At 39.8% G+C, this 212,807-nt stretch overlaps 5 protein-coding genes and 3 long non-coding RNA genes across 14 annotated transcripts; 3 read left to right on the top strand and 5 right to left on the bottom strand.

The window, feature by feature from the left end:
- Nucleotides 1-884: 884 nt before the first annotated feature.
- LOC119483969 (dipeptidyl peptidase 4-like) lies at nt 885-14,720 on the bottom strand. Its single transcript, XM_037762504.1, has 27 exons — nt 14,627-14,720; nt 11,264-11,361; nt 11,017-11,104; nt 10,091-10,189; nt 9,393-9,484; nt 9,161-9,235; nt 9,035-9,087; nt 8,351-8,420; nt 8,063-8,183; nt 7,201-7,355; nt 7,015-7,115; nt 6,799-6,928; nt 5,712-5,750; nt 5,330-5,428; nt 5,099-5,169; nt 4,696-4,749; nt 4,492-4,604; nt 4,342-4,389; nt 4,153-4,251; nt 3,432-3,501; nt 3,141-3,335; nt 2,852-2,906; nt 2,209-2,308; nt 2,066-2,124; nt 1,905-1,977; nt 1,525-1,598; nt 885-1,446 (listed from the first exon to the last, which is right to left on the bottom strand). The coding sequence occupies exons 2-27, from the start codon at nt 11,264-11,266 to the stop codon at nt 1,354-1,356; spliced, it is 2,229 nt and encodes a 742-aa protein (XP_037618432.1). The 5' UTR covers nt 11,267-11,361; nt 14,627-14,720; the 3' UTR covers nt 885-1,353.
- Nucleotides 14,721-17,287: 2,567 nt separating this feature from the next.
- zgc:92027 (uncharacterized protein LOC449543 homolog) lies at nt 17,288-26,158 on the top strand. The gene is made up of 8 exons (XM_037762505.1): nt 17,288-17,453; nt 19,725-19,955; nt 21,005-21,074; nt 21,660-21,703; nt 21,918-22,065; nt 23,272-23,385; nt 23,672-23,730; nt 24,714-26,158. The coding sequence occupies exons 1-8, from the start codon at nt 17,430-17,432 to the stop codon at nt 24,738-24,740; spliced, it is 717 nt and encodes a 238-aa protein (XP_037618433.1). The 5' UTR covers nt 17,288-17,429; the 3' UTR covers nt 24,741-26,158.
- A 1,547-nt stretch (nt 26,159-27,705) lies between these two features.
- On the bottom strand, nt 27,706-97,372 carry kcnh7 (potassium channel, voltage gated eag related subfamily H, member 7). 6 transcript variants are annotated; one of them, XM_037762497.1, is made up of 18 exons: nt 96,888-97,372; nt 93,807-94,037; nt 68,719-68,874; nt 62,536-63,015; nt 61,079-61,099; nt 59,160-59,183; nt 56,842-57,056; nt 50,077-50,502; nt 44,847-45,078; nt 44,556-44,723; nt 43,569-43,768; nt 41,022-41,265; nt 37,943-38,142; nt 36,873-36,954; nt 34,875-35,150; nt 33,329-33,488; nt 29,948-30,143; nt 27,706-29,439 (listed from the first exon to the last, which is right to left on the bottom strand). In XM_037762497.1, exons 1-18 carry the CDS (start codon nt 96,961-96,963, stop codon nt 29,119-29,121), a joined length of 3,708 nt encoding a protein of 1,235 aa, XP_037618425.1. In that variant the 5' UTR covers nt 96,964-97,372; the 3' UTR covers nt 27,706-29,118. The 6 variants fall into 6 exon arrangements, with proteins under 6 accessions (XP_037618425.1, XP_037618426.1, XP_037618428.1 ...); XM_037762498.1 differs by having other exon boundaries at nt 34,875-35,147; XM_037762500.1 differs by lacking the exon at nt 59,160-59,183.
- Nucleotides 97,373-97,408: 36 nt separating this feature from the next.
- Nucleotides 97,409-118,102, top strand: LOC119483972. 2 transcript variants are annotated; one of them, XR_005205878.1, is made up of 4 exons: nt 97,410-97,602; nt 105,319-105,499; nt 113,212-113,214; nt 118,091-118,102. It is a non-coding gene; the product is annotated as an uncharacterized LOC119483972 (long non-coding RNA). The 2 variants fall into 2 exon arrangements; XR_005205879.1 differs by lacking the exons at nt 113,212-113,214; nt 118,091-118,102 and adding an exon at nt 115,411-115,728 and having other exon boundaries at nt 97,409-97,602.
- Nucleotides 118,103-127,557: 9,455 nt separating this feature from the next.
- LOC119484017 lies at nt 127,558-130,193 on the bottom strand. The gene is made up of 6 exons (XM_037762576.1): nt 129,994-130,193; nt 129,601-129,636; nt 129,116-129,149; nt 128,768-128,795; nt 128,614-128,660; nt 127,558-128,023 (listed from the first exon to the last, which is right to left on the bottom strand). The coding sequence occupies exons 1-6, from the start codon at nt 130,022-130,024 to the stop codon at nt 127,558-127,560; spliced, it is 642 nt and encodes a 213-aa protein (XP_037618504.1). The 5' UTR covers nt 130,025-130,193.
- Nucleotides 130,194-136,172: 5,979 nt separating this feature from the next.
- Nucleotides 136,173-137,789, bottom strand: LOC119483973. Its single transcript, XR_005205880.1, has 5 exons — nt 137,548-137,789; nt 137,154-137,189; nt 136,669-136,702; nt 136,321-136,348; nt 136,173-136,213 (listed from the first exon to the last, which is right to left on the bottom strand). It is a non-coding gene; the product is annotated as an uncharacterized LOC119483973 (long non-coding RNA).
- Nucleotides 137,790-143,689: 5,900 nt separating this feature from the next.
- Nucleotides 143,690-168,722, bottom strand: LOC119484016. Its single transcript, XM_037762574.1, has 8 exons — nt 167,104-168,722; nt 160,720-161,417; nt 146,128-146,356; nt 145,734-145,769; nt 145,249-145,282; nt 144,901-144,928; nt 144,747-144,793; nt 143,690-144,155 (listed from the first exon to the last, which is right to left on the bottom strand). Exons 3-8 carry the CDS (start codon nt 146,156-146,158, stop codon nt 143,690-143,692), a joined length of 642 nt encoding a protein of 213 aa, XP_037618502.1. The 5' UTR covers nt 146,159-146,356; nt 160,720-161,417; nt 167,104-168,722.
- A 12,096-nt stretch (nt 168,723-180,818) lies between these two features.
- LOC119483974 lies at nt 180,819-184,771 on the top strand. The gene is made up of 2 exons (XR_005205881.1): nt 180,819-183,799; nt 184,223-184,771. It is a non-coding gene; the product is annotated as an uncharacterized LOC119483974 (long non-coding RNA).
- The last annotated feature ends 28,036 nt before the right edge of the window (nt 184,772-212,807 follow it).

The following is a 212,807-nucleotide window of genomic DNA, read 5'->3' as shown; positions in this document are numbered from 1 at the left end:
AGCAGAGAGTGACTGTTTCATTGGTGAAGGTTATCCCCGCCCCCTACACATTATCCCCGCCCCCTTTCATAACTCATGATCCGTTTGTCGTAGAGTCTTGTGGGAGGTGTCATATCACTCAGCAGAGAGTGCCTGTTAAGTTGGTGTTGTTATCCCCGCCCGCTACACATTAGCCCCGCCCCCTTTCATAACTCATGAACCGTTTATAGTAGAGTCTTGTGGGAGGTGTCATATCACTCAGCAGAGAGTGCCTGTTTCATTGGTGAAGGTTATGCCTGCCCCCTACACATTAGCCACGCCCCCTTTCATAACTCGTGAACCGCTTGTCGTAGAGCCTTGCGGCAGGCGTCGTGGCGCTCGTCAGAGTTTCGGTGTCACGGTGCCCGACCGCGTCGGTCGGCGTCCCGCCAGCATCCCCGACGCGCAAGGGGCGAGGGCCCGTTCATCGCTGCTTGCAGCTTTAATTATCATTATTATTATTAAGGAGGCATTTTATTTTATATTATTATGTGAATGGGAACTGTTTTTCAGTCTTCTGCCTGATCAACTAAAGTCTGGGGGAATCAGTAATGCCACAATGTTATATGTTATATGTTATGTTATGTTATGATATGTTATATGATATGATATATGTCATGTAATGTCATGATATGTTATATGTTATATTGTAAAGTTATGTTATGTTACATGTTGTTATGTTATATTGTATGTTATGTTGTTGTTTTGTTATGTTATATGTTAAGTTTTATGTTATGTTTTATGTTATGTTATGTTATGTTATGTTATGTTTCGTTATGTGGAAAATTCAACAATTAAGGCTATCATTGCTACACTCATTTCCCCTTAAAGTGATGCTTAAAACATGCCATCTCAAACAAAAGGAGTTCTCATTTAATTATTTTTTATTTTAAGAAACAATTACATCAAACAGACAACAATCTCATAAATTTGAAAACTGTATAAAATTGCGATGGTGCATAATTTAATACAATACTGTAAAAACTGTTTTTATCCAAGTAGTACAAGTACAATTAAACTTTTTATTATGTTGTTCCCCTATCCCCAGGTCAACCTCTTGAAAAAGTACATCCACAAAACAAACTCAAAAATGTAGGCCTATATGTTACAAATTAAAATGTAATAATTTTCCAGAGAAGCTGTTTTTTCTGACTGAAAACAGGCCTATGCAAGACAAAATTTCACAGAATGACAGTATGACTTGGGCTACTTTGTACTTTCCCGGCGCTTGGAGCACTAATAATCAAGCCTGCATTTACAATTGAAGACTTTATCACCCAATTTTAATTTATTCACTTAAGGCAATGAAAGAAGATCTTTGTGATCCAGTGGACCTCATGCAAAGCACCTCTGTAGGAAGTGGCTCATGTGGGTGTAGACGTGTTGATTAGCCGAGCCGCCGAGCCCATGATCCTTGTCTGTGTACCACTGAAAGACAAATTCTTTTGATTATTTTAACGACACAATCTTCCAATTATTCCACTTTGGATTTTCCGGAAATCTCACCATCGCCTCAAAGTCCACCTGCTCCTCTACCAAAGCTTCAGAGATCTCGGCTGCCTGCTGGAAATGAACATTGTCTAGAAAACACAACAACAACAAATTAATTGAGGCAATGCAATTGGCCCATTTTGATCTAGAGAAATCAGTGGGTCACTTAGGTTCAGGTGACCCCCTGAACTTCAAGATTGAGTCTTAGGTAGTAGACCTCAATCTAGGAACCCATCGGCTATCAGTCTGATGACGATTTAGCCTCTGGAGTTTGATCTGATGGTGGCGCTAGACTAAAGGTCAATGGGTCTACAAAATCCTAACAAATCATTCTCTGTACACCATGAGGATCTATGTTAAATAAATTAAAAAAAAATAGTTCATGCATAACCCACCGTCAGCTGTTCCATGAACCAGAAGATACTGCACTGACTGGAAATTACTGGCCCTGGCAGTTACTGTTGAGTTCTGCACACAATCACATTTGTGTTTATTGGTGACCACAGGTGATATCATAACTAATGCCGATCATGATAACACTGAGCATGACACTTACAATGTAGGCAAGATAATTCTCTGAAGGCTCCATCATGTACCGCTCTGTGTAGATGGAATCTGGAATAAACAGATGTTGTGTCATTAAAGTGAGCGTGTTAGGTCTGGGAAGGTTATTAACATGAAGAACTTGCTTAAAAATACCATAATATTCCCATTTGGACACTGGAGCGACCGCCATTCCACATTTGAAAACTCCACTTCCAGATCCCAAGGCCATTGACGTCACATATCCACCATAAGACTGTGAAAGATAAACAGCTCATTACTGTAGCTCATCCTAACCCTTAAGTAAAGACCAAGCACACTCACAGCAGGGTGAAACATTAACTCATTTTTCAGAGCCTTTTATTGCCTGCTATGGACTATGTAATAACACACTGCATATAGAGTGCCGCAGGGTGTTTTTGTGGGCTAACCAGGAAGTTAACATCGCCCTGGTTCCCTCGACTTTTCCACTGGGTTTTGGATTATTGCAGAAAATAAGCTCTGAGGCAAACAAACGTTTGTGATACTTAGAAGTTTTGTTAGGCAACATAATCTTTACAAATGGCGGTACCACAGTTTCACAACCGTGTCCGAGAAATTTTTGAAAGGCTAAACGCCAATAAATATACTGTAAATTGAGGCAGACTATTTTGTTAGATAGAAACATATTGTAAATTTTGGAAATTATTAGCCCACATCTAACTTTTTTCAATTAATTTTGACTTTTGGACTAAATAATGGTCTGGATTTATTGAAAATGAAAATATTAGTGTTTTAATACAAAGTCTTGTCAACTTACCCAGCCCCAAATAGCAACTCTGTTTTTGTCAACGAAGCCCATTTCGATGAATTTCCTAAAATACAAAAAAAAAGTAAAATTATCTTAACATTGAGCAGTAAATTCAAAGGATATAAACTGGTTTTCTGATCGTCATCGTCACTCATGACATTTCCTGTGTTCACCTGGGAGCATTTCAACCACAGAAACAAGTCAAATCCAGTTTCATCAAGCTTTCCTGGGAAACAGAGGGTGAGGCTGTTTGTTTGAGATGCGTTGACTTGTCCAAACTGCTCCTCGCTTTCCTTACCTGGCTGCTGTTATCTGATCTTCCACCTCATAGGTTCCCAGACGTTTGTAGATTGCGTGCATTAACTCGTCGCCTCGGTAACCGCTTCCTCTTCCGTCAAAGCTGGCGACGATGATTTTCTCAGTGCTGGCCAGGTAGGTGGACCAGCCGACCCTGTAGACGTAGTCTGCTTTCTGACTGCAGGGACCAGCATACCTGAAGGGTTGGGCAGAATTCACTATCAGTTTGTGAACTCTCTGTTGAAAAGCATTTATAATTAAATGTTATAGTTTTTTTGTAAAAGATTCTTACACATCTATTAGTAAAGGGTACTTCTTGGATTCATCAAAGCCTGGAGGTAAAAACATCTGGTACCAGAGATCTGTCAAAAATATGAACATCCATGGAAAAATGTGAATAAATAAAAACAGTAGTGGGAGAAATACTCATCATTTATAAATGGTCAATTGATATTTAATTAAACTTTGTTAATAGTTATTTTACTGTCAACAAACAATGAAATTATCATTAATAATGTTTACTAATTATTAGTAATGCTATAATTTCTGTTATTTTATCATTAGTTTGTGTAATCTGAAATAATTAGTTAAAAATATATTCTATCATAGTTGATAGATGTTAACAATTACATTCTGATTACATTAGTAAAGTATTTATTAACAGTTTATTGTTGCACACATTATAACATCTGATACACTTTATAATATATATATAGTTTTTCATTTGTTTGCAAAATGTCATGCACATCTACAGGCCTCGTTTTGGATTCAAAAATGAAATCTATTTGTTCAGATATTTTTTGCACATTCAAACATTTGAATTAATTTCTTCAGTATGTTTTTATACATTCACGCATTTCAGTGTATTCATACAAAATATTTTCACACATTCAGATATGGTGATACACAGCTACAATACTTTTGAACCTCAATATGGCTACTTCCACCTTTGTTTAATTTGTACAAACTGGTTAACAATAAACTGTTACTTGGTCTTTGTTGAATTCACTTACCTAATCCTTCAATTTTTATGGTGCGTCGACGCATGCTGGGCATTTGGATGTCAGATATCAGGCTGCTAAATTCCTTATTGTCCTCCAAAACATGGAGTTCTACAAATGTAAAAATACAGAAAGCTCATTAGAATAACATTTTCTCCTCCTTGATATTATTTCAGACTTAATTTCAAATGTGTGAATTACCTATATCATTCCCGTTTTCCATGAGAGCATGGTAAGGAATGCCAGGACCTTTGGGTAAAAATTACAGTAGTATTATTTGCCATGTTTTGTGTTTTTTAATTGATTTTTAATAAAATGAATACTTATTTTAAGAAACAAAGTATAACTGACCACTGCAGGTCATACGGTAGAAGGAGGCATTGTGGCTGAAGTAGGCTGAGTTATACTGACAGTCATCTCCACGAAACGCACACGTCAGACACTTGAACCCTTGTTCGGTCTGCCTGACACACACACACACACACTGTAAGTCTAAAGAAATGTTATCAAAAATGATGGCTTCAATAACAAAAAAAATTGTAAATCTGTACTTACTTGTAAACATTCCTTCCTCCTGGCGTGCCGCCCTCTTCGTTACTTGAATAATATCTGTGGAATAATCGTATGTGTGAGTGGGAAGGCAATTTCAGATTGTAGCAAAGTAGGAATTCAGCTCATAGGACATGACAATTTTCTTTTAAACGCCATCATAACTTAGCGACAATCCCAACGTTTCCAGAGAAATGTGTCGGCTTACAGTTTAGGAAAGTGCATAAAATGATGCATTAAAAACATCTAGAATATTTCCATTTGATGGAATGGTGCAGATGCAATACAGCTTTATAACTAGCTGCTACAGAATAGAAGACACTGTACAGTCATGCAGTGTAGAATTATGCTTGTTTTCACAAGTTTATGCATGTGTATACAACTGTATGCAGATGATGCAATGACTTACACACTATCAGCGGTTACTTTCAGGATGTCAATGACTTCCCATTGTCCAGAGGTGATTGCTGTAGCTGTGCCCTGCATGATGAGTCAGAACATAATGTGCGTGGTTGGTAACATGCTACAGAAACATTTTGGATATTGTGCAATATGTGTGATAGTGTGCAAGTCTAAAAAAAATATCTGAATTTGCCGGTGCGATATTGGACTACCGACTAAAATGAATCATTCTACCTACCCCGACCACTTGATGGATGTGCTTGTACCCTTCAGTGTTGCTCATCAACAGGTAGTAGCTGTTCTTGTCTGCGGCAAACACTGGTTCTGATGGAGAGAACTAGGAAGAACAAGTATATTATGCTATATTCTCGGATTCTCGGATTAATCCACATCTGGTGCTTAAATGAGTATGTCTGGCAGCAGGATGGTGATGTGGGTCAAAATAAACCACAGTGTGTTTGTTCATGGTAATGTGTTTTTAAATGTTTTTGGACAACAATGGAGCACTAATACACACACAATACTTGTTAGCAGATGCATTCATTGTTGGTTTTGGTCTTTTCAGGGAATTTATAAAAAAGAAAAATACAGAATATCCTTTAACAGTGCACTGGACTTACCCGTCCAACCCAACCATCGGGACTCTTCACCTCCAGACGCTGTAAAAAGAAATACAAATAGTTTTTATAGCCGCACTGAGCTAGATTCGATAACAATAAAAAACAGCCTTATCAGTCTAAACTAAGAGAGACGTTGCAACACAGAACTGAATTGAGAAACCTTTTAGCTAACATGAAATTTCAAGTGGCAAAGCTTTCCGTTGCTTTAAGCTGAAAATGTCTGAACATTTTGCAATGTGGTTAAATCAACAATCAATAATGTGACTGATGTGATCACTAACAAAGTAGTGAATATTAACAGTTTGTGACATGGAGCTTAGAAAAATAAATGTCCATGAATTAGTATTGTTAAATTCAAATGTAGGTCTTCCAGGTAGTTTAAAGGATAAGTTAAATTTTTTGAAGTCTGTCCAAAAACAATACTCAGATGCTCATATGTACATTGCAAGTGTTTAGTAATGGATAGCAATGTTATTTGGTCCGCCACTTTGGTCCTCATGAACTACTGATGGATTCTAATGAAATTTTGTACAAACATGACATGAATTCTAGAGTAATATTAAATTCAATTTTTTGCATTTTGATGTATATGAAACAATTCCATTTGAAATTATGTCATATTGTAATTTAGTTATCTAATTTTATCTCAACATTGAGACCACAATTGTGGGACATGACACGGTGTTGGGACCCATCAAATGCTTCATAAATTTTATGAAATCACATTATTTAGTGATTATTATTTACGTAAAGATGGGTAATAATGCTGTGTATATAGTTATAAAGCATTGCACTGCAAATTTTAACAAAAAAGGAAAATTTCAGGGTTAGGGTAATGTAGAAATGTGAATATTGTTGAGAGACAGACTTGTTTAATGATTTAAAGAATTATGTGTGGCTACATATAACAACGCATGGCAGCTGGTTAGCAGTTGACATGAAGGCAATTAAGCCACAATAAAAAATTACAGGTCTATGAAAGTTTTTTTCCCTTTCAGTAAACGTGAAAACGTGTTAGTGCTGGCAGGTTTTATTGCTATTAAAATGGTTTGCATACATGAAACTCATCAATAAGCTGCTGTTTTACCTCAACAGGATCCCAGCTGACTCCATTAAAATTGTAGATCTGAAGGATGAGGTGGTTTTGTACTCTCTTCAGCCATTGGACCGCAATACGTTCATCCGTCGCCCAAGTAACAGTGGCCAAATAGTGCTCACTGAGGGCAAGAAAAGATAAATTATGACACTCTGGTAAGCTCCAGTTTGTTTCTGATTAACAGAATAATAGAGTGTGTTTCATTACCCTGAGCCGAATGAGGCTGGAACAACAACCTCAGTAATTTCTGCTGTGCTGTTGTCAGTGTCCACAGCAAACAGTTTCACAGTAGGGTTGGGAGTTCCTGGCTGCACAAGAGAAGAATGTAAGATACACTCATTGACATGCAATAATACAATGATCCGTCAAACAGGCCCTGGATGGATGTCCTACCTTTGGATAAGGAATGGAAACAGTGCTGGGGTACTGGTTCTCACCATACCAGGAGTACTCTATATTGTGGACCAGTGTGTCGTTGAACTCAGCATAAGCCACGTACTTCCCTTCCGGGGACCACCAGAGACCCTGACTGGATGAGAACATCTCCTCTGGAAGGGGGGAAGTGTAAAGCTGAGTTAGGATTACTAAGGATTCAGGACTTCTGTGGGGGTCAAGGTTGGGGTTTGATCCCAACTACAACACTAAAAATACAGTGTCATCAAACAAAAAGGACATTTTTTCCTACTTCCTGACATGTGACATGCTGGAGAATCAAGGATCTCACACATTTATGGTCAATTTGTATTGAAATGTCATATCATAATCTCCTGATTAGAAAATTAGTTAAATATATACAAAGTAGGGCTGTCAAAGTTAACGCGATAATGCGTTTAGGTTTAGGAAAAGATTGTGGTTTGGGTTAAAATTAGGGCTGTCAATCGATTATATTTAATCGCGATTAACTGCATGATTTCCATAGTTAATCGCAATTAATCATACATTATTTATCTGTTCAAAATTAACCTTAAAGGGAGATTTGTCAAGTATTTAATACTCTTATCAACATGGGAGTGGGCAAATATGCTGCTTTATGCAAATGTATGTATATATTTATTATTGGAAATCAATTAAAAACACAAAACAATGACAAATATTGTCCGGAAACCCTCATAGGTACAGCATTTAGCATAAAAAATATGCTCTTAGCGTATGTTTGGAGCGTTATTTAGCCTCCTTCTCGACAAGCATTGGTACCAATGGATTCCTTCGGTTTTCTAGTTTCATATGATACCAATATCTTGTTCTATCTACTTACCCTCATACACCCAGTCCGGGATCCCATTCAAAATCAGATTCTCCTTGCCATTGAAAGTGACCTGACGTGGGGCTGACCCAGGGCTGATCTTTATATACACATTGTTCTCCCAAACATAGGCCTGAAAATACAATAAAAATACAAACATATAAGCCTCATGAACCCAGTTTTGCTCTGCTCGAGTGTTTGGGGAATGTTGATCACCTCATCGATCACCCGCTTCAAAGCCCACTCAAAGTCACTCAAAGTTATGCACATACAACCAATCATTTGTGTGTCCAAGCTTACCAGTTTGTTCCCTTCAGGAGCCCAGGCAAAGTACTGGACTTTATCCGGAATGTCAGGTGTGAGAAATTTGCTGAAATGAAGTTGAAACAAGTAGAACTGTAGTGAGCTTTCCTTATCTGCCGTACCACTATATTATTTCAAAAGAAATATTCTAAAATAATCTACTTTGCATGCATAGCATGGACCACTGCCAAGGAAAAGTTTATTCAAGTGTGTTATTAGTATACTTCTTTTAAACTTAAATAAAAGAGTATACTTTCAGTTTACTTTTTATGTACTTATGAGATATACTTAATACTGAAAAGTATACAGAAAAGTCTAAATATACTTGGCTTATACTGACAAGTATATCAAAACATCTAAGTATACTTGGCTAATACTGACAAGTATACAGAAAAGACTAAGAATACTTGGCTTATAGACCTACTTGTACTTAATCTTTTGATCGAGATATACTTAAGAAAAGTATAATTAAGTATTCTTGCCTTATAGGCCTACAGAAAGGTATACTTGGCTTGTAGTTATCCTTACTTTTTTGATAGAGTAGCCTATTAAAGTGTGTGGTGGATGCTTTTAACTGGAGTGCTCTATTATAAGTGCATGAATGTAACTGTCCAGAGGAAGTCACATATATTTTATAGGTGTAGAAATAAAGCAATGAACATATATAATTTGTGTACTTACTTTAATTCCCGGTCATAAAGTGAATATGTTGCCGTAAATGAGTGCCTCCACAGCTAATGGGACAAAAAACAAAACACTTTAGCTTTAAATATGCATCAGATTAATGTGAATAAAAGCTTAGTGTACCTTGGAATGATCGCTTATGAATGCGACATAGTTGCGGTCAGCAGACAGCCGGTAATCATAAGCGCGTTTTGCGTCCTGTGTTGGGGGGAAAAAGAAAACTTTTGTGAGAATTTCACAGACGTCTGCTCATGACCTCACAGACAACACCGCATCTGTTCGGAGGGGTATGTCGTTTTTGTGCTAATTTCATGTGGTTTTCACAAAAAACAAGCACACAAGGAGGATGACTTACGAACTTGTCTCTGCTCAAGAACTCTGAGGACGCTCCTGTGACCACGTTCTGAAGGAAGACTGAGCCTTGGGTCTTATTCAGATACTCATGATCTGTGGAAGACGAATATTTGATTTAAACCAGAGGACAAACATGCAAATTCCTAAAGACATCAGCTAAACAGTTATACTTTATAATAAGGGTTCAAAATGCATTAATGCTGGACGGGTTTATTACAGTCCTGCGACAGCCACAGGTATCATACTTTTTTCTTTTTTTTGTCAGACCCTTTGATTTATTAATTGCTGTCGCACAAATACCGGGTTTAAATAGAATATGGACTATTAAGTAGCAAAAAAATATGTCCTTTTAATGGGTTTTATATACAGACTTTTGTAAAAAAGTATCCAATAGGTGTGTAATTATGATTTTTAGTTACACATGTGCAAATCTAATTCTCCCCGTGTTAGCGTGGGTTTTCTCCGGGTGCTCCGGTTTCCCCCTACAGTCCAAAGACATGCAGGTTAGGTTGATTGTTGACTCTAAATTGCCCGTAGGTGTGAATGTGAGCGTGAATGGTTGTCTGTCTCTATGTGTCAGTCCTGTGATAGTCTGGCGAGACAATAAAACTACCTCAGTGACACATTTACAGTTCAGAAGCCGAGTGGCTGTAATCATGTCTTTATGTTCTCTCCTTTTTACAGGTTTAAGCCCCCCACCTGAGATCCACCTCATGCCGAAGGACTTTGGTCTCAGTGAGCTGTTGAAGACGTCCTCCAGGGTGAAAGATCTCTGGTGCTTGTTTCCCCCCTGGTCCTCTGAAACACAGAGATATCACACACACACATCATGATCATCATCATACAGGAAAGGGAGTGCTAGATGCTGTAACTGATAATGACCAGTGGAATATTGCTGACGTCAGTGTATGTTTGGGGCTGATTATGGAAATTAGTTTTTTTTTATTCTTATTGTGTTTGTGAAAATAAGAAAACCCAATAAACATATTATAAAAAAACAAAAAAACAACAACAGTATTTCAGACACAATGGGCAGAAATCCTGACGACTTGTTTAAAATGCAGAGTTTCTGAATACGGGCTCTGTGTATTTCCCTGTGAATTGAGTGTTTCGATAATTTCACAGTATTTATATAGGACTTAAGCATATTTTATAATAAAAAAAACATGAAAATCCCACTTTTTTTTTAATAATATGGGACCTTTAAGTAACAATTTTTTTTCTTTAAAAAACAAAATAAAACAAAATAAAATAAAAAATAACAGTATCTCAGACACAATATCCTGATCTCTCCTCCATTATCTCACAAGGAGTCTCCTGGACATGAATTCACATATCCTGTGACTTCCCTGCACTATGGACTATTTCCTATATGACCTCCTATATAATTTTTTTTTATCTGAGCTGTACCAGTGTTTGTTGTTGATTTTTATTCTTATTGTGTTTGTGAAAATAATAAAACCTGATAAACATATTAGTGAAAAAAATAAAAAATAAGAGGTGTCATTTAGAGCGGATCATGCGTAATTACGCGTGCGTAAAAATACTTTCTTTTCAGTGTAAACGGTGCCACAAATGACGCATTAATGCCATGAAAAAAGCAAAATTGAAAAGCAAAGACTCACCTTTCAGATATATAGCAGTAGGTACCGCTATGAGAATGACCACCACTGCCACTCCAAAGACTCCGATCAGCACCTTTCCGATGGAAACCTGCAACAGAATGGAATAGAAGTCAGAAACGCGTTCCAGAACGTCCAGAACGCGCTCCAGAACGCGCTCCAGAACGCATTCCAGAACGTTTCCTCATGAGGCATAAACACCCATAACATCAATACGTGAGTATTATAATAAAAAAAAAACATCACCAACCATTGTCTCTGTGCTTTATAGATGTCCAGTCCAGATCACAACTCCATTGATCCACAAGCGCGCAGAAACAGTGAAGTTATGCAACCCAGCTGGCTTTGCTGTTAAATATTAATGAAGTGAAGTTTCAAAGGTGGGACAATAAAATGCCCTGCAGAGTAAAGTTCGTCAGATTTGTGATGGTGATGGTGTTTCCAGTGTTTTTTGAGGAAGTGTGCTGTTCCTCAAACTGTCCACTACTTGACTCATTCATATAGACATCTCTCTGACAACACACTTTCTTATAAACCTACTTGTAAACTGCAGTTCTTATAGAATAAGTTGCATTTTTTGTTCAACACTGCAACACATGCAAGTGTGTGCTGTTTATTAAGAAATGCATACAAACACTTGTCTAACTGACTTATTTTGTTTACTGGGTAAATAGCAGGGACTGGTTATGGTGTGGCTGCAGACCTCTATCAAACAGGCTAAGGCAGTGACTCATGATACTGTTTGCTTGTACTGTCATCCAGCTGGTTATACAGGCAAACACATTCCTCCTCAAAAACATGCACACCAAAGAAAACTAGGCTTCTATATGTTCAAAGTACAGAAAATACATCTTTGAAATACAATTAATATGCAGAATATAAGGGTGTCTTAGGCCACATTTAGATTTAAATAATATAATATTATACAATCTAAGGGCTTTCAGCTGTCAGGGTCAATGTTGGCATCTACTAACACCTCATGAAGGATATTCAGTGGGTACCAGCACACTGGGAGCTCCCACGCCAGACTTCCATTTGTTATTTTGCTAATTTAAAGGTAGACATGGTAGATTTTTGTAAAGGTGGATGTGAATATTATCTTTTCGTAGTAGTATATAGGGAAACTGAAGATGAATGAACAGTTGATTTATTTTGAACATTTTTTTTTAAAAATAATAAATAAATATTCACCTTGTAGTTTGTGTAACTCAGAGGTCCTGAATAACATTTGGGTAAAACCAGTCAGCGATTTAATTTTTCCTACTATGGCGAAGGCATGACTCGCCCTACTCTACCTCTGATTGGCTTACCCTGATATTCTTGCCCTAACCCTAACCAATCTCACTCCTCATGCCTAAACCTAACCAACCCAACCAACGAAGGCAACGAGTACTAGCCAATCAGAGGCAGAGTAGGGCGAGCCTTCGCCCTGGTAGGATTCGTAATTTAGCGACCAGTCCGCCACTGCCTCAGATGACTTTACATGACTGCTGGAAGACTGATAACAGCTGTACGAAGGTTAATAAACTGACTGTCATAAATGCCACACGCTGTATTTACATAATCATTAATAGCCTTCCTGTTTCGGTCCTGTTCCTGAAGGCACCGTGAGAACTATGTCACTGACCGTGGGACATAAAGGGTGCATTTTATAAGAATAATATTTTTTTTTACATGAAAGCGTCAAGCACACTTTGGAGCATCAGTGGGACTAAAAATAAAGTCAATTTTTAGTGCATGTTGCCACAGACTTTGTACATAATTGCTGACCAGTCACAGTCAATGCTAAAAGCCTGTTAAAAGCTTAACAAATATAAAGCTGTGGCTTTATGGGGAATAGACATCATATTGTGCACTTGTCCCCCTCACACCGGACATCCTCAGCAAACAAATAGACACTGGATGTCTTCCCTAATGCAGCACGGCTTGTTTGAAGAGCATCACTTCATAGATGCCTCCATTTAGCTGACACTAAGCGCAGCTAAAACCGTTTATAGGTGTCACTTTGGACACATTTGGTCTTATTGGACAGATATTTGTGGAGACAGAGGGAATGAACGAGAGAGGAAAGCCATTTATGCATCACAGAGATCGAGAGAGCTGTGATTGAATGGTCGTTTAAATGTCCGTACAAATGTTTCTTAGTATTTCCTGTATATGAAATGATAAATGTAGGGTTAAATAAACATTTTTGTTATTAATAATAATAAAAATAGGAAACATGTCAAAAGTATATAAGGTTTAGTCAGAAAAATATCAACAAATCAAAAGAATTCAAGGTAACACTTTATAATAACCATCAGTTATAAATGTTAAATTGATATTTAATTGAACTTTTACGGTTAACAAACAAAGAAATGATAATTAATAATGTTTACTAATATTAGTAATGTTATAATTTGTCATTTTATCATTAATTTGTGTAAATAATTAGTTTATAAATTGTATTAAAGCTGATAGGAGACAAAAATAATTACATTCTGATTACATTAGTAAAGTATTTATTAACATTTTATTGTTGCACACATTATAACATTAATAGACCATATTTTTTCAATTAATCCCAAAACAAACAATCACAAGTTCTGAAAGCCTAAAGTGATGTTTAATGGATTTTATTTTGTCTGACCAACACTCCAAACCTCAAATATATAAAACTATATAAAACATTTCAGTTATTTGTCATCGCTGCAGCACATGATACTGTTCATATCCTGCAGTGGATGCTGGGTATTTGCACTTGAACATCTTAAGCAGTTCTCCTCGGGGAAATGTCCAGTGTTTATTCTCTGGGATAAACAGAGACGCTGGATTGCGATTTCCACAGATGTGCTGTAAGTGTCGGTACTATAATTGCATTCTTGGCTTGAGGTTGAACAGCGTTGTGTTTGGGAGTTATTGTTTGGGAGAAGTGGTGTTAGAAAAGGGTCAGTGAAGCTTCTATTAACATCCTTATGGCACTGAGTGTATCTGCTTAATGTACTGTTGCAGCAGCTGACCTCAACACTAGCTTTAACATGAGACAGTTATATAGTATGTCATGAAAATATTTTAAAAAGTCATATTATAATATGCCATAAAAATATAAAAATGTCGCAGTAAAGTATATCATAATAAATATTTTAAAAAGTCATAGTAAAGTATATCATAAATAAGTACATCATAAAAATATTAAAAAAGTCACAGTATAGTTTGTCATAAAAATATTAAAAAGCAATAGTATAATATTTCATAAAAATATTTTAAAAACTTATAGTATAGTATGTCATAAAAGATATATATATAAAAAGTCATAGTATAGTGTGTCATAAAAATATTTTAAAATCTCATTGTATAGTATGCCATAAAAATATATAAATTATAAAGAAATCACAGTATAGTATGTCATAAAAAAAATCATAGTATAGTATGTCATAAAAATATAAAAAGTCATGACAATTTATATCTCATTGTTTGTTTTCAGAACAAGGATTTCTTGGAAATATGTCATTCTACATTGTCACATTTAAAGTCCTGTGACTTCAAATTCATAACAAAACTATGTAGGTATTTCACAAATATTCCTCCAAGCTCTCGTATCTTCATGTTATCAGGAATATTACAACATATTTACCTTCATAGCTCCCAGTCTATGCCATCATGAGCATGCAGCACTATCAGCACCATTCACAATGGCACTAATCTGAACCGTTACAGCAGCGTTTGAGTGTCACACGCCATAGAGCGCAACAGGAAGTCGTTGCATCCGCTGCACCCTTAACCACCTAAACCGCCACGCAGTGTACTGGTTTCCTATTCAATTCACATGAATTCACACGACATTTCCACTGAGTTTCACTGAATGGGGAAGTACAGTGCAGATGTGGCTCCTGGGAATTCTCACCTTTTAACTTCAGATAAATTGATGTCACAGTTGATTGTTTTTGACAACAAACATGCTCTGTTAGCATTTTATATTATTGTCAAGCTTTTTTCTTCAAGGTTAATAAAGCGAACAACCGGTAGATGAAGAGAGAGTATGATATTCCCTATAAAGCGCAGCTGAAAAGTATAAATTGCCCAATATGTATAAATATAGTATAGCATGTCATATAGAAGTCATAGTATAGTAAGCCATAAAAACATATGAAAAATCATAATATAGTATGTCTAAAAAATGTCATAAAAAATTCATAGTATAGTATGCCATAAAAATATTTTAAAAAGTGAAGTGAATATCTTTGTGTCATCTATCTTTGTACAGTGAATATCTTTGTGTCATCTATCTTTGTACAGTGAATATCTTAGTCATCTGTCTTTGTACAGTGAATATCTTTGTGTCATCTATATTTGTACAGTGAATATCTTTGTGTCATCTATCTTTGTACAGTGAATATCTTTGTGTCATCTATCTTTGTACAGTGAATATCTTTGTGTCATCTATTTATGTACAGTGAATATCTATGTGTCATATATCTTTGTACGGTGAATATCTTTGTGTCATCTATCTTTTTACAGTGGATATCTTTGTGTCATCTGTCTTTGTACAGTGAATATCTTAGTGTCATCTATCTTTGTACAGTGAATATCTTTGTGTCATCTATCTTTTTACAATGGATATCTTTGTGTCATCTATCTTTGTACAGTGAATATCTTTGTGTCATATATCTTTGTGTCATCTATCTCTGTACAGTGAATATCTTTGTGTCATCTATCTCTGTACAGTGAATATCTTTGTGTCACATATCTTTGTACAGTGAATATCTTTGTGTCATCTATCTCTGTACAGTGAATATCTTTGTTTCGTCTATCTTTGTACAGTGAATATCTTTGTGTCATCTATCTTTGTACAGTGAATATCTTTGTGTCATCTATCTCTGTACAGTGAATATATTTGTGTCACATATCTTTGTACAGTGAATATCTTTGTGTCATCTATCTTTTTACAGTGGATATCTTTGTGTCATCTATTTATGTACAGTGAATATATTTGTGTCATCTATCTTTGTGCAGTGAATATCTTTGTGTCATATCTTTGTACAGTGAATATATATATATAATATAATATAAGTATGAGATGATAAGTTGAAAGGTGTTTTAATGATACCAGTATATTTATTTACCATGTAAATATATTTAACTTGCACTGTCAGTGATATAGGTCAGTCTCTGCTTCTGTTTAAAGTTGCTCTACAAATTAACTTTTCTTGCCTTACCTCAAGTTATAGAAATAAAATACATTTTGCCTTTTGTTTGTATAGACAGTCTTTTAAAAAGAGCACCATCTAGTGGTGACAGCAAGCCATGCAGGACAGCCAATCCATTGAATAGTGGTATATTCCTTAATAATAAGATGTTTCCTTTAAAATTTTGTAGATGAGATTTAAAATTGATATTGAGTATTCTTGTACTTTCTGTGAACTAGAAGAAATAATATGTAATTTATTTTATCACTGTATGTTTACCAGAATATTTTGGGTGGACATTATTTAAGAAGGAAAACAAGGCAAATAATTCAATTTCAGGATTAAGACATTTTCATATGTTTTTGAAAGTAATGAGAAGGAAAAATATATTATGTTTTTTGTACAGATAATTTTATTTTGGGGAAAATTACACTTTTTTTTTTTTTATCAAGAACTGCGAGAATATGGCACAACGACAAGAAACATTAAGAATAATTAAAACTAATTATGTGTTTTATAAATTTCTTACGGACCAATAAGAATTTATTCTGAATTCTGAACTTTTTCTTTATGTAGATGTATATGTATATGTATATGTATATCTATATGTATATGTATATGTATATGTATATCTATCTATATATATATATATATGTTTTTTTATTATTATTATTATTTATTTTTTTTTTTTTACTTCATTAATGTACCCCTGGTATGAGCAGTTTTTTTTATGTATATATACTGTTAATGTAATTATATTTTCAAAAATTTTAAAAAGGAAATACTTAAATGAGACGTTGAAAAATACTGGGAAAGTGGAAACTCTTTTAACTTTTATGGCAGGTAGGAATATTATACTCAAGTTACAAAAACATGACATTCTGGGAATAGTATTCATTAATTTACCAACACTTTCCATGAATTTATCTTTTTTTTAATGCTCATTTTTATGTGTCAAAATCTTTCAGTTCCCAACCATTTTGACCATCGTGTTAGGGTCGGTTGAATTTACGAGGAGACTTAAATGCAGCATTAATACACGCTAAGGGGCGGGACTTACTCTTCTACTCGCCACCCCATTGGCTATCTCCACCATCTCAACTATGCACTTCCGCCAGCTCTCAGCAGCCCGGATGTAACGTAGCAACTGTTCAGACTTATCGGAAGTTACAACCGTGTAACACACACAAAACCGTGTACAGCAGCTGTAAAGATAATAAACTTCAGTGACAGGTTGCTCTATAACACCAAATGGCTTATCCAGGATACGGCGGGGTGAGTGAATTAAACGTTATTGTGATATTTTAGTGCTAAACGAGGAGCTACATTAAGGCTAGCCTCGGGGAGCTAGTTTCAGTCACGGCATATTACAGGAGGATGGGACACCGTTATATCTGCGCATGCGCAGTAGAATCCATCCTGCCCTCGCTGCAGCTTCAGTTACACTGCGCATGCGCAACACCCCTTCAACAACACCGAAGTACCCAGCCTCCTTCTATAGTCCTTGGTTTCACTTGATGTAACAAAATGTTCTGTTGCAGGTTTCCATGTCTTCCTGTAGCCAGCTGGTTTATAAGTATAAACTCTTATAGTTTAACCACAATAGAGCGTTTTAATTAAGGTGTAAGGAGCCATATTGGCATCTCCAGGTTATTAGATATTGACTTCCTGGTTGAAATTCCTCAACATTCAAGAGGAGAACTAGCTTATTACCTTTAGCCTAAGGATGTTTGTAAGGAGGCTTGACCTACAGTGTGATATCAAACTCTTCTTAAAAGCTTATACACAATATTTGAAATTTAAGGATAGTATAATTAGTTTAATATAATGGTAACATAATACTGGATGAATGCACTGTCCCTGTCATTCTTTAGCTAATTAATTAACCCTCCATAGACACTCCCTATTCTATTTTAATCCTATTGAAAGGTCACTTAAATTAGGCCTGAGTAAAGTCAATAGAACTAACAAAAAAAGGTCTTAAAGGTGCAAGTGTGTAGGGTTTGCATCAAGCGGTGTGGTTGCAGACTGCAACCACCTGAAACTTCCCTGTAGGAGAACTACAGTGGCCGGTGCAAAAACGCAAATGTCCCTATCTAGAGCCAGTGTTTCGTTTGTCCAAATGTCCAAATGTAGTTATAAACAGCTCATTCTAAGCTAAGGGAAACACAATTCTTAGTTTCAGGTGATTATACATTAAAGAAAACATACTTATTCATATTATATTCCATTTCTACCAATAGATCACTGTTCCTTTACGAATGGTCTGACACTTTGCATAAAGAAAAGTAACTTTTAGCAAAGTCTTAAGTGTTGTAGAATAGGGACTACAACCCACAATGCTCTCCTTCAAGCAAGCATTGAATCAGCCAATAGCAGGCCTCCAAAGGTGACAGGTCAGGGCTGCATCACTGCAGCTTCATACACAGCTTCTTTGCGTTCCAATACCAATACTACCATGCTATTTAGTATGTCCTAATACATAGTATGTCAAATGCAGCATGCCAAAAATACCAGGATGTTCTACTACGTCCGGTCGCATTTTGCAGGATGAAGGCCGGCATGCTTCTCTGGCTATTCTGACCCCACAATCCTCTACGCAAGTTCAAGGCACAAGTACTATATCGCAGTTGTATGCATACTGCAACAGTACGTACTGTTCTTTGAAAGGGCAGCTGCAGTACGTACTAAAAGTAAAAAGAAAAAGCACAAGATTTAGAACGCAGCCATAGTCAAGATTAAGATTACCCACCACTCATTGAATCCAAAGCTTGCATTCTTTAATATGTTGAAACACACAAAGAAGAGGGCATATACAAGATATTTCCTACACAGTTATGATGACAAAACCAATAATAGCTATTTGGGATAGTCTTCATAAAAAAAAAAAAAAAATCTTTAATGAGTTAAAGAATAATACAGTAACCATTCAAAGTGAGAGACATATGTGGTGGTGCGTGTTTACCAGAGGCAATCATTACGATATTATCACGATATGATCTTATTGTGATTTTAAACATTCTGCGATATGCTGAGTATTGCGATAAGATATATTGCGATTTATTACCTTTTTTCAACTGCAAATTATGCAGTTTGTCAACATCTGTTTTATCTAATAAGATACAGTTTTCACTCACATTTCTAGAGGTCAGCAATCAAGGGACCCCACTATGCTGTATCGATTTTTTCTCCATCCCCTAATTTATCTACTTCTCTGAAACCGAGAACACAAAAATCCAACATATTCATAAAAAGCTCACTGGCAAGTTTGAATTAGTTTGAGTCGTAGGGTTATTTTGGGATTTCTAGTCTTTCAAACGCACCAGAATTGTTATATAATACAGTAATACATATAACACTTTTTATGATAAATATGGTTGCAACATCAGGAAGAAAGTCATGATGAATCCCCTGTTATGCTGTATAGTTAATGTGTGTGGGAGTTGAGACTAAGTCTGAACACATTCATGTACAAAAGAAAAATGACATCATTCTTAGCATTTTGACACATAAAACAAAGATGGTGTCCTCTGTTCTCTGCCTCAGTATGGGGGTCCAATGCCAGGGATGCCAGCTCAGGGGATGCCGATGCAAGGGATGCCAGGAGGGCACCCCATGGGTGGCCACATGCCTGGGCACATGGGTGGGCCGATGGGAGGCCCACCAGCCCAGGGAGGATACGCCGCATATGGAGGAGGCTATCCTGGCACGTACGGCGCCCCGGCCCCAGCTGCCAATGATCCGATGTGGGGTTACTTCACAGCCATAGCAGGCCAGGTAGGTGTGGATAAACTGTGGCTTTTAATGATTATATGAGTACACGTTATACATGTAACCTTTATAAAAGCCACGGGTTTCACCGCAGGCTTGTTTTCACTTTCACATTTCAAGTTCAGACAAGAACAAGTAATTCTCTCTTTGCAGATATTTCAGGTTTCATGAATCAGTTCAGTAACTTAAGACAGAGCTGTACTATGTCTCAAAATATTGTGGAGAGATAGCAGGACTCTGTCTTAACTTGATCCCACTCTGCTTCAATTGTCACAAGCATCACTAAGGCAAATGACTTGTGTAACAGTGAAAGATTAAAGTAGTTTTAAAGAGTAGATTCATTTTGCTTATTGTATTGTAGTACACCAGTAACTTGGTAAAAAAATCTTCAAAATTAACAGAATTTGTATTTATTATTAAAATAATAAATTGTACACAAGCAACTTTGTAGAAAATCTTCAAAATTAGGAGAATTTTTATTTATTAATAAAATGATAAATCGCACACCAGCAACTTGGTAAAAAATCTTCAAAATTAACAGGAATTACGATTCAAGTGTGAACCTTTTTAATGCATAAAAAATTGGTCAAAACTTAAACGGGAATTCAAATTCCAGTATATAATGTATAAGGTATATTAACATAGCACTAAATTGATTGGATCGGCCCCATTGTCAATAGATCTGCCCCATTTTCACCGATACCCGATCCAGCTATTTGAGTCGGTATCGGCCCAATATCCTATCCGGTATCGGTGCATCCCTAGAACATAGAGAGCCTAGGGAGGTGAGTACTCTATACAATTTATATTGACATGGGTGAACTATTCCTTTAACAGGAACCACTTAACTTTTAACTGATATTCTCTTGCTGTTTTCCTTATTTCCACTCAGCCTAGTATACACAGTACTGGAGCGGTAGCATACACGGGGAGATGGGCGACTCTTTTTTGTGTTTCTCTGCTCTCGTCTCTTCACACTTGACCAGTCTCCTCAGAACATTGTTTATCCCTCTGAGAGTCATGCATGGCTGAATGTCACTTCCTGCTCTGTACAGGACGGTGAGATCGACGCAGAGGAGCTCCAGAGGTGTCTGACCCAGTCGGGTTTCACTGGCAGCTACTCCCGTAAGTCTCCCCGACTCCTCCGTTATACCACTCACACATGAGTTCTTCTACAATGCTGAGGTGTTTAATTCAGCCAAGTGTTTTAGTCCTGCAGGACAGGTGTGTAAGCTGCGGCCGTACTCACTAAGGATCACAGTTAGAGGGCTTTAAAACACAGAAACAGAAAATAGTTGTTAATATGAAGTGATACTGGTTCTGGCAAAGCATGCTGGGTAGTATAAGAGGCTGGGGCCTGTTTCACCAAACATGCAAGCTCCGAGAAGGTAGTGTAGTCTACATGGGGAGTCCCTTGAGGGGAAGTGGCTGAAGGCTTGGTAAACCACTATGAAAGTGCACCGACATTGTCAACAGTGATTGGCTGACAGCTGACCAAAATGTGCTTTTTAAAAGTGCAATATCCTATATCTCCAAAACACTGCAGTGAGCGCATTACCTGCAGCAGTCAAGGCCCAAAACATTACATTTTAAATTCCCTAAGCTTAAATTTCTAATGTTTAGAAGGGACCATAATGGTAGTATTTTTATGCTATAAAAATGCATGGATTGTTACACCTAACTTGACTAATTCTTTTATTTTCTTTACAGCATTCAGCCTGGAGACGTGCAGGATCATGATCGCAATGCTCGATGTATCCTTTCTCTACCACCACCAGGGTTAAGTGGGTAAAAAATACCACAACAGTGACCATAATGTGGCCATCACACCTCCTATTGTTCGTTCCTACTTGTTCTTGAACTATGTATACAGTAGGTGTGGTGTTCAACCTTGAACCGGGTCAACCAGCTGCTGTTTTCATTCCAATGCCACCAACAGTTACTGTATCTTAACTAGACTGCCACCAGAGGGACTTCACGGGCAAGATGGGCTTCAACGAGTTCAAGGAGCTGTTCACGGCTCTGAACGGCTGGAAGCAGAACTTCATGATGTTTGACCGGGACAGGAGTGGAACCGTGGAACCCCACGAGATGACTCAGGCTGTCAACGCGATGGGTGAGAGTCTAAACAGTTATTTACAGTTTTTTTCGAATGAGAATTATCTTGGGGTCAGAGGTCAAGGGACCCCTTTGAATATGGCCATGCCAATTATTCCTCGCCAAAATTTAGCCTAAGTTTGGAGTGTTATTTACTCTCCTTCTCGACAAGTTAGTATGACATGGTTGGTACCAATGGATTCTTTAGGTATTCAGCTCTAAAGACAGTAAAGTCGGTCCGATCCCGCAGAGGGTGACTTAACATGAAAGCTCAAAGGTTAACTTTCTGTTTATAGTGCATGTATCACATTGCTACACAAATACATTTACTAAACACAAATGTCCACATCCTGTTTCTGTGTTTACAGTATTGTAGCCTTTAGTATTGACTTTTCCCAGTAAACTTTTACCTGCTACAACGACCTTCAGCTAGACGAAACCGACATTCTGGTATAGTAGCCTTCAGTAAGCAGTCAGTGTCAACAACATGAACAAAACAGAGATTAGTATGTAAGAAACATGTCCAGACATGACAAAACAGTTTTTCGTTTTGGTGGCCGATTTACTTACACAATAACTGCTATTGAAGCAAGAATGAAGTGTTTTCGGTGAGTTACCTCCTTTTGTTGTGACGCCCCATGAAACAGTTGTGACGATTGCACATACAGTTTAGAGAATGTTAAGACTGTTGCAAAAGAAATTGAGCCAAAGCAATGTGATGGTGAAGACATATCTAATGGTAATCAGAATGGATGTTTAATGACACTTAATTAGACTTAATATAAGTCAGTGAGGCCTTAATGTGTGCTGATTGGTGTGATCCGTCTCTGACTCCTCATCCGTTTGATCACAGTCGAGCAATGAGGAGGCAGGCTGTCACTCTCTCCATCCTTCACATCACTTCACAGTTCAGCAGAGGAAAACATTACACTCATTACTACATATGCTCCATATTAATATATTCCCTATTCTTAGATATATTCCTCCAAATTGACAGTTTATGAGAGGAGGAATTCTGATGGCGTATCGTCATGTAATTACGGAAGCCCAGCGAGGCAGTTGAAAAAAAATAAAATGGGGATCTTATCTAAGTCTGATGTAAATTGTTTTCTCTCCTGTGTTTACTTATGAACTTACGGCACCCGGGAATGGTCATAGAGAGAAACAAGTATCTGTTGAAATGAGAAAAAGATAAGTCTGACATTTCCCCCCCCCTCTCCATCAGGCTACCGCGTGAGTCCTCAGGCTCTGAACGCGATCCTCAAGCGCTACAACAAAGGAGGAAGAATCTACTTTGACGACTACGTGGCCTGCTGTGTCAAACTGCGAGCTGTCACAGGTAGGAAACACACACACACACAACCAGGATCCGTGTCGGCTGGAGATAAAAATGACCCGACACGTTCAGTGAACAGCCACTCGTGTGCAGACGCACGCTTTTAACGCGGACTGACAACGAACCAGCGTTCGGGTTCATTCCACCTGTAATCCCCGTTGTTATCTCTGAAGAGCTGTGACATTCCGCTTGGCTCGCTGCACTAATCCGTGTCACCGGGTGTTGGGAAATGAGCGTTATTGAAATGGTGAGCCTTCAGTGCTGTGATGGTTTACTCTTCCTGTTACAGATAACTTCAGACGGAGAGACACCATGCAGCAGGGATCTGTCACCTTCCAGTATGATGACGTAAGTCCCAGTTTCTTTATGTGTCGAGCTTGTTCAGAGTGGGAAACGCGCCGTGCAGCAACAACGGTACCCTCACCATCGGACACGCGGACATCGAGCAGAGTCGCCAGTGTCTGGGTGCCGTTGTTGCTGAGAGGTGAAGCGCGTTTCCCGGCGGCATCGGTCTGGAGGTTCCAATTTGGACCGAGCTAAACCTCGGGGAGGAGACTGGCGATGGGTGCGCCAAACATTTCGACTTCAGATGGTTGATCTGTGCACCTGTACCAGTACGAGGCAGTGGTGGGGGAAGCAGCAGCAGCCTCCTCATTTGCATAATGAGGCAGAAATGCATAAAGAAATATAAAAAGAAAAGAATACAGAAATAGATATGTTTGGGGAAATAAATAAAGGGTGAAATGCAAAGGAAAAATCATGCAGAAATATAAATATATAAATAAATGCATAAATAAATACATAAATTAAAAAATAAAAATAAATACATTTAAAAATTCATAAAAATAAATACATGAATAACTAAAAGGGGTAATTAAACAAAAGAGTAAATAAATAAGGGGATTAATACAAATATAAATAAAAGCAGAAATATCAATTATTGTCACATTTTATCAATTAATTAATGGCTACATTTATTTCTAATATTATTTTTGCTACATTTAATGACATATTTTATTAATTTATTGAGTCATTCATTTATTTATTAATTTAATTTTGGCAGGTTCTGTTCTCCGTACATTAGGAGAAGCACGTTCATGACAAAAAAGCAATTTCAATTGAAGTGTTTTTCCACCTGTGAAGAGACATTATGACTTGTAGCTGTATGACAGATCCGGACCACGTGTGAATTTTGTTTGTACAGCTACTTAAGAACTAATCTGTTTGTATGAGTGCTTCTTGCATGAGGAAATGAAAACACCTGTGGTTGATTTAACAAAACAGCTTTGTGGTTGACACTCTCTCTCTCTCTTTGTCTCTCGTGTTAACAGTTCGTCCTGTGCACAATGGCCATCTAAGGTCCGCCGTATGTCCCACACCACGAGGTCAGCGCGCCTGACGAGCCAATCAGTGGTGGATTCTGGACCACTGCCTCATAGGAATGTAAAGGGAGGCCAGTATATTTGACTGAGTGGAAATGAGCCGCAACAGGAAAGTACCCATCGCTTGTAACGCTTGCAGTAACGCCATAGTCTTGTATGTCACACAGGAAAGTGCTAAAGATGTATCATATATACAAAGTATGTATCCACATTAGAGGGAATATAATACATTGTCTTTAAAGCCCATATGTGTAGGATTTTCAAAATAAAAGTTGCAGCACATTAGTGTCAGAATAATTAGAGAAAAGCTGCATTAGATGCACACATAGAGGCTTTAAAGAACGGGGGTTTGAGAGTTTCAGTGGAAAATGTAGGAATTAATAAACCAGATTATATCTTCTACTATTAGTTTGAAAATCCTGCTTTGGGTCTCTCATTTTGGAATGAAAGTCAACTGATATAGAGGATGTTCCTACCTGCGAGACACCTATTGTGCCATTATAATCTCTGAATGTATGGTCTAATATATTAAACCCATTGATATATAACTCTGTAGTAATGGCAGCATCATGATTGATTAAATGTTAGCTAACGTATTCTCATACAACGGTTCGTATGATATCTTAAGAAAATTCATTTCTCGTGCTTTTTCCTACGAATGTCCAGCGTCAATTTCCAGCCCAGTCTTTTCAAAATAAACTTCCGTCTTCACAGGAACGACTTGGTTTAGATAACAAAACTACTTTGTTAGGTTTAGGGAAAGATTGTGTTTATGTTACGCCGCACTAGAAGTGGCATAACTTATGTATGGATGTTACTCAAAAAATGACTTAATTAGGTTTAGGAAAAGATCGTGGTTTGGGTTTAAAAAACTACGGAAGTGGCATAACTTAAATACGGAAGTTACGTGGTTCACATTTCCGTGGATTACATATGAATTGATTTCTTGGGATATATAGGAATTAAAGTGCATTAACTTTTCGTAGGTATATCTACGAACGGTGTATGAGAAAAGCCTGTTAGCAGCATTTACAGATAAAATGATGATTTACACTGAACTTCATACAGTTATGAATTTTGTCAAAGCATTTTTCCTCATTATTTTTTGTAATATTTGTGCACTTGTGTTTCATAAAACTTTAGATTCTAGATTAGCGTGATGTTTAACTTGATAACAAGCCAAAGTGACTGTGAGCTGATATAAATCCACACTGTTATTAATGATATGAGATATAAACATATTGCCATATAGCTACAGTATGTTCATTTTGCAGCTGTAAACTTTTTGTTTTTCAGTACAAACAGCCGTGTCCTCATTTGTAAAGATTGCACACACCTGATGTTGTAGTAAAAATCAGATTTTGTTACTCACAATAAACACTTTCTAATCAGTATGCATTCTGTTTATTAATTTATACAATTGCGCATCCCCCTCCCTCCCCCCTTTCCCCCCAGTCTATTTACACGATATATTTCATTTCTTTAAATATAGTTAAGAACAGAAACATTCAAATTAGCTGTTAAGTGTTGCATTGTATAAAATACAGTGGCAAACATTTAAAAAAATGCATAAAAACAATTGTGAACAGCACTAGATTTTAAAAAGTGACATTTATAATCCAGTACAGCAAGTTTTCTAATCTGTGCAAAAGTTTGCAAATCCCATGAAAGTTCGGTAGACTCTTCAGGCGGTTTGGACATGTCGAGTTTAGCAACTTTTGTTCTACATCTGTGCTCGAGAAAGAATCAAAAGGAAACACCCCGCGCTCTGCTGGGAACATCTGTATTGTCTCTTTTGTCTCCATCCGTCTCAACCGATACGTCTCCATCAGGTTTCAGGGGGACAAAATGACAGTGTTGAATACGTTCAATAAGGGTAACGTCAATGTAGAAAATCAATGTGCAGTATTAAATCAAGACAGACAGTACGTGCAGCTTAAAGCCTGCCACTGAAGTCTTGCTTGCTACATTGAGAGGCTATGCATTCGTCATCTTCCCATCATCCCACAGCATTCTGACTAACATCAGGGGGTTTTAAAAACAATAAGGTACATAGAAAAATAATGGCAAATGAAACTTTTTGTTTTAGAAAAATAGGTCGAACCGTTATTTCTAAATCTCTCTGGGTGAGTTATGGAGCTTACGAATCAATACACACAGTTGATTGAGACCTTTTTTTAATAATTTAGTCAAGTGCGGTCTCCATGCAATACGTGAGCTCGTGTTGGAATTTGTGTTTAAATTCATTTTCGTCATGCGCCCTAAAATGGTTCAGTACATTTACATCTTTTGACGGTGGAGAAGCGGGGATCCGTTGCGTTGGATTAACGTCGTTTGTAAAGGCTAACGCAGGCTTAGAAAGCTAAGGCTATTGGAGGCTGAGCTGAGTCCTCGGCCCGAAACATGAAGAAAAAAACGTTTTTTTTTTTGTTTGTTTTTCTGACGATGCTTTCTTAATGATGATTTTTTAAATTTATTTACGAAATTGTACTTTTTAAGAAGACAATGGAAGACCTAAAGCATGCAACCAAAAACGTATGGTGTGGGATCGTCTAGAGTTCTCTCCAGTTGTGAAGAAGATTCCGCTTCCTGTCTGGTTTACATATGCTTGTAAGGGACATTATGTCAACGCAGTTTGGGGATTTGGGGATCGCACCTACGGGCAATTTAGAGTCAACAATTAACCTAACCTGCATGATTTTGGAGCACCCAGAGAAAACCCACGCTAACATGCACCACTGCAGCCCCCAATGTATTTCTCAGGGCTCATTAATTAAAGGATCGCCCTCTTGCCCGGGGCAAGTAAAATGCTACAGTGGGCTACTAAATCTAGCAACTTACTTGCTCTGATTGGGCAAATGGTAAAAAATAATTAAACTTGCAAGAAAATGGTGGCGGGTAAAGACAAAGTTTATGATCTGAAGTGCAACCGAGCATTTCAATTATCCTGGAAAACAGCAGTTTAGGTGCTTGGCGTTGGAGGACGTGGGCAAAAGTCCAGATTAATTTACTTAAATGAAGATTAAAAATGACAATTAACTTTGGTCTTCGTTGTTATTTTGATTATCGCTAATAGAAAAAACACAATTTGTATAGGGGCAAGTAAAAATGAACTTTGGGCAAGTACATTTCTGAAACCACTTTCCCAACATTAACGTTGAACCCTGCTTCTGAATCAAAAATATACATGCAACTACTACTACTGTATATTAGAAATATTGGTGGCATACAAAGTTAGAGCAAATTTGGGTCCCAAGATCACAAGTACCGATACCCAGCCCTTCTGGGAACCGCGGTCTGGAAGAAGACAAAGAAGTACATTTACCAATCATTCTGTAACAGTTGTTGAAATCATTAAAATCCCCAAACTGCCTGGACATAAGTTCCCTTTAAATGATTATGACTGCAACTGCAAATACCCCACAACCATGCTGATGTAATATTGACAGGATGCAGGTGGTTATATAGTAATTATGTGTTTTAACTTGAAGCCTTCATTTTTGTTGTCTTGACCGTTGAACTTGAACATTCTGCGTGTTTATTTAATTCACAACAATAAATGCTGCTGAAAGATGCTCTTTTCTTTGTTCATATAAAATCATCTCCAGAGTGTTATAAACTCTAGAAATATACCGAGATTCTTTTCATCGTTATTGCTCTCAAAGACTGACAAAAGTCTTGTTGTGCTATGGGATGTCCACGCAGCCTCTACACACACATTATTAATATTTTGAGCGGAATAAGATTTCGATGTCGTGTAACAGTAGGCACGCTAAATATACAGACGGACCTCCTCGTGAGTTTGTGACTGCGACGACCGGTTTCGGAGCTGCTGATAAAAGCTGCGGCGCAGAATATAGAAATGCCTCGGAAAAGAGTTTCAAGTAGCTTTGTCCCCCCGTGAGGAGGGGACGAGTCGTAGAAAATGAGACTTGATAGCTACAGTAGTCTGTAAGCATGCCAAGATCACACCTGATTGCCTGGTGGGTTGCGGTGCGTGTGTGAGGAACATGCGTCAGGAAAAGAAAAGAAACCGTGAGGAACAAAAACATGCATATCTCTTTTTAAAAAAAGCACATAGGTAGGTGCCTCGTGTCGCTGGCAGTGTTCTATTTGAAGTATGTACACGGTAGGTAGATGGTGACTTTACATATGGTAGTAATATAGTGTATAAATACCTCTGTATAAATGACTTTATACATTTAAATCAGAGAGTTGGAAGGGCGGGGGCTGGGAGAGTTTCCGAAAAGGAATGGAAGAAAGTCTACAGTTTGTTTTCCTTTTGCATATACAGTCTCTTTTCTTAGACCCTGAGTCAAGCTTGAGAGAAGATCTTCGGTCGACGTTGGGACGACTACTTTCCTGGAAGCCCCGGGTCAGAAACTGGCCTGTGGAGTCCCAACGTTCCTGAGCTGCTGGGGACATCAGGTAGGGAGGCTTGTCGGCCTGACGGGAACCTCGGTGGTGGCTGTTGTTGTTGTTGTTGTTGTTGGTGGTTGTGGTTGTGGTTGTGGCGTTGCTCTACAGAGTCCACGCCGTTGTGTGTGTGTCTCTGCTCTGTGTCCGTGTCGCTCTCGAGCAGTCCAGCAAAGTTCCCGTCTGGAAGAGTCTCTGTGCGGAGGAGGACTGGGGAGGATTCTTTGGATTGGTTCTGGGCCTTTTCTGGGCCGGGGCTCTGGAGGAGACACGGGACAAGAGGGCGTCAAGAGAAACTAAACACAGAGATATCAAAGGACGCAGAGTACACATTGTTACAGATTATGGGGGCGATTCTAGGATCAGGGTGGAGGTTTTGTTTCAACATTGGGGGAGAAATTTTGACACTTATTTCCTGCATTCTGGTGAATTTTTATGCACCAATTTCTGCCTTTTCTACGTCAAGTTATGGTGGAAATGTCTTTATTTATGTAAAGGAAAACACAAAATTGCTGCAGCAAGAAGGTCGCAGGTTCAAACTCGGCTTGGGGCCCTTCTGTGTGGAGTTTGCATGTTCTCCCTGTGTTAGCGTGGGTTTTCTCCGGGTGCTCCGGTTTCTCCCACACTCCAAAGACATGCAGGTTAGGTTAATTGTTGACTCTAAATTGTGAATGTGAGCGTGATAGTAAACAAGGAATAAACATACTAGAGCTGCGGGTTATGATTATTGCATTATTTTAGTTTTTTCGGCTCGGTGTCTGGTGTACCTGTGGCCGAGGCGGAGCAGGAGCAGGAGCCAGGCTGAGTTCCGTCTGGCTGGAGGACGACGGCTGGACCCTGATGGCCGGCCTCTGGTACTCGGGGCTGGAGGTGACGGTGCTGTAGGCGGGTGGACCCGACGTGGTCTGCCTCTGGAGGAGCTGCAGGATGGCCTGGATGTCTGAAGTCATCTGGGACTCCAGTCTGAGGGACGGACGGAGATAAAAACACGGTTGGTTGAAAGAAATTCTCCTGAATGTCTGCTGAAAATGTTAGTAGTTAAGGACACATTTCTGTGGTGAATACTAACATGAACAACAGATCATTAATCAATATGTGTCATCATCACACAGAATAAACCTGAATGACACCAAATGAATGTCTTTGAATGTTCTTTAAAGCATCTCATCTGGTCTTGATTGGTTCTTGTAACAGTTATGATACCAATGAAAGGTGTAATGATGCTGATCACTACCGATGGTGATTAAACCAATCACTCATTTCTCAACAAAAATCCTAAACAGTAAGCCCAGATGGGAAAAGTATGAAAATGTGTTTAATTTGTAGCAGCCGTCCATTCTCTGGTGCTTGCTGTTGTTTCCCTTTTCCCTGGTGTTTTTTTGGTTGATTTGCTGAGTGATTGGAGGGTTATTCAGTTCACCTGTTGGCTCTTCAATGATAGTTGAGAGCAGCTTGGTGCATTCCCCTCTTAGCCAATCAGGGCCGGACAACGCCCTTTCTGTAGGGCTTAAAAGAGGTGGAAAACTGCACACCCAGTGTCATTCTGATCTCTCCTTCGCTAAATGCAACATATGTTATCAGCCAAGCCAGAAACTCTGGTCTGTTTTAGGCCTTTTTGAGATTCGGTGCTCTTTGTGTTTTGCTTATTGAGACTGTTGCCTATCCTAGTTGGGGAAACAAAATAAAAACCCTTCAATTAGGTCACCTGCACTAGGATGTTTAGGTGCTATTTGTGCAAGGATCTGGCTTTTTTATTTTATATTATTATGTGGATGGGAACTGGTTTTCAGTCTTTCAGCCTGATCAACTAAAGTCTGGGGGAATCAGTACCACCACAAATTGGCTGAAACATTGTATGCCGCGTTCCTCCCCCCTTGTGTAACACAGTGCTATCATTATGAGATGGTGGATGGGTGGTCAGTACTAATACCGAACACTAGGGGGAGGCTCAACCTTACTACTGCAGATGGAGTACTATAGTAGCTCCTGAAATGCATATCCTCCAGGAAGAGTCACATATTCTCATCCTTTACTTAAGTTAAAATACTCTATTACAAGTAAAAGCTCTGATGAAAGTATTGCAATATTTATATATGTGCAGTATTATGAGCTGTGGTGACATTGAAAAATTGAAGCTCATATACATAGAATTAGAATTTCTATTCTATTTCTATGCTCATGTGTCAACTAGGGCTGTCAATCGATTCAAATAGTCAATCGCAATTAATTGCAAATTAATTGCACATTTTATATCTGTTCAAAAATATACCTTAAAGGGAGATTTGTCAAGTATTTACTACTCTTATCAACATGGAGTGGACAAATATGCTGCTTTATGCAAATGTATGTATATATTTATTGTTGGAAATCAATTAAAAACACAAAATTTAACTCAAGTTTGTCATACTCCTTCACAACGAGCTACTATGACGTGGTTGGTACCAATGGATTCATTAGGTTTTGTAGTTTCATATGATGCCAGTATCTTCACTCTAGCTTTAAAACTGTGTGGAGTTTGCATGTTCTCCCCGTTTTAGCGTGGGATTACTCCGGGTGCTCAGGTTTCCTCCCATAGTCCAAAGATTAGGTACATTGTTGACTCTAAATTACCCGTGAATGGTTGTCTGTCTCTGTTAGCCCTGCGATAGCCCCCTCACAACCCTGAACAGGATAAGTGGCTACAGATAATGGATGGATGGATGATCTTATACTGGAATTCATTATAAATCGCTGAAGGCTTTGATTTATTTCGATCACCTATTGCAGCGAGTTCCATCAGGGTACGGAGAGTCTGAGATGGTGAATCACCTCTTTTCTCCACACTTTTTTTTTTGCAGTCCATCAGCAAAAAAAGAAATGAGCCACAAAACGAGCCAGCCGAGGCTTCCATGCAGCGTAGAGGGGAATGCCTCCTCGTCTCTTTGCCAGGTCTGGCTCTTAAGAGGACAATAAGTGCAAATAAACACTTTTGGCTCCAGCCTGTTTGTGTAAAACGAGAGTCGGTGGTGCAGTACGCTGACTCAGACTAATACTCCAGCAGAAGTGGATGAATGACGCTGGCATTTATCTGCATGCTCCATCATCACATCTCAGGAGGGAGAACACCATTTCCTCCAAAACTTCACGGTGACATCCAGCATCCCAACCTCGCAGGATGACGTCAGCAGTCCTCGCAATGTGTCTGCATCTGCGTGCTATAAATAGACAGCCCCCCCCCCCTCCTCATCTGTATCAGTGCAGCAGCCAAGGATCACACGGCCCGCTCTCTGCATTAACACGGCTGCAGCGGGTGTCTGGCCTAAAATGTCTCCTTGCAGCCAATTATATGCAGAATCACGGGGGGGTAGCGTTTGTACTGCGAGCTCTGAACGATGACTTTGTTGGAATGAAGTTGAAGAAAAATAAAAAGCCTATAATGGGAGTCGGAGCCCGGAGGTGTCTTTTACAGTAGTTATCTAAAGGTCACGAGTCTCCGCTTTATAAAGAACACATCTTGTGCTTCAGACTTCAGATCAAAGTCTGAAAATATGGATCCATTTCCATCCATTTGATCTGGATTTATTTGATATTAAAAAAAAAAAATTCTCTCTCTCACCCCATTGTTCTAGTTTTTATTTTTTTAATACATTATTCTGTTGCCTATATTTGAACTGAATTTGCAATAAATTTAAGTATTCTAAATTTGCAATACTGATAAACCAGCATATTTGCCCACTCCCATGTTGATAAGAGTATTAAATATTTGACAAATCTCCCTTTAAGGTACATTTTGAACAGATAAAAAATGTGCAATTACTTTGCGATTCAATATTTTGATAAGATTGATGGCCCTATTATTTATCAGACCTCTCACAGCTCCTTCTGGAGACTCAAAAGGCTTTATATACATGTATGCAGTGGTACTCCCAACACCTGGAAACACACTCTGAGGTGTAACATCGGAGGAACTCCCCTTTAAAAGGTGTGAATATCACATTGAAACGCCACATCATTTCCATCACATCCTCTGAAACAATGATATGATGGGATTTGAGATAAAGCCAGAGAAGGATTATATAAACGAGGCCATCAGCTCTCATCCATCCTCACAGTTATAGAGGGCACGTTCTACTGAATGTGTCGCTGGATGTTAACGAGGTTTTTTTTACCTGTTGAGGTGCTGCTGCAGCAGGTCCAGCCGTTGCTCCACCTCTCCGTAGGTGAGGTCCGTGTCGCTGTCGTCCTCCGCGGCCGGCATCTCTTGACACTGGGCCGCCTCCTCGGCGCCCTCGTCGGGACGCTGACGCACCCACTCGTCTCCGTGGAGCTCTGCGGGGAGAAACGTGTGCACGGGGTAACTGAGCTGTGTTATTAGAGCGCTGCCTCAAGGGGAAGCATCTTCCTGTGTTGTGCCCTCTCTTCATTTAGCTTTACTGAGCTCTAATCAGCTTACCGCCTCGTGGATCCTAACAGAGGAAAACACACATCTGACCCCGCTACTATCACACCATCACTGGGATGTTTTTGTTCCCCTTCCTTTTTGGGTTTTCTGCAAAGTGATGGCTGGAGATTAAATTGGCATTTCCTGTAGCTGTTCTCACCGGGCTGTTTTGTAGAAATCAATATCACTGTGCTCTACACTGGCAGAAATCCTCTTACGGCTGAATTATGACATGCTATCAGGTCGGTTTCCCCATCTCGGAGAAGAATCACACTGAGTTTAAAGTTAAAATATAGTAGTAGCAGTTAAGTGGTATTGTTGTGTTGCTGTGCGTGCAGGAGTTTTGTTCACACTGGATGATTTTATGGGAGTTTAAAGGGAAAGTAGCAGACCACATGGCAGAAAAGTAACCTATTTTAGCCACCTACAAGTATCAATATCAGTATCATATATCATATCATAATAGCATGCATCTACTGTAGGTAATACAACCCCACTTAAAAAACACCCGGACTATCCCTTTAAGTTGTTGCTTCTTCCGACAGGAGATCACATGAGGTCACAAACTGGCGTGTTTGCTCGAGGAATTCTCCCCCAGCTTGCCGGGGGATGTCCATCCCAGCTGCAGCTCTTAGTGTGGAAGCCGTCTGCTCTACGCTGGTGATCCGCGGGAGGATTTCATAACGCTTTGTCTGGGTGACTGTACAGCGTCACGGCAGCTGAATAAACAATTAAAAACCACACTCCCAAAAAAAGATTTAAGCGTGACCAGATACGGTGATGTCGACATGATTTTACCTACCGTTTCCTGTAAATCCTTTATTTTGGTCATGACCTACGATCAGAAGGGGGTGACCCCCGGGTCGCTGGATATAATCCTCTTATTACTGAGTGGGTTTTAGGTTTCACCGTAATGACACATAATCCCTGTTTGGATTTTTTAATAGGTGTGACATTCCTCCTCTGGGGCTTAGGGATTTTTTTCCATTTTTTTTCTTTTCTAAATTAACTTCTGAGCCAATTACGGAGTGAAACTTTAGAGGACAAGCGTGCGGATTTACAGGAAAATTTCACAGTGATTTGGAGCCCCTTCTGTGTGGAGTTTGCATGTTCTCCCCGTGTTAGGGTTTGCTCCGGGTGCTCAGGTTTCCCCTCACAGTCCAAAGACATGCAGGTTAGGTTCATTGTTAACTCTAAATGAAATGTGAATGTTAGCGTGAATGGTTGTCTGTCTCTATGTCTCTACTAAATAAAAGACAGCTACTGTTCTCTACCTTTATATGCCTGGTTCTGCGTGTTGTCTCCAGCCTGTGCGTCTGCGGCGCTGCTCTGCCCGAGGCCCACGGCGTGGTCCCTAACCACCGGGTAGCCCAGCACGCCAGAACACAAGGGCCTCTGCTCCTCCTCCTCCTCCCTGCCTTCCTCCTCCTCCTCGTCCTCCTCGTCCTCCCCCTCCTCGGCGGACTCCCTCCTCTCCTCGGCGGCGTACATGTGCCTCCCTTGCTTGGCGTCGCAGTAGGCGGCCGCTGGCTCCTTGTTGTGGGAGCCTGCTGGGAGAGATTGGTAATCAGGAAGTCTGCTGGGGGAACACTGACTGCTCTGCTCAGACTTCCTCTGGGGATGTCACGGTAGTCTCATTATCTTTGACAACAGGTAGTGTTTTCTTTGGGGGTTGAACTGAGGACAAACAATGTTAAAGGAGAATTTAACTCCTATCATGTCTGAATGTTTACAAGTCAAATGTGATGGATGTTGACGGACTGGATATTCTGCGTCTTCACACCTGATGGATGGATGCAGACTGCTGGACTGTGAAATGGACTGTCCTTGCTTGTGTTATATATCGGGAGATGGTGATACTGTATTCAGTACTGCCTGTAACCATGGTGACCAATCGCCTGAATCAAAGCCAAACTGCTGAGTGCTGCTGCTGTGTCTCCAAGTCCCAACTCTCCTGGCTGTTAGAAGTCAAATTACAACTGTTTCCACGGTGCAGGTTGTTCTGTAACACACACTGTATGCTGTCATCTTACCGTCTGCTGTGTTTATCTATAGTGTGACTGATCTGAAGAGATTTTATAACCAGACAACACAGCTACTGAGGGGGGATCATTGTGGAAAGTCTGTATTGAGCCTGATTTGAAGTCTGGTTTCTTTGATGAGAGGTATGTTCTTTATATTATGACAGTTTTCCTAAAATTAGATTAAAAAAAAAATCGTATATATATCGCCTTCCTTACAGTAGTATCGTGATATATTGATTTGTTACCCCTGTATCATGATAAGTATCATATTGACAGATTCTTGCCTAGTACTGCTGTGGATGCGGGCAGCAATAAAACGTATTTTAGACACCTAAAAAAAATCAATATCATTTTAAGTGTGTGCTATATTTAGAATATTTCTTTTTATTTATCTTGAGTTTCCATGGTAACTTAGGTCAGACTTACTTAAATCTTCTTTAGGAAACGGAATTTCCTAAAAATAAGCCTGATTTACTGAAGTAAGCCTGGTTTAACTGGTAATCTGGTAATCAAAACCTCCCGCTGATGTAACATCACTTCGGTTATTAAGCTAGGCTGAGCGCCAGCATACGTTGATAAAAATAGCAGCAAACTCTATCCAACTAATAGAAGCTTTTGAATCAGCATAATTGCAAAAAACGTCAATAGATCAGTCTGCATGAATCTATAAGGTAATAGGAGTGATTCTTACAGTTTCATACTGTATGAAAAGCTTCTTCCCTGCAGCCGACTGAAGGCAGCAGGACGCATATGTTGATAAATCTGCAGCCTCTGATTGGAGAAGTGCCGCGCCAGAGCACAGTGCCATTATGCACAGCTGTCCGCTGTGTTTACCTTCATTAAATCAGGTGCAAATGACACCAGGCTGCTAAAGCATAACCACACACATACACACCTCCACAAACACACCCAGACGGGTCGACTAGAACTCTGCAATGTGGGAGACGTCGGATTATTATTAGGCCTCTTTTCCAACTTAAAAACAAATCTTTAAAAAAATGCATAAGAAGGTATCCCAGATATAAACTCAACATTAATCAGTCTGAATAAAGGTAAACTGGTTATTTCCTTCTGTGTGGAGTTTGCATGTTCTCCCCGTGTTAGCGTGGGTTTTCTCCGGGTGCTCAGGTTTCCCCCCACAGTCCAAAGACATGCAGGTTAGGTTGTTGACTCTAAATTGCCCGGAATTGAACAGAAACAGTGTTGGGTCTTTAGTTTTTTTGTAGTGATGTCGTGTCTCAAGCTGACCTGTGGAGGTTTTCCTTTTGTAGGACACTCGTCTTCGACAGTCGACGTCATCCGTAGTAGAATCAGCTGTTTGTGAGCCCGTCTGTAAAGAAGGGACAGAAACATGTCAAATACAACAACACATTAATGCACATGTGTATGGACATAAAGCCAGGATTAGTTTGTTCAGTATAGTACATAATGGACTAATGTCACACTAAACAGCAGGCTGAGCAGGGACAACAACTGGTGGGTGAAACATCCATAATTAATCTTTATTAACTTAAATTAGTGTTATGAGGAAATCAGTCATGATGTTAGATTAATCTGTTGTTTAACTCCCTGTTTACCGCAACCTGTCTGGCACTCTGTCGCCTGGTCTAGGATCAAATCTGAGACGTTTTAAATGAATACGTGCCACACTTAACTAAGGGTAACATAAACTACTGACCGTGTATATCCGATGTAATCCTACCAGAACCTTCTCTCGTGTCTCCTCTCTTCTTTCCGGTTCTCTGAATAAATAACAGAAGGCCGACCCAAAGTGCACCTCCCTCTCTGTTTTAAAAGATAATTAAAACAACTGACAAACGTGGGCTCTTGTTCGCATAATGCCGCAGGCCTTGTACATCTTTCCACTACACTCAATTCATCATAATTACAGCCTACATCATGTCCAACCCCACCCTAATACTCCCTATCTCTCACTCTTGTCTTCCAGGCAGTGGCAGAATAAAGAAAAAGGTCTAAATTAGCCCTCGTGCTTTCATTCCCCCAACCACGGAGCACTAAAGAGAGTTAATAAGAAAGCCATTCAACCAACTGAAACGGACATGGCAGAGATATGGTACGAGAAATAGATTGTTGTAATTGAAGTGGATGATCTCTAAGAGGACTGTACAGTAACGCCGAATTACACAGATTGATTTTACATGAAAACCTTCAATCATCCATTTCACTGCTTCCTTGATAGTTATAATCAAAAGACAAGAATTGGTGGTGGCACCAAAGAGTAGAGAAGCAAAGAGACAAAAACTGACTTTCACTTCTTGGCAATAAACGGTCTTTGGTGGCACCTCCATGCTGATTACCTTTTCATCACGGAGGTCAAAGGTCAGCTCCAGGTTGGTGAGGAAGTTGTCTGCGAACTCTGGATACATGTCCAGCACCTCCAGAATCTCCTCCCTCTGGATGGTGTGGAGGTCACAGTAGCTCAGCGCCCGCACGTCTGCACACGATTTCCCCGGCTTGGTGTACAGGTGGATCATCTCGCCAAAAATGTCGTTCTTACCTGGGAGAAGGGGGGGGGGAAGCAATCAAATATAAGTAACCTGTTAGCTAATCAAGGACAGAAGCTTTACTCCTCATCTATTCTTGGCTTCTTAAGGAACAACATCCAGTATGTAGAAGACTAGTGATGACCTATAAAGAGACGGGCCACAAGCAGAAAAGCACCAGAATGTTTAAGAGGCTAAAGGGCATCACAGTTATCTGAAAAAGGATTTACACAACGCCAGTCTGTCCGCATGGAAGTCACACAGGCCAAACATTCCTGTCTGTGATTAGTGTGTAATGACCTACATGAAATCATGAAATGGCCAAATCATGACATAACCACATGATAATATGTAAATATATGTAACTTGTTGTTATAACCTGTTTTATTTCACGCATTGGCTTAAAGGTGAGAGGGCGGTGACATAAGCAGTGACATTATGAGATAAAAAGTGACATTAGGAGATGAAAGAAATGACATTATGAAATAGAAAATGACATTATGAAATAAAAAGTGACATTATGAGAAAAAAAGAGACATTGTGAGATTAAAAGTGACCTTCTGAAATAATAATAATAAAAACAGACTTTTTAAAAAAATAAAAAAATTTCCATAATGAAATATAAATTCTATCCAATAAAACTAGAAAATGCTGAAAGAACATTTCAGAATAATGAGTTGAATTTTAACAGCTTCTTCAATTGTTTCACTAATTGCAGATTCATTTTTACCCTTTACACAATTTATTCATATGATTATCTACAGTGTCTCATCATGTCTTTTCTATTTATTTAATACTGACTACTTTGGGGTACCATAAAGGATGGCTCTGCATAGGAATCAATGTTTGTAGAGGGTCACATTTATCGTTATTTATAATTGCTTATTTGCATCTACTTAACATTGTGATCATACTATTACTGGAAGCCCCTGCATTTTCATGTGTAGTATGAAAATGGTGTAATCAGCAGTTATCTTGCTGTAGCAGAGAAAATGTGCTGAGTTGTGTGTATCCTACAACTTCAACATCCATGCTTCTCGCTCATCGTGACCCTATTGTGTCAACGCTTTTCGCCAAAACCTTATTGGCTGCATGAAAACAGTCATTAAAGGAAAAACGAATGCATGAAAGGCTTAGTAGGATACACCTGCTGGCTGCTGGGATGAGAGGAAGAGGAGGCAGATGAGATTTGATGTGATTACATTTGGAGGCTGTCGGTAATGCCATGCGGCTCAGTGGCTCCTGTCATCAAGAACCGCATCACACCACACTGACAACTCTCACTAAAGTCACTTCACTTCTCCTGGAACCTTTCTTATACTCTCCTCTTCTTCCTCTCCCATCGCTTGTCTTTTCTTTCTCCCCCACCCACTCGTTCAGCTCTCCGTCCCTCCCTGCTTCTATTGTCATCCATCTCTATTTGAAAGCAATCTTGTTCGCTTTTTTTTCATCAACACAGATCCTCCGTTACCCTCGTCCCACAATGTGTCCTCCCCCAGTCTTCACTGTCCTCTCTCTTCATCTGAGGCACGACTGAGGCGGCAGCAATCACAGTGTTCTTTGAAGTAAGTTATTACAACATACCCAATAGGGATCACAGCTGCCAACCCAGCCATATCACAGCGCGACAAATGGAGCCGTCTTCATTTAGTTGGCCCACCCGCGTCTACTGTACACTAATGGAGGGGAGTTCAGGCAAAGCTAACTGCTATCTGTGGTTGTTATTTAAGTGTTTTTTCAAGCTCCATATTGGCCCAACAACAGAACTGACTGGGCTAATTAGACATGTTTGTGTGTACAGGAACGTTGAATGAATGTCACTAAGTTTCTACATTACTCAGCACCGGCATTCCTCCTTTTCAAATGCCAATTTAAGCCATCCGGTCCTTGTATAACCAAGGTGAGAGCTGCAACAAACACGTTTCCAGAGGGTGTTGTCCTTCACCAGGGTGGTCCTTTGTTGCGAGTCCTGTTTGTGATTTTCATTGACAGGATCTCGAGGCGCAGCCGGGGGGGGAGGAGAGTGTCCGGTTTGGGGACCTCAGAATTGTGTTTCTGCTCTTTGCAGATGATGTGGTCCTGTTGGCTTCATCAGACCATGACCTGCAGCACGCACTAGGGCGGTTTGCAGCGAGTCTGAAGTGGTCGGGATGAGAGTCAGTACCTCTAAGTCTGAGGCCATGGTTCTCTGCAGGAAAATGGTGGATTGCCCCCTCCGGGTTTGGAGTGAGTCTTTTCCCCAAGCGAGGGAGTTTAAGTATCTCAGTATCTTGTTCACGAGTGAGGGAAAAATGGAGCGGGAGAAGGAGCGGGAGATGGAGAGGCGGTTCGGTGCGGCATCTGCAGTTATGTGGGGGCTATACTGTACCATTGTGGTGAAGATGGAGCTGAGCCGGAAGGCAAAGCTCTTGCTTTACCGGTCTATCTACGTTCCAACCCTCACCTATGGTCATGAGGGTAGTGACCGAAAGAATGAGATCGCGGATACAAGCAGCCGAAATGAGTTTTCTTCATAGGGTGGCCAGCCAGCTGAAGTTTTCCGGGCACGTCCAACTGGTAAGAGGCCCTGGAGCAGACCCAGAACACGCTGGAGAGATTATATATCTTGGCTGGCCTGGGAATGCCAGGTGGCTGGATAGATGGATGGATAGATGGACTAATAATAATAATAAATATGTGCATTTCCCAAAATTATCAACCTGTTCCTTTAAATATAATAAAAATCCAGCCATGTTAATCCAGCCTTATTCAATGTAGTAGTTAGTTCATTACACCCATCTGGCCTATTTTTCTAAAACAAAGAAACAAGATAATATCAAACTTGTGATCACTCATACCAATCCATAAGCAACTACTGAATCACATGGAAACGTGGTTGAGGTTGTAGACCCACCCAGGATGGCCACTACAACGTCATCTTTGAGGATTTCGATGGAGCCGCGGGAGACAAAGTAGAGCGCGGTGAGCACGTCTCCGCCGTGGACTAGGGTGTCTCCGGGGGGTGCGTGGGTGGTCTTGAACCTCATGGCCAGGGCCCGGAGGCAGCCCTTGGTGGCTCCTTGGAACGCGTTACAGCCCTCGAGGAGGTTCTTGTTGAGGTGGAGGCAGATATCCGCCTGCAGGCACTCTGGGAAACCCTTCAGGACCTGTGTGCGAAACACGGGTCAAAATGGACATGATTATGGTCAGATGTCATGTGGAAAGTAGTATCTTTACAAGCTTTATAACGTGTGTTGAATTTTAGTTTGCGGTGAAGTTGCAGGTCCAATTTTTTCACAGAGAAATTTGCTACAATTGCCACTTGTGTTCTTTCCTTCTTCTCAAAACCTATTGCACCCTGCAGTAGAAATAGCCTGCGATGTCTTTAACACAGAGCTACAATTTAATGTTTTATGAGCCTTTCAGCAGCTTTAGCAGCAGACGAGAGACAAGACAGAACATTTAGAAGCTGCAGATAAAACGACAGCACAAAGTGAAAACACAGGTTCAATATTTGTTATGTCTTCTCTCTGTTTGAAGTTGTTTTTTTCAAAGAGTTTCACTGCCTTTATGTACTGAGATGATGAAACTACTCTATGAATCATAACCTGGTGCATGCAAGACCAAAGAATGTCTATTGGCCCTTCTGTGTGGAGTTTGCATGTTCTCCCCATGTTAGCGTGGGTTTGCTCCGGGTGCTCCGGTTTCCCCCCAAAGACATGCAGGTTAGGTTAATTGTTGACTCTAAATTGCCCGTAGGTGTGAATGTGAACGTGAATGGTTGTTTTTCTCTATGTGTCAGTCCTGTGATAGGCTGGCGACCTGTCCAGGGTGTACCGCGCCTTCGCCAAATATCAACTGGGATCGGCTCCAGCCCCCCCAGCGACCCCGAATTGGATAAGCGGTTACAGATAATGGATGGATGATCTGCTATATATAAAAACAGAAATAACGTATTAAATGTTGAAACTTGATCCAATCGTGATTGGTCAAGCATTCCTACCCATCCGTTAGCCTGGGAGACTGTTGAAAATACACTGAAAAATATTTTTGACAACATTAATCTTAACATTTTTTATAAATTTAACATTTATTTTTGTTGTTCTGATGCATAAATATAGACTTATAATACACTTACCCATTAAAGACAAAGACACAGTGACCACTGACAAAACAGCTAATGATCTGACTGTCAAGGATTTTCTTTTCAAACTTTAACACCATAACAGACACTGGGAAGTGAGGACAGGGACTTTGAGGACACATAAGGGACAGTTGAAACAAGAAAACACATTTCTTATCTTTGTCATTTACACATGAGATTCAATGTGTTAATGACACGAGCACAGCAAAAGAAATGTAGCCTGAAGGGGGTTTTCTGGCTCTTTGTGTTGCTCAGAACAAAAACTGATCAGTAGATTTGGAAAGGAAAGACTGAACAACATTTGGCAAACGCAGGTGCCACCGCGGAGCGTGCCGCCAAGCCTCCCACAGTGGGAGGGAAACCTGGCAGCGCCCGGCGAGGCTGTGCCCACTCTCACAGTGATTCACTCTGTCTCTGGTACCAGATGAATATCATAGGGGATGTGTTTGAATACACAGAATTCATGCAAAAAGGGACCTCGAGGCAGGCCATGTGCAAGTCTACCAGTAATAGACGATTAAAGGGATGGTTTGGATTTTTTGAAGTGGGGTTGTATGAGGTACTTCTCCATAGTCAGTGTATTACCTACAGTAGATGACGGCCGGCACGCCCCCAGTTTGGAGAATCAGACAGGTGTACCAGCACTGACCACAATCTGTTATACTCTGACTATGGATAAGTACTTCATATAACCCCACTTCAAAAAATCTGAACTATCCCTTTAATGTGGCCTGCGATAAACTTTCAGTGTTGTGTGTCCTCTGCAGTAACTGGCATGCATAAGTAGATACTGTAAATGCAACTTTTACAGTATGTGTTAATGTATGTAACGGATAAGACACTGAGGGAACAATAACATGCATGTTTGGGACAATAACTGAACAATTGGATATTAAAACTACAATGCTATCTGTACAATAGCTCAACTCAAACAACTCAAATCACACCACTACTAGTATCAAACACAGCTAGATGAAGCTAATACTGTATCTACATTAGTTGTGTTAACACATGTACCTCCTGCTCTTACCAGAGTGGTGGGGTCATTCCATTTGACATGAGGCAGACATGGAAAAGACAAATTTATATAAGTACCATTAACAGTATTGTGATGAGAGAAGCCAGAGATACTGTTTGCATAAGCAGTAACTGTGGCCATGCCTCAACACTGCACAGTATAATCAGGATGAAAACATTATTCTATGCTAGTGACATAGCAAGGTTGCTTCAAATGATATTGGAAAGAGAGAACAGAAGAAAGCAACAACAAACTTTATATTTTCGTTACCATTGTGAAAAAAGACAGTCGTCTCGTACCATATTCATGTCGATGCCGTTGGTGTACGTCCAGGCGTGTTGGAAGTACTCCTCCAGCCTCTGTCTCAGTGGGTTTGGGATCTGGTGGAAGCGGATGAATTCTTTGACCCGTAGCATCTGGAGGTGATACCTGGCTGTACCTGAATACAACCTCTGGATGATGGCGGACACGTTCCCGAAGATGCTGGCGTACATTAGAGCTGGGAGAGAAGCCATACAGGTGACCGTTGAGCCATTGCTCTCGTATACAGTACCTACTTCTTCTTCTTCTGTTTATTCCAAACGAACCACTGCTGCCACATGACTTCCTGTGTGTCAGCATTTTCTCAAGGAAAGACTTGCCAATAGAAATAGAATAGGAGTAAAATGGACATTCCCATTGAAATTGTTGCCATTGCGACGGCCGTGTCTTAACAATTCAAGGTCAATGCCTAACCTCAACCATTCAAGGTCAATGCCAAACCTTAACCATTCGAGGTCAATACCTAACCTTAACCATCATGCAAGAGTCTCACAACTTGCAGGTTACTTTCTAGACACAACCCATTGCAACCGTTGTAGCAGTGTCTAGAAGGTAACCCACTAGTTGTGAAAATGTGCGAAAACTATGACCACACATTATGGCCCCACTGACGTGTGTTCTGTTGTTACCATAACAACTAACAACAATCCCCACTTTTTTGTGCTCGTCAAATGACCATGTAAAACGATTCAATGTCCGTTCTACTCCTATTCTATTTCTATGGACCTGATGTAATTTAAAAGCTTTCATGCACTGTAAATGCATGAAATCACACTTATGTTAAATCAGGGGGTGATAACAGTACATTTAAAATACAGTGGATCTTCCCTTTAACCTGACCATGTTTAAGTATTGAGTATCAGTGTGTTTATCTGTAAAATGTACTGTAAAACTCCTGATTACAGAGGGTTTCAGTAATAACAGGATTAAAACACTATATGTACTGTGACTCAGCTGTCACTCACATCCAATGAGCATGACGCAGATGGAAAAGATCTTCTCAGAGTTGGTGTTGGGGGAGACGTTCCCAAAGCCCACGCTGGTCAAACTGCTGAAGGTGAAGTAGAGTGCTGTGACGTACTTATCTTTGATGGAGGGGCCTGAGCTGGGGTCACTGTAGTTGTATTTTTTTCCTACAATGAATAACAAAACCAATATACAAAAATTACCAAATTTGTGTTCGGCAGCAAAAGTGACCCTACATTTTACTTTCTGACCACTTTGTTTGAAAATAGAATAAAAGCAAGGAAGATCACCTATCGACACCCCTAGGTTGTCCAGCCAGCCAATCTTATGCTCCAGATAAGGCTTCTCCACGTTGCCAATGGCGTACCAGATGCACGCCAACCAATGGGCGATGAGGGCAAAGATGCACATGAGCAGCATGAGGACGGCAGCACCGTACTCTGAATACCGGTCCAGCTTACGGGCGACTCGTACCAGCCGTAAGAGACGGGCCGTCTTTAGCAGACCGATCAGAGTGGTGGTCTAGGGTGAAAAAACAAACAGAGAGAAATACATGATATGGTTAGTCACTTCAAGGTATGTATACACCGGGGGCGTTTTTTTTCGTGCCCTCCTCTTCATCCTCTGCATGCTTTGCCACCATGGCCTCCATTTCCACTGTTATGCCGACAACGCCAAGCTCTAGTGATCGTCATTGTTCTCCGGGAAGTTTGCTAGAAGTGATGTAGCCCGGATGTTTTATGTGGAGTGAGCACTGTGCAAGACTCCATTTTAAAAAATAGCTGTTTAAATGCTACATTGCTTGTCAGCAACCGGTCATATGGTAATTTAGGAGGTTATTTGGCGTTGTGTGCTGTGATTAATTTGGCATGCAGTTAACACACCAGTCATAATGTTGTTTTAATGAACTCCTGGTGTTCTTCACCACTGTTTTGGAAGAAGGAAATAACAGGAGTAACAGACTAGTTTTAAAAGTGATATATTTTCTTTTTAAATAAGTGCTGTTAGGTGGATCTAATTCATGCTAATTTATGCTGATGTGAAGAGTAGTTATTTTGTTATCTTCATCTAAAAAGTAGCGCATATCGGTCAAATGAATTTAGTGGAATAAAAAGTAGACCGCTTCCCTCCAAAATGTAGTGGAATAGAACTGAAAACTGAAATAAATCTACAGTTATATCCAGTCAACATTTTAATATGTGACCTATATATTGTCACAACAATACAGACCAGGGGTTTGTGATGTGATGTTGCCATGAAGGGGGGACAACAGCAGCAGACAATCCTGGATCATCTCAAGTACAGTATGTCACCAGACACTGATAACAACCTTTCCCAGCAATCAAAGTGAACAAGTTGTTTGTCTTCTGTCGGCGTCGAAGGTTGAGGTCAGGGTCACGGGGACGATCGGCTTGGCTTAGAGATTCCGCCACATGTTTAGCTTAGGAATGCTTAATCTTATCCACGCACCATGCATAGTGTACCAGACGCACAGACTAGACAGTGGATCATTCGGTCGCACCTCACAGATTGAGAAGCACTGCTTTAGTGGAACAGTGTTCTACAAATATGTGTATGAGAGAGGGGGAGAGTTTGGTGATTCATTCATTTGGCCGATGATGAAGCACTTTTGAATGACTGCATATAACGATGGCAAAGTTAGCTCTAAAAACCATAAATATCAGCAGCTTGGAAACTTCGTCAAAGCACCTTCAGAATGCACACTGACACAAACAGACTAGCGTGCATACATTACAATGTACACACTCACTGCCTTCTGTTCTGTTTAATTTGAAGCACTTTAATCCTCCCGTCTCAATTTTCTAGCCTGACTAAATTAATACACAGACTTTGGGATGGGGATGCAGCCGTGACACCAGTCCCGATTTATTAGTGTCGTGCAATCTGTAAACACAATAAGTGAGAATGCTAATAGGTCCTACCACTCCCTATCACGCCTGACAATTATCTTAATATCCTTGGGGAAATCATTACCGGCAGCCTCCTGCAGCAGTAAATGTCTATATATTTAGGCCTCATGTACAGGTGAGAGTAAATACATGGCTTATTTAAAAGGGGGCCAGTGAAAGAAAATGATTCATGAGGGAGAGAGTAGGTCTCCGTCATGGTGAGGAAGAGCGCTGTAGCTGCTTCTGATGGGTCAATTAATGAGCCTCCGTCCTCCCAATCTCACCCCTAAATCACCGCCATCATTCACCGCCGTGCATCCGGCCAGCGCCCCCCTTTCACCGACAACTGAGCGAACAGTGAATGAATCATAGGCAGGAACAGATGAGCCCTAAATGATCTGCGAGCGCGTACCGCCTTAGGCGTAGTGCTGCTGACTCGGTGTGGTGACACAGCACACGCTGGGCGATGTGGCCAGCACAGTGTAATGTTGATTAAAATCTGGGCTTACAGTAAGTCGGAGGCGTTTGGGGCTGAGGAGGCGAGCTAAAGCTCCCATTAGCAACCAGCTGTATAAAACATATCTGCCGAACATCCCTCTGGCCATCTGCCACTGTGGCTGTCCAGGCTCGCCTGGCCACTTTAGAGCACCAATAGTCAACCGAAGTTATGACGCAACCTTTTGACTCAGAGTACTCAAATGTGTTCTCATATTAAATGACTGATAAAGTACCATCATTTTATGATATACTCCAAAGTTAGTGAACATACATGAATGTATGAATCTGACATTGGATTGACACTGATAAAGCCAAGCCACTGGGCACATTTGTTTTTTTTGACTGGAGAAAAAACTGTCATTGCTTTCACTGCTGCAGCAGAAAACAACACCGAAGAGAGCATCAAGACTGAACCAAGCCATAAAACTAAAGCAATGAGCTGGGATATACTGTAGAGCTGAGGGGAACTGATTCTGGTTCAAAACATCACAAATAGTCATATTTCCTGTATACACTAGAGCTGCACAGGTCACAGAACAAGTCAACTATATTGTTTTGCTCATTCATTAATCTAATAACAAACCAAAGATACAGTGTACGACTATATTATTGTCTGAGTCAACAAGAATTTAAAACACCAGTCCGTGTCTATTCTGACTGTTTACACAATTCCAGCAGGGCAAGAGTGAGATTGAGGGGGCCGCTTGTTAGAATGAACCTGCCTCCTCTTTCTTCTCTGTTTAGCACAGCCGTTGCTGCAGGTTTTTGCAGCATGATAAGAGTTGGAGTGCATTCCTGTGCAGTCTGCTTTAACCAAAGGCAAAAATGATGTAATTCAATAAAGCTGGTTTAATTTGCATGAAAATATATATATATAGAAAGTCTGCCATAAAAGAGCTTTGTGCATGTGGTTCACTTTGAGCTCAAAAAATAGGAATTTGAGCCCTTTTGTGAGTTTGCATGTTCTCCCCGTGTTAGCGTGGGTTTGCTCCGGGTGCTCAGGTTTCTCCTCACAGTCCAAAGACATGCAGGTTAGGTTAATTGTTGACTCTAAATTGCCTGTAGGTGTGAATGTGAGCGTGAATGGTTGTCTGTCTCTATGTGTCAGCACTTTGATAGTCTGGCGATCTGTCCAGGGTGTACACGGTCTTCGCCCAATGTCAATTAGGATAAATAACATGTTTATAACAAGAAAAATGTCTAGTTACAAGCTAAAAATGGATGCAGAACTGCAAAAATGAAATGAAATGCATGCAATCTAAAATAAAGTCATACATACTGTATATATGAAGTGATCAAGTGGCCTCCTCTCTCTCATATAGTGGTAGGTAGGTATGGTCGCTTATTTTGGGGGGAGAGTTGCATCTTTTGGGCTTGTTTCTATAGACCTGGTTGCTTGTTTTTCTTGCGAGATCTGGTAACACTGAGCATAAAAAGCTCTCGCCAAAGGATAAGATCCAATCAATAATAATCATCGACATGGTCAACTTTCTGGAACTGCTTCATTGACAACAAATAATAGCCTGCCACTGTGGACTGTTCATGTTCATTTATTACTGAGCACTGAGTGAGTGTTTAGGACTACTGAAGCAAAAAAATCATTAATAAATTCTAAGATTTTAAAGTAAAATCAGCCATGCCCTAAGACATTTTGGCTTAGTTGAGTCGTTAATGTGCATCTGCTACCCTGCCCGGGATAAAAGGAAAATAATATTTAAATTCTGGGTAAGGGCGCACATTCACACTAAACCTCGGTAATTTTCAAACACCTCATATTTGGAGATAATGTACATGTAAACCTGGACATAATATGCAAATAATGTCATGTTATCACAACAGGGCATTGGTATGAAAATGATGGAGGAGCTCAAATGACTCCTGTATGTAAATTCAGAACCAGATCATTTCTTTTCACTCTGCAGAGCTGAAATCCTGCACGGACAAAGAATCTCTCACAGGGGATTTCAACCTGCCATGTTTCTAATGAAATCACCAAAAAAAAATATTGTCGGAGATGGTATCCAGGCAACAAAGGTGCACGAGATTATGTCTAAAAATAGTCTCTGCACAAAGAGCTAAAATAACACACCTTAAAGGCGAGAGCTAAAAGTGTGCATGGATGTGTTATTTTCGGTTTATGCTGGTGATTGGAGGGGCTAAAAATACAATCTCCTGTCATTCTACTCACTGTGTGCTTTTGACACGAGCTGAAACGGCAACACACATTCTGTCAACGCACCAGTCGCCCAGCTGTGTGACGAGGACATACATCGTGCCGTGGCGTTGCTCAGCCTGTCCGCTCTGTTTTCTCCACCTGCCACTCACTGCCAGCCTTGAGGCATGGACCCCCCCTCACAGGAACACACACCTAACGGTAAACATCGGGGTCCTCGCCCTCAACAACACACATCAAGTCTGGGATGGCTTTTGTGTTAATTCACTTAACTTATTAATATTCATCAATCCAATCCCAGCTGACATTGGGTAGGAATTGGGCATTTAACAATTAACCTAACCTGCACGGAAGGAAACCGGAGCACCCGGAGTAAACCCGCGCTAACACGGGGAGAACAAGCAAACTCCAGACAGAAGGACCCCATGGCTCGTGTCCTTTTTGCCAATTTATTCCACTCTCTAAACTGCTCTCTCCAAGCATAAGATAACTTACTCCCTCAGACAGACACGAGCAAAACAGTTCCTCAGTGGTTAGGGAGGCTGAGACCTTTTAACTGATGTGGATTGCCCGAGGCCTCCCAGTCTGGCTCTGATGAAAAGAGAGCGGAGGGAAGCGAATGTGACAGCCGAGCGTCAGATTGTCTTTAGTAGTCTAAACAGATCAGAAACATGACTGCTGGAGCTGTGGTCTTGCGTCATGACACATGAGTAACGGAGGAGGGATGCAGCTTTGCAAGGGGAAAAAGTTTGTGCTCTCAAATTTGGGCTTTTGAAAACGTAAACCGTCCTAAAACATAAGAAACTTGGTACCAAAGTATCATTTATAGTGACATCCCTGGTACTGTCAAGGTTCAATTATGCACGGCAGATCCACTGGTTATATTTTGTGCAACCAGCATCAGACTGTTGCTAAAGAACCACAGAAACCCTCTCTCACCTCATCTGATCCTGAGCCAAAGATGAGCAGGTCGAATGGGATGGCGGCCACCATGTCTATGAGGAACCAGCCTTTGAAGTAGTGGATGGCGATCTTGGCCGGGTGGCTGACCACCTCCTCGTTGGCGTTGACGTATGTGGTCCTGAAGTTTATGAGGATGTCCACGATGAACATGATGTCCACCATCAGATCCACCACGTTGAGGGGCGAGCAGGAGTAGCCGCACTCCCGCCTCCTCTGCTCCTCGATGTCGTTGAGGAGGAAGGCAGCAGAGTAGGGCGTGAAAATGGCGGTGTAGATGACCAGCAGCAGGATCAGCCAGTCCCACACGGCTTTGAAGGGACTGTAGTGAAGGATGGTCCACTTGTCCATACGTGGTGTTTGGAGCTTATACTCCGGCAGCACGTCTGCACCAAGAGAAAGAACCTGAGGAGAGGGACAAAAGGATTCATCAACTTTATCACTTGATCAAAGTGGAGGGTTTATTTCACTAGTGTTAGAATGACTGCATATTAAGGCTATAGGTAAAAAAGAAAAACTTGATAAACTTGAATATTCTCTGAGATTATTAAAGTACAACCAGGGTTAAGGTGTTGAAGGTTAAACTTCCACCCCCCAAAACTGTGACTGTGACCTCCTGGGTGGCTTTCAGATGAAACCCTTGGACTTCTTGGTACCCATGGGTGGGTTCTTGTTAGCACCCTTGGAAGGTGGAAAGGTTCCAGATAAAATCCCCACAGAGGGTTCTGGGTGGAACCACAAGGTTCTATCATCCTATGAGGACAAGCCGAAGAACCCTACATGGTTCTACTTTAACACATTGAGATAGATTGGTATGAGGTGAATTTTGTCAATCCCTAAAACAGTGATGTGCAAGCCTTTCTTGGCCGTTTCTAACAGAAATCAATTTAAGAATACGGAAATCTAAGCACGGTTATTTGGAAGTCAACAGCAATTACACACCGAGTTGTGACCGTAATGAAACAAGCATGTGGAACACCCCCTTTAATGAAGTGGCAGCCCGATGAATAATAGAACACATTCCCTTTTGTCTGTCCTTTGGTTTCTGATCGATTTCAAAGGTTATCCCATATCAGAGGGTAAAAGCGTTTGACCTCCCACATCGCTCAGAGGGCAGGAGTTTCTAATAACCAATTCAATTATTAACACTTCAGCCTTTTGTTTGTGCTATACATCATCGTTCCGTCCCTCAGTCTTCTCCTCTCAGTCACAGGGGTTGCGGAGATAAGCAATAAGTGATGGGTGCAAGTCTTCTTTTCTGTTTCACTCACTGGTACACAGTAATATCCTCTGCCCCTCCAGCTCATGTACTTTACTTGCCTTCCTCCTTAGAGCTACAATAATCAGCAGCGAAAGAGCCATGCCCTGAAAATTCCTGCCTATTGAAGTGTCACACACTTAGATGAATAGATGCATCCTCTGCCCGCGCCAATAATTACTTCATGTCATTGAGACTCTTATCCCAAATGGTTCATGACGCCGCTGTAATATTGATGTTAAAAGCTATTCAGGTATATATGGTAGCAGCAATAACAGAGATAATGATCGCGACATCCAGGCTCGCTGGCCTGGATGATAGCTCCATCCTTGAAGCGAAACACTGTTAGGATTGTATGCATGGAGTTTTTTTTTTTTTTTTTACCTGAAAGAGTTTTATTTTTGGGCTGCACCTTACAGTAAGAAGGTCGCAGGTTCAAACCCGGCTTTGGGCCCTTTTATGTGCAGTTTGCGTGTGGGTTTACTCCGGGTGCTCCGGTTTCCCCCCACAGTCCAAAGACATGCAGGTTAGGTTAATTGTTGACTCTAAATTACCCATAGGTGTGATGTGATGAACAGCTGTTTCAATTATTGAGACGGCCAGCATTTACTTCGGGACGGTTTAAATTGCATTTCGGCCCTGCATGGCTCTAAAGCATCCTGTTCCTGTTGGAATTATGTGAAAGATTTTCATATGCATACTTAAAATTTCAAATCATTAGACTCGAAGCTGATTTTTCATCCTTCACCAAACACATGAATGATTTATTTGGGGGAGAGGGAAAAATCATGCCTCAAGTAATCTGCTCATGCAAGCTTTAGGAGCTAATGTTGGAGTGCATTAGGGATCGTACAGTATGTACAGTCGCGGCGCTGAAGTTCAACTCCTGCAGCCAGATTACTCACATAGCAACAAACACGACCTTTACTCGACCTAATCTACAGTCATATGTCATAATGCTGTTCCACATACCAGCACGCACATCAGTGGAAAGGCACGGAAATGCTAATGAACGTTGGCTTATTGAACTGTAATTTAATTACATTTCACTGAATGTAACCTATTTTCTTGAACCACAAGGTATGTTTGAGATTCTTCTGCTGCTCTCATCTACATGCAGGAATAATGTACAGTGGAGAATTTGAGGATACTTATGTTCTTTTATTTACAAGACCATCAATGCACAGATTTAAAAAAAGGATTGTCAATATCTTATTAGAAGGGGCTGAGATATTCTGACTAATTACATAGCAACAATAGCATTGATTCATAGACTCTCTCTTCCATATACTGTATATAAAGATAGACGACGTGACAGCTTCCCCAAAGTGAAGCCAAAACATCTTGATCGCCCCCTGGTGGCTGGCTGCAGTATAGGTCATAAATCCCGCCTCCTCCATGTTAGCGGATGGGACATGGGCCAAACTAAAAAGTAAAAGTAGACGTAAAATACATTTTGGTTTCTGTCAAAAGATGGTTTCTGTAATTTTAGTTAGTTCTTATCACACTGATGAATGTTCAAGAGTTCATTTTTCTGACGAGTATGGTTTAATTAGTTATTTGATCCTAGAAAAAGGGGGTGGGGCGTCATGATTGACAGCTGCTGAAGTAGTCATGGAACTCCTTAGTCCTACAAAGAACCCTTGAAGAACTATTTATTCCAAAAAAGGTTCTTTGGATGAAAAGGGTTCTTAATGGAACCATTAGTCTTACAAAAAACTCTTGAAGAACTATTGCTTCCAAAATAGGTTCTTATGGGTGTTATGCTCCCCCTCCTTCTGATCGTGCTGATCCTGTCTCATGCCTAATCTTGGTCTTTGTTTCTTCTCTTCAGGTGTGGCTGCTCTGTCTTGATTGTGAATCAATAAAGAGGGGGATGGGATTTGGGATCACTCTCTCTTCCACTCTGGCCTGGCTGCAGCAGCAGCAGCAGCAGCAGCAGCAGCAGAGTGACCACATGTAGTTTTGTTTCGTTCTTTATCTTTTCTAATGAGTCCGGTGGTTTAGTTTTTGGTGTTTTGTTTCTGTTTGTCAGGGTTTAGTTTGGGGTTATGTTGTTCAGGGGTAGAGGGAAGCACCCGGTTCTGCCGGCTCTATAAGAGCTGGGCTGAGGTGGCTTCCCTTCTTTTGTTCCTTTTTGCCGGCTCACCAGTTCAGTTAGTTATGGGTAAAACCTTATGGGTTAGTTTGTTTTTTTACTTAACTTTGCTCTTTGGTTAATTATTGGTCAATTATTTCTGTGTTGCACTTAAATAAAAACTTGTATATTTTTGAAAACTCTTGATTCGTGTGATTATGTTCGACCTCGTCAACAAGCTTTTCTCGGGGCCGTAACGATGGGAACCCTTAGTCTTACAAAGAACCATTGAAGAACTCTTTCTTCCAAAAAGGGTTCTGTGGATGAAAAGGGTTCTTAATGGGACCCTTGGTCTTACAAAGAACCCTTGAAGAACCTCCTCTCCAAAAAGTTCTGGGTAGAACCTCAGCCTCTCAGTTAGAACGCTTTTGGAACCCTTATTTCTAATCATGCAGTTTATGATAAACAGTGATGACACTATCAAGATGGTAACTCTGCACTACACCACCATGGATACATTACCCCTCGGCCTGCTGGGAAGCCTGGGAGGAGCCGGTTGGTTGGCGGAATGACAGTTCTGGATTAACGTGTTGCAGCCAATCTGTTTCTAAATAAAAGATCACATCTTAATTATTTAACCTTCCTACTGTAGCTATGTGCACTTGGCGCAAATGAACTCTCTCTTGTGGGATAATGGAGGGCTCATTGTGTGTTTGGCTTGGCTTCAAACGGTATGCAAATGAGCATTAGCTTTGTGCACTATCAGGGCTGGGCTATTATTTATAAGAGTGGAGTGTTGTTTCATGTTTCTGCGGTTAATCATGTGGCCTCCATCATTAAAGACGATGCACTGGTTTGATTCCATATCCAGCTTCAGATAGTTTAAAATGAGACGTTAATGGAAAGCCGCGGGCGTCTAAGACTCGTGTGTGCGTGAGCTGCATGCACCGAGGCGATCAAAGTGTACGGAACAGCATGGGAGCTGCGAGTCTTTCTTAGGTGACCAGCAGCTTCCTGGGTGAAGCCTCCATCTGCCTGTGGGAGCTGTGAGGCAGCCAAGGCCAGGAGAGAGCGGGTCTGTTCAGACGCCTTGATAGTGGCTTCAAATGAACTCCAGAGGAGTCCGGAGTTGGTTTCAAGACATCTGCTGTTGCTTTGTGCTCCTCACAGTCAGGCGTCTAGAGAACGGTTTACACATCTAAACTGTGGAAGATGGGGATACGCCGCAATCCTCCCGTCGATATTTATCTGTTACTATGATCATTTTAATGCTCAACAGCATGCAGTTTATGCAAAACATAGAAATGACTCAGTCATAGACGGAGCAAGAGTGGTGGGGGGCCAAAGACATAAATTGCAATATATCTTATCGCAATACTCTGCATATCGCAAAATGTTTGAAATCGCAATGAGATCATATCGTGACTTAAGTATCGTGATAATATCGTATCTTGGGGCTTTTGGTGATCCCCACCCTTAACTGGCACCACCAGTGCTAGTAATGTGCTAATATCCACACTACGTTACGACAAAGTTACACAGCAGCTGGTATTCAGGTCCTCTAGTGTGCAACATGTCACAGAATGCCATTAAAAGCACATTAACAAGCCTGCCCTCTCTGCTGCTTAATAACTTTGACTTTAATGCTGGATGGAGAGGTCAGTGTGAAGCACTGCTCTGCCTCTGGCTCCAGTCGAAGCCGAAGTCGCCTTTGAGTGCGAACAGGGGTCAATTTCCGCGCCCTCTATCCATTACACCATTAATGGCCAAAATGCAAAACTGAGACCTAATCAGTGGTTTGGGGCCTCTGCCTACCCGTGGGAATACTTTACTTATAGTCCTCGTCTGGCAAGGAAGGTGAGAATGACCTCTAACCCGGTTCGTAACTCTAGAAATATGGCCTGAGGTCTGGACAGTCTGGCAGCGGTAAGAGTATCCCTGATTATCTGCAGCTAGTGATAGACACCTCTGCCGTTTTACGTATCATTCCCCTTGAGTTTCAATTAATCACCCTCAGGCACACGGTGCAGGTGCACGAGGGAGGGTGGGGGTTGCAATCTGGTGACTTCATCGGCTGCTCAATCTGTGCAAGTATGATTTGCGATGATAGTAAATGATATCATGATGAGCATTATATTGAATTCCAATGTCTCTCCACTCAGACAGTCAACAAAGGATTGGTGGTCTGAATTATTAATAAATGCAAACTATTCATGCCAACTACTGTTCTTAATTGTTTTCCGAACAAATATTTGCAAACAGATGGTTGGATAATGGATTTTATACAACATTGATAATAATAACCTCGGAGTCGTGCGACAGATGGAGGGATGAAATGTACTGAAATACCACACATTCAATTTAGAAAGGGGAAAACTAAATTTGTAGTGTTTTATGGGGTTTTTAACATAAATAGACCATAATTTGATCAAGACTGCTTGGCTGAAGCACATTGCACGTACATCAGCAAACAGATAAACAATGAGACGTAGCTTTTGTTTCATACATCATATTCATAGTTTATTTAGTCTTGTTGGCAGTACTTAGTTTAGTTAACTTCTGTATAGTTACACTTTAGTTTGTCTTTAGAGGAGTCATTTTAATTTCTTTGAGTTAGCAGTGCTGAGCAGAGTGATGCGCAAATTGTGCCGCCCCTTATGCAGAACTCTTAAAGAGGACCTATTATGCTTATTTTCAGGTTCATACTTGTATTTTGGGTTCCTACTAGAACATGTTTACATGATTTAATGTTCAAAAAACGCTTTAGTTTTCTGATACCGGCTGTGCTGCCGCACCTCTTTTTACCCTCTGTCTGAAATGCTCTGTTTGAGCTCCTGCCCCGCCCTCCCGAAAAGTCTGCTCTGATTGGTCAGCTGGCCCACTCTGTTGTGATTGGTCAACCGAACCAAACTTTTTGGACCCTGCTCCAGCTCCGCTCTAACTAGCTTTATTTGAGGGTGTGCCAAACTAGCCGCTAGGCAGGTAATGTGTTACTTGATGATGTTACCACGTGTTACTTGATGACATCACCACGTTACGGAAGAAAAGGCGGAGCTTCAAGCAAGGCGTTTCAGGCAGTTCAGGAGCAGAGCTTCTCCCTTTGGTGTGAACTTGGGGCTTTGTTTTACATGCATAAAAAAATATATAACACACTAAAGGAAAGGGGAAAAGCACAAAAACATAATAGGTCTTCTTTAAATACAGAAAGTGGCCAATCAGAATGGACCAAGTGCCTGTATCAGGGAGGGCGGGGGGGGGTTAAGATTTCTATCTTAGATATTTTGTTTACTTTATTCCCGGGTTGGGTACTAGCTCTTGCTAGCAGAACTTTCTCCATGAATGCAAAGATTCAAGGCCCACATTATTTGGAAAACATTCTCAGTCTCAACTTTTTTTTCACAAGTCTTACCTGCGTGACCTTGTCGGTGACATTGTGCGTGCGGTCTTTGACCTTTGGGGCGATGATAGTTTTCTCAGAGGACGGAGGGGAGGGGCACTTCTTCTCATTGTTGGCCTCAGAGAAGTTGAGCGTGATGAGGGGAATCTTGTTGATGGTGCTATACCTGTTGAGGTTGGAGTCGGAGGTGGAGCCCAGCAGGCTGGATCTGATCTGGCTGAGGGGCCCTGAAAGAGAGAGCGACAGAGGGAGAACGTCGTCATTAAAAGCTGCCACATCTTGTACTACAGTTGGGCTATTATTGATCTTGGCGTTCTGAATCGTGGTCATCAGAGAACAGTCTAGTTCTCTAGTGATTGTTGTGATATGGGTAGTGAGCATGGGGGTGGCCCTTACTCTTGGAGTGAGTTCAACCACAACACAACACGGAGAATACAACAGATACTGAAATCTAAACTCTACAGCCTCTGATTGACCTGGTCTAGGGTGAACAGGCCTTTCAAGGTTTCTCATTAAAAGATAATGAAGAACACTGTTGGTGAAAGAAAGGAATGATTCAATGCACAATCAAAGAATGCAACTTCACACAGTTAGTCAAACATCTTTCTGTCTGATGAGGTCTGTTGAATAAACTAGAGTTGGGTACCGAACTCTGTACGTTTAAAGGTACAACTGAATAGCGTCGGTACATCGAGTACCGATTCACGTTAAATCAATGTGTACAAAAATTCAGGACCTGAGAGCGTATCTGGGTGAGATATGCGTGACGGCTACCTCGCTGAACTGCTGTGGCTCGCACACGTATGGTGTCCACACAGACACAGCCCTTTCTTTCTAAATAAAGTTTGCCTAAGTTTTGGCGAACTTAACTTATTAGCATTTTTTATGTTATAGCTTACGTGGAATTTCTGCTATGACTACTGTCTTTACACAATTTAAAGCTGGTACTCCACTAATTTAGTGCAAGTCACTACATTATCTATTTCTATCTGTGTACAGTGAATATCTTTGTGTCATCTATCTCTGTACAGTGATTATCTTTGTTTCATCTATCTCTGTACGGTGAATATCTTTGTTTCATCTATCTCTGTACAGTGAATATCTTTGTTTCATCTATCTCTGTACAGTGAATATCGTAGTTTTATCTATCTTTGTACAGAGAATATATTTGTGTCATCTATCTCTGTAGAGTGAATATCTTTGTTTCATCTATCTCTGTACAGTGAATATATTTGTGTCATCTATCTCTGTACAGTGAATATCTTTGTTTAATCTCTCTCTGTATAGTGAATATCTTTGTCATCTATCTCTGTACAGTGAATATCTTTGTTTCATCTGTCTCTGTACAGTGAATATCTTAGTTTTATCTATCTCTGTACAGTGAAAATCTTTGTGTCATCTATCTCTGTACAGTGAATATCTTTGTCATCTATCTTTGTACAGTGAATATCTTTGTTTTATCTATCTCTGTACACTAAATATCTGTGTGGTTTATCTTTTGTCACAAAGATAGTCCCTGTAAAAAGATAGATGACACAAAGATATTCCCTGTACAGAGATAGATGACACAAAGATGTTCACTGTACAGAGATAGATGACACAAAGATATTCCTTGTACAGAGATAGATGACACAAAGATATTCACTGTACAGAGATAGATGACACAAAGATATTTACTGTACAGAGATAGATAAAACAAAGATATTCACTGTACAAAAGATAAACGACACAGATATTTACTGTACAGAGATAGATAAAACAAAGATATTCACTGTACAGAGATAGATGACACAAAGATATTCACTGTACAAAGATATGTGACACAAATATGAATATATCTTTGTGTTGGCAATAACAAAGGACAGTACAGTACTGTGTAGGCTACAGTATTCCATTTTTGTTATACAGAATTGAAATGTGAACGGTACCCAACCCTAGAATTAACAAAGTGTTCCCTCGTCTACCAAACAATGTTTTCTACAAGTTCACAGCAAAATAAAAACTGACTTTCAGAAATTAACTCCCTACCTTCTTGTGAAAGCATTCAACAATATGTGACAGCACTACACACACCGACACGTGACCCAATGAGAGTGATAAAAAGTGAAAAAGAGAGCATTGCTGATTCAGCCCAGTGAGCCAGCAGAGGAAGGTTGCACTATGTTCCCTCCCTTTTCACACATAGTACAGTACAGTGATTGAGAGTCAAGGACAGAGAAACAGACAGCGGAGGATGAGAGATTGCATGCACAGCTTCAATACATGCCACAGTAAGGATACATCATCGCAGTCATGAAAAATAACTTCGAAAGGAAAAGCTGAAACCATACCCCCAGCCATCCAGGAGCGAGATACTAGCAAACCAGGAGAGAGAAGAAATAGGTGGTAAAGGGGAGAGTGGGGATATGGAAGGGTCGTTGGATCGTAGTAGTCATGGGTACAAACAATATCACATTATAGCATTTATCAGGGAACGTTGGCAGCTCTGTGAGTAAACCTTTATAGAAAAAGTGATATTAAAAAACATCAACATTGGGCAGTTATGCTTTAATTTGGGGAATTTGATACTAAACACAACTAAACATTAGTGCATCAAGTCATAGTCTGTCAGCAAGGTAACGCCATCATCAATAACCATAATTTATAAATGGTAAATTGATAATTAATTAAACAATGTTAATAGTTATTTTACTGTCAACAAACAAAGAAATGATAATTAATAATGTTTGCTAATTATTAGTAATGCAATAATTTCTGTTAATTTATCATTAGTTTTTGTAATATGAAATAATTACTTTTTCTATATTGTATCATAGCTAATAGGAGACGATAACAGTTACAGTCTGAATACATTAGTAAAGTATGTATTATCAGTTTATTGTTGCACACATTTGCACCATTTCATATACTACTTTAAGTATTTGTTGGTGATTACCAAATGAGTTGTACAACTTTAAGAAACCGTTTGTTAAAACATCTATAAACATTGCATAGATAGATGGACCAGAAACTAATTATTAACCACTGACAAACCATTAACAAAGTGTTACAAATATCTATAAATATTACAGATAGAAAGTGTTCTATGTAATGTTTATAGATATTTGTAACACTATTTTAATGGTTAACAAACCAATTATTAACCATTAACAAAGTCTTAGAAATATCTATAAACATTACATCGATTGATATTTGTAACACTTTGTTATTGATTAATAATTGGTTTGTTAACAATTAACAAAGTGTTACAAATATCTTTTTCTGTAAAAATTATAAAGGTAGATATTTGTAACACTTTGTTAATGGTTAACATACCAATTATTAAACATTAACAAAGTCTTAGAAATATCTATAAACATTACATCGATTGAAATTTGTAACACTTTGTTATTGGTTAATAATTGGTTTGTTAACCATTAACAAAGTGTTAGAAATATCTGTAAACATTACATAGACATTTGTAATGGTTTGTTAACCATTAACAAAATGTTACAAATATCTATCTATGTAATATTTATAGTTGTTTTACAAACTATTTATTTAAGGTTGACAAATTTTGTAATCATTAACAGATACTTATAATAATATATGTAATGACATAAATTAAAGCATTACTATTAATCAGTAAACATAATTAATTATAATTTTGTTGTTTGTCAACAGTAAAATAACTATTAACTAAGTTTGATTAACTATCAATTCACCATTTTTAAATGATGGTTATTTTAAGTGTTACCTAATGTTGTGAAATGCATGCAGCATCAGCACTGCTACAGGTCAATTGCTATCTAAATTATTACGTGAAAAGGACAAGGGTGAGCATATAGGATTCAAATGGAAACACAGTCAGGTTTCTCTTCATTCACTAAGACATCATGGCAACAAGGCACCAGAGGTCAAAGACAGTGGGAGGAGGTATCGTCTTGTAAAGCTTCATTGATTTTCTTCAATGAACAAAAGCGTGAGAGAGAGATGTAATGTGTTACTTCATGCAAGCGCGTGCAGAGGTCAGTGTGTGTTTTTTTGAACCGAGCTTTCCCCTGGGCGACTGGCTTGGGATCGGCGGGTCATGTGCACTGAGACTGAGTCATTTAGTGCCGTGCCAGTGTTTCGAGGCGTAGAAACACAGTCCACCGAGGCATTTGCATTCAACATGAACCTCATGTCATGTGGGGAAACTCATGCAACAAGCAGGGTTTTGTGCAGTATCCAATAACAGCTCAAGATGCAGCGGGCTGCTGTTTGTTACCTTTAATATTGCGACCATTGTCTGCAACACGCCGTTGGAGGAGAGAGAAGAAGGGGAGGTGAGAGAGGAATTTTCTGGTGCTTCTATGATGACAAATGGGGGCTGGCATCAAACCCCCGCTACTGTCCCCATGAACAATTCATTACTGTGAAGTAGACATATTACTGTGTCAGCCACTGGGAGCTATTTGAATGAGGATTGTGGATAAGGGGATGGGGGTAGACGGATCGGCCTGGAGGAAACGGCCAGTCTGGGGCATTCTTACCCTCATCCAAATGAGGGCCAAAAGACTAATGAGACTCAGGGGAAGATCAATAGCACACAGTGTAGATGGTGACACACTATAATACTGATTAAGAGACGCCACATCTCCAATCTCCTATTTTGGGGCCACAGTGGTAATTAATATAGCTAAATTATAGTCAATGTTTGTCATAAGTGATGAATTCCCTCATAAGTCCCTTAATGTCAAATACAACATTGTTATTAGCTGACATCACTGGGCAAAGAGTGTTTTTGTTAGAGCCGTGGTCACCAACCACGCACTGTCAAGGGTCAAAATGTACTTTTTAAAACTTTGTTTTTTTTAAAGATCGCCTCTGTCTCTCTCATTTTAAAAGTTTAAAGGAATACTTCACTGTGTCAATGATCATTTGTATATCATTTACTCACCCCGTGTTACCTTGAATTCTTGAGGAAAACTTTGTTTTTCTTGCATGCCTTCGCAGTGAAGGTAAAATCAAAAAACGGAGAAATTCTTGATGAATTGAAGTAAATGGGGGCAGCATTTAACAACAGCAAAAGTATATCAAAACATTTGTTTACAAACTGTCACACAACTGGTGCAGTAAAATCCAAGTGTCATTTATCCAGTCGTATGCTCACTACTTCGCAAACACATGCATCTTTGCTAAAACCTTACTATTTAAAACACTTCGTACTCGTTTGGATGAGTAATGCACGAGTATGAGACTGTTTATGCGGAAGTGTTTTAAATAGTAAGGTGTTTGGGAAGTAGTGAGCATACGACTGGATAAATGAGACTTGGATTATACTGCACCAGTTGCGTAAGAGTTTATAAACGGATGTTTTCCCATTTACTTCAGTTCATCAAGGCTTTACTCCGTTTTTTGGTTCGCCATTCTCCGCGGAGGCATGCAAGAAAAACAAAGTTTTCTTCAAGAATTCAAGGTAACATGTGGTGAGTAACTGATACACAAATTATGATTTTGGGGGGTGAAGTATTCCTTTAACCACCCGAAAAGTCCATTTTCAGTGTATGTGCACTGGATGCTTTCAACAATTGACCCATCCCTAGAATGGGCACTGTCCAATCCTACATTAGCAAACGTAACCAAAGGTGGGCGTAGGATGAATTGGCTTTCAAACTAGTTGTGATGTCACAAAAGACGCTTTCCAGTGTACATCAGAGGCATAGTAGAGCATGAGATTCCTACCTTCACTGGCGTGTCTGTCCCTGAACGCCATCTTGGAGTTGCACCCAAATCCTTCCATGTCGTGTACGGAGGAGGCTCTGCGAATACTGCACATGCTCTCTCTGGAGGCGGTTGGAGTGAGGCCCGGGATTGACGGAGCTGCGGTGAGCGTGTCCTCTTTGCTCGGGTGTTGGGTCTGGGTGACGGTCTGGTCCGGGTACGTCCGGTCCCAGGGGCCCTTGGGCGACGAGTGGTCCAAAGGCCCGGACACGGGGGTCGAGCAGTGGCTGGGGCCGATGAGGGCGCGGGTGTCGTTGGCGTAGGAGGGGCTGCAGCTCTCGCGGGTGGTGGGGAGCTGGTAGTCTCGCGTCGCCACCGACCCGTCGCTGTGGCGGGGGGAGTCCACCATGACGGCGTCGGGGTCTTCCTGGGGCAGGGACTGCTTGCTGATGCCCAGGAGAGGTAAGGCCGGGAAACGGAAGCGAAAGAATCTCCCTTTCCCTGACAGAGAAGAGAGCAACAAGTCTTAATACTCCATACGCACAATTTATGGTGACCAATAACACTGAGTGAGCGCCTAAGGGCATAAATCTAAGTCACTTAGTTATGGTGATGTGATTTGACAGCATAAAAACAGTGTATGGTGTTTTTTAATGAGCCAGTGGGATCGACATTACCCCCAACGACCTTGTGTTGTGTTTTCACGCCGTGTTTGCAGCACATCTCGCTCGCAGTCTTCAATATCCCCGCTGATATCTTCGTACTTGTTTGCCAATAGCGCTGAGAAGCCTGCCAATGCAGCTATCTTAAAAAGACCCTGGCAGATCAAAAGAAATGCCCGTTCTGCCTCAGGCACCAGTTCAATCTTCGATATCCTTCAATTATTCATGGAGGAGGACATTTGGTGAAATATTATAATGCCGGTAGTGCGTTGACGAGGATTATGCGCAAGGATTTTAATGAGTGATTGATAGCTCCTGGGGAGATGAAAGAGTGATATTTTGGGTGCTTGCTGCCATAACAGCAGGTAGTTCTGAGGGGAAAGTGAAGAAACACAAGAAGTTTAGTGTAAATTGAGGATATGCTACACACACCCACGAACACATCATTCACAAATAGGCCCTTTTAGTTGCATCTAACAATAAATGCAAACATATCATGAGAGACAGTCACACTCGCAGGATTCCACATATGGACCGCAATCAGTGGCCTGCGTGTTGTGAATCATTTAGTCGCCTGAACATATGCCATACATATCAGAGCGCTGTCTCGGTGCCATGGCGCACAGTGAAAACCCTTCATAAAAGCATTAAAAGAAGAACAGGATGCGCACACCTGAATTTATGAAAACAACCATTTTACTCATCCAGAGACACAATAGGTGGTAGAATAGAACATAAAGCAGCATGCATCTATATCCTCCTCATTGCTCCTTCTATTCGGGTGAGACAGAAAGGGAGGGGAGAGAAAGAAAGTAATTTACAGACACAATGCTCTGTCTTGTTTGAATTAAAGGGGACATATCATGAAAAACTCACTTTTTAATGCTTGTACACATACATTAGGTTATCTACCAACCCACAAACTGTGAAATAAGACAACTCAGTCAGTTTTTTTGTGGGCTGCCTGGATCAGAAAACATGTGATTCAACAAGTCAATCAGATTTGGCTCCCCTTCCTATGTCACATGCAGACTCATTAGAATATACCGCCCACAGCTTGAGAAATACCGTTAAAAACTATATATAAGAAGTGTACGTAGTCACGGTTATGTCACCCATTGGTTTCTGGAGTACAGTTTCAAAGCCTTGAGTTTTGCAATTTGGCTGTCGCCATCTTGGTTTCTGACCATCAGCATTTTGGTTTTTGGTCGTCATCATCTTGTTTTTTTGGAACCAGTAGTCACATGAGAGAATGGAGCTAAGTACAACCGAACGCTAAATAAGACATTTTTATTTCATATTTTTCTCGCTAGCCAATCAGAGCAGACTGGGCTTTTTTGGGAGGGTGTCTTAAAGAGACAGGCGCTAAAATGGAGCGTTTCAGACAGATGGTGAGTACAGGTACATTCAGACAAGACAGTATGAGAAAAATAATGTGTTTTTTTAACATTAAAGCATGTAAACACGTTCTAGTAGAAACTCAAAATACAAGCATGAATCTGAAAATGAGCATGATATGTCTCCTTTAAGTCTCTAGCCAGATGTTGATGATGCAGGACATGATAATTTCCATTTAATTGGTGATTCAGAGCTGGAATCTGTGCTCAAATCTACAGCGCAGTAGGACCAAACAAGTCATTCATCTTAATGAAGATGAAAGTTGAATTCTCGGTTCTGCTAATGAAAACAAAGTTGGGTTTCATCTGAGCTCAGTGCAGTGAGGCAGATAAGACCGCTGATCAAAAATACCATCAGTCTGAAGCTGATCCCAACCCAGCAAACCCAATTTATATTCCAAAGAGTCTGCACAACACAGCAAAACCTTGTTTTAGTGGGGCTGTCTCGAACACTTCTCCCACCAAAGGAAAATTGTCTTGCAGTCGCACCGCTGCAATACAACAATGACATTTTTTTTCTCCAATTAATCATGCTCTAACTCTAGCATTTCACATTTCCGACGGTTTGATTTAAACACGGTTATAATGACATCGTAACAAAGTAATGAATGGTAGCTCAGGAGCATTCACGTGCTCAGAGCTGTTTCTAATTACTGCGCCTATAATAGGATAAACATATACGCCACAAATCTTTTAATTAGCTCATAATTCAGTCATGGCGTGTATGCAGCTATATTTAATAGTGATATCAAAAGGGCTGAAATCTCTGAGTGCTGCTACTCTCCCTCTCCAACACTCAAGTCTTTCCCTGCAAAAACTCACCAGCTGCTTTACACAACCAACGGACGTACAGTGGCCCCTGTTGCTATGATACCGGATAGTAATATTTGCATTGAATATTAATTGGGCCCTCGGATCCACATGTCGGGGAGTGAGATGTCTTTCTGTAATGCGAGTGTGATTCAGATGTCAGGGAGAAGTAGAAAGAGAACAATAAAGCTTCACGCTTTGGTAAAAGCGGGACAGAGACGGCTTTGTGTCCGTCTCCTGTTCTTTTGATTTTAAATGAATAAAAAAACAGTAGTGCAGTTAATGCGCTTACTAAGTGATTTGCATGCAGTGGTCTTTTACCTGGGCTCCCAGTCCTCCTATTACTCACCAGCTCTAGAGAATAACATGGGTAATTCTGCTCTGTCCTCACGTTGCCCCACATTCATTTATAGAGAGAGAAGAAGTCTGATTGCAATGAGCCTGAGTTAGTATTTTATGGTATGTTACTAGGGCTGTCAATCAATTAAAATATTTAAGCTGCGATTAATCGCATGATTGTCCATAGTTAATCAGCACATTTTTTAGCTGCTTTATGCAAATGTATGTATATATTTATTATTGGAAATCAATTAACAAGATTTGCACACTCCCATGTTGATAAGAGTATTAAATACTTGATATCGCTGTCTTCAAAGCCACCAGACTCCATTCACAAAAACAGTAATTTTACCTCTCAGAACATTGGAGCTGCTGGTCTGCTTTGTTTGTGTTATTGTGTGACTTTTGGATCCGAACTAACGTGCCGTCCACAGCAGTACATTTCTTAACTTCCTGCCGGTACTCCTCTCCAAACTGGGAGCATGCCGACCACCATCCAAATTACTGTATGTAACATTAATACACTGACTATAAAGATGTATATATACCGTATATGTAGCAGCGACATCATGCAGAAACCTACGTCAGGTCACGTGGGAAAATGTATTTAGTACGGCTTGGGAAAAAAAGCATTTTGACTCTAAAACATACATACTTTGACCAAAATTAGAGTGTTTGGAAGAGCGTGGGTTTGCTCCGGGTGCTCCTGTTTCCTCTCACAGTTCAAAGACATGCAGGTTAGGTTAATTGTTGACTCTAAATTGCCAGTACGTGAATGGTTGTCTGTCTCTATGTGATAGTTTGGCGACCTGTCCAGGGTGTACCCCGCCTTCATCCAATGTCAGCTGGGACTCGGCTCCCTCGCGACCCTGAACAGTATAAGCAGTTACAGATAATGGATGGATGGACTGTTTGGATTTGACTCCATAAAGAACACCACTGGGAAGCCACAGAATGATAAATGATAAGAAAAAAAAATGATAGACCCGCCCTTTAAATGCCATTTATCTTTTGAGTATGTGTGTGTAATTAATGGATCCGTGGAAGAGGGGGAATCCAAAATGGTGGCAGAACGGATGGATCGTCCCTGAGCGGCAATGGCAAAAATCGATAAGCAGCGCCGAAATGCATGGCTGCTCAGTCCCTGGAAGGAATCTGGATAATGCACCACATGGATCATCACCTCGCACCATCTAAAAAGGCAGCTGCTCTTGCACATACTTGGAATAGTAACACCACGGGTTTCATTGAGTTTACATCTGTAGCAGTCTGTTCATCTGTGATGTTTCTCTTAAATTATGCAGTTATTCATATCCGGTGACCTCTGTCCATCTGCTAGTTTAAAAAAAAAAAATGAAGTACAAGGTCTCTAGAGTTAACTGATGAAATGAGGCCGAGAAATACCGACTCCCTGCGGCGGCAGAGGTTACGTGTCGGCAGTAAAAAAGTGTCCGGTGCTGAGACTCCACCTTGTAAACATATCTAGACCTCAGTACTAGAGTTGCAGGGACGCCCACTTAGATATTCACATGAATAGACTTTAATTCATAGAGGCCGGCTCCATCAGGGATTGCCCTTGTGCTCAGGCGGAGCAATTAGCTCCCACAGAAGAGTGAAAGAGGGAGGCCTTATCAGTGACACGCCTGCACACACTCACTCACAAATTGAAAAGCTTATACGCATGGCTTCGCCGCAGAAGGAGTGTACACAGCTTATATATACACAACACACGCATCCCCAGTCTTTCCACAACACCCCCCCATGAGGCAACGCAGCCTGTTAGGGGGGCCTCATCCAATTACAGTCATCTAGAGGTGACCCCTGGTCCGCCGTGCTGCCGCTTTATATGTCACCGACAGAGAGTTGGCGCAAGAGAGAGGAAGGCATCAAGAACATGTTGGAGAGCACTGCGGGGGAATGGCATTATGCACTCTTACAGCGACAGCTCTGGGAGGAGAGCTCTCCAGCGCTGCTCCAGTGGTTCATCAGGCCAGGAGCTATAATTGGGCCAGACCTTTGAGATGATGGCAGGCTAAAACATCAGTGTAGGCTAAACGCTGGTGTCAACATGCCAAAGGAGCTGTCTAGTAAGGGGATTTCCTGCAGAGTGCACTGCTCCGGATTTTAGCATTATGCTGCAGAGGCAAGATACTAAACAAATGTATCCAGTAGTTAACATTAAAGGCGCAGTGTGTGTAGGATTTGGCGGCGTCTAGCGGTGTGGTTGCAGATTGCAACCAACGGAAACTTTTCCCGTGCCAAGCGAAAACGTGAATGGCCCTATCTAGTAGGGCCGGGACGATACGCCTATCTCCCGATTCAATACTATCATCATACTTGGGTGCTGATTCTGTATGTATTGCGATTTTTAAGTATCGCGATTCGATATTAGGATTTATTGCGAATTTTGTATACTTTTTTAACATGAGACCATGGGAAAAAGTTGAATGATACACGTCTAGGGGCTTTTACTTTGAAAAATATCTAAACTGATACAGTGAAAATGATTGATTTTCAGCATGTATGTAGTCAGAGATGTCCTGAAGTCAAATATATCAGTCATTGTCTGGATTAATTTGTTAAGTTTTTTTTCCGCAATACGATAAAGTTTCCTGTCAATGACAACGGCTCATCCTAAAGTAATGAAAACACAACGATTCATATAATTAGGTGATTATACACTAAAGTAAACATAATAATATTATATTCCATGTCTGCCCTCTAAATGCTACACACTGTTCCTTTAATGTTTGGGTCACGTAAAAAAAAAAAAAAAAAGGCACAAATTGATGTGGATGTTGGAAAAGGTTACAAGTAAAAGGTCACGAGTGAATGTTACATTCTTGTTCTTCCTCCTTGCTCTTCCAGTCTTATCATGTGACGCCTTCTTTCTTCACATGTGAGAACTCTATATTTACAACATGGTACCAACAAGGGAATAAAAGCTTCCACCAAATGTCATGTTATCTCCCCGGCCGTCTTTGGTCTTTACTCACGTTGCTCAGCTTTGGGTGGCGAGGTGTGGTTGAGTCTCTCCAGCGAGTCGCTGCTGCCTTCATCCAGGATGTAATCGAAGTTGAGGATGAACATCATGACCACGCCCTCCTCGTTCTTCACAGGGATGATATGGGTGGCGCACAAGAAGTTTGAACCTAACCAACAGGAAATGAAGGTTAGAAAAGGGTAATAAACTTTTATGTTCCGTGTTTGATGGACCATCACTTGTACAATCCTGAAATGATGAGCCCCATCAATCTAAAAGGAAGAATTATTTTCTGTGGAAAACAAAATGATAAAAGACTCACAGAAGAGCTTTTCAGATACGGTACAGCTTCAGCTTTCCATTAACACTCTGACATTCAAACATCTTATTCCAGATAAAGCTGTGTGTGCAGAAAGCCCTGGCAGAGAGATGAGGGTGAAAAGGTCAAGAGGTCCACTGAGAGCAAAGCCTCTGGAGCTGAATGATTTCATGTATCCAGACACGCTGCCGGGTACTGCATCAGTCAAATACGGAGGAAACATCCATTCACCTCACGTTAACATTAATGCCTTATCCAATTACATCCATACTGTATCCCCCTGATGACATACAAGGTCATCACAATGTAACACAAATAAAACACACAATGTATGCTTAGCATGCATTTCCCAAAAATATATGATTTTCCTCAAAGCCATCAGACTCCAGTCAGAAAACAGTAATTTTAACTCGCTGATCATCAGAAGACACTTTTAACAAAATAAAACTCATCCAAACCATCTTGGTTAGTCTTTCCACAGTTCCAACAATCACCAACACTGGTCTGGTCAAAATAAATCCTTTTTTCACAGAGTTAGATGCGAAAAGAAACAGCTGTTGTCTTCTGTTGGCTTCTCGAAGCCACCAGACTACATTGACAGAAACAGTAATTTTACCTCTCTGATCATTGTAAAACACACTTCAAAAACCATCTTTTTAGTCTTTCCACTGTTCCAACAATCAACTCTTAATTCGAGGGCTGTCCTCGACTAAAGAAATTGTTACACTTATACGATTTCGTTGACTAATCGATTAGTTGATTTAATCGACAGATCTGTAAAACGGAGTTTCTCCACGAAGAATCACACAAAATCCCCACTTTAAATCTTGTGTTTACACGAGATGTGCTCATAAGTTTCTTGGAAAAAAGCATAAAAAATTAATAATCGACAAAGAAATCTTAGTCGAAGACCAAAACGACTGATTAGTCGACTAATCGACAAAGAGGGGGCAGCTCTACTTAATTTACAGAGTTAGATGTGAAAAGAAACAGCCGTTTTATGCGCTCCTACATTGACAGAAACAGTCATTTTACCTTGCTGATCATTGTAAACTGTAAACCACTGTTCCAACAATCACCAACTCTGGATTGGTTGAAATAAAGCCTTAATTCACAGAGTTAGACGTGAAAAGAAACAACCATTATATGCGATCCTCAAAGCCACCAGACTCCATTGACAGAAACAGTCATTTTACCTCACAATCGTCGTAAAACACATTCCATTCAAACTTGATAGACACTAAATAAAACTCAACAAAACCATCTTGGTTAGTCTTTCCACGGTTCCAATAATCAGAAACTCTGATTTAAGAGTTTGAAAGAGAGACTGAATAAGTAACAGATATAAAAAAGCAGCAACATTTCATCATTTTGACTCTGTTTTCTGGCACGTTATTGACGCCGAATGTGACACACCAGAAAAAAAACACTCATCTACTGGCAATGGGAAAGCCAGGTGTTAAAAAAAAAACGCACTAATTTTGGTTATAAATGTTCTCATGGAAATTGCTCTCAGTTCTTAAACCCCAATTATTAGAATTGCCCATGGCTCCGCAATGGGAGGTAAATTTAATGCGACCCTGCTCGCTGCTAATGCCTCATGACTAAGTGTTCCTAATTTATCAGACGGAGAGGAAACAGAGATGGTGCACTCTTTATACCGACTGTCTTTTCTTAGCTTCAAATTCAGAAAATTAAGATGTTTTGCCTGACTTTAATAATACATGTTTAACAGTGGTGTCTAGATGGGATGTACAGAAGCTACTGGTGTATAAAATGAAAATGTATAGGAAGTTCTAAATAATGAACGTGGACATCTCTGGAAGATGCTCTCCCTCACATTAGGCTCTTAGTCCTGCTGTCACCAGGAGGCTATTTATAGCGCACCCAGCAGGCACCCAGCCCACAGCATTTCTTTTCTGGGGGAACACAAAGACGCAGACACACTGATGCTGCTGCTGCTGATGCACACTGCAAATCCGACTCTACTCGCAAATGTGTGTGCACTTGCGAATATGAATGCCTCACTGCCACACACACAGAGAGAAATAATTGCGGGACAGCAGTCTTCGGTCATTTTCTCGTATTGTATTGTCAGGCGCCGAAATCTTATGGTGCAGCAAACTGCTTCGCTAGACTAGGGTGTTTGATTTATGTATTGGGGAGCCCTGATTCTGCTGGGCTAAGCAGTAACCTGCCCCTAATAGTACATCAGTGTCAGTGTGAGTGGACGGAGCCATTCATTTCAGTCAGAGGGAGTGAAAGGGGTGGTGGGGGAAGAGATATCACGGCTCCTCTGCCTTCAGTGACGACATGCAAAGGAAGTCCCTACTCCAAGTGGTGGTGTTTCTCCTTTCAGGAATAGTCTTGATACTGAAGTTAAAGGAAATACTGGCACATACAGGGTTTAAGGTCTTATCAGTACAGGTTAGTGGATTTAAAGCTGGGGGAGGCAATTTATTTTTGGTGTTACTGGGCAAAAATTACAGCATATTGTAATTCAAGTGGTACCACAGGGTTGGCAGTTTTCTGGAAAAGTAAAAACAAGAAGCCAGAATTTGGAAACACAGCGCTCTCCTCTGTCTGTCCTAAGCCCCTCCCACCAGACGAGCGGGGGGACGAACACGCACAAGCTTCGTACAGTAACTCGAGCTGTCAAAGTTAACGTGATAATAACGCGTTAACGCAAATTCGTTTTAACGGCACTAATTTCTTTAACGCTTTAACGCAACTTGTACATTTTTAGGTTGTATCGGGCTCAGTTTTAACCCTCTGAGACCCACAATAGACCTGTTTTGTCTTTTTTTAGGGGGATACAGGGTGTCTTTAGGGGGAGATAGCAGGTCAACAGTAGATGTCACATAGAAGGGGTGTATGTCACCTGAAAGCTGGGAACTTGAAGATTACTTGTAAGAGACTTGTATTTCACTAAAACAGTCCTTGTAAGTAATAAAACAAAATCCTTAACTTTTATGTCAGCCCCTCATCTGCAGCCAATTTGTTGATATGAAAGTATAAACTGTTTTATCTCCACAACAAGCAGCAACGACTCTTATTTGAAATCCTGACGCTTCACTTTGTTTGCTAATCAAAATTAAAATTGGTATCCATGGAAACAAGGGAGCACTGTAGAGAGAAATGCAAACTCCCTGTGCCAAGTTGGATAGCAGTTTGTCTCCAGCACAAAGAAACTTCAATTTCTTCTTTATTCTGCCGACATTTCCCTTTAAAAATGGCCACAAACTTCACATTACAAGTGCGTAAATACTCAATAGAAGACGAAACAACAAATAAAGTGTGTGCACCATGATACTGCAGCATCAGAGACAAAAGCTTCGGCTAAAGAGGATCAATTCATAATGATTGAATGTCTCCCTGTGGATGGATTTAATGGCTTGCGCGTGCACATGAACAACAAAACAAATTCCTAGAGAAATTTGCACACACACTAGCTTGCACATCATTCACAAAAACACATAGAAACACAGGTCCAATACACGCACGTACAGTAAATTCATACACACTCACTACCGAGTGGTTGGTGTAACCCCGGCGTGCCTCAGGAGGGGACGTAACCCCAGCTTTGTAAAGCAATCTGTGTGCGTGTGCACGGGGGCCTGCTCTAAAAATAAGCCGCTTGGAAACCATAGGCATTTATAATTCATAGGAGCTAAGTATTATGTTCTAGAAAGCATAATGGTTGGACTTGTTGAGGCAATAGAAGAATGAGAGGAGGCTGTGCGAGAGAGAGACGGGGATGGTAGATACATGTGATAAATATGGTCCGAAAGTTGCATTGAACATATACCAGAATTCCACCAATAAGCTGTTTTTGTTTATCATAATCAATGTTTTGTTTGTGCATGTGCTGCTTTTTTCATGTCACATTGTTTTGGAACAAAGCAAGAAAGTGCAAGTGTGTCTCAAATGTACAGGGATGGGGTCAGGTACACGACGGGTGACCCGCGAAAAAGATGATTCTCGGGTGGTATTTTGTCTTAATTTTATTTCCTGGTTCGATCACATGTGGGTCGGATCGCGGGTGTTGGATAATAAATAAGCCTATAGGCTATTAAAAGAAAATAATAATAATTTAATCTTTTATTTAATGTTTTAATCCTTCGATTGCTTTGTGTGTCGGCTCGGTCTTCTGCGCCACCTGGAAAATGAGAGCCACATTACATTACGCATATCTTATACCAACATAATATGTAACCATGTGGATACCCGACGGTTTTAATGTCTGTCTCCCAGCTTCTCTGCAGGAAGGCCACCCGATGCGTTATAAGTGGACAGATCAAACAGATCCCCGGCGCTGCTCCCGATGCAAATTTCGGCCCGTCTGCCTGCCAATCCTGCATTCGGCGGAGGGTCAAAGACAAACACATGCACACACACACACGCAAACAGAAATAACATTTACATTTCTCAGTTGCACGCTGGCGTAGAGACAGGCACGGCCATGCACGGAAAGCATGCGCACACAAACACTAATGAGGTTCACAGATCTGAGTTCATCACACTCTGAAGCAGACACATCTCACACACACACATACACTCAGTCGCTCACACACAGGCTGCCGGCAGCATTAATTAGCAGAATGTTCTCTGTCCGACTAAATCTAATAAGCAGGCGATGGAGCTGGTTTACATGGTGCAGTGTAATGAGAGAACGCACCTCTGAAAGGAACTAAAACGGCTTTAGTCAGAGCATCTCTGACCTGAATATTTAGCTGAAGAGCAAAACACAGTTAAGCATCCTAATGTGATACATCAGGTGCCATTTAGGATGGGTACCAGAACCCGATATTAGGGATGCAACGATACCGGATCGGATATCGGGCAGATACTGACTCAAATACCTGAATCAGGTATCGTGAAAATGGGCCGATCTATTCATCCATCCATTATCTGTAACCGCTTATCCCATTTGGGGGGGCTGGAGCCGATCCGAGCCGACATATGGCGAAGGCGGGGTACACCCTGGACAGGTCGCCAGACTATCACAGGGCTGACACAGAGAGACAGACAACCATTCACGCTCACATCCGCACCGAAGGGCAATTTAGAGACAACTATTAACCTAACCTGGATGTATTTGGAAATGTGGGAGGAAACCGGAGTTCCCGGAGCAGACCCACATTAACAGGGGGTGAACATGCAAACTCCACCCATCTCCATCTCCGTAAAAAATACACAAAAACTAAACAAACACATCACATGACCTGAATTGAGTCATTGAGCAATTTAGAGTAAAAAATTAAACTAACTTGCATGTCTTAGGACTATGGGAGGAAACCAGAGCACCCGGAGTAAACCCACACTAACATGGTTTTGTTTTGTTTTACAAAGTTAAGAAAGCAATGTTTAAGTCAAGCCAGATGTTGCCTTACACATAAAAGAATGATCCCAGTCACTTCCACACAGTGAGACTTACAGCTTATTAATTAAACACTGGTATCGGATCGGTACTCGGTATCGGCTGATACCCACAGCCCAGGTGATCGCTATCGGTATCAAGACTGAAAAAGTCGGATCAGTGCACCCTTAATACCCATCCATAGCTGTCATCTTCTCGAGAAATTTAGAACCATTTAGAAAAAAAGATGACCTCCTCTGTGTTTATGACTCAGCATTCTCCATCGCAAACTCAAGCCTGCAGTCATTGATGGATGGACTAAGACAGAATCTGTTCTTTTCTGGTGTCTAATCCGTCAGGGAAAAGTGGAGGAAAAGTGCCGACTTGCAGCTTGCGAGAGTGGCAAATAATGTCAAACTTTTAGCAAGGTGAAAGTGAGCTGATAAACACAGAAATGCCAATCATCCATATTCCACACAAACATCACTAAAATCCAGAGTCAATCCTATATAAAAGAGCCTGATAAGCCTGCTGCATTGCTGGCGCATTGTTGCACCAGCCTGCCGTGTCAAAGTCAAGCCTTAAGCCTGAGTGGAAATGCGGGTTCATCAGCTTCATTTCCTCCCCGGCGCGCCGCAGCCTACCTGGATTAATAGGGCTACCTGGTAATCTGCTGCTACACAGATGGCTCGGCAGGATGACAGCGCCGTGTGGTACCAAGCGTGGACAGAATATGCCAAATCGCAGTATGCTGAGGGGCTCTTTAATGTTTAGTGTCATCTCTTTTAAACACACTGTGGTTACTGTGGGGATTCAGTCTTACCTCTGATAAAAAAGATTAGAAAAGGCAGGTCGGCACACACAAAGGCACCTCCACGCCAGTTTGTTTTGGACTCTCCAATGAACTACTCGGATGACTGGTCCAACCAAAGACATTAGTCATGGAATAATCACAATGATATGTGACAGATGGATGAATGTCATCCAAAATTTACTGGAGAAACAAACATGATGAAGGTGACTTTTCATGATTTCTTTTGGCTTTGAGGGTTTGGACTGAAAGCAGCGCCACTGTTGGACTTCAAGTTCAGATGAGGACACCACTGACCAACTGTTCCCACAGAGTTGTGTCTTCATTACACGGAGCTATCCAATACACCCCCCACCACACACACACACACACACGCATAACTATGCCCCATGCCTCTTGCCACCTCTCCTTTCTTTTCCTAAAGTTGTATTAATTACACTCTATCGAGGTCATGTCAGTTCAACCTCATTTTAAACTCGAGGGCTCATCGCTCCTCTGTGTTAAAGGTTACGCACACTTTCTTCTCACTTTCATTTCTACTCAATTCAGGTCATGTGATGTGTTTGTTTTAGTTTTTGTGTATTTTTTACGGAGATGGAGATGGGTGGAGTTTGCATGTTCTCCCTGTGTTAACGTGGGTTTGCTCCGGGAGCTCCGGTTTCCTCCCACATTTCCAAATATATGTGAATCGCGATTAATTTGCGATTAATACATTTTTTATCTGTTCAAAATGTACCATAAAGGGAGATTTGTCAAGTATTTAATAAACTTATCAACATGGGAGTGGGCAAATATGCTGCTTTATGCAAATGTACATATATATTTATGATTGGAAATCAATTAACAACACAAAACAATGACAAATATTGTCCAGAAACCCTCACAGGTATTGCATTTAGCATAAAAAATAGCGTAATTTATATATATAAGCGTAATTTTGGAGCATTATTTAGCCTCCTTTGCGACAAGCTAGTATGACATGATTGGTACCAATGGATTCCTTAGGTTTCTAGTTTCATATGATGTCAAAATCTTCACTGTAGCTTTAAAACTGAGCCTGTTACAACCTAAATTAGTTAAATTAGTGGCGTTAAAACAAATTTGCATTATTATCACGTTAACTTTGACTGCCCGAATCAAAAGTAAATTTACATATATAGGTCCTGAAAGTTGATTATTTGTTTTATTTTATGCATGCAAGATAATAATTTTTGCACATAAGTTACTATCTTATGCAGCAAAATCAAGCAGAACTTCAAGGGATCTCCTGTTGGCTTTGTTACAGGAAAAGTTACAACTTTATCATCGGTATATTTTGATCTCATGTAAACCAATAATATGCAGTAAATCCAGAGAAGAGGTGACAAATAACTGAACATTGTGGATGAGCTATCCCTTTAAAATTCTGCTCCATCATTAAGCCATATTACTTGTTATTACAATGTTATTACAACTACATTTCGCACACTCTGAGGAAACTTAAATTATTGAACAAATAGCAGTTGTTGAGTGTGTGTTCACGGGCGGCGCAGTGAGAGGAGTTCCAGTTTCAAGATGCTGGAAATTTCATTAGATTCTATTTCCACTATCAATAATTAAGACAATGCAGCTCAATGCGCTTGTTCACGGCGGCGGGGTAGCGTAGCACAAGCGCACATACACATTGATCAGTTAGTGCGATTAAAATGCATTAGGTCATGTCTCTCCTCTCACACACACACACACACACACACAGACCAGTTTAACATCTGCTGACTGGTTGTGTGTGACAGTGATTGTGGGATAGTGGCATATGGGGATCCTGATAGCCGTCATTTGGAGAAACCGCTGCCAAAAGCGTTGCAGTCAAACTCATTTTAAATTGCAGCCTGTGCTTTTTGCCCCGGCCTAATAGACATGGTGAGTGTATGTGTGTACATAGGTGTGTGTGAGTGACACTGATGTGAGCTGAGCCTCCAGCAGCAGGGAGCTGTTGGTTGGTGCAAACACTGCTTGAGGGGTTACGGTGACATCTCCCTCCTCGTTTCCCTGCCTCTCTGTCAAAAGCTCAGCGGGAAGCGTCTTCACGGCTAATTGTCATCAAATCAACTCATCCGGGTCGCTCTCTGACCCTGCGTCTGCACGTCGGCGTGTCTGAGTCAATCACTGCAACACTATCATTGCCTCCTCTTTGACTTTACATCAGAAGGTGAGCAAAACGACAATGATGTTGGCGTGTAGGGCGTTTTCAACTAGTTTTAGGGATGGATAACATCCAGTAACTCAGGGTTGTGTATTGGCAAGTATCTGGCGATAAATATCTCGATACAGGGGTTGCGATTCAATATATCACGATATATTGCGATACTGTAAGCAAGGCGATATATTGCAAGTTTTTTTAACCTAATTTTAAGGAAACTGTCATTGTAAAAAGAACACCAGCATATGCATACAATCTGAGTTTAAAAAAGTTTACTTTTTCATGCAATCTGAACAGCAGGGTCTGCATTTGCATTCATCACAGTCCCTGTAACATCAACCATCATAGCACTACTTTGAGAGAGCACATACACTAAGAGGGAGCATCTGGTTGTATCCATCTATGCTCTTGCCAATTAAATGCTACCAGACTCCATTGAAAAAATCTGTGATTCTACCTTGCAGAACACGGGGGTTGGGGGTCTACCGCTGCTTGGATCGGTTAGTTTGTTTGTGCTGTTGTGTGACTTTGGTGAATCCGAACTAACACAATAGCACAAAAAAACTACACGATTAAGGCAGCAGTAGACAAGCAACTCTAGTGTTCTGTAAAATTACAGTTTTTTTTCAATGGAGTCTGGTTGCTTTGGCGAGAGCATAGATAACGGTTTCAGTTCCCCGTCGGAAACATAAACTGTATAGCTGTCTGACGAAGATGAATGTTTTTTTCTATCTCTGCGAACGATATCTGACGTTTGGATCCCACTTCTAACAAGGCTTGTGAGCCAATAGTAAAACGACATTGGTATCACATGGTATGCCTGGGTCGTCAGTTAGTTGACGGTAAGTGCCTGGCAATGACTTGTTGTGAAGTAAATGCAATGGAAAAGGGGAGGGAGAATGCCACATCTAGTGGCTGAATTTTATCAATGTTATCATTAGCACCTTTAAACTGATATAGATATTACTGTAGGTAATACACTGACTATGGAAAAGTAACTCAAACAATCCCCCTTCATAACACCCGAACTATCCCTTTAACTTGACACCACAACGGCGAGATTATTAGGGTGGTGGAAATAAAAAAGTTAAATATAAGAATTGACCTTGTTCTAGAGGGAGGAAGGCTTATTATTTTTGCCTCCCATTCTAGGGAAATGTGATCCTTTCCTCTTCTCCGCCGGGAACATTCAGTTGTACTAAGAGCTGTTTAACTGTAATCCAGGAGGGCTACCTTATCCCCCGGGTTATGACATCATCAGTGACGGCCTAGTGGTTGGAGAGACCGTCCCATAACCCAAAGGTCGCATGACAGATCACTGCGACGCAGACATTTGTCCATCGTTGGGCGTATCAATGAAAATGTCCACAAGCTACACATCAAGCCCCCCATTTGCTACATTAAAGCGAGTGACTCTTTCATCTCCTCCCAAAGCTCTAGAAGTTATCGCTCCCGTGGCATGGAATTTAATCTTTTGTGACTTCAGGGCTCAATATGTTACCTCTACTCAATACCTTGATCAATTACAACACAATACTTTAGAAAACAAAGCCAGAAACATTCTTTTGACACTGTGGCCATAGTCCCGAACACAACATTTAGAAAACGGTACACAATGGCTATTGCTTTGGTATATGTTCTAATGAATTATAGAGTAATGGATCAAACATCCATCTACTCCCATGTGCCATTGTGCAATTGCCTTGACTAAACTGATGGGGGAAGGGAGGCATGGGAGAACCAGAACCAGGACTGCGTGGGTCAGACTTTCTAGTGGGACTCTGGCACTTGGAATCACTACCGTTTTTGTCCACAGGGACTGCCAATATCAACACAAATTTAAAGTTCCTCGTAGTAGCTTTAAATGAAAGATCACGTACTTGAGTCAAACAAACCTCAAGGTCACTGCGTTCTGTTCCGGTATCGTGTTAGACACTTCCCATTGTCTGAGTGTAAGTTGCAAGCTGTTAAGAGGCCGCTAAATGATCCGATGACAAGATATTCAAGTGCACTCAAAGTCAGGCAAGGATTTAATATCTTCAGCAGGGTTTTGATTGCACTCTGAGATCATTTATTAATCTAAAATTACTTTTAGCTAAATTAGTTCTGAAAGAAAATACAAACTGGTGCTTTTTTATGAAAGTTTCCAAATACTGATATCTTGGGATAGGCCTAGATCTCACTGACAAATAAAGTCAAACTAAAGCTTAGTCTGTGCTTTAGAAACAGAGGATGTTGAAATCCCATTACGCCTATGAAGCAAAATGTAAGTGCACTTTTTGTTGACTTGCTATGTCATTTGTTTGTCATTTGTTATAGTGAGTGAAGAGATCGTCTAAGGTCATGTAGCCACCTAAGCAATTCATGGAGTACAACAAAGCCTTGCATAGCAGCATTAACTGGAATAATGTGTCTGACGCTTTGGGCACCATGCGGCGTCGCTGCAAAAGGTTATCTGGGAGATCATGGTGGGTGATGGAAGGCTCTGCGGACTCTGTCAAACAGCAAGCTGTGAATGGTGCCATAAATACACTGTTTATCATTATGAATGTGGAAGAAAATGGGACTTGACAGACGGTGCAGCAAACAAGATATGACAAAGCAAAGTGATTGGACTTTTTGGAAAATAAAAGTCACAGACTATTTGGACTCTTTGAAAACACATGCCCACTTATTCATTTTTATATGCTAAACATATGTCAGTTTTTTTGTGTCCCTGGCCAATCAAAATACAATGCATATAGACTACAGACAAAAATACCATCACTTATGACCCACTAGAAGTGTGTGTAGGTGTTTATATTTGCAGATATTTGCATCTGCGTAAATGTGCTACACTCAGAGCTAGTGACATAGAAAAAAAGTGACTGTTTATTTTATTGATTCTTTGGACAATGATACAATATTGCCAACATCATATAGTCTGCCACGATACAATTTTGATTTGATTCAATATAGGGGCCTACGATCGATAAGAGACAATATCATATTCCCATTTAACACAATCAGTTACATTTATATCTTCTGATTCTGATCATTTTATGGGCTACTTTGGGATTTATACATCATCATTACATACTTATAGATACACATATATACTGTATATATATATAAAAATACAAACCCGAGCATGCCCGAGCATCAATGATATTGGATCGTTGATCACTGAATCTATATATCGATCCGGATCGATGGATTGTTACACCCCTAACTTTGAATGTTGTGTTTACAAACCACAACCAACCGATTTAATGTATATATATCCATATATTTGGAATACAGATGTGCATGTTGCAATGTTTGCTGGGAAAGACGCCGGGCTTCATTCATGAGAGTGACAATGAAGCTGTGACGCCCATCATGCATATATTTTTTTCCACAAATACACTATAGACTAGATCCAAACAGTACAAAGCTTATCTAATTTTCTGAGACTGAACATAGTCTGACAAGAGGGCGTAACATATCTACGAGCAAAAGCAATAACATCATCACAGGGATATACTGTAAGTGCTGCTGCAGATGCTGACACAAATTCGATTAAAGAACACTTTAAAAGCTCGACAGGTTCCAGTTCCTGCCACCCTCGTCTCATCACAGCGCTGCAATACTAAATTACTTTTGTCAAATTGTCAAGGAATCAGCTATCCGTGGACCCGCTAGTAAAAGAAAAATACAAAAACAATGTGAGCCCTGTGTCTCAGAATGCACGAGGAGGACTCAACTGGACAAAGACAAATCAGAAGCCACAGTCACAGAGTGGAGACATTGTGGTCCAACGCCTCGGTAATGTGCGGATGTTGGGTTTTGTTGAGACTTCGTCTGGCTGTGATGAAACAGGTCGTGACCGTAGGCTGTCCCTTCGGACTCTAAGAGCTTGTTGATTCAATCTCCATCAAAGTGACTCCGCAGGCGCTGCGGAGTGCTGATCCCTGCCTGGCATTTAGTGGTCGGCCTCTAAAAAATGCTCCAATTCATGAACGTAGGCTTTCACCTAATTCAGTGGATCATAACGTTTGAGTCATCTGATTCAAAGTGTCAAACGCTGACTGCCTGGGCATGAAGATACTGGAGTGGCATCAACACATAAATGGCCTTGCCAAGCATCGGGGTGAGAGGAGGATTGAAAAACTCAGAAAAATACAGATGAAATAATATAATATATTATAATATAATAAATTGACCATGTTAACCACATGAATGAATACAATCAGGTCAGCATGTGATCTGATGAATGAAAGAGCCCGACGGGGGGAAAAAAAAAATGAATGGCTGTTCATTCACAGATGTGCTCGTATCCAATCTGTGAATGAGAGAAAAGCTGGTCTGATATCACACAGTGGCAAATATGAGTGTGTGTGTGGTGGTTGGGGATCAACATGTTTAGCGATAAACCTTTTAACTGCACTCACGTGAGACACTCTGGGATTTCTTCACATTAAAAATATCTATATAATCTGGTAAAAATAATCTTCCTTGCTCACATCCAACTCATAATTTATGAGATAGCGGCTGGATGAATGGTATCTTCCATGCGGAGAGCTGTGAGGTACAGCTGTGGAGGGTGGGTGTTAGCCCCTCATTGAGGCAAGAACAAGTAGAGGCGAATGGGGGCATGGGGACCTGCGAAGCGAGGTGTTTGAGCCGGAGCGAGTTGGGGGAGGGAGCTGTCAGACTGTTTACTGTCTGTTTGTGGTAATACCATCACATAATGGCAACGTGTGTGGGCTTAATCCATAGATCCAACATCAGAGTGACCTATATTTATTCATTGGCACCGTGCCTGCAAACCGTGGCTGTGAAATGGATTTCATAAGTACAAGCTGAGGTTAAACTGGTTCGTATATGTGAGTGATATTGGATATCATAAAATATTGCATAACAGACAGTTTCATGGCTGACGTGGTTGATATGTCCACAGCAGTCTGTATAACTTGCAATAAATTATTTTATTTTCTTTGCCAATTTTTGAGTGTGTGAAATAGGGCTGTCAATCGATATTTAATCGCTATTAATTGCATAATTGTCAGTTCAAAACGTACCCTAAAGGGAGATTTGTCAAGTATATAATACTCTTATCAACATATGAGTGGGCAAATATGCTTGTTTTATGTAAATGTATGTATATATTTATTATTGGAAATCAATTAACAACACAAAACAATGACAAATATTGTCCAGAAACCCTCACAGGTACTGCATTTAGCATAAAAAATATGCTCAAATCATAACATGGCAAACTGCAGCCCAACATGCAACAACAGCTGTCAGTGTGTCAGTGTGCTGACTTGACTATGACTTGCCCCAAAACTGCATGTGATTATCATAAAGTGGGCATGTCTGTAAAGGGGAGTACCCATAGAACCCATTTCATTCACATATCTTGAGGTCAGAGGTCAAGGGACCTCTTTGAAAATGGTCTTGCCCATTTTTCCTCGCCAAAATTGAACGCAAGTTTGGAGCGTTATTATTTAGCCTCCTTCCTCACAAGCTAGTGTGACATGGTTGGTACCAAGAATTGCAAGTTGCGTTATTGCGTTAAAGAAATTAGTGGCGTTAAAACAAATTTATGTTAACTTCAGTCTAAAAATGTCAGCATCAAGTCTCAAACGCCCATATTGGTTTTCAAAATCCAAATTAGACGCAACATGGCACAAACTGAGAGGACATTAATTACAATGTAGTACAACTACAATTCAGAGAACTTCACTTCAGATGTTAAATGATTTGCGTTGAATTTTATTCTGAAGACATAAACATCTTGATAATGACATCACTTAACTTGTCGGGATGACCTCTGGGAAATTGATGTCAAGATCTGTACCTGTAAAGAATGACCTATCAGGAAGGCACTGGAAAGGGGATAACCACTGATGGAATGGGTTATTGATCCGAGTGACACTGTTCAAAATAAAGTGCAACGTTTCATTTTGAATGCTCACGTTCAAGTTGACTCATTTCAAAGTGGAATGATGATGATAATGTAATTACGTTTAGGCAGCAGAAATGTATTGACTGTCAATAAATCAATAAGTAGTAATAAATCACCATTACTTTGGTCGTGACTGAAATATCTCAACAACTATTAAACCCCCTTACTTTTCATCTAGTGCCAGGTCAACATTTTACTTTGTCCAATACCTGGTTTATGACCAAATTAATGCAAAACCAATTACAATCCCATCAGTCTCAGCCCTTTCTTGTGTTTAATAATAATTAGCAAACATTAGCATACTAACACCCTTAATTAAGTTAACATAGTGAACAATGTACCTGCTTAACATTAGTATTAGGGCTGTCAAAGATAACGCAATAACGCTTTAACAAAGATTGGTTTTAACGGCACTAATTTCTTTAACGTATTAACGCAATCGATCTTTCAGAGGTTCTAGCAGTTCAGTTTGAAAGCAAGAGTGACTCACGTCATATGAAACTAGAAAATCCATTGGTACCATGTCATACTAAGGACAAAAATAACGCTCCAAACTTGCGCTAAATTTTGGCAAGGGAAAACTTGGCCAGTAGGAATTCATTTCAAATAGGCTGCAGTCTAAAAAAAATTGTGTCACTTTTCACAGCATTTGACATTATTCTGCATTACATGATGTGTATGAGATTCTGTTGTTCCTGGAGAAGTCAGTATGGCTCTGCAGCAGCATCACCGAGTCAATTTCCCCCTGCATTAGGTGCACTTGACTCCGATTCTGCTTTTGATGGCAGTCTGAGGATTGTGTCGCTGGTTCCCAGTATTTCTGTTCTCGAGCTTCGAGCCCCATTGGCAGACATGCCAGGATCAATTTGAGAGTTGCAATGATATATCATGGCTCTTTCAACGGTTGCCAGGGCAACACTATGCTGTAATACACCGACTTTTTTTTTTTTTTATAGGAATGGCAAAGTGAGGGTGTGACAGACAGGAGGAAATTCATCTATATAGTTCAAAAAATGTGCATGTGGTGACAGTGAGGTGTGTTAAAACGTGACTGGAAAAGTACAGCAGGGGTATGTGTCGACTTTACATCCCTCCGCTGTGACTGTTTCAGAGCACCCAGGTTTCTAATGGCAACAAGCAAGCAGAGTTACTACAAATCTTCTTGTAAATGACCAATCTGTAACTCTTCTTGCTGGCAGCCTGGAGAAGCCATTGAAGGAACTCATTATAAATGAGATCCACTGTGAGGCATGGACACGGAGGAAATCGAAGCCGATGCTACAACACAAATCTGTCCGTGTCACTTAGATTGAGAGTGGGGGGGGGCTTGCTCATTACACTCCTTTCTCTCAGGCTCATGAGAACGGATGAGAGCGAGCTGGAGAGACTTATACAAAGTCACACACCATTTGCCGAGCAAACTCTTTTATTCATGTGATCCTTTATGGGTTTTGAGCATTACAATCCAATTTATGTATCTGTGTAGTATTGCACAGTACACCGATACCAGAAAGGTATCGCGACACCCTGCTGTTAAAAATGGTATGATATCCCGTTTTATTAGTACTAGCACTTTAAGAATGACAGTGTTTTAATACAAGCCGTGAGTTGCGTCCTTGTGTGTGTGCAGCGTTCTGCTTTAAAGGCACTTATAACTCTGCTGCTGGTGACATTGGACTAAGGCCGGGTACACCCTGGACAGGTCGCCAGACTATCACAGGGCTGACACATAGAGACAGACAACCATTCACGCTCACATTCACACCTACGAGCAATTTAGAGTCAACAATTAACCTAACCTGCATGTCATTGTGGGGGAAACCGGAGCACCCGGAGAAAACCCAAGCTTAATTTTTGATTAATAAAAAAATAATTTTAAGTTCCATGATCTGTCATCTATTTTCTATAACTTTTCCTTTATTATTGCCGTGGTATCATTTCAGTATCGGTATCGAGATATTTAGGCAGGGTATCGTATCAAAGTCAGAATTTTGGTATCGTGACAACACTCATCTGCATAGTCCTAAAGAGGTAGAAGACAGACGGAGGGTGTTGGAGACAGAACTAGGGCCATCCATAATTGAAGCTGCTAGTTCCCACAATGGAACAAGCTACCTGATATTCAGCTGCACCTGATTTCTCTCTCTCTCTCTCTCTCTCTCTCTCTCTCTCTCTCTGACACCTTCACTTATTCTCTCTTTCCTGCTCACTCACTTCATCGCTCACAGTCACACACACTTAGTTTAAGGTGAACGCTCCTTCCTACACTCCCTCTGCCTCATTCATGTGCCTAATTGTGTTTTTGTGTTGCCCCCCTCTCTCTCTCTCCCTTCATGCATATGTCTTTCACAAGCTGTCCACTGTGTGCTCTCAGGCGTTTGGATCTAGAATTGGTTTTTACACAGCATGTTTTCTATTCCAGAGTCAGACCATCAAACCGCTTCAGGCAAATAACCCGAATCATATCATCATCACTCATCGTGTCTGGCGTCCTCTGAGGCTACGGAGCCTCATTGACTTGTTACTTGTTATTCTTGAGAGCAGGTCACGCATCTCGGTGGGGTTGCATCGGCAGCATCTCCACTGCAACAATATGAAATGTCCATCATAAAGACATCTTAGAGCAACTTAAAATGTAATAAAATACCACCATGTGTTTGTAACAGTTTTGTCTAATATCTAAAATTCAATGTTCAAAGCTCAAAGCTGGTTTAGTTCCAAGTTTCCACTTGGAGTTTCCATCATTTTGAACTATGTGGCAGCCTAAGTAACTTAAAGAAGTTTTTCACCGCTGTTACGATGGTCCTTTCATACAACTGGGCTGTCTATGCAGTAGAAAGGTGCAAATATTTTTAGTGCAGAGATGGTGATACACACACACACAGCTTCCATTCACAAGATGGGTATCAATAAAGTAGAAAAAGTCATCAAATTAAGTACTTTATTGGTGTCTGTATCACTTTAAAGGTGTTAAACAGGTCTGTAGTCAAGTCCAACTTAATTGTCCAAGACCAGATCCAGTCGAGTCCGAGTCAAGTCCAAGTCCTAAGGCAGTCGAGTCCAAGTCAAGACTGAGTACAGAGCAAATCAAGTCCTGTTCAAGACCACAATAGGCAATAGTGTCTTTCCAATGCTAATATAGTGGTTAAGGACTAAGGATGGACAGAAATAATCCATCTATCAACAATATTGATCCATCTTTTAATATCAAACGGAAATATATATACGGGAAACACTGTTAGAATCACCCAACGTTGAGATGACTGAGTGTTAACCTGGACAAACATGCACTAAAAGCACGCTCGGATTACAACACACAGAGAGTGACTTCATTCTCTGCTCAGGTAGACATTACTCCTCTATATCTTTACATAGACAATAATTGTTTGCTGCTGTATTAATGCTCTGGATATTGTTTAAAGCACCTTTTAGGGTACTGGTATTGAAGTACAGAACACGTTTTAACTGATTAGTTGACTAAGTCAAGCAAAAAATGCCAATGCAGATTCCCTTACATGAAGACCTTTGGGGGTTTAAGCTTGAAGAAAGATATTTGCAAGAAATCAGGAAACTTGTGGTTCGCATTTTACAACATTAGACAAAACTGTGGAGAAAATAACATCTCGGTCCTGAGAGTATTCCTGTAGTTTAGTTGAGAAGATGGCATATCTGAAGTTTCTGCATTTATATGAGACATTTTAAAAGGCGCCGGAAAAAAAACCTCTCTAATATCACTGAGCATCACTGAAGCACAACTTTCACCTATTTATAGCATGACATTTTCAGTCTCATTTGCTATTTGCAAGTGAAAGCTTTTACCATGCACCGAGCTTATGGATTTCTTGCTACACCAAGGCCCCTGAGAGTCGGCTCTTTAGCTGGGAACGCGATACACTGTGATTATTCTATTTGAATCACTGAATGGAGAGGCAGATAGAGCAACTGTTGCTGAGTAAATATGTGCTGCTTTGGTTAGAACGGTTTATTTTTACTCAGTGATTTTTGAAGCCGTCATTAAGGCAAGGAGGTTTAAATGCTTAATCTCTAACTTGGGCCATTTATTTGCAGCGCTGAATGCATTCATTAACAAATAAAAGACCGTAGATGAGGACTGTAGTGTTAGTTGTAACTGCAGTGTATTGTTCAATAGTCTTTAAATATACAGTATGGGGCTGTGCATTTTTGGCCAGCTACTGCTTTATCATTTGTTTTAGATGACAAGAAATCATGTCATCTTGCAAATCCAATTTCCCACTACTTTACTGTCTAATTACACTGTGAAGCATTAGCGTTTAAATGGACCGTGTGGCTAATTTTACAAAACCCTGCCAGAGGAAAACAAACCCAAATCCAAAATCTTGGCAACATTCCACCATGTACTGTAAGGCCACATAATGGAGGGACTTTGTCAATGGCTAATTGAATGGAAAATGATTATGTTTTAGGTCCGTTCTCATCTGCAATTTGAACAAATGATTGCTCTAAATGACGGCCCCTCAGTAATTTGGGGATTTTTAATGACGTTTTTGGCTCCAGCCTGCTGTGTTTCTGAATGGGGCAATGCATCAAAGAAACTGATCTCCCCTCACTGTGGGGCCTGTTAGTCCATCAGTTACTCCATCAGCTGTGACCATTCCCAATAAGAGCCTGTTTAAATACTCTAGGCCCCTTGCAACTCGCCTACTTCCTCCCTTCACACCCACCTTATCTTAACCTTTAACCTTAGCCCCCTCCCAAGATTGGACATTCTGCAACCAACACCATAGAAAAACATTTTTACTGTATTAATTTAGATATTTTCCAAAGTAAAAGTCCCTAGAAGTGTGTGATTCAACTTTTTCTCATAGTCTAGTGTTAAAAAAGCTACCAAAAATTGCAATAAATCGTAATATCGAATCGCAAGATTTAAAAATGTCAATACATATCAAATTGGCAACTTGATAGTTTCGAATCGGGAGATAGGTGTATCGTCCCAACCCGAGTTAATACTGACGAGTATTATGCATTGTTGTGATGTTTCGATGGAAGAACAATCCCCTCATCACTTTTATTACTGCCACTTGGTCACTGTAAGATTTTAAGATGCAAACTTGTTGTGTGTTATTGTGTTTAGTGTGTGTAGTTTTATATGCCAGTGCCAAAGACAAATTTCCATTTTATGCAAATCTAATGGTCAATAAAGTAATCTGAATCTGAATTATGATGGTTATTTGAAATGGTTTTACAGCTGGGTTTTGCCACTACATTATGACCAATGTAGTATCCTCTTGTTCTCTCACATAGGCACAGGTTTGTTTGGTCCATTGGTTGCAAATGGAATAACTAAAATGCATAAATTATGGGATGATGACATCAAAGAGCAACGCAAAATAGCACTAGTGCGTCACTCGCTATCTTCCCAGGTGCAGACTGAGTTGAGAAGAGGCACTGTTTAGAAAATGTGTCTAGGTTAATAAAAATCCAAATGACAAAGAATTTGAGAATAGCTGGCCTGCTTTTGTGCAGTACACAGCTCATCTAAATGTCAAGCACAGGAGGTTTGGAAACTTTTGCCACTTTAATGACAGCTACTCCTCCTTTAGAGGTCATGGAGATATGAGCACTGGAAGGCAAAAGGACCAGTGGTTCTGTGAAGGCACAAATCAGAAAGCATTAACAATGTGCCAGAGATTGTGCTGACGAGCAGAATCTCCTTCACGGACTGTAAAGGACAGCGGGCGATGCGTTTATGCGGACCCCGGGTCACAGGATTAAAAAGAAGATTGCCTCGCAGAAACCCCAATGGTCCACTAGGAGGAGAGCAATCAGCTTGCCGCAATGACATTTCCCCTGGAATTCCAATACGGGAGACAATAGAGATAGGGACTGAGAGCTGTGTGTATGTGGTGGATAGGGGGAGGACAGAAGTAGTTACATCTAAGATAAAACTATTTCTGAAATGGCTGCAATCTGAAATCCTTTATTTTTAGTCTTAATTTGGTCCATTCTAGTGTTGTCAAAAATATCAAACTATCGATACTGAATGTTTGAAACGGTTTCAACACTCATTTTCTGCAGTACTGAGCTGTGCTTTCTGCTTTCTCTTCTCTCTCTCAGCATCGAACATGGTATGAAATATCGATATTTTCCAAAGAATTGTACCCTTTCACAGTGTTTTTTCAGTTCATGAAAGTTATTTATAACCTTTTTGGTCGCCTGAAAATGTCTTATTCAGAGTTCGGTTGTACTTTGCTCCACCCATTCGTGTCACTTCTGGTTAAAAAAAAAAAAACGACATGGCGACAGCCAAATACCAAGATGGCGATGGCCAAAATGCCGAACTCGAGGCTTCAGAAAGGCAGTCCACAAACCAATGGGTGATGTCACGGTGAATACGTCCACTTCTTATATACAGTATCTGTTCCTGCTTCATTGATTTGAATGTCCGTTCTACTATGGGTTACACATACTAGAAATAGTGTTTTTAGAGTTTTAAAGATACATAACACTTCATTTTCCCTGTATTACACGTTTTGAACTATGGAAAGGTAAAATCATGATCTACAGTATGATTAATTGTACAGCCATACTTGCTTATTATAAAAAAGGAGACTTATTGGAGCAGTCTACCTTGCAGAAACAGGTGTATGACCTTCCCTAGAGAAGCTCTGAGTCAGGTGAGAGGAAAACACTGAGGTAATTAGAGGCACAGCATTCAAAATGGTAATGAGGCCTTTTCTCCCCGACCGTTGCAGGGTCCGACTGTCAGAAGTCCTCCAGCTCTTTTTATCCAAGTCTCCTGTGGGCCAGCCGGTGGAGGGAGGGCATTCGGCCGCCATTGATTTCCCCTCCCCAATGCACCGGTTTTGAAGATCAATGCAACATGAAGGTATTTGTGTCCTCATTAGTCCTGTTTGCTCGGCGGATCGATGCAGATTGAGCCCCCAGCTCGGCTTGGCTGACAATGCGGCGGCCTAGAGAGGCATCCGAGCTGTTACGGTCATGTTTAAAAAACTTAAATCCTTTACCTTGCCAATAGCGCGGTATAATAATACCCCATTATGAGCGAATGTCCCCCATTCAAAACTTAACTTAACTAAAAGTGTCAAAGCAGAAAAACGTACTCAAGTAACAAAAGTGAAAGTACATCACTCATCCTGAAGCTTAGTTCCCCTGAGGCTGTTGTTTGGTTACGTGTCTTATAGCCTTCAAAGATCTGTGTTTGGTTAATTAGTTCAACAAATATTCCCACATGGTTTCTACATAACGTTGTCTTGTGGTAATGCAATACTGTTCACTAATGAGTGCTCACTCAATTTTAAACATACCTCCTCAGAAAAACATCTACAGAATGTTCCTTGAAGATGTTTGTAACTAGGCAATGTTCTGGTAAGCTTACAAGAATGCTGTAGGAACCACAATGTTTTATCACTGGGAATGTCACGAAAACAGTACCAAGTCGATGCCAAAATTCTGAAAATGTGACGGGACTTTGGGCAGCACAGTCCTGGCTAATAAAAAACGAAGCTAGGAGTTAATGTACAGAAGTTGCATTGAGTTATACTATGATGTGTTCAAACTCTATTCAGTAAAATGAGTTCTGGGCAAAGTAATAATGAAGTTCTAAATAATAACATTATCATGATGTGCAAACGGTAATAAAAGGAGTGTATGATTAAGTACATTGGATTTCCAGGTTGTTTTTTTTACCGTGGTATCGAATTTTGTATTGAGAATCGTGGCATTTCATTGGTATTTGTATCGACAATGAAATTTGAATTTCCTTGGGGAAAATGTGTTTTAAAAATGTTCTACTATTGTTAGAAAATTGCCAGAAAACTTCTGCAACCAAATACGAGTTCAATAAATCTGATCAGGTAAATGGAGTGTACTAAAAAGTAGAACTTTTCCATCTGAAATGTAGTGGAGTGTAAAACCATAAAGTTGTACAAGATAGAACTTTGGAGTAAATGTTCTCTTCCCTGGGTGTGAAATCTGTGACAAACATAAAATAAGACATGCTGCAACTCCAGGGGGCAGGATCTCATCTCTAGCACTGGAAAGCACAGGGATATTGCAGTATTTATGATACTGACTTTAACTTCTTAGGATGATTATCAAAGTTCAGTTAAGACAACACAAAACAAGGATATGGGTTGCATATCGACTCCAACCACTGCACTCAAAAAATTAGCTGTCATCTCCACTCGGCCTCTTCCCTCAAGCATTTTTTCAGTAACTTCATGTCACTCTTTCAACCTTTGACCTCACACATCTATGTCTCCAAGGATACTATCATTTGTCACTGATCTCTCTCTCCGGGGTTTCTTAAACCTGCCTGAGAATGAATTAATTACACAACCACAACACACATGTCGTCAATCTTTAAAGACCACAACATCATCACTGATCCAAAGCTCCTATCTCACATCAAATGTCAGAACAAATCCCCGTGATAGCATCTTGTTTCATTATCTATGAGAACATCCATCCGTTTGTAAGCAGAGATACAATTTAACTCTTTCTTCAGATCAGGCGCTTTATGTTTCTCCTGCCAACGCTTAGCTGGTGAGAACAGGCCTAACAGTTTATTCTGTAATCATTGCTCAATATTTGAAAAACATATATGGGATGTTACGTGGAAGGGTTTCCGAAGGTTAACAGAGTTTTTACAAGGGCTGTGTATTGGCAAGAATATGACGATACGATATGTATCACGATACAGGGGCAACAATTCAATATATGCGATATTATAAGCAAGGCAATATATCGCGATTTTTAAAAAATCTAGTTTTAGGAAAACTATTATAGTAAGACACACCACCATAAGTACAAAATCTGTGTGAAATATGTGAAATGGCTACTATGGGGAGTAACATCATTACACATTACATTACAATAATTGGACTCATTGGATCCACAAGAGTCTCAGCTTTCCAGTCTTACCCAATTTATGCACATCCTAGAATGTTTATTAATATTAAGAATAATATATTTTATTTATATAGAGCTTTTCAAGAAACTCAAAGACATTTTACACAGATAAAATGATCATAAAATAAGGACATCATAAAAATATAAAATACAAAACATAGAGACGGGGTGGTATTCATTGATACAAAAAGTATAATTTATTGTTGTTTCAGCTAACTTCTGCAACATAACATAACTCACACACGGCAGTATTAACAATCATTGAGGATCAAAGACCATAAAGCCTAATGGCAACATACAGCAAACAATAACACCAGACAAGTATGATCCCCACGTAGGTCTTATAAAACTATTAATCCTTATTTGCGCCATAGTGGAACATTATGCAAGGAGGCTTAATCATCTAAATACATACGTATGTCATTGTCAGAGGTCACCACATGACCTCTGCCCCAAACCAGCACAGCTGATGCGACTGGTTTAAACTTTCACTCCGGGGCTTGCCTCGTAACTCATCAAAACAACACCAGCTGTCATGCCGAGTCATGATCTGCATGAAGTATTCATAAGCAGCATATGCACGCCGGCAGATTATGCAAAATATGGGAGGGCTATAGAGATAGGTTTGTAGCTGAATGAATGCAGAGTGACATCTGTGTATACTGCACAGCAACTACTACCAAAGAACGTACACCGATCAGCCATAACATTGGGAAAGCATGGGGCACCCTGACCGGTCTGCGATGCACTGTGTGTTCTGACACCTTTCTATCGGAACCAGCATTAACCTTTTTTCAGCAATTTGAGCTAGAGTAGCTCTTCTATTGGATCGGACAACACGGGCCAGCCTTCCTTGGACCACTTTTGGTAGATCCTGACCACATAAGACCAGGAACATCCCACAAGAGCTGCAGTTTTGGAGATGCTCTGACGCAGTCGTCTAGCCATCACAATTTGGCCCTTGTCAAAGTCGCTCACATCCTTACGCTGGCCCATTTTTTCTGCTTCCAACACAAATTTATAGTTCAAAATCTTCACTTGCTGTTTAATATATCCCACCCACTGCCAGGTGCCATAGTAACAAGATAATCAATGTAATTCACTTCACCTGTCAGTGGTCTTAATGTTATGGCTGATCGGTGTATATTGCTAAGAAGTCAATTGTTCGTTCCATTGCAGCGTCAGCGCCCAGCAGCAGAGCAATGCTTCACATTCGTCTTTAGGGAGGTGAGCTACATCCTTCCCAGGGTGCCTTACCCAGCGCAGGCTAATGAACATCTCTCCCAGCCACCCAGCGCTTGCATTACTTCAAAAACTGGACTTCACAGCAGAGGAAACCTTCACAGCTGCTCTTCCCCCTCCCTCAGGCTTCTAAATGGGTGCACTCAGTGATTTGCTGCTGCAAAATGCTCCAGATAGAGCCGAACTAAAAATTACCCACCGTGCACCTAGGGTGAGTGTAAAAGTCACCTTTTCACACATTTATCCTGCGTATCTCGCATTAACACTGCAGGTGAGTGACATTTTACAATGAAACCACTGCAACAGTGTCATATCGTGCACCGTACACGCCGGCCGAGCCACTCACCATCCTTGCGGTGGTAGGTGATCTCCACCTTGCGCTCCTCCGAGCCCAGCAGCGCCTGGGCCACCTGGGCCTGCGAGTGCCGCGTGGTGAACTCGCCGTGAAGGAAGTCGCACGTGCACGGCCTCTGCATGACGTCCGGCCGGGAGAAGCCCGTCATCTCGCAGAAGCCGTCATTACAGTAGATGATAGCGCAGTTCTGCACCCGGGCATTGGCTATGACGAATTTCTTATCTGTAAAGGAGACATTGAGTGAGGAAGACCAATTTACTCTAATGAATAACTTGATATTAAGCATGTGGACATGAATACCTTGAAACATTAATGACAGAAATTTCACAAAATATAAATACAGGTAGGTGGGTGTAATCTGTTTAGGCCTCCAGCATTGTGTGCAGCAACACAGCACTGCAAATAATCTGTGATTTAATTTGGGCAATGCAGGTATTTTTGGGATATGAATTATTATTAAATCCCTTATTCCTTGTTTCTCACATCAGCTTTTACTGTAATTAATCACTTGATATTAAACATGTGGGTATATACATGAATAACCGCTCAATTTAGAGGCAACAATGAACCTAACCTGCATGTCTTTGGACTGTGGGGGGAAACCGGAGCACCCGGAGAAAACCCGCGTTAACACGGGGAGAACATGCAAACTCCACACAGCATTAACATTACTGAAAGAATATGTAAAAATTAATTCATTTCACAAAAATCATAAATACAGGGTAGGTGGGTGTAATCCGTTTAAATGGGATTATCCTCCATTATATTCCTTAGTATGGGCGCTCAGCTGTTAAAGTGAATTAAAGAACTTCCTAAGCGGGTTGGATCTCCCCTTTACAGACATGCCTACTTTATGAAAATTATGTATTTGAATATTTATGCATACTGGGGTTCCTAAACAGTCACTGTAAAGCTGAGACTCTTGTGGATCCAATGAGCCCAACTGTATTCATGTGTGATGATGTTAGTCCCCATAGGAGACATTTCATTGTATTGAGACAATTTTTGGAAACTTGACCTCACTATGAAATGACCTGTGGTGACCTCTAGGATAATCACAGCCCCGTGAAGCTTTACAGCCACAAACTAGAGACCTAGAGCATTCAGAGGATGGATGGCTTTCCTAGCTAGATTGACAATAAGGGGGTTTCTGAGCAGTTTACACAACAGAAGTGCTCGCCATCCAACCACAGAAAAAATGCAATTCTTGCAAAAATCTCCCAAATGTCAAACATTTTTGATACCAAATCACAGCATGGCTTTTTCTATGGTGTTCCTCAAGGTCTTGGTGTCTTAATGTGGTATTTTGGAGGGATTATTGATCTTTTTTTTTTATCAATTCTCGAGTGGTAAAAAAATGGTTAAATTTAGTACCAAATCTATGTAGCAAATGCAATCAACCAAAGAAATTGCTGCAACAACTTATGAGACGTAACAGATCATGGGGATGACCATCATATACTTCTATCATAATGTTCAATACACTTTTTACAATTCATTTTAATTCATTAATTCATGTTTCTTTCTGATTTATGACTAGAACAACTTGACACACAGTGCTGAGCTGCATCTCAAATTAATCTTCAGGTTAATACAAAAATATAAATAAATAAAGAGGCAAATTTAAAACAGCAATATAAATTTAAGTCACATTTTTATCAATTAATTAATGGCTATATTTATTTTTAATTAGATTTTTTGCTACATTTAATGTAATTTTTTTTTTATAACTTGACAATATACACCAATTATAGGTGCAAACTACAATTTCCGCTGGAGCAGCAAGATAAGATAGCAGGATAATTAACTTAAAATTACTTTGACATATGCAAAATGCACTGGGAAATAGAATTGTAGCCTTTTCTGCATCATAAGCCTTGTTATAATAAAAGAAGGCCGATTATGAGGATAGAATAGAATAGAAAGCTTTATTGTCATTGTATTAAATACAACAAGATTCACAGTTGCCTCTTCTGGTCAGTGCTTTAAAACAAATACTTGACAAGACTAAATGAGGCAGGTAAAACATATAACAGGTAAAACACACACACAGTTATAAAGCAAATAAAACAGGTAAAGTAGATGTAATAAATAAAAATAAACAGAAGTGTTACACTAGAAGTATAAAATATAAAAAAATAGATGTAATGTAAACAGAGGTAATTGCACTTGTAAAATAGGTAAAGTAGATGTAATAAATAAAATGTACTTATATTGCATCGAGGATGTATTGCACAGACAAATGTATTTCAGGATGCAGCAGGACAGACATAAAAGAAAAATAAATGCAAATGAAAAAAAAAAGAATTAATAATAAAAATAAATACACAAATAAATGAAAGGGAAGGGAAATTAAACAGAAGAGTAAATAAATAAGGGAATTACTACAAAGATAAATAAATAAAGCGGCAAATTAAAACAGAAATATAAATTTATGTCACATTTTATCAATTAATTTATTTTTAATTTTATTTTTTGCTACATTTAATGACATATTTATTCATTTATTTAGTCATTTATTTTTTAAACTTGACCATCATATACTTCTATCATAATGTTCTAAACCCTTATACACTTTTACAATTCATTTTAATTCATTAATTTATTTCTAGGTCTATTATGGGTCTCAGAGGGTTAAAGCTTGATTATTGCCTGTTTTTTTAGTTTTTTTTTTAGAAGAATGGGAGGAAAGCCACACATTTTCAGGTGTAATTTTCATGGCATAAATGATTAGCTTTATTATAGGCATCCAGCATCAAATAATCTATGTTTAATAAGGGCAATGCAGGTTCTCATATGCAGGTGTAAACTACAATTTCCACTGGAGCAGGAGACAGACCTTTTTAAAGCAAGATAAGAAAGCAGGATAAATAACTTGAAAATTACTTTCATGGACCTCTGACATATGCAAATGCACTGGGAAATAGAATTGTAGCCTTATCTGCATCATACGCCTTGTTATAATAAAAAAAAAAGGCCGATTAAATTATTGTTCTGAGGATGCAGCAGGAGACACAAAAGACAGGCTGCACAACACAACGCACCCACACACAGAGATAGAGATGTACTCACTTTGTCCTTCGAATTTCCTTATAATTACTCCCAAAAAAGTGTTTTGTGGCGCAACATGACCCCTCCGGACAGGCATGGTTATAATAAAGATGATAATAAAAAAAAAGGTGTCCAAATAAGAGCATGTAAGAGGGGCTCCCCTGTTTTCTTTGTCACCAGTCAGTCATCTCTCTCCTCTCTCCTTTCTCTTATTTTATCTCCCTGGTTGAGTGCATCGCAGAGGCTTCTTCTCAGCGCTCCTCGCCGACGTGAAGCTGAACAGAAAGCACATTTCAACCCTGTCCGTCGCTCCTCGAAAGCACCGTGAGTGAGTGGACGGAGAGGGGTGCTATTGTTGTGAAACCGGAGGACTGACGTGTCGGTGAGGCCAATGGCTGAGAGGCTGAGAGAGGCTGGAGAGGAGAGAAACCCACATGGATGCGTAGACAAAGCGGCAGACAGCAGAGAGAGAGAGAGAAAGAGAGATGGTGGAGCTGGAGGCAGGGTTGCCAGGTAACGGAGTAGCTATAGTAACGCGTGGAGGCAGCAGGGTTGCCAGGTAACGGGAGTAGCTAAAGTAACGCGTTACACAGCAGTGTTAGTTAGCGCACCATGTGGTTGTGTTTCAGTTGTGATTGTTATTATAGTTAGCAGCATAGTTACCTCGTGTTAGCATGTTTATTTAAGTCGAGTTATTACATTTCCACTCCATTTTATTTCACTGCTGTGTCACAAGGTGAGTAAAAATAATAAGGTTAGCTTAATGCCTGCTAGCTAGCTTAACTTGAGGCTACCTGCTAAAACCTACCTGAGGCTAATGTTACCTGTTAAAACCACTTAAGGCTAATGTTACCTGTTAAAACCTACCTGAGGCTAATGTTACCTGTTAAAACCTACCTGAGGCTAATGTTACCTGTTAAAACCTACCTGAGGCTAATGTTACCTGTTAAAACCACTTAAGGCTAATGTTACCTGTTAAAACCTCTTAATGCTAATGTTACCTGTTAAAACCTACCTGAGGCTAATGTTACCTGTTAAAACCTACCTGAGGCTAATGTTACCTGTTAAAACCTACCTGAGGCTAATGTTACCTGTTAAAACCACTTAAGGCTAATGTTACCTGTTAAAACCTCTTAATGCTAATGTTACCTGTTAAAACCTCTTAATGCTAATGTTACCTGTTAAAACCACTTAAGGCTAATGTTACCTGTTAAAACCTACCTGAGGCTAATGTTACCTGTTAAAACCACTTAAGGCTAATGTTACCTGTTAAAACCACTTAATGCTAATGTTACCTGTTAAAACCTCTTAATGCTAATGTTACCTGTTAAAACCTCTTAATGCTAATGTTACCTGTTAAAACCACTTAAGACTAATGTTACCTGTTAAAACCTACCTGAGGCTAATGTTACCTGTTAAAACCACTTAAGGCTAATGTTACCTGTTAAAACCACTTAATGCTAATGTTACCTGTTAAAACCTCTTAATGCTAATGTTACCTGTTAAAACCTACCTGAGGCTAATGTTACCTGTTAAAACCTACCTGAGGCTAATGTTACCTGTTAAAACCTACCTGAGGCTAATGTTACCTGTTAAAACCACTTAAGGCTAATGTTACCTGTTAAAACCTCTTAATGCTAATGTTACCTGTTAAAACCTCTTAATGCTAATGTTACCTGTTAAAACCACTTAAGGCTAATGTTACCTGTTAAAACCTACCTGAGGCTAATGTTACCTGTTAAAACCACTTAAGGCTAATGTTACCTGTTAAAACCACTTAATGCTAATGTTACCTGTTAAAACCTCTTAATGCTAATGTTACCTGTTAAAACCTACCTGAGGCTAATGTTACCTGTTAAAACCTACCTGAGGCTAATGTTACCTGTTAAAACCTACCTGAGGCTAATGTTACCTGTTAAAACCACTTAAGGCTAATGTTACCTGTTAAAACCTCTTAATGCTAATGTTACCTGTTAAAACCTCTTAATGCTAATGTTACCTGTTAAAACCACTTAAGGCTAATGTTACCTGTTAAAACCTACCTGAGGCTAATGTTACCTGTTAAAACCACTTAAGGCTAATGTTACCTGTTAAAACCACTTAATGCTAATGTTACCTGTTAAAACCTCTTAATGCTAATGTTACCTGTTAAAACCTACCTGAGGCTAATGTTACCTGTTAAAACCACTTAATGCTAATGTTACCTGCTAAAACCTCTTAATGCTAATGTTACCTGTTAAAACCTACCTGAGGCTAATGTTACCTGTTAAAACCACTTAATGCTAATGTTACCTGTTAAAACCTACCTGAGGCTAATGTTACCTGTTAAAACCACTTAATGCTAATGTTACCTGTTAAAACCTCCTTAATGCTAATGTTACCTGTTAAAACCTTCTTAAGGCTAATGTTACCTACTAAAACCTCCTTAATGCTAATGTTACCTGCTAAAACCTCTTAATGCTAATGTTACCTGTTAAAACCTACCTGAGGCTAATGTTACCTGTTAAAACCACTTAATGCTAATGTTACCTGTTAAAACCTCCTTAATGCTAATGTTACCTGTTAAAACCTTCTTAAGGCTAATGTTACCTCTTAAAACCTACCTGAGGCTAATGTTACCTGTTAAAACCACTTAATGCTAATGTTACCTGTTAAAACCTCTTAATGCTAATGTTACCTGCTAAAACCACTTAATGCTAATGTTACCTGCTAAAACCTCTTAATGCTAATGTTACCTGTTAAAACCTACCTGAGGCTAATGTTACCTGTTAAAACCACTTAATGCTAATGTTACCTGTTAAAACCTCCTTAATGCTAATGTTACCTGTTAAAACCTCCTTAATGCTAATGTTACCTGTTAAAACCTTCTTAAGGCTAATGTTACCTGTTAAAACCTACCTGAGGCTAATGTTACCTGTTAAAACCACTTAATGCTAATGTTACCTGTTAAAACCTCCTTAATGCTAATGTTACCTGTTAAAACCTACCTGAGGCTAATGTTACCTGTTAAAACCACTTAATGCTAATGTTACCTGTTAAAACCTCCTTAATGCTAATGTTACCTGCTAAAACCACTTAATGCTAATGTTACCTGTTAAAACCTCCTTAATGCTAATGTTACCTGTTAAAACCTTCTTAAGGCTAATGTTACCTGTTAAAACCTACCTGAGGCTAATGTTACCTGCTAAAACCTCCTTAATGCTAATGTTACCTGTTAAAACCTTCTTAAGGCTAATGTTACCTGTTAAAACCTACCTGAGGCTAATGTTACCTGTTAAAACCTACCTGAGGCTAATGTTACCTGCTAAATCCTCCTTAATGCTAATGTTACCTGTTAAAACCTTCTTAAGGCTAATGTTACCTGTTAAAACCTACCTGAGGCTAATGTTACCTGCTAAAACCTCCTTAATGCTAATGTTACCTGTTAAAACCTCCTTAAGGCTAATGTTACCTGTTAAAACCTTCTTAAGGCTAATGTTACCTGTTAAAACCTACCTGAGGCTAATGTTACCTGTTAAAACCTCCTTAATGCTAATGTTACCTGCTAAAACCACTTAATGCTAATGTTACCTGTTAAAACCTCCTTAATGCTAATGTTACCTGTTAAAACCTTCTTAAGGCTAATGTTACCTGTTAAAACCTACCTGAGGCTAATGTTACCTGCTAAAACCTCCTTAATGCTAATGTTACCTGTTAAAACCTTCTTAAGGCTAATGTTACCTGTTAAAACCTATCTGAGGCTAATGTTACCTGTTAAAACCTACCTGAGGCTAATGTTACCTGCTAAAACCTCCTTAATGCTAATGTTACCTGTTAAAACCTTCTTAAGGCTAATGTTACCTGTTAAAACCTACCTGAGGCTAATGTTACCTGCTAAAACCTCCTTAATGCTAATATTACCTGTTAAAACCTCCTTAATGCTAATGTTACCTGTTAAAACCTCCTTAAGGCTAATGTTACCTGTTAAAACCTTCTTAAGGCTAATGTTACCTGTTAAAACCTACCTGAGGCTAATGTTACCTGTTAAAACCTCCTTAATGCTAATGTTACCTGTTAAAACCTTCTTAAGGCTAATGTTACCTGTTAAAACCTACCTGAGGCTAATGTTACCTGTTAAAACCACTTAATGCTAATGTTACCTGTTAAAACCTCTTAATGCTAATGTTACCTGTTAAAACCTCCTTAAGGCTAATGTTACCTGTTAAAACCTTCTTAAGGCTAATGTTACCTGTTAAAACCTACCTGAGGCTAATGTTACCTGTTAAAACCTCCTTAATGCTAATGTTACCTGTTAAAACCTTCTTAAGGCTAATGTTACCTGTTAAAACCTACCTGAGGCTAATGTTACCTGTTAAAACCTCCTTAATGCTAATGTTACCTGCTAAAACCTCCTTAATGCTAATGTTACCTGTTAAAACCTCCTTAAGGCTAATGTTACCTGTTAAAACCTCCTTAATGCTAATGTTACCTGTTAAAACCTCCTTAAGGCTAATGTTACCTGTTAAAACCTCCTTAATGCTAATGTTACCTGCTAAAACCACTTGATGCTAATGTTACCTGCTAAAACCACTTTAGTCTACCTGCTAAAACCTACCTGAATGCTAATGTTACCTGCTAAAACCACTTGATGCTAAGGCTACCTGCTAAAACCACTTTAGTCTACCTGCTAAAACCACTTTAGGTTACCTGCTAAAACCTCCCTAAGGCTAATGCTACCTGCTAAAACCTCCTTAAGGCTAATGTTACCTGCTAAAACCTACTTAAGGCTAATGTTACCTGCTAAAACCTACTTTAGTCTACCTGCTAATACCTCCTTAAGGCTATTGTTACCTGCTCAGGCCTACTTAAGGCTATTGTTACCTGCTAAAGCCTACTTAAGGCTACCTGCTAAAACCTACTTTAGTCTACCTGCTAATACCTCCTTAAGGCTATTGTTACCTGCTCAGGCCTACTTAAGGCTATCGTTACCTGCTAAAGCCTACTTAAGGCTACCTGCTAAAACCTACTTGAGGTTAATGTGACTGTACCTGCTAAAACCTACTTTAGGGCAACGTTACCTGCTAAAACCTACTGTAGGCTACCAGCTAAAGCCTACTGTAGGCTAACGTTACCTGTTACCTGTTTTCATTTCAATTCCAATCACTGGCAAAATCAGTACTACTCAGGTGTAACCTCAATTCATACTGTGCAATACTTTCAGGGGATATTTCATATAATTCCAATCACTGTGCAATATCAATTTTCCACTTGTGCAATACTCTGTTTATTGTCGATATTGTATATATTGTTTCTATTTTTAATATTTCCACTTTTTTATATTGTTCCTATTTTTGTATTTCCTTCTATTTAAATTGTTCATATTTAATATGTCTGTCTAGTTTTGTTTTGCTTTTTTTTTTACTGTGTTGTATCTTGCTTTTTGTTTTTACTGATGCTTCTTGTTTCTGCACTATTCCTTTAGCTGCTGTACATTTCAAATTTCCCCATTGTGGGACTAATAAAGGAATATCTTATCTTATCTTAAAACCTACTTTAGGCTAACTTACCTGCTAAAACCCACTTGAGGCTAACACTACCTGCTAAAACTATATAAAACTAAATAATTACTGACTCTTATGATGCCGACTAGCAGCATAAGTTAACAAAAAGGCAACAAATTAGGACGAAAAATAACAAAACATGACTTTTGGCACTAATGAGTGATTTACTTTCGGAGCACCTGTGACTTTTCTCTGAGTCACGAGGCCAGTAGTGCCGGGAGGGGTGACGTCAGGGCAGCAGACGCAGGTGTATGTCATTAATGGAGAGAGCCCATGGCCACTATTAGGTTGGACGGTTTTGTTTTAAATGTCCTCTCTAGCCTTTGGAGTTTCTTTTCCACACATTAATGCTCCAGTGTCACTGCCTTGTAGTAAAAGCGGCAGGAGCAGGCGCTGGCCATGGTGCTGCAGAGGCATTTCACTCTCCCTCCCACTGGTGGTTTCAGTACAGTCTATAGGCATTTTCTAAGCAGCTTGTTGGTGTCTGTGCCACAACGGTCACTTTTGACTCCCCCAAATTAAAAAAGATCTATGAGTTTAAATCTTTTACCATCAGAGTATGTAATACATTTAAACAGGTACATGCAATTACATATAGTGGTTAAGATTTTAATTTGTAACATGTTTATTTTTATGGTTTTCATCACTTTTTCTCACTAAATGTCCTTACCGTAACATTACAATAATGTTCATTTTTATACATTTTGTTTTTTTAATTTATATAATGTTTTTAACATGTATTAAAGCAGCAGTGTGTAGAATTGGAGGATGGTATTCTACTGACTCCTATTGTCATTGTTTTTGCTAGTGCAGGTGGAAGAAGTTCCGGTAACACTTTATAATAACCATCATTTATAAATGGTAAATTGATAGTTAATTAAACTTGGTCGATAGTTACTTTACTGCTAACAAACAATGAAATGCTAATTCATAATTTCATAATGATTTAGTAGTTTACTAATGATTAGTAATGTTATAATTTATGATATTTTAACAGTTTATTGTTGCACATATTACAACGTTTTATATACTATATATAGTCTATAAGTATTTGTTAATGATTGCAAAATTATTTGTAAACCTTTACAAGAAATCGTTTGTAAAACATCAATAAACATTACATGGACCAGATATTTGTAACATTTTGTTAAGGGTTAATCATTTTGTAAACCATCTATAAATATTATTTGGATGGCTATTATAAAGTAGCAACTGATGATTATAATACCTTGTTAAATGGTTAATAAATACTTTGTAAAGCATCTGTTAACATTATTTTGATAGATAGATAGTTAATACTTTGGCAATGGTTAATAATTGGTTTCTGGTCCATTAACTACATAATGTTTATAGATGTTTTACAAACGATTTCTTAAAAGTTTACAATCATTTAGTAATCATTACCACATACTTAATATAGTTTAGAAAATCTTAGGATGTGTACAACAATAAATTATTAATAAATACTAATGTAATTGGATTGTAATTGTTATTGTCTCCTATGAGCTATGATACAATATATCATTTACAAATACATTATTTAATTTTTCACAAACTAATGATAAAATAACTGAAATTAAAGCATTACTAATAATTGGTAAACATTATTCATCATCATTTCATTGTTTCTTAACAGTAAAATAACAAAATAACTAAGTGTAATTAAATACCAATTTACCCTTTATAAACGATGGTTATTATAAAGTGTTACCGAAGTTCCTTAAGTACAGAAGTATTATCAGCGGAATATACTTACAGTATTGGAATCAAAAGCACTCATAATCCAGATTCTACCATATTATATGTATTCACCTGTAAAATGCAGCATTTTAATGTAGCAGATGGTCAATGTTGAGCTAATTTTAACTACTTTATACCCTATTGGGAGATTTATCCTATAAAAATGCATCATATTTTATTATTGATCCCATATTCAGGATGTAAAATCCTAATCTGCAAAGTAAATAGCTGTCAGATAAATGTCGTGAAAAACATTTTTAAAGGTTTACCTTTAAAACGTAGTGGGGTCGAAGTATAAAGTAGTATAAAACACAAGTAAAGTACACATACCTCAAAAATACCTTAAAGGTACAGTGTGTATGATTTGGCGACATCTAGTGGTGTGGTTGCAGATTGCAACTAACCAAGTCCGCTCACTCCCTTTCCAAGACTGCGGTAACATGAGCCGCTGAGTTGCAAAACCGTGGTAACGCCATTGGCCTTGCTCAGAGGCCATCCTTACCATATTAACACTACTTTAGGAGTCAGACGGCGGTACCGCAGTTTTGCGCTCTGCGGATCACGTTAATGCAGTTACATTGGCCCTTTAAGTACAGTATTTCGAATCCTTATTTAATATAAAGACAGTCCTGTTATTCGTGTAAAAAAAACACTGGCAGGTAATCTATACTGGAGGTTTAAACATTTCAATAGTCCTCCTCTAAATTTATTCCTGTGGCTCCACTTTCCTTTCAGATCCAATTTATCTCCCTCCCCGTGTCTCTTTAAGTGTCTCACTCTTGAGACATGTACTATGCAAACAAACACAGCCAGAGTCTAGTGAAACATCTGTCCTGGTCTTACACTAGCATCTGGTGCATTGAGAAAACAAAATACACAGACATGAGGGTGTAGGAGAGAAGGTGGCATATGTTGCTTTTACGACCTTTTTGTTTTAACAATGACTACAGTAGATTCAACACTGCTTTCTGTGGATACAGCATGTGTTACTATTTGCCCCTGTGGCTTGCGGCCTGCCCATCGCACAGATTCCAATGGCTGCTTTAGCATTTATCAGTACTAATCTGCATTTTGTTTTCCCAAATCACACCGCAATGATATTTCAATCATATTAATCCAGAAATCTTTTCTCCGCCCCCTTCCATTTCCCTCTCTCTGTCTCTGTCACACAGCAAGCACGACTCACTGACTCACAGCGGTGGAACGGTAAAGGGTAGCCCTGCCCTTGAGTCATATTCGCATTAAAGGGAGTGACAACATTAATAAATTGTATTTTAGTTCATAATATGCTCACTGAAAGGACGGCTGGTGGTGACGAACACTTTTTTAACAGAGGGAAGAATATAATCCTGAGTAAGTAGCTCCTGCACACACACACACACACACACACACACACACACACACACACACACACACACACACACACACACACACACATCAGCTTCTTTATTACTGTAGTTCAGCAAAGTAGAAATGCAGGAATCTCTTTTTGGGATTTTGCCGAAGTATAAGGACATCTACCAGGTAAGGAAAAAGCCTGATACAAATGTCTTGAATGAAAGGTGTGTGAAATATATAACTCAGAGAATTTTAAAAGCCATCTTGAAGAGATACGTTTGCACTAAAAGCTCATTCTTCTCAGACCTCATGTTTTATAATTTCATTGAGTACAACACAAAACTGGGGAAACAAACATTATTACCTTCTGGCCAGGCCAAAAGCCACTCTGAACCTATAAAAAACTACCTACAAGTCCATTTCAGCACAGTGGACAGTTCCCCGGGCTTACTGTAACCCTATTGGGACTGTCGGTGAGCGTCCGTCGGCTCTAGTCTGCCCGTGTCGGAGGTTTTTTGGCTGATTTTGAATCGGCGGTGGCACCTGTCGTTGAGAGAAATCACTCTGATTGGCGGTTCAACTTAAACAAATCAGTCCACAAGAAGAGAAACGGAAGTGAGGAAAGCAAGCCAACGAGTAAAGTCAAGAGGACACACACACAGAAGGCACTTCTCATTTTTCATCTTCATCTCATCTGATCATTCAAATAAACGGATATTTTCACAACGACATGGCCATCTGGAATGAAGTTAAGAGGTAAGTGAGAGTGGTGTGATGTTGGGTTGGTGTGTTTGGGGCTTCAAATGAATCGGTGCATGAGAAGAGAAACGGAAGTGAGGAAAGCAAGCCAACAAGTTAAGTCAAGAGGACGCCGGACAGAAGGCACTCACTGGTGAGTGAGAGAAACGCCTATTATAGTCTATGCATAGTATTTCATTGTTCAACACAGGCCATTTCGGTAGAATATGACAAAAGAAGAGAAATAATTTTGTTTTACTTTTGTATGGCACTTTTGTTTGTCACTTTTTAGGCGGATGTTTTACTGGCGTCTGGTAGTCGCTTTCAGTCCAAAATGACAGAAGTGTAGCTTGAGATAACTCATACCCCTGGCAGACTAATGCTAATGGTAGCAGTAGCCAACAGTAGCCAAGGTAGCTAACTAAGACCGACATGTGGCCTCACATGAGAGCCTGTAACGGTAGCTACATTTTTAAAATGTTAAAATGTTAATTTGATGTACAATTAGAGTTGTGATGTGCATGCGACAGCTCTTTTAAATTGTTACTCTCTCACATTAAATGCAGCACATGTGAATCAGCTGATGAGCCAGACCTTCTCATTAAGATGTCTGTGAAGTCTGTGAAACAGATGTTGGAACACTGGCCAACTCTTTTCAGAAAACAACAGGTAAGCCAACAAGTATATTAAAACAAAACAAAGTCCAAATACCCTGCACCTTGAACCATTCGCATTGGTACCATACTGGAAGGTAATGTCGTCAAACACTGGCCTTGTAACATGCTCAGAATGTTTATTAAAATAAAAAATAATCCTGCGAACGAATCATTCTTTGTGATTAATTTATTTATCTAAGGCAATTGGTTTCCTATATTCTACTGAGTAGACACAACTGTTCAGTTAAGTCGGACTAACTTGTTTTACTTAAGTTGCTAACGTTTAGAAAGAACAAGTTAATTTCACCTGACATTTTTAAGTTGGAACAACTTCACAAAACTAAGTAAATACAAAAAAATGGACATGAACTTAAGAAGTATTTATCAAGTAAACACAACATAAGATAAATAGTTATGTTTACTTAACTTTTTCAAGGCAATCGGTTTCCTAGATTTTTTAAAGTAAGATCAACCTGTCCTATTTTACAGTGTGCTGGGCGCTGATGTTGCAATGGAACGAATAATCGACTTTCACTTCTTGGCAATAAACGTTCTTGGTCGTAACAGCAGCTTTTATATCCACTGTCCTCTGTCTTCCAGTTTTCCTTTTTGAATGACAAATACAGACTACCAAGACCTGCTGGTAGGGAGAGTTATTTCCTTTTACACAGACGCAGAATGTACATGGTAGCTGGCCGACAGTTGTAGTCTTTGCAGTGCGTTCAAGTGCAACATTTTGGCCAAGACAAAGGCGACGTGAGGCGATGCAACTGGTGGCCTTCGTCACCGCTAGTTCTTTGATGTTGGGTTAGTGTGTTTGGGCCCTTAATCATCCCATCAAGATAGCCATAACCAAGCAAGAGGCATTGGATATCTGTCTGTCAGTCCACCACTTTGGTCCAGACTAGAATATCTCAATGACTGATAGATGGATTGCCATACAATTTTGTTGAAGGTTGAAAGTCCTGTGTTTGTTGGACCCATTCATCTCCCCTCCCACCCAACATAAGCAGTCCTTTTCACTTTTTATTCTACGTCGCTAGCTCTGAGCGTAGCATAATTATGCAGATGCATTAACATCGCAGTCAATACAGACTACACACATGTGCCCCTTGAATATATCTTACCAGATGCTACTGGGAAGGAAGCTCAGTGTTTTATGTGAACTGATAGTTATAAATAGATAAAACTGTATTTACTGTCCATTTATCTGGAACATTACTTATCTGTTTATGCCAATTATGATACTGCATCCTCCTGACCAGGTTTATGAGTCACAGTCAAAGAAGGAAATTGAGTGTTATCCCTAAGATGCTGTTAAAGGTGTAATGAATAATTAAGTTGAAATTAAACAATACAGGAGGTATGTGGGTCTTAGTGGTAATACACGAGGGAATTCTGAAATAAAGCTAGAGGATTTGAGGATATTTCAGAAGAGATATTTGCTGTGGCTATGAGTTCAGCTGTATTCCATTAAGTGCAACCAAGTGATCATTCCTATCAGACTGAAATATTAAGACCCTTTGCCTCATGGGAAATATTGTCTGTCAGGAGAGTCACTCTGTCCAGTAATTTTATGGTCAAATGAATCTATCCAGTGATTGAGTTTTACAACTAATAATAAAGCTTCACTTATAGCAACCCAGTCATCAGAATTTTTTTTGGCATTTCTGCAAACCACGGGATACACTGAATGTCATGTTTATGAACCAAAAATATGTTTCATAAATATGTTTCATATCAGCCTCGTATCACGCTTGCCAAAGTGCACAATGCGACATCAGTTAACGCTGTGAAAAGATTGGTTAGGTTTAGGAAACAAAACTACTTGGTTAAGGTTAGAAAAATCATCATTGATAGTGTTAAAATAATAATGTACCAATGTAACTTCAGAATTTCTTACGTAACGTAACAAGCATAACTATGTTATGTAACTAGTCAAAGTTTGGTTTTGAAAAACAAAACAAACTTTGAAAAACGGCTGCCATGTTTCTACAGTAGTCCAGGATGGACAAACCAAACATTGGCTCTACATAGGGCCGATCACATTTTCATATTTTCACTGTAGTTTTCCTACTCGCTTGGTAAATGGGAGAAGTTTCAGTTGGTTGCAATCTGCAACCTCATCGCTAGATGCCGCCAAATCCTACACACTGCACCTCTAAGGGCCAAAAACTATAAAGTTTGTCTCAAATAATGCCTTTCTTTGAGCAGGGATGGATGCTATTATCTGGGTATTGGTACTGTAGGACATGCCTGAGTTGAAAAAGGATAGAGCTGAAACAGCCACTTTATAATTGGAGCTGAGTCAGCAGGTGAATGATTGCAACTTTGCCCTATGGGATCATCACCATCATTATGATGTATTGGAGAAAGAAAAAAATGGTTATTTCTGTGTAACCTTGCCCTGGGCCCTGCTAATTAGATAGACTAATACCAAACACTGCTGGCTCCTGACAGGCTGTCACTCTTGTAGCAAAAAGGTCCAGATTAGGCTGTCCTTCAAACTGGGTTCAAGCCCCCTCGACAGCAAACATCCATCCTGCTGAACTGTCCTAAGGCAGACTGAATTCCCACCTGCTCCTGAGATGTTCAGCCAAGTGAGAACTTCCCTCTTCAATCAATAGTATATCACATCATTTTCCCCTCCATTGTCAGCACTAACTCATTTCAAATTGTGTTTTTCTTGCAGAATTTAGGTTATACAGCCCGCTGTCAAATAGCCCCCATCCACTTAATGTGACACAGGATTTAATGGTTAGGACATACAAGGGTTTTATTTTCCAGATACTGTGAGTGTAAGAACGCTAACATGGTTAATTACATGGGCTGCCAACAAACCAGCAGTGATTTCCCCCTGTGGTTGTAAAGGATCTCTATTACTATGAGGCATTTTTTCTGACCTCAGACCATGACAGAGGCGCAGTGTGCTGTAGCCTGTGCAGCAGTCATTAAATAATCCCTGCACAGGCCTAATCCACTCAACATCAGCTCATTCATGACTACAGAGAGGAATTAATAGTAGATGTGTTTGTGAGTGTATGAGTATTTATATTTATCTGGTTATATATGGATAATCTGGGTATTTCTTGACTGCTTATCATAACCCAACAGAAAGTCTTTTTGAGAGGCAGAGACAGAGGTTCTACAGAAATCTGATGTTTCTTGTGGTTTTTATACCCATATGGCGCATTGTTGCCCTGAGGCATCAAAAATGTCTACAATGTCAAAATAGCCCAATTTTTCAAATAATGGGGTGAAATTATTTTTTAGGAATAAAGATAATTAATGTAGTGAAGGGATATGAAGATTGAGGCCATAAACCTAAGCATTGGACAAATTCTGATTTTGACGTATTGGTTGCACTAAATAAAAGCTTAATGAATCACCAAAGAAAATTACAATTTATCCTGATGATAGGAACATGAATGTCTGCATGCAATGTGATGCCACTCCATCCAATAGTTGTTGAAACATTCCACTCTAACCACAAATGTCAACCTCATGGTGGCGCTTGAGGAAAAGTCAGGAGCTCAAAAAGGTCATTTGGATTCATCCTCTGTGGACCATGAATGTCAGTAAAAAAAAAATGCCAAAAAGTGCCAATCCATCAAGTACATGTAGAGGTATTTCACCGAAGGTGTGAACATTTCTGACCTGCTGGTGGCGCTGGATGAAAAGTCAGGGGATCACCAAAGTTTGTCAAATTCATACTCTAGGTACTGTGGAAATCTGTACTAAATGCCATGGCATTTCATTGAACAGTTGTTTCAATGAGAACCAAAAATATCAACCTCATGATGGCACTAGAGTAAAAGTCAGGGGATCACCAAAGCATTCATCATCTGGGGACCATGAATGTCCGTACAAAATTTCATGGCAACCCATTCAATAGTTTTTGAGATATTTCAGTCTGGATCAAAGTGGTGGACCTACAGACCAACAGACCAACCGGCATAGACATCCCTAGAGCCACAACGCTAGCATGGCGAAAAAGATGGAAATGATGGTGCTGCCGATACTGTAATGGTGGTTGTGAAATTAAACTAGTGATGTTGATTAAAGTGGTAATTATGATGATGTCAAGCTTGGCAATGATGATTTATCTTGATGGTGATAATGGTTGTGATAATGATGATGCTAAATCAGTAGCATCAATGAGGGTATACCCATGCGCGTCCTATCATGCCAGTGTGTTCCCCCTCTATGTTAATCTCCCAACTGGCATTGGCCTTTAGCCTCCTTGCTGTCGCCGCTGCTGTTGGGAGTGTTTTTGAAAGGACAATATCCCCCCATAAGCCGGACTCTATCAGCTTGATTGGTCCATTCATTTTTAACTTAATCTGTTCAGTATGTGGAGCAATTTAGATCAGGCAGCCAGGCCTTGGCCCCTAATCCACGGAACACTCCAGGGCAAATGGCTGCCTACACCCAGAAATGACCCCCACGGTCTCTATTCTTTCTCTGTTTATTTCTGCCTATTCTTGTTTTTGTTGGCCCTTGATCTCCACTCTGGCTGGGAGCCAGGAAAAGACAATAGGACAAGGCTGACCGTCAGAAAGATCACAGCTGAATGATCACAGATAAAGAAGAGAAAAGTCTCTGAAAATTAGGTTTACAGAGTGAAAGTACAGATGATGAAGACTGACAAGAAAGTTATCCAATGTTGCTGGTTGGACTTTTATTTTCATTGTCACCCATCCAACTTTGTACCAGACTTTTTCCACAGCTGGCCCCTTCCACAAATAAATGTCTCACCTTTCCTCATCTGCTGTCTTGCTATCTTTTGGGAGCAGTTCAGCTCAGTGGTTCATGGGAAATACGCGCCAGGGACACAGTTGTTGGCGTGTCAATGATAACCCATGTGTCACTCCAAGATACCACCGGCGGCTCTCCGTAAACCCATGGCTTTGTCTTCTGTCAGTGTCGCCATCACAGCTAAATGCCTGTGACTGCACAGCTCATCGCCAAAGAGAGGTGTCATCCCAGAGATGTATCACCGTGTACATGTCCCTGTCTCTTTGCTAGTCCACTCGAGGTGCAGAAGTGGAGTGACTGTGACTCAGGGTAGTGTGTGTGTGTGTGTGTGTGTGTGTGTGTGTGTGCGCGCCCCTGCGTGTGTCTGTTTGTGTATGTTCTTGTGTGGCTGTCCTTGTGAGAAAGATTTGAGTTTTGGCCCATTGGAGGGAGGCCACTTTGGTAAAGTGAGGTCATTTTGGCCTGTTCCCACTTTTTTCATTGAGTTATGACCATGGCCAGATTAACAGGGCAGAAATTAGCTGTTCAATTGGCCCATTTTCCCTCTAAATTCCCATCAATTACAGTGCACACAGTATACTGTAGATGGTACAGTAACCCAACCCTAACCCCAACCCTATTCCTATGTGCAAGAGCGGGATCCCCCACTGCCTGTCACAAGACGTGTGGTTAGGATTCCAACACTGGTGCGAGAAAAGGAGCCTAGATCCACTGTTATGTGCAGTTGGGTCTATTCTTTCCTCTTTACAGTGTTTGATGGATAGAGGGCTGTCTCATTCCACTATTAAAGTGTATGAAGCAGCCATTTCTTTCTGCCATGAGGGTTTTGGCGACAGACTGGTCACCCTTTCATGAAGTGATTTCTGTAATTGGTCAGGAGGCAGGGCAGTGGTGCGTGCCTCCTCCCCGCAGTGGGAACTGCCATTGGTGCTCGAGGCCTTGGTGAAGGACCCCTTTGAACTCTAGAGTATTCCTCTTTAAGGGCGTTGTCATTCAAGACAGCTTTGCTGCTTGCATTGACCTCAGGCATACTGAACAGCGTGTGCTTAGGTGATGGTGTGGCCGGAAAAGTATTTTCGAGGAAACGCCTGGCGGGGTGGCCTATAGGCAGGAGAGAAGAGATCCTCCCACTGTGGTCTGTGCACATTCTAAGAATCGTGTTGCGGTGTTGACGGCCTTGTTCGGTGGAGTGATTTGAGGATATGTGTAGGGTGGCGTCATGGGCGACGCCTTACCTGTTCATACAGTTCTACCTCTTGGACATGCCGGGCTCCTTTTCAGGGTCTGTGCTTGCTGGAACGACACAGGACTGGTGAAAAGGGTGAGGTGTGTGCGTCAGTTATGTTGCACTTGATACACAAAGCATGATACACCTACATGTTCCCATGCTCCTTGATGACCCGGGGAATGTGGTGTGCAGGGTGTCTACTGTTTGTCTTTTGACACCAGCAGGGTTAGGCCATGGCCTTACCCAGATCAGTCACATACTATCTGGGCTGGCTAAGGCCCCCTACTTCTCCGCTGCAGCGGCCTAGATTATAAAGAAGTAGGTGGGCTGCGGTGTCTAATCCTTAGCTGGTCTGGATCAGTGTGGTTAGGGCCATGTGGTGTCGCAACAGGGCGTACATACATCGGGCTCCACCCACTGTACCATAGAGTCCAGTAGAGGGCGGATGTGAGTTAGAACGTGGTTATGATATTGTAACTCTAGTTCTATAAGCCCAGGCGGAGTTGACACATGCATCACATGTTGCTGAACATGAATAATTTTACATAAGATATCATACAAACTTATGAGGATACGTTGCTCAGTTTGATGGTAATTTGAGGTAATTTGATGAAACACATTATTTGGGAAAATTCAACATGTGAGGTCAAAATCGACTTAATAAAGTTGTAAGAACTGCTTCTATCACATGCCCTATATTGCCCTACAATGACTCCTGCAGAGAGTCCTCAATGAAATTATTTGTCACTTGTGAAATAACAGCTGCAATGCTAAACTCCAGTGTTACAGAGCTCCTTGCTCTGTCTTCTCACCACGTGCAACTCGTCTTGTAAACATGTGTTAACACCTGAGATTTGCTCTCATCATACACCTCTGTGTGTAATTAAATGAATCAGTGATTGCCATTACAGATGGTGACAATTGCATCTATTTATGAGAGCAGCTGGATGTTCCCCGGCTACAGAATCACAAACAAGTCACATGAATCATCTTCTGGCAACAATAACGAGTTGGCGTTTGCGTCTAAGGAATGATATTGGAACAAAGTCTTATAAAAAATATCACTCACTTGGCAGCAGAATTACTTTTGGCAATATTAAATTTCTATTAAATATAGCCTCCTTTCTACAAAATCAAACAAGAATAGAGTCATGAATATATGCAATGTCCACACCCCTGGTTTCACTTTGTAGCCATTGTAGTGAATAATGTTAACAGTTCTTTTACCATAAACCCGCCTTGGAAATAGTTTTTATCTGAAAATGAGATGCGAATGTCATAACATTCAAGACACTATTAAGGTATACAAGAGTCAACAAAATGAACATAATTTTGCTGCATACTCTCAGAATGCATACTACACACAGACCCAATTAGACCAACATTATGATGCATTGAGATTAGTGTTGACAGAGCACACAGACACTGGGGTATTTTTAGATTTTGTTTACCTATTGAATTACTCTCCATCCTGGTAATCCCTTGTATTTCTCTGTTGATTTGTATCCAGTCATCTAATATTTATAGCTCTTAGGGTTACAGTGCATATTCACAAATAGACTACATCCTGTAGTTATGCAGTGTTTCATCCTTTACTGATGAAATACTCAAATTTATTCTTAATTGATTTGAGTTAACATGCCATACAAATCTTAAAAGCTATTGATAAGAAACATCCAGACCAGTAATGGTCCCAATATCTTTTGGCTTGTAACCCCTCACCCTGACTACATTTACATGCACACTGATATTCCACTATCATTGCAAATATGAAAATGTTCTGAATTTTATATGGTTCATGCAAAAAGCATATTCCGTTTGGATATTCTGAATTAGGCACATGATAGACAGACATGTGGGATATGCCGATATTATTCTGGTTTTAGGAGCATTCTTTTGACATGTATACAGCATTTGGACTATGCTTTTCAATTAGGGTTTTTACTGTCGTTTGCGACCCACTGCCTCTTGTCTGTGTATGGCCAGCTCTATGCGTTGTACACAAACCAAAAGACTAAAACACAGTTTTACAAAACTTGCAGAACTGTGGCAGTTGGTAAAGGAGGGACATTTAACTAATTTAAAGGACGTAGCTGTAGGACGTACGTCATGGGGGCGTTTTACGTTTATTGGAGTATACACGGATGCATGTAGATGGGAATATTAGTGGAATATAAATTTTCATTGTAAACAGCTCAACAGGAATATTGTCTTTTTCGGAATAAGGGCAAAAACATTGTTAATGAAGCAATGTCTACTTATGAGCACAGGTAAGAATTTTTATGGGCCCCAAAGAATTGAAAGTGTCCAGTAGTTCACAAGAAAACAATCGTTGATTTTGTTGTCAGCCGTCATTTCGTTCCCGATCTCATCAATCATTTTGCTATCGGTGTCTTCCATTATTTTGAGCTCAGGCTTCATATTGCCACTGATCTGATCCATGATTTTGTTTTCGGCCTCTTCCATTATATCGTTACTAGCCTTCATTTCCTTCTCGTTCTCATCCATCATTTTGCTCGCGATCTCATCCACCTTTTCCTCCTCAGCCGTCATTTCACTTTCGGTCTCAGGAGAAAACAAACTACAGCAGAAGACGAAGGAGGATTTTGATCAGTTCAACAGGTAACAAACAGCTGCAAAGTTTTACTGACTTTACTGACACAAACTCAGGCAGAAAATGATCAAACTGAAGTTAAATCGTTAAAATCTAAAAATAAAATAAAAATAATAAATGAAAAAAATTAATAAAGACAAAATAAAACAATAAATAATTGAATACCATTTAAATCAAAGAAACAATTTAAGAAAACATGAATTAGATCGCATAAATGAAAAGATATAATGGTGTTAAGATAACTATAATAATGAATGAACTATATAAATAAAGATAAAAATAGATCAAATAGAAGAAAAACTTAAACATAAAAACATTTTGATTCTCTTTTTTCTATGATTTCTAAGTGAATTTATGCGAATGAAAGCTAGTTGCCATCCACTACTGAGGAAACTGGATGTAAATATGACATTTGTGTTGGATTCATGTAGTAATGTGAGGAAGGTTACATCAGATGTGTGTGGAGCGATGAGGAGACTGTTTTCGTCTCTTCAGCGGAGCAGAAGCTTCAGTGGACGTTGAAGTCATTTATTTGCTAAATCTGTTTCCATTGCACTTTGTCACATTTTGCTTTGATTGATTGAAAGCCAGGGAATTGTAGAAAACTGTGGAGGTTGGGTTAACTAAACAGTTTGTTCCTGGTGTCGGGCATAGACGATGTTTACCTTTGGAGTTACCTTTCCCGGTGAGAAAAAGCAACATTGTCTCCCTTGGGGGCTTGTTGGTTTGTTATTTTAAGTTGATATTTTTTTGCATAAACACAATAAACATTGTGTCTTGGGTACACATATATGGCCATGGTGAGTAATCGCTTTGCTGGGGCTTTACCAGGTCATTGAGTTTATTTTTACACCTGTCGTGGCATGCACGAATACTAGGTTTGAGAGAGGAAAGGTAGTGTTGGATAGCCAGTTAGCTAAGGCAGAGGTATTCCAGAGTTGTTGGTTTTTTAAAAAAGCCTTAAAGTTTTTCTGAATTGTTTACGCACATGTAGCATTATTGCATGGAGCAGATTAATAATCAATCTTTAATTTATATTAAAATATGCATCTATAATTAATAACTCAAAATTATGAATCATTAACCCCTGAATTGTTGTCAAATGTGAAGGAGAGTGATATCTCAGATTCAGATATCACACACAATTAGTTTTAATATCAGAATTCAACCAGGCAACACCTCATTTTGAAAATTTCAAAGCTTTATATTAATCACTTATGTCTCATAATCTCAGGGATGCCTCAGAGTTCGGGGGCAGTTTACAGTGATTCGAGTTGTTTTATATACACACACATCAAATAACCAAGTTCTTTATAAAATGAAATGTTTATTTAACCAATTACATGACTAAACCAGTGACAGAATATGGTGATAATGATAATGAATGAATGTGGAAACAAATAAAACGATGAACATTTATGAATAGAAACAGATCAAATGTTCCAAAGTCAATTCAGTGACTGTTATCGCTCAGTTAAATTTGTAGTTTGACGTTTGCCTACCAATTCAATTTAGTTTAGGTGTTATTGCACCATTCAGAAGTTGAGAGTTTAAAAAGCACCAGGGAAGATTGCAAAGCAGTTTCATTGTCTAAATTTAGGGGTGGTCTAATTTAAGTTAGCTTGTTGATTGATTTCTTAATTATTCTTGCATCTAATATTAACTATCAATTTCTTAAACTAACGTTATTTATTAATTGACTCAAACTTTGTTTAGTAGCCTAATCATCAAACTCTTTCACATCTGAGAATGTATCTGTATCAGTGTTCATGTAGAGCAGTATAATACAAGCAGGCAGGAAAGAGCAGAACAGAAGACACCAGACTTCTCCTCCTTATCATCTGAGGAAGGGGTCCAGCTTTTAGTTAGCGGGACAACAGCACTCCTCCCATGTAATAAGCTATATTGATTCTTTCAATTAAACTCATTTTGCAGGACTAGTACTAGGTAATTTGCTTCACATGTTTAATTCTTCCATATCTGACAGCTGGGCTGTATTAGCTGCATAACGGTACCAAACACCTATATGATATAAACCACTGAATAAAACCTGGTCAATTGAAGTAAAATGAACTAACCAATTACACTACATAGATGAACCTTGTTATAATAACATGTAGGTACAGTATATGAAACACTACAACAGACAGGCCCATATATGAAGATATATATGTGCGCTGATTACACAGTAGATGAAGGGATAAGATTAATCTCAGCATATTAAAACAGTCAGTCCAAATGACAGCAACAGAGAAAGGGGAGGGGTCGCTCTGAAACAGACTGTAGGCCGCTGTGTCTGTGAGATTCTGTGGGCTTTGATGAGATACAAGTTTCCAACATAACAGTTAGAATTCAACTTCGACGACATGAAACTAAGGGAAATGTAAACACAGTTGATTATCATGAACTAGAGTCTATTCTATATGTTGTTCTAAGCATGTGTAACATTAAAAAGGAGTCACTTTATGTATGGTTCACAAACAACATTAAAAGGTGTAATACACTTTAAGTAGATTAAAAACATATATTCAAAATATAGGATTAACTGAGGCATTAGTAGGCACCCAAATTTCGGTTTAAGATTTCTGGGGACGTATATTATGCATATTTAGAAATAATATGCTTGTCGGACCAAGTGATTAATAAAAAGGATAGGCCTACTTAAGGTTTTGCCCTGATACTTCTGATTATTATTATTATAAGTATTTGAGTTATCTAAACTGAAAATGACCAAAATGGATGAATTGATTTAAACAAACTTAGTCACAAATTTGGTTTTCAAAATAATGCAGGGAGAGAGCAGAATGGTCTTAGACAAGGTTGTGTCTCTGCAGCCATGGCGGAAGGTAAGGCCCATGTAATATTTAATTGAAATATCTTTTTGTCATAAACATGTACATGGCGAAAATAACACGTTTGTAGGGCATGCAAACAAATGCATGTCTTTTCCCAAAAAAGCATGGGATTATCATAAAGTGTGCATGTCTGTAAAGGGGAGACTTGTGGGTACCCATAGAACCCCATTTTCATTCACGTCACATTTAGAGGTGAGAGGTCAAGGGACCCTTTTAAAAATGGCCAGGCCAGTTTTTCCTTGCCAAAATTTACGGTAACTTCGGAGCGTTATTTAGTGTTCTTCCCAACATGTGAGCATGACATGATTGGTACTAATGGTTCCTTAGTTTTTTAGTTTCATATGATACCAGTATCTTCACTCTTTAAAACTGAGCCTGCTTCAACCTCTGAAAGACAGAATAGTGGGAGGGTCAGCTGGCCTGGCCGCTGTCTGATTTTTAGGAGGATAAATGTGGGGTGAAAAATGATTAAACATGGGGTTCCAGGCTTGATATTACAGGGACACTGGCCCCCTCTGCCCCCCCCACCCCGAGAACCGCACCTGATTAAAAACCAGAACTTGTCCAGAGTCTGTAGTCTGTTTCATTTCATTTATTAGCTGAGGAAGTTTAACAAAGATTTCCTTTATAGGATGATTTAAACACTTCTTACAGTCTTTTTCTGTACATGAACCATTTCACAGCGGCAGGAACTTTATTCACCCAGCAATGAAACTGAGAGAAACATCAGAGCAGGTCTTCATGAACACAACAGAGAGAGACATGATTAGAAACAAACTCGGCTTGTAGAAAACTACAGAAACCCGTCACCAAAACTACACTACATATTTGTATATATATCATATACATGTTAGGTGGACACCTGATCACTACAGCCATGTTTGATGGTTAAACATGTGATTACAAACAATGGATATAAATTTGATGCTGCTTTTTCAAGTTCCACTTCGTCCATTTCATGAGTCGTTCTTAGTTTATCTGTATCATTTTGCTCTAAGCCACCTTTTTGCTGTCCATCTCAGCCTTCATTTTGCTCTCGGCATTCTTTTCGAACTCAGCCTCATCCTCTATTTCGCTCTTGATCTCAGCCTCCATTTCGCTCTCAGCATTCTTTTCGAACTCAGCCTCATCCTCCATTTCGCTCTCGACCTCATCCAACATTTCGCTCACAGTCTCGATCGCAGGCTTCTCGTAGTCATAGACCTCCTCGTTGATTTCGTTGTCAGCCGTCGTTTCGTTCCCGATCTCATCAGTCATTTTGCTATCGGTGTCTTACATTATTTTGACCTCAGGCTCCATATCGCCAGTGATCTGATCCATGATTTTGTTTTCGGCCTCTTCCATTATATCGTCACTAGCCTTCATTTCCTTCTCGATCTCATCCATCATTTCCTCCTCAGCCGTCATTTCACTTTCGGTCTCAGGAGAAAACAAACTACAGCAGAAGACGAAGGAGGATTTTGATCAGTTCAACAGGTAACAAACAGCTGCAAAGTTTTACTGACTTTACTGACACAAACTCAGGCAGAAAATGATCCAACTGAAGTTAAATTGTTAAAATATAAAAATAAAATAAAAATAATAAATGAAAAAAATGAATAAAGACAAAATAAAACAATAAATAATTGAATACCATTTAAATCAAAGAAACAAATGAAGAAAAAATGAATTAGATCGCATAAATGAAAAGATATAATGGTGTTAAGATAACTATAATAATGAATGAACTATATAAATAAAGATAAAAATAGATCAAATAGAAGAAGAACTTAAACATAAAAACATTTTGATTCTCTTTTTTCTATGATTTCTAAGTGAATTTATGCGAATGAAAGCTAGTTGCCATCCACTACTGAGGAAACTGGATGTAAATATGACATTTGTGTTGGATTCATGTAGTAATGTGAGGAAGGTTACATCAGATGTGTGTGGAGCGATGAGGAGACTGTTTTCGTCTCTTCAGCGGAGCAGAAGCTTCCGTGGACGTTGAAGTCATTTATTTGCTAAATCTGTTTCCATTGCACTTTGTCACATTTTGCTTTGATTGATTCACTGGCTTTTCCACCTCAGCCAAATGTAATTTGGAAGATTTTTTTCAAATGTTTGGCGTTTTTTCTATGCGCAAATAAATATATATCTACGTGACAAAATAAGTCAACGTTGACATATAGTTTGACACAGGACACACACAACGGACTCCTGGATGAAATCCTGTGTTTGTTTCACCCATCCATCACCCCTCCCAGACTCTGCTAGCGTAATTCTTGCGCTTAAATACTATGTCAGTTCCTTAGAGCATCTAAAAATGAGGATGGTGATGGGTTTATGTTGGAGTTAGTTGAAAGCCTGGTGCGTTGCATACAGACGCTAAAGGGTGCCTCTGTGCATCGATATTTGACGAGTTGGGAGTGAGAACGGGTTGATCAAAACATCTGATTCCCTTCAGATTCATATGAGATACATAAGATGTTTTTTTTCTCTGAACACATTTAGTCCAAAAACAGAAAATCTGAGCAGATATTACAGAGAGAAGAAGGAGAGAATGAGACAAATGGAGATATAGGAAGAGATGATGATTTCTTACCTGTTGGCATCTTTGCTGTCGACAGGTAGAGCATCTATACACAAAATCAACTGTTTTCAACGACTTTACACACACAAACTTCTCACTGCTAAACACCCTTGGCTTCTTTATTTATTTACAGGCTTTTGGCAGACACAGGACACATATTGTCGTTTTCAGAATAAGTCGGGCTACTCAGAAATGCCATCAATTTGTATTTAAGTTGTACTATATGTGTAAAAGGACAGTTGTTGTCTTATAAAGATGTTATGAAGTTGCTGACCCTGATGTATGGAAAACATTAAGATGATTTATCTATAAACGCCTACCTATGCACTGTCGGGAGATATGAGGTTTTCATCAAATTACACTTTGGGTCAAAGTGTTTTTACGTCTGTCCTCCATGTTGTATGAATAATTGTTATTTCATGTATAAATTCAGGACATTTCAGGGATAAACTTGTGTGTATGTTGGTGGAGGTTCAGTGAGTGTGGTTTAACTTCTCACCAGTAAAAGAAAGCAGGAGCAATCCAGCTGCCAGGGCTGAAAGACAGACAAAGAGTTTTGTTAAAATCTTCAGATACAAAGGTTGCAGATAGTTGACATGCTGTGCTTTACTATTTATACTCTACAAACATCATTATCACTCAGACATAGACTTATTATATCCATTTCTACACAGACGACACAGTTTTATATCGCTGCAGAATCTGAAGTTGGTACTGAATGCTGACAAGACAAAATGTGTATTATTCTGAAGAACCCATAATTCCAGTTGACAGCTTTCTGCCATTGAGACACTTCATGTCTGAAAATCTCTGATCTTATAAACACCTGCTGATCTGTGTGGACATCAGTGTGACTTTTAAACAGCATAAGGAGAAACTGGCTCAGAAACTAAAGCTACAAACTGGTCAGCCTCCAGTCACTTTGTAGTGTGAACGTTGAATTACAGAAATCGTTGGATGCAGTCGCCCCAATTCTGGAAAGCACCATCTAAAATTTTTTGATAAAGTACACTTAATAAAAGAAGAAACTCATCAACAGTCAGGGCGATCTTTCTTCATGTCTGCAACGATAACTCAATACAACTTAACATGACACCTGCTCAGGTATATATACTGTGGTCTCTGCCTCAGAGCTATTTGATTTCCTCCCAAGCTCTTTTCATGCTGTTTCAGCATTTGACTGATATGTTGACTGACTGCTGGAAGCTGTTTGTTCACCATTCGGCTCAGAAACTCACCTGCCAGGTGATAAACACACTGATGACACACATAAACACACAAACACATACCTATTTTATATATACACAGTATATATATTTACATACGCAAATACACACAAACAAATTTAGAGATGCACCAATTTATTGGTTGAACATCGGTATCGGACGATATTCTCCTTGTTTAATGCCAACGGCCTATCTGCTATTAAGATGACATTTGGCTATGGCAATGGCTGATGTTTATCTGTGTGGAAGTATTACACTGTCTCGGAGAAAGATCAGCAAAAATAACATTGTTATGTTCAACGACAAATTAAGCAGTTAACAAATGACCTACAAGATTTATTAAAAACATTCAATGTGGTCTAGATGGGAACGAATCTCGTATGTGCGTAATGTGTCACTAAAAGCCTGTTAGTCTAACGAGGGTGATTCAGCACTCAGTACATTACAGAGGGAACATCCTCCCTGCTGTGCAGCAGTCCGTCCCCCATATCGGGATCCTGAACCGGTTGAGCAGAGTTCAGCAGCACGTCAGGGTTGCCGCATTGTAGTCCCGCAGTTCTGTCATGGGTCTGTCCATCACTGACAGCGAAGGCAGCAAACCAGAGCTCTCCATCAACTCCTCGGCGGCATTGTTCTGCTATTAGTCCATTAGTTAATTGATCGCAGATGGCGTCTTTCGGATGGATAAAAAAATTAAAATGAAAAGGGCTAAAATGGGTCGCCAAATATACTTACTCGTTAATATATGGACGCCCCACCCAAGTAAAGTCTTTATGTGAGAATCACTTCTCATGTTTCTAATCGCTTTTACATTTACATTTAATTTAGGTTTCACAAAACAAAACAAAAAATATTTTTGTTGGGCAAATTAAGTACTGAAACATTCTTCTCATTGAGTAGGTAGTTGTATAGCAGCTGAAAAAGCTTTTGAAGCAGTTACTTAAAATTTAAACATTTGTATGATTACCTTTTTGTTCATTCAAAGACAGTGTAATGAAATATTGTATGTCTTAAAACAGCTCACTTATTTTTTTTATAATGAAGAGGTCTTTGTTTCCGTGGCACTAAAGGGGAATAAATAACAGCAAAAACAAATTAAACAAAAACATCTGAATCTTTACCGGCTATTGGCCAAATTGTTATTTTAAATATCAGAATCGGCCCAGAATTTTGTAATATATAATATGTAATAAATTTGTATAATTCATAATAAAGTATTTTGGATTGAGCACAGCAGTGTGTAACTGGTTCAAACAGAAGCAGATCCTATGAATGAATCCTATGTGTGCCATAAGGTGACAAAATTAGTGTTGATAAAATTATTGTATAATTTTGAAAGAAGTGTTTCATTTTGCAAAATATCTGAGGTGTTCTGCTACTTGTGTGTGTGGTTGTGTGAATTGTGTGTAATGTTTCAACAGAATGAGCCCTGTTTTCAAAATTGTGCCTAAGCAATCTTAAACAAAATTTATTTCTAGTTCTGTAGCTCTAAATTTCTAATATTTCTTAATGTGAGGCAGTGAATGTCTCGATGTCTCTGTTTGATAAATGGCGGACAACAGATACCACAATGGGAAGAAGTCCAGAACTTTATCCTTCTGTCCCTCACAAAGTCTGATTTGTTGTGTTATTTACAAAAAATACCAAAAATGGAGTGCTTTATCACTATCAGCAAGTTAACTGTTCTAATAACAACTACCTGGAGGGGATGGAGTGATCAGTTTATTTTTCATCTGACAGGTGAGTTTATGAGTCACATGGTGAAGAAGTTCAAACACCTTCCAGCGGTCAGTCTGTTGACTGAAGCTTCACCTCCTGGAATAAAACAAACATATTTAAATTCTTTATGTAATTACTGAAAGTGCAACATTTAACAGCCTCCAGGGAGTTTGGGTGGAAGTATGTGAAGGCACATTTTGCTGAAGGGGATGCCAAATGTTGGACACAGTGTGGGTTTTGGGAAGCAAATCGCTAGCATATATGTTGGAGTGATGGTACCTTTTTGGGCACAGTTTCACAAAGCACTAAAAAGCATAAACCCTTGGTAATAACTATTCTAAGAAAGCGGGTGAGCTCCCTCTTTGTAGTTGGATTAGGAATCTTCTCAATGGCCTCCACTCTTACCATTACAGGACATACTTACCCTGCCCAACCACCTCCCCGGGTATGTCACCGTGACCTTAGGGAACTCACACTTTGCTAAGTTCACTTTGAGTTTTGCGCAGGCCAGGCGATCAAACGGGCCTGGATACGCTGCAAATGTTCTGGCCACATGTCACTATACCATCCACCACTAAATCATCTAACTACATGGGTCACCTTTGCATGTTATCTGATGATTTATGGACTCATCTACAATCCACTGAGAGTTTGACAGGAAACAACAAAACAGCTGATACATGAAAGAATTCCAAAATTCATAAAAAGAAACGTCATATTCAGTCGGCCATCTTTTCTGGTGCTATTAGTAGAATGAGTGCAGGATTAATGACAGCAGCCAACATCTAAATCTTCCTCCAGATGTTCACTAAATAAACATCAACACGTTTCAGCTTCTTCTCTCATTCTAATAAACTTTATTTATACAGAACTTTTCAAAACAAAGTTCCAAAGTGATTTACATGGTTGAACAAGAAACGAACATTTCATAATCAGACTATTGCAACAATACAAAAAAAAGAATGAATAGCTGGAATAGTTAATTAGGCGCTAACCAGGAGGAAGTTTGATAAACAAAACGGTGGGTTGGTTGTAAGCAAATTTTGTGTCCCCGGGGTGGAAAAGCCAGGGAATTTTAGAAAACTGTGGCAGTTGGTTTAACTAAACAGTTTGTTTCTTGCTGTGGGGCATGGAGGATGTTTACCTTTGGAGTTACCTTTACCGGTAGGAATAAGCAACATTGTCTCCCTCGGGGGCTTGTTGGTTTGTTATTTTACTTTGATATTTGTGTCTTGGGTTCACATAAATGATATGGCCGTCTAGGTGAGTAAACGCATTGCTGGGACTTTACGGGGTCATTGAGTTTGTTTTTACACATGTTGTGGCAGGCAGAAGGGACTCCTCCCATGTAATAAACTATATTGATTCGTTCAGATAAACTTATTTTGTAGGAATCGTACTAGTTATTATTTTTAAACGGTCTCACTATATGAAGTGGCTAATATGGGGACTAATATCATCACACGTAAATACAAGTCCAGTCACACCCAATTTATGCAATTCCAAGACTGTTTATTTACCCCAGTATGCAAAAATAATCAAATACACCATTTTGGAATAGGCGAAAATGTGAGGCATTTCTGTAAATCTGAAAAAGTGGGCATGTCTGTAAAGGGGAGACTTGTGGGTACCCATAAAACCCATTTTCATTCATGATATCTAGAGGTGAGAGGTCAATGGACCCCTTTGAAACTGGCCCTGCCAGTTTTTCCGTGCCAAAATTTTGCGTAACTTCAGAGCGTTATTTAGCATTCTTCCCAAGATGCTAGTATGATATGGTTGGTACCAGGGGTGTGACAATTCACTCAGCTCACGATACGATACGATACACAATATTGGGTTCACGATCTTGATACAATACGATATCATAATAATAATTTTAACAAAACTTGAATGATGAAAATATATGACTGAAAAAATAGCCTTTTATTCAAAAGACACAAAATGCAAAACAATGCTGTTGTTTTCCCTATAGTTCCATTTTTTATGGTATCGGTCCTTCCTCCTGTCCTCTGTCCTCCTGTCCTCCATCATTCAGTAACAGTCCTTCCTCCTGTCCTCTGCTGATGTCACTCACTGCTGCAGTTAACGTTAGGGCTGGTGGGGGTGGGGGAGCTTTGTCTCAGTCAGCAGATCAGTTTACCAGTAAGATACATGACAAACTAACCTAAACAGTTAGACTACACAGCCTACTGCCAGCTTTAGTTTCAGTATTGTGTAGCCGAGGGTTACACTGCCCCTATACTTTATGAAGATAATAAATTAATAACACAGAGGCTCCGTAGTCTGCACCCTTGTCATTAACAGCGCATCACCGCTTCACGTCTTCCGTACCTCCCTTCACAACAAACTCCCCGGACACAAACACTGAAACACGGCTTACTAGAGGGAACTGAAGTCATTCACAACTCAACTAAATAACTTACACGTGTTTACAGTTAGCTGTTAGCCGCTGAGGTAACGCGCTCTACTTGTGTAAATATTGCGGCGGAGGATGAGAGACTGCGGACAGAGCAGATTGAAACGTTTCTTTCCTACAAGTTTAACCGTTTCATCTTGTTTATGCTTGTTGAACAGGTGTAATGACGTATCTTGACTTTACACTTGCAAAGTTTTATTGCACATACAGCAACTGGCATAGTTGTCAACTCGTTTTCCACCGCGGCCTCTCGGATCAGCTGTTCACTGACTGCGCTGTGTGTGATAGCAAGGCCAATAGAAAGGAGGCTCTTTTGGTATGGGGTATGATACATGCGCAGTGTAACTGAAGCTGCGGCTGTGTGTTGAGATTGGTTCAATTTCGGCGAGGGCAGACCAGATTTTACTGCGCATGTGTTGTACACCAAAGATATGACGCATACTCAGCCTCCTTCCATAGGCCTTGCAGAGCAGCAGGAAGAGGCTGCAGCTTAAGCCCGTGGATGTATTAAGGAAACAAGCCCTGGAGACCATATGTACGTAATACCTATTATGCCCTGATATCGCGACTCAGTTTTTCGTCTCGACGATGCAAATCGACACATTTTTATATCGCGATATTTCGTGGCATGATATTTCGTCAAACCCCTAGTTGGTACCGATGGTTTCTTAGTTTTACTAGTTTCATATGATACCGGTATCTTCACTCTTTAAAACTGAGCCTGCTTCAACCTCTGAAAGGCAGAATAGTGGGAGGGTCAGCCGGCCTGGCCACTGTCTGATTTTTTAGAAAGATAAATTTGAGATGAAAAATGTATGAAAGTATTTGCAACAGTTAGGGGGGCCAGAGGGGGGTCCAGGCTTATTGTTACAGGGGCATTGCACCCCCCCCCCCAACCTCCCACCCCGAGAACCCCACCTGATTTAAAAACCAGAACTTGTCCAGAGTCTGAAGTCTGTTTCATGTGATTTATTAGCTGAGGAAGTATAACAAAGATTTCCTTTAGGATGATTTAAACACTTCTTACAGTCTGTTTCTGTACATGAACATTTCACAGCTGCAGGAACTTTATTCACCCAGCAATGAAACTGAGAGAAACATCAGAGCAGGTATTCATGAACACAACAGAGAGAGACATGATTAGAAACAAACTCAGCTTGTAGAAAACTACAGAAACCCGTCACCAAAACTACACTACATATCCGTATATATATCATATATTTTAGGTGGACAACTGATCATTACAGCCATGTTTGATGGTTAAACATGTGATTACAAATGATGGATATTAATTTGATACTGCTTCTTCTTCTTTGTTCTCAGCCTCCATTTCGCTCTCGATCTCAGCCTCTATTTTGCTCTCAGCCTCCATTTCGCTCTTAGCCTCAGCCTCCATTTCGCTCTCGTCGTCATCCAAAATTTCGCTCAGAGCATTCTCTTCGCTCTCGATCTCAGGCTTCTTGTAGTTATAGACCTCCTCCTCGATTTTTTCTTCACTCTTAATTTCGTTCCCGATCTCATCAATCATTTTGCCTTCAATCTCTTCGATTGTTTTGAAGTCAGGCTCTGTAGTGCTCTTGAGCTGATCCACGAATGCGGTTTCGGCCTCATCCAATATTTTTTCATAAGCCTTCATTTCCTTCTCGCTCTCAGCTTCCATTTCCATTATGACGTCATCCGACTCTTTGATGTCAGCCTTTACTTTGTTCTCATTGGCCTGCAGTTCATCCGAGTCGATCTTAGGAAAAGTCAAGCTACAGCAGAAGACAAAGGAGGAGTTTCATCAGTTCAACAAGTAACAAACTGCTGCAAAGTTTTACTGACTTTACACAAACTTAAGCTGAAAATGATCCAACTGAATTTAAATCATTAAAATATAAATAAATACAAATATTTTTAAAAATGACATTAATTTTAACAAACTTAAAGTTTCATTAAATGAAAAACATAAACAAACAGACAAATAGAAAATGAATAAAGATAGAATCAAATAATAAATAATTTAATACCATATAAATGCAAAAATAAGGACAAATTGACTCAGCAGGGTGATCCAGAACACTCCGTAAACCTGAAACCTGTCTGCTGTCAGACCCTCTATAGATGGGCCTGTCAAATAATGTGTGAGCGACAGCAGCGACCAATCATGTGTTTGGATATTTGGTGGTGGGCGGGGCCACATTAAATACCTATAGATAGTGCCTTTAAAGAGCAATAACACAGAATCAATATTTACATTGATTACAGACTTTGTCCCTTCCTCCTCACACTCTTCATCATGTTATCACTCAAACCTCCTCCTTCTCCTCATACTCTTCGTCATCTCAAACATCCTCCTCCTTACGTTTCATTCAAAAACTGCTTCAGCCCCTGGAACAACCCGTCGATGGACTGTAACCACAATTTTAAACAAATAATTAATACGTGAATGTTCAGAGAGTATTGACAGAAATCATTATGATGATGATTTTGATGAAAAATCAAACAACGTTGATTACCATTCCCGCATCCTCTTGTGCTCCAGTACTACAGCAGAAGACAAAGGCAGAATTTCAGTTAAAAAATTACAAACAGCTGCACAAGTTTACTGACTACACACAAACTCTGGCTGAAAATGATCCAACTGAAGTCAAACCAATGAAATATAAATAAATAAAATAGCAAAAAAAAGCAATTACAAAAACTGAATAAAATCAGATAAATGAAATGATATTAATTAAAAAAAAACATACAATAAAATATCAGATAAGAAAAAAATAACATTTTGGAGTGGATCCAAACTACGGGACGGATACAGAATGTTTTCTTCACTTTCGTTAACAGAAGAAGAGATGATGGTTTCTTACCTTTCGGCATCAGTGCTGTCGGCAGGTCGAGCATCTAAAACACAGAATCAACTGTTTTCAACCACTTTACAAAAACAAACTTCTCACTGCTAAACACGCTCAGCTTCTTTATTTATAAGCTGTTGGCAGTCACAACATATTATTTTCAGAATAAGTTAGGCTATTCAGAAATGCCATCAATTTGTATTTAAGTTGTGCTACATGTGTAAAAGGACAGTTTTTGTCTTATAAAGATGTAATGAGGTTGCTGACCCCGATGTGTGGAAAACATTAAGTTGATTTATTCATAAACAGCTAAAAGACTTTGGGTCAAAGTGTTTTTTCTTCTGTCCTCCATGTTGTTTTTTAAAACCTGATGAGACTCTTCAAAGCTACTATATTTAATGAATGAATAATTATTATTTCATGTATAAATTCAGGACATTTCAGGGATAAACTTGTGTGTTTGTTGGTGAAGGTTCAGTCAGTGTGGTTTGACTTCTCACCAGTAACAGAAAGCAGGAGCAATCCAGCTGCCAGGGCTGAAAGACAGACAAAGAGTTCTGTTAAAAATCTTCAAATACAAAAGTTGCAGATAGTTGATAAGCTGTGCTTAACTATTTACACTCTACAAAAACATCATTATTACTCAGACATAGACTTACTATATCCGTTTCTATACAGATGCCACAGTTTTATATTGCTGCAGAAGACAGTGCCTTTTAATAGCATCAGCAGCAACTGGCTCAGAAACTAAAGATACAAACTGGTCAGCCTCCAGTCACTTTGTAGTGTGAACGCTGAATTACAGAAATTGTTGGATGAAGTTGCCCCAATTCTGGAAAGCACCATCTCAAAGCAGTTCTGATAAAGTACACTTAATAAAAGAAGAGACTCACCAACAGTCAGGGCGATCTTTGAAGTCATCATGTCTGCAGCGAGAACTCAATACAACTTAACATGACACCTGCTCAGGTATATATACTGTGGTCTCTGCCTCAGAGCTGTTTGATTTCCTCCCAGGCTCTTTTCATGCTGTTTCAGCATTGGACTGATATGTTGACTGACTGCTGGAAGCTGTTTGTTCACCATTCGGCTCAGAAACTCACCTTGCAATACTACAGTAATCATTGAGTACTGTATTGATATGCATTCAGTAGCGGTTCTAGACCATTTCAAATTGGGGGAGCCAGGCTGTGGCCATATGCTATTTTAATGGTACCAAATAGACTAACCACATCTAGGCTATTGCACACCTCTGGAGGTAAAGTGGTCGTCCACTAATCGAAAAGTTGGTGGTTCGATCCCTGGCCCTCGCAGTCTGCATATCAAAGTGTCCTTGGGCAAGATACTGAACCAAAAATTGCTGTGCGTGTGAATGTTTATTGCTCCTGAGGAACAGGTGGCACCCTGAATGGCGGCCTCTGTCACCAGTGTATGACTGTGTGTGAATGGGTAAATGCTGACTTGTGTTGTAAAGTGCTTTGGCTGGTCGCTAAGACTAGAAAAGTGCTATATAAATGATAAGATAAGATAAGATAAAAAGAAAAAGTAAATTAAGCGTCCCACCACTTAGCTGGCCCAGAGGTCACATGCCGTTTCTGGAGTAAGTCTCAAGAATTATTACCTCCGCCAAAGGCCTAGGAAGGAGGTTATGTTTTCACTGGCATTGGTTTGTTGGTTTGTTGGTTTGTTAGTTGGTTTGTCCGTTTGGATGATAACTCCAAAAGTCCACAATGGATTTGAATGACATTTTTTGGAGGGTTGGGGTGTGGCTCAAAAAACAATTCTTTAGATTTTGGTGGCAATCCGGATCATGATCCGGCTTTGTTTTTTTTTTTTGATAACTCTGTTCAGCCTGTGCATTAACACCACAGGCCACCACAGGGGGGCAGCGACGTACATGAAACCTGCCTTGGCGGAGGTCTGTGCTCTCCGAGTGCACTTTTAGTATAATCATTTTCCTAAACTATAAACACAAATCCAAAAACACACACAGAAGGCAAAACTCCACAAATCATTTGCAAAATGAAATTCTTCCATCAAATCAATGTTATGTCTTTTCAAAATATTAGTAGTAGTATTAGTATTTTGTGTTCAGATGACATACACACACCATCATATGAATAGATATTTCTAAGAACCAGTTGAACACTGATGTGCACACCAGTAGGAAAGTAAAAATACTAGTATGAATTCATTATCAGGAGACTTATGCCTTTTGCATGTACTATGTTCTGTAAAATACTGTAAAATATTTAATGTTGTAAAATATTTTTGCATTGTGTTTTTATACTCAAATTTAAAACACAAATATACATGTTTTTAGTGTTTTTTCCAAAAATACTGCAAACATCCCAACAAACACGAAGCTGGATGTTTGTTTGTTCGTTTGGACGATAACTCCAAAAGTCTCCGATGGATTTGAATGACATTTTTTGGAGGAGTGGGGTGTGGCCCAATGAACAATACATTACATTTTGGTGGCGATCCGGATCATGATCCAGCTTTGTTTTTTTTTGTTTTTTTAATAACTCCGCTCAGCCTGGCCACATGCCCAGCTGAAAAACTTTAATAGGTCTAATCAGTGGCGGCTGGTGGACATTTTTGCTAGGTAGGGCTGTACCACATCCAATCGATTTCAGAAAACATCCCGGTATGATTTAATGCAAAAAAGTGAAGGTATCAAAAACACATTACTACTTTGCAGTTAAATAATTAACAATTATTTTATTCCAACAGGAACAGTGAAGAATGCACAACAGTATAACATGTACTCAGTGGTGGAAAGTAACTAAGTACATTTACTCAAGTACTGTACTGTACAATTTTGAGTTACTTGTACTTTACTTGAGTATTTCCATGTTCTGATACTTTTTACTTCTACTCCACTACATCTCAGAGGGAAATATTGTACTTTTTACTCCACTAGATTGATTTAATAATGTTAGTTACTTTACAGATTCAGATTATTAATACAAAATATAATCAATGAATAAATGAGGTATTATTATAGATTAAACTACCCAGCAGTATATAAAGTCATTAAAATGAGCTCCACCTTAATGAGCTCCAACATTAAAGTGATGAACACATTAATGCATCAATAAGTATAATCCATTAATATACATTATCCTGCATAATGTGTACTTTTATGTTTGGTACTTTAAGTATATTCATACTTTTACTGAAGTACAAGATCTGAGTACTTCCACCACGGCATGTACTATAACACAATAATAGATATGTACTACAATACTAATGTAATATAACAATATAACATGTAATAGAAATGTTTACTTAATGTGATGTCCCTATTGACCTTGCTTTGTTTGGTAAACCAATAGTGAGGTAAAGATCAGGGGAAGTAAACATGAAGTGTAATTAGGAAAACTGCTGTTAAGTCCTGAAGCTATTCAGACACCTGCATGTACATAAGCACAGGACACTAGTGGTCTGAGGTGTAGAGATGGTAACCTCCAGCAACACTTCTGCTTCAAAACTCTCTCATCTTAATCAAAAGGCACAACCACAACACATCCACAGATATTAATACTACATAAAATACAGTTAACAAGAACAATACAATTAATTTACCAGTCTCAATTAAATTCTGATGCCTCTATGACCAATTTAAGCAAATGAGACTGAGGACAACTACGTACAAGAAAAGTCAATGTGGTGAGAGAGCCTGCATGTTTTTGAAAGCCTATTCGTAGAAGAATTTTGCTCTTCTCTCCTTCTGAGTGGCAAACGTCTCAATGACCTTCTTCTTAAAGTCAAGAATGTCTCTGACCAGTTTCTTCTCCATGGAGAGCATGGCCAGAACATTAAGGTGATCCTTCATCACTTCATGGGCTGGTGCTGCTGGTCATGTTCACTGTCCTCCCATAGAGAGGAAATGGATGCCCCGGTGTTAAATAACTACTTTACCTGCATTATTATCCAAATCTGATTGTCTCTTCTCTTTCCTTTTTTAAACTTCTAAACAGATATAATTGTGATGTGCTCTATTATATTCATTCACTATGATGACAAGGCACATTTAGGCTTCTACAGACTGTTGGTAGTGAGCAATTCATACATTTCAGTCTTCAGAAGTGTCTAATCTGTTTGTAAATGTAGCCTAGATTATCATATTAGATAACAAAATAGTCTAATATATGATAAATGGGTACTGTAGATAGACAGAGGAAAAAAGGTTCATGCTCATGAATATAAACTGTAAATCTGTATGTTGTTTTTATGTTTTTGCATACATTACAGCTCCATACATTCAACATAGTTTAACATTTTATGAAGCTAAAAATGCTGTGTGTACTACTGTATCCCAAAAACATGCATCATTCTGTGACATTTTATGTTTTTGCTCACATTGATGATGTCATCACCTCTCTCTGTAATCCTCCAACGGTGTAACCCCCCCCACCCGCCCATTTCTAACAACTGAGCTAATTGGTATGCATTGCTCCCGGGTGTGACCCAGGTTGTATCTGAATTGTCCTGGCCAGGGTTCAACCCGGGTTGACTGGCTTGGTTTGAATTGACAAAAGGAGGGTATAGGATAGGTTAACCCTGGTCCAACCCTGGTCATTGGTTTGAAAAGGGTATAATCGGAAAGTTGGTGGTTCGATCCTTGGCCCTCGCAGTCTACATATCAAAGTGTCCTTGGGCAAGATACTGAACCCAAAATTGCTGTGCGTGTGAATGTTTATCGCTCCTGAGGAACAGGTGGCACCTTGAATGGCGGCCTCTGTCACCAGTGTATGAATATGTGTGAATGGGTAAATGCTGACTTGTGTTGTAAAGTGCTTTGGCTGGTTGCTGAGACTAGAAATGTGCTATATAAATGAAGTCCATTTACCACCCCTATAGCTTTGGTTGTCCAAAAGACTAACGATACACCTATAACAATAAACACAATAATACTCATTTATTGCTAACTTACATTTTATCACTCCATGAAAAATTACAATTTCTCCTCTCTGGAGATAACCTCTTACCATTCCGCTCCCTATTTTTACAAGGGTAGGCGTGGAGGAAGGGGGGTGTTCAGGGATAGATAGAAAAGACAACAGCCTATGCCACATATAAGTGTGTCAGTGTATATCATCTGAAAGCTGAGAACCTGAAGATTAATTTGAGCTGCAGCTTATCACTTTGCGTCACGTTCCTCTAGTCATAAATCATAAATAAAAAATAATCAATTAATGAATTGATTTATTATTTATTATTATAATTATTATTTTTAAACGGTCTGAGGATATGAAATGGCTAATATGAGGACTAATACCATCACATGTGAATACAAGTCCAGTCATACCCAATTTATGCAATTCCATGACTGTTTATTTACCCCAGTGTGAAAAAATATTCTAATACACCATTTTGGAATAGGCAAATATATGGGGTATTTCTGTAAATCTGAAAAAGTCTGCATCGCTGTAAAGGGGAGACTTGTGGGTACCCATAGAACCCATTTTCATTCACGATATCTAGAGGTGAGAGGTCAAGGGACTCCTTTGAAAGGTAAATGTGAGATGAAAATATTTGCCACAGTTAGGGGGGCCAGAGGGGGGTACAGGCTTAATGTTACAGGGGCACTGACCCCCTCTGCTCCCCACCCACCCCCACCCGAGAACCACACCTGATTAAAAAACGGAACTTGTCCAGAGTCTGTAGTCTGTTTCATGTCATTTATTAGCTGAGGAAGTATAACAAAGATTTCCTTTAGGATGATTTAAACACTTCTTACAGTCTGTTTCTGTACATGAACATTTCACAGCTGCAGGAACTTTATTCACCCAGCAATGAAACTGAGAGAAACATCAGAGCAGGTATTCATGAACACAACAGAGAGAGACATGATTAGAAACAAACTCAGCTTGTAGAAAACTACAGAAACCCGTCACCAAAACTACACTACATATCCGTATATATATCATATATTTTAGGTGGACAACTGATCATTACAGCCATGTTTGATGGTTAAACATGTGATTACAAATGATGGATATTAATTTGATACTGCTTCTTCTTCTTTGCACTCAGCCTCCATTTCGCTCTTGATCTCAGCCTCTATTTTGCTCTCAGCCTCCATTTCGCTCTTGATCTCAGCCTCTATTTTGCTCTCGTCGTCATCCAAAATTTCGCTCAGAGCATTCTCTTCGCTCTCGATCTCAGGCTTCTTGTAGTTATAGACCTCCTCCTCGATTTTTTCTTCACTCTTAATTTCGTTCCCGATCTCATCAATCATTTTGCCTTCAATCTCTTCCAATGTTTTGAAGTCAGGCTCTGTAGTGCTCTTGAGCTGATCCACGAATGCGGTTTCGGCCTCATCCAATATTTTTTCATAAGCCTTCATTTCCTTCTCGCTCTCAGCTTCCATTTCCATTATGACGTCATCCGACTCTTTGATGTCAGCCTTTACTTTGTTCTCATTGGCCTGCAGTTCATCCGAGTCGATCTTAGGAAAAGTCAAGCTACAGCAGAAGACAAAGGAGGAGTTTCATCAGTTCAACAAGTAACAAACTGCTGCAAAGTTTTACTGACTTTACACAAACTTAAGCTGAAAATGATCCAACTGAATTTAAATCATTAAAATATAAATAAATACAAATATTTTTAAAAATGACATTAATTTTAACAAACTTAAAGTTTCATTAAATGAAAAACATAAACAAACAGACAAATAGAAAATGAATAAAGATAGAATCAAATAATAAATAATTTAATACCATATAAATGCAAAAATAAGGACAAATTGACTCAGCAGGGTGATCCAGAACACTCCGTAAACCTGAAACCTGTCTGCTGTCAGACCCTCTATAGATGGGCCTGTCAAATAATGTGTGAGCGACAGCAGCGACCAATCATGTGTTTGGATATTTGGTGGTGGGCGGGGCCACATTAAATACCTATAGATAGTGCCTTTAAAGAGCAATAACACAGAATCAATATTTACATTGATTACAGACTTTGTCCCTTCCTCCTCACACTCTTCATCATGTTATCACTCAAACCTCCTCCTTCTCCTCATACTCTTCGTCATCTCAAACATCCTCCTCCTTACGTTTCTTTCAAAAACTGCTTCAGCCCCTGGAACAACCCGTCGATGGACTGTAACCACAATTTTAAACAAATAATTAATACGTGAATGTTCAGAGAGTATTGACAGAAATCATTATGATGATGATTTTGATGAAAAATCAAACAACGTTGATTACCATTCCCGCATCCTCTTGTGCTCCAGTACTACAGCAGAAGACAAAGGCAGAATTTCAGTTAAAAAATTACAAACAGCTGCACAAGTTTACTGACTACACACAAACTCTGGCTGAAAATGATCCAACTGAAGTCAAACCAATGAAATATAAATAAATAAAATAGCAAAAAAAAGCAATTACAAAAACTGAATAAAATCAGATAAATGAAATGATATTAATTAAAAAAAAACATACAATAAAATATCAGATAAGAAAAAAATAACATTTTGGAGTGGATCCAAACTACGGGACGGATACAGAATGTTTTCTTCACTTTCGTTAACAGAAGAAGAGATGATGGTTTCTTACCTTTCGGCATCAGTGCTGTCGGCAGGTCGAGCATCTAAAACACAGAATCAACTGTTTTCAACCACTTTACAAAAACAAACTTCTCACTGCTAAACACGCTCAGCTTCTTTATTTATAAGCTGTTGGCAGTCACAACATATTATTTTCAGAATAAGTTAGGCTATTCAGAAATGCCATCAATTTGTATTTAAGTTGTGCTACATGTGTAAAAGGACAGTTTTTGTCTTATAAAGATGTAATGAGGTTGCTGACCCCGATGTGTGGAAAACATTAAGTTGATTTATTCATAAACAGCTAAAAGACTTTGGGTCAAAGTGTTTTTTCTTCTGTCCTCCATGTTGTTTTTTAAAACCTGATGAGACTCTTCAAAGCTACTATATTTAATGAATGAATAATTATTATTTCATGTATAAATTCAGGACATTTCAGGGATAAACTTGTGTGTTTGTTGGTGAAGGTTCAGTCAGTGTGGTTTGACTTCTCACCAGTAACAGAAAGCAGGAGCAATCCAGCTGCCAGGGCTGAAAGACAGACAAAGAGTTCTGTTAAAAATCTTCAAATACAAAAGTTGCAGATAGTTGATAAGCTGTGCTTAACTATTTACACTCTACAAAAACATCATTATTACTCAGACATAGACTTACTATATCCGTTTCTATACAGATGCCACAGTTTTATATTGCTGCAGAAGACAGTGCCTTTTTAATAGCATCAGCAGCAACTGGCTCAGAAACTAAAGATACAAACTGGTCAGCCTCCAGTCACTTTGTAGTGTGAACGCTGAATTACAGAAATTGTTGGATGAAGTTGCCCCAATTCTGGAAAGCACCATCTCAAAGCAGTTCTGATAAAGTACACTTAATAAAAGAAGAGACTCACCAACAGTCAGGGCGATCTTTGAAGTCATCATGTCTGCAGCGAGAACTCAATACAACTTAACATGACACCTGCTCAGGTATATATACTGTGGTCTCTGCCTCAGAGCTGTTTGATTTCCTCCCAGGCTCTTTTCATGCTGTTTCAGCATTGGACTGATATGTTGACTGACTGCTGGAAGCTGTTTGTTCACCATTCGGCTCAGAAACTCACCTGCCAGGTGATAAACACACTGATGACACACAAACACATTCACATTATATATATCTTGCGTGGTGTCAAACCAAAACTATATCATCAGAAAAGTAGAAAGCTATTTAGATTGAGCACAGTAGTGTGTAAGTGTTTCAAACAGAAGCAGATCCTATGAACCATGTGTGTGCCATAGAGTGACAAAATTGGGGTTTTATAAATTATTGTATGTATATGGGTCTTGTTCTGCTACTCGTATGTGTGGTTTTGCGAATTGTGTGTAATGTTTCGACAAAATGAGCCCTGTTTTCAAAATTGTGCCTAAGCATTCGTAAAAAACTATCTCTAGTTCTGTAGCTCTTTATTTCTAATATTTCTTAATTTCAGTCAGGGAATGTCTTGATGTCTCTGTTTGATAAATGTCGGACAACAGAGACCACGATGGAAAGAAGTCCAGAACTTCCTTCTGTCCTTCACAAAGTCTGACATTTTGTGTTATTTACCAAACATACCAAAAATGGAGTGCTTTATCACTATCGGCAAGTTAACTGTTCTAATAACAACTAGCTGGAGGGGATGGAGAGGTCAGTTTGTTTTTCATCCGACAGGTGTGTTTATGAGTCACATGGTGAAGAGAAAAAAAAAAGAAAAGGAGAAAAAGAAAAGTGATAATACGATAGAAAAAGAGTTAAGATAAAAGTTAAAAGTTAAGATAAAAAGAAAAAGAAAATTAAGCTTCACACCACTTAGCTGCCCCACAGGTCACATGCTAAAATTATTGCTCAAATATACTAAAATTTAAAACACATATATAAATGTTTTTAGTGTTTTTCCAAAAATACAGCAAACATCCCAACAATCACGAAACTGGATGTGTAAAATGATACAGAAAAAAAAAAAAAAAAAGTGTGAGGGTCATTTGCCACTCAGCAGGCTGGTTGGGTTAATTAACTCTGAGGAGAGGCAGCTGTGGAGCCTAATTGTCCCTGATGAGGATCATGTGGTTGAAAACTATATCTACCCTTGTTTTCAGTGGTTTATGGTTCACTTGCAATACTACAGTAATCATTGAGTACTGTATTGATATGCATTCAGTAGCGGTTCTAGACCATTTCAAATTGGGGGAGCCAGGCTGTGGCCATATGCTATTTTAATGGTACCAAATAGACTAACCACATCTAGGCTATTGCACACCTCTGGAGGTAAAGTGGTCGTCCACTAATCGAAAAGTTGGTGGTTCGATCCCTGGCCCTCGCAGTCTGCATATCAAAGTGTCCTTGGGCAAGATACTGAACCAAAAATTGCTGTGCGTGTGAATGTTTATTGCTCCTGAGGAACAGGTGGCACCCTGAATGGCGGCCTCTGTCACCAGTGTATGAATGTGTGTGAATGGGTAAATGCTGACTTGTGTTGTAAAGTGCTTTGGCTGGTCGCTAAGACTAGAAAAGTGCTATATAAATGATAAGATAAGATAAGATAAAAAGAAAAAGTAAATTAAGCGTCCCACCACTTAGCTGGCCCAGAGGTCACATGCCGTTTCTGGAGTAAGTCTCAAGAATTATTACCTCCGCCAAAGGCCTAGGAAGGAGGTTATGTTTTCACTGGCATTGGTTTGTTGGTTTGTTGGTTTGTTAGTTGGTTTGTCCGTTTGGATGATAACTCCAAAAGTCCACAATGGATTTGAATGACATTTTTTGGAGGGTTGGGGTGTGGCTCAAAAAACAATTCTTTAGATTTTGGTGGCAATCCGGATCATGATCCGGCTTTGTTTTTTTTTTTTGATAACTCTGTTCAGCCTGTGCATTAACACCACAGGCCACCACAGGGGGGCAGCGACGTACATGAAACCTGCCTTGGCGGAGGTCTGTGCTCTCCGAGTGCACTTTTAGTATAATCATTTTCCTAAACTATAAACACAAATCCAAAAACACACACAGAAGGCAAAACTCCACAAATCATTTGCAAAATGAAATTCTTCCATCAAATCAATGTTATGTCTTTTCAAAATATTAGTAGTAGTATTAGTATTTTGTGTTCAGATGACATACACACACCATCATATGAATAGATATTTCTAAGAACCAGTTGAACACTGATGTGCACACCAGTAGGAAAGTAAAAATACTAGTATGAATTCATTATCAGGAGACTTATGCCTTTTGCATGTACTATGTTCTGTAAAATACTGTAAAATATTTAATGTTGTAAAATATTTTTGCATTGTGTTTTTATACTCAAATTTAAAACACAAATATACATGTTTTTAGTGTTTTTCCAAAAATACTGCAAACATCCCAACAAACACGAAGCTGGATGTTTGTTTGTTCGTTTGGACGATAACTCCAAAAGTCTCCGATGGATTTGAATGACATTTTTTGGAGGAGTGGGGTGTGGCCCAATGAACAATACATTACATTTTGGTGGCGATCCGGATCATGATCCAGCTTTGTTTTTTTTTGTTTTTTTAATAACTCCGCTCAGCCTGGCCACATGCCCAGCTGACAAACTTTAATAGGTCTAATCAGTGGCGGCTGGTGGACATTTTTGCTAGGTAGGGCTGCACCACATCCAATCAATTTCAGAAAACATCCCGGTATGATTTAATGCAAAAAAGTGAAGGTATCAAAAACACATTACTACTTTGCAGTTAAATAATTAACAATTATTTTATTCCAACAGGAACAGTGAAGAATGCACAACAGTATAACATGTACTCAGTGGTGGAAAGTAACTAAGTACATTTACTCAAGTACTGTACTGTACAATTTTGAGTTACTTGTACTTTACTTGAGTATTTCCATGTTCTGATACTTTTTATTTCTACTCCACTACATCTCAGAGGGAAATATTGTACTTTTTACTCCACTAGATTGATTTAATAATGTTAGTTACTTTACAGATTCAGATTATTAATACAAAATATAATCAATGAATAAATGAGGTATTATTATAGATTAAACTACCCAGCAGTATATAAAGTCATTAAAATGAGCTCCACCTTAATGAGCTCCAACATTAAAGTGATGAACACATTAATGCATCAATAAGTATAATCCATTAATATACATTATCCTGCATAATGTGTACTTTTATGTTTGGTACTTTAAGTATATTCATACTTTTACTGAAGTACAAGATCTGAGTACTTCCACCACGGCATGTACTATAACACAATAATAGATATGTACTACAATACTAATGTAATATAACAATATAACATGTAATAGAAATGTTTACTTAATGTGATGTCCCTATTGACCTTGCTTTGTTTGGTAAACCAATAGTGAGGTAAAGATCAGGGGAAGTAAACATGAAGTGTAATTAGGAAAACTGCTGTTAAGTCCTGAAGCTATTCAGACACCTGCATGTACATAAGCACAGGACACTAGTGGTCTGAGGTGTAGAGATGGTAACCTCCAGCAACACTTCTGCTTCAAAACTCTCTCATCTTAATCAAAAGGCACAACCACAACACATCCACAGATATTAATACTACATAAAATACAGTTAACAAGAACAATACAATTAATTTACCAGTCTCAATTAAATTCTGATGCCTCTATGACCAATTTAAGCAAATGAGACTGAGGACAACTACGTACAAGAAAAGTCAATGTGGTGAGAGAGCCTGCATGTTTTTGAAAGCCTATTCGTAGAAGAATTTTGCTCTTCTCTCCTTCTGAGTGGCAAACGTCTCAATGACCTTCTTCTTAAAGTCAAGAATGTCTCTGACCAGTTTCTTCTCCATGGAGAGCATGGCCAGAACATTAAGGTGATCCTTCATCACTTCATGGGCTGGTGCTGCTGGTCATGTTCACTGTCCTCCCATAGAGAGGAAATGGATGCCCCGGTGTTAAATAACTACTTTACCTGCATTATTATCCAAATCTGATTGTCTCTTCTCTTTCCTTTTTTAAACTTCTAAACAGATATAATTGTGATGTGCTCTATTATATTCATTCACTATGATGACAAGGCACATTTAGGCTTCTACAGACTGTTGGTAGTGAGCAATTCATACATTTCAGTCTTCAGAAGTGTCTAATCTGTTTGTAAATGTAGCCTAGATTATCATATTAGATAACAAAATAGTCTAATATATGATAAATGGGTACTGTAGATAGACAGAGGAAAAAAGGTTCATGCTCATGAATATAAACTGTAAATCTGTATGTTGTTTTTATGTTTTTGCATACATTACAGCTCCATACATTCAACATAGTTTAACATTTTATGAAGCTAAAAATGCTGTGTGTACTACTGTATCCCAAAAACATGCATCATTCTGTGACATTTTATGTTTTTGCTCACATTGATGATGTCATCACCTCTCTCTGTAATCCTCCAACGGTGTAACCCCCCCCACCCGCCCATTTCTAACAACTGAGCTAATTGGTATGCATTGCTCCCGGGTGTGACCCAGGTTGTATCTGAATTGTCCTGGCCAGGGTTCAACCCGGGTTGACTGGCTTGGTTTGAATTGACAAAAGGAGGGTATAGGATAGGTTAACCCTGGTCCAACCCTGGTCATTGGTTTGAAAAGGGTATAATCGGAAAGTTGGTGGTTCGATCCTTGGCCCTCGCAGTCTACATATCAAAGTGTCCTTGGGCAAGATACTGAACCCAAAATTGCTGTGCGTGTGAATGTTTATCGCTCCTGAGGAACAGGTGGCACCTTGAATGGCGGCCTCTGTCACCAGTGTATGAATATGTGTGAATGGGTAAATGCTGACTTGTGTTGTAAAGTGCTTTGGCTGGTTGCTGAGACTAGAAATGTGCTATATAAATGAAGTCCATTTACCACCCCTATAGCTTTGGTTGTCCAAAAGACTAACGATACACCTATAACAATAAACACAATAATACTCATTTATTGCTAACTTACATTTTATCACTCCATGAAAAATTACAATTTCTCCTCTCTGGAGATAACCTCTTACCATTCCGCTCCCTATTTTTACAAGGGTAGGGGTGGAGGAAGGGGGGTGTTCAGGGATAGATAGAAAAGACAACAGCCTATGCCACATATAAGTGTGTCAGTGTATATCATCTGAAAGCTGAGAACCTGAAGATTAATTTGAGCTGCAGCTTATCACTTTGCGTCACGTTCCTCTAGTCATAAATCATAAATAAAAAATAATCAATTAATGAATTGATTTATTATTTATTATTATAATTATTATTTTTAAACGGTCTGAGGATATGAAATGGCTAATATGAGGACTAATACCATCACATGTGAATACAAGTCCAGTCATACCCAATTTATGCAATTCCATGACTGTTTATTTACCCCAGTGTGAAAAAATATTCTAATACACCATTTTAGAATAGGCGAATATATGGGGTATTTCTGTAAATCTGAAAAAGTCTGCATCGCTGTAAAGGGGAGACTTGTGGGTACCCATAGAACCCATTTTCATTCACGATATCTAGAGGTGAGAGGTCAAGGGACTCCTTTGAAAGGTAAATGTGAGATGAAAATATTTGCCACAGTTAGGGGGGCCAGAGGGGGGTACAGGCTTAATGTTACAGGGGCACTGACCCCCTCTGCTCCCCACCCACCCCCACCCGAGAACCACACCTGATTAAAAAACGGAACTTGTCCAGAGTCTGTAGTCTGTTTCATGTCATTTATTAGCTGAGGAAGTATAACAAAGATTTCCTTTAGGATGATTTAAACACTTCTTACAGTCTGTTTCTGTACATGAACATTTCACAGCTGCAGGAACTTTATTCACCCAGCAATGAAACTGAGAGAAACATCAGAGCAGGTATTCATGAACACAACAGAGAGAGACATGATTAGAAACAAACTCAGCTTGTAGAAAACTACAGAAACCCGTCACCAAAACTACACTACATATCCGTATATATATCATATATTTTAGGTGGACAACTGATCATTACAGCCATGTTTGATGGTTAAACATGTGATTACAAATGATGGATATTAATTTGATACTGCTTCTTCTTCTTTGCGCTCAGCCTCCATTTCGCTCTTGATCTCAGCCTCTATTTTGCTCTCAGCCTCCATTTCGCTCTTGATCTCAGCCTCTATTTTGCTCTCGTCGTCATCCAAAATTTCGCTCAGAGCATTCTCTTCGCTCTCGATCTCAGGCTTCTTGTAGTTATAGACCTCCTCCTCGATTTTTTCTTCACTCTTAATTTCGTTCCCGATCTCATCAATCATTTTGCCTTCAATCTCTTCCAATGTTTTGAAGTCAGGCTCTGTAGTGCTCTTGAGCTGATCCACGAATGCGGTTTCGGCCTCATCCAATATTTTTTCATAAGCCTTCATTTCCTTCTCGCTCTCAGCTTCCATTTCCATTATGACGTCATCCGACTCTTTGATGTCAGCCTTTACTTTGTTCTCATTGGCCTGCAGTTCATCCGAGTCGATCTTAGGAAAAGTCAAGCTACAGCAGAAGACAAAGGAGGAGTTTCATCAGTTCAACAAGTAACAAACTGCTGCAAAGTTTTACTGACTTTACACAAACTTAAGCTGAAAATGATCCAACTGAATTTAAATCATTAAAATATAAATAAATACAAATATTTTTAAAAATGACATTAATTTTAACAAACTTAAAGTTTCATTAAATGAAAAACATAAACAAACAGACAAATAGAAAATGAATAAAGATAGAATCAAATAATAAATAATTTAATACCATATAAATGCAAAAAATAAGGACAAATTGACTCAGCAGGGTGATCCAGAACACTCCGTAAACCTGAAACCTGTCTGCTGTCAGACCCTCTATAGATGGGCCTGTCAAATAATGTGTGAGCGACAGCAGCGACCAATCATGTGTTTGGATATTTGGTGGTGGGCGGGGCCACATTAAATACCTATAGATAGTGCCTTTAAAGAGCAATAACACAGAATCAATATTTACATTGATTACAGACTTTGTCCCTTCCTCCTCACACTCTTCATCATGTTATCACTCAAACCTCCTCCTTCTCCTCATACTCTTCGTCATCTCAAACATCCTCCTCCTTACGTTTCATTCAAAAACTGCTTCAGCCCCTGGAACAACCCGTCGATGGACTGTAACCACAATTTTAAACAAATAATTAATACGTGAATGTTCAGAGAGTATTGACAGAAATCATTATGATGATGATTTTGATGAAAAATCAAACAACGTTGATTACCATTCCCGCATCCTCTTGTGCTCCAGTACTACAGCAGAAGACAAAGGCAGAATTTCAGTTAAAAAATTACAAACAGCTGCACAAGTTTACTGACTACACACAAACTCTGGCTGAAAATGATCCAACTGAAGTCAAACCAATGAAATATAAATAAATAAAATAGCAAAAAAAAGCAATTACAAAAACTGAATAAAATCAGATAAATGAAATGATATTAATTAAAAAAAAACATACAATAAAATATCAGATAAGAAAAAAATAACATTTTGGAGTGGATCCAAACTACGGGACGGATACAGAATGTTTTCTTCACTTTCGTTAACAGAAGAAGAGATGATGGTTTCTTACCTTTCGGCATCAGTGCTGTCGGCAGGTCGAGCATCTAAAACACAGAATCAACTGTTTTCAACCACTTTACAAAAACAAACTTCTCACTGCTAAACACGCTCAGCTTCTTTATTTATAAGCTGTTGGCAGTCACAACATATTATTTTCAGAATAAGTTAGGCTATTCAGAAATGCCATCAATTTGTATTTAAGTTGTGCTACATGTGTAAAAGGACAGTTTTTGTCTTATAAAGATGTAATGAGGTTGCTGACCCCGATGTGTGGAAAACATTAAGTTGATTTATTCATAAACAGCTAAAAGACTTTGGGTCAAAGTGTTTTTTCTTCTGTCCTCCATGTTGTTTTTTAAAACCTGATGAGACTCTTCAAAGCTACTATATTTAATGAATGAATAATTATTATTTCATGTATAAATTCAGGACATTTCAGGGATAAACTTGTGTGTTTGTTGGTGAAGGTTCAGTCAGTGTGGTTTGACTTCTCACCAGTAACAGAAAGCAGGAGCAATCCAGCTGCCAGGGCTGAAAGACAGACAAAGAGTTCTGTTAAAAATCTTCAAATACAAAAGTTGCAGATAGTTGATAAGCTGTGCTTAACTATTTACACTCTACAAAAACATCATTATTACTCAGACATAGACTTACTATATCCGTTTCTATACAGATGCCACAGTTTTATATTGCTGCAGAAGACAGTGCCTTTTTAATAGCATCAGCAGCAACTGGCTCAGAAACTAAAGATACAAACTGGTCAGCCTCCAGTCACTTTGTAGTGTGAACGCTGAATTACAGAAATTGTTGGATGAAGTTGCCCCAATTCTGGAAAGCACCATCTCAAAGCAGTTCTGATAAAGTACACTTAATAAAAGAAGAGACTCACCAACAGTCAGGGCGATCTTTGAAGTCATCATGTCTGCAGCGAGAACTCAATACAACTTAACATGACACCTGCTCAGGTATATATACTGTGGTCTCTGCCTCAGAGCTGTTTGATTTCCTCCCAGGCTCTTTTCATGCTGTTTCAGCATTGGACTGATATGTTGACTGACTGCTGGAAGCTGTTTGTTCACCATTCGGCTCAGAAACTCACCTGCCAGGTGATAAACACACTGATGACACACAAACACATTCACATTATATATATCTTGCGTGGTGTCAAACCAAAACTATATCATCAGAAAAGTAGAAAGCTATTTAGATTGAGCACAGTAGTGTGTAAGTGTTTCAAACAGAAGCAGATCCTATGAACCATGTGTGTGCCATAGAGTGACAAAATTGGGGTTTTATAAATTATTGTATGTATATGGGTCTTGTTCTGCTACTCGTATGTGTGGTTTTGCGAATTGTGTGTAATGTTTCGACAAAATGAGCCCTGTTTTCAAAATTGTGCCTAAGCATTCGTAAAAAACTATCTCTAGTTCTGTAGCTCTTTATTTCTAATATTTCTTAATTTCAGTCAGGGAATGTCTTGATGTCTCTGTTTGATAAATGTCGGACAACAGAGACCACGATGGAAAGAAGTCCAGAACTTCCTTCTGTCCTTCACAAAGTCTGACATTTTGTGTTATTTACCAAACATACCAAAAATGGAGTGCTTTATCACTATCGGCAAGTTAACTGTTCTAATAACAACTAGCTGGAGGGGATGGAGAGGTCAGTTTGTTTTTCATCCGACAGGTGTGTTTATGAGTCACATGGTGAAGAGAAAAAAAAAAGAAAAAGGAGAAAAAGAAAAGTGATAATACGATAGAAAAAGAGTTAAGATAAAAGTTAAAAGTTAAGATAAAAAGAAAAAGAAAATTAAGCTTCACACCACTTAGCTGCCCCACAGGTCACATGCTAAAATTATTGCTCAAATATACTAAAATTTAAAACACATATATAAATGTTTTTAGTGTTTTTCCAAAAATACAGCAAACATCCCAACAATCACGAAACTGGATGTGTAAAATGATACAGAAAAAAAAAAAAAAAAGTGTGAGGGTCATTTGCCACTCAGCAGGCTGGTTGGGTTAATTAACTCTGAGGAGAGGCAGCTGTGGAGCCTAATTGTCCCTGATGAGGATCATGTGGTTGAAAACTATATCTACCCTTGTTTTCAGTGGTTTATGGTTCACTTGCAATACTACAGTAATCATTGAGTACTGTATTGATATGCATTCAGTAGCGGTTCTAGACCATTTCAAATTGGGGGAGCCAGGCTGTGGCCATATGCTATTTTAATGGTACCAAATAGACTAACCACATCTAGGCTATTGCACACCTCTGGAGGTAAAGTGGTCGTCCACTAATCGAAAAGTTGGTGGTTCGATCCCTGGCCCTCGCAGTCTGCATATCAAAGTGTCCTTGGGCAAGATACTGAACCAAAAATTGCTGTGCGTGTGAATGTTTATTGCTCCTGAGGAACAGGTGGCACCCTGAATGGCGGCCTCTGTCACCAGTGTATGAATATGTGTGAATGGGTAAATGCTGACTTGTGTTGTAAAGTGCTTTGGCTGGTCGCTAAGACTAGAAAAGTGCTATATAAATGATAAGATAAGATAAGATAAAAAGAAAAAGTAAATTAAGCGTCCCACCACTTAGCTGGCCCAGAGGTCACATGCCGTTTCTGGAGTAAGTCTCAAGAATTATTACCTCCGCCAAAGGCCTAGGAAGGAGGTTATGTTTTCACTGGCATGGTTTGTTGGTTTGTTGGTTTGTTGGTTGGTTTGTCCGTTTGGATGATAACTCCAAAAGTCCACAATGAATTTGAATGACATTTTTTGGAGGGTTGGGGTGTGGCTCAAAAAACAATTCTTTAGATTTTGGTGGCAATCCGGATCATGATCCGGCTTTGTTTTTTTTTTTTGATAACTCTGTTCAGCCTGTGCATTAACACCACAGGCCACCACAGGGGGGCAGCGACGTACATGAAACCTGCCTTGGCGGAGGTCTGCGCTCTCCGAGTGCACTTTTAGTATAATCATTTTCCTAAACTATAAACACAAATCCAAAAACACACACAGAAGGCAAAACTCCACAAATCATTTGCAAAATGAAATTCTTCCATCAAATCAATGTTATGTCTTTTCAAAATATTAGTAGTAGTATTAGTATTTTGTGTTCAGATGACATACACACACCATCATATGAATAGATATTTCTAAGAACCAGTTGAACACTGATGTGCACACCAGTAGGAAAGTAAAAATACTAGTATGAATTCATTATCAGGAGACTTATGCCTTTTGCATGTACTATGTTCTGTAAAATACTGTAAAATATTTAATGTTGTAAAATATTTTTGCATTGTGTTTTTATACTCAAATTTAAAACACAAATATACATGTTTTTAGTGTTTTTCCAAAAATACTGCAAACATCCCAACAAACACGAAGCTGGATGTTTGTTTGTTCGTTTGGACGATAACTCCAAAAGTCTCCGATGGATTTGAATGACATTTTTTGGAGGAGTGGGGTGTGGCCCAATGAACAATACATTACATTTTGGTGGCGATCCGGATCATGATCCAGCTTTGTTTTTTTTTGTTTTTTTAATAACTCCGCTCAGCCTGGCCACATGCCCAGCTGAAAAACTTTAATAGGTCTAATCAGTGGCGGCTGGTGGACATTTTTGCTAGGTAGGGCTGTACCACATCCAATCAATTTCAGAAAACATCCCGGTATGATTTAATGCAAAAAAGTGAAGGTATCAAAAACACATTACTACTTTGCAGTTAAATAATTAACAATTATTTTATTCCAACAGGAACAGTGAAGAATGCACAACAGTATAACATGTACTCAGTGGTGGAAAGTAACTAAGTACATTTACTCAAGTACTGTACTGTACAATTTTGAGTTACTTGTACTTTACTTGAGTATTTCCATGTTCTGATACTTTTTACTTCTACTCCACTACATCTCAGAGGGAAATATTGTACTTTTTACTCCACTAGATTGATTTAATAATGTTAGTTACTTTACAGATTCAGATTATTAATACAAAATATAATCAATGAATAAATGAGGTATTATTATAGATTAAACTACCCAGCAGTATATAAAGTCATTAAAATGAGCTCCACCTTAATGAGCTCCAACATTAAAGTGATGAACACATTAATGCATCAATAAGTATAATCCATTAATATACATTATCCTGCATAATGTGTACTTTTATGTTTGGTACTTTAAGTATATTCATACTTTTACTGAAGTACAAGATCTGAGTACTTCCACCACGGCATGTACTATAACACAATAATAGATATGTACTACAATACTAATGTAATATAACAATATAACATGTAATAGAAATGTTTACTTAATGTGATGTCCTTATTGACCTTGCTTTGTTTGGTAAACCAATAGTGAGGTAAAGATCAGGGGAAGTAAACATGAAGTGTAATTAGGAAAACTGCTGTTAAGTCCTGAAGCTATTCAGACACCTGCATGTACATAAGCACAGGACACTAGTGGTCTGAGGTGTAGAGATGGTAACCTCCAGCAACACTTCTGCTTCAAAACTCTCTCATCTTAATCAAAAGGCACAACCTCAACACATCCACAGATATTAATACTACATAAAATACAGTTAACAAGAACAATACAATTAATTTACCAGTCTCAATTAAATTCTGATGCCTCTATGACCAATTTAAGCAAATGAGACTGAGGACAACTACGTACAAGAAAAGTCAATGTGGTGAGAGAGCCTGCATGTTTTTGAAAGCCCATTCGTAGAAGAATTTTGCTCTTCTCTCCTTCTGAGTGGCAAACGTCTCAATGACCTTCTTCTTAAAGTCAAGAATGTCTCTGACCAATTTCTTCTCCATGGAGAGCATGGCCAGAACATTAAGGTGATCCTTCATCACTTCATGGGCTGGTGCTGCTGGTCATGTTCACTGTCCTCCCATAGAGAGGAAATGGATGCCCCGGTGTTAAATAACTACTTTACCTGCATTATTATCCAAATCTGATTGTCTCTTCTCTTTCCTTTTTTAAACTTCTAAACAGATATAATTGTGATGTGCTCTATTATATTCATTCACTATGATGACAAGGCACATTTAGGCTTCTACAGACTGTTGGTAGTGAGCAATTCATACATTTCAGTCTTCAGAAGTGTCTAATCTGTTTGTAAATGTAGCCTAGATTATCATATTAGATAACAAAATAGTCTAATATATGATAAATGGGTATTGTAGATAGACAGAGGAAAAAAGGTTCATGCTCATGAATATAAACTGTAAATCTGTATGTTGTTTTTATGTTTTTGCATACATTACAGCTCCATACATTCAACATAGTTTAACATTTTATGAAGCTAAAAATGCTGTGTGTACTACTGTATCCCAAAAACATGCATCATTCTGTGACATTTTATGTTTTTGCTCACATTGATGATGTCATCACCTCTCTCTGTAATCCTCCAACGGTGTAACCCCCCCCACCCGCCCATTTCTAACAACTGAGCTAATTGGTATGCATTGCTCCCGGGTGTGACCCAGGTTGTATCTGAATTGTCCTGGCCAGGGTTCAACCCGGGTTGACTGGCTTGGTTTGAATTGACAAAAGGAGGGTATAGGATAGGTTAACCCTGGTCCAACCCTGGTCATTGGTTTGAAAAGGGTATAATCGGAAAGTTGGTAGTTCGATCCTTGGCCCTCGCAGTCTACATATCAAAGTGTCCTTGGGCAAGATACTGAACCCAAAATTGCTGTGCGTGTGAATGTTTATCGCTCCTGAGGAACAGGTGGCACCTTGAATGGCGGCCTCTGTCACCAGTGTATGAATATGTGTGAATGGGTAAATGCTGACTTGTGTTGTAAAGTGCTTTGGCTGGTTGCTGAGACTAGAAATGTGCTATATAAATGAAGTCCATTTACCACCCCTATAGCTTTGGTTGTCCAAAAGACTAACGATACACCTATAACAATAAACACAATAATACTCATTTATTGCTAACTTACATTTTATCACTCCATGAAAAATTACAATTTCTCCTCTCTGGAGATAACCTCTTACCATTCCGCTCCCTATTTTTACAAGGGTAGGGGTGGAGGAAGGGGGGTGTTCAGGGATAGATAGAAAAGACAACAGCCTATGCCACATATAAGTGTGTCAGTGTATATCATCTGAAAGCTGAGAACCTGAAGATTAATTTGAGCTGCAGCTTATCACTTTGCGTCACGTTCCTCTAGTCATAAATCATAAATAAAAAATAATCAATTAATGAATTGATTTATTATTTATTATTATAATTATTATTTTTAAACGGTCTGAGGATATGAAATGGCTAATATGAGGACTAATACCATCACATGTGAATACAAGTCCAGTCATACCCAATTTATGCAATTCCATGACTGTTTATTTACCCCAGTGTGAAAAAATATTCTAATACACCATTTTGGAATAGGCAAATATATGGGGTATTTCTGTAAATCTGAAAAAGTCTGCATCGCTGTAAAGGGGAGACTTGTGGGTACCCATAGAACCCATTTTCATTCACGATATCTAGAGGTGAGAGGTCAAGGGACTCCTTTGAAAGGTAAATGTGAGATGAAAATATTTGCCACAGTTAGGGGGGCCAGAGGGGGGTACAGGCTTAATGTTACAGGGGCACTGACCCCCTCTGCTCCCCCCCCCCCCCCCACCCGAGAACCACACCTGATTAAAAAACGGAACTTGTCCAGAGTCTGTAGTCTGTTTCATGTCATTTATTAGCTGAGGAAGTATAACAAAGATTTCCTTTAGGATGATTTAAACACTTCTTACAGTCTGTTTCTGTACATGAACATTTCACAGCTGCAGGAACTTTATTCACCCAGCAATGAAACTGAGAGAAACATCAGAGCAGGTATTCATGAACACAACAGAGAGAGACATGATTAGAAACAAACTCAGCTTGTAGAAAACTACAGAAACCCGTCACCAAAACTACACTACATATCCGTATATATATCATATATTTTAGGTGGACAACTGATCATTACAGCCATGTTTGATGGTTAAACATGTGATTACAAATGATGGATATTAATTTGATACTGCTTCTTCTTCTTTGCGCTCAGCCTCCATTTCGCTCTTGATCTCAGCCTCTATTTTGCTCTCAGCCTCCATATTGCTCTTAGCCTCAGCCTCCATTTCGCTCTCGTCGTCATCCAAAATTTTGCTCAGAGCATTCTCTTCGCTCTCGATCTCAGGCTTCTTGTAGTTATAGACCTCCTCCTCGATTTTTTCTTCACTCTTAATTTCGTTCCCGATCTCATCAATCATTTTGCCTTCAATCTCTTCCAATGTTTTGAAGTCAGGCTCTGTAGTGCTCTTGAGCTGATCCACGAATGCGATTTCGGCCTCATCCAATATTTTTTCATCAGCCTTCATTTCCTTCTCGCTCTCAGCTTCCATTTCCATTATGACGTCATCCGACTCTTTGATGTCAGCCTTTACTTTGTTCTCATTGGCCTGCAGTTCATCCGAGTCGATCTTAGGAAAAGTCAAGCTACAGCAGAAGACAAAGGAGGAGTTTCATCAGTTCAACAAGTAACAAACTGCTGCAAAGTTTTACTGACTTTACACAAACTTAAGCTGAAAATGATCCAACTGAATTTAAATCATTAAAATATAAATAAATACAAATATTTTTAAAAATGACATTAATTTTAACAAACTTAAAGTTTCATTAAATGAAAAACATAAACAAACAGACAAATAGAAAATGAATAAAGATAGAATCAAATAATAAATAATTTAATACCATATAAATGCAAAAATAAGGACAAATTGACTCAGCAGGGTGATCCAGAACACTCCGTAAACCTGAAACCTGTCTGCTGTCAGACCCTCTGTAGATGGGCCTGTCAAATAATGTGTGAGCGACAGCAGCGTCCAATCATGTGTTTGGATATTTGGTGGTGGGCGGGGCCACATTAAATACCTATAGATAGTGCCTTTAAAGAGCAATAACACAGAATCAATATTTACATTGATTACAGACTTTGTCCCTTCCTCCTCACACTCTTCATCATGTTATCACTCAAACCTCCTCCTTCTCCTCATACTCTTCGTCATCTCAAACATCCTCCTCCTTACGTTTCATTCAAAAACTGCTTCAGCCCCTGGAACAACCCGTCGATGGACTGTAACCACAATTTTAAACAAATAATTAATACGTGAATGTTCAGAGAGTATTGACAGAAATCATTATGATGATGATTTTGATGAAAAATCAAACAACGTTGATTACCATTCCCGCATCCTCTTGTGCTCCAGTACTACAGCAGAAGACAAAGGCAGAATTTCAGTTAAAAAATTACAAACAGCTGCACAAGTTTACTGACTACACACAAACTCTGGCTGAAAATGATCCAACTGAAGTCAAACCAATGAAATATAAATAAATAAAATAGCAAAAAAAAGCAATTACAAAAACTGAATAAAATCAGATAAATGAAATGATATTAATTAAAAAAAAACATACAATAAAATATCAGATAAGAAAAAAATAACATTTTGGAGTGGATCCAAACTACGGGACGGATACAGAATGTTTTCTTCACTTTTGTTAACAGAAGAAGAGATGATGGTTTCTTACCTTTCGGCATCAGTGCTGTCGGCAGGTCGAGCATCTAAAACACAGAATCAACTGTTTCAACCACTTTACAAAAACAAACTTCTCACTGCTAAACACGCTCAGCTTCTTTATTTATAAGCTGTTGGCAGTCACAACATATTATTTTCAGAATAAGTTAGGCTATTCAGAAATGCCATCAATTTGTATTTAAGTTGTGCTACATGTGTAAAAGGACAGTTTTTGTCTTATAAAGATGTAATGAGGTTGCTGACCCCGATGTGTGGAAAACATTAAGTTGATTTATTCATAAACAGCTAAAAGACTTTGGGTCAAAGTGTTTTTTTCTTCTGTCCTCCATGTTGTTTTTTAAAACCTGATGAGACTCTTCAAAGCTACTATATTTAATGAATGAATAATTATTATTTCATGTATAAATTCAGGACATTTCAGGGATAAACTTGTGTGTTTGTTGGTGAAGGTTCAGTCAGTGTGGTTTGACTTCTCACTAGTAACAGAAAGCAGGAGCAATCCAGCTGCCAGGGCTGAAAGACAGACAAAGAGTTCTGTTAAAAATCTTCAAATACAAAAGTTGCAGATAGTTGATAAGCTGTGCTTAACTATTTACACTCTACAAAAACATCATTATTACTCAGACATAGACTTACTATATCCGTTTCTATACAGATGCCACAGTTTTATATTGCTGCAGAAGACAGTGCCTTTTTAACAGCATCAGCAGCAACTGGCTCAGAAACTAAAGATACAAACTGGTCAGCCTCCAGTCACTTTGTAGTGTGAACGCTGAATTACAGAAATTGTTGGATGAAGTTGCCCCAATTCTGGAAAGCACCATCTCAAAGCAGTTCTGATAAAGTACACTTAATAAAAGAAGAGACTCACCAACAGTCAGGGCGATCTTTGAAGTCATCATGTCTGCAGCGAGAACTCAATACAACTTAACATGACACCTGCTCAGGTATATATACTGTGGTCTCTGCCTCAGAGCTGTTTGATTTCCTCCCAGGCTCTTTTCATGCTGTTTCAGCATTGGACTGATATGTTGACTGACTGCTGGAAGCTGTTTGTTCACAATTCCACTCACAGACTCACCTGCCAGGTGATAAACACACTGATGACACACAAACACACAAAGACATTCACATTATATATATCTTGCGTGTTGTGTTTCGTCAATATATTCGTGGACTTTACTCTAACAATATTTGTAAAAAAAAATCAAACAAAACTATATCATCAGAAAAGTAGAAAGCTATTTAGATTGAGCACAGCTGTTTGCAAGTGGTTCAAACAGAAGCAGATCCTATGAACCATGTGTGTGCCATACGGTGACAAAATTGGGGTTTTATACATTCTTGTATGTATATGGGTCTTGTTCTGCTACTTGTATGTGTGGTTGTGTGAATTGTGTATAATGTTTCAACAAACTGAGCCCTTTTCAAAATTGTGCCTAAGCATTTGTAAAAAAAAATATTTCTAGTTCTGTAGCTCTTAATTTCTAATATTTCTTAATGTGAGACAGTAAATGTCTAGATTTCTCTGTTTGATAAATGTCGGCCAACAGAGACCACAATGGGAAAAAGTCCAGAACTTCATCTTTCTGTCCCTCACAAAGTCTGATATGTTGTGTTATTTACCAAACATACCAATAATAGAGTGCTGTTTCATTCATCAGCAAGTTAACTGTTCTAATAACAACTAGCTGGAGGGGATGGAGAGATCAGTTTGTTTTTCATCTGACAGGTGAGTTTATGAGTCACATGGTGAAGAAGTTCAAACACCTTCCAGCGGTCAGTTTGTTGACTGAAGCTTCACCTCCTTGAATAAAACAAACATATTTAAATTCTTTATGTAATTAGTAAAAGTGCAACATTTAACAGCTGCAAGGGAGGAACATAAAGAATTTTCCATGGAAAAAGTCCTGAGAGGTTGAGTGGACTGGTTTTAGTGTGACAAAGAGGCTGATTGGATGGGTTCAAACCGTTTTCATTCCTAAAGGTGTTTATATCATGTAGGTGCTTTCTGCAGTGGATAAAGCCCAGATCTCAAATATGGAAGCATTAATTATGTGAATCAAATTAGTGTTCATTCTGTAAAAGACATTGGAATACAGAATCTAAACTTTAAGTTCAGATGGGAGTGGTCAGCTGGACACCTCAGTGACACCAGACCCTGAACAGAGACCCATAAAACTACAAGCAACATTAAAAAAACTCAATTCTTCTGTCTTCTGGCTGCGTCCCTCTGCTTCTCCGGGGAGAAAGAACCCGACCGGGGACACGGTCGCCCGTCCTGAGGATGGATAAAGAAATCGAGGAGGAAACTTCTCAAGGGCCATTACATGAGGCACTTTCCCCCCTTCCCTACCACCTTACCCGGGTATGTCACCGTGGCCCTTGCAAACTCCTACTTTGCCAAGTTCACAGTGAGGTTTGCCCAGGCCAGGCGATCAAACAGGGCCTGCATGCGCTGCAAATGTTATGGCCCCGTGTCACTATACACCACTATAACATCTGAATACATGGCACACCCTTGCAGCCCAGAAAAGTAGTGCAGCCAGAAAGGCCTTGAGGTAGTCCTTACTGTCATCTATGCTTAGCGCAGAAAAATGCTTCTTGAGCCTTACCAGTGAGCACATACTGTACGAGCAACATCTTCTCATAACATAATTGGTTATAACCTCAAATTGTAAGCTACGAATGTATCCGGGGTAACCATGGGATAGGGAAAAAAAAGGAAAAGAGGAAAACATACTCTCTTTAATCTGGTCCAATCTGTAAAGCTCCTGTTACAATTTAGCCTCACACAACCTTGTAGTTACATTTAGCCGTACATTCTCCAGTTCTTGCTCTAGTACACGAAACCACTCCTTATGGGCATGTGCTCGTTCATCACCCATCGCCCTGCGACAGCGGACCAGCAGCTTCTTCCATCACATCACTTTTTGAATAAACAGGGACTGCCAATGCTGGCAGAACTTCAAGCTGTCCTTGCTTTGTCCATAATATGGCTTCATGATACTCTGCAGTTTTCAGCGACTGGTCATATTCAAAGGAGTCCTTTGACCTCTCACCTCTAGATATTGTGAATGAAAACGGGTTCTGTGGGTACCCACGAGTCTCCCCTTTACAGACATACCCCCTTTATGATAATCCCATGCAGTTTGGGGCAAAAACCATGCAGTTGTTTGCATGTAGTACAAATGTTTTATTTTCGCCAATTTAAAAATGGTGTATTTCAATATTTCTGCACACTGGGGTCCCTAAAGAGTTTTGGAATTGCATTAATTGGGTAAAACTGAGTCCCCATATTAGCCATTTCATATAGTGAGAGCATTTTTTATTTTTCATTTAATTCATTAATTCATTTTTATTTCTGATTTATGACTACAACAACTTGACGCAAAGTGCTGAGCTGCATCTCAAATTAATCTTCATGTTCCCAGCTTTCAGATGATGTACACCGCTTATATGTGGCATATACTGTTTTGTTTTTTTATCGATCCCTGAACATCCTCTGTCCTCCACCCCTACCCCACTAAAAATAGGGGGTGGTATGGTAAGAGGTTATCCCCAGAGAGGAGGAATTGTAATTTTTCATCGCAGTGATAAAATATAAATTAGTATTGAATGAGTGTTATTGTGTTGATTGTTATAGGTGTATTGTTAGTCTTTTGGGGAACCAAACCTATAGGGGTGGTAAATGGACTTCATTTATATAGCACTTTTCTAGTCTTAGCGACCAGCCAAAGCACTTTACAACACAAGTCAGCATTTACTCATTAACACATTCATACACTGGTGGCAGACAGGTACCACCTGTTCCTGTTTTAAAATCGCATGTGGCCCCAGCCTGGCCCCCACCATTTGAAATGGTCTAGAACCGCCACTGACTGCATATCAATACAGTACTCAATGATACTGTAGTATTGCAAGTGAACCATAGTACGATAAATCGAAAGTATTTCTTGCTATTGTTTTGTTCTGTATCTAGAACACTTTCAAGTGTTCAAGCTTTGTGTTTGTTGGGATGTATGCAGTATTTTGGGAAAAAAACTAAAAACATGTTTTTGTTTGTATTAGAGTATATTTGTATTTTAAATTGTAGTATAAAAACATTACGCAAAAATATTTTACAACATTAAATATTTTACAGTATTTTACAGAAGTAACACGGAACATGCAAAAGGCATGTCTCGTGATAACAAATTCATACTATTTTTTTTTTTGTGTATAGTTTTGAAAATATGAGGTATGCTTTCAGAAAACGTGTTTAAACAATTGAAGAAAAAACTGTAAGGTTTTAAAAAAAAAAAAAAAAAAATCTGGAATACCTCTCCCCTAGTTACTGTAACTGCCTATCCAACACTACCTGTCCTCTCTCAAACCTATTCTTCCTGCATGCCACGACAGGTGTAAAAACAGCCTGGTAATGTCCCAGCAACTTGTTTACTCACCTAGACGTTTACCCAAGACACAATGTTCTTTGTTTTTATGCAAAAAAATAAATAATTACATAACAAACCAACAAGTCCTCAGGGGAGAAAATGTTGCTTATTCCTACCGGGAAAGGTTACTCCAAAGGTAAACATCCTCCATGCCCCACCCCAGGAAAAATCTGTTTAGTTAACCGAACCCACAGTTTTCTAAAGTTCCCTGGCTTTTCCAACCCAGGACACAACATTTGCTTACAACCAACCCACCGTTTTGTTTGTCAAACTTCCTCCTGGTTGGTGCCTAATTAACTATTCCATCTATTCATTGTATTTTTGTATTGTTGTGTTTATCTGATTTGATTTCATTGCAGTCCTGAAAAGATGGCCTACTGAAAGTGACGTGTCTTTTTGTAAATGTTGGAATGTTTTCATGTCTCAGCTGTTTTGTTGCTTCCTGTCAAACTCAATTGTAGATGAGTCCATAAATCATCAGATAACATCACTGACAGACACATTACTTAATGTGAAGATGCTTCTTAATAACAGCAGCAAGTCAAACAAATCAATCTGATTGTGAGAGATAAACTGTTGGACCAATCAGAAGTTACAGTGTGTGATTCTGCAGGTCAGAATTAAACTATACATTGAAACAATAATTGGTTAATTAGTTCGTCCTTAACGTTATCGTATCGTTATCGACTTCAAGGGTACCAAATATTAAGAACAAAAAAAATATCACATTTTTTGGCAAAAATTTTGGGCACCCTGGACTTCAACCCCCAAAAGGTGCAACTAGACCACACTGTCAACCATCATACCAAATTTGACGTTCTTAGGTTAAATAGTTTCTGCTCCGGAAACTCTCATTCACAGGGCCTCAAATACTAATGCTTTGTCACGCCTCTCGGTATCTGATACCAACGCACAAGGCACCCTTTAGCATCTATATGAGACACACAGGGCTTACAAGTAACGACAATGTAAACCTATCTGCGTCAATATTAAACGCTCAGAGAAAGTGGTCGGGGAGTGTGGGGACGTAGTACAAAAACCCAGAAACTATTTTGGCGAGTGGGATGGGTGGTGGATGGGTCAAACAAACACATCGTGTTTACTGCGAGTGTCATAATGCGCTGGTCTACCCAGTGCATAAGAAAGTGACGTCAAGCGGTCCTGACCAAACGTCAGTATGTGACGAGTAGGGAGGAGAACGGGTTGAACCTGTTCACTCAGCCTCTCTGACCCATTATAAGCAGTCCACTGAGCTTCTCTGTCCCACTATAACCAGTTCACGCATTAGGACTTTTTCCATGGAAATTCTTAAGATCCTCCCTTTAACTAATTACATAAATAATTTAAATCAAATCAAATCAAATCAATTTATTTTTGTAAAGCGTCAAATCACAACAGAAGTTATTTCAAGACGCTTTATATATAGAGCAGGTCTATGACCGTACACCATAGTTTAGAGACCCAACAGGATCCACCAAGCGCACTGTGGCCAGGAAAAACTCCCCGATTACTGGGAAGAAACCTGGAGCAGAACCGGGCGCAGGGCGGGCGGCCATCTGCCGAGACCGGCTGGGGGGATAGATAGATAGAGAGAGAGAGAGAGAGAGAGAGAGAGAGAGAGAGAGATAGAGAGAGAGAGATAGAGAAGCAGCCACAATAGCAGTCTAGCAGCTGTAATAGCTAATACAAGTAGGACTGATAACACAAAACCAATAGTGGTGGATGGAATATGAAATATGTTTGTTTATCTTCCAGGAGGTTAAGATTCAGTCAACGGACTGACTGCTTAAAGGTGTTTGAACTTCTTCACCATGTGACTCATAAACTCACCTGTCAGATGAAAAACAAACTGATGTCTCCATCCCCTCTAGCTAGTTGTTATTAGAACAGTTAACTCACTGAGAAATGATGCAAGACTGCCTTTTTGGTATGTTGTGAGGGACAGAAGGATAAAGTTCTGGACTTCCTCCCATCGTGGTCTTTGTTGTCCGACATTTATCAAACAGACACATCGAGACATTCACTGCATCACAAGAATGCAGAAATTAAGAGATACAGAACTAGAAATAAAGTTTTTTACGATTGCTTGCACAATTTTGAAAACAGGGCTCACTTCGTCAAAACATTATACACAATTCGATTAAGTGTTAAATCAGCAGCAACTGGACAAGATCGTGCTCGAGTTACGCCACACCAGAAGTGGTTGCATTGCACCAGAAGTGGCGTAACTGAAGAACAGAAGTTCGGTAACAAATTAATCAACGTTGATTTCTGGTTTCACATGGGACACAAAGACTGGTGTCCTGGGCAAAAGTCGAAACAAACCCAAAGTTTCTTATAACAAGCAGACTTGGCAACTGTGATGTACATGTATTTCTGTGTGTATATGCATGCGTGTGCATCCATGCCTACTGGGAATTTGAATGCTCTGTAAATCTGTGTGCGTACCTGTGTTTGCGTGTGTTTAGTCTTGTCAGTTCATGAAGGGGTTGATGGTTTCAGAGGGCCTAACTATTAAGAGGTCATCCCTCTGGAAACTTCCTATGCGATGGCTCCATCCCTCCTGTTCATTCCCGTACTGTTGTCAAAAACTCTGGCAGCACTCCAGCCTCGCCTCCCCTCCTTCCCTCTCCTTCAGTCTTACTCGCTTGCTCTCATTCTGTGCCAGCTTCAGCCAGTCTGAGGGATCAGGAGGCAGGGTTGCCGTGGCAACTTGTCCAATCCCTATCGCTGGATGGATCATCCCTGGTTTGTGTTCTCTGACACCTCCACCTCCCCACAATGCAAACACAAAACAGACACACCAACTTCTTCACCTGTGCCTCTTCTTTTCCCCCTAAAAAACAATAGTTTATGATTTATCTTTCTTTTTGTATGTTTTCTCTTCTTCTCGTCATCTGTCACTACAGTATATGTTTCTCTGAGTCAGCCAGGACGGGCAGCAGACGTTTTGAGCAGCAGCCAGAGTCAGATAGAATAGGCCTCTACATGTATCAATGGCTTGTTTTCATGGAGCGATAGGGTCAGCCATGGCGCTGTGGGATTTCCCATCATGCCTCGTCCGCTGGCAAGGTATTAGTCGGAAGTCGGTGGCTGGCGAGGATCTGATTCTCCACAGAAGAATTGGATATCTGCAGCTGTCCAAGCTGTAGAGAAAGGGGAAGGTTCCAGGGTTGATACCTGTCCTGTGCAATAAACACAAGGTACATTGGAGACTGGTGGAAATGTCATTAGTTTTGCAGGCATTTGGCCACAAACCAAAGTGTTGGACAGCTTAAAAATGATGATGGTACTAATAAAAAGTTAAGGAAGTTTTTATGATTTATCCTGAGAGGAACATAAATGTCTGCAACAAATTCTATGGCATTTTTATGGTAAATGTGAAGTGGAAAAGATGTTGGGATAGTCACCGGTTAAGTCAGTGTAATAAGAAATAAGAAATTTGCCTGCTGGTGGCGCTAAAGGAAAAGCCAAGGGATCATTAGGATTCATCTTCAGGGGGCCACGAATGGAATGTTTATACCAAATTTCATACCAATTAAGGCTGGTTAAACTACAAAGTTTCACAGCAGTTTGTGAAATAGTCACAAAATGTAATCTATTTTGATGTACACTGACACAACCAGGACTCAACCTTGTATACATCCATGGTCTGTGGTCTATTGTACATTGTTTTTTGAGGTCCTTGACATGAAAAAGTTTGATTGCTCTTAAAATCTGTGTGCTGGATTTTTCTAACTTCACTTTATGCTCCTCTGGGATGCGGCCGGGCAGAAAGTTTAATAAATAACCAAGTAAGAAAATAGTTATAATAGTATGCATAATTATAATATTTTTATCGTTCAACACAGGCCATTTCGGTAGAGACATTAAATATGACAATAGAATAGAAATCATTTTGTTTTACTTTTGTACGGCTCTTTTTAGGCGGACGTTTTACTGGCGTCCGGTAGTCGCTTTCAGTCCAAAATGGTGGAAGCGTAGTTCTGCTGCTGGGCGCTGATGTTGCAATGGAATGAACAATTCACCTCTTAGCAATATATGTTCTTTGTTGATATGGCCAGGCTGTTGGTGCCTCCTCCGGCACTTGGTGCCTTACTCACAGCATGTGTGCCTATCAGTGGCGCTGTGTGGGCACAAAAAGGATCAAATGCAGGTATCGTTTGACTGGAGAAGTTTCGATACTACTTGATACTGGGTTATTTCGGTATCGAGTACCGATACCCAACCCTTATGCTATCAATCCAATAGTTGTCAACACAACAAACATAACACAACAAAAATGTGAATCTCATGATGGCAGTAAAGAAAAAGTCAAGAGATCATCAAAGTTATCAGGATTCAAGCTTTGGCGACCGGGAATGTCTGTATTAAATTTCATGGCAATCCGGCCAATAGTTGTTGAGATATTACAGTTTGGACGAAAATGGTGGTCCAATAGAGCCACTAGCATGGTTAAAAAAAGTGCACCCAGATTATTTTTAACCTCTGTCTTTTAATTGCTGTTCAATTTGCTACCTGCGCTCCATAAACTGTGCTTCATACTGCCTCCAGGCCACTGTTGCCAAGTTTGAAAGAAAGTAGCTCTTGGCTGATCAAAGAGTTGCGAGAAGCTGCCAGGTGATGTTGTTATTTTTCACATGAATATATTTCCTGCAGCGCACAGCTCCCAGAGGAGAGACAGGCCTACACTGTATATTAAAAGCACTGTGATCACCACATCACTTTAGATTAGACGCGACAGTAGTGCAAGTGTACGTGCGCTGGCACCGGCCGCTCCAATTTACCAACTGAAAGCCGTGGGAGTGAATACATGGCTCCCCACAGTCCAAATAAAGCAGATAAATTTGTGTCTGGTTGCTCCTGACAAATCAAGTCACCTGGGGTGAAGTTAAATCTAGTTACATTTCCCTGTTAATATAACCCAAATTCTAATCTGTCAATAAACATCACACACACACATCATCGACCCTGCCTAATACCTTGACAGGACAATCCATTTAAAATATGTCATACAAGGTGAAGCTGCCCACTGATCAATTTCCTTCATTGATTTATGGCTAATGACATTGAGAGATGCAAAAAGCTCCTACATTTAGCTTATTGACACGCTGTATCGAATGACAAATAGCTTACTGGGAATCATATTCTAGGATAGTAAAGCTGCCGCCAGCTAATTGACAGTATAAAGGGCTAAATAAAGAATGTAGCTTTAATCTACGGGGATATTTATAGCATTGCTACTGGATGTCTCTTTAAAATGTAATCGGTGGCTAAGTTCGGTTCTTTAGCGTCTTCAATAGCTTCCGACTGCCTCTGTTTCTGTTACTCAGGGCCCAAAGATCTAAGACTGGAATTATTATTTGTCAGTTTTTCAATTCTGAGAGAGCAAATATCAACTCAGCCTGAATAAATCCACATCCATCAGCGTTAATCGGCTCTGTGAGAGCACAAACAACTCACCAGTCAAAACCCCAAGAAGTCATCACCGAAAATAAACAATAATTAACAAATAGTTTCACATTTTGGGCTTAAATCCGTTGTTGCCGAGAGTAAAATGAGAAGAGTGATAGGATACCACTCGTCTTTTCAGTATGAAGATAGAGCCAGGGGAAGATTAGCTTAGCGTAGCATAAGTGATTCCACTGTGCCCAAAACATAGACCGTATATAAAATGTGGATGTATCACTGTTCGGCATTTTGACCGTCGCCAACATGGTTTTTGGCCGTCACCATCTTGGCTTTTTGCAACCAGATGTGACCAGAGGAATCGCCCCCTGCTGGCTGTTAGAAAGAATGAAAGTTTAAGGCACTTCCGCATTGGCTTCACTTCTCAGACCTGGAGGTTGCCCGCTGGTCCGAAATAGTTACAGTACGTACCTCTCCGTTACATTTACGGACTAAACAAACGAAACATAACAAGTTAATTAGTAATTAGTAATTAGTAATTGGACAATCATGCGATTAATCGCGATTAAATATTTGAATTGATTGACAGCCCTTAAAAAATTAAATAATACAAAGAGAGAATTGTATTAAAAGTTCCTAAAAATAACAAGAAAAGTCATCTGTGGTGACAGGAAATAATCTGCTCAAAATGCATCCAAATCGGTTTAAACAAACTTCCTGCACTTATTGCATTCACTTTTTGGATCAATTGTACAGTTTATCAGTTGTTCTATACTGTTATTGATTTGCATTGAACATATTGTGAAATGGGGCTGCACGGTGGTGTAGTGGTTAGCACTGTCACCTCACAGAGGGTCACAGGTTCAAACCCAGCTTGGGGCCCTTCTATGTGGAGTTTGCATGTTCTCCCCGTGTTAGCATGGGTTTGCTCCGGGTGCTCCGGTTTCCCCCCACAGTCCAAAGACATGCAGGTTAAGTTAACTGTTGACTCTAAATTGCCTGTAGGTGTGAATGTGAACTTGAATGGTTGTCTGTCTCTATGTGTCAGCTCTGTGATAGTCTGGCGACCTGTCCAGGGTTTACCCCACCTTCGCCCAATGTCAGCTGGGATCGGCTCCAGCCCCCCCCCACAACCCTGAATAAGATAAGCGGTTACAGATAATGAATTAATGAATATAATGAAATATCTAAAAAATATGTTTGTATGGTCGTCAGTTTACTAAATGATAGAAAAGGGGTCTCTAAAGGAAAAAAGGAACCCTATGCTATGCTTCTGAGGACTTCTAAAAGAAGCCACCATTTCACACCTAATCACTCTGCAGTGAAGATATCTGGTCCATTTAGCTGATTTTTAATTAAATGAACCAATTTGTTCCCCAAAGACACTGCTGTTTGGTAACTGCAGCAGGCTGCTGGACTATTTTCTGTACATTAGGCTTGTACTTCCACTGCAACAACTCACTCCACGTGGTTTATGGAGTAAACACTGGTGTCAGTTTAACGACGGTGAATAACAACCAGTAATCTGTAATCAAAGACATTCACACTGAGTCTTAGTTTACTCAAGTTATAATGATGTAATTAAACACAATTAATTAGAGCTGTCAGGAGCTGATGGTGACACGCCATCGGTGCACCTCACATGGCCTCGGTGTAACGGGAGCCTGCGTCTACCTATCAAGGACAAGGGAAACTATAGAAGCGTCCTATAAACTTAGACAATGACTGCAGGATTCAGTTTCTCTTATAGGGCACCTCTGAAAGCAGCTGGCCTCATTAGATGCTACAAAGCTATGTAGAGGTAAGGAGGGATGTCACCTGGAGAATCGCCTGAATCATTTTACACATCTTAAATGTTAAAATGTCATGCTTTCTCTAAATAAAATGCATTATTTTGCAGTGATGTGACACTGTGTGATATAGGTGACATTCTGTATGGTTTAATGCCAACCCTAAATATTTTATGAAGTGGTCGTCAGTGTATGAAGCAAAAGTCAGACTGTGAAACCGTGTTTATAAGATATAATCCAATTGTTATTGTTATAGGTGAATGGTAATGTTAAATCTCTGGTTACAAGGAATTTAACAGCTTTTGTTCAGTGTAATAAGAGAAATGTGCTGCTCATATTAGATCTCATGTCATGGAAAAACAAGTTTATATCGCCCTCTGTTGGCGATATTATTTTAACACACCTATCATATGTCTGGTATAACAGTGTGACATCCATATTCACTATTTCCATCTGTTTGAAATCAGAAATCAATTATTTTCTATGCACTGGGGCTCCAAACATCCCCAAAGATGTTTTTAGACATATATAAAATAAACTCTGCTTGGAATAATGATGTGTCTGATATAGTTTTTCCACAAAAAAATGTTCAATTACCATGTTAAAGATTCCAGAATCAATGAATACGTAAATATTAGGGCTGTCAATCGATTAAAATATTTAATCATAATTAATCACACATTTTTTTTATCTGTTCAAAATGTACCTTAAAGGGAGATTTGTCAAGTATCTAATACTCTTATCGACATGGCAAACTCAAGCCCAACAGCTGTCAGTGTGTCAGTTTGCTGACTTGACTATGACTGAGACTCGTGGGTACCCATAGAACCCATTTTCATTCACATATCTTGAGGTCAGAGGTCAAGGGACCCCTTTGGCCATGCCAGTTTTTCCTTGCCAAAATATAGACAAGCTAGTATGACATGGTTGGTACCAATGGATTCCTTAGGATTTCCAGTTTCATATGATACCAGTATCTTAACTCTAGCCTTAAAACTGAGCCTGCTAAAACCTCCAAAATATTGATTGCGTTAATGCATTAAAGAAATTAGTGGCGTTAAAACGATTTTGCGTTATTATCACGTTGACTTTGACAGCCCGAGTAAATATTGTTAATTTCAAAGCTTGCCTGTTTTCAACATGGCGGCCGGGAATCTTGCAAATGCCATTAGGAGCACTAAAAGGAGGCAGATTATCCCGATCTTTTCACAGATAATCTGTCTCATGTACTACTGTAAAGGCCAAAGGGCCTTTTCTTATTGAGCCCATTTCCTCTGGAATAACCTCCCAATGAACATCAGACAGTCTGAATCTGTGGAGGCCCTTAAATCCAAACTCAAAACCCTTCTTTTTGCTGTAACTTTCCATTAGTTAGTCATTCTTTTATTATTCGGCTGGCGGGTCGGACTCAGTCTCAACGTACAGCCAGCAGAGCATTTAGCTTAGCATTTAGCTTAGCTTAGTTTATCATAAGACTGGAAACAGGGGGAAACAACTAGCCTGACTCTGTCGAAAGGTAACAAATTATGCCTTAAGGCACCTCGAAGTGTCACAGTATGGCACTGTATCCAGATGCCTTCAGAGTTTTTGTAGACCGGACTGAGTTGTTTTCTGTGTTTTGGGTTTTACGTACTGTGTTTTTCCTTCTGTGTTCCTGTACTGGCTTTCCCTCCTTTGCCCATCTACACACCTCCTCTGAATCAGCTTCGTTAGTTCTTCCCAACCAATCAGCTCCTTTCTTGTTCCTAGTGTTTTTCCCCTGCCAATCAGCTCCCTGCCCACCTGAGCTTCTCCTCCCATCTCTCCACCTGCACTTCATCCACTCGTCAGATCCGTTTGTATTTAAGTCCTGGTTTTCAGTTCAGTCTTTGTTGGAGCCTTGATTTTGTTATGAGAGTTTCAGTTTTACCTGTCTGTGATCTCCTGCATTTGGGTCCATTTGGGTGCTTGAAGTTACTTTTTTCACCTGGGAACTTTTAACTTTACCTGGAAAGCTCAGTAGACAGTTTCGCAAGCCACCAAACAGCACTGAAAAAAAAGTTCTGAAAGTAAACACATCCTGGTCTTCACCGTCCTAATTTGAGTAATTGCGATCATTTACAAGTCTTGTTGTCAAGGGGCAACAAAATCTGAAAGAGGAGCCACGACTTTCCCGTTGTCTGATAGGGCACGGCGCACAAATACACAATCACAGGTGTCAGCTGACCTCGGCTGTAAGGTCACGGCTCAGGGCGCACCCGATTCCACGATATGACTTGTGTCTCGATCAATCATTTACCGCACCTTTTCAAATTAAACCTGGTGTCGGCCCGGGCCTGCTGCTAGCGTAGCCGAGTATCGCTTGCTGTCATTAACTATATAACAACTAAAGGGAGCAGAATGAAACTGGAGGAGTGTACTTGAGAGTAATATACCCCGTCTAACTCCGTCTGTCTGCTTCCTTTTTCTCCATTACTCTGCGTGAATCACATGTGTGTCTGAGTGTGTTCACCGTAGACCCCGACCAGGACCCAGTTGAGATGAGAGGCCTTGTCATGTCTGGAGAGATCTAAACCACTTAGAGGATGAGCAGTGGTCTGAGCTCCCTTCAGACACCCTAGCGCAGCAATCTGCTGAGAATAAGATCCTGGAGTATAGCCCTGTTTAGCCACAGATAGCGGCTAAGTGCCCTGTTAGTTCACTCTATCTCCAACCCTTCAAGCTCGATTCCCAAGAGCCTCTTAAGAGATGCTGTGCAGTCTTTTTTTTTCTCCACTCAAAAGCAGCTGAGCTCAGAAAAACACATTTGTCACACTGGGGAGCTTTACAGGTATCAACGCCTGTTAAGGCCCATCAACCTGCTCTTACAGTATAGGTTTATAGAGACAGGCTGCATTTGTTAAGTTAAGCTATTAATGGCAAGCTTTTTATTTCCTCAGTGTCACCCAGCATGTCTTCTTCCCATATCAAACTTAAATTAAAAGATAAGGCTTGCAATATTCTATGGATTTTGTTATTGATAAAAAAAAAAAAAAACGGGTCATGAACACATCATTTAATTTTTAGAAAAAAGGCTTAGTTATTTTTTTAAACATCTGGGTACTACGGAAGTCCTGAGAGGCAAGTTTAAATTTTTTTTTTTTTTTTGTGATCCATTTTCTAAGTCTGATCTAAATTGTTTTCCCTCCTGTGTTTATGACCTCAGAACAGATGAAAAAAAAAAGATTTTGCTAGTTCCTTTTTTGCTATCTGTGAAAGAGGTGAAAAAATTTTGCCAGGTGAAAAATAAATAATTTCTAAGTTACTTAACTCTAAAAACAAGGTACATATATTGTGTGTTAGCAAGTTATGTAAGCTAAAACTCACCTGGAAGGAAACAAATCGAAATTAGCATTACAACAACAAACAGAAAAATGAAAAAAAAACAACATTTTTTTTAATTTCTTTTCACAGATGAAAAAAGTAACTTTTTTTCACCTCTTCTTCGGTTCTTAGGTCATAAACACAGGAGAGAAAACAAGAAAGTGGACTTTATTGGAAGTCATTTATTGCATATTGTAAAATATGGCGATGTAATGTTGCCTTTAAAGGGAAAAACTCTTGTCTGAGGCGGTTAGAGAGATTTAAGAAGTACAGACTTATGCGACCTCCTCTAACATTACACTTCTTTTCACTTGGAAAGTGAACGAACTGAGCATGCTCTGTGCTGCAGGATCAGCTCACTTGACTCCATCTCAAGGTGTAGGACAACCTTATATGTGCTATAGGTTTACTGACACCTAAACCCCTGGGTTATATCTAAGAGGCCAGAGGTTAAAGATTTCACGAAGAATGTTTACTGCACTGGACTTTGTAACATCTCTATTTTCAAGCTCGATTTAAAGAGACCCGGAGCACACCTGTCAATCAAACTGTCACATGGACGATCTCTTTCCATTGATCTTGAGGTGACAGGAGTCACTTTCAGGGTCCGGTTTAGAGACGTAGGTGAAAGGCAACCCGATCTGCGGCTGGTCCCGTGGTGTTGTTTGGGTTTCGTTGGGATTCGAGTAATGAGACTCTGCTTAATAAGAAAGGTATAGAGCTCAGAACGACTGTATTTTCTGAGAAGTTTTCATTTTAGTCACCCTGTTTGTCTGATTTTTTATTTGCTGGTATTTGTGGATCATACCTGTAAATCTGTGTAGCAGGTAGAGAACTAAATGGAAAAGGCCCTTCATTGTTTTAAAATATTAATGCGTCTACACTGGAAACTCTATAAGGAGAGAATGGCCAAGTTTCCTTTCAGCCTGTCTGACTATATCAATAAAACAGCCATATTCATCAAATTACAACCCATGCTTAGGCAGAGTACAGTACACAATGCATCAATATACAGTTCCATTAACTAGGGAAACTGTTACCCGCTGATTGTCATGTAAGAAAATCGTCCACAGCTCTTGTTTTAGTTCAGTTGATTTGTAATAAATCATAAAAAAGTGATATATCATGATGATAAAGGCAAATAGAACAAAGGCAAAAGGATATTTTGTTGTTTGTCGCCAGACTATCACAGGGCTCGTAAAGATGGTCAAATTTAGCACCAAATCTGTGTAAAAAAAGGTGTCAACTCAAAAATTGCTGCAATAACTTTTTAGACATAATAGAGCATGGGGATGACCATCATATACTTCTATCATAATGTTCCTATACACTTTCTTAATGCATTTTAATTATTATTATGAAGTAATTCATGTTTATTTCAGATTTATGACTAGAACACCTTGACACACAGTGCTGATCTGCATCTTAAATTAATCTCCAGGTTCCCAGCTTTCAGATGATGTACACCACTTCTATGTGTCATCTACTGTTGACCTGCTATCGCCACCTAAAGACCCGTTTTTATCTTTTTAAGGGGGTACAGGGGGTAAAAAGATAAAAACGGGTCTAAGTAGGGTTATAGGGTTAGAATAAAATAGAAGAAAGAAATATGAATATAAGAGAATCCATTACAGTGTAGTGTAAGATATGAATTGATATTAAATGTGCGTGTCTGTTGCGTTCAGTACCAGCAGATGGCAGTCTGTTTGCATGAATGGTAAAGAGCACCAATGATGCCATCTTGTAACCAACACTTTTTATCGTATTTGTTCTGAAACTGCTAATTTGCACCAAATTTATTGAAAAAAGGTTTTTATATATATTTTTTTTAACTTTACTGATATTTTTTTTAACTTTACTGATATTTTGATTTCAGCATCTTATACCCTGCATCACAATTTTAAGCTGTCAGTTTTTCTTTATCCAATTATCACCTGCCTCATTTTCTTGAGCAATTAACACATTAGAATCCCTTCAGACATGTTTTCAGACATATAAAATACTAAATGCATTGAATAATAATTTGTCTGATTCCTTTCCCACAAAATAAAGTTAATAAATAAATAAAGTTTAATATAATTCACATGACATCCACTTTTTCTCCCTCATTAAAAAATCTGGAGCGTGTGAATATGCAGATTCATTTTAAACGATAAACAGCAGCAGAAACAATATTTGCAAAATTACACACATAACTTTATGCTTAATATGTAACATTAACATTGTCAAACATTTATCCCTTTAGTACGATAAGTAGAGAACCCAATAGGCTAGCCAGACCGTATTGTGTGAATTTAGTGGAATTTATAAATAGGTTGAGGATTAATTTGGGTTTACAGGGTTAAATGATATTTTCAGGAATAATTTAAAGTGTAACATAAATAAAGTCTAACAAAAAAAAACAAAATATCCATAAAGAATGATGGAAGGAGAATTCAGATCAAAGAAGATTGCACAGTAGCGCATGTTAAATATCGTTTACAGAAAGATCTGGTAACCGAGGAAAGCAGATATATTCCTGAGGAACAGCGTATGTGTTTTTAGTGATCTTGTTGTTTTTTGAGGATGAATTTCATTTAGAATTTCAATTTTTGAATCAATATGTTGTATGAAGGAAGATCAGGTTTCAGTAGTGATCTTTGGGAATATCATGATGTAAGGACCAAAAAACATTCTTATAGTTACTGAATTTCCATTCTTTAGCTTCATTAATGACTAAAGAATTGACTATTCTTTATAGCAATTGTTCTTTTAAATGAAAATGTTTTGATTGCAAACACCTCAAAATGTTCTGCTACTAATCTACTGATGCCCACTAAAATCTTTATAGCTGTATTTCTTAGCTAGAAATTTATACAAATTCAAAGAAACCAGAGTACATAAAACAAAAAACACAAAAGAAAATAAAAATAGCTGGTTTAACAGAGAAAAACCTTCTTGCATTCACCACCTCTTTATAAATTTGGGGTTTTAGATCTTTAGTGCAAATGTAATTTGCATATCTTTTTAAAAAAACAATAATTTCATATATCGTGTGAGCGAGGATCAGGTTTCAACCACCTTACAGATCTTTTGTCACAGCAGACATTCTGACTTGTCATAGCAGGAAAAGATTCCATCAACGAATGCTCCGTTCTCTTCAAGTGTCTCCGTGAGCGATGCACGCACAACAATGCATGCATAATAACCCTGAAAAGAACGTTTTTAATGTTATCAATTATGTGCTTTCTTTGCTACGATATGCCAAAAAGTCTGCTGTGAAAAAGGCCTACATTTGATGTTAAACACCAGTAACATTTCTAACAATAGATTTAGCCTTCTGGAATTACACATTGGGATGTTCAGAAACATCATGATGGAGCACTTAGTTCACTGATCATGTAATAACTACACATAATGTAATATGTGTGCATAATGTAAATACAAAATTGTAATAAACTGTTCATGTATATGCCTATAATATAATACAAATGTTGAGTGAATAATATTAGATTAGATAGATTTTTTATTTTGGACATGTAACTAATAACAAGAAAACAAGTCAATCAATATAAATACAGCAAATTCTAAATAAACTAAATAAATATATTACAATTATATGTCAAAGGAGTAGACAGAAGTAAACACTTATAAGGTCCTACCCCTTTCCTGATAAGTTTGTTAAGTTATTATATTTTATGGAAGTTGTTACATTATGAGTTAAGTAGCAGCAACGTTAAGTAACTTAAACTTATTAACTTATTGGGAAAGGGGTGTTACAATATATGTAAAGTTATTACGTTACATATATACTGTATATGTAACGTAATAACTTTACATATATTGTAACACCCCTTTCCCAATAAGTTAATAAGTTTAAGTTATTACATTTCTTGCAAGTTGTTACATTATGAGGTTATGTATGTATGTTTGTCTGTGTATATATATATATATATATGTATGTGTGTGTGTGTGTGTGTGTAAAGTTATATTTTGATATATATTGCAACATCCCTTTCTTAATAAGTTTGTTAAATTATTACATGTTATGCTTTGTTGTTACATTATGAGTTTAGTAGCAACTTTTTTATATATATATATATATATATATATGCAAGTTGTTGCATTATGTTATGAGTTTTGTATGTATGAATGAGTTTATGTATGTGTATATATACACACACACACACATTTTTATATATATATATATATATAGTAATGCAATAACTTGACATATATTGTAACAAACTAATTCCATCTCAATTGTTTTTTTATTTTTTAGTAATTTTCTTTTATCATCACCAGCATCAAACACATCCACCCAATAGCCCTGTTTTTTGCGGTACCGTTGCTATATCAACAAAGACAATAAGAGAGTAAAGACAATATATTCTTTATTCTATTAACTGAATAAACTTTAACATTCACAATTGTCTGCTAATGCCCACTAAAATCTTTCCTTTAATATTCAATAATTCATAACCATGTCAATAAAACATTGATTGGAATATACATACAATCTATGAACAATACAACAAATACAATACAATACAAATACACTTCAGCACGGACATAACAAAAATAGTCTAACAAGATAAATAAAACATCAGTATGAAGTTGATGTTTTATACATGATCAATCAGGACACAGTGTTTAAAGGGCATCTTCTCTGATTAAAACCTGCATAATAGTCCTTTAATTCTCCATATTTACATTACTGTGTAACTCTCATCTAAAGAGCGTTAATTCCAGTAACCCTCTGAGAAACAGTCCCCTGTCTGTAACGCTACATTTATCTATGTGGAATGATCTTTTTGTGTGTAAACCACAGCTGACGTCATACCCAGCGTGCCCTCGAGGTGGCGATAAACATCAGGATACAAAATCACCGCATGGAATGCTTCATTTCTCTTACATGTGAGGAAAAAAAAAAAAAATCCTGCCTGATGTCTTCCTGTGTGGTTAATGAGTGGATGAAATAAGGAGCTGTTAATACTCGAGTCAAATGATACCTTTTTAATTCCTCCTTAAACTGTAGCCGGCTGCGCGGCGAGATGTTTTCACGAGGAGGAAGAGTTCAACTGTGGCTGAATTATAAAACAGGATGAAGAACATGATGATGAATATTTAACCGGGGGAGATTTGAGGGTGTAAATATGTCTTTGTTATTACACTACAGCCTATCTTCCGTTTTATTTTAGTGTAACGTGTTAAATGGTGCAATTATCATCACCTTAATGACAGGTGAAGAATCCTCATGTTCGTCCGAGGTCATCAAGCTGATTGCGGTTCATCATGGGTATGTCCTGCATCAGGTGGGCTTCCTCTCCCGGGGCGTGGGAGTGAAGTAGGAAGTAAGGTAACTAAATCAATATCATGTGAATTATTAAGAGCTTCCTCCGTTGTCACGCACCGTGGATCTCTGGGAGAGATACCCTCCTCCCTTCTTTTGTTTTCTTTCCTTCATTTCCCGTTGTAAGTTTCCTCAACGCACATTTCCACACATGTGCCGGCCGCACACACTGGTCTTTAAGCTCACCCTTGTTGGAGTGCTCATTAGTCAGTGCAGTGATGCAGAGTAGCCCTGTCATTAGCTGAGAGCTCTGTGTCCTCCACTCCCTTCCCTCTGTTTTATTCTTCTTCCTCTACTAAGGATTCGTCTTCATTTTATCTCCGACGCCAGGGGCATTCCAGAGATCTACATGACAAAGATCTCCCTAATCCCACTGACGTCTAAATACCCTCCGCAGACCATCTTTATTAGCAGAATTGGGATCAGGTAGCCTAATTGCCTTTGCCACTTGTTACTGAAGGAGCTAAAACTGTTCGGGAAAGAGTTCTTCTCTTTTGGATGGTCAGGAAATTGAACCATTATCTGCTTTGGTCCAAATTGTTCTGCCTGTCATGTGTTGACAACTCTATCCAGTACAGGTAGTCTAATTACCTTTACTTAAAGGAACAGTGTGTAGCATTTAGTGGGGTCTATTGGCAGAAATATACATGTAGTATCAATAATAGGGCTGTCAATCGATTCAAATATTTAATTGCAATTAATTGCAAATTAGGGCTGCATGGTGGTGCAGTGGATAGCACTGTTGCCTCACAGAAAGAGGGTTGCATGTCTGAATCCGGCTTGAGGCCCTTCTTTGTGGAGTTTGCATGTTCTCCCCGTGTTAGCGTGGGTTTGCGCTGGGTGCTCCGGTTTCCTCCCGCAGTCCAAAGACATGCAGGTTAGGTTAATTGTTGACTCTAAATTGCCCGTAGGTGTTGTCTGGCTCGATATGTCAGCCTTGTGATAGTCCTGTGTACCCTGCCTCTTCACGGAGCCGGCTGCCATGTTTCTACAGTAGCCCAGAACGGACAAACCAAACACTGGCTCTAGATAGCGCCATTCGTGTTTTGCGTCAGCCACCGTCATTCTCCTACTTGGCACACGGGAGATGTTTCAGTTGGTTTCAATCTACAACCTCTCTGCTAGATGCCGCCAGATCCGACACACTGCACCTTTAAGTAAAATGTCAAAATACAAGTAAAAGTTCTGCATTCAAAACCCTACAAAAATGCAACCATCTCTTGACCCTTCAGATTTATCTTGTGACCCTTTGGAGGGGCCCGACCCCTAGATTGGAAACCACTGGAATAAACTAGCCAACGGTATATAGAAAGAGGAAGATAAACTCTACCTCGAGAGGCTACAACCGTAAAATACCTCCTGCACATTGATGCATTAACAATCTAATAATGTGACATATAATCATATCAGTCACAACAGCAAGGGCATAGGTTACATGTCAGCATTTGGGGGGAACACATTCTGTATGAAGCAGGGGTCTGGGGGTCCGGCTTCATTTCCTGTATTCTGGTGAATTTGTATGCACCAATTTATGGTTGAAATGTCTTTATATATGTAAAACACAAAATTCGAGCACCAAGTGACAATTCGAAACATTACAATATAATAGGCTCTCATGCATTCTCTATTGCTTTCAAATAGTTGTAATTTAATGAGAATAAAATCTGAATATTTCAAGAAAAAAGTCAGAATATTATGATGGTAAAGTCGTAATTTAATGAGAATAAAATCAGAATATTTTAAGAAAAAAATCTTAATATCACGATAATAAAGTTGTAATTTAATGAGAATAGAGTCCGAATATTTCAAGAAAAACATCAGAATATTCCAATAATAAAGTTGAAATTTAATGAGAATAAATCGGAATATTTTCGAGAAAAAAGTCTTAATATTACAATAGCAAAATGTAATTTAAAGAGAATAAAAATCTGAATAAATCAAGAAAAAAGTAATAATATTACGATGGTAAAGTTGTAATTTAATGAGAATTAAATCAGAATATTTCATGAAAAAATCGGAATATTCCAATAATAAACTCGTAATTTAATGAAAATAAAGTCTGAATATTTCAAGAAAAAAAAAGTCATATTACAATAATAAAGTCATAATTTAATGAGTTATAATTTTGTTTTTGTGCTGCACTCTGCTGATATGGTTTCACCCCCTTGAGACAAAGTTTAGTGCTGGGCGGGTTTGTGCTGTTCTTCTTTGGAGGTTGTAAACTGAAACTAACAGTTCCACTATCTAACAGTTTTGTTGTATGGGAACATCATTTTTATGAGACCAGGCTGGTAAGATTATGTCCATCTTCTGTGAAAAGCATTCTGGGAAATGTAGGAAATCGGCAACTGAATTTGAATTGATGAGGCAAGCTTAGGGATAGTGGGTACACCCCCCTAAAACTGAATTAATTAATCAAAACTCCTTTATGCAAACATGTGAAAGCTAATATGTATTCAAAAACAAACATCAAAAACAAACCGTGACAAAATACGTTTCCCTTGAAACGTAATTTACCATGCAGTTTTGTTGTAGGGGAATGTCATTTTTAGTACTTATTGTCCACACAAATGTTAACTTCACCACATCTGATAAAGGGCAGCTCACAGCCGATTCAGTTGGAAGCATCCTGGAGTCGGGAGACAAACAGAGCAAAGGTGTCTATAAGTGAGGGGGACAAATGCACATGTTCTAGATATTGAGGAGAACGTGTCCCCTGTGTCCCCCTGGAAACCTAAGCCTAAGCACAAAGGTAATTTTTCAGCCGAATGAGGACTTTTACTGATGATACTTTTGTATTGTTTGAATGCAGGACTTTTAATTCTAATGAAGAATGTTTATATGTTGTATTAGTAATTGAATAGAGGGTCTGAGTACATCTTCCACCACTGCCAGAGGTGGATAGTATACGCTGATATAGAGCTTTAAGTGTGATGTACACACTGGTGTGGTCAGCACTCAAACGGCAGGAAATAAAAGGATTAACTATTTCAGTGGGCAGCAGAGATAGCAGGTATTTTTGAACCAGGTCATCAACTGTATCTTCACCGCTGCTGTTTCATATTTGTATTTTTTCTTCCCGAACAAATGTAGACCTTGAGATATTTCCAACACAGCTGTGATGGATTTTTATTTCGCATCCATCTTCACATCAACAGTAAATGTCAGGTTTGGGTGTCAGTCCTTCAGAATCAAAGACTAATGGCCTCTATCATCATTTTGCACCAACATTCAACAATTACAGAGCGAGAAATACATCAGAGAGGAGGCAGAGATAAAATGTCTCCACAGAGAGCAGCCCCTGTGATGCAGCATGCAACACAGCCCTGAGACATGTTCGGAGTCGAGGGCTTGACTCTCACTTTTACTGGACTAGAGGACCTCTTGCCCTGCTGCTGCAATCATTATAACTAACACTATTGCCCCCTGCACCTGTGTATAGCTCACAGCTGAATGCAGTAAGATCCAACCCTGTCTCCTACAAAAGTACGTTCCCATACAACTAAATTGCATTCTCGTTTTAGGGAAACGTATTTTCTCCCGGATTACGGTCGCAGTTTTAAACACGTGGTTAACGTTAATGGTTACAAAAAAAAGCAGCCACACTACTTCATTAGGTTTAGGCAACAAAATTACTTGGTTAGGTTTAGTAAAAAAGTGACAACAACATACAAAAAAACAAAACAAAAACGCAACAAAACTACTTTATCCGTAACCACTTATCCCATTCGGGGTCGCGGGGGGTCTGAAGCCGATCCCAGCTGACATTGGGCGAAGGCGGGGAACACCCTAGACAGGTCGCCAGACTATCACAGGGCTGACATATAGAAACAGACAACTATTCACGATCACATTCACACCTACGGACAATTTACAGTCAACAATTAACCTAACCTGCACGTCTTTGGAGTGTGGTTGGAAACCTGAGTACCCGGAGAAAACCCACGCTAACAAGGGGAGAACATGTAAACTCCAAGTATACCTAGACTTTTCTGTATACTTGTCAGTATAAGCCAAGTATACTTAGACTTTTCTGTATACTTGTCAGTATAAGCCAAGTACACTTAGACTTTTCTGTATACTTGTCAGCATAAGCCAAGTATAAGAAAAGAAAAACGTAAAGAATTCTCTTATTTTAAGTTTAAAAGAAGTATACTATATTAGCACACTTAAATAAACGTCTTCATTGGCGATAGAGCTAACCACTGCACCACCGATTACCGACCCCGACCACTGCACAAGACAAACATAATCCGTGACAAAATACGTTTCCCTCCAAACGTAATTGAGAACGCAGTTTAGTTGTATGGGAACGTAATTTTTAGGAGACAAAGCTGAACGGCCTTGTGAGTCGGATCCCCTCCAGAATTTAATGGGTTCCCCCTTGGCCCATGCTACACCATTCCACCAAGTTTCATGAAAATCGGGCGAGTAGTTTTTCTGTATTACTGCTGACAAAGAGACAAACAAAACCAAACTGAAAACATTACCTCCTTGGCATAAATAACTAATTACCTAAATAACTAACAGTCAACTTCAGCCCTCTCCAATCAGGAACCTCTTTGTAACCCCATGATTTGCTGGCACACTACCAAAAGCTATTGTAGCATATCAGGAATTCCCAACCACCACCTACACACACACAGAAACACATGCACAGTGCAGCTGATCCTCCATCATTCCTCCCTTTCCTCGCGATCCCTCCTCTAAGCTCTCATGACACTAATGCTTGTTCGTCATGTGTACACCCATGGGTGATGAATCCATCACAAAGAGAAGATATATTCATTCTGTCTCAGGATGCACACCCCACATCCCAAATCCTAATTTGTCTGAGCGGAGACGGGTCCGACACACAGACTGATGGGATACGCTGCAGAGTCGTCCTATCAGTCTTCCTCCGGCTCGCTGTTTCTTATCTCTGAGTTGGCCTCTTGTTTACTGACACCATCAGTTAAACAAAACATCCTCTAATATCTGTTCAGCTAATGACTGTGTTGTAAAATCTATCAATCTGCAGGCAGCGCGGACACCCAGGGAGATGTTGAGGAAGAATTTGAAAGTAAATTCTAAAGTTGCGGCAGGTAAATTTCCCACCAGACACACTCAATTTCTAGCAAAACCAAATTTGCAGAGCTATTTCTGCCGCATAAACACTCATCACATCCAACCTGCTGTGTTACCAACTACCATCAACAATGCAATTAATGAACACAATGATGATAGCACCAGGAGGACATTCCTCTTTGCTCATCATGCATTCCGCTCCGCGTGCTATTACAAATGACCAAACACTCCATATAATAGCACATCATTTAGCCGATGTCCTTCGCTGGCTTGGCTCCCCACATACTCCACACTGGCCATCAAAATCTCTGTGATAGAGCACATTAATTACACCCATCCAGAGACAGCTATGATTACAATTTCACACGTTTGAATGGACTACAGCCATTTGCCACAAAACTGCAGAGGCAGAGCAATGACTTTGGTGAAACGGGAGGAGGGAGGGGGTCGTTCGTAATTCTCCGGAGAACTGCAGATGCAGGATATGTGGACGCATGGATGCTGACAGCTCTGGCGTTTAAGCAATGTGCTGTAATTGCATGCAAATGGACCTGAATCTGTATCTTAACACGTCTTCATTAGCCGGTTCACAAGTGTCTGCGGCTTAGATGGAGGGACAATGGAGGGTTGAAGTTAATTCTTAGTAGGCTGGTTCTGTTTTCATATTGGACAACTTTAATTAAGCGATAGATTAAGTTTTGAAGGGATGGTTTAATGCATTGAATCCCATGAGTGCTCTCATAAACAGCAGAATGTAATCAGTCAGTGATATCTAATGGGGTTGAAAATAGACACAGACATCTATATTTTCAACGCCAAGAGCTTCTTTTTCCCCCTACTTTAAATAGATCTTGCACTAAATGTCTTGTGGTATGGCAGTGGTATGGCAATGGTATGGCTCTATGCAAGAAATGCACTCTATTATTTATTATTAATATGTATTACTTAAAGAAATACTTTGACATTTTGGGACATTCCCCTATTTGCAGAGCGTTAAGGCCTTTGCACACCAAGTCCGTATTTAAAACTATTTCTTGGCTGAGAGCAGTGACTTCTTGGAAGTCTCTTTGTCAACGTGACTTTTCCAAGCAACCAGACATAACACAAGTCATGACGTTTTTTTAGTGACATGCCATTTTTTCCGACGGCCCATTAGTCCGAAACCCAAACAGTACGAAAAATATCCCGACAGCCCGTTATCCTGAACAAAAGCACATGGCTAATTATTATGCAAGATGACATCATCCCTCCCATCTACCATAAGCAAGAAAGCAAGAACGGCGTTCTTATTGCACGCAAAACGACATACAAATTACCGCGTCATTCGTACGCCATTTAGGGTGACAAGGCTGGTTTATCGGAACCTGTTTGCTGAAAACAGCTGCCCACTGTGGATGGAAACTATGTTGATGAGAGCCGTGAGACTGAACCAAAACAGCAAAAAAAACAAAAAAAAAGTGATAAAAACTAGGGCTGTCAAAGTTAACGATAATAACGCGTTAACGTAAATTCATTTTAACGCCACTAATTTCTTTAACGCATTAACGCAACTTTTTTTAGGTTGTAGTGGGTCTTTAAGTAGTCTTTAAAGCTAGAGTGAAGATACAGGTAACATATTAAACTAGGACAATAACTATGGACTATAACTATTGACAATCATGCGATTAATTGCGATTAAATATTTTAATCGATAGACAGACCTAATAAAGACTAAAGGTGCGGAGGTACCCTCCGTAGAGCTGAGGGACCGCAGAGTCATGATGGATTCGTCACTACCAGCGACACCTTTCACTTTACACATAATCATTTGATCCATTGTTAAAATTGAAATATTGATTGGTGCATCGCCAAGGGCACAGATTTTGTTTGTTTTGTATTTTTCAGGTCTGACTTACAGCTTTGGTGTGTAATAACCGTTGATGGGGATGAAGTATGAGGCAGCACACATTATATTCATTCTCTGTAGCGAAGGGTGTCTCAACTCTTGTTTTTTTTCTTGTGTCTGGAATCGTTTTGACCTGTAATCCCCAAGATTATAGTGGCTAAACTGCCCACTGTGTGTTTCCATGCTCTTTATCAACTCCTGGTATGCGAGGCTGAGAGGACTGCTGGCCTCTGGATGCCCTTAGCCTGACATTCAGGGATCACAGGGGTAGCTCGCTGTGCGCGGGTATATGTGTGTGTGTCGGTGTGTGTCTGCTTGAGCATCCGATGCCCTTGGGGCGGAGACCAGATCCTAGGAGGTAACAGTAGGTCAGAAGTCACTGCAATTAGGGAGCAGTTGGAACCATTAATTAGCCGATATATCACTTACTCTATTGTTGATAAGCTGGAAATAACCTCTGGACAACTTCCCCCCCCTCATCATATTCCTATTAGTCTTACGTTGTGCTAATAATTGCCACCCACCGTTTTAGTCCTCCACCTTAAGTAACCCAAAAGCTGGACAAGGATGACATAACACTTAGAAATGATAATGGCAGAAAAATAACAAATAAGTACGCATGGCGTCGAGAAAAACTCTTTCAACTCCGTGCCCCGTCTTCAGGCAACGTGTCTCCTGAATTCACATCAGGATTTTTTTTTTTCTTTCTGAGGGTTTCACCTGTGATCCGAGCCCGCCTTGAGCAGTTTGATTTTCCTCTCTGTGCCTCCAAGACAGGCTGTGAACTTTCAAAGGCTGCGAGTAAAGCCGCGGCAAAAAAACTCTGAGAGGGAGGAGGGGGGGATCTAAGCCTGCGAGGCTCGGGAGCACTGCGGCTGAAAGGGATGGCGGATGGGCGGTGGTTGTTTAGAAGCCATAGAAATGCGGGTAGTAATGGGGATTGACAAGGCCACCCACGTGAGAGAAGGACAGTCTGCTGAGACAGACGAGGGGGACGTGATGTGCGCGATTGTGATTGTGCACCTCTTCATAGAAACGTCACCATACCCCCCGTGTGGGGTGATATCGTGGCGAGCAACACACCGCCAACCCTTCAGTTCAACGATAAGGCTCCTCCTGCTGTTGCCGTACCCCTCTAACCCACAACCGGAGGATAAGCGGGAACACAGTAGCGGCTCCTCAGGAGCAGCAGAGGCCATTTTGCCGAGCCACCGAGTGATTGACAGGAGCTGACGATAAAGGGAGAGAGGAGCGGCGTTGAAGGATAGCGGCCTCTGTGATGGAGTGCTCATGGGGAAGAGTAGCTATTGAATCCTCTTTTTAATCTGTCTGTCAAGGTTATTGAAAGTGCTGTCTTCGTTATTGCGTGCCAGCCTTGGACTTGGAGGGGCCATAAGTATGAGAACACACCCTGTTCTGGTGGGCAGATAAACAAGCTGTAAGCAAACACACATACGAACTGAGACAGACGCACAAACGTGTGTATAAAGACGCCAAAATACATTGTTATTTAGGGTAGTTTTCAATTGGAAAACCCCTCCGGTCAAGGCAGATGGCCACCCACCCAGAGCCGAGTTCTGCCCAAGGTTTCTATGCGTTCTTGCCACTGTCGCAACAATGCTCATGGGGGATCTCTTGTTGGGTCTCTAAATTAAAGAGTATGGTCTAGACCCGCTCTATATGAAAAGCGTCTCGAGATACCTTCTGTTATGATTTGACGCTACGTAATAATAAATTTAGTTGAAAAGTTTTTTCTCCATGCAAAAACAAGCCTGAGTGGAAGGTAAAGAACGGGATAAACAACAGTGGACAAACCATTGATCCCATCAAGCCCCAGTTTGATGCACTCTTCATACCAATGACTGTTCTCTTTGCCCCGTATCCCTCCTCCCCCCCAGCCCAGGTTAGACCGAGGGGGCTCCACTCCAAACCAGACCACTCTATTCAATCAATGTTCATCAGCGGGTCTAGCAATAAGTTGTCAATGGGATCCTCATTAGGATTCAAGTATGCTTTTGAATAATATTGTATAGTACTGAATCACGCTGACAGATGACTGGGTGAGTGGCAGTTGAGAGCTTGTCATGTCGGGAGTGAATTTTAATCAAAAGAGGGGATAGTGTCAGACAGAAATTGATGTCTGTCTCAAACCACTGATACTGCATGTTCCTGTTTTGTTTAATAATCTATAGAGGGAGTTTACCTTGCCATAATGAGGTTTATATAACCTTTTCTACTCTTTTAGTACCTCTTAAGGATGAGGCTGCCGATATTCTATGTTTTTCTTATTGCTAAGAGACGTGCATGATATTCTTGTTAGTGACTTTAGACGTAATTCATTAATTGAAATCTCAAAGAATCATTAAGGGCTTGCCTTCATTTTCAATGATGTCCAGAGTACAATTAAAACAATACACACAGAAAATAATTAACAATAAAACAAACAGACAAATCAGAGTTGGAATCAGTTAAAATCCATCCATCCATTATCTGTAACCGCTTATCTTATTCAGGGTTGACATTGAGCAAAGGCGGGGTATAACCTGGAAAGGTCGCCAAACTATCACAGGGCTGATACATAGAGACAGACACATTCACACCTACGGGCAATTTAGCACACAGCAAGAGGGCCGCAGGTTCAAACCCGGCTTGGGAGTTTACATGTTCTCCCCCTGTTAGCGTGGATTTCCTCCGGGTACTCAGGTTTCCCCCCACAGTCCAAAGACATGCAGGTTAGGTTAATTGTTGACTCTAAATTGCCCATAGGTGTGAATGTGAGAGTGAGTCTGTCTCTATGTGTCAGCCCTTTGATAGTCTGGTGACCTGTCCAGGGTGCACCCCGCCTTCGCCCAATGTCAGCTGGGATCGGCTCCAGCCACATCGCGACCCAGAATAGGATAAACGGTTACAGATAGTGGATGGATGGATGGGAGGAACAACAGCAAAAAGTACAAATACATCAAACTTTAAAGAATTGTGTTATTCCCATTTTTCACTACAAATGTGTGTTGGTTCAAAATATTGGTTATCGATCTGCTTGATTAATAATAATCTGTATTGGTATCGATCCTGAAAAAAACACATCTATCAACCCCTACTATGTAGATATGAAGGGTTCATTCTAAGTTAACGAAAACACAATGATTCTTAGTTTCACGTGATTATACACTACTGAAAACATAGTTATGAATGCTGTTCCTTTAAGTACGCAAGTTACGTGACAAACGTTGACTTTTCGTTTCACACAGGACTTGGAAGAGTGGTCTCCTGTGTAAAAGTCTGATGTTTGTTTCACCCAACCACCCGCCCTTTGAGTCCTTTCATGTGATTTACTGCCAAGAAACATAAATGCAGAATATCACCATCCTTTAAGGACATGTTTGAATAATGTCAGTTTGGAGTGGAAAACTCATACAATGAGTGGAAAGCAAACTTTGTGGAAGAAAAAGATCACCCCCCTGTCCATTTGTAATTTCCCGAGCTGTGTGAATTGCATGACCAACCAAATGGAACTAAATGTAATTAAGATCTACTCAAGGTTAATTTGGTCAGTAATGGTATTAAGTATGTATGGAGTAGCCTTTTTCTAAATACCAGTCCATTAAATCTGTGTTATTAAAAGATGATGCTGAAATGAGACCAAGCATATACACATTAAAAATAATTAATTTGTTCTGTGTGTTTTTCTTGAGAGAAAGAGCAGAGTGTAACTAAGGTTGGATTTTAATGTTTAGTATCACTAATTGTCTCCTCACTCAAACACATTTTTTTTTCACAGTTTCTTTACCTCCCCACTCTGCAGGGAGCGAGTTATTCATGTGCTCTGGTTAAAATCGATTGGTCGACGTCCACTCTTTGGAGCTCCATTCAAATTAGAAATAAAAGACAGTCTTTTAGAATTGCGCTTTGGTAAGCAAGGAGTGCTAGTTGAGAACTGGCATCTATCCAAGAGAAACAACCTTCTATTCTCTTGTGAATTTCATTTGAAAACTTGGTCACAGATTGCCCTTAAACAGAATAATTTTCATATGCCAAAAGCGTTGCTTTGTTATCCGTTGCAAGGCTAGCCTCTATCAACAAAATGGTCTGAAATTACCAAATAATCCATCAAGAGCCACTGCTTTTCAGAGAGCTCTACCTTCTATCAAAGACTTACCTTGCCTTGTATTCAAATTTTCCTGCATTATTTGACCATTCATTTATTTTTAATAATAAACCTCTGGAAGATATAAAATCTCTTAGTGGAGCAAAATCACTTATTTACTCATAAGAGGCCTGTAATTTGTGCTGTCCCTGAACCATCAATAGCTATTAAAGACATATCAAAAGCTACTGTATATGAATACACTCTTACGCCTCATTTCCACACAGTTTTGTCTGTAATTCCTTATAGTTTACAAAGCATGCTTCCGAGCGTTCAACGCAAGGAAACATCTTTTTATGGATGGATAGAAACCAGTGGGCAAACTCCGGGTCTGAAAAGTGAAGCAAATGCAGAAGTTAAACTTAACTTACACTTAAACTTGCATTCTTTCTAATAGCCAGCAGGGGGCGACTCATCTCGTTGCAATGAGAGTTAGTTGTAACATTTTGGTAGCCTAAAAATTTCTTATTCAGCATTCGGTTGCATTTAGCTCCACCCTCTTATGTCACTTCTGGTTGCAATAAAACAAGATGGCGACGGCCAAAATATCGAACTCGAGGCTTCAAAATGACACACACCATAGGGCGAGGTCACAGTAACTACGTCCACTTCTTATGTACAGTCTATGATTGAAAAACCATTGCAGAAATGGAAGAAAAGTTAGTTGTCTGTTTTTCACCATTTTGTTAAAGATTTTTTTAAAAGACGTAGGCACTCTATATGTTACACAGCTGTGAGCTATCTTTTTCACGTCAAGGACACCTAAACTGATACAAATTAGACCACAGGCCGCCAAGATTTTGTCCCAGGGTCCCCCATCCATCCTAATAGGATTTTTGATTTTAGATGTTTTATTACAGAAAGTGTATGAAATAGGCCTGTCAAACTTGATGCAATAATAACGCATTAATACAAATTCCTTTTAACACCATTAATTTCTTTAACACAACTTGCGAATTTTAGGTTGTAGCGGAATCAGTTTTAAAGGTAGAGTGAAGATACTGGCATCATATGAAACTAGAAAACCTAAAGAATCCATTGGTACCATGCCATACTAGCTTGTCGCAAAGGAGGCTAAATAACGCTCCAAACTTACGTTAAATTTTGGCAAGGAAAAACTGGCAAGGCCATTTTCATTGTTTTGTGTTTTTAATTGATTTCCAATAATAAATATATACACACTTTTTCATAAAGCAGGCATATTTGCCCACTCCCATGTTGACAAATCTCCCTTTAAAGTACATTTTGAACAGATGAAAAAATGTGTGATTAATTTGTGATTAACTATTGACGATCATGCGATTAACCGCGACTAAATTTTAATTTAATTTTAATCGATTGACAGCCCTAGTAGGAAACCAAAAATAGTCATACATTCTGTCATTGTGATACTTATGGATGGAATTATAGTGAAAATAAATGAATCCCATTGTTACTGGGGACCTCCTGGAACCCCCTCAAGGACCCCTTAAGGGTCCCCAGACCTCACTTTGAAAACAATGTGTCTAGTCAACTCTTTCCATATGTCTTTTATGGATGCAAAATAAGTGTGAAACAAGATACTATACCTTAACACCATGGCCACTAGTCAAGCATAAGTGTGTGCATGAGTGCGCACATGGGAATATTTGTTTAAGAGAGAGATTGTTATGACCATAACATTATCAGCCACAGTTTACACTCCAGTGGCAATTAGAACGTCTGCTTGTGTGTATGTGTGTGTGTGTGTGTGTGCAACATATGCTGGAGTCAGTGGGGAATAGTTTTCCCCAGAGAGTATTCCACACAGCCCTCCAGTCAGTGTCTCAAATTAGAGAGAGCAGCAGCATAGCTGTGCCTCATCCACTTTAATAGCATTTTAACTGTTATTGGAGCTCTTATATATGAGCATTCTGTGATGCTGGTCATGCCGGCGCGCCTATGAAAAGGACAGTACCACCACCACCACGACAATAGCCTCCAACTGAACTGTGACAGGCCAATTAATGAGCCTTCATTGGGAAACAGTCGTTACATAGGTCACCTAAGAAGTGTAATTAGAATGCATTGTAGATTCTTATTTTTATTGAGAGCGTTAAATTGCAAGAGGGGGCGCAATCAATGGCGAGTCGTTATAACGACGTCGGGTGATAGATTTGGGTAAAACAAAAGGTGACTGTTTATGGTGGCGATGCACATGCGAGATGTACACACACACATAAATGTCGAGGCTTGATAGATGTGTCACAGTGGGGATGTGAGCCAATTACATTTATAATGTCAAACGCGGTGCAGAAATTACAGTATTATTATGTGAAAGCTAATTGCAAGGAAATGCTAAAATGATTTAAATCACCAGGGCTATTTGAAGACATTTTGAAGATAGCCACTAACAATTTGTACCACCCATTTTATAATTACATTTAATAGGTTGTCTTATCAGTACTCTAAAAGTGGATTATCGCAGGCTGGACAGAACAAAATTGTATTTTTTTTTTTTTTTTGACTGATGAGTGCTGGCTATTCTGCTCATAGGAGAAGGGAGATAGATAATATTCTGGGGGTTAAACTCTTGGATTGCCTCTTCAAAAGGTAAAATGGAGCAGAACGCCATTGGCAGGGCCATGCTTTGTATTTTCAAGAAGGCAGTCTGGAAGGTCTACTATTGGCATTCAGCGCCACTTAACTTCCCACCGCAATAGATTTCCTACAGTATGCAAAGACACATACAGAGCGTGTTGCCAAGCCGTCCTCAGAATTGACCCCATCCAGCGGCACTGACCTCACCATTGTTGGCGCTCTCAGCATTCAGATTGTATGCTAATAAGGCCAGCGGATGGAGGGAAGGGGAGTCGGAGACATGCTTTGTTATTAAGTGTGCGCAACATTTGAATTGCTGCTGCTTATTAATGTTCAGGGTCCAACACTTGAGCGGTGCTCTGAATTAAGTTTAGGTTGTATAGTATGTTTAGAATTGTCCATAAAGGATGATTGGAAAAAAAGGTCAAATGTGGAAAATCTTGACTTTTTTTTAAGTTTCTTTACGTTTTTGCCACCAAATTCATTTCACTCGCCGTTAGAAGGTCAATTAACACTACAGATGTTCAATACAAGATGGTGACTGCCTCAAGGTTAGCTGCATGTGTCACAAGTACTCTCTGAACCGCAACTCCCGAGTCAGAAAAAAGAGCTACAGATGGAAGACTTAACTGATGAATGGAGGAGACATGATCACAAAAGTGTGTGCATTTGAAAGAAAGCCGAAGAGGAGGGGGATCTGTATTCTGTGAGGCCGCCAAGGGCTTAGGTTCTCTCTGTCCGCACAACCTGAAAGCCTTATCCACAGGTGTACAATCAGCAACATAAGCAATAGGCCCTTTACCCTAAGACCACATCATCCGCGGGCCAGCCATGCGGACCCGGGATGCCGCTCGGAGCTTAGAAGGAGATTAAGGTCTGGATCTCATGAAGGAGGGAAAATGTATCATTCATAAAGCAACATTTCCTAATGGTGTACGATGTCTTAACCATTTAACCTCGGGCTCCAATTAATTCAAGTTTCACTTTAAAAGTTTCACGAAAGAGTCAAACAAATAGCTTAATAGCCAGTTAGTTTTTTCTATATTCTCTTCAAAGAGCCATGCATTTATCTCCAGTTGATTCGCTGTTGTTTTTAAATTGTGTCAGTTTATAAGTTTATGCCAATTAAAGGGATAGTTCTGGTGTTTTGAAGTGGGGTTGAATGAGGTACTTATACATAGTCAGTGTATTACCTACAGTAGATGACGGTCGGCACGCCGGTTTACCTTGACGTGAGACAGCTATACAGTTTATGTTTCCGACAGGGAACTGAAGCTGTTATCTATGATGCACTCGGCAAAGTAACCAGACTCCTTCGGTTAGTTTGTTTGTGTTATTGTGTGACTGGTTAGTATGGATTCACCAAAGTCACAAAATAGAGTGCTCCGCGGATGAGATATTTTTGTAGGCCAACCAGGAAATTAGCATCGCCCTGGTTCGCTCGACAAAAGCCAATGGGATTTTCGCCATTGGGTTTTGGATTATTGCAGAAAATAGGTTCTGTTGCTAACACGTTTATGATACTTACGTTTTGTTCAGCAATTTAATCTCTAGAAATGAACACCACTTTATGATGTTTGAAGTGTGAATACAATCGTCAAAAGTAAAATGTTGTGTTGCGTTACGTTACGTTATGTTGCGTTACGTTATGTTGCGTTACGTTATGTTGCGTTACGTTATGTTGCGTTACGTTATGTTGTGTTACGTTATGTTGCGTTACGTTATGTTGCGTTATGTTGTTACGTTATGTTGTGTTACATTACGTTAAAACCTTCTCAAAAACAAAAATATTTGCATAGTTTAAATAACTTATGGTGTTGAGAAATATTTTGGATCAATATATATTGTATTAAAATTTACGAGTTATGACACAATTTCAATACTTTTGTCAATTATTATGGTTTATTGATTTTATAACCTTTTAGCTTAGGTTGTACAGGTTTTTGGGATATGAAGAAATTACGTATGAATCAATTCCCAGAGATATGAATCAAAAGAGGAAAATACTATATATGTTTTCACACGGGGTGGTCGTGGGTTTGTACTTACCGCACTGTCCATGTCATCATGAAATACAACCCAAAGCATCGTTCAAGTTGGTGTTTTCGAGACGGTCGGCAGCAGGGAGGTTTTGTGGTGAAAACCAGGGCTGGAGATGAGTTGGCCTTGATTTGAGAGCGCCGGTAATCAAGCTCTGTGTGCAGTTAATTCTATGTTCCATTATGTGCTTACATGCATAGACACACGGCGAATCATTGTGCTCGCACACAAACAGATAGAGCTCTCTACATGTGAAGCCTCTCCGTCCCTCCACCTCGCCGTGAGTCATTAGCCATTCCAGACGCAGGGTGATCAGCAGAGCCAGCCTGGCCTGAGACAATTAGAGACCCCAGAGGTGGCTGCACATCACAATGAGCCCTGCGGCCATGATTAAAACATCAGCCGCTCACTATGCAACGCTGACGGGAAGAGAGGGAGGGGGAGATCACAAAAAAAGATGAAGGGATTGAGAGTTTAGTTCTATCAGCTGTCTATGTTCCTGATTAAAAGAGGGGTTTGTACATCATTTTATGAGCTGGAAGAAGTCATCAAAAGGGGGGTTCATCGTACATAATATCCCACACACACATAGCGTACACTCATTTTTAATATTCACATTCAAACTACGGAAGAAAATATTCACAAACCTGCGGACGCACTTGCGTAAGACTACAGCAGCCAGTGGATTAGCACAGCGGCAATGTTGCTATCTCCTTTGACATTTGTGGCTTTGATATGTATCTCGGCGAAGGGAGATTTAGATAGCAAATCCCTCAAGTGCTTCATTGAGCCAAGGTGCATACTCCTCAAAAAGCCGACGGAGACGGTCAAAATAACTGGAACGGCACTTGAAATAGCTGAGCTTTGATGTAACTAAATCATAATTACAAAGGCAAGTCGAGCTACGAACTTCTCGAGTGCTTTAAAGGCTCGTAAGAATATGACCATTTAAGGCAGGAGGAGAGCTACAGTTTGGCAAAAGTGGCATTTTTATGCTTTCTAATAATAATTCAAAATATAGGTCAAGGTGGATTTATTTTCAGTATTTGGAGACCCACATTTGACCCGTTTTTTGTCATTTCAAGGGGTCTTTAAGGGGAGATAGCAGGTCAACAGTAGATGTCACATAGAAGTGGTGTACATCACCTGAAAGCTGAGAACCTGGAGATTAATTTGAGATCAGCACTATGTGACAACTTGTTCTTGTCATAAATCAGAAATAAACACAAATTCCTTCATTCATTATTTAAAATGAATTGTTAAAGTGTATAAGGGTTTAGAACACCATTTGTTACACAGACTTGGTGCTAAATTTAACAATTTTTTACCACTCGAGATGTGATGATTCTGTTTGATTTTGGTTTTGTTGTCGTTTTTTTGTGTTTGCTCTCTCTCTCCCTTCTCCTCCCCTTTCTGTTCTCTTTCTCCTGCCGGGCATGTGTGTGGTGGGGGTGTGGCTGGCTCCTCCCACGGCAGTAGACGAGGCACACCAGTTTCCACCCAGCTCATCAACCTGACTATAAAAGCCCGGTCTTCACTCCACTACTCTGTCAGATAGTGCTTGGTGTACTTTCCGTCAGTGTGTTTTGAAGCTGTGTTAAGCTGCCAGTTTGCAGTTTCAGTCTTGTGTTGCTCGTGGTTTTTGTACTTTTCCTGTGTGCCTCGCTGCTTCGACACTCTCAGTGTCCTCAGAGTTTTTCCATGTGCTCAGCCCTCATGTTATCTCTGGGAATCCATCCTCTTCTCACCGATGATTATTCTACGAGCCAGCCAGCTCCCTGCCTCCACTGCCTGCTCTTTTGTTTAATAAACTCTTTTATTTTTACCTACCTGTGTCAGTCTCTGCTTTGGGGTCCAAACAAACAAAACCTAACAAGAGAATTGATAAAAAATGATCAATAATCCCTCCAAAATACCACATTAAGACACAAAGACCTTGAGGAACACCATAGAAAAAGACCTTGCTGTGATTTGGTATCAAAAACTTTTGACATTTGGGAGAGTTCTGCAAGAATTGCATTTTTCGGTGATTGGAAGACGAGCACTTCTGTTGTATAAACTTCTCAGAAACCCCCTTATTGTCCATCTAGCTAGTAAAGCCATCCATCCTCTGAATGTTATAGGTCTTTAGTTTGTGGTTGTAAAGTTTCATGAGGCTGTGATTAGCCTAGAGGTCACCACAGGCCATTTTATACAGTGAGGTCAAATTTCAGAAACTGGTCTCACTACAATGAAATGGCTACTACTGTATGAGGAGTAACATCATCAAACATGAATACAGTTGGGCTCATTGGATCCACAAGAGTCTCAGCTTTACAGTGATACCCAATTTATGTAATTCAAAGACTGTTTAGGGACCCCAGTATGCAGAAATATTCAAATACATAATTTTAGTATAGGCGAAAATAACACATTTATACTTTCATAAAACTGCATGTGATTATCATAAAGTGGGCATGTCTGTAAAGGGGAGACTCGTGGGTACCCATAGAACCCGTTTTCATTCACATATCTTGAGGTCAGAGGTCAAGGGGACTCCTTTGAAAATGGCCTTGACATCTTGATGTTGTAGCGACAAAGGAAATGTTTGATTTGGAAAGTAAATCTTACATCAGAGTCAGTGCAACATTCAGTTATTATTGAGTTGCTCAAACGCGCATAATGCTCCAACAAAACACTCCTGAATATATCAATCTGTTATCAGCCAGCCTGAGCCCACTTCCAATACTGGGAAAAACCAACCTATCACTGCTATTCCCAATGTGATCTGCCCTCCTATCCCCAGTCCCGACCCTCATCTCCCCTCCAGCTCCCGCAACCCCACCCTGCTCCGCCTCCCCTCAAGAGCCTCGCTGTCCTCTGATCTGGAGCGACACCACCACTTACCCACGGCAGCGCTCCTCCCAGAGAAGGTTGAGCTATCCCAGAGTCCCCGTGGTGCACGGCCCTCTGTCCCTCTGTTCTTATGGTTCAGTCACCATTGAGCAAAGCCACATGGGAGCTCCACTCCAGCGCCGCCGTAACCCCGCAGTGGTCCCACCGAAACTCCCAGCGCGCCCACTGTGCAGTGTTGTTCTTTCGTGGAAACCAGAAAGGATGAGATGCAAGTTTCAATCGGAGATGGATAAAGCAGGGCCGGCTCTAGCCCTTTTGGTGTCCTAGTTGAAATTAAGACCTGGGGGCCCCCTTCTTGCTCTAAGGTTAGGGTTCGACGCCCCAGAAGCCTACCCCCGTAAACTGCAACATACATCACAATGGTTTTAAGACAAAAATTAAGATGTTTACCTAAAAAGTGAAAAGTGTATTTCTTTATTTATTTGTTCATTTTTTTACCTCAATACAGAAAACGAGGAAGGGCGCCCACCGGCATTATTTTTTTTAATTTTATTTTTATAATATAAATGTTGCTATGTTATCTCTGTTCACTGATCTTTTATACAAAAAAGACAACTAACAAAAAAGAAAAACAAAACAAGGGGACAAAATATATATAATATTATATAATAAATAAATATTATGGCTGTCAGTCGATAGAAATATTGAATCGTGATTAATCGCACAATTTTTCTGTTCAAAATGTACATTAAAGGGAGATTTGTGAAGTGTTTAATACTCTTATCAACATGGGAGTGGGCAAATATGCTGCTTTATGCAAATGTATGTATATATTTATTATTGGAAATCAATTAACAACACAAAACAATGACAAATATTGTCCAGAAACCCTCACAGGTACTGCATTTAGTATAAAAAATATGCTCAAATCATAACATGGCAAACTCAATGTGTGTCAGTGTGCTGTCTTGACTATGACTTGCCCCAAACTACATGTAATTATCATAAAGTGGGCATGTCTATAAAGGGGAGACTCGTAGGTACCAATAGAACCCATTTTCATTCACATATCTTGAGGTCAGAGGTCAAGGGACCCCTTTGAAAATGGCCATGACAGTTTTTCCTCGCCAAACTTTAACGTAAATTCGTAGCGTTATTTAGCCTCCTTTCCGACAAGATAATATGACATGGTTGTTACCAATGGATTCATTAGGTTTTTTAATTTCGTATGATACCAGTATCTTCACTTTAGCTTTAACACTGAGCCCGCTACTGTGTGTGAAAAAGCCATGAGGAGGTGCAGAAGTGTAGTTTTCTCTCAGAACACTTTAATTACAATATGCTGAAAGGTTATTATGGAATTTTTGCCCAATGATACCAAAAATATTCATCGTACTGCTGCTTTAATTTTTAAAAAAAATACCAATCCTAACCGAGGAAAAGCAATAAGTGACGCATAATTAGACAGAAGTTTCCTGGTTAAATCCTAAATGAAGGGAAAATAACGCTTGTCCGACGCAATTTCGCATCTAATGTGTCCGAGTTGTGGCTGCCGACGCTGTCTGGTTGCATTTGAGACGTCGCCGCATCCCCTCCTGTTCTGACACATGCTATAACGGCTAATTAAATGTGATGGCTGGTATTATTCAATTCGGAAACAGTCGTACCTCAAAGAGCAAAGAAAATTACAAAATTGATTTGATGACAGCTAAATTGCAAGAGAAGGCCTTGATTTAACCAGCCAATGTAAATGAGTCCAATTTAGAATTGTGTAATGCGGCCGGGAGAACGCGGCGGAAAATGATCAGGCCGGCCAGTCACAGATATTAAAATGAATTATATCTAATCGGAATTTTAGTCACGCTACATTAACTAATAGAAAGTTATTAACATTTCAAGAGCGCGGGGAAGGGGGGGAAAAAAAGCTTTTGCCTGCAAAATTAACAGTGGCTGGGTTGACCCGTGGGCCTGCGGATGTGAGCACTGTAATGACAGCATAATGGCATATTTACATTTAAAACCTCGCTGGCTAATATTCAGATTCAGAATGAGAGTCAAGGAATATTTGGTTTGCCCTGCTGGCCTCTCCGCAGAGGGTTTCTGTGATTTCAATAGTTCCGTCTAACTTTTAATTTCCTTCACTATTTCTACCTTTTTCCACTTGTCACTACTGTCTTTCGCATCTTTCATCTAGCATGTTACAGTACAGTGCCAACTCCCTCCCTTGTTGCCATTCCCTTCTTTCATCTTTTCATTAGAGTATATCTATAGAAATATCGCTTCCCCTCCTGTGTTCGTCTCTGTCTCCCTCTCATGATGAGCCAAGGCTGTCATTAGGCTAGAAGGCCATCCCTGACAACAATTTTACCTCTGGCAACAGAGTTTTGTATTTTAAGTGTTTTATATTAATTTTCTTTGCTCACCAATATCACTTCAGTCTCTTAAGCGTCTTTAATCCTGTTTTTTAAGTTCAAGGGCTGCTGAGAACACAGAGGAGCGCTTAAAGACACAGCTTTTTTATTATATTCTGTACCAAAAGCAGTTCACTAAATACCATTAAATAGGCGTTATCAGTCGCTATAAGCACCATAATGTGGTTCATCAGGGGCCTACTGCGCCTATTATGTTGTGAAAGTGAAACTTAAAAGCAACACGTTCTAACATGCAAAACTGAATGAAACATTATGTTTTATTTAACATTAACAAATATGCTTCATTGGGTTTAGGCAACAAGCTACCACTTCTTTAGGTTTAGGCAACAAAACTACCATATCTTTTGGTTTAGACAACAAAACTACAACGGCTTCAGGTTTAGGCAACAAAACTACAACTTACATAGTTAGGTTAGGCAACAAAACTAAAGAAAATTAGGTTTAGGAAATACAACTACAATTTCTTTAGGTTTAGGCAACAAAAACATAGTTAGGTTCAGGTAAAACTACAACTTCTTTAGGTTTAGGCAACAAAAAAAACATCTTTAGGTTCAGACAATACAACTACAACATCTTTAGGTTTAGGCAACAAAATCACAGGTTCAGGCAACGCAACTCCAACTTATTTAGGTTTAGGCAACAAAAACATAGCTAGATTCAGGCAACAACATTACAACTTCTTTAGATTTAGGCAACAAAACTCCAACTTCTTAGGTTTAGGCAACAAAACTACAACTTCTTTATGTAACACTGTAATGACAGTTTAATGGTATATTTACATTTAAAACTTCGCTGGCTAATATTCAGATTCAGAATGAGACGCTAAGTCAAGGAATATTAGTTTGCCCTGCTGGCCTCTCCGCAGAGAGTTTCTGTGATTTCAATAGTTCAGTCTAACTTTTAATTTCCTTCACTATTTCTACCTTTTTCCACTTGTCACCACTGTCTTTTGCATCTTTCATCTAGCATGTTACAGTACAGTGCCAACTCCTTCCCTTGTTCCCATTCCCTTCTTTCATCTTTTCATTAGAGTATATCTATAGAAATATCGCGTCCCCACCTGTGTTTGTCTTTGTCTCCCTCTCATGATGAGCCGAGGCTGTCATTAGGCTAGAAGGCCATCCCTGACAGCAATTTTACCTCTGGCAACAGAGTTTTGTATTTTAAGTGTTTTACTTTTATATTAATTTTCTTTGCTCACCAATATCACTTCAGTCTCTTATGCGTCTTCAATCCCGTTTTTTAAGTTCAAGGGCTGCTGAGAACACAGAGGAGCGCTTAAAGACACAGCTTTTTTTTCGACGCTGTTGATACCTGCCAGGTTTTGCTAATTTTCAAAGTACAGTGAATATCCATAATGAAACAGCAACCCACCAGTCAGCCAAGGACAGCGCAGCATTCAAAGACGTTTCATCACTTATCACACACTGCCCACTGAGCCATTAGTATTCACAACATATTTGAAGTTTCATGGACATCATAAGACGATTCAGATGAACTCAAAGCATAGTCAATCCTTAATAAAGGCATCAAAATCTTTCAGTATACACAAGGTTTGTTTTCATGACCGGGGGTTATTCAAATTCCACTGTTTTTCAGTAAGTGAATAGAACAATTTACAAGCACACAATGTGTGTGTGTGTGCATCTTTGTGTGTTATTGTTTCTGGGTTTCGCCGGAGTTGGGTTGACCTCTGGCTCAACACGTTCAGCGCCAGACATCACCGCTCCTCTGCTCTCCTTATTTCCACTCCTCCGCTTGTCTGCAACTGCTCTGTTCATCCGCGGCGAGCGATGAAATTTTTTACATAGGACAGACTCTTTTTATAATTTAACACAGTATGGAGGAGAGCAGGAACCGACAGCTAGTAGCATTGTGTAGTGATGTATTTAATGTTTGATAAAAAGAAGCTTTCCGCCGGGTTGTCGTGGTGGTTTTAAAAGGTTTTGGGAGGGGGGACAATATCTGGGTTCATGTGTCAGGGTCGAATCATAAAATGTTCCCTTTGCAAGATGGTATTTGAGGAAGACGTGCCTCTCTATGTCCTTTGAGGTTGACACGTTTAGCTTTTGACATTCATATGGTCTATGTGTGTGTGTGTGTGTGTGTGGCACTGTACAGTATCTGTGTACACTTTCCCTGTGCCAGCGGTGGTCTGTTTAAAAAAGCAAAAAAAAAAAGCAACAATGAACGTCTCAGGCTCTGACGTCCAGCCAGCAGACCTTCCTCTCAGCCCACCATCTGCTCCCCAGGTCACCAGACCCCCCCACCACCACCCCCCTGCTGCCTGCGAGCTTCGTAACTGGTTTCAATATGCACTGATGTGTGAAGCGCTAAGAAACTGAGCTCTGATTTTCTGTCTGCTGCAACTTCCCCCCCAACAGCCATTTTTAAACACATCTCTTAGTGCAGGAAATTCTACCGTCCGGCTATGTGTAGAAACGCCTCGCACTAACCTTGGAAGCGGGCATTTGACATTTCCTATTCTGTATCAAAAGCAGTTCACTAAACACGATTCAACTGTTATCGGGCCATTAAATAAGCGTTATCTGTTGCTATAAGCACCATAATGTGGGTCATTAGAGGCCTAGTACGCCTACTACGTTGTAAAAGTGAAAGCAAAACTTAATAGCAGCACGTTCTAACACGTAAAACTGTATGAAACGTTATGTTTTGACACTGACTAAAAGGCTTCTTTAGGTTTAGGCAACAGAGATACAACTTTTTTAGGTTCAGGCAACAAAACTACAACTTCTTTAAGTTTAGGCAACAAAAAAACTTCTTTAGGCTTAGGCAACAAAACTACAACTTCTTTAGGCTTAGCTGACAAAACCACTTCGGTTTAGGCAACATAACTACAACTTCTTTAGATTTAGGAAATAAAACTGCAACTTCTTTGGATTCAGGCAACAACCCTACAACTTTTTAGGTTTAAGCAACAATACTACAACTTCTTAAGGTTAAAGCAATAAAACCACTTGGTTAAGTTTTGGGGAAAACACTGTGTTTTAATTGAAAGAGAAACTGAAGGCTTGTGAACACTACACATTGTTGGTTTTACACGGGATGCGAATCCCGGTCTCCAGGGTGAAAATCCTGGACCTTATACTACATCGCTAAAGGTCAGTGTCATGTTCTTTACCTTCTATCGCTGATCTACCATGTGAATAGATGATATAATAGATAAAACCTACTAGTAGGTGTAAATAAGCCCAAATTAAACCACATCTATGGGGCTTATAGCGACTGTTAACGCCTATTTAATAGCCTGACAACAGCCTAATCGACTGTAACAGCAGATTTGTCGCAGATTTACTATATAAATTCATTATAATTCTTTAATGAAAGACAGCTGACAAGTGAATAAAAAACAGGACTTGGTCATCAAAGGACTCGCTGGATAAGAGATAAGAACTTCTTGCTGCTGGGTCTCAGAATGCGTCAGCTCCTCTGTTGCTCAGGTGATAAATGTGCAGACAGCGTGTGTCAAATGCTCTTATATTTTTGCTGCAGCGGTCTACCCTGCAGACGCACAAGAAGCAGCCGAAATGTAAAGTGTTAAGTGCAGGTTACAGTTTTCCTCCAAGCAACCGCCTGCACGAGTCGACCAGCAAACATCTCTAAGATGTTCAAAGCAAAAATTGTGTTTGAGGATTGATGCAGTCTCTAAGGTACGCCGAGCAATTTAATTGTTGTTTTCTTGATACTTTCAGCCTGCAAAGAAAACTCACATATACCAGTAATTTTCTTTTGCTACCTCGCTGAGATAGTTTGAGATGTATGCAGCATGTTGTACTTTATATAATTAGACTCGCTGTAATGGCAGGTTGAGGGGGGCTGCAGGAAAAACGACTGTGGACAAAGTCAGTGTGTGTGCAATCTGCTGATCTATTTTTTATGTTTATTATGTACCTGTGCATGCTGGAGACCAAGGTGAGCGCCGGGGCACGTATATACGGCATGTGTGCGAGTTTGCATGTTTGTGTTTTTGTGCACGGCGCACAGCGACCACGTCCGTTAGCACCCTGTAGGGAAAAAAAAAAACTCCCCCCACCACTTTACAAATGAAATCAGTGCTGTGAGGCGGTGGATTAATATCATAAGGAAGGCCAGAGTGGGCCATTAGAGTGGTGTAATGTTGCTCCGGGGCCTTGTGATGGATGGCCATCGGCGCTACGGCCCTATTTGCACACAGTCACCTCTGTGGTGGCCACCATTAGCAGGACATGGGAGGTAAGGGCTAAGGGATGGTGGTAAGGTGGCTGGACCAAGGTTTTATTAGAGAGGTGTGTGTTTGTATTTCACTGAGTGTGTTCATATTTTAGTGTATGCGAGCACGTTGTGTTTGCAATGCGTGTGTGCGCTCCGACTCTTCGGCAGACAGATGTTGCGCTCCCCGCCCTCCACTCTATCTAACGTGTCTGTCTCTCTCAGTGGACGGCGGTGGTAGGCAGCGAACACACTCAGTGTAATTAAGACAAATTAGCCCGGATGGCAGCTTGCAATAACAACAACATATGTTGGGAGGTTTGTGTACAGAAGAATACAATCAAAATCATCATTAGCAAATCACTTATCGTAAACAGAATCACATTTTCCACCTTGGAGCTCTTGTAGATTAATAAGATGCCTTGATTTCTTTTAATTTATTTATCTAATTTCTTCTTCGTTTCATGTTATTTTTTTTTTTTTTGCTGTTGCCACTTTCTTTAGCGCCTGCTCTCTTTGTTTCTCTCGTCTTCTTTCCGTTGCTTTCCATGATCACTTTCAATGTCGAGCTTTCCGTTCTCACACAGCACAGATGCAGTTTACAATGATAGCGGATGCAGATTAACCGTTAAATAAAAATACATGTTTGAACAATAGGTCCTTGATTTAATACACAAGTATGGCAGCATCTGATTTTTCGTTGACAGCGGTGGATTTTGCAACCCTGTCTCCCACAAAATTACGTTACGTTACTTTTCGAGGAACATTTTTTTTCTCCCGGACAGTTTTAAACATAAGGTTAACGTGGGAAATTGAAACTAAACAAAAGAAAAAAAATGAAAAACAAAACTACATGGTTAGGATTAGCAAAAAAATTGCACACATGACACAAACAGCGGTCTCCTGGGGGAAAGTCCTGTGTTTGTTGGACCCATCCACCTCCCCATCATTGTGGAGTTTCTCTCTTGTTATACTCGTTAGAATACGACGTAACTTTCAATAACGTCATCATTCCAACTTTCATTAACAGTCGCTCAATAGGCTATACTACGCCACCTTGTACTACGTCATGCCGCAATTAGATTCTTTAACCTGTAGCTAGCATGCGTAACCTCAGCCTGTTCGCATGAAAAGGCGCATAAATGCCACGATAATGCGCAAGTTGTTGAAAACTTAGTCTTCAGCTGACTTTTCAATGTTTCCAGCTAACATTTTTTATGTCACAATCTCGTAAAAGGTTGTTAAATATGCACATAGACAAGCTATTTTCCACCTTTGTTTTAAATAAATAAGATACCTTGCTTTCTTTTAATTTTGTATCTTATTCCTTCCTCCTTTTATCACTTTATTCAATGTAAGGCTTTCCGTTTTTGCACAGCACACACTGAATGCAGTTTGCAATGATAGCAGTGGCAGATTATCCATCAAAATTCTCAGACACTTTCTTTAATTCTCTTCCTCTCTTTGTTTCTATCATCTCCTTTCTTTCCCTTCTTCTCCGTCTCCGCTCTGACGCTCTCCATGTCACTGCCCTTCTCCTCACTCCTCTCTCCATCTCCCTAAACATTTCAAAAGAATGAATTACTTTAGGCTGTCACTTGGCCCTGGCCAAGAATTCATTTTTGTGGGTCAAGTGTTTCAAACTGTCATCTTTGACAGGAACCATCTCATACAATAACTACATGGATGGACCTTGACTTGAAGTGCTTTTTTTCCCCTCCCTCCTCCTCTCTTCATATGCATGCTAAAAAGATATCGGCCATTGTTGGTACAGAAAGAGGGAGGGAGGGATTGAAAGATGGGAGAGATAGGGAAAGTGGAGAGCCGTGAAAAGGGCGGCAAAGCAGAGATCAATACTGGATTAATAGATTCAACTCGACCACATGCAAAGTTATATGAGGAGGGAAAATATCAAGGGCTTCGAGCCGAGTGGGCTACTGAAACGTTCCAATGGGAGGATGAATAAAGTCACTCGGCGACAGGAGTGCTGCAACATTTAGCTATGCCAAGGACTTTAACACAACTAACTCATTAAATAAAGGGATAAAACGCATAAAAAGATTCCGTGTTGAGGTAAAGATGGCATTGAAGTGAACATAAAGCCTTATGTGTGTGTGTGTGTGTATTTGCTGGGGACAGCAGGGCTTCAATGGCATTGGACTTGAGCAGACAATCTATTTACAGTGTGCTCAGGGGAGCTTATAAACAAATGTTGAGTAATTTCAGCCAGGAGTAATTACCCTTGCCGCTGACAAGGAGAGTGTGTTAGCACTCCCCTTCACCCTCGGCCCTGTCCAGAAGGCTTCGAGCTTGTGCGCAAACACACACACACACGGACATGCACAGATGCACATGCACAATAGAGAAGTTCCTCGCAAAAGTGTGGCGTTTGTCCAGCAGTCGATACCACAAACACCACCCCGGCCTCTCGGTTTTCACCCCCATATTTGAGAACGAGCTGATGAAATATCCCCTGCCTCGAAAAAAAAAAGGAGCCTCGAATGTTACAGTCAAGTTAATTATTGAGATTATGTTAATAAGCTACAGCAAAGTTTGTTGTTTTTAGCCGGTTGATGCCTGGAAAATCTGAGAGCCCTGCTATAGCTGAGAGTTGTAATAGAGGTTTGTGAAACCCTAACCCTAACCCTAACCCAACCATGACGTTTTCCCTTACCCTAACTAAGTGTTTTTCTTGCCTAAACCTAACTGCGGACGTTTTCGTGGCATACAAATGACACGCGAAAACGCTCAAATGCATACTCATGAGACGCAGAATGTCCGTGTAATGTTGTGATATATATACGCCTTCCCCTTAGACCGGGTTGAGTTACCCTTGGCATCACTTTAGGATTAGGCAACAAAACCACTATAGTTAGGTTTAGGAAAGAACAACATGGTGGGGCTTAAAACTACTACATTTGTACAGTGAAAATAACACTAAACATTGTGAATACAGGACACAAATGAACAACTGATTGTAACATGGAAGTGAAACGCACAGTATACGATCCCAGCTGACATTGGGCAAAGGCGGAGTACACCCTGGACAGGTCGCCAGACTATCACAGGCCTGACACATAGAGACAGACAACCATTTATACTCACATTCACACCTAAGGGCAATTCAGAGTCAACAATTAACCTAAACTGCATGTCTTTAGACTGTGGGGGAAACCGGAGCACCCGGAGAAAACCCACACTAACATGGGGAGAACATGCAAACTCCACACAGAAGGGCCTCAAGCTGGGTTTGAACCTACGACCCTCTTGCTATGACGCGATAGTGCTGCAGCCCATAAAATGCATCTCCTGTATCCAAAATGTCTCTTTCAGAAATAACATTTTTTGTAAAATTTGGAGTTTTGTTACAAAACATAGTAAACAACATTAAAAATATATATATATATATCTTTTTGCAGGATGTGTTTCTCTAAGCCAGCAGCTCACTCACCTTCATTAGGATTCTGTAAGCTCGGTCATCGGGGCAACAGATCATGTTATCGAATAAAACAAACAAGCAATCAAAGTCACATTCATTGCTCCATTGTTTTACATTTTAATCATTTGCAAGACTTAATTACAGGATTGAAATGTAACTAACGAACAAGCAAATTAATTTTCACCTTAACCTCTGAAAGGCAAGCGGGCCAGATACAGGCTTTATCCCATCTGATCGATTATGATCTCTCGACTCAGACGGAATGGATTCCCATGCAAATTCAGCCGGATCAATCCGCATTCCTGCCGAATCAATGAAACAGCTTTTCCACGCCTTCCAGAGACAATTGTATGATTAGGAGATGAGATGTAAACGACTGGAGAAATAACAGAGGATCTGAACAGGTTATAAATGTTAGAAATACAGAAACTGCAGCGTGTCAAGAGTGTGAAAGAAAACCAAGAGAAAAACTCGTATTCAGCTCTTTAAATTCCAAATAGTGGAGCTTTAGAAGCCACAGCGGAGGCCCTTTCCTCCCTCATCCCCGTCTCTGTTCTCCCTGCCTTTGATTCCTACTGTGCAGGGTAAAGATGTGAGAGAGGTGGCTGCTTAGGCTGGGTCTCTTGACAACTGGGCGTCACATGTATTCGAGTGTTGAAACTATTAAACAGCAAGGGAGGTGTTGTGTGTGACACTCAAACTGAGCAAAAGCTCTGGGATGCAATGAGTGAACAGGTTTGAGTTTCACAAACATACACCGACAAAAACAAGGCTTTTTATCCGTTTTGTGTCCTGTGCGTTTAGTTTCACTTTCACTTTACAATCAGCTGTTTGTTCGTGTCCCGTGTTCACAACGTTAAGTTTCAATTGAGTTGGGCTGAAACGTGTTGGATAGGCTGGGATTTATTTTATACCTAGGTAAAGAAAGAGTTAGGCTAGCTGTTTCCAGTCTTTATGCTAAGTTAACCCAATCACCTGCTGGCTCTAGCTTCGCCATGTTTCTACTGTAGCCCAGAACGGACACACCAAACACTGGCTCTAGTGAGGGCCTTTCGTCTTTTTACGTTACCTAAAGGCCAAAGTAGTCCTCTTATGAGGCTGCGGTAACGTAAACTGTCGAGTAGACGTTTGTTTCTTGTGTTTTTTGGGGATAAAGACAGAAAAATAAAGCGTTTTTTGAACATTAAAGCATGTAAACATGTTCTAGTCGAAACCCAAAATACAAGTATGAACCTGAAAATAAACAAAATAGGTCCTCTTTAAAAACCCAAATACTGAGCACATGTCCTTAACGATAGCTACTGTACAGTCCCAATTTAAACATGTGTTAACCACAGTAGTTGGTTTTAACATATTGGGTTCAGGGCAACTCAAACATATGTTTAGAAAGCCTTTGCTCGTGGTAGAAAACTTGCATCGGTTGTATCAGCTGGGACTGAAACTGCGGTCATTGGAGGGAAAGTCACATTTTCACATTCCACTGAACCATTTCAATGTCAAACTTCTCTGCTGTGTCCTCCACATCGTACGTGGAGGTGAAATATACTGTATATCTCCCACTTATAGAGTATATCATTTGCATTTAACACATTATGCTTCATATATTCAACATCAGTGTATATATACGCGTGTATATACTGTACCTGTATGTCTCTGTAGAATGTAATGCATACTTCTTTGTCCTCTCTTTGAACAACTTTTTCCCCAGCTGATATAATATGCTGGGAGGGTGGTGGGCTACGTTAAACGCCATTGTGTTGCCTTGGCCGAGGACTGCAGGAAGTTGTGCTTGGCACGCGGCCCAGAAGCAAGGTGAGGACAAACACTCCCAACAAACACTCACTGACATCCACAAATCTGCAGAAGCGTACCTGCTATATTACACATCAGTAGTGCGTGTGTGGGTGGGTAGCGTGGATAGGTGTTGTGGATGCACGTGTTTGAGTGTGAGTGCACATGTATGAGTCGGTCCACCTTTCATCTGGGCTGAGATTCGGAGAGGCTTCACTCTGCACGGGCTCCTTAATTCTCCCTTAATTCATTTGTGCTCCAGATTCACTTGGCTGCTGGGATAACCTGGGAATGATAATGAAGTGGAGAGGGAAAGAAAGAGATAGGAGCCGGCAGAGAGAGAGAGGGAGGGACATGAAAACATCACAGCACATGGCTCCTTCTCCCATCTCCCCTTTGAATGTGTTCGGAATGGATTTAGGGCTTTTCACTGAGTCTTTTAAGAGAAGATGGATCTTATTAGTGCTGATTGCTAGTCAGAGGACGTTTTCTGCCTCAGGAACCCACCTTACTTAACCCTTTCACAGATGCACGGGAACTGTAGCATTACTAGAGTTGGGGTCTGATAAGCATTTTATCAAATATGAATCCCGTATTGACTCCACTTATCAAATTACAGTCTACTGAATTCCTGTTTTCAGAGAAGAACATCAATATTGGAAGAGTCTGAAAAACCCTAGGTTATTTTGTTATTTCAAGTTCCAATGACTTTGCAATTCCCGCTTCCTACAATACAAGCTTAGTGCCCATCCGGAACAGGCCAATTGCTTGGCCCCCAGAAGTGCTGTTTGCACCGTTGTTGAGAACCGCAGTATGACTGCTTGGACCCGCCAAGAGTGAAGTTGATTGTACCTCCAGATATGTAAAAGACAGTAGTATACTTTCTCCTATAATTAGATGATAATGCTACAGTGCTACCTATTGGCCAAATGGCACCAAATTTGTTATGGTCACTCAGACATCATATCTACACATATCAACCAAATGTGGTCGCAATAGCACGAAGTGTTCAGGAGATCCAACAATCAACAATCTAAAACTTTTTCGGGTTTGATTCAGAGATGTTATGTACCAAATTTGGTGACGATTGCTTAAAATTTGTAGGAGGAGTAGCAAAAAATCAGATTTGGAAAAAACTTATCCGCTGAGTTACAGACGTCTCTTTCCCAATGTAAGTCTATGGGGAAAAATCTTTTTGGGCCCAATGGGAACATGTGACGAACATGGAAGTTGTAGTATTACCATTTGGTCACTAAGAAAATGATCACAGATGGGCGTGGCTTATATGGATAGATTTGTCATTTTGTTTCTGAGGCTTACGATTCAAAAGTTACAGGCCAAAACGTAAAGTTCAAAGTCATAGTGCCACCATCTGGCCAAATTGCACCACATTCAACACTGCACTCCCTTGGGTCCTGAGCAATACACCCGCCAAGTGTGAAGTAGATTGGATGAACGGTTCTCGAGATATGCGAAGGACACACAGAGGGAGGGACAGACAGACATAGATTCTTCACTTTATAGTTAATGGATCAAGCTGACAGATCCATTTATTTAACTTGTGATCTTTCAATAGCAGGAGGATCCAGTGTATTTCAGCGTTGTCAGTCTCTTAATCTAACTGACTTGGCTTTAAAAGCACAATTAGCTAATTTTACCAAATCAATGATTTAGTCGCTTCTTGGAATGAATGTTCTGTGTACCAGCAAAGCTTTACTTAATTGAGCTGTATGCATGTCTTGGTTAAATAAGTATTCAGAATGGCTTCAATTACTTCTCTGTAACTAATTGATCTTGCCTGAAACAATGGCACCAATAGAGTAGTCCCAGCAGGACACAGGCCTCCCCTCCAGGAAGGCGAACGCAAATGCTGCCACTAATTGAAATTATTTCGATTAATATGGAGCCTAATCGAGGCTAAGTATGCGGCGTCACAGTGGGTCATGCAGTCGGGAGCGTATTCCCGTTCTCTCCGTCTCCTTTTTTGTTTTGACACGGCACCTCCGTGTTTTGACAATCTCGCCCTCCTCAATACACAAAGCAACAATTCATCCTGCGGAGAAGAGCGAGCAGACGTGGAAGAAAAAAAAAAAAAAAAAAGCGGAGCTCGCAGCGGGGCCGATCGATAGACAGAGTCGGAGCTGTGATTTATTTACCGCTGTGTGTTATGTAGAGGCGAGAGGAGGGAGAAGAAAAGCCTTCTGATATGGCCACGGGCAGCCGACATAATGGGGCCCTCTCAATCTTCAGTGAGTGGCTTGTTGGATTGTCAGGCAGGTTTCCGCCGGTGTTCAAAAGCGCTATCCGATCAAACCCCCGAGACGCGAACGACCAGACAGATGATTACTCACTGTAAACGATCCAGGAGGGGAAAAAAGAGAAATAACTACAGCGGATATTGATGACTCAATAGACTCAGTGACAGACGATTCCATTTGTGTCTAGATTAAGTGTTGACTGTCTTGGATCAATCATAATATAGGCCTCTTATTGAGCATAAAAACCATGTTTAATGTCATTAAATCCAGATCTGACTTCTCCCCCTCCTATTCTTCCTAGAAGCTTACACATATCTGGCAGTCTGCCTTCTACAGTACAAGCATGTAAGGCAGTGGGGGATGGGGATATGAGTTGTGTTGTTGTTGGTGGTGGTGGTGGTGAGGAGGGGAGGTGGAGGAAAGGCATGGGTGAACAAGGGGAGATGGGAGAAGAAAAAAGAAACCTCGGAGGCAATCATTTCTGGCAGAGCGGTGGCAGTCAGTTTGGGTGTGTGTGTTTTCTCTCCTTTTTTTGTAATTTCAGACAGTTTGGACGTCGCTCAGCGAGGCCCAATAACAGTTTACAGACTGCTGATGTCATCACATTTTGACAAACTTCTCAATCTGGAGTGACCTTCGCGGCGCTCAGACACACTCACCTCTCTCTCTCTCTCTCTGCATCTACTCGACTCCCCCTCATCTCTGAGCAGAAGTCACCAGTAGCAGGGGGTGTTTGGTTTATTACAGGGATTTGACTACGACAAATACACAATTTACATAATAGCCTGCCTTTATACAGTAATGAGGAATATAGGATGTTAGATAGCCTCGGAAATACAAACAAACCTAGGAAAGAAGGGTTTCTGGAAAATACACATGAACGTCATGAACATATCTGCACTATTTGTAATTTTAAATTAATACATAAATAAGCATGATTTGCATGAATGCAGCTTGTTTTCCCACAACTTCACGCTGAGTGGGCCGTATTTATAAAATATCAAAACACAAAAAAGTATTACACTTGCATGTAGTGTTTTAATTAAAGAGCCAATTTAAGAATAAAAAAAAGCTGGCTAAAAGTGAAGAATATAACACATTAATCAAGTGTGAGGGTTCAACGTATCCTCATAGAACGATTTGTATGATATCCTACAAAAAGTTTTTTTGGTTTTTCGTAATTTCTCCGACAAATGTTCAGCAACACAAGCAATCAATGCGCCTCTGCAAACCCTGCAACAAAACTACTTGGTTAGGTTTAGGGGAAAAAAACGGGGTTTGGGTTCAAATAAGTAGGTTTGTTACATAAAATAAGTGTTTATTACATAAAATGACTTAAGTTTGTTACGTAAAATAAGTATGTTTGTTACGTTAAATAAGTAAGTTTGTTACGTGAAATAAATGTTTGTTACGTAAAATAAGTATGTTTGTTATGTAAAATAAGTAAGTTTCTTACATAAAAAAAAAGTAAGTTTGTTACGCTAAATAACTAAGTTTGTTACTTAAAATAAGTATGTTTGTTGCGTAAAATAAGTATGTGTCGCTAGTTAAGTATTACAGTTACGTAAAAAAAGTGAGGTAAAAGAAGTCAGCATTGAATCGGTTTCACATGGGACACAAAGCTTACGATTATGTGGGTAATATACAAATTACAGTGCACCAACAGTGAATGAGAACAGGGTTATAAGGGTTTGCTCTTAAATTTAGGAGCATTTTTAAACCAAAATAAATATGATAAATCAATAATATTCTTAAGTATATGCATAGGAGTAAAAGTACTTGTATCTTTCAGTAAGCGGCTTGATAAGTATGGGCCGAGACCATATTTTTGTAAACAGTTCTGATTTCTGAAGATGCAAATCACCAACCTGTGTGAACCAGGAGATGATGTGATAGACCTGTGGAGGAACCATGGGGTTGACACTCACCCCGTCAGTCAGGCCCTGTCCTCGCCAACCCCATCCCCCATCTGACTCCCCTCTCCAACCCCCTCCCCACCGCCGGAGGCCTTCGCCCTGGGGCCCACCTGACTGACAGCTGTTGATTTGGATCTCTCCATCACATGCCAGATAAAAGAGGGATTCAGGACTCATTCCTGTTTCTCCCTCCGCTCCATCCCTCCCTCCAATCCCCGGCGCAAACGCAATTCCCAGGCACCGGACTTCTACAGGGCCTCCTAATGAAGTCATTCCCGGCACACATGATTGGGTGAGATTGCCACCGCACCACCACCGCCGCCGCTGCCGCCGCCGCCACGATCCCCGCTCTCCCCTCACATCTCAGGTCTCCCCATCCCCCATCTCCACTGAGTGTACTCATGTGGAAACAGCAAGTGGTTGTGTGCATTTTCCGTGTGCATCCATCCCTCGCCTGCGTGTGTGTGTTTGTACGTCTGCGACACGTGTGATGTGTGTGTGTGTGTGTGTGTGTGTAGGTGTGTGTTCTTAACTAAGCTAACACAGCCTGACTGGCTACTAATTGGATGTCTCCATCGGCGGTTGTACACGATGTGGCATTATAGCCGAGAGAAAATCACGTAGGAAAACTACACGATATGCTGTGGTGAAAATAGAAGGAGTGGAGCGGTGAGGGATTTTCCTCGCTGTAAAGGGAAAAATGATGATCAGATGATGGTGTTGGTACAGTATGTGCTGTTATAAAATCAATCAGAGAGGCAGGAATCGAGTTATTTCAACCCGTCCATCACTGTCTAGAGAGGCTTTGATGAGTAATGATCTGAAAAAAAGGTAGACAGCTAATGATCTCTCATAATAATAATAAAAAAAAACACCCACTCTATAAAAAACTTGTCTTTGTAGAGGTCTCCTGCACAGCCTAATGCACATCACAGTCCCTGATAGTTCACTCAGCGACACCTCCTCAGCAGGAATCCTCCAGAGACAACCTCGCCGGCTGTCAGTCGGTCGGTCTGCCACTCACCGCTAACACGACAGCCCATCCCAGAGTGCCTGTGAACACTCCGCAAGCACCGCCGATCTGACAACACACACACACACAAAAAAAAAGCACGAGTGTTTGTGAAGGTACCCTCCTGTGACGCCGGAAAAAAAGGCTCGTTTTAAGTTTTTTCCGCGGAGGGAGGCGGGCATGGGAGTGAGGATGACTCACGTCTGACTCGCCGTTAGCGAGGGGGCTGCGCGATCAAATGGATCTGATTTTTTTTGGCGCCTTTTGAGTGGATTGATAACAACCAGCTGTTTAAACCTAAAGAACATCTCAGATCTGGAATAGTGAGTGACACCTTTTAGATAAGAATGAACAATTAATTAATTATTATTTTCAAATCATTCCTGTTGCGATTTAGAACCTCCGATAAGTGTCAATTAATGAGCCCCTAACATATCATTTGCATGATAATAAATGCAATGCATTATCAATATGCCAACATCATGCATTATTAAAGATGACCACCATTAACATAATAATACATTAGCATAATCAAGACCACCATTTGCATGGGAGATGTTCTCTTAAAACCACACAGGATCTCCATGCATCAGCAGAAGGTGAAGCCAGCTTCTATGACATCTTCAGCCAGTTTCAGTCACATCGCCGGCGTTCATTGACTCTCGCTCAATGGATCCAGCGCTGAATGTAGTGGTGGCATATACATTTACTCAAGTACATAGAGACAGACAACCATTCATGCTCACATTCACAGCTACGGGACATTTAGAGTCAACAAATAACCTAACCTGCATGTCTTTGGACTGTGGGAGAAACCGGAGCACCCGGAGTAAACCCACGCTAACACGGGGACAACATGCAAACTCCTCACAGAAGGACCCCAGGCCGGATTCAAACCTGTGACCTTCTTTCTGTGAGGCGACAATCCTCATATTATTCATTGTTAATAATAAAAAAAGTTGATTATTGCAGCTGTCGGTACATTTTGCACTTATTTACTATCACTTAAATAACAGTTAAGTACAGTTGAATGCGGAACTTCTTGTAATAGAGTATTAGGGTTGCAGTTTATGAGTTATGAATATCGGTAATGAATTGTACTGCACTGCGTTTCCCATACTATTGTCCTGCATGGTCAGATGTCAACAGCATGTGATAGAAAATAGACAATGTGATTAATTTCAATTGTATGTTCGAATACACAATGGGATTTTTTATCATTAAATCAGAAAGGTATGGGTTTTCAAGTTATATTCAAAGTGAAGCAATGTGCCCCTGATAAAACAAAGCAAAGGCACTTAGCATGTGTTCTCCTAGTTAAGATTCCCTCTCAGCAGTAATACAATGTTTCTGAGTGTCTGCTGGAAAACAAGTGGAAGGTCAAGAACACGAACAATAGATGTTGATTCCAATTATGTGTAAAGCATTGAACAAGATGCGCTAATGATGGCGTTGTCGGGAGAAAAAAGGTGTTTATGTGCTACTCTCCCAAAGCCTGTGGAACAGTTTATTAGGCAAAGGCTTTATTTCCATAAAGGCTGATAAGACTTCAAATGATTCACTGAAAAACAGTCCTGGCATCAGCGCAGCAAAGCGGCGCGTGTATTTATCTCTCCCGACGCTGCGAGACAATCAAGACAGAGATGATAGCACATTTTGAAATGCAGCACAGAGGCATAATGAGATTGCAGCTACTTCAGGAACAAAACCAGACAAAATGCTTTTTTTTCATAAATGGCTCCTTGTTTTATTCACTCACACCCCCTCAAAAAAAAAAAAAAAAAGGCCATCGTTTTCAATTAATGAAGCAGGGAATTGAGTCCGAGGTCCTGCGGGATATGGATTAACCATGATGGCTTGAGGGTCCAATCTCACACTGAGTCTGCGCTGCGGTCTGCACGGAGGAATTTCTCATTCAAGGCCTCCACAAGCGCCCCCCCCCCCCCCCCACCCCCACTGCCACCACCGCCTCCTACCCCCAACTCATCCATCCATTCCTCTTCCTAAGGTGAGTTGCTTCAGCGCGGATCGCTATTAGTGGTGGGGGGAGATAAAACTGTAAGTGTTGCTCCCAATTAGTGCATCAGTGACCGCTCTGTGCCTCCTCCACGGCGAGGCCTGCGAGGAGGAAGGAAGGGAGGGAGGGAGGGAGGTGGGCGGCGCGGAGTGAAAGATTGGAGGAAGGATGACAGGAAAGGAGAGAATGGCTTTGGAAAGGAATAAAAGAAAGGGAGTAGCTAGATAAAGAGAGGATGAAAGGGGGGAGAGAGTGACTAAAAAATGGCTTAAGCATTCATTTTGAGTGGCGAGACAGGTCCTATTAACATTTAACAGCGTTTGCGCAACTTGGTGTGGAGGTTAGGATGCAAATGAGGAGGAATTAAAACTGGCCAGAGGTTTGTCATTGATGGATTGCAGTCTGGCGGCGCTCACCACTTCCTAGTGTCCATCACAGGCGATTACTGTATAATTAAACCTTATTTCTGGACTCTCCGACGCATAATTACTTGTGTGGGAATGTAACCATCATCTAAAAGCTCCGGCAAAATGCTTTAGCATTTAGTCTGCAGTCATTTCGCAGACCAGTGACAGATAGAGCCATCTGATGATCGGCAAAAGAACAGTCACTTTTAATAAGAGGTGGGGGGGGAAATATCAGGCGACAGTGTGCTGATTATAGGAAAATTAGGCTTTTAAGTGGTAAAGTCCTTTGTGTTATTTGCATAATTTATTCCAGCTTTACCCCCCTGTTCAACCACCTTTTTTTTTTTGCGAGCTGTGGGCAATTTCCTCTCATATTTGAATGGATTGCACATTTAAGACTACTTAAGGAAAATGATCACTTAGCATATTTTAATTGTCGCGCAAAAGAGTGAGCAGAGGTGTGAGGCAAAAGCTTACAGAGTGAGGACCCTTTAGTGTGAAGAGGACACAGCGGCGTTACGGTAGATAACCTCGGGGGTGCACACCATACTTGCTCTCGATTTTTTGCGGGAGAGTCCCGTTTGTCATTGTCCTCTCTGGGTTTTGTCCCGGGGTCACAATTGTCCCGCGTTTCTCCCAAGTTATGGCACAC

Source organism: Sebastes umbrosus, chromosome 24 (assembly GCF_015220745.1).
Source record: "Sebastes umbrosus isolate fSebUmb1 chromosome 24, fSebUmb1.pri, whole genome shotgun sequence".
Lineage (NCBI taxonomy): Eukaryota > Metazoa > Chordata > Actinopteri > Perciformes > Sebastidae > Sebastes > Sebastes umbrosus.
Note: the sequence above shows the minus strand (reverse complement) of the source record. Positions and strands in the feature narration are given on the sequence as shown.

Excerpts from the sequence above, each read along its gene's own strand:
- LOC119483969 (XM_037762504.1), bottom strand. Across the intron at positions 6,929-7,014 it reads CCAGCCTCATTCGGCTCAGG|TGAGCACTATTTGGCCACTG; the intron begins GTAATGAAACAC and ends TCTTGCCCTCAG. Across the intron at positions 5,170-5,329 it reads ACATCCATCAAGTGGTCGGG|GGCACAGCTACAGCAATCAC; the intron begins GTAGGTAGAATG and ends CTCATCATGCAG.
- zgc:92027 (XM_037762505.1), top strand. The coding sequence starts at position 17,430 with ATGGCTTATCCAGGATACGGCGGG. Across the intron at positions 21,075-21,659 it reads TTTCACTGGCAGCTACTCCC|CATTCAGCCTGGAGACGTGC; the intron begins GTAAGTCTCCCC and ends TTTTCTTTACAG. Across the intron at positions 21,704-21,917 it reads TCATGATCGCAATGCTCGAT|AGGGACTTCACGGGCAAGAT; the intron begins GTATCCTTTCTC and ends GACTGCCACCAG.
- kcnh7 (XM_037762497.1), bottom strand. The coding sequence starts at position 96,963 with ATGCCTGTCCGGAGGGGTCATGTTGCGCCACAAAACACTTTTTTGGGA. Across the intron at positions 43,769-44,555 it reads CTGCGTCATGCTCATTGGAT|CTCTAATGTACGCCAGCATC; the intron begins GTGAGTGACAGC and ends CTTCTCTCCCAG. Across the intron at positions 33,489-34,874 it reads GCAGAACCAGGCATATAAAG|AGCTCCACGGAGACGAGTGG; the intron begins GTAGAGAACAGT and ends TTCTCCCCGCAG.
- LOC119484017 (XM_037762576.1), bottom strand. The coding sequence starts at position 130,024 with ATGATGACTTCAAAGATCGCCCTGACTGTTG. Across the intron at positions 128,796-129,115 it reads GACAGCACTGATGCCGAAAG|TACTGGAGCACAAGAGGATG; the intron begins GTAAGAAACCAT and ends CTTCTGCTGTAG. Across the intron at positions 128,661-128,767 it reads CACAAGAGGATGCGGGAATG|TCCATCGACGGGTTGTTCCA; the intron begins GTAATCAACGTT and ends TTGTGGTTACAG.
- LOC119484016 (XM_037762574.1), bottom strand. The coding sequence starts at position 146,158 with ATGATGACTTCAAAGATCGCCCTGACTGTTG. Across the intron at positions 145,770-146,127 it reads AAAGATCGCCCTGACTGTTG|CCCTGGCAGCTGGATTGCTC; the intron begins GTGAGTCTCTTC and ends TCTGTCTTTCAG. Across the intron at positions 144,794-144,900 it reads CACAAGAGGATGCGGGAATG|TCCATCGACGGGTTGTTCCA; the intron begins GTAATCAACGTT and ends TTGTGGTTACAG.